Raw genomic sequence first — 288,358 nt, forward strand, 5'->3', positions numbered from 1 at the left:
AAGATCCCTCACTGCTCAATGGCCCTGAGTGACGAGTAAAGGTCAAAATTTGAAGCCCTTCACCGGTGTATGGTGACGTATCTATATCAGTGAAAAATTCTCGAACGCAACGTTAAACAACATACAATCAATCAATCAATCAATCAATCAACAGTTTTATAATCTGGTTCGCAGTAATTATAAACTGGTTCGCTTCTGATCATAAAACGTGTATTCTACGCAGCGAAGCATTATTTAAGGAATAACTGTCTAATTTTTTTGGATTCATGATGTGATCAATCGAGTGGCTTGCGTGATAATTTGCATAAACGCCGAAGGCGTTTATGCATAAAATTATCACGCAAGCCAATCGATTGATCATCGTCATGAATCCAAAAAATCTGACAGTTATTCCTTATATTTACATGCTCCTGATCCTGCTAATTCCCGTGCTAATAGCCCCGCTTCTGTCTCTATTTGTCCCGCCCCGCACGTGATTTTTTTTAACCGCGCCTATCGATGAACCAGTAGATTTATGTAGAAATAAAGTATTTTTACAATTTGTAATTTTATCTCGACAAAGACATTGGAAATGTAAATATTATTGTATAAATTCATTTTACGTAGTGTTTGGCGCCTCATTTGAAACTCTTTTGTAAAGTATCTTTAAATGTATTTTATAAATATGTGTATGCAAATCTGCAGCAAATATATTGGTTTTTTTTTCGATTTTTGAAGCTGCTCAGTTTTTATTGGTTTTACTTTCGTTTTAATCAAAGCATTTCGACCCCAATATTAATTACCGAATAGGTCAGGTATGCAACGGATAGATCGGGGAGAGACATAGGTGGTTACGCTTGCTACATTCTTTTTTATATCCCCATTTGTTCGTCTGTTTATCATTAAATTAGACTATTAGGTTGAGGAAATTCAGATTCTGGGATTTATAGGCTTGTTATATTAAATAAGTATGGTATCAAATTTGTAAAAGTGTTAGTCTTTATTTTGTTTTTCAATTCTACTTTATTTCAAATGTCTAGTTAAAAATCTAATGTAGTTAAGTCAAATCAGGAAAGTCAATAAACTAAATATAGAATATAACGCAAAGTACAGGCTAAACGAAGCTTACATGTTTATGATGTTAAGTGAGGCCTGTGTCTCTCAGCAAATATTTCTTTTTTATGTTCTAAAAATTACAATAATCATTTATTAACAGTCTCAATTAGGGGGAGTTCAGTATGGCTGTTAAGGCATCGTAAGGATAAGGGTGTTTCTTCCTTTGATTGACGCAGTTGACCGAGACAATCTCTTCCAGAGGGCACACTGCAAGCTTCACTATTACCTGTAAGTGGAGTTTGCAAAGCTACCTCTGGTAATTGACAAAATAATGCAAAAACCTGCATGCATGGGTTCATTTGAACTCCAAACCCCCCGCTACAATGCGGAAAAACTAACAAGACATAAGGGTCAAAGTGGCCAAATCGGCTATAGATACAAATAAATGCCGAAAACATTTATCCGTCAATAAAATTTTAGTTTCCAAATGCTATAATACATTATCACAGTAAAAGAAAAATCTCTAAGCTTTTTATTAAAGCTTAACTTGTATTAAGGTAACTAACATGGTCCTACTGCTTTGTAAAAGATTGTTTCCCTTGTATATATGCATTATTTAAATATGGCTTTTTGATAATAGCTCCACACTAATCCAGAATCCATGATAAGAAAAAAAAAACTGTAACCACGCATCTTAAAAAAATTTCACTATTTATATACCTTATAGTAGGTCTACTGCTTTTAAAAAAATTTCCTAATAGTCCCTTGTAAACTTTTCATCCCCTATTGTAACCCAACGTTAACCCTCTATACCCCAAAGGACCCGGAGTTGCAGAATCTTGAAATACAACACTATCAGAGGCTGCTTTGATATTAGTGTGACTAATCCTGACCTTTCTGTTCTTAAGAAGTGTTTAAAAGGCTTTATATATATATATATGTGTGTGTGTGTGTGTGTGTGTGTGTGTGTGTGTGTGTGTGTGAGGGTGTGTGTGTAAGGGTGTGTGTGTGTGTGTTTCTTTAATGATTAATTTCAATTGAATGATCGTTGAGTACCGTGAACTGATTATAATATGTACCTTACCCCTTTTATCTTTTGCAGTTACATATCAAATTATGTTATTAAACAAACATTGTAAATTAAGCGAATTAGTTCAGACTTAATTTTGGTTATGAAAATGCAGATTGATATTGTGAGACATCTCTTCTGAATTTTTTTTAAAATACATGTATATCTGATTCTTCAGGCATGTTCCATGGGTTTCTTTATTTTTTCTTTTGCTTTAAAATTGAAATGAAAAATATACTCGTATATATTGTTCTGATAAACATAATATTACTACATGTAACATCTTTATAGTCTGTCTATTTTAAGAAGACCTTACAATAATGAAATACGTCGAGAATTTTTGATATGATTAACCGAGTAATCGGTCGGAACGTCTTGTGGTTAACCGATTGGCAATTCTGCATTCGATTGCCACCCCTAATACATACATACATACATACATACATACATACATACATATATATATATATATATATATATATATATATATATATATATATATATATATATATATATATATATATATATATATATATACACGGGACAGACTGGGTAGCGACATGGTGTTTAAACTGCAATTAAAATCTCGAAAGCTAATTACCCCCACGATGTTAATTAGGAGAGTCTTAATTATCTCCAGACCAGCCTAAGAAATAGATAGGTGAAAATGCTAACATTTCATATATTTTAATTTTATTTTTTGATTGAATTCTCAGGATATTGTGTTCAAATTTACACATATATAAATTTTTTCCGACTAATCGGTTACAGATTTTCTAACCGATTACCAACGTTCCGACCGAGTAGCCCTGTGATTCTTGAAAAAAAGATTTTTAAAAGATGTAATAAAATTTTTATTAATTCTAACTAATTTCCCTTAAAAGGAGCTGGTTGTTGATTTGAACAAACTAGGATTCTTCTAAATGGCAAGTTTGGTTGAAACTGGCCCTCTCTCTTGAAAGACGTCGAAAATATTAAAAGTTTACAAACGGGTGGAAAGGCAGACTGACTGACGCCGGACAAAATGTGATCAGAAAAGCTCACTTGAGCTTTCAGCACAGAACAGGTATAGATTGAGCTTCATTTGGCTAAACTTACTCATTAGTGGGGTTCTCCATCGGAGAAATGGTGAAAATGGTGGATGGGCTGGTGGGTGGCTGGCAAAAATGGTAAATCATTTGTCCAAAAAAGTCCCACAGTTTTCAGGATTGGAAGTTTTTATTATTGCAGATCAATTTTACATATCTCAGAGATGTGCATGGTGCATGGGGTTTCATTTTTTCGCCTATAAGTCGATTTTTTGGGAGTATAATTTTTGTCCAAATCTCTATGTTCGACTGATAGGCGAGTATTTGTTTGTTTGTTTGTATGTTGTTTAACGTCCCTCTCGAGAATTTTTCACTCATATGGAGACGCCACCACTTGCCGGTGGAGTGCTGCAAATTTTGTCCTATACTCGGCACTTACGGCCATTGAGCAGTGAGGGATCTTTTTCGTGCCAGCACCTACTGCGACACGGGACCTCGGTTTATGCGGTCTCATCCGAAGGACCGGTCTCCACGTCCCACAGTGGGATTCGAACCCGCGACGTAAGGATCAACTCCTTACTTGGCAAGTCTAGAGCAGACGCTCTAACCACTGCGCCACGCGGGCGACGATAGGCGAGTATTAAAGAGATTAGTATTTTTCGGAAAGGGGTGGGGTGGGGGGCTGAAGTATTTTATAAACAATTCCGATGATTATCGTTGAACAAAGTCTGTACATATGTATTCTAAGATTATGCATAAACACATGATAACGTACAACTTTTTACATATTTTAATAACTTTATTACACTTTTAAAGTATATCATTCAAGGATTTAGTAAGATTCCAGTTCCCCAAGGCCAGGGCTTTTTCCCGAGGCGAAGCCGAGGGAAATAATCCTGGTCGAGGGGAACTGAAATCTTGCTAACTCCAGCAATGATATACTTTTAACTGTTTTATTATACCGATACAAACGTAAAATTTAGAGGATTCGGGTAGCGTGATTTCAAAGCAGGGATTAGCGAACTGAACTAACGCACGGGGATTAGTCCATTCACATATCATACAAATCGGGAATTAGCTTAAGAAGCAGGGATTAGCTCACTTGACTAACGCTCGGGGATTAGTTCAATAATAACGATTTCTAGGGAATAAGTCACATATGACGTTCTCATGTTATATAGGGGAAAAATCAGTAGAGGTATAATAATTTTATCTAAAGTGTGTATTATTTATTTTTTTATGATTTAAAACTACAAATCAGCGTCATTTCTTAAAATGTTAATTGAACCTGGTTAAAAAATAAGAGCATTGATTTGAAATTGCTATCTGATCTTAAATATTGACAAAAAGTTGTACCGACTTATAAGCGGGTCAAAGACATATCCTTCTAAAATAACCAAAAAAAAAACCCGACTTATTGGCGGACCGACTTATAGGCGAGTATGTTTATACTATACTTTATAAATGACTGTCAATATATCTGTAATGACAGACACTTTTATAATCCATGACCTGTCTGGAGAATTTAAATTGTAAAAAATGGTCAAATCCCATAACATATTGGTAGGAAAATGTTAGCAATCATTGCATTCCTACAGTACGAAATCAACACAATTTAAAAAAATATATAATATATTTAATGAATTACATTAAAAATTATAATAATGAAATAATATGTAATAAATATATAAACAAATAAAATATGTTATTTAAATTCTTTATTTGTAAGTTAACATTTTTTCAGCAATAATAATTCATTTGCTTATGAATTCTGTATTCTAATCTGGGCATCTTTTATTCTGTAATAAGTTGCCCTCTGTATATCATTAAATGGTATTTGTTTCAGAGAATTTTGATAAGACAAAAGGGCTTCCTGGTGATTTCCACAGATCTGTTGACAGATTCCAAGAATTTGCCATGATATGTCTCTGAGTTTTTCAGGAATATACCGCCCCTCGTCATAATGAACGATAATAAACAGTTCATACAGAGCTTCTTGTTGTTTATTGGGGTCACCACGGAAACATAACACTAGCAACATGAGTGTTATGACGTACGGAGGTACAGACATAAATGGGTATGTTGTCAAGCGGTACTCTAATTCTAATTCTTTTAAAGTAACTGGTATACCTAGACTAATGTCCTTAGCTACAGCTCCCCTTATAATTTCACTCGGTGTCCGTCCTCCTACCTCCTGAATATACCTCTGTAGATATACAGTGTAACTTGTAGTATCATCATTAATATCTGCAGAATCAATATCACCACATATACCTACAGTATCAGTATTTATACCAATAGGATCACCAAGAGGCCTTGCAATAATTGTTTTTATCATCGTTAGATTTGTAATTGCATCATAATTTTTACCAACAGAATACAGGAGTAAAGCCAGATAAATCTTATCAGAAATACATCCCATTTTTACACTAACTTTTAACAGGTTAAAACAAGCATTCATAATTCTTAGTCCACTTTTGTTGTACAAGTTGCTAGATATGTCGTATAAATGATAGACAATACATCTGAGGATTTTTGAAATTAATTTCCTGAGAGCAACATGTTGCCATGGACTTATACTTCGGGATTGAATGCACCTAATAGCAGTATTCAGAGTAGCGAAACAGTGCCCTGTATTAGAATATTTATCAAAGCTGCACAAACTATCAATTTCACGCAAAAGCCCATTTAAGTTATACTGAGATATAAGTTTTGATACAATCGGATTTAGAACAATTTGACCATTACAAATACTAGAAATTGCATTCAAGTAATATCGAGATCTGACTAATTGATGGTTTAATAAGCAAGAAATCCCTATATTGTATAAATCAAAAAGTCGTTCATAGCATAATTTTTGTGAATGTCCAAATATTTTAGAGATAAACATGTTGTTTTCAGGAATAAAAAAGTTTGGAAGAACACCATGATACACACTTGACAATAAAAACTTGAAGCACAACCAGAATCCTGACAACAGACTTGAAGGATTCCAGTCTATTAAGGTATTATTTTGAATAACCCAGAATAAAACTGTTTTCATAAAATAGGAACAAAGGAGAGGCTCTCCATTTGTATCTTTCACAGTCAGGACCTCTTTAAGAAATAATTTCAGCAATCCATAGCACACGAACTGTGTATGATTCATACAGTATACAAGTTTATTTTCAGCTTTAGAGAATGAAATCCTCCATTCATGGTCTTCTTGTGATGATCCTTTGAATCCAATTGGTACAACATGACAACCTGAATTAACGATACCTCCTACAATATAATTCGGTGGCCATCTTTGAATAAAACATCTCTGAATAAAACGTGTAGCAATGGATGGCCAGAATATACATTCAAAGCTATGTGCTATATCAAATTCCAAATTACCACTTTTTCCCCTTGCACAAGGACCATGAAACGAACAATCCATTATCGAAGGCAATGTATTTTCTCTGTATTTTGTGCTTGATATATATAATCCATAGTTTCTTCTAACACACGATTGCCTTACACAAAAATTGTTTGTAGGAGTCACTAGCTGCAACATAGTAAATCCAGGATGGTCTTTAGAATACTCCATTAGAATCAGAGTACATCTTTCTTTGTTGTATTGATCTGCATGATTCAAATCCCATATAACATGATGATCGGTCGGCCAGTTCATAAGGTCCACATCAGATGCTAGCAAAGTAAACCCCTCTCTTTTACTTCCAGTGACAGTGCTTCTAATTCCATTTCGTGTTTGAACTTGTGTCTTTATTACCTCCTTAATATCCATCACATCTCGTCTTAAGGGCAAAATTATAGGCGAGCCTAATTCGAACCACATACTCACATAGATAACCTCTGATATCCGATATAATTGATCCATTGTGATTAAAAACTAATTTTGCCTATTAGTTAATTGTACTTTTTTTTTACCCTGAAACATCATTAAAGTTCCGGTTGACAAAATAAATGTACAAATAAGAAAGGCTCTTATCTTACATTTGCTTTTGAAAATGTAAGACAACGATAAATGTCAACAACATTAACAATTACAATAACACTACGTATGTGTATAATGGAAGGGAAATATTTATATAATACGTAATTTATGTTTTAGATTCCTTTGAAATAAACACTGCGTTCACGTCCTCATGAACTACAACCGATAAGTAGTAGTATTGCAGTCATACATCACTATGTTATGCTAAATTGAGGAAACAGCCTATTTCCATGTGTTCGAAGGATATTTTTCAGCCAATGCATATTTTCCGCGAATTGCTAGCGTACTTTAGAAATATGCTTGGTCAAAGGTATCATGTCAGACCTTCATAAACTTAATTTTTAAATAAAAATAAATCTCTTTCAATGATTTTGTTTCGTTTAAAGTCATTAAGTAAATTTCATTTTTTAACTATATCATTTTCATCATCAAATACAACTTTCAGTAATAACATTAAGAACAAGATGTGTTTGTGAAATACTGATGCCCCCGTATGGCAACTAATAGCAAAGGTTAAACTTTCTCAAATGCAAATCAAATATGTTGGTACCCAAAGTAAGATCTTGTCTCAAGGAATATACCTGTGAAATATGAAAGCCCTAGCAGCAACCATTGAATAGATGTTGAAAAGGTTAAAGTAATTCAAACGTCAAGGTCAAATGGTCAAAATTAATGGTGCCTAAGGAAAGGCCTTCTCACAAGAAATATACAGGTGAAATATGAAAGCTGAAGCACCAATCGTTCAAAAGTTATGACCAAGGTTAAAGTGTTTCAAAAGTAGGTCAAACTCCAAGGTCAAGGTCAATAGATTACAATTGTTGGTATCCAAAAGAAGGTCTTGTCACAAGGAAAAACATGTTAAATATGAAAGCCCTAGCAACAACTTTTCAAAAGTTGTATCCAAGGTTAAAGTTTTCGAAAAGTAAGTCAAAGTCCAAGGTCAAGGTCAAAGAGTCCAAGTTGTTGGTATCCAAAGGAAGGTTTTGTCACAAGGATCATATGTGAAGTATGAAAGCCTTAGCACCAACGGTTCAAAAGTTATGGCCAAGGTTAAAGTTCTCCAAAAGTAAGTCAAACTCTAAGGTCAAAGGGTCAAAGTTGTTGGTATCCAAAGAAAGATCTTGTCACAAGAATTACATATGTGAAGTATGAAAGCCCTAGCATCAGCGATTCAGAAGTTATGGCCAACGTTAAAGTTTTTCAAAAGTAGGTCAAACTCCAAGGTCAAGGTCAAAAGGTCAAATATGGTGGTACCCAAAGAAAGATCTTGTCACAAAGAATAGACATGTGAAGTATAAAAGCCCTAATACCAATCGTTCAAAAGTTATGGCCAAGGTTAAAGTTGGGAAAAATTTTGCAAAACTGGGTCAAACTCCAAGGTCAAGGTCAAAAATTCAAATATGATGGTACCCAAAGAAAGGTCTTGTCACAAGGAATACTCATTTGAAATATGAAAATCATAGCTCCAACCAATCAAAAGTTATGGGCAATGTTAAAGTTTTTGCGGACAAACAGACAGACAGACGGACAGGGCAAAAACTATATACCCCCGAATCTTCGATACGGGGGCAAAATAATTACTTCAATGACAACATATGTTATAAATCAATTGTAAAAGGATAACTTCCCTGTCAATATTAAGGTATGAAGGTTTGCATTATCATTAGTTTCGTAAAATTTATTGGGATAACTTCGAATTCACTGTCAATATCAAGGCATATAGGTTTCAAATGCCGTTAGTTTTGTATATGCACTTGGAAATTTATTCTTATGTTTAATGTCAAATCTTTTTTTTAGTGACAATGGTGTTTTTAAAAACTAGGAAAAGGGAAATAAATATTACCAACTCATAATAGACCTCTTCTTCATAATAAGGAGAAAAGAAAATGAAATTATGTCTTCTAATGCTAGACAAGCTCACCGCAGCTAGTTTTTGCTAAATTTGTACAAATCAAATAAAACACATTCATAGAGATGAATTATGTCATTTATTTAAATGAGGGTATTAATGTAAACAATTTAACACACAAGAAGGGGATCAGACTCACAAGCTCTGATTGTAAGTTACGTAAAATATGATAATGTCTGATCCTCCGAAAAACGACTAGATACACGCCTCCTAGCTGACTATAACTATCACAAAAATTTGTAATGTCTTCAGATTAGACGTGCCTCGTGTAAACGGTGGTCAGCGTGCGGGTTTCAAAATACAACTGGGTGAATTTTAAAAAAAATGACCAAACGCATATTTATCAACCCACACTAAAAATACAGGCAATGAAAATAGATTTCTATGTCTCAGCATATGTCTTTAGATAGTGTCTAAATACCTGCCAAATATCTCGTTGATATCTCAATTAACAAAAAATTTATGCCCAAAAATGATGCTAAAATTGTCAGGAGTGCAACACCTTTTTGTGACATTTTGAAATTTCAATATTTTTTGGAGATCTGTGAAATAAATAATAATCCTTTATGTTGAAAATAAAGACTTTTCTGATAATATTTTAAGTATTGAGCTTTAAATGTGGACTGTAGTAACCTTTGTTTAATCAAGTTGTGGTCATGGCTGATGTTTAAAAAAATGTAAAACCATGTCAGGAGTGCAACAGAAAAAAATGTAGTGTTGCCAAAAAACATCAATTTTAAAATTCTGAAAGAATATTAAGACAAAAAAGAATTTTCAAAATGTAAAACAATAACTGGCCTACATTTTAAAACTTAAAAATGTTATATAAATCACAAGCAGCATTAATGAGAGTCAAGTACATGCGCATACCCAATAATGTCAGGAGTGCAACATTTGATGTTTTACTCCCAAGCATGAAAAAACTATTATCATTATATGATTTTTTTTATTTTTATTTTTGAAAATAAAGACACAAAGAACATTTTTATCAAATAGATTTATCAATTACAGGATCTGTCTGTACTTCAGATCTATATTTCTATGGTCAGGAGTGCAACACATTTTTTTAAAGATTCTAGTGTGACGAAAACACTTCTATTCATGCTTAGAAGTATTCATTAATTGATAATGATCTTTTTGTATAATTTAATACTAAATTATTGACAGTTATTAAAATCCTTCCTTTTTCCATTTTATCAATTCAGATGTGTTTTTATCTTTTTATGATTTTGAAATGAATGTTAAAAATAAACACACTAAAAATTGTCATTCAAGCAAATCCTCCTCAACTTCGATTCACTGAAACAACAGAACAAGTTCTTATGTAATTTTGACTTCACAATTCTATACTTAAAAGGTCCCAAAAGTTTTTGGTCAGGAGTGCAACAAATTTGTAAGAATTATAAATCATCAAATAAGAATAAAAAATGAGGAAAAAATGAGTAGAATTTCTCTGGTGAATTTTTCATGTTTTAAGGTCTTCAAAATATGAAAAGCCTGCCGTAAACGATGAAAAATTTCAAAACGACAAATTGATTTACAACGTAAGAATGGGTTTTTGCGTGTTATAACTTTTAAAACAATGTTAAATGAAATACTTATCAGATGTCAGGAGTGCAACGCAATAATGTGACATAGGGTCACTTCAAAATCTATTATTTTTTGTAAGAGAACTCGTATATAAAAATTCTTTTTTTGGCTTAGATTTAAGGAATTGACTTGAATTTTACTCTTCATATTTTTTTTCATATTAAAACTTTTCAAACCAGAATTGAAAAAAATAATGTAAAATAACAATCAAAAAGCCAATTTTTTTGTCACATATACAAGAGAAGATACTCAATCAACGTCTATATTTAATCATTTATACCCCTTTTACTACATGTATTTTGAAGCATAAAAAATTATAATTTCATGTTATTATGTATTTAAGAAAGTATTTTAAACTGTAATGATATTTTCTTTTTTCAAAAGAAATTTTACTAATAAAAATTCTGAAACTTTTTAATCCAATTGTATATTCTATTGCCACTTCAGGATTTTAAACTAGAATACATGTGCAATATGATATATAAGTGAAAAATATGTTATAAGTAGTTGAATTTTTCCAAAAAAAGTTCAGTTTGGTTGTCAATTTTTTTAATTCACCCAACTGACTCGCTAAGCTGACCACGTGACATTATACCATCTTTGGCTAGGCGAAATTAATAAGTCAACTGGCGTGGATCTAAAACTTTTTACAATAAAGGAAGTTTACAAGCATTTAATCCTTATGAAATCTTCTACATAAATACCCGCATTAAATACATAAATGCAATTATTATTCTAATGATTGTTGTTGCATGTTATATTTATTATTGATATAATGATATCCATAAAATAAACATTGAAAAGACTTCATAATGCTTTTAAACATCAGATTTAGGCGCCCCATTTTGTTTCTGAAATATGAAAAGAAAACTGTTTAATGTACAAGATATATGTTCTTCAGTCTAATACGTTCCTCTACAAAATATTATTAATCCGATTAGTTCTTCATCTATCCGAGCATCAATTGTCCTTGTGTCATCTTGTATCAAGTTAATAAAGCAATTTTAGCTCAGCGTTCATCCTCTCTCGGAGCATATTTACAGTGTAAAAAAAACAGAATCACGAACTTTTTCCCTGTGTCATCTTGTATTAAGTAAATAAATAATTTTAGCCTATCGTTCATCCTGTATCAGAGTATAAATAGAAGTGTTAAAAAACAAAACCACGAAAACTGTTTTTGTGTCATCTTGTATCAATTAAGGAGGCCGACTGGGGTTTTTATTGCGCAATACTTCGCGCAGCATAGTAAAATAAAGCGTATTTACTCTTGTAAAGCAACTATTTTTACATAATTTATAAAAATTAACAAAATTAAGAAATCTCAGGTTAAAAAATCTAATTACGCTTTTAAATAACTGATTTTTTAATCAATTTTTCAACTGATGGGTAGATAGACGTCGTAATGGTGTGTTTTTGACGTTATGAATAATCGGAGTTCTTAAAGAGGGGTTATAAATTATGTCATAAAATAAAAAGTATAAAATAGATGCTCTTGAAATTTTAAACATAGGAAATTGAGAATCTCACAATCACTTTTATTATTTTTCATATAAATCTGTGGTATCTGTCATGTTTTGTAGTGCTCCATAAAAACAGGAAAATATAATGAATTTTGACATTTTGAGATGCCCCCTCTGGAAACCAGACGGTAGAATTTAGTGTCTCTTGCATAAAATGTACAATATAGTATTACATGTACTCATCAAATACTATAATTTGAGCAAAAAGTCTATAGTAGCATTTGTATAATTTGATCCATAGTGCGAAAAAATAGTATTTTCCTATATAATCCTATAGTAAATGTAACTGTATTTTGAGATGGTCCCTTAAAAGTAACCAGACGGTAGATTTTCACTAAACTTGGCATGTATACTGAAGTCAATTTAAGGTACATATGGTATAAAATTAAAGAGTTTCTCTGTAGTAGTTTTCACACAGTCGGCTCCCTTAAATAAGCAATTTCATTTCAGTGTATTTCCTCTGTAGAGTATGAATAAGATCTCGGACATATTTTTCAGTATCCTTTTTTTAATTTTTAGAAAAAAAATAATATTAGTTCAGTAACACATGTACAGACCCAATCTTAATAATACTCATCTAATTACATGTACAAGTAAATATTTGATGCAGGATCCTTACAAATAAATATATTTCTAATTTATCTAAAATGCTAAAAATATTACAATTTAAAGACGGCATTTTCTAAACCGAAGGCGTACGTAACGAAATTATATCATCTCTTATTTTTACCATGACTTTTTAAATATACTTTGCAGTATGTCCGTAAAATTCCCTAAAAGTAGGATATGTTTAATGGATTATTATTTGAAAATGAATCCTGTAATCCATACATGTACTTAAATTAGCATACTGATATCTCTCTCTCTCTCTCTCTTTATATATATATATATCCATTATTTTCTGATGCTTTAGAGGTAGGCCTTTCAACTGCCGCTAGGGTTCGATGAAAAGAAGATAACCCATTACCGGAACTTGTTTAGAGCGAGTCCGAGGAAGCTAATTGTTTTTAAAGATGTCAAGTTTTAGCATTTCCCAAGTGTTCCTTCACTGACAGGTAAATCCAGTGGTTTTAAAATTTAGTTCAAATGTTCCACTTAATTATCATGTAGTAATAGACACTGTACAATAATAAATAAGTGAAATTTTTAATAAAAATATAAAGCGAAATCCATCCCCCTTCTTAATTTTGATCTGATTTAATTTCTATACTGGATCGTTCTTCTTCGTGCTTAGTGAAAAGAATAAGATAATTTATTGTTGCATTTAATTAAGGTCTTCCGTTTCCAACGGAAGACCTTCTACTGATTGTGATGATTAAGATTATTCTTATTATTCTTTTTTTTTTTTTTTCCTAGACGCCAACTTTGACGCTTCATATCTTCCTCATTCCTAAATAGATTTTGTTCAAATTTTCAGAGCTTTTAGACTTTACAAAACACTGTCAGAATACCGTAATACAATTCGGAAATTACCTTCTGTTCACGAGTTATTCCCCTTTGATTGAATTTTGCATGCCTCCGATTTCCAGACAAAGGCTCAGAAATGGTTATAATTGGAGCACAAAACCCTTTGAAATTGAAAAGAGGAAGCATTGAAGTTGTGCACATCGGTTTTTGTTTTTTAATTTTTGCATTAAAAATGGCGCTAGAGAGGGGTCAAAAGTTAGAACGCGGAAAACAGCAAAAAATTTGACATATTTTCCTTTATATCTTGAAAACTATAAATATTTTGTTAAGACATGTAGAACAAAAGTTGTGCATAATTGCAAGGGCTTTCATATTATACTATTTAAAAGGGGCTGGCCCCTATGATTAGGGATCTTGGGCTCTTAAAAGTTTTTGCTTTATAACTCAAAAACGGTAAATATTTCGATTTGGATCTTGGGAACAAAATTGTTCTTTTACACCTTTTTGATCTAATGAAAATGTTGTTTTGTTCGAGTATGCCATGGGTATTGCGTAATACGTATTAGAAAGCAGGCCAGGTAAACAGGTAACGTTTTTCATTCGGCAAGGAAATCAGACCTCTTCATGTGTATAACTTAAACAGACTTGCTATCAATAATATACCCTGCGGTATTTAATGTTAATCTTCTTTTTAATAAGGTTTAAAACGTGGTTTATGGTTCACTATTAAATTATTTATTACAACTAGTCTTTCTTTTCTTCTTTATTAAATTAGATTAATAGTGTTCAAAAGCGGAGAATATTAAATCTATCTTTCTACGTTTATTATTACAACAAACTTTGTAAGTGATTTTAAACTGTATGCTTTGAATAAATCACGATCATTAGCTGTATGCATATTACGGTCTCCATGTTCAGCTCGATGTTTAGTTATGTAACCCAACGCGCGAATCCCACGCCTTTGATCGAGGTCACCAGTGTACTAGCCACCTGTGGCCATAAACAAAGCTAGTATTTGTGATCGCGTATAATGTCAATTTTGTACAAAGAGCTATTAATTAATGGAAAGTAAGATTACTTTACCGATCTTTTATAATCTTAATTCCAAACACTGGTGCATAAAAATCATTTTGAATTTTAATCGCTGTTTTTGTCTGTTCACGCAACAATACATTTAAAAAAAGTATTGCTCTATCCCGTGTTGTTGTATTTTAATTCAAAATTGAATGGGGGCTTCGGTAAATAATGTAATTACTACGCATGCTACGCACATATTATTTTTACCATCACTCTTGTGAATGTCCATTTATTATTTATAGAATTAAATAAACATTAACATAAATAAAAATTCCTTCAAATATACATGTAGTATAATTCAAGTCTTTGTAATATAGCAAACAGTTCCATCCATCTCTGCCGCTTTGTGTCTTAAGTGTTGTAGTCAAGTCCTCGTTTACATACACGTGGCCACAGAGAGCCGCGGGCACCTCGATGTTGAACAAATTATTTTTTCTACTTAACTTGTTACTGTATGCGAACAAAATGATAAACGTGTAATTATTTATAGGTTCACATTATTTTTTCTGAAAATCAGAACACATTTATCAGCTCTCTTAAGGTTTTACGGACACTTACAATGTACACGCATGCAAGTACAGAACATGCACGTTTTATAAACATTAACATAAATAAAAATTCCTTCAAATATACATGTAGTATAATGCAAGAGCGCCCCAAATATATGCATATCGAGAGTTTGAAATACAGAAAAATTCTAAATCCCGTATTTTTTTTTTCATTATTTTTGCAATAAAATATCGACTACACTGAAATGATTTTATTGATTTACAGCATATATTAAAGTGAATTATAGGTCCGCTGAGTTGATCATGAGTTGTTTTTATAACGGGTAGTCCTCCTGGCCAGTCATCGTCACGGTTTGTAACATCGTAATTACACAGGTAAATGCTAAGATGTCAATCCATATATTTTCCATAAGAAATGAATTACCGGGAGATGTCTCGTTTTCTCTAATCATATATTAATTGACAGCGTTTATGAACAGCTGTTAAAACACAGGCCTTTGTAAACCGGTTAATCACAAAAAAGAAAAATCCGAGACATAAAAAACAGAAAATATAAATGTCTCTGGAAATAACATTGCCTTTAGATAACTAAAATAAATTAATGTCCGCCGATTTTTGAATTAATCCGAACATTCATTGATGTGTACCGGTATTGTGTACCTGTACAGGTAGTGTGTATATTTTTATGAAGCCTTCGTCCAAACGAACAATATAATAAATCTTGAATGAATTAACTAACCCCTTCAGTACACACACATTCGCCTATACCTGAGATCTAATCAAAATCAGATTTTTTTTACGGCCCGGAATTCTGATAGTCGCTGTATTTCTAATCTGATTGACTATACACGTACCTTTAACAAATATTCTTTAATTTTCTTCGGGACCCCTGCATCACTAGTCAGGTGCTGTACCGACTGAGCTACCCAGGCCGATATCCACGACCCAAACCATTACAGTTTAAATAATAAATAATTAATAAACTTTTATTAACTAATATCTTCATTTTTTTTTAAATAAATTTTTAACTTAATTAAAAGAAATCAATGCAGGTGCTCCACGCGTCAATTATTGTGATAGAGGTACTTACCACGTGACCTGATCATAATGCATTCATATTGGTCAACTCTGTGATGCATGTGTGTGTTTATCAAACCTTTCAAACTCTTTCCTCTTGACACCATCTTTAAGTGTATTAAAAAGTCAAGCGACTTCCTGTCAATTTTGAATATCGCCACCGCACGTGTATTTTGAACTTTGATTACCAATTTCATTATTTTCATCAATAATACATATCCTTTTAGCCTGGCATTTTCGGAATTTTAAAAACTAAACTTCACACAAAAAATCACGGACTTCTTGTTAAGTTATAATGCAAACAAACGACTGAAACATCTTGAACACAAGAAGGGTTGATGAGGTGCATAACTACATGTATAAAATAAAAAAAAAAAAGCAAAGGCGGATCCAGGGCTGGCGCACCGGGCGCACGCCCCCCCCCCCCCTTCCGTTTGAATTTTTTGTATGTAGAACTTATATGTCCATTATCCTTAAATCAAGGAAAAAACATCTCTTATTTGTAAGAATTTGTCAACTTCTGGGGGCTTCGCCCCTGGATCCCCACCAGGGCTTTGTTATAGACCCTCTGGGGGCTTCATTGCAGCCCCCCCGACCCCTCCCCTGCCTTCTACTTTGCCCCCCCCGTTATGAAATTCCTGGATCTGCCACTGCAAGGGGCGTAATAAACAAGAATAATATAACTTTGAAGGGATGTGATCATCGGTATTGGTACTTTTACCTATGATATATACACAAAGATCTCTAGATCTACACGACAGAAATAAAGCTTGAGCGGCAGCTCTGCTTTAAAACATGTATCTACTTTTCGGTACAATCATAGAAAATTTTAAGTATTTAGCAAATCCTTGCTACAAAGCACAAACACCATAATATTAAACTTGACATGTAACTAAAATTATTCCATCAATAATCCACGAACATACATTGAAAGGATTATAAATATCTGTAGAAATTAAAAAGCAATTTGGAATTTAAAAAAAAAAACTGTCGGCGAGTTTCTTATTGCTGCTATTGCGTTGAACATGCCATTTGATTGACAATCTCTCTATATATGTAATATAGAATTTTTTGTATTATTTTCATTTTTTATCTTAATAATTAAATATTACTGATTATTTCTATTTTTATCATTATTTTGTAATACACGTATGTGTTTGTGGTTTAAGTGCAAAGTTAGGCTGTAGATTATAAAACTATAACATATGCCATGACAGACTTTTCTACATGTTACTTTTCAAGGACATAGCATCGTTTTTGAAAAGGGGGGGGGGGCAGCCAGAGAAAAAAAATAACTTACCTGAAAAGACTTCACAAGCAAAACCAAAATAGGAAAATAGCCCAGAATCCTATTTCCTGGCGGAAAGGGGTGGGGACAACGGGACTACACTGCAACAAAAAGTGGGGGCCAACGGGACTTTCAATGAACATTACTAAAGTAAAAAATTAGGTCTGAAAAAAGGGGGAGGCTGATGCTACGTGCCTGCTCTTATAGCTCATGCTTTATTTGATCTGCAATATCATAAGTTTACTTGATTGAATATCTCGGAGTCTCTCTTATCCTTTCTACAGCCTTTTAGTTTGACCAACTATGCAAAATTTAGCCTTTTGAACAGTTGGCGTTAGGGCTTTCATACTTTACATCCGAAATTCTTTGTGACAAGACCTTTTCTTTGGAATAAATATTTTTGACCTTGTGACGTTCACCTTGGAGTTTGACCCACTTTTTAAAAAATCTAACCTTGGCAATACCTTTTGAACGGTTGGGACTAGTGTTTTCACATTCACAGGTGTATTCCGTGTGAAAACGCTGTTCATTGGATATCAACAATTTTTACTATTTGACCTTGACCTTGGAGTTTGACGTACTTTAAAAAAAATTAAAAGTTTTGACTTTTTACCTTTGATCTTAGAGTTTGACCTACCTTTGAAACATTTTAATCTCATTCATAACTTTTCAACGGTTGGTGTTAGGGTTTTCGTATTTTTACATGTGTGTTTCTTGTGACAAGACCCTCCCTTGAGTACCGACAGTTTTGACTTTTGTCCTTGATCTTGGGGTTTGACCTACTTTTGAAAAAAAGAAACGTTGACCTTTGTCAACTTTTGAATAATTAATGCTAGGGCTTTCATATTTCAATGTCTATTTCTTATGACAAGGCATTCCTTTGGACACCGTTAATCTATCCTTGACCTTAACATTTGACTTGAGTATAAAAAAAAATTAACCTTTGCCATGCTTTTCAATAGTTAGTCTTATAGCGGTTTCATATTTCACAGTTATATTCACTGAGACGAGATCTTTCTTTGGGTAACATAATTTCTTATCTCTTGACTTTGACCTTGGAGTTGGATACGGATTTGAGAAACTTAAACCTTTGCCATAAGCTGCAATACCGGGGCATCAGTGTTTCACAAACATGTCTTGTTCAATATCCAAACTGGACAAAAACATTTACAATGAATCCTTAAATCATTGTGTGGAACCTGATAAATTATTTGACTCGATCTATGGTCTGAAAGAACATGGCTAACCTTATCCAGTCAATAACTCACAGATTGGGATTTTTCTTAACCAGTGTGTGTTATGGTCTTGATGAAAGGTCATTTGGATGAGTTTGGATGAGAAGCTTTAAATTCGTTACCGTCTTTTTCTAGTGAAACATTGTTGGTATCATGCAGAGTGTGACATGGCCTAAACTCAAGTTCAAGGTCACTAAGGATAAAATATTTTGACTAGATGTATGGACTGTATGAACATGAGTGAATTTGAGAAGTTAGTAATACACAGATGGGGTTTGCTCATAACCAGAGTGTGTCATGGCTTTCGCAAGGTCATTTGGACAAGTTCAAGGTCACATACATTCCTTTATCGTCTTTATACTACAGAGTGAAACATTGTTAGTTGATACCTCTTACAAGATTGCTTATAACCTTAGGATATGGCATGACCTTGACTCAAGGTCACTTCTTCCTGCCTGCAGCTCCAACGGAAGACCTACTCGTTGCTTTGCAACGAGCTCGGCTCTAGTTGTAGAAATATTTATCTTTATAGATGAAGCACCACAATGCACAAACAAAAAAACATTATATTTTCTTCTTCATAACAGCTGTTAGGGAGAGTTAAAAATCTTGAATATAGTTCGTTCCCCATTCATTGATCCCGTTATTCCAGGTATTGGGTGAAGGCAGTTAGTGCAGTGACAAACCTAGAAAAAGACGCTTATTTTTCGAGTTTAATGCACCGACATACCCTACGGCTGAAAGTTATATTTCATAAAAGAGACATCCCTTCTCGTGCATTTTCGCCCGGTCGTAGAGTTTTCTCGAGTCAAACTTTTTTTTAATTTCTAATAAAAGTGAAAAGGGGGGGGGGGTAGTATATTTCGTCTGCCGATATTATTCTTCAAAAGTTAGCATTTGAATTACATAAAAAAGTAAATCTTTGTACGAAATAGGATACTTACAGCTATCTAAGTTAAAATTGTCAAATTAATTATGAATTTTATTGTTTGTTTTATTTGTTTTTTAAGAGATTTTGTGTTTCAACAAAATACATTCCACGTAGATACATAATGTAATAAATTACAAACATTTACCTAATTATTTTAAAGATAGTTATTCAAACGGTGTTTTACGATCAAATTGGATCCAAGGATATCTTCACACTAAGTTTTTTTTATTCTCCTTGATCTGAAATTTTAAACGTTTTATATAACCTTAAACGAATTATAGAATCCCAACACAACCTGTGATAATGGCACCGATTGATTACCGATCAAAATATTGTTAAACATATTAAACTGTCTTCTTCTCTTAATCAAAAAAAGGCTTAAAAGTTTCATTGTACATGTATTCACCTTAAAGTTTTAAAAAAACAAAATTCAAATCTAAATTGACTCAAACGAAAGCACTCAATTTCCGGAGAAAATATGCAAGTTTTGACAAACTTTCAAATTTTCTCCTTAAGACGCCAACTGAAGTCTGGATTTCAATCAATAAGCATTTGAATGTAATTATTCTGTTTTATTTTTCAATTAGAGAAGACGTAAAGGTCAAGCATGTTATTTAATGTTTCTATTTGAACAGTGTTTTGCATGGTTTTGAGATTGCTTTTCTGCATCGTAAGCAATGCAAATGCTATGCTAAGTTGTATGAAATAGAAGGAGAAGAACGATATAAAGTGTTAATTATTGACACATTCACAAAAAATGTAGGAAATATTTGAGTATATCATTGGAAGGACTATATTTCATAAAGATCATGCATCCTCTTTAAAAGTGGTTGGAAGAGGGGGGGGGGGGGGGTGTACACATGTACATTAAAGGGATTGGGGTATCTGGCCATCAGGATATCCGGCACACTCGGGGTGGACATCCCTTATCCGCAGTTCCTCTTGCAAATTTATGCTATTTAACATAGAATCTTTAATACAAACTGCCTTATAATAAGCATCTGTTATTTTATGTTTCCATCGGAATCAGGGTTTCCCAGTATCCATCTTTTATTCTGAATCCTCCTATACAACTGAATAAAATTTTATTAGATTTTTACATATTTCATCTTTATTCTAAACCGCTGTGTCGTGCACTTTTAATTTTACGTGTTGATCAGAAAGATATTTGGGATTTCTTATATCAAAACATGGACTTGGCCATTATTCTTGTCAAAGGGGTATCCATTTCGTTAACGCAGTTCCTTCTTAAACCCCGAATGAATATCGAAGATATTTTTAAAGAATCACCTTAGACCGGACGAAAACTCCTATTGGAGCGGGAGTACCATTTTGTGAGAATTACAGCTCTAACAGATTCATATCGTCAATAATATAAAAATGCTTTCTTGTCCCGTTTCATAGAATTGCTACTATATCACCGATACAATTAAAAAATCTTTCTGCTCCTTAATCCTAACAACCGAGTATATAATAGGCAGAATTTACGAGTGAACGCTTATTCGAAATCTCATCAGATTATCTTAACCTTTCGAAAGTCGAAACATAGACAAGAATCAGTATTTTCTTTTCTTTTGGGGTTTTTTTTTTTTTTTTGCAAATTGTATGATGGAGACGAAAAATATCAAGAGTTTTAGCACTCGGTTGGCTCTTGTCTTGTGACAGCAGGTGTGAGCCCCTTAAAAACCCCTATATGTCCAAAGGCTACATGTATATGTTCCGAGAATACAACTGTATATTTCGAAGTAAAAGAACCCTTGATAAAACTGCTTTTATATTCATAAAGTTGTTAAACGAATCTATAATAATAAACAAAACAAAAACGTTAACTTTTATGCTTTGACGTTTATGACGTCATATAGATGATTAATATGCTTCAGGAACAGAAAATGTCTTTTTAGAGTTCAATATATTGAAAATTATTGATGTTTAAATAAAAATATTACTTCAAAGCAACAAAACTCAAAATTTAGTCATATTTCGTATTTTGGGGGTTGGGGTGAAAGGGGGTTGTTGTCCTTTTTTGATTTCCTAATTCCAGTTTATACATGCATCTGTCTTAATATTGCCTGATTGTACTTTACGAACAAAAAAACTGTACAGAAGCACTGAATTAAATCTACTCCAAGACAATTAATTTTACGGACAGACAGGCGGACATTATAGTTCTAATTTTCCTTCTTTTTCTATGAAGTCGATATTTTTACTGTAAAAATCAATTTTCCATACAAATTTATTGCAAAATCCGAGAAAATTTATGAATTCTTTAAGCTTTGTTAATATATTCATTATTATGGTCAGATTTCAATCAATGATCTTTGACCTCCTATTATTTTAAATTTTGACTATAGAATTTTCTACGACCGGACGAAAATAATTGCTTAATAATATACCTTTCCAAAAAAGTACAAATTAGCCGTAGGGTAGGGTGGTGCATTAATTTCAAAATTTTGATGGTCTTGTCACTCCACTAATTCTCCTTGTTTTGGTCAACCCTTCTGTGTACCAAGAATATAAGGAACCCTTTCGTGTACATAACAATACCAATAGAAGCAGCCTATATGTCATTCCTATAAACGATAACTCAAAAATCGGCACTTTGTTTGTCATGTTTTACATTTGAGTTACCTGTCCTTAAAACACCACATCGTACAAATCAAATATTAATAATTATTTTTTTTTATGATTTAATCAAAGGTATGTATAGGTTATAATCTTTTTTAAGAATTTCATGTACCGACAAATATATCTATCAATTGCTTTTTACCATATGTATAACTTGAAAAATTAGTTGAAAGGCCTATAATAGAGGTCCTCCCTGTTTCTGTACTACTAGATGAAATCCCGCGCAAGCGCGGGGAATTGAATTTATACCACTAGCGACAGAAAATATATTGTAGTTCTCTACTGACAGCCTACAGGCTTATAGCAGGAACAAATACTTTGTTCAAAATCCCGCATGAAGTAGATTTACCTATCCAACCCCCAATCACACCCCCCCCCCCGGTTTTTTGTGTTTGTTTTATTTTTTATTTATTTTTTTTTTTAAACTTGAAAAATAGCAATTTCATTAATTGAGGTTTATTGTGAAACCTGTTACTATGTTATGGATACTGTACTTCAGATGCTCTTATTTCATTTCCGTCAAGGATAAAAGCAACGAATATGCACATTTTACTAATAAATTGATGGAGAGGGGGGGGGGGCGAGAGTAAAAATTCACAGGTACTTGGGTCTTGGTTTATAAATATGTTTGTACCTTATTGATATGTAAAAATGTACTTTACTTTTTTACCTATCAATAAGGTACATACATATTTATAAACCAAAAACCAAGTACCTGTGTAAAGATTAGCTTTTAACGCCCTATGAATAGGCTGAGTATTTGATACAAAAGACTACGCTGCAATAATGTAGCCCTCTCCGATTTTTTTTCGATCTTCTATTTTCTGGCCTCTCTCTCTCTCTCTCTGCCCCCCCCCCCCTTCAAAAAAGGAGAGAGCTACATTATTGCAGCTATAAAAGATTTTATTCAGAAATTAACTGTGCATAGATTAAAGCGCAAAATTTTACATCTTTAATTGTATTTGAACAATACCTTATTCATTAATTTTCTCTTTTCATGTAAGCAAGTTTATTACGAAGTACAACTTGTACTTCGGGTTCGTTGCCACGATACTCTCAGTAAGGAATAAATACAAATTTTACAGATAAATTTATTAGGAAAACCTACTATACCGGTATACATGACGTATATGTAATAGTCTTTCGATATAAAATTATATTCACAACTTATAGTGTTATCAGTGATTTACCATTATTTCATTTATGACCATGTACACAAAAGCTTTCTTTTATGGTCATGTAGCTATATTCGCCTCGTTTTTTTTCTTAACATCGGACTCGATGCTACAGTACCGACCAGACACAACCTAACAGAAAGCGAACCCAGAGCGCACCCCGGGTTCGCTTTCTGGGTTCGCTTGGGGTTCGCTATAGCGGACCCCGAGCGAACCCGCAGCGGACCCCGAGCGAACCCAAAATTCAGTAGCGAACCCAGAAAGCGAACGCGCGTTCGGTGTTGCGTAACGGAGTTGTCAATCAGGATTAGCGATAAAACGTGTTAACCAATCAGCGCCTCAACCAATCCCAATTGTTACTAAAAAATGAAAAAAGAAAAAGTTTTTGACAAATCAATGCATTTCATCATTTCAAGTTACTGTACAAGATTATGTATAATTATGTACATGTACGTGCTTTTATTCAATTACTTTATCATTCTAATTTCCATTTCGTCTAAATCCAGATCAACATTAAAATTATTGATCTTAATTGAAAATGAAAAAAAAATTAAATGTACATGTATGTCCGATCGTAAACAACTATGGTATTATTTTGATTTATCTTCTACAAGAAAAATAATGTAAAGCTTTAATAAGCTTGTTTGTTTGTTTTTTTAACTGAAATAAAAAGGGAAAAAATGAAGCGCGATTTACATAATTGAACGAACTAATTATCGGTAGTAAATAAGCAATATAGTAAGTCGTACAGTATTGTATTCTCTAAAAATAGCGTAACTTATATAATAAAGCCTATTTAAGATATTTAACGATTTTTTTCTCTGATGTTTATTATATTAACTGCTAATTGTGGTCTTGATTGTTTTATATCAATACATCAAAAATGTACATGAAAAAAAATTTCCCAATACTTACATTTAAATATTAAGTCGGCAAACGTACACGATATGATTGTCGGGGTTACTTTTAATCCCTGGTGCTAATTATTATTTTTTTAATATAATTTCGGCAAATGAAGGAATAAAAAATGGCTGATTTTTGAAATTCATAAATGGAAAGATGGATATAGTTTTGAATCATTTTAGGCCATTTTTAATTAAAAATCTCATACCCGCTTACTGCATATAATAAAATCCAATTAAATCAAAACTCACGGCCCATCTATATCATGTGATAGAACAAGCAGCATTCAATCATAAATTACATCTTTAAGTATCAAAAAGATTAATTAAAAAAACAATTTTCCAAAGTCGGAGAATTACATAAATAATTATTTGTAATCTAAAATAAATACATGTATTAAGTCTTATTTACATGTACATGTAGTTTCAAAAATATCCATTTCTAAATTTTTTTTTTTCAGTTTTCCAAAGTCGATGAATTTCACCAATAATTATTTTTAATCTAAAATATCTATTAATTAAGCCTTATTTCGTTTTAAAAAAATATCCCCTCCCATATACTTTTAACTATTTTGCGTAAAAAATCTCGCGTTTGCGTTAACAATCATGAATGGCCGTGTAACGTGAAGAATCGTGTACGTGAAGGATTGTTCGTGTAACAGGTTTAATCGTGCGGAATCGTTCATGTATATGTATATGTTTTCAACAATAACGTTGCAGCCACTGTACATGCTTATGTATCGATCGCCACAAAAACAATAATGTTCGATTTCACTACTGTATTTGGAATATACAAGGGGCGGGGCTTACTCGCGGCAAGATTAAAGCGGGGAGTGCGTAAAGCGAACCCAGAAAGCGAACGCCGGGTTCGCTCTAGCGGACCCAGGGCTGACCCCGAGCGAACGCAGAGCGAACCCGAAGCGAACCCAGAGCGCACCCAAAATTTCTGAAAGCGGACCCCGAGCGAACCCAGAAAGCGAACCCGGGGTGCGCTTTGGGTTCGCTCTGGTGTTAGGTTGTGTCTGGTCGGTACTGTATGTGATGTTCTAGAAGCTTCCGTCAATATAAAGATCGGTGAATGACGAAACTATTTTGCACATTTCCCTTTTTAATCGGTTATCACAACTTATTTCTTTTATATCATTTAAATCGAGTTTTGATTGAATAATTCAGTGATGACGTTTTATGTAATAAATAAACGATTGCTTGTTGTCAGTTTCATTAAAAATTGCCAGTAACTTAGATCCGCCAACCGGAAACGCCACCGTACTCACGTTTTAGCTATTTTATGGCTGTTTATAGAAAATGAAAGTAGACTTTTAATTTACCATGCGAGTGAAATCTAAATATAGTTTACGGACATCAGCATGTATCTAGTGTATTGTTAGAGGAGTAAGTAAGAACTCTGGTGCACCCGTTTCGGAGTTTATTTGCAAAATTTATTAATTTATAAGTATAGATATTGTTTTAATAGACAATTGAGCTTGATTACTGTTCTTAACCTTCATATTTTATTGAATCAATCTGACGTCGCGTTAAAATAAAGACATTTTTTATCTTGCGGGTTCCTGCCATGTTTTACAGGTAGACCATGTTTTTACAATTGTGTTAATAAAAAAGCAAATACATCTACCTTGTTGTATTTAGGTTTTACAGTTTTGGCGAATGGTTTTTTTTTTAGGTAAAATGAGTAATTTTAAACATGCCAAGATTTGTTCAATTTTACTTGTACTGAGAAATAATTGCTCCTCAGAAATTTTGATTTATAGCTAGAAGATCTCAAACGTTGAACTAAGTGACTCAACCTCAAGTATATGTATAAAACAAATTGAGTAAACTGTCAGAAAAACCATGGCCGAAGGAACCGGGGGGCACGGGGGGGGCTTGACCCCCCCCCCCCGTAATTTTGCCGATATATAGAAGACTATAGAAAACCTAGCTACTATATTCTTCTGCCCCCTCAGTATAACGTCTGATGACCTGTTTTTTATTCTTGCTTGTCAAGGAATTAAGGAATTTTTGTACTTGATAGTGCCCCCCCTCCCCAACTGAAAATGTATAGTAGTGTTCCCTCAAAGTGAAATTGCTTCCCACGGGCCTGAAATCACTTAACTTCATGCAGTTATGGAGAGTTCAGTTGCATTATATACATAGATCATCATTCTATAATCAAAGATTTGAAGTTGCTTGTATGGTTTTATAACTCTGCTATTTTATGATCTGAGATAAGCATCACTATAAAATAGAAAACATTGAACACATTTTGACAAAGATAAATGCATGTTCGGCGCTTTGTTGTTTGTGTATAGATAAGAACCCTGCATGTCTAAATATGACACTAATATACTCACATCTTCTGGAAAAACCCCTAATCTTGTGGGAAGTTATGACATTTTAAAATAAGATATAATATTGAAAAATTCTCAGCATTTTTAAAACTTTCCCATTTCAAATAATAATACAGAGTGCTTCCTTTGGAAAAAAAATTTTCCTTGCGTAATATTTATATTTCATTTAAAGAAATATATATATATATATATATATATATATATATATATATATATATATATATATATATATATATATATATATATATATATATATATATACTTTTGAAAAACGTTAACCTTGGCCATAACTTTTGAACGGTTGGTCCTAGGGCTTTCATACTTCATATGTCTATTCCTTGTGACAAGACCTTTCTTTGGATACCAACAATTGTCATCTACTGACCTTGACCTTGGAGTTTAACCTTCTTTTGAAAAACTTTTACCTTGGCCATAACTTTTGAACGATTGGCTTTCATATTCCACATGTGTATTTCTTGTGAGAAGACCTTTCCTTCGGCACTATTAATTTTGACCATTTGACCTTTACCTTGATGTTTGACTTACTTTTGAAAAACTTTAACCTTTCCATATATATATTAAATGGTTGCTGCTAGGGCTTTAATATTTCACAGGTATATCCCTTGTGACAAGACCTCACTTTGGGTACCAACATATTTGATTTGCATTTGACAAAGTTTAACCTTTGCTATAAGTTGTCATACGAGGGCATCAGTGTTTCACAAACACATCTTGTTTCCAACAGGTTTTGCAAGTATTCTGCTCGTAGAGAATAGGAATGTCCTGTAAGTAGACCTTATAGATGTAGTTAATGGTTTATTGTCAGTTTGTCTAATTTTGTTAAATACTTCCCCTGTTGTTAAAAATATTTAAATGTTTTGCTCCCTTGTTACAGATATCTGTTATATGTGTATTAAAAGATAGTCTGGTCAATAATTATGCCTAGTAATTTAATCTTATCATTACCCCATCATCACAGGAAATTTAAACTCCATCTAAATCAAAACAATGTTATCCTTTTCAATTTAAATTGCTTAAAGACACAATCTTTATAAATATTTCCTTTATCATTTTAACATTTTACAAAATTATCTAAATGTTAAGTATTGATAGAATTACCAGATATATTGACTCTCCCTTCAGATTCACAATTGTAATCTAAAAGTTTCAGAAATACTCTTCTTTCAGTATTATTGATACAATGTATGGCAATACAAATTCTAGAGTACTGCCTTAATTGCAAGTACATGTATCAGTACCTGGCCCAGGCGCGGATCTAGAAATTTTTCAAAGGGAGGGATTTTAATTATAAGGGGAAATATGATTTTTTTATAACGTACGTTCAACGAAAACTTAATAGAAATACTACAAGACGTAGTATCGTTTTTGAAAGTAGGGAGAACAGGCAAAAGGAAAAATATTGGTTACCTGAAAATTTTGACAAAAAGAAAAAAAAAGAACGAAAATAATTCTCCGAATCTGAAAATTCTATTTCGGGGGGGGGGGGGTAATTTCTTTTCACAACCGAATTTTTTCATACATTGTTACATTTACATATCCTTTCACTGAACTTTCTATAGTAAAAACACAACAAATATTCAGGGCTCTTTTCTCTTAGGGGGAGGTTGCACCCCCGTAACCCCCCCCCCCTCCTAGATCCGCCACTGTGACCGTAAGATGTAAAATCCCTAATATGCAACTTTTCATTTAAAAAACAATATCAGTCTATGGTTTAGTTTTTTAAGTGTTATATATGGGAAAACTGAGAGGGTTAAGTTCCTGCTCCTGAACTAGTATACCTCGTTTCCTGCAATTTTTCTAGAACCTAGAAAAAAATTAAAATTGAATAAAATTGAAGGAACATTTTTCTAAGTCTTACTAATTATTTTTTTCTGGCCGAATGCTACCACTAAAAAGGGATAATGATTTGTTAGATTTATTATGGCATTAATTGATATGAAATATGAAGATAATGAACATTAACCGAGTTCAAAAGTCCATTTAAACAATGCAAATAGGGAACAGAACAAACATAGATCTCTAAAAAAACATAGGAAACGTAGAAAAGCGATGCGCTCATCTTCCTGGGAGCCGGATGTTTTTGACGCAGTAAAGTACTACTAAATGCAGTAGAAATTCTACCTGTCTTACCTTACTAAATAGAGAAATTTCAGACAAATTTTCGCTGTACATGTATATACCAAGGAATCAGGCTACTATTTATCAGCATTTTACTTAACTTAAGGGATGAGAGCTATACAGGTACAATCAACTGAGACTTGAACCAGGCAATACATTTTCTTCTGCCATTAGATACTACTCTAAGATTTAACTTCTTCTTTCATGTCTAATTGTGAAATTGTTCACAAAATTTCATTGGAATCTGATGCTTAATCTTTGCATTGCAAACGATTGGCAATGGTAGAACAGAGTTTTTTAAAAAATCAGAAAAAAAAACACGCTTTAAACGCTCCTATTTTGCTTCTCAAAAAAATACCGTTCATCCCTCCGTTTTCAATAAATCAAAAAAAAAATGGTTCTAGCTACCAAGCTGAACGGACAGGGGAGGCTTACTTCCCATAGGTATTTGGTTCCACCTCTGGAGTTTCCAGGGGTATGTGTTTTATGTCCTGTTCACAAATTTGTATCTTTTAAAAGATCAGATCAATCAATGTTTAATGTCTTATTGAAATTAATTTCTGTTGTTCTGTTTAGTTCATAATTTTTTTTCTTCCATCAGAACATATAAAGACGTGTCCAAAAAAATAAAAATGAAATTATTTTTAAAAAAAACTGTGTTAGTGTATTTTTTTTTATCAAGAAAATAAAACATTATCCCCGTATATTCCCCTACTGGAGCATTAATAGACTTGTCGGAAAAAGATCACGAAAATAATTTGTGTCATGCAGTATCAGGATTGGAAACGTAATTTCAGTATACTTTCCCTATATAGGAACATAAATAGAACATACCGATAAAAGATCGTGGAAATTTTTGTGAAAATATAACTTACTGAATTGTCATGTGGATCCCTAAATATTAAAAAACCATCCTGATTTTTTTTTCTAAAAAAAAATATGGCATTTAAAAGGCTTTTCTAGACGCCAGTGTTGCATGGAGGTTACGGAATTGTATATAATCCCTGATTTCTACTATGTTTTCAAATATTTCCTGTTTTGTTAAGCTCTAAAAATTCGTCAAAAGCATATTTAACAGATTATTACTTGAAAATGAATTCTAGAAGCCATATTTTATTCATTATCGTTTTTAAGACATTGAAGAACACCTAAGGTATTTAAAATCTCGTTTCAGAACCTTGAAAAATAAAATAATTCTGTTTTATCTATATTCAAGACAATTTTAAAATTTTTAACATTTACGAACAATATGTTTAATAATTTTGAATGCAGTCTTATCTAGTCGGTTTATAAAGTGTTTAGTATAGTAAAAATGGTAAATGAGAAGGAAATTAAATTCAATTTTGTTGGTACTGAGAAATTATCACTGTTAATAAAAAACAATTTTTATTAGTAACACAACAGACTAGACAAAAAGGAATGAATTTGTTTGATTTTGTTTTATTTTGCACACTGACAGTCGCCCGCGTGGCGCAGTGGTTAGAGCGTCTGCTCTAGAGTCGCGGAGTAAGGAGTTGATCCTTACGTCGCGGGTTCGAATCCCATTGTGGGACGTGGAGACCGGTCCTTCGGATGAGACCGCATAAACCGAGGTCCCGTGTCACAGTAGGTGCTGGCACGAAAAAGATCCCTCACTGCTCAATGGCCGTAAGTGCCGAGTATAGGACAAAATTTGCAGCTCTCCACCGGCAAGTGGTGGCGTCTCCATATAAGTGAAAAAATCTCGAGAGGGACGTTAAACAATATACAAACAAACAAACAAACAAACAAACACACTGACAGTTATTTAGCAATCATCATGCGTGTTCCTGAACAATTTATTCTATTCGGCACATTTAATACTCTATAATAGATTACCTCTTGTATGTTGAAAAAGAATTTTTTCTCTTTCAGACAATTGTTCTTCTTATTACATTGTCACTTAATCAGGTATTGCTTAATTCAAACAATTTGTAAGAGACAATATGAAATAAGTAAGCAACATTATATATAGTCAAAGGTCATTCTACATTAATTGCTTTAAAAATTTTTAGAAATAACTTTGTCGGCGATGACCGTAATACACACACAATACAGACACTAAAAACTTGAAAAATGTCCAAAATCCTGACAATAGATTAGTTTGAGTCTAGTCTATGATTGTTATGTTTTGAAGAACCCAAAATAAAACCGTTTTCATAAAATATGAACAAAGGAGGGGCTATCCATTCGTATCCTTTACAGTGAGAAACTCTTCTAGAAATAATGTCAGCAATCCATGACACATGAAATATGTTTGATCATAAAATATTTTTTTAAAAGTTTTTGTTTAACTAGAGAGAATAAAATCCTGCATTTAGTCTTCCTGTGGTGAACCTTTAAATCCTATTGGTACAACATGACAACCAGAGTAAATACTGTAAACCAAGTTTTATTGGAGAGAAATATCCGCTAATTTCGCGACCTACTTTAACTCGCGAATATTAATCGCCGCGAACTATTTATTTTGCTTAGTAGTTGTAGAAAATATTTCCTCAGTCGCGAAAGTAATTGCCGCGGATTGATTTCAAACTGACGAATCGCGAATAAAAGATGACGCGAATAATAGTTGGTTTACAATTATATCTCTTGAAACATGATTTGGTACATGGCCAAGCTTGAGATTTGCATCTAAGAGTGAAGGGAACTTGAAACGGATGTTTTACCGAGATCAAAGGAAATTTATGATTGATCAATAACATTTTCGACAAATATATACTGAAAGGAAAAAAGAAACGCAGGATAAATTTTGGAACTTATTTAATGTTCTTTTTTCAAACTTTTTCCAGGTATTGTTATACAACATTTAAATTCATCTTTAATCAATAAGTTACCAAAATCTCATTTGATTTTGACCGATAATTCATTAGTTATTGAAACGCATATGATGGAACAACCCAAAATTGAACATCAAATATTCTTATTATCTCCTATGCCTTTGCGCATCTGTCACAGCTGCATTGAGTCCATCGGTGCATTTTTCTTTCTCATAGGGATATTATTCAACCCTTCTGACAAGGCAGCCCTCAGTTGGTCAAGAGTAGCTTGAGTATTCCAACGCTTCCAAACCCCACCGTTCAGTTAGTCCCATAGAGGATCGATTGGAGAAAATGGTGGACCTTAAGGAAGCCAGTCGAATGGGTTAATGTGATTATTTGCATTGCCTTGACAAACTCTTGCAACACTGGGCCAGGGGTTAATACGCTGTAAATTAGGCATACGACGCACACTTGCGCGAGTGAGAGCAACACCAATGTTAAGTTGATGAGCTCACAAACCTAAATTGCACAATAAGTTTCTTTCAGTTTTTGGGTGAATGTTACGATTATGATTGCCTACTGTATAAAAAGCGATTTCAGTGGTAGTGAAGTGGCGATTACACAGGTGGCATGATAAATAACCAAATTTTGTCGTGACGACACGTTAGTTGGAAACCCTTCAAGTTCCTCTCTGATGAAGGAAAATACATTCTATGGTGGAAAAATTCACAACAACGTGCACAACAAGTTGATGCCATTTTCTTTACTTAGAAATGCAACAGCCAAACTCCATAGAATTTCCGTCAGCTGTACCCTGTTTGAGTAAATATCGAAAAACGATGTTTATCGATATCTATGTGGTTTTTGGAGACCAGGTCTTCCAACAATCTATTGGAATTCCCATGGGTACCAATTGCGCCCCGTTATTAGCAGATCTTTTTTGTATTCATATGAAGCAGAATTTGTCCAAAATCTTACATGTGAAAAGAAGAAAACACTTGCTGTGGTCTTCAACTCGACATTTAGATAAATCGACGACGTATTGACAATTAACAGTGGTTACTTCCATTCTTATGTCGATACGATATATCCCGGTGAGCTTGAGACGAAAAGATACCACAGAGTCTGACACATATGTTTCATATTTGGATATTTTACTTGAAAAAGACGTTTATGGTAATCTAGCAACCAAGCTTTATGATAAACGTGATGACTTTAATTTTTCAATCGTCAACTTCCCTTACTTATGCAGCAATATACCTTCATCACCTGCATACGGCGTTTATATCTCTCAATTGATTCGATACGCAAGAGCATGCTCTACGTATGCACAATTTCTAAAAATAGGCAAATTATTGACAAACGAGTTGCTGAAACAAGAAACTCAGCAGTCTCGTTTAAAGTCATCATTTCGTAAGTTCTATGGTCGATACAATGACCTTGTCAGCAAATACAATTTATCATTGAGTCAAATGCTGACTGACGTTTTTCATACTAATTGTTAGGCCATGTTTTACACACTGAATTGTCGACGGATTTTTCCGTAATTTCCCGATCATGACGAGGAGCACACGGCGGATGTGACCGGTCTGCAGGGGATGCTCACTCCTCCATGGCATCTGATCCCACCTCTGATGTTTTAGAGGTCCGTGTTTGCTCTGCTCCTATATATTTTGTAATGTTCAATGGACTTTTGAGCTTGAATACTGTTCGTTATCTCCATATATTTCATTATACCTCCAGTGCATCAAGTGGTATTACCAGATGTGATGACAAACCTGCCATCATTAATATGCACGTGTTTTTGGATTTTTACAACTTTCCCTATGTGATGTCATACATTTCACGGTTGAGTAATTCTGAACACCGATTTTAAAGCTGATATGAACTCTTAAAAATGTGATATTTTCATCCTTGTACGACTTTTTTCATTCCCGTACTCCCTTTTCCGCCCTATTTCTTTCAGATTCGCTCACTTATTTTACCGCCTATATAAACCCTGATGCCTTTTTTACACTTAAGTGATTTTCTAGCCTGGCTGTCGGCATGTACACATCTCCGATAGCAAAGTTTTGGAACACGTCATGAACTGACCGAAAACATGTAGGCCTGTACACATCTCCGATAAAGCAGTTTTGGAACATGCAATAAATCTAACAATCCTACCAAAACTAGGAATTTTACTGGAAAGGAGTATATAAATTTTGAATAATTTTGATGCAATACATAAAAATCAAAACGGCAAATGCATGTTTGATATACATTACATATATATTTGAACAATAAAGAAGCTACCACGTGTATTTTTTTCCAAAAAAAACACTGTACTGTTGAGCTTTATGCATGCTACACGGTATACGCACATACTATGCAACTTACGCATTGAAGTAATACATGCATGCATGCCGAGAAAACGAGTCGAACGCTTTATACTCATCTGCCTGAAATACAGCTATCGCTACAGGGATGTGCACATGTCGAAAGAATTACTTCCTATTTTCCTTTTATTGAAATATGCATCACAGAAGAAATAACTCCATTTGTAACTCAACGGTAAACAAATTGTCACTAGCACTTGAACACACGTGGTCCCTGTCGATCAGCATTTTTGGTCAGGGAAAATATCAAAGGTGGAAATAACACTGGTATTTGCCTGATTAGACAATATAGTCACGTAAATAAAACGTTTCAGAAATCGAACTAACTGTTGTTGGTACATGTAGTAAATATGTTCATGAATGTGGCTTCATTACATCAAATTTATTACATAAACATACATTCTTGTTACGGATCTTACATCTTTTAAAGAAAATGAAAAGGGGGGGGGGGTGGAATATGTAGAATACATTTTTCAATATATTTTAAACAAACGTCGGAAAAAGGTCGGATTTTCCTTGATCAAATATATTTAAATACTTGCAATGAACTGGCCTCAACTATTTTAGATATAAAACTGATATATCTTAAATGTACACCCACTGAACAATTTGATTCTGTAGACATTTTCAAATCAGGACCCTTTTAGGCGTCACAAATTACAAGCACGATTGATACAATTACCAACAAGCACATACATAATTATGTGTATATAAAATAATATACAGTACATGTTTTGTATATATTGAAGTTGAGTAAGTATTACACTATTAGTATATGTGAAAGTAATATTGATAATTGAAATAGTTCTACCGTGTACCCAATGTGAAGTGGTGTGATTCAACAATCCTCGCGCGCATTGCCAAAGATATCACGAGGCGATGCAAAAGTACTAAATATTACATTACATAAGTGTTTTTTTACCAACTACACATATTTACATGTTTTAGATATTTAAAGAATTTTTGTGATGTGACTGAATGATTAAAATATGATTGCGTGCAAGTGTATTATTTCTTTAAATATTATATAATTAATAGTCAAAGTTTATAGGATAGGAAAACAATGTTCCCCTGACAGTGTCCATCCCCCCCCCCCCACACACACACACAAAAGTTTTTTTTATTATTATTTTGATATTGGCTATTATTTTTTTTTCTTGTCTAAATAATTTCTGGTAGGAACCCTCTGTGCTCTTCGGAGGTATAAAGAAACAAAATGCTGAATTTGTTTCCTCTGGAAAGTACATGAGAAGGGTCCACATGTTTCCATTCCTGTGAAATATAGTTTTCACAATTGTTTTGTTCCCTTTTCGTTTGGATGTGTAGGTTTTTTTTTCTTCTTTTCTTTTCCTTTTTTTTTTTTGGTTTGTCAAAAAAAGGAGACAATTTTTTCAGCAGGCTTGATCCACCCTGCCCCAGAAAAATTCCTCGATCTGCCCTTATAAAGACTATATCATTTCCCAAGATTTTTATTACATCGGATTTTATATGCATTATTACTCTTACATGTATGGAATGCTTACACATGAGAGAGAGAGAGAGAGAGAGTTTATTCTTATATTGAAAATGCAAAAAATATTTATCCATAACCTTTTATCCATAACCTTGCAGTTTAGGTTTTAAGTAATCCTTAAACTATCTTTTAAGATTTTTTTCAAAATACAAGAGATTGAATGGGTACCAAATTCTAGACTACCTGCGGAAACTCTCCAATCTGGAAAGACTTTCTATACATGCATATAAAACAGGCACGTAGCACCGTTTCTCAAAATGTGTGTATGCGAGGGGGAGCGGGGGCAGTAAAATGATTGACAAGCAAAATAAAAACTTTAGGCACTTAAAAATTGGAGGAAGTAAAGAAGGAAAACAGGCATTTAAAAAAAATCCGTAGTCAGGGGAGGGACAGATTCCATTCACACTATCATTTTCGGCAGAAAAATATTTGAGTACAATGTACAATAATATTGGATTAGAGTTGGGGGGTGGGGGGGGCAACCATTCTTAAAGTAGAAAAAAAAATCCCTGTCGAACGCGTGGGTGTGGGATGCCCCCCCCCTCCCCCTTTTTCCGAGCATAATGTTTTACTGTTTAGTATGAAATATACACACTCAAAGGCTGATCTCCTCCACTTTTTGTTGCACTTTAGTCAAATTCTCGAAAAGTTGCCCCCCCCCCCCCCCCCGTCCCCGCCAAAAAATAGGATTTTGGAGATTTTTTTTATATTTTATATATTTTTTTAATTAACTTCTTTTTATTCTTATAATAATTTTCATTATTAATTTTTTGTTTTGCGTGTCAAAGATTTTCAGGTAAAGTGTCAATTATTTCTTAGATGCTACGTGCTGAAAGACACTCTGAGAAAAGGGAGTATCCCCCCCCCCCCCCCGCTCCACGTATGTGTATATTTTAGGGATGGCAATCGAATACAGAATTGCTAATCGGTTAACCGCAAAACGTTCCGACCGATTAACCGGTTAATCGTATCAAACTACACTGTCATTTTCTTGACTTTTTTCAAGTAGCTCTATTCTTATCCACGAGGTCAAAATCATTCTATTTGTCTTTAGTCTTGATCAGAAAACTGCGCGCAAATTTTTTTTTCAATAGACAAGAAAAAATTCAGAAAACCATGAAACATGCCTGAGATATCGTGGATAATTTCCAGAGCGGATGTCACACAAGTTCATTCTTCATTGTCACCATAATCAAAACTAAGTCTAAAATGTATCACTTAATTTACAATGTTTGTATTATAATTTAATTTGATAGATAACTGCAAAAGATACACACACCAATTCACGGTGCTCAACGGTGACTATTATCATTAAAGAATTAGAGGACAGTCGGCCGACATGATGTTTTAACAGTAATTAACATATCTCGGACTGACCAATTACCCCACAATTTTAATCTGGAGAGCCATAATTACCTCCCAATCAGCCTAAATAAATATATGAAAAGTTAAATTAAACGTTTAGGTAGGAATTTCTATTTTAAAAATGAATTTTAGAACATTGCATTCAATTTTACATATACTATGATTTTTTTTTTCGACTAATCGAATACAGATTTTCTAACCGATTGCCATCGTTCCGACCAAGTAATCGGTTAACCGGTTAGAAATTGCCATCTCTAGTATATTTGTTAATTAGTGTTCTGGTTAAATGCTCTCATGTCGTGTTCTAAATCATTTTTTTTAACACCAAATTACTTAGTCTAGTTTTTAGATAATCAGCAATCAGACTTTTTTTTAGTGATTTCTTATTTTTTTACCCAGTACCGCAAATACTAATTCCCTTTTTCACTTTTGATAGTTTCCCTGACCAAAATCTGATCAGCACGGACTAAGCGTATTCGAGTGCTAGGCTGTACAATGAAGTGACAACGTGTTTACTGTTGAGTATTTATGGAGTTTATTACTTTTTTGTGATGCATATTTCAATAAATGGAATACAAGGTGTAAATTATTCGGCATGTGCACATCTTCGAACGGGTACAGTGGTCTATTTCCAGGTATGAATAAGTTTACAATGTTCGACGTGTTCTCTCGATACGCATCAATTGTATTTGAATGCATATGGACATGCATAGGGAATACGCTGGTGGAGTGGTGGTTTGTTCCATTCTTACGATAGATTATTGCAAATTGTTTGTACGAGTTTTACTCTGTATTATTTCAAGTTTATTGTGCATATATTGGTATGCGTTTAAAAAACACGCGCAAATATGTTTTTTCTTCCAAACTTGCAATTTATGTTATTCAAAACGATAATTATTCATAATTATCGTTATGACTGTTGTTATCTGTTCTGGTTTTAAAATGTTTCCATCAATTCATGTATTCCCAAATACTTTACTATCGGAGATGTGCACGCGTCGATAGCCAAACCAAAAATTCACTCAAGTGTAACGAGGGCACTGGCGTATATATCGTTACAATAAGACAAGGTATCTGAAAGAAATATGGCGGAATAGTTGGTATGAAACAAGTCGTACATTGATGCAAATGTTGCGTTTTTAAGAATTCATGTCAGCTTTAATGCACAGTAACCAAGATTCCGATCTGACCAATTTTCATAATTTTCTGCTATGCAGTCAAAAACTTTTCGCATATTATTTTACCCTTTGTTTCTTTTTCCTTTAAATATATTTAATAATTTGGAAATAGATCTTATCTAGTAGGTTTATAAAATGTTTTTTTAAAAAAAAAAAGGTAATTAAATTCAATTTTTTTGGTACTGAGATATAATCACTGTTCATTTCAGTTTGGGGGGCACAGCCAAACATTTTTCAGTTTACAGTTGAGGGGGCACTACCAAAAATTTTCTGACAAGCAAAAAAAAAAAAAAAGGTCGTCAACTACCAAATATTCCTTGACAAGCAAAAAAAAAAAAAAGGTCATCAGGCGGTTTTATTGAGGGGGCACATGCTTATAGTATCTATGTTTACTATAGTAATCTATATATCGGCAAAATTATTGGGGGGGGCACGGCCCCCCCGTGCCCCCCCCCGGTTCCTACGGCCATGAATTACAATTCTTAATAGTAAAACAACAGATTAGACGAACAAGAATTAAGTTGTTTGATTTTGTTTTATTTGCACACTGACAGTTATTTAGCAATCATAATCTGCTTGTTCCTGAACAATTTATTCTATACTGCATATCTCGTATTCTATAATAGGTTGCCTCTTGTATATTAAAATGTGATTTAAATTGTTTCAGAGAATTTTGATAGGACAAAAGGGCACCCTGGTGGTTCCCACAGACCTGTTGACAAATTCCAAGAATCTGCCATGACATATTTTGGAGACAAAGACAATGATACCGTCCCTTGTCATAATGGAGATGGATGAACAGTTCATACAGAGCTTCTTGTTGTTTATGTGGGTTACCACGGTAACATAACACTAACAACATAAGTGTCATGACATATGGAGGTACTTTAAAGGCACAGCAACCAAAACTCGCTCTCTTTTCTAATTCCAATTCATTTAACGTAATCAAATCTGATTTGATTTTGTGAGTTACAACTCTTCCCATTTTCTCTCTCGGTGTCAGTCCTACCAACTACTGGACAATACATCTCTTTATTTGATAAATCATTATACATAATATAAGGTTGTGAAATAGTTGTTCTCATTCTCATTAGATGTTTCATTGCATAAATTTTTTTACCAATTGTAAAGCTAAATAAATCCTATCAGAAATACATCTCATTTCTGTAGAAACTTTTAATATATTCAAACAAGCATACATAATTCGCAATCTGTCTTTGTTGGACGAGTTGTTATTAGATGCTTTGTGTAAATGAAAAACAGTGTTTCTAAGGATGGATGAAATGAATTTCCTTAGAGCAACACGCTGCCATTGACTACTATTTGAGGCTTTTAAGAAACTGACTGCAGAATGCAGACGCTGAAACAATTCCCTATATTGGAAAATTCTCTTTCATATTCATCAAACTGCTGAATTTGATGAAAAAGCATTAAATCTACGGAATCAGATGTGAAATTCGATTCCGCAATGCTTATTACATTTTTGCTTGTTACAAATTGTTCGAGTTGAGCAATATCTGATTGAGTGACAGTGTAATAAGTAAGCAATTCCTTCATTGTAAATCGCCAAAAGCCATTCATAGAGTAACTGCTGTGAACGTCCAAATATTTTCAAAATGAATAGGTTATTTTCAGTGATAAAAAAGTTTGGAAGATAACTATGATAAACACATGACAATAAAAACTTGAAACACAACCAGAATCCTGAAAACAGACTTGATGGGTTCCAGTCTATTACGGCATGATTTTGAATAACCCAGAATAAAACCGTTTTCATAAAATATTAACAAAGGAGAGGCTTTCCATTCGAAACCTTATAAGTCATGACTTGTTTTAGAAATAATTTCAACAATCCATTGCACATGAACTGTGTATGATTCATACAAAACATAAGTTAATGTTCAGCTAGAGAGAATGAAATCCTCCATTCACAATCTTCAACATGACAACCCGAGTTGGTGATATCTCTTAAATCATGATTCGGTGGCCATCATCTGAAAGTAAAAGAAGTGGCAATGGATGGCCAGTGTTTACAGGCGAAGCAATGTACGAAATCGTATTTAGTACCTAAAGGTATTTTTTCCACTTGCACAAGGTCCATGTGGGATGAAATCTTTGAAAATTAAAGACAGTGTATTTTCTCTGTATTTTGCGCTTGTTAAATATATTCCATCGTTTATTCTGACGCACGACTGTCTAACATCAGTAACGTTTGATTGGTTTAGTAACTGTAACATAGCAAAGCCAGGATGCCCCTTAGAATACTCCATTAGAATCAAAGTACATTTTACTGTGCTGTATCTTTCTGCATGATTTAAATCCCATATAACGTGGTGATCAGTACGACAGAACATGACGTGATAATCCGATGCTAATGGACCAAATCCCTCTTTAATTGCTTCCACTATAATATCTTCTTATTCCTTCCCCCTCTTGTACTGACTTCCGTATTATCTCATCAACATCCTTCATTTCTCGTCTTAAGGCCACTAGTGCAGGCATCCCTACTATGCGGCACATTTCTACGCAAACTGCCTGTGATATACGGGGAATCTGATCCATTTTGAACAAAACATAAAGCTTTTAATTAGCTAATATTAACATCGTACTTGATTTTTTTTTTTTTTTTTTTTTTTTTGTATCCTAAAACCTTAAAACCTTAATAACTTTCACTAGGGCTGTGTATTGTATTGAGCAAAATATTTCGATACGATACGATACGACGTTTTTTAAAGTGATATGCAATATATTGGATTATTTATTAAGTCTTTCACAAATGTCTTGTAAATGACATTTAATGCATAAATTTCATAAAAACTGGGTGAGTCTAACATAACATGTTAAAATATAGTTGTCTATGTATTTTGTAATAGTTATTTAAGATGTGCTATCTCCTTAATGTTTATTTCATTATTGACCAGTTTTAATTCAAAACAGTTAAAAATAATTTTTGGTAACTGAAATTCCCAACTTTTTTACAGAATTATAAGGAAAACTGCCTGTCCGATACGTATTGGAAGTCATTTTTTCGATACGATACATTGGTGAAAATCGATACGTATTGAATATTCGATATATTGACACAGCCCTAACTTTCACCCTCGTTGCTACTTTCTACCTGTGGTATAAGACATTGCTATCATTTTAAAACAAATGTACATGTCTTGAAGTAAAATAGTAGTATTTACTACTGCAAAAGATGTAATTTTTCTTAAAGATTTCTTCGAAAGAAATACTGATTTCATACCGTCATGAACTTCAACCGACGAGTAGTAATATTTCAGTCATAAAATGCTATTTGAGGAAATAAACCAAAGACAATATGTCATTTATGAGGATATGATCCGATACATTTTTCTCAATGCATATTTTCCACGACACGCTAAAATTTTTCATGATTTATGCCTATTGAAAAGCATGTCTTTCTTCTTGAACTTTCCAAGATAACTTTTTGTTGAAAGTTAAACTTTGGTTTACATGAAAGGTATCGTACAAAGTTTAGACAAGAAAAGGTTTATAAAAAAGGGAAGAAATGTACATACATATTTCATATACATGTAATTGAAAATGGATTATGAGAATACTTGAGCATTTCTTGATGAAATGTATAAGGTATAAATAAATCAAAATGATTATAATCATAAAAGAATAGACTTGACCAATTACATGTGCAAAATTTATTAATAGGAATAGAAATACATGTATTAAGCAATGAAATATGTAGAATATTTTTCAAAAATGTAATTATAGTTTTTGGTATCATGAAATAAGAAGATAACGAACCGTAATCAAGCTCAAAAGTCCATTGAAACAATGCAAATTTGGAGCAGAGCAAACACGGGCCTCTAAAAACATCACAGGTGGGATCAGGTACAGTTGTACCGAGTAAGCACCCTCTGCCGACCGGTCACACCCGCCGTGTGCTCCTTGTCATGATCGGGGAAAAGGAAAAATCAGTAGACAATTTAGTGAGAAAATCATTGCTTAACAATTTCAACGTCAGTCAACATTCGACTTAATGATAGATTGCATTTGCTGATGAAGCCATTGTATCGACCATAGAATTTTCGAAATGTTGACTTTAAACGAGACTGTTGATATCTTTGTTTCAGCAACTTGTTTGTTAATAGCTTGTCTCGTTTTAGATATTGTTCGGACGTAGGGTATGCTCTTGTGGATCGAATCAACTGGGAGACATAAACTCCATATACAGGTGATAATTGTACATAAATAAGGAAGTTCGCGATAGAAAAGTTGAAGTTTTTACGTTTATCATGAAGTTTTCTTGTTAGGTTACCATTTACATCTTTCTAGTAAAATATTCCAAATATAAAACAGATGTGTCAGATTCTGTGGTATCTTTTATTTCGAGTTCAAAGGGATATATCGAATCAACGTAGGAATGAAAATGTGTACTGATAACTTATAAATCGTCGTCGAAATCTGAATTTTGAATTGAAGGCCACAGCAAGAGACTACTTCTTTTCATTTAGAAGTTTCTGGATGCATTCTGTTTCATATGAATATAAAAATTTGGTCTGCTGAATAACAATTCCTTTAACATCATATTCTGTTTAGAATTTAGTGGAAATTCAATTCGAAGAATGAACTGAAACCCTTCTAGTTTTGAACTCCCACTGATACCACGTATGATGTTAAAGGAAGAGGAAGAATTATTTAGATTGTGGATTAGAATTTTTGTCATGGAACAAAATACTCTCCAGAAAAATCATGTACATTTTTATCACGGCATTAGGATTTTCAAATTTTCAGTGTTTGATTGCAATGCTGTTATGTCGAAGAAAAAACTAGATTTCTATCATACCTCAAAATCTTTATCATATTTACAGAAAAAAGTTTTATCCTGAAAGACTGCGTGTAACTTAACAGTAAAAACTGACTGATTCAATATATTTTAGCTTATAGCTTAAGGGATGAGAATTATATGTCCTTATAAAATGTGGAGGTCATGCAGGACCGCATCTTCGCAAGCCAAGGGTCAGAAGCCCTTGCCTAGCGAAGGTGCATGGCAGGTTTGATTGCCTGCAGCCAGATACAATGAGCTACATTTTAGCTCAGTTGGTAGAGAACCTGACTGGATTCAGTGGGCCCTTGTTCGAATCCTGGTCCCTTGCATTTTTCCTCTCCTGTTCCATTTGGTGCCGCGCCATTCCCTGGAAGTGACAGGTGAAAACCTGCCAGGGAAGAGCTAGTCTGAGCCTGGTTAGTGTCTTCGCGGACGAAAACCTTTTAGGAGGTAGGAATGTGGCTGTCAGACAAGTTTGATAGGCGGTGGCCAGACAGCTCAGTTGGTAGAGTACCTGACTAAAGATGCAGGGGCCCCGTGTTCGAATTCTGGTCTAGTCTGTCGCATTTTTATCCATCGCCAGTTACAAAGGAAATTTAGTCAAGGAACTGTACATCGGCTTTGTGCATTGCACACACACACACACACACAATAAATCATTAGTTCCGTCTGGATTTATCAGAAAAACTATGAAATAAAAGCACTTCGTTTAAAAAAATGTCATTCGTGACATGAGTTATCTAAAGGTGTTTTTTTTTAAGAAGTATATTTTAGGTCACTACTTATATGGCGTGACTCAAAATCGCAGAGAAAATTGAGGGTCAGTATCCAAGGGTACAATTAAGTTGACCTTTTTGCACTTAAATTGTAACTTTTAGATTAATCACTTTAAATTTAATAATTATTATATTTTACCGAATGTAATCATGGCGATAAATGTAATGTTATTTATGTTAAACAGTTTGAATAATATTTATTATTGAAAAAAATCCTGCAAATTAATGAGTGTAAATTATTGTGTTACCTTTTTGCACTAAAAATATCATATTTGGGTTATTAAGAATCTAAATAGGCAATAAAATATTTTCTTGTATCAAGCTTTTTATGACTGCACGTAGTGCTGATCGGTTGAAAGTATCGTGTAATTCATAAAACTAAAAGAAGTTGGGGTCAGTGATGTAAATTTTGAGATATTGGTCAAAGTCTGCGATTTTCAGGCGAAAACAATGTAAATTTTATCTTGACTTCTTAAATATATCTTCATCTTTTGGCAAAGTCTGTTGAGTGAATGTGTAAAATTTGTTTTAAAGATATTAATTGAAACCTAGATTTAATATTCCTAGCATATAATAACGGAAAACGTTCTCCGAGTAAGAATATGAAGGGCTAGAGTTCCAAGATATTTTTAAAAATCAAACAAAAGAATTTCTTCTGAATATCCTTCCACCACATAAATCTTGTTTCTTAACAATTTTGTGAGCAGTTTTTAAATTTAATATTGTATAATTTGTATTGTTTAAATCAAATATAACATAAAAATTGAATTGTAATAAATAATTTTGAAGTTAGAGGTTCTGACCAAACTTTTCTCTAAAGCTGACGAGTGAAATACCGAAAATCTTTTTATTTGTTTGTTTGTTTGTTTTTGCTTTTTAAATTACCTTTATCATTTCCAAAGTTAGCTACCCCTTTAAGATTGTACAAATTATTTCAGAAGTAGAGGTGGATACTTTTTTAGATCGGGTTCGGAATTCCTTTTGCTGTCGACCGGAAGTGTCGCCATTAGAAAAAGATTTTTCATTTTTCGTGTTTCAGCAAGTCATCAATTTTGTGTGATTGTTAATTAATGGTAACGTTTTATTTTAAAGTAATGAAACAGAATATCATATTACATCAGGTTACTTATATCTGATAGTTGTTTTATAGAAGAAAATACCAATTTGTTACAAAAAGTCGAAGGTTAACAAAACCGTTGGAACTGTCAAAATCTGAAGTTTGGTTTCATCAGGGACCTATACAATAATAGTCAGTATATTGGCCCCTGGTTTATCTTCATTTATCTTGCTTAACGATGTAGCTTGAATTAGCTATGTAGCTTTATTTAGCTATTCAAAATAGCTTGATTTAGCTGTTGTTCTTGTTTACTGTTTATCTAAACTTTTATTTTTACTAAAGTCATTATACTATTTCACTTTTCAATCCATTGAAATTTTCGACTTTGTTATTTTACTTTTATCATTTAACCAGCTGTACACCCTATTCAGAGTACTCTATTCAGAGGGTGAATAGCACTGATAAGATAGATTGAAAAGACAAAATTTACCAGGTCTAGCAGGGTAGACAAATAGCATTGCCCGACGCCCAGGATTTTGTATGGCGGGCAAGTTATTTGATAGGTGGTACCTGTCCGCAGACAAGTGCCTTTTCAGTCAACAAAAAATCATACTCAAATGTTTGTTTTACTGCTGTTAAAATGTAGCCAATCATAGCAGAGTTTCTGTTTTCAATGCAGTTGACCACTACATCGACTACTCGGTCAGAACTCTTCTAGAATTTACCAATTAATGTGTTGTTAAAATTTACACAAGACGTAAAATTTACATAAGACGTAAAACATAGCAGGTATTGATGTAATGTCAGAAAAGTTAAAGAGGATTTTAGACCTTTTTTAAATATTGTCAAATTCATGCCATTAGATATGCATGATATAAACACATGTCAATGTTATTAAAATTAGAGGTGTTGACTGTCGATCACACATATAATCATGAATTCAAAACTTGAATTAACATTCAGGGTTGTTATTTTTTCATAATAATGCACTGTAGATGTTATTTTTTGTTTTCATTTAAATAATATATACGTGACATGCATTTAAAATTTTAAGTTTAATAATAGATGCGTACCGCACACACTAAGAAGTCTCCCTAGAATTAGAAATTTCCTCCTAAATTTCTCCGTGGGAGAGTCAAGTGATTTTAATTCTAGATTGGTCCAAAATTTTATGATAATGCTTTAATTTTGTGTTATTTAAGAAAAAGTTGGGACAAGCATATATTTTGGTAGGACAAGTAATTTTACGATGGTAACCTGTCTGAGGGCAAGTACTGGAAAATTCTATTTGTCTACCCCTGTCTAGCACAACCTCTTGATTTAGCTAAATAAGTTATTTATATACATTTTTTTACAAAGACATTTTTCGTGAGAAATAAACAAAAATTGACAAGTATATGACTACTCAATTCTCAAATAGATTGACATAAATAACAGAGATTCACAACTCAGCCAATTTGATATTTGTTACTTAAGTATTTGACATTCCTGGCATTATCATAAAAAAACTACTCATTATTGGTCATGTATTATTATATAAAGTTAAAATAATATTAGTTTAATCATATATGGGTGCATGATTTTTGAATTTTTAAAACTTTACATTGATTATGAAAATCAAACTAGGCAAAGAGGACAATGATTGAAAGTGCATGGACATAATCATGGCAAAATGGCCAAGCATGAGTGACCTGTTGCAATTTCAGATTTCTCCTTTGTTACTGTTTTAAATAAAGAAACTTACAAAAAAAACTTTTGAATAGCTTGTTAATATAAAGTAAAAGGTTTAACTTCATGATCCTTGATAACTCTAAAGATTTATTTGATTTAAATTGCATGATATTTGCTACCAAATTGAGCGTAACAACCTTTTTTGAAACTGCACAAACCTTCACCCAAAATCCATTTAAAGGAAGAATTCACCATATTTTCTCAATTTTTTTTAATTACAAGGCTCTTGTACATTTAAATTGGGAAAATTTGCTACTTTTTGGGCATTTTTAGGAAAATGATTATGCATCAAAAGTTATCAAACTTTGGGTTTCTGGCATTTGTAATAAATTCCTGTTTTGCCTTTAACAGGAACATGAATTGTAAGTTTTGTTACTATAAATCCAAATGTATAATGCTCAATTCATGATTTGAGGAGGGTAGTGACAATTTGGAAAATTTATATACCGGTATTCAGTTGGGGAAAAAAGATACTTTTTAAATTAAGAAAGAAGCCTTATAAAAGCAATTATAAGCAATTGAGAGCCCTGACTTGCTTAAAATTGCATCATGTTGACATTCTGAATTATTTTTTTTTATAGTAGATGCTCTGATCAGAAATAGTTTTGATATATTGCCAACACACTGTGACACTGAACCAATCTTTAAATAGTGTTAAACTGACTCTGTAGTACATTATTTCCTATGTAGCTTGTAACACGAGATTTGATTGGTTACCAAGTTTTGTACACCCTACTTGAGCTGGGGGTAAAAAACATGACATCACAATGCATAGTTTCTCCATGATATTAAGCAAATAACATGGCGTCACGATGCATTGTAGGATGTGGTAAATCTTATCAATAGCTTAAGCTTGAAACACAGTTGATTGGACTTGTTTACAAAGAATTTATTTAGGTACATAGGAAATAAATTTGTTTTGTTTACAAAGAATTTATTAAGGTAAATAGGAAGTAAATTTGTTATCCAGGTCCAATGAAGGGTGTACGGGGATTTACCCCAGGTTGTATTCCATACATCCTTCGGTCTCAGGGTGTATGGAATAAAACCTGGGGTAAATCCCCGTACACCCTTTACTGGACCTGGATAACTACTATTATTATCATTTTAACGATAGAACATTCTATCTACATATAAGCCAGTAATTGTTACTGAACAGTTTTTTGAAAGTGGCCATACAAATGTGTCAGAAATATATGTAAAACAAAGAAGTCACAATGATGTGCAAAGTATTACTAGTTTGTCATGGTTGAGCAGATAATTTGTCTTATTTTTTAGACTAATATAGAGTAATTGCTCATGATTCATCTTCCCTGTTATAATTTCAATTATTTTATTTTTATTTCTTCCTGTTTCAAAATACATCAAAATGTTTTATGTCAAACAACAACTCATGTACCTATACCTAGTAAATTATCTGAAAGTTATGTTTTCTAGACTATAGATTCTAGTATATCTAATGCAGATTGTTAAATGAATAAGTTATGATTGATATTTGTGTAAATTGCAGCACATTGTACTGTCCATTTAGAAATCAAACAGAGCATCAGTATGTCCTAATAATAATTTTCAGCATTCTTGAGTGTAACTACATATTGTATGTATTAACGAACTGAGTGAAACTTGAATTGTTTTAGTAAGAGTGTAAGTCTTTATTTTGCATATCATAATCAGGAGAAATTTTCTATTGAAGATCATTTTGTCAACTGTGTGACCCAAGATGGAGGATGAAGATGACAAACCATTTGTGTGTTCTGCACCTGCTTGTGGACAGGTACACAGGGTTTCACAATTTGATTGATATACATCTAATAACAAATGACTGAGTGAAGTTTGTGAAAATACAGTCAAACCTAGATATATTGAACACAATGGGACCAAAACAAATTTTGAGATGTGTAATTATTCAAGATACTGAGGTTAAAATACATTAAAGAAAATGTGGTTAAGACTTTCATCTGACTTCAAGATATCCATATAGTATTCGAATATCAATGTTCAAGATATCAAACTTCAACTTTTTAGACATTTGAAAAATTTGTTTATCTGAATAAGGATAAAATAGCTTTTCATTTATTTCATCTTGAATTATAAGAGTGTGCAACTTGTCAAATTGCTAATTAACCCTCTTGTCAACCAAATATGACCCAAAGCTTTATAGGATAACAGAATTGGTTGAATGATGGGGAAGTGGTGATGTTTAGTCATTTAAAAAATTATTATATGGAACCACTGAGCCAGATGTATTTTTTTCTGTTGCATGCAGAACAAAGTGACACTCGGGGGATCACTTTGCATGGAATCTGTCTGTGTGTCTGTCTCACTCTTTATCTTGGGAATGGTTAGAGGTGGGGATTTGATGTTTTGTTCACATATTCCTTGGAACAGTGGCTTCATTGCACCAATAAAGCCATTACCATACGTACCATTGTAGTAAGAAATTTTGAAAAATACCAGTGTTACAGTCCATGTATTGCTTGGAACAATGGCCTCTGTAAATTACTATGGATACTCACCTCATGATCTTTGACCTTGACCTTAAGCCTTCTTTTCAAAAGATATACACATTTTCTTTGACCTTTGAGAGGTAAGTCTGCTATTTACCATGTGCTCTGCTTGTAGTAAGAAATTTGAAAAATACATGTACCAGCATTACAACCTTGACCTTTGACCTACTTTGCAAGACTACTCTGAATCAATAATGTACCAGCATTACAACCTTGACCTTTGACCTACTTTGCAAGACTACTCTGAACCATTAATGTAACATGTCTTTCGAAGTTTTAGAAGCTGTGCTTCAATAAAAGGCATATATATTACACGTTTTATTACATGTTTATGACCTTGTGACCCCTTTTTTTTTTAAATATACGATAAACATTTACCACACAAATGAATTTTGTTAGTTGCTTGAAATACTGGCTTAAAAAAAATGGGCTGACAATTTAAGATAGAGTATACATGTACTAGATTATATATGACTTGACCTCATGACACTCTCCATTCAAAACTATATGATATACATTTACTGCACAATCTTAAAGAAAAGTGAATTCCTTTAGTTGTATGAGAAGAAATTGGGATTGGAATATCAACTTAGTTTTGTATGTGGGCTGACAATTGCAGGAAAAATTAACAGGTACAGTGAAACCTGTCTAATCTGACATGCACTGGGAGACAAATTTTGAGTCAGAAAAGACAGGGTGTTTAGATTGCACAGTGTGAAGAATATTGAAAATGGGTAAAGGGGGAATGAAAGGTCAGAATTTACAGTGAAATGGATTGCACAGGTGTTTGATTAGACAGTTTTCATTGTATTTATGAATGAATAAATAAATATTTCAATTTAATTATTTATTTTAGCTTTGGAAATTGAGGGATTGTAATTCTTACGAGTTGATTGTCACATTTTTATATAAAATGCAGTTCTATCAAAGTCCTGCTATCCATGATTATTTATTTTTTTATTTATTTATTTTTTTTTTTTGCATGAACTTAAACGTTAATTTGTAAACAGAAAAGAAAAAAAGCAAGTGACACAAGCATTCCTTGGAACACTCTAGTGACGAATCTAGTTTACTAAATTTTTGTCCAATAAGCAGTATTTAAAAAAAGGCCTATTGGTTAATCATCTTAAATAATGGGGGGGGGGGGGAGATCTGTCAGTGATGAGTAATTTAATCTGGGAGAATTCACATGATGTGTAGATGGAGGATTTACTCATGTTCTTCTTAGTATTGGGTGAGACAGAAATTAATTTGTCCAAGCTTTACAACATTATTTTTCAAATAGATAAGAGAAAGGAGAGATTTTCATTATGTACTCAAATATGTTTTTTCTTTTTTGAAAATTGTTTTTTTATCAATTCAATAAGAATGCAACACAAACAAATTTAAAACAATTGGAAGAAGTTTGTATATTTATGCTTGAACAAAAAAAAATAACGATGAGATGTCATTTAATGCATGGTCTTAAACTTATGCCTTTTATATGTTTGATCAGAAATTCACTAATGAAGACCATCTTGCTGTTCACATGAGGAAACATGAGATGTCTTTAGCCCTGAACATGGGTACAGGCCTTACCCCAGGCTCGGGAAGGTCACCACTCTCTGGTCTTATGCCTCCAGGTCTATTTTTAGGTAAGTATTAAATCTGGCTGTTAGATATAAATATTTTACTTATATTTCCTACATCAAGATATTAATAATATTATTTTTAAGATACTACCAGTAGTATGTATTTACAAATAAGAAAGAGATTGTATGAAAATGATATTTTTTTTTAAGAAGATCATATTAAGTACATGTTTATCTTTTTTTGACAATTTCAATATAATTATTTACTCAATGGTGCATGTAATTATTTATTTAAAAAAGAAAGGAAAAGTCAGAAAAGAAAATGTAGCAGTTTCAGAATGTATCTGCCAGTTGCCATTTGTGTAACTGAATGTTTAAAAATTTCAGATCAAACCCCCACACCAACAAAATTCCTGAAGAACTGCGAAGAGATAGGGTTGTTTAATGAACTAAAAAATCCATTTGAGGAGGCATTTAAAAAGGCATTGGATACGGAACCTCAAACTGATGTAGGTGTTTCAAAGCAAGCTACATCTTCAAGCTGTACTGGTTCTTGACCAATATTCAAATACTTTTTCTCTTTACTTAGAGTATGTCAAAAATTGCTCAAACTTTAAATTCAAATGTCAATATTTTCTGTATGCTCAGCATGCACAAAAGTCAAAGGCATGATATTGTTTATACTGTAAATTTCTCTGTATATTGACTTCAAATTCTTTGATTCTTTTGTTAAAAATTGATTTTTTTTCTGATTTGTTGGTCAGAATATGTTAAATGGAAAAAAAACTTGTTGAAAGAAAAAGGGCAGTATGCTTTCCCAAAGATCTTAACAGGATGGAATATTTTTTAAAAATTTTTTAGCAATTGTGGTTAGACAATTTGAGGTTTGACATCACATTATGCACTTAACGGATTAAGTTTCTACAGGATAAAATACAGAGCTACAATTAAAGTTATATTAAAGTTGTCTGCTTATGAGATTTATTGACTTGTCCTCTTATGAGATTTATTGACTTGTCCTCTTATGAGATTTATTGACTTGTCCTCTTATGAGATTTATTGACTTGTCCTCTTATGAGATTTATTGACTTACCATAAGTGACGACTTACTATGAGGAACAATTTTGTTTCGTTATAAACATAATGGGTTATATCTACTTGACCAAGTTCATAATTCTTTATATCCAAGTTCAAAATACATTTTAAAACTGCAAGGAATGAAAATCACTTTGGTATTCATATATAAGCTTGACTTCATTATAAACTTTGATCCCTGTACCTGTGTTTAACTGTATGTTTGTGTGTTGTAGACCTCTAGTGCTGCTGTCCTCCCAGGTCCAGACTCCAATGAGCTCAACACCCCAGTCCCTCCCATCCCCCGTACAGTGGAGGATCTATCCAGTGATAAAAATAAATCATGTGAAACGTCTACAAAAACAGATCTGACCTCTCTAGTGCTAAATAGACTGAAGAGAGAGAGGGTGTCAACCGGACCAACATCTACCACCGTGTCAGATGACGATGTTGTGATAATATCATCAGGGGCGTCCAAGGAGAAAATCAGTAAACTGGTTCCCACAGTTCTGAACATTCCCAGTCAGATGGAGGCTGAAAGTTCCGTTCCCTCGAGTCGCAGTTTTACGTTAGTCACAGCCGCTCAGTCTACCACTGTATCTCCGTAAGTGAATTGATTTGTTTATTGCTTGTGTGACCAGTTCCTTGAATATTATTTCCATAATTTAGGTATTGTTAATGCTACCCTTATTGTAAGTGTAGGATTCTCTTTCTTATTGCAAAATAATGGATTTAAAAAAAATATTTTAAAATGGTACATACATATATTATTTCTGTGTAAGAATATTTTATTAACTGGCATTAAGAATACTTAAAAATATTTGTCATGATTTAAAGAAGTTATTACAAAATTATACTTCCATTCAGACTGGATGTACTACACATTCTCTGTTTACAATCTATCTTTGGTTTAAATGTGGAAAAAATAGGAGAAAATTGGCTCATATCTGCTCAGCCTCCCATCCAATCCCTTTCAGTTGTTAGATATTTATTGAATAAAATGAGGTTTTAATTACAGTCCACGTTCCTCTGAGGTGCAGGCACCAACCATATCAACCCCACCCCAGAACACCATGCAGGTCTTCCTACAGCTCCCCAATGGCCAGACAGTCCCCGTTCAAATACCAGCCAACACCCCTGGAGGATTCCAGGTTGTTCAACCAAGCATAATGACCAGCCGAGTGGAACAGGCAGCCATAAACACAGCTATACAACCTCAGACTGTTATATTGCCAGCTCAGACAGTGGCATCAGCACAGTCCCAGTCCAACCTCACCAAACAGGTATCATACAGAAAACTCACTCATAATACATTGCAGGCTGTCCAGAGATTTTTTTGGGGGGGGGGGGGGGGGGGGGTAGGACCAACTAGTTAAGGGAATCAAATACATGTATTAACATAGAACCATGAGAATCTCTTAAACCTTTGCTCAGAGAAAAAGACACAAATTTTACAAACAAATGTTTTGGTATAGAATAAATTCACTTTTTTTTTTTGACCAATTATATGACTACAATTTGAGGTTTATTAATACTCTGATAAGAGATAACTCTTAATGGGATAAATTTCTATTATTCCTTTATAAATTTGTCAAGTTAAAATGTATTTTTTGTCAGTATTGCCCAGGCTATGTTAAAATTGTTTGCATTTAACTTATGAAACACATTTCTTTTGGAAAATTATAAGCATTAAAGCAACATTTTATGCGAATGAACTGAGGGATTATAAACCTTAATAGAGATTTCTGTTGTTGGTTAGAACACCCTGTGAAATGTTTGTTTTTTAAAGCCATCATAGATAATGATGTTCATTCAATATTTAACAGAGATTAAAAGCAGCAATCCAGTCACAGACTATTCCCTCTCCAGTCACCAAGCACTCCCCACAGGGATATACCACAATCCAGATATCCCCGGGGGTCAGACAGTCAACCCCTCCCATCAGCTTACAGATATCTCCAGAGGTTACACCAGGGATTCCAAATATCTCTGGCGTTGAGGCCATTTCACCGCAGTCCTTTGACAGCATTAAATCAGAATTGCCCTCGCCTGGGGCAGCAGATTCCACTGTTAACATGTAAGCCTTGGCTATTTTGTCTGAATTTTACAAAAGCATTCCTATTTTATTTTATGTTCAAAATTTTTGAATGAGTCGAAAAAAAGAAAGTCTTCTTGTTTTTGATATCAAATACATGTACCGTAAATTTATGTGCAATCCACAGGCAGGAAGTTATGCGGATTTCTTGGATTGCTATTGTTTGTCTTAAATGCACCTTAAGTATGCTGAGACAAATTTCAGCAGATTTAATCCCATGTGGAAAAAAAGAACATCTATAGTACCAAAAGAAGTGAATTTATTAAAAAAAAAGAATGTGGTTTGAAGAGTATTGCCAAAATTAATGCCATTAGTATTCTGAATCTGTAGATTATTGTTGTATTATAAGAGAAGCAGTAAAACATCTGGGGATTACTTTGTTCATTGTCTCTTAGTCCATCCTTCTGTGTGAGAAGAGTCTCACTTTCACAAGTATATTTAACTGATTGAAGGTGACTCCTGTTCGTGGCATGCTCTTGTCCTTTAATTAATCAGTAAACATGTCTCATTTGAAAAAATTAAGAGTTATGAACAATTTTGTAATTCAGTCTACAAGTTTATTGAATACATATGTATTTTGACAGTAAGCGACCAAGAACAGACGATGATGATGGAGATGACAGGAGAAAGAAGTTTCTGGAGAGAAATCGTGCCGCGGCTGCTCGCTGTCGACAGAAGAGAAAGAACTGGATCACCAATCTGGAGAAAAAGGGAGATGAGCTCCAGACTACAAACAACAAACTTCAGGTAAGCAGGCTCCCATTTGTGTATCAGTGTACATTTGCAAAAGAAATGGATCACTTAGATGGAAATGGATCACTTAAGTTTTCAGTTACAAGTAACTAGAAAGATATAAGGATATCTAAAGGGAGAGTTGAAATCGATAGGACATTTAAGATTTTAAAATGTTGCTGAGTTTGAAAGCCAGTTTCCAATAGAATAAACTGAATCACTGTAGTTCTAAAATTTCTAGGATGGAGGAAGTGACATTCCAACTATATTGTCCATCTACATCTATATCTACTGCTTAGTAGATCTTTAATGAAATTATTACTTTCAGAGTGAAGTCAATTCGCTGCGAGCTGAAGTAGCACAGTTGAAGACCTTGCTCCTGGCACACAAAGATTGTCCAGTGACAGTGCAGCAAAGATCACAAGGACAACTCCCATTGTCTTGTAAGTACTAATGGCTCTGCCTCCAAAGAAAAAAAGTATGCATGCTGGTTTCAAGGCAGGGTTTTAAAGAAAAGTTCATGTCTGCTTGGTGAGGTCACATTTTAGTTTAAAATCTGAAAGATGAACCAGTTAATACCATTTAGTACCAATCAAAAACCAACAAAAAATTGTCTATAGAATCTCATGAAAAGCAGACGTGAGTGATTGTACATTAAGTTAATCATATTTCTGTTACAGTAGCATTGACAGATCAGGTAGTCACAGCTACCCAAGCAACCTCTGTGGCCCATAACGTGACAGAGCTAACAGGAGCCACCTCCACTGCCCCCAAGGAACTGATAGAGTCACTGACCAGTGCAGGACTTATACCAGGGGCTATAGTCAAGACAGTGGACTCAGGCTTGATCACCACTCAGATTGTTGGGCAACCGGCCTCTGTGCCACAACCCACCACCATAACTCTAAACCATCCGGTGCTGACCGGAAATAACCAGAAGATCTACACCATTATTCCAAAAGTGATCAAAACTGAGTCACCACAGCTGAAAAAATAACCCTGGTACATCAGTAGGTTTTCTACTGATGGTAAAAAAAAAAACTTATTTAGACACCAATCAGTCATGTCATTGATGAGTGAATGAGAAAGAGCGTTAATTTGTTAAACTTTGTAAAAATTTAAAAGTTTGTTTATAGATATTTTGCCTCATGTTTACAAGCATGGTTATTGATTTTAAAGATAGGAGAGTAATAGCATTTTTTTATTTGGAATGTGTGATATTCATGCACTATATCTTCATATTTTTTTTTTTACATTAATTTTATTTGATATTTAAATTTTATACTTGCTTTGTTGTAACCTTTTTTATTCATGAAAACATCAAGTATTGTTCATTGTTTTCTGAACATGGGTATTACCAGTTTCGTGCAATGCATGCTATATCATATGTACATGGTGTTGAGTGTTTGTTTTGTTGTGATATTGATCATCTTGCAAATCCATTTTTAATCAGTAATTAATCAGTAATTAATTAGTTATCTAATTGTAGCAATACATGTACTTCTGCCATATAAGACATATCCCGGTCTCTACACTTCATGAAAAAAAAATTATTCAATTGTGTATCATGATAAATCTACAACTGGATATTTTGTTGTTGTAAAACTTCAGTACATGTACATTTATGTGCAGACATTGTATTTAAAACATATATTGTTACTTTTATGTTGTGCTATGATAACCCAGATTTGTTGTTGAGTTGAGATTTACCATACTTGTATTGTGCATGTATTTGGTGAAATTTAACAAATATTTATTAATCAAATGTTGATAGTTAGATATATAAGATGAATTTTAATGACTGGAATACAAAAAAATGTAAAGGTGAAAAAATGTGCTTTGCATAGAATGCTTGTTACTTGTTCAAATTTTCATTACAATTTTTTTGGTATGTATGTATAAAGACATGCATTACAGGAATATCTGCTTACATTTCACACACTTTTTGCGTTAGACATACATTGCAGTTGTATCTGCTTACTTTTCACACACTTTTTGCATTAGACATACATTCTGCTGATCAAATTACCTCCTGTAAAGCAAAATAATTTCATTCTGATGCTTTGTTTATCATCCTTTTATGTACTTTTCATTAGAGGAATATGCGTGGTGAAAATTAGCTTTTAGTATGTTTGGCTTTTTTTTAATAAGGATAAGAAATGGTTTGAGAAGAAAACATTTTATCTAGTCATTCTTAATCATATTTTGCCATTCCCTTTGTATGTATACACCCTGTATAAGCATACACATCATATATAAGTGTATTGAATTTTCTCCACAAGCTTTTCATAACTTCAAAGATTATTAGACAATTATGTTTTTGTAAATTTGACAATGAATCTTTCATGTTACCTCATATCTCTATAATCTATCATGAACAAACAAAATTATTTTGGGACATTCCAGTTTTATCACAATCTAAGAAATTGTCTGTGGTAATGTGCAATATCTTTCTTATTTGTGGCTATTTTATGCTTATCATATTTTGCAAGCTCATTTTATAAAACTTTTCTTTTTCAATGCAAAAAATGAAGGCCTTCTGATCTCAATGTTTTGTACTTAATTTTTGCACTGAATTCAGAGTGATAAGCCATTCAACATTCATAAAGCTTGAGAACTGAATTTTTCTGTTTTGAAGACAACATTTTAAAAGTTGAATCCATAAATTAACATCAAACATCTTTAAATTATCTACATGTAAATTTTACACACTGCTTTGATTTTAGCAAGATTTGTGAATCTTTTATCATTGATTTGAATCGAGGGTGGGTTTTTTTTTTTTTTTTTTTGCATCTACATGTATAAACCAGTGTAGAAAAATCATATGTTTATTAATGCAGTGATAATTGTTTCCCTTTCTTTTCAGTTTCAGTGTACTTTGAATCAAAATTCCTTGTTGTTCCATTATGAGAAAAGGATTAATAAGCTTAACTTATGTCTTAAAAGTAATTTTGTTAGGTAATCATGAACCAAAGGTACATCATGTTCTTTCAGGAATAAGGTTAACTGTGGCCACCATTATGTTGAAGAGTCTGTGCCTAACAAGTAGTATATAGAAATCAAAACTACAAAAGTCTGACACCAGACTAGTAATTTATCATGGGTTTCTCTGTTAATGCCTTTTTATTTTACATTCTCCATGTATTTGTTATTTAAAACATGTGGCAGTGTCATTGAATCAGTTATATTTATAGCAACAGTTTATGTTCATTTGATCATACCTTACATTTGTTGTTTATTTTTCCTTCTTTCAAGTTTTGATGGAAATATATTTAAGTTGAATGAGATACTGTGTTGTGTTTTTGTTTTTCCAGGGGATTTAAAATTTAATACTCTCAATTATAAATTTAAACTGTTACTTGGCCTAATTTGAAAAAAAAAATGCTTTCATTGAACCGCACATAGTATTATGGGTACTTTTACTTTGGTCTCCTAGCTGACAAAGGATCAATATTGACCCTCTAAAGAGGCCTCTTTTTTTCCTAAAAATATAGTGATCTTCCCAATAGATAACCTTCCATTAAGATGAGAAAGTGAAGCTTAGTGTTTTAATGGATTTTTTTTTACTTCATTATTATTATTATTCCCCCCACTTGAAAAGTGGTGGGTGTATAGTGATGGGGGTGTCCGTCCGTCTAGCTGTACGTCCATTTGTTACACATTGGGGTACACATCTCTTATCCACAACTCCTCTTATACCACTGATTAAAATTTAATATTTTCCAGAATCTTTGTTACATAGTGCCATTGTGCACCTCATATTTTACTTTTTGATTGGACACATTTTGGGTTTCCAATAGCACAACCTAGAACACTGCCATTCTTTCTATAGTATTGAGTGGTACCCATCTCTTATCCTCAACTCCTCCTATACCACTGAATAAGATTTAATGATACTTTCACAGAATCTTTATTACATAGTGCCATTGTGCACTTCCAGTTTTACTTTTTGATCAGACACTCATTTCAGATCTCCCATAACAAAACATGAACTTTGCCATTATAAACATATGGGTTGCCCGAGTGGCACAGTGGTTAGAGCCTCTGCTCTAGAGTCATTGAATAAGGAGTTGATCCTTACGTTGCGAGTTCGATCCCACTGTAGGACGTGGAGACCGGTCCTTCAGATGAGACCGTATAGACCAAGGTCCCATGTCACAGTAGGTGCTGGCACAAAAAGATCCCTCACTGCTCAATGGAGTGGTGGCGTCTCCATATGAGTGAAAAATTCTCGAGAGGGACGCTAAACAACATACAAACAATATAAACATATGGCAGGCGGGGGTATCATTTTGTGAGCTCAGTGCTCATAGTTCCTCTAGTTTAACATGTAGAGGCTTGGCTCCAAATACACAAATTGTTATGCTAATCAATTGATGAGAAAGATTGCACTAAATTCTGAGGGCATATATTTATGTACTGTCAAAGTATTCTGTGTATGAGGAAATAACTCTTAGTTTTTAATATTCACAATCAATAGAGAATTCAAGGAACTTGGAGCATATTGTATGTATAAAATCATGTTTTTCTTTGAAAACAAACATTCCATTTGAATGAATGCATTCCATTTGAATGAATTCAAACATGTGCATTAGATATCCTACAAGGAAAATAAGCAAAATAATACATGTGTGAAGTTAAAACCTCTACAGAGTATCTTTGAAAGATGTTTCCTGTATATTCCTATAAATACGAGGGTCATTCAAAAAGTTTGTAGACTTTTGTCATAACATTTGTTTTAACGTCATAATCAAATTTGGTAGACATACCTTGACAATAAATCCAAGTAATTTGAATTAAACAAGAGGCCCAAGGGCCTTGAATCACTCTTCTGATAAACTGTAAAATCTATCACTTTTATTAGAAGCCTATAAGTATCCGTATATTTAGATAAAGCCTTGAAATTCCAAAGATAGGTCATCTTGACCTACATTTTAGATGAAACACTCCAAGAACCAAAGATGATTCTAAGCCAATTAGTACCTGAGAGTTGGTCATGGTGACCTACTTATCACTTGTCATTCTCTGAGGACCCAAGATGCATCAACTAAGTTTGATGATTCTAAGCCAATTAATACCTAAAATGTTTTTAAAATTATAACCATAAAATTTCAAAAGTAGGTCACAGTGACCTACTTTTCAGATGACATACTTTGAGGACCCAAAATGCATCAACTGACAAAGTTTGATGATTCTAAGCCAATAAGTACTTGATATATTTAAATAAAGCCATAAAATTTCAAAAATAGGTCACTGTGACCTCCTTTTCAGTTGTCATACTCCAAGGACCCAAGATGCATCAACTGACAAAGTTTGATGATTCTAAGCCAATTATTACCTGAAATATTTAATTAAAGCCATACATTTTCAAAAGTAGGTCATGGTGACCTATTTTTCAGTCGACCTACCCCGAAGACCCAAGATACATCAACTGACAAAGTTTGATGATTCTTAGCCAATTAGTACCTGAAATATTGAATTATAGTCATATAAATTGAAAAGTAGGTCACGGTGACCTACTTTTCAGTTGACGTTTTTTGAGGACCCAAGATGCATCAACTTACAAAGTTTTATGATCATAGGCCAAAAAATGTCCAAATTATGCCTCTAAAATGCTTTGAAATGGAATGGAATTAATGACCTTAATTGTTTTGAAAAAGATTAGCCATAAAATTCAAAATGTAGGTCAAGGTGACCTACTTTTTAGTCGACGCACTCCGAGGACCTGATATACATCAACTGACAAAGTTTGACGATCATAGGCCTTAAATTGTTCAAAATATGCCTCTAAATCATTTTGAAAAAGAATGGTCACAAAATTTAAAAAGTAGGTCACCGTGACTTACTTTTGAGTCAGCATGATATGAGGTTCTTAGATGCATCAAATGACAAGATTTGATGATCCTAGTCCTTATAATAAGCAAAATATCAACATTTTAATAAAATTTAATTTTTGGTCAACTTTGAAGTGACCTTGAGACCACGCCCTTTGCCCCAGGGTTAATCCCCGTGCAAATTTTAATCTACAACATATCCTCATCCTTTTGTGTAAGTTTGGTGATAATCTGCCCAGTGGTTCTTGAGGAGAAGATTTTTTAGCAATCAGTACTTTTGTTTCTATTTTCCTAATTATCTCCCCTTGTTTAAGGGTCACAACCCTAGTTTTGTATAAACGGGAGCCCTTGGGCCAAGAATACCCTGTCACAAATTTGACAATAATTGGCCAAGGGATTCTTGAGTCATGGTCCATATTCTAAAAAGTTTACGCACAGTCCGCACAAATGGCCATAGCATTAGCTCTTTGAGCCTTTGGCTCAGAAGAGCTAAAAATTCAACTACACCATGATAAATATCCAAATTATTTAAAATTTAAAACTTCGAAAATAGAGTTACGGAGCACGGTCGAAATTGAGTAAATCTCTGATAAAACACCTAATTATGTCTTGAGTTATGTCTTTTCACAAATGATGCTTAAACTATAAATAAAATTCAAATATACTTTTGTTTTATGATTTGAAGTACCAAATTGCAGTGCAATATATTGCTTCATTAGAGAGAAATCAATTTCAGAAGACAGGTAGTCCTCTTTGAAAAAAGCGAAAAAATGTGATGATAAAGGACATCATGGAGCAGCGAGTAACGATAAAAAATTTTCGCATCCGAGAAACCTCTAAACAAACTCTGAAAATGCTGGAGAAACCAGGAACTATATCAGAAGTGAATTGAACTTTGTGTATTAATGATAAAGACAGTGTTTGAGTGGTGGAAACTTTGAATTGGATGAGGCATAGTCTGTGAGGAAATGGACTTTCATTAAAAAAATCTGGTCAGAAGACTTAGAAACTCCATGGAAAGTGATATGCGGCTTCATTGTTGTGGAACTTACAAAAGCAGAGTTATGCAGTAAAGAATTTGAAAACACTCACTAATTTATGCTACTCGAACAATTGTTAGAATACTATGTGTCAAGAATTATTGAGACCTTTTTAATGAGTTAATGAGGTGCTACAAACCATGTGAGAAATGCTGAGGGAGAGTATAATTGTAACTTTCACGACATCGTTTTCGACGTTACAATGTAGTTAAGAGTGCTCCATGGTGACAAAACATATTGAATTTAAAATTTAGTAACACGAGTTCCATTTAATCTAATGGGATGAAACTTCACACAATGACAAAATAAATGTTTTTGCATTTGAAAATGTGTTGATCATAAAATAATATCATGAAGAGCGATATTGTCTACATATTTTTTGAAGGACCCTCGTAGAATTGGACTTTAAAAATTAAATAAAGCAGAAAACTGCTTGCTCAGATTTAATTTCTGTACTTTATTTCAATAAATAACTAACAATTTACTAACAACAAAGGGATACAAGATATTTACAAGAAAACACAAACTTATCACAGATGCTTTGGTACATAATTCAAATTAAATGACATGAGGTTAACAAAATAAATGACAAAATATTAAATAGTTACAAAACAAAAACTATTACATTGGCAATTTATACTATTACATTAGCGATTTATACCAACAAAATGCATTTAACATGCAGGTACCTGTTAGTATAATATTCACAGAACATATGGCAAGATTCCAATGTTTTATTAGTGAATCGATTTAAAATATTTTATTTCTGGTTATTCTGAAAATCTTGACCAGGCTTTAGTTTGAAGTGAAAAAAAATTGAACATTATAGGATCAATTAAAAAGAATTTTAGAAGAGATACACAAACACTTATTTAAAGATTAAAAATCACATGCAGTTTTTCCTTTGTAACCAATTTGTATACTCTTACCAGTGATACTGTCTAATTACCAATTCTCAGATGTCACCATGTTTTTGGCAGTCCACCCAACTACTCAACAGAAGCCAAGTTTTCCAGAAATATTTATTCTGCATCATGAACAAGTAGCTACAAGACGTTGCTTTAACTTTTGGCAACTTTTATCTTGCTTCACTATGTCTGAAAACTCTTTTTCAATAAGTTTCTACCGAGTCTTGATATTTTTATTTAATTTTTATTTACCATGTGAGCTGTTTCAACTCTAAATAAGATGTTAAGGAAAATGATCTGCATTTGTTATTTAGAATTAACCAACCATTTTGCCTATGAGCAAAATATTAAAGTATTTTACAAGAAAAATTGCACAGTGAATGTGGTTTTTCTTCAGATATTTAAGCAATTTTTGTAAAACACAAAGGAAAAATTATGTGTTAGAGAATTGGTCACATTAGCCAGTACATATGCAAATGTGAAGATGTATGTTGATGATACAGAGCCACGTATTCCCTAAAAACTTGAGGAAAGTCTATCCCAAAATTTATTGGAATAGCTTTCTAGTGAACAAATTCAGTATGTGCATGCGTGTTCAAATTATTAAACACATTGTGGAATCCTGCAGGAATTTCCATATTTTGATAGTGTGTTATGTTGATCCACATATAAATTAGTAAAAACAGTAATTTTTTTGGTATAAATCTCTAAAATTATCAATTTCAAAAGTTGTGCTTCCTTGATGTTATGCATACTGAAGCCTGTAAATTTCATTTTTCTGCTCTTTCAGCTGATACAATTCTATTTTTTTTTCTTTCTAATTAATGGAGCAAGAAGACTGAATAAGGAAACTGCATTTCGAGTTTGTTGTTTAATCCATGCACTGTAACATATTTTGCTCATGTTGTAGGTGCAAGCGAAATTGGCACTTTCCCAATATATATGCAAAAGAAAAATGCATTAGCTCTATAAAATTAGTTGTCTTTTTTCTTAAGAGTTATTGCATTATCTCCCTTGAAGTGGCACAAAGAAATTTGTGGGGTTATTTTTCCAATTAATTTCTCTCAGTTCTTGAGAGTGGGTGCATTCCTGAGTCTTTTGATGTACTCCTGACCCCATTCCCTCAAAAGGCCCTGTAAAACAATGATATTTTACATAGGACTTAATTCAACAAGTAATATATGTATTATGATTTAATTAGCACATTTTTTTCCCTAAATAATGAATATCAAGCAGGTATTGTGGAATTTGTTTTATATTTTTGTTGATCTTATTTCATAGATCTTGCCAATACTGTTTTGGGATAATAAAACATGCAATACGTCAGTGATTTACCATACATTATATTAAAGAAATATTGGCGATCAGTTTTACCTCTGCATAATTGAAAGACTTAGCAATTCTGCTGTAAATTGGTCTCATTTCCTCATCTGAGTACAGATACTTCGCAATCTCTCCTGGCATACTCTAAATAAAGTCCAAGATCAAACCTCAATTAAAATTTTCATTAACAGTTGATCAAAATACGTATTAATTTGAATATGGTTTCTACAGAAACAAGAAAAACATTCACCATCATAGCTCTTCCTCTGGATACCGACACTCGTCGCACAAGGTAAAGCATCGTCGTAGCGATGACCTTGAGATTACGCTCAGCAACATCGGACAACTGCTGATTGGACAAACCGTAATCTACGGGTTTCATTAGTAGCGTTGTAATCAGACTTCTGGATATAAATATCCCTATGATTAACATAAAGGCCTCGGGATCTCCAATGTTTGTGGTTCTGCCATTCTCCGTAAACTGGATTCTGTCCTGCAATTAATTATCTGAGGTGCAGTAAAGTGTTCATGCATTTTTAGCAAGTATACTGTATACATATACACCAGTTTATCCTATCATATTGTGTGCAATTTTGTAGGCAACTTATGGATTCAAATGAATACATGTATTGTCTGCTGGAATACTGTATGTGTACTTAAAAAAGTGGGCTTCATATTTTAGCGGCTTTGGCACAGACAACGATGCGCTAATTCATGAATACCGCTAAGAAATCTTTTACTAATACAATACACGGCAGGGACATGTGTAGCGCTAATTCATGATTACGCTAACAACTCCATACCCCTTGAGTGCGCTAAATTTTGAATGCACCAATTTATGTACACGTACAGTATTTGTGAACTTAGAGCTGTACAAGAAGCAAACGGGCACCTCGTTTTGCAGGTATATTTGTGAATCCAACAGATGATGGATAATTCCTACAATTGCCCACCATTCTCTCCAGGCAACACAAAAAAATAAACTTAATTATCTTGATATTTTGTTCCACAGTTATTTACCAAGTCGGAGTTTCTTGGAGAGTAAATTTTGTTTGCTTTTGATGTACATCGGGATCAACAAAGACAAACCTCACCTTAACTTACCAGTTCTACTTGCCAGAAATAACCATCAGGAAACCTCTTTCCATTTTTGATAAGTTCATACACAGCTGATTTTCTATGAGTTCCTAAGACACCAGTGCTGGGCTGTAAATACATAAATGAATGTCTCTAAACAATTTTCAGTAAATTTCATTACAAATGTATGATTAGAACTTAACTTCATTAAGTAAGCTTCACTAAATTTTATTGTGTACATCCTAAATGATGCAAAAGTGCAAATCACATGACCAAGTGAATAGCTAGTGTCAAATGCCACTAACTGTTATTTCTGTGAAATTATAAACCACTTATCATTATTTCTGGGATGTGGTAAACCACTTACCATGATTTTTGTAAAGTGGTAAACCACTAACCATGATTTCTGTAAAGTGGTAAACCACTTACCATTATTTCTGTGAAATGGTAAACCACTTACCATTATTTCTGTAAAGTGGTAAACCACTTTCCATGATTTCTGTAAAGTGGTAAACTACTCACTATAAATACAATTATCTCTGAAATGTGGTAACCCACTTACCATGATTTCTGTGATGTGGTAGATCAGGTTCTCCACTATATACTGTAATTCCTGAATCATTGTCTGTCCCTCCCGTTCCCCAGTCCTCCCCCTCACTAGGTTTGACAGATCATAGGCCTTAGGGTTTATTGCATCTGCGAGGACTGGGTAAATATTTCCACTAGGCTGAAAAAAATAGTTTGTTTTTTTTTTTAAACAATAACTTAATTACAATTTTACACAATTTTACTGTTCAACACCCAATCCCCCCCCCCCCCAAAAAAAAAATCCCAAGACAAGTTCTAAATAGCTACAATCAATTTTGCAACTTGTTCATTCAAGCATTTGTGTAAGTGCTATCAATTCAATAACATCAAAACATGTTTTTTTCTTCCCACAAGGTAATTAAACTGTAAAAATAGTCATTTACACATGTACATGTATTAATCTTTCTACTCCTAAAATGAGGGAGTGGAGATATTCTTTCACTTCAAAGATGAAGGGGGATGGGTTTTTTTTTTTAAATTCCTTGCCTTGTTGACAATGATGTAGATTGATGAAGGGTATGGATAAACTAATTTTACTTACATTGAGGTATATTCTGTGAAGTGCTGCGACTATTTCTTTTAAGATTATTCCAAATAAAAATACACTACTGGGTCGGCTTCCTGCATTCTGTAAGATCAACAAAATTTTTATTTAATTAAAAAATCAAAGTAAGAATTTAATCATACAGCAGAATTTATTTAATTTTTTAACAATAATCTGCAAATAAATCTACAAATTAATTGTGACGTAAAGAATGACTAAAAATAACTTTTTTCCCAATTTCTTATTTACTGAATATAAAAATATCTTTTAAAACAATGAAATAAAAAGTAAACAATTTTTACTTAATTTATTATCTTGATCAGATTTGATTTAATGTCGATTTTAATTTAAATTACTGTTAATTAGGTTAATTCATAAAATGATCTCAACTTGAACAAGTGGCCCATGTGCCCTTATGCTCACCTTCGTCAGTCACATGCTAATTTTTTTTTATAACAAATTCCAAACCATAATTTTATTATTCAGATTAGTAAACCTTTGCTCTGAATTAAATCAAGAGCACACTTGATGAGGAAGCACTTCTTAATCCTCAATTGAGTGATACTCTCACCAATGCAATGCTAATTACATAATTAAACAGCTGAGATTATGCTAATTTCAAAGTATCTCCTTTTCAAAATTATTTCACATGCAAAAGTTGAAAAAAGTCATAAACTTGTTATGCCCTAGCTACCATCCTTAGTTACATGTACCATGTTCTTTTTGACGTGAGGTATGGACGCTTCTATCAAATATGAATGTTTTCCAATTTTGGAACTAATGGCATGAAACAGTTTCAAAAAAGTGAGGAAAAAAGAGTATCTTTAGAATGCTTCTTTAGAATTTCAAAAATATAAAATAGACAAAACTCAACAATTTTTGATCACAAAACCTGCAAGGTCCTTTTGACTCAGGTGATTGAGCCGACAAAAATGTTAGTAAAGTTAGTAATAACAATTTGGAAGCGTAGAGAATTGTGAGTTATTTACAATATATCAAATGAAGATTATGATTATATTATACAAAAGTGCACATACACTATCAATGTTTAAATTTGTTAGTTACTGCTAAATGTCATAGAGAAAAAATACATAAGTGTCAATTTGTTAGTAACTGTTTCATGATAAAATAACAGTGTTAATTTTTTTGTTATTGCTAAAGGATAAAATAACAGTGTTAACTTGTTAGTTATTGCTAATTAATCATTAAAATAACAGGAAATTACAACACAGCACACAAACCTCTGACTTCGTCTGAAATGCGGACTAGCGGTATAGCAAAGAAACTGTTTACAATATTAAAATAAAAATAAAGAGATGTAGGAGATAATGGATTGCTTGGAAAAAAAGGAAGAAATGGATTGTTTTCAGTAATCTATAAGACTACACTGGTAATAGAAGCAGATTTATCCTGAGTATCCTTTTCGCAAGAATAATAGATGGTAGAAGAGTGGTGAAAATTACAGAAAAACTTTATATAACTAGATTAAATGGACAAAAAGAACATTTCTTTGGGAATTTGAAAAAAAAATAGATGACATCAGAGCAATATATTAAATAAACCTTATTCTTTGCTAAAATAAATGACATGATAATAAAATATGAACTTCTTAATTATGACTGATCTGAGATGCAACTAAAAATTATTATTAAGGAAATTAAATAGGATCCTGCATTATGTACATATAGGTAATTTAATCAAGACCTTCAGCTTGACCTGTAATATCATGACACCGGAAGGTTGAAATATACTTATCAAGTTATCATGTCATAAGTTTTGAAATATCACAATTTAAGACCTCTGACCTTGACCTATGATAAGGTAACTCCTTAATTCTCTGTTTCCAGAATATGCTGCACGTTGTCTTGAAAAAGAACTCCCAAGTTCTTTTGTCAAATAATAGTAAAATGTCATAATTAAAATTATAGATACAAAAGTAGTATATAGTTCTCAGATATCATTGAACATTAGTTAAAAAAAAAGAAAAAAAGAAAAGAATTCCAAATAACTCATCTAAATTTTATCCCCTTCCTCCCATCCCAAACATGCTCATGCATTGCTCATCAGAAATTTATTAGATATTCTCTTTTCCAATTTCTGATAAAATTTTGTAGATGTGGCCTTTAACAGCAATTCCTAATGGTTAGTTTGTTAGTAGATACCTTTTCTCTAAGTGCTTTAAGTGCAGAGATAAACCAAGCAGCGTAAGCAACATGACGGAACTTTCTCAGGCCTTCTGAAACATAAAAAATAAATATCGGTAAATTTCTCTGGGTTTTAATCAAAATGTTCACATGCAAATTTGTTCATGTAATTTAAAATAATGTAACATTTTTAATTTTACTTACTAGGGCCTGGGAAAGGAATAGATTTTTTCTTTACCGATCGCCTGGCTCCTGAAATGATATTAAGGAATTAAAAAATATTTTTTTTATTTCAATATCTTAATTTTGTTTTTCAAAAAAGTTAATTCTCTTAATGAACCAGAAGTCTCTGATGAGACTGTAGCTCTACTGGTCTGTACGTATAACAAAGGAAAAGTAGCACTTGGATTGAAACTCTGCAACATACAACAATAAATTAATAGAATTACATGTATGTATCTTAATGTAGTCTACTTCTGTGCCAAGTTATAATGAAATCAAATAAAAACTGTAGAAGGAGTAGTGTTTTGAAAGTATTTTACAGAAATTTCTATTTTTAGTAACCATGACAACACCATTCACTGCAATCAAAAACTGAAATACATATTATGTATCATTGTGTATTCTAATTGTGTGCCATATTAGATTGAAACCAGACCAAAACTGTAGGAGGAGTAATGTTTTAAAGGAATTTCACAGAAATTTCTATCTTTAGTAACCATGGCAACACCATTCATCGAAATCAAAAAAACAATGCACTAAATTATGTATCATTGTACAGTCTACTTGTGTGCCAAGTTATATTGAAATCAGACCAAAACTGTAGGAGGAGTAGCGTTTTAAAGGAATTTCACAGATATTTCTATTTTTAGTAACCGTGGCAACACAGTTCATCGAAATCAAAAAACGATGCACTAAATTATGTATCTTAGTGTAGTCTACTTGTGTGCTAAGTTACAATGAAATAAGACCAAAACTGTAGGAGGAGTAGCATTTTTAAAGGAATTTCACAAAAATTTCTATTTTTAGTAACCATGGCAACACCTTTCATCGAAATCAAAAACTGATGCACTAAACTATGTATCTTAGTGTAGTCTACTTGTGTGCCAAGTTATATTGAAATCAGACCAAAACTGTAGGAGGAGTAGCGTTGTTTACAGACAGACGGACAGACAGCTAGACAGCTAGACGGACGGACGACGGACACCTTACTATCGCATAAGCTCTTCTGGTCTCTGACCAGTAGAGCTAAAAATGGCTCTTCATAGAAAGAAAACTTAATTAAGATAACTCTTAAAGAAATTTGTTTGTTACCTTACAAAATTTTTATCTTCAAGATTTGTTCAAAAATTGTAACATTAAAAATTGCTTGAATTTTGTTCTTTATCAAAAATCTCATGTTAAATTTTCAAGCCAAAATTACAATAAATTCTACTTTAGTGAGCAAGAGTTTGATCTCCCTTGATCTGATTACATGTAGCAGCATCTGATTACATGTAACAGCACCTGATTACAAGTAACAGCACCTGATTACATGTACCTGATTACATGTAATAGCACCTGATAACATGTACCTGATTACATGGAGCAGCACCTTATTACATGTAATACCACATGATTACATGTATCTGACTCCATGTTACAGGATCTGATTACATGTAACAGCACCTGATCACACATAACAGCACCTGATCACATGTAACAGCACCTGATCATATGTAACACCTGATTACATGTAACATCACCTGATCACATGTAACAGCACCTGATTACATGTAACAGCACCTGATCACATGTAACAGCACCTGATCATATGTTACAAATGATTACATGTAACAGCATCTAATCATATGTAACACCTAATTACATGTAACAGCACCTGATCACATGTAACAGCACCTGATTACATGTAACATTACCTGATCACATGTAACAGCACCTGATTACATGTAACAGCACCTGATCACATGTAATTGTACCTGATCATATGTAACAGCACCTGATTACATGTAACAGCATCTGATTACATGTAACGGTACCTGATCATATGTATCAGCATGATGATAGTGTAACATACCAAATGAAAAGAGGTAAAGATAGATAATTTAGTAATTCCCTTTTTTTTTAAATTTTTTACCAGTATTACTTTAACAAGAAAGTAACTTGACATTTAATTTAATCAGTAAAGCAAAGGAGGAATATTTTCTTTACAATAAAGACTTTATATCTATATAAGGCATCTTATATAATTTTCTTTGTATTCATAGCCATGTTATATTCATCTTTCAATCAACTGTGCATCCAAAGTTATGAATAGATCAATTCAATCTGCTTTTCATGGCACATTTTGAGATCGATTAACATTTGAGTAGCAATGTACCATGTCACTATTTACACTTCATAACATTCATCTCTGAAAGAGAATCAAATTTTATTGCCCAACTTTCCATTTTGCTTAACAAATTTATACCCTACATCAATGCATCCATTGCCAAGCAACAAGGATAAAGGTATTCAACATTATCAAACATTATCATATTACTGAATGTCCACATTGCATTTAGTTATTAACAAGTGAAATTTTATACTCAAGAATGCATGCTTAATTGGTTCTTTTCCTAATTATTTAACTGAACATAATCTTTCCATTTAAGTATTGTACACAAAAATGTACGTGTCACATATTCAAATTCAAAAGTGCTTCAATTTATGAAAGAATACTCAGTCTGGATATATCGTCTAATTATGTCACTGGAAACATGCATCTCAACATGAATGTTTTAACAAAATTTGAACTTACCCGGTAAACTCTTTGCATTGTTGATAAAATGTTTATAGTTTGAACATTTACTAAAAACGAACATGCATATTCAATCAATATAATGTTTGTTATTAAATGGCATATGATTGTGTGAATTATTTTCAATTTTTTGACATTCACCTGTTCTTATTTTTCTGTGATTAATTTTTTTTTCTTCACTTTATAAATTTTCTGGATGAAAATTGGTTTTACTTGTATACAGTCATCACATTAACTTGTTTCAAAATATTCTGCTATTGTGTAGCATTCCAATAAGGCCATTCCAAGTTTTTTCTTTGTTTTAATTAGCGATTCCATCCTAAATTCAAAAAACGTTAACCTATCTTTCTATCTAGAAAAAACACACAAACCAAAAGGGAAAAAACATAATTTAAGTACATGCAAGTCTAGAATTTCTCATCATAATTTGAGAATTCTCCTCACATCTTTCAACTACTAGTTTATTGAAATAAAAAAAAATTGGTACACCACTTAAAAAAGAAAGATGCCGATCCCAAAAGCATAACTTGCATTTCAAAGATTTGTATTTGTTGATTTGAATTTGTGTTAACTGTTTTTAATTTCATAACCTCAAAACCAATCTGCCCGCGAATACTAAACATAGAAAAAATTTGGAATGGCCTAATTATGCTGTAAATTACAAGCATTAATCCATATTCAGACCTATAACTGACTTTTTCAAGTCTCATATAATATCAGCATATATACAAACCTGGCTGTGGAGAAACCAAGGTTGGCTGGCGTTCCGGGACAGCTATAACCCGAGGCTCTATAGCCCGAGGAGCATCAACTACCAAAAAATTATCATTATCATTCTATTGTATTCTACTACTCACATTTAAATAATAAACAATTATATTATTGACTTTTAATTAGGGTGATATATTAATGATACAGTAATTAAGTGATCAAGGAGAAGTAAAAAATTAGAACCTCGATCAGCTGCACAAAAATTTTACCTTGATCTTTCATTATACAATATGTAGGAACACTGATACAAAATCCAAAACATATAAATGGCCATTTGTAAACACCAATGCAAGTTGGTCCTTGGGCTTATATTAAATTACATGGGAAATGGACTTTTTCAAAAACATCCATCTAGTAAAACTAGGTCACATGCAGTACATATCTCAAATCATCACTGGTGACATACGCTTCCACAGATACAACATGCATCTATGCAAGTTTGGTCGATATAAGATTTATTATAAATTTCAGAATGTCAATTTCCAAATTAGTTGCATTATCCACATCAAGGTCCTTCACCTACGCATTATCTTTTTAATGATAGTCAATTTTAGAATAATATTATTATTATATCTACTGGTACTTTGTAAAACATGTATAATCCATGGCCGTAGAAAATGGAGGGGGGGGGGGTTTGCCCCCTAATAATTGTGCCAGTATATGGCATACTAATTAGAAAACATTGCTTCTTTATGCTTGTGCCCCCTCAATAAATGTCTGATGACCTTAACAAGGAATATTTGCATGGTAGTGCCCCCCCCCCCCCCCAATTGAAAATGTTTGGTTGTGCCCTAGAACTGAAATTGCTTCCTCTGGTCTGTAACCTCCTGTAACAATTTTCAGATCATACATCTGCAAAATTATGGTCACAAGCAGTAACTAAAGCATGACTGATTGTATGCAACCTAAGATTTGCATGTCGACTGATCAAGGTAAAACTAATAATCTAAAGAGGGACATATTCTCTGAAAAAAATCACTTTGTTCATCTTTCTAGAAATTATAGGTTTCAAACAGCATCCAAAGTTTAACTGCCTGACTGGTAGAATGCATCCCATGCATTGAAGTTTTATGCAAGACTGGTTATGATATTTAGACTTAGTTATTTGCAACTGGACCTGCTCCAATAACATCTACCTGATCAATCATCCAGTAAATATAGGTCACAGGCAGGATATGTATCAATATACCTGAACTTTCTTTTTTAGGTGCATGTAGGTATATAATTATGATAGGTATACATGAATAAGCTCTCTTACGGTGTGATAAAAATTTGAATCCTATTTAAAAATCAATATCAAGATTTCCCCCCCAAAAAAATCAAATTCATGTTAAGAACATTGTATATATCAACTTCTTTTGAAGTTTGTCCTTAATATGACAATTTTACACAACATTCAAATTAAAGACATTTAGAGATCAATTTATAGATGAATAAATACAGAGCAACATTACAAAAACAAGAATGCAACAACACTATCTGTAATTTATCATTTGCTCTTACTGTCTTAAGATTTAACTGTCTATGAATAAAGAGAATTATTCTTGTAATGGATTTGAGAAAATCAATTTTAGAACTTAAAAGTATTTAACTTGAAATATTAAAGGGCTTATGAATTAATTCTCACAGATTTTTCCATACAAGCAATTGTCTATGTAAACTTGTCTCTGCTTGTGTTAAAACCAGTGTTTACAATGTTGACAAATACATTCAGAAATATAATTGAATATAAATATCAGAGAAATTTAAACTCAAACACATACATTAATAGAAGAGATATATAAATGCAATTCAGAGAGAGCATACACAAATCAAGATAAATGTTGGTACACAAATGAAAGCATTGATAAACACAAATAAATATGTAAATTTTAACACATAAAAACAGATTCAACAAAACACCTTGGTTTTCTTACATTAAAGGCATTCATGACACCAACAATTTCACCCATATTTTTCTTTCTGAAAGGTGTATTAAAATTTTAGGCTACCTAGACCCATCTTCAAGGTAAATTTATTTTTTAGGAGGGGTAAGGAATGGATTTCTACTTCAGTGAATTCATAAAATAAATGCCTTTTACACCGCCATCATATTGGATGAACGGGGGTTGTTAAAGGAAAATCAAGCAGACAGAGGCTATAACAACAGATATCAATATCATAGTGTCTAGAGGTGCTCTTAAGGTGGTATAGCTATATGCAGTCAAAACTGGAATTTTTGATAGATTAAATCCTTTAATACATCTGTTTATCTTCCATATCAAACTGCTTATATGAAAATATAACGACAGGAATTTACTATACAAATCTTGCCAAAACTCGTATATACATAAGGTATATTTGGTCGAGTAACACAAATCTTGGCTGAATTAAATGCATTAAATTAAGGCATTTTAAGACATAAGTTTGAGTGGGTGGGTTTGAGCAAAGCATTTACATGCATTACATTTACTTCTGAGCTAGGAAGCAATATTAATCCCAATTTCATTTCTGAAACTTTTTTTTCCATCAATTAGTTTTTCCTATCTAATGTATCAGTTATATCATTCAGGATTAGATAATATATTACACATTTAAGTGCTTTTTGATGTTAAAAAAAAAAAAAAGAAAAGTTGGTTAATTACAGATCAGTCTTTCTTTATGGAGCTTGACCTTTACAAGATAGTCAATGTTGCATATAATTTTTACTATGTTAAAATTCTCCACAGTTACAGTGAAAGATGGATAAGATTTTTTGCCCCATTAAAGCACTTAAAAAGCAATTTAATATAGGTACATTTAATTCTATGGGTATATTAAAGCATTGAAAATTGAATCAGAATATGGACCCAAGTAATTTTAAGATCCACAATTTCCTCCTTTTTTGTTAGTTTTAAATTGGGACTACATTAGCTTATAAAACATCTCATTATTATAAATAGGGTAACTAATGCAAGATTATTACTACATTTATCTAAAATAAAATTTAATTATAAGCTCACTATCCTATTTGCCCAGCCATTTTAAATTTATTCTGAAGCCACTGAGAATGTTCCACTTTGAAACTTTTAGCTAACTCAAAGCTCTAAGGGTGCAACATTTAAAAGGGATGAATATAGGCCAAGAAACCAAGGAACAAAAAAAACTTACTATAATACAATCCATAGATAAAATGTCAAAGGTCTTAATGAACTACTGGGTTTTCATGATACCATATCTCAAACCAAAGACAAGAAAACACCCAAATTTTTAGTGAAAATAATGACTTTATTTATGCATATAAATCCATATACATTCTATACACAACAAAATGAGTAGTATGGGTTCTCCCAGTGAATATCACATTTGGAATTATTTACATCATGTACTGTTAATTAATGCAAACATTTGTTCTTTCCTAATTTGATGATGAAACTGTTTATAAATATCCAACATTTGTTGCTAAATGAAATTAAAATTTTTGTAACAGAATAAATAAACAGATAAATATATAAATTATACTTTAAACAGTTAATGCAATGTACTATAAATTCAAATTCAAATTCTGAAAATCTAAATATGATGTTACTGGCAACTGACAAGCTAATTAAGATAGAAAATAACGTAGCACTAAATTGCACAGGATGAAATTATTTTTTTGGTAATTTTTTTCTCATTTTACAGGTCTCTAATTTCACTGTTAATTTCATCTATCCTATTTTCAAAATGGTTGCCACCCACAAAATCTATTTTTAATGTATCACAGATATCACATGACTTTAATTATCCTATAGAAATGTTTCACCCTTAGGTTCAAGTTTCACCAGGTCAAAGTTCAAAGTTCACCTTTCTCAGTGGTACACATAATAATTGGACCCATCATCATTGTAATAATAGTAGCCGGGAAGTGTGGTAGTGGCTGAAAAAACAAGAAAACACAGATCAATGGTGGAAAAGTTTATTGCCATGGTGCATATAATAAACATTGAAAATGCTAAAAAGCTTAAATTTTGAAATTTCTAGGACATTGTGTAAGTGCATCTTAAAGACTTAATTACCAATAAAAACTAGCCCATCACGTCAAATGTTCATCTAACATAAATTCCACATGAAGAGAATTTCACGACGTATTTCAATACATCATTGAATTTCACGTCATTGTGTGTCATGTATTTGTATTTCACATGTCACCATATTTCTATCATTGAATTTCATATGTCATTGAATTTCACATCAATTTCACTTGTGTGCTCTTTTCAAGTGAAATTCACATGGTTGATTCTCATTTTGTATTTTGTTCACATGAAATTCATGTGAAAATTTTCAAATGAAATTCACATGCGGTAACTTCGCTGTGTACCTCAGAAAATCTCACTTGACTTGTTTAATCATGTGCAAGAGAAAGCTTTCAAATAATACTAGGGTTATTTGTTTTTTCTGCCTCCTGGATTACATGCTGGTGGTGACATTTCACACAGCAGAGACACTTTTAAATGACAGATGTTAAAGAAGTGCATTTGGAAGAGTGCATTTGTTTTTTAAAGGTAGAGGACCACACACATATCCTATTTTTTTTCCCAATTTCATTCAACAGGTTCTAGGTTTTATGAAGATTTTGTCAAATTGCAGTTGAGTTCTTTACACCATTCCCAACAGATTTTTTTATTCCTACAATCTTTGCTTAAATTTGTGACCTGTTCATGTGTTACGTGAATTTTTTATGTAGAAATATGACCAGCATCCTGAGATAAAACCTAAATTATAACTGAATGTTATTCCCCATATGAGAATAAGGGTATGCCAAGGTGAGAGTATGATCCTAGTTATATCATAAATTTAATTCCCATCTTCCACATATGTCTCAAAGCCTTATATATCTCAATGTTCAGATTGTAAGGGGCTGTTGGTTTCAAGCAATTGAGGTTTGACTGTACCAATTATTATTTTTTACAATGATTCTGTATAGCATTCTACAAGATTGAAACACACTTTTGGTTTACATCAACTGTTGGATCTATATATATGAAATTCAATGTTTTTAATAGTTCTATAAAAGGCTAAACATAAACATTTCCATTTCAAAGATTTTCAGCTTCAGAGAATTGCTGTTGATGGATCAAACTCTACAATATCCAGTATCTAAAAAGACTATGTTCTTCCTTTGCCATACAGTTTGAACTTTTTCTCCTTTGACATGTGACACTGACTTTGTTTACCCTAAATCCTATTTGTATGACACTGCACAAGGCAAAATACATACAATTAAAGTTATATAATTCTAACAAAACCAATGCAGTAGAAACTGAAATCAATTCTATAGCCATCATCAGAAACCCACAGATGGTTTTGCTTCACTTACCACTCTCTTAGGTAAAAGAAGTGAGACCAACTATGGGTTCCTGACCATTTTCAGAAGCTTTTTTATCAGAATAATCCTTCTTTTATTCTTCCTTGTTAGTTAGAATTGAAAGTTTGATAACACTTGTACACAATGTCCTAAATATTCAAAAATTATTAAACAATATATTTTTTGTTCATAGGTGATGGAAAAAATTTAATAATTTTTAGTTGTTATTTATGACCATCATACTTGCTACAGTGCTTGTCTTATATACTTTATACAGTATTTGCCCCAATAACCACCCCGTCCTTTACATTTAAACAAAATCAGCAACAGCATGGTTATTTTTTATTTTTCAAAAAAATCTTTATCTTCACTTTAACATCATATATATGTATTAACAAAATCTTACAAATGCATTGTTTTAAATTTTAATAACAAAGGTGCTTATTGGGTCAAATACATTTTTTTTTCTTAGCACTATACTTTTTCATTATGAATTTTAACTTTTTTTTAAAAATCTCTTAAATGATATTTGAATATCTGTACCATACATTCTCTGGAATTGTTAATGGTCAAACTTTCAATTAGATGTTACTCTGACTTCTATAGGTAGATTGCATCACATTTGTGTCAAATAATGCATGTTTTTTTTTGCTTTTGTTTTTAATGGTATTGAAATATTTTTTGTCAAATGGTACAGGTATCAAACATCTAATTTGAAACTACTATGATTTACAGTTCTATAATATGGGGTTAGTAAATGTGTTACTTACTGTGAAAACAAAAATGTGCAATCATTCTGTTGTGTTGAAGCGTCCCATGTGCAAAGTTAGTAGTTAGCAAGGCAAAGTAGAAAAATATGTTAGAATTATATCATCACTACAATACACCCCAATAGAGGTTTTTTTTTTTCAAGGTTAAATTATACTACGGACTAAGTCACCTTTTTTTTTTTAAATGGATTTATGTTTGAAATCCGTTGTTACTTTTTAAATTATCCATTGATTTTGTGAACGTGAGTTTGCATGCCTTGACAAATGTAGCTTAGGCAGCTTATTTTTCATCATCAGCCATGATCTCAAGAATGTTCCAAAGTGTTCAAGAGAAATCAATGTCTTGAGCACTTTGAAGCAATTGAGGCTTATTCTTGTAGTGAACTTGCAATGGAGTAACTGCATGCAGTCTTTAACATATCTCATTTGTAAAATGAAAGAACAAACTCCTTCATGCAAATGCAGTTTGCAATAATGCACCGAACCACCACGACCACTTCCAAACTTTAAGTACAACTAGAACTATGCTTTCTAGAGCAGCCAGGATATTTGGGGGAGGGGGTATGAAATTAAATGGAAAAATTCAAATAATACTCTACCAAGGTGTTTTGGTGAAATCATTGGTAGTAAATAGGCTGATAGCCTTGTAACTCACCCCTCACTGGGGAGACAATTCTCCTGGAAAAGAAAACACACAGAAGACTCAGTTGAAAATACATGTAAGAAAGACCAGTTTAAGAGCACCAACAAAGAAATAAAAACTGTCTTTACATCTGCATAATTTTTTTTAAAGTATTAAGGAGTTAATCATAAATGGTTACATATAAATGACATCATATGCTATCTTAAAAGCAATCTCATTATAACTATACCCATAGGGCTGTTCTTTCAATATAATAATGTATTTTATCATTACCATTCATCAAAATTAATTGCCTATCCATGAAAATGCCTCTCTATATTTTTAAATTTTAAACTTTTTAAAAGCAGTTACTGATGATCATAAACATATTTCTAGCCATATACAGCAGAGCAAACAACAGGTAAGCAATGCAGTCCTTTAGGTCACACAGAAGGAAATGCTTGGATGGTTACAGTGTATAACCTTTCTGTATTCATTCATGGTTTTGAATGAATATCAGGTATTCTCAAAGAATTTTCAATTATGTAAAATAATGTCAAATTAGAATTTCTGTGCATGGGCAGAATATATACAAACAGTATAAGAGGGGGTGGAGGGAAGTGAATGTGAAACAGAAAATTGTATGAGGGTCCTCAAAAAATACACAGAATTTCTGAGTTCTGCATGAGTAGTGTCGATAATTCATATTGTAATCATGTAGAATTTTTTTTCAATTCTTTACTTTTCTCTTTTTCCACCTATTTTCATTTACTTAGTCATGAAAAATAAGATTGAGATTATCTATTTATTTATTGAATTTATCAGTTCTAAATCTCACAGGTTTTCAATAAAAAGTATGAAGATGTATCCCGACAAAATGCTAGATAACCATCCACCTTATTAAGACTGGTCAATTGGAGATTAAATGGACTTTTCAAAATTATGGATGCATTTTATACATGAGAAAGTGCACTATGAAATACAAGATAAAAAAAGGAAGTTGAGTCTGAGAGACACCCATCATTTCATACATGACCCTTTTCCAGACAAAGTGACCTACCCTGGAGGAGGTGGTGCTCGGCCATTTCTGATCAGAAAACATTTTTTAATACAACATATTTAACTATACATTTAGTACTGCATGTATAAATGTACTGAATTAAATACCATTATCCACATAATTTAAGTTGATGTACAATTTGGTTCAAATAATTTTTCAAAGTTTACAGATACTCAGAAGTGTTGTTTTTTAGTATAATTATTTTAGTTCATTTACTTATTATAATAAATTACTTACGGCTCAAGGGGAGGTAATGCGGAGTAGTGATGAACAGCGGGCTGAGGGGGCGGGGACATCTGATAATGATGATGATGGACAGCAGGGGGAGGTGACCTCTGAAACAAAAAATCACAATATGATTGGCTGAATATAACAATATTTTGTGCACCTTTGCAAACCACAAGCCAGTTTTTATGTAAGTTTTGATGGCAAATGCGAACACTGCATGGTTTTCAAAAAGTTGTTTTGTATGGAACTATGGGCTTGTTTAAACATGGGCTACAGACAAACGTCTTTATCAAAATATATGCTCAAGCTCTAATATTTAAAAAAAAAATAAATTGTACGGTAATTGATTTTGGGAATCATCAAAAGGACATAACTTACCACAACTGCAGGTTCGGACAAGTATGTTACTGGAGCCTGGGACAAACTGCCTCCTGGCAGACTGCGTAACATCATTTGTTGGACCACTAACTGATGCATCTGATGGTTCTGCATCATCATCATCTCCATCCAATCTAAAAGACCAAAAAACTTTTTTACTTATAAACACTTTCATAAGTTTGAATTTTAATTTAACTTTTCTATAATTTGCACAGTCTGTGTTTGGTTCTGATGTTGATAAACTACTTTTGGGAAAAGCACATAATTTTTTGTCTAGAAAACAACACACCTCCTTTGTTAAACATGCTTTGTCTTTGTTCTGGCACCAAGTTCTGAACAACAGGTTGAGGAACTTGTTGGATGATGTGTTGGGGGTAGGGCTGAGGGTTAGCCACCACGGGTAGCTGCGGGGGATTCTGTATGGGTGGTAGATGGTACTGTGGGGGAGTTTTGACTCTGTGTTCAATTATATGCTTCACCTGTTGCATATCTGAAAAAGAAACATTTTTTTTTTCAAAATTAAAATCCTTGCAGTATTTAGACAACACACAGTGCTCTATTTTTTTTTTTCTTGCAGATAGAAGTACATGTACAAGTAAACATTGCTGATCAAACATTATCAGAAAATGTAGACCACTAAATGTTGCAAATTCATTCAATGAACATTAAAAATGCCTCCTTTAAGAAAAGAAGGCAATATTTTTAAGTATCTCTCATAAGTACATGGTCCTTAATTAAAACTTCTTGTGTCTTATAGAAACTCTCTTAGTTAAAAACACATTGGGTGTGATTCCACTTTTACCATATGAAATGGAATTTACCATTCTAATGTAGGGTGAGGTCATTCACTCGCATCAATATTTTAGGAATGACTCTAACTCTTGGCCAAATTATTCGAGTATAACCTGGTTTGGGTCAGTTTACGCTTTATAATCCGCGAAACGGATTATAAAACAGCGTAAACTGACCCAAACCAGGTTATACTCGAATAATTTGGCCAAGAATTAGAGTCATTCCTTATAATTTAATTTTAAAATCATTAAATAACTATGGGTGTAAAATTTCGTTACTTTTTATTAGTTCAAATTTGCCGCTCAATAATACAACCATAGTAACGGAAGTAACGGAAGTGATGGGAATCGAGGGGAGGTAAAAACTGATGCATAGGCATAGCAGCCATGTTGTTTGGTTACATGTGGTAAGATCGAATTATTGTTTGAATTTAAAGGTACATTTATTAAATCTGGAATTTTCCATGAATCCCGAGGACTGGAAATGAGAGGATTGTATGGATACAGATAATTCAGCTGGTTGTCAGGGGGGTGTGTCCCCATACCAAACCAGGTTATACAGAAATAATTTGTGTTCCTTTTTGGATATTAACCAATCAGAGGCTAGAATACAAACAAAATTAAATTATATTCTGATAAATATTTACTACAATAGGCTTTAATTATTTGCAACTGTCATATTTTTCAAGAACAGTAACCTATGACTTATCAAAACAACCCCCTAATCACGCACTCCTGGGGTCATAGGTCAATGGTTACTATTGTCTTTAAACATAAAGAATGTATGTCAGTAGCTCATATGGTATTGGTTGACTATATTGTTGAGCCTCATATAATGCAAGAAGTCCCAGCCTAACAGTCATCAACTTTGGTAAATATAATTATATATAAGCAAGGGATACCTGTCCATTTTACATCTGTATGGTAGGTCAAAAGTCACTGGTCTTTAAGGCCACTAACATTAAAACATACAATTAATTGACAGATTAATGACTGTTTGATTGATTGATTGACTGATTGATTGTTTGATGAATGTAGTTTTTCATCCCACCAAGAATTTTTTCACTATCAAATCATCACCAGGGAATACATTAAAACAAGTGCATAATTTTGACTTATGCAATGGACTAGCACCAAAGTTGAATTGCATCTACAAATTTTACATTTTTTACATTGAAATAAATAAATAACTTGTATTGCCTCCATCATTTATAAAATAGGGGCAAGTTATTGACCAAGTACCATATTCAGAAAACGTACCTTTCAATTCCTCTTCCAGTAAAAAAAAAAAATTCAGGCTATATATATTGATTAAAAGTCACTGGATATAAAAATTTAGAGTACATTAGATGCTATATTCTTAAAATAAGAATTAGTGTACCTTTGATATTTGGTCAAGCTATTTCTATTTACTTAAACCTACAAAGTGAATAAATGTATCTTCAATTCAGATTATTCTAATATCATAATCCCTGGTGTTCAAGGGCAGATTAAATATAGATGGTAACAGGTATCTGGATAAAATATGTTAATAGCAATGTTGCATGCATAAAATACATTTGTCAATTTTATGTATTCTTTCTTTATAATTATAGCTATAGATACTATGTATTGTAAATCTTTAGATTCAGATTTACACATAAAACAAAATTTTTTTATTGCAAAGTACAAAAAAAAAAGAATTTTTAAAAATCAAAATCAAAAAATCATTTCAAAGCAAGTAATTAATTTTTTTTTTTTTCAATTCTCAAACTTATGTGTGTTACCATGGAAACCAATATCATCAAATGTATTCAAGATAAATCCCTACCTTGGTCAAGTTGACCATGTTGAACGAAATCTCTCACTATGTCATTTCCAGTCTCAATCAACCAATTGTCCATGCCATTTGTGGCATGTTGAGAAGAAATAAATTCTTACACAATCTTGATGGTGACTATCTCCCTAGATAGACGACTCGCAAACAGCTTTCAACAAGTTTGAAAATGAGTTTTACTTCTTTGAGTTTTGCTTCAGTGGTTTTAAAAAAGGGGCTCCCCTGGGAAAATAAAAATTTCCAACTTTGATGCCGCAAAGATCTCTTGCAATAGGAAGGTATGCCAAAACACTAATCCAATTTGGTGAGACACCTGTAATATTCTGTCAAAAATTCTCTGATGTTCTAATGGAACTTAAAAATGCAAAATTACTTTAGCTTTACCATTTAAAATCTGGAAACTTATGCTATGTCAAAGCCTATAAGTTACTTTGTTTGCGGAACATTGGAGTCATTTCTTTGGTCGCCATGGCAGAATCTTTATAAAGGAAGGGTTATGCCAGTAGTGTTGTATTCCCTTTATTTGGTACAAATATTCTGTTTTCACTTAACAGACAAAAGAAGATCAAAAGCATTTACTATTTCATTTCTTTAGAACTACATACTGTGAAGAAATTCACAAAGGTTTGATTTCTCTCTATTTCCACCTGAATTATAATGGAGTTTCCTAAATGACAAATAAATACAGAATAAGTAAAGAATACAAGCTTCAATGCAGTCCGTTTTTCAGGTGAATGGAGGCATTTATGGTTATTGAATATGATGAATACATACATTACCACCTTTATAAAGATAACACCTAATAACTATTACCTCACTTAAAATGTTAAGAATACTTTTAAAACTCTCAACTGAAATTGCAATATCATTGACACAGACATACACATATACCACTGAAGTACAGCATTAATTCAAGTATCACTGAATGATGGGACATGTATATGCTCTTATTTTCTCTTTAGGAAAGCTAATTTATTCAATAAATCAATTGAATTAGCCTTTTCAATATGTGACAAGGGTTTTTTGCCTTTTATTTAAGGAGAACTAAAAAAGCTTTGGAAATTCAAGGAGCATTTTATTTATTACTCAGATATGAAGGCTTACACGTTACTCACACCTGAGATGGCACTTTTGAGATCAGTGAGAAAAACATTTAAATAAATTAAGAGTTTTGAACAACAAAACTGAGTTATATCAAATAACAAGACATAAAAATTTATATTGTTGTTTTTAAAATCAGAAATGCTTTATATCTTGATCCCCCATAGGAAGGATATATTAGTTTTGGCATGATTGTCTATCTGTCACAAAATCATGTCTGAGACAATAATTTGAAACCATTTGTCTTGAATTCAATCAAACTTGAACATGTTGTTGCTCAATAACAAAGGAGTTATTATCCTCTCTCCTTAAATCATTATTGAGTGGCCATTGCATTGGATTCAAAGGATGGAGGAGGAAGGAATGTTGGATTTTATTTTTTGGTTTGGAAAAAAAAAAATAGTTGTCGATCGTTTTACTTCTGCAGACATGTTTAAACCTTAAGTGAATAACATGCACTTAATATTTGATTTTAATTTTTATCCATGTTTTGATTAATATATTTTTTATTTAAGCAGATGAATCACTGCATGACATATATGTATGTACCTATTAAAATGATGTAATAATAAGTAGGGAGTTAAGATAAACAAATACATATACATACATTTTTTTTAAACATCAAAGCTTTAAAAAGTATCACACAAGTCTTCATCAAAGAAGGTCACTTAGTTCTTTAAAAATATAAGAAAAAAACATAAAATTTTTGACAAATCTCTTTTCAAGACAACAAAATAAGATTTAAATGTGCATAATTGACTGAAGCTGCAGACAAAATTCAAAAAAATAAATTGCCTTTCCTTTGATATGCATGTTAATCATTACATTTGTTTGAAAATTATTTCATGCTCTGTAATGCATCTCAATTTTTAAAGTACTTTAATTGTTATATGTGTTACTAAAGAGATATGTTTACATGAGAAACCTGATTCCTTCTTATTGAAGGAAGTCTTCTATTTTTGACATAAAGGAACTTAGAAGCATAAGAAATGAGAAAAAAGGAGAAAAAAAGACTTCTAAGAGAGACTTGGTGTGCTATGGTAAATTGGTACCAATACATGAAAATATCTCAGTGAGTTGAAGGTTGTTCAGATAGGCAACAGAGAATGCCATTTAGAATTTCAAAGCAAATTTTCTTTAAGCTGTTGTTGAGTAAACATAAAATCTTACATGGGTTTGTTGCCTCTGCACCAAGACACATGCACTATGCAGAATTCTTTACACCACTGACAGAATGACAAATGAAAAGAAGTAGGCTAAGTTATAAATATAAAAGTAGATCTCAAACTCATTCTTGCCTTAACCAATGCAATTGTCTGCATCATAGAGCACATTGAAATGTTTTCATATATGCACATAAATGACGTACATTTCAATATTCTTGGGTCTTGCCAATGCCAGTGGAACTTAACACATCATTGCCAGGGTTTTTCAATATCATATAAACTTGATAATAAAGCCATTCATGACACTATAGAGATAAATATTTATCAATTCTCTTTCTTTGCTATTCATTACTCATTGAATTTTCATTATACAGAGACTGGAACTTTTTTTTTTATATATTTTGCTTGCACAGATGAATAGGACATTTGAAATATCTTTAACCTCTATAATAGCTAGACTAGACAACAGGCCAACAGGCCAAAAAGCTCGCCTGAGTCACACTGGCTGCTATTCTCCAGAAGACTTTAAGAAGATAATATCCCCCCTTTATTCACATGAAAAAATTTGACCCAGTTGTGGCCCACCCTATCCCCAAGGGGTCATGTCATGACTGGAATCCACATCGGCATGGAGATGCTTTATTATAAATATGATCAGCATGGTCCTCTCAGATCTGGAGAAAAGGAGTTTTTAAAGATTTTTATCTTCTGTGCATGCATTGAGTAAATAATGATCCCTGATTTTGGCTCCATCCTAATCCAAAAGTTCACTTTTTTTCTTTTTTTTTTTTTAAATTTGATTAAACTTATATCTATACTATGTCAAGAAGCTCTCACATAATTTTCATCTTTTCTGGTCCTATGGCTTTTGAGAAGATTTTTTTCTAGTCTATCTTCCCTCAGAATGTGACATAGCCCTTCATTTGAACAAACTTAAAACCCCTTCTTTACCCAAGGATGTTTTGTGGCAAGTTTGGTTGAAATTCATGGTCCAGTGGTTATCTGGAGAAGAGGATGAAATTTGTAAAGTTTATGATGACAAGTACATGTAACAAATTAAGACAATGACAGCAACAAAAGAGAACAGACAAATTTTGCTCAGAAAAACAGAAAAACTCACCTGAGCACCAGGTGAGCTAACAAATTAACAATCCCAAAATGTTGATTTGTTGATGATTTAAGTTTAACATGAGCTATCACTACATAAATCCATATCCTGTTAGCTTCTAAATCATTATAGCAAAATGAAATTATGAATTTTTGAAATCAAAATACTACTTAGGCCTCAAAAATATTTTTGCATTTAGGTTATTTAGCTTTTTAAAATGGGGCACATCAGCATTTTTTTTTTTTTTTTTTTGATTATTGTATTTAATTTACTGCAAGTTTTCACATAAAGTGTCCAATTGAGTCTGCAAGTAAGGGTAAATTTTTTCAGCATTTAATTACTATCTTCAATATAAGTATTTTTTGTTCTTTCTTTCTTGATTTTATTTATTTATTCACTCATTCATTTATATATCATCTGACATCTATTAATATTTCTTAAGAGCACAATCTTTTTATCTATATTGTGAGTATGTGCAATTTTAAGACAATTCAAGAAATATTGATAGAAAAGCACACATAATAAATGTTAACAACATCAAATCTTGTATCTTGTTGCTGACATTTATTTTCTTTCAGATTTCTTTATCATGCAACCAATCTACCTTTCCTTGTTTAAGGATGTACACCCCTAAGCAAGGAACAATAACTCTTGAATCAATGTATCATAGAAACAATAACTCTTGAATCTATCTATTTATCTGGTACCTATATACCTATAGATTTACTTACTATCATTTTTCTTAATTTTTTTTTCAAATGAATATGATAAAGTAAAAGAACTATAGAAAAAAGAACCATAAAATCAAAAGATTTAATTTTTAAATTCCTTTAAAAGTTGTTGAGTTTTATCAGGCCTCGGATAGATTGAAGTATAATTGCAAGATGTACTGTTGACACCAAGGAACCTTTCTAGTGATTAAAAACGATAAAAAAAATATTCAATATATAAAAGTTCAGCTGCAACAAAGAAACGACGTGTCATCTTGACATGTGTGAGTTCAGTTGAGTTTCAACTTTTTAATTAAGGTTTTACCATTGAAATAAGAATATGACATCTAATAATATGGAGCACCAATACCTTTTCATCTCCACTGTGAGTGCATGTGTACTTTTCAGACAACTCAAGAGATTTTGAAGCAAAAGTAAACATATACAATAAATGTTAACAATGTATCAAGCCTCGTAACTTAAAAACATCAAATCTTCTAACTTGATGTTATTAAAAGCAGCTGTTACACATCTACCTTTCCTTGCTCAAGGATGTACACCCCTAAGCAAGGAAAAATAACTCTTGAAATTAACATTTATATTAATTGAAGCTTAATTTTATTAAGAAATAACTTTTTTAAAAATCAATTTCCAACAAGAAAATACTTCTTTGATGGCTCATTTACATTACACATATACGTAAGAAAAAGCATTTAGGAATTTTGGGAATATGATTATTTAATATGCTCTGCTTTGACAAAAATAGGCAGTGAAAGACACACTTTCTTTGGTGAATTAGAGACATTTTTTTTGAGCTGGCAGAGAGAACTTGAGGGATGGATGACCTTAATTGAAAGTACAACTTCAATGGAGAATTGGAGGGATGGGTGAAAGTACAACTTCGAGTTGGAAAACAGAACTACAGAAAACTTAAGCTTCCATTACTTTGTCACGACTGTTTATAAACTGTCCTCACCTTTATCTCTATAAGGGTTGTTGTTGTCGTCTCTAAATGACTGATTCCGGTTGAAGTCTGGCAGTGAGCGTCGGGAGGGTGGGGGAGGTAATGGGGAGGGGGTGTAGCGTCGTCTAGCACTGTGAGATCTGGGTCGCCGTCCGTAATCCTCATTGACTAATTGCTCATGCTGAAAGTATACTATTCTTTCTTATGCCAAGCTTAAGCAAGTTTGAATTTTATGCATAAAAATGTATATTGCATGGTTTCAATTTTTTTTTTTTTAAAAATTGACAATACATGACTCACTCTGATTTTATCTAGAAGTTCTTGTCTTCTAAGCATTGCCTGCTGAAGTTTAACTTGTTCATCCAAGTCATTCCCACCTGCAATAACAATAGAGCAAAATATTTCATATATACAGTATAGAGATAGTGACTTGTGTATAACTTGATTTCAAAGATATTATAGTCAAACACCATGATCATATACATGTCTGAAGTTTTGCTGTTTTTGCAGTAGGATACAGCTTATACAAAATAACAACTTAACAAAATCAAATATTGTGTAAAGAAAAAAGTCTGACATTTTCCTACCTGCATGGAGATCAAAAAAAAATTATTCAAACAAAATTTAGATTGTAAATCATTGCATTAATTAACATATGTGTTATTGTGCTGTTCTTGAGATTCAAAATGCAGTCATTGTTTTCCATTTTAAGGTGACACATACATCACCCTCACATGCATCAATGGATAAGCTTTTATATCCAAAGATTTAAGAGAGATCAATAAAGTTATGTCCTGCACTTTTCTATAATTATAATCACATGGTGAGCCACATTAATTCCAGAATGGGGTCACTAGCTCTGACCTACTTCTGATTTTATCGTGAATCAAACACAGTATATTGATTTTTGGCATTGTTCAGAATGGGGTCACTCTGACCTACTTCTGATGATATCATGAATCAGACCCAGTTTGTTGATTCTTTACAATGCATTATAACTAGGAAACTAAGATGCAGACTCAAAAATGAACTACTATAAAATTCTTCATGTAAGGCTGGTTTGAAATCAATTTGTGTTTAATGTCACCTAAAAACTTCAAAATCTATGAGGGAAATAGAAAAAATAAAACAAAAATTTCAAACAAATGAGTATAATTAACTCATTTAATTGAATCAAAATACTGTAAATAATTGTGCATAATGTAGGCTAAATATTGTTTAATTATCATTTTTTAGTATCTGACAATATATATGATAGACTCATCTCAAATACATTTTATTCAGGGCCCCAAATGCATTTTTTAGTTGCTAAAAGTAAACACAAGCTGGAATACAAACTTTTAAAAAATACCAATTTGTTTTTTCTTTCAAAGTGCCAATTTCTCCGAAACCTTCTCAGGCTGGTGACATTAAACACAGAATTAACTTTTGACAGTCTAAGTTACAAACGTGAGTAAATGCTTAAGATCAAACATGAATAAGTACTGGAATTAACCTTTTTTTATCAACAAAACTCCAAAATGTCAGCTTATATTTGATAAATGTTTCACAAAATCCCTATAGGAAACAGATATCATTTATAAGCCATTAAATAAAATATGTAAAAAAAAAAAAAAAAGGTTTCTCTCTTCTTTCATTCTGTGTTGTTTGTTATTTGGTTTGTTTGTTTAATCTTTTTCCTTTTTTGTGTTTTTTTTTCTTTTCGTTTGTTTGTTTTTTCGGGGGGGGGGGGGGGGGGGGGGGGATACCCTAAAACAAATCAGAGGCTTTATTCTGCAGGGGTTCTCTTAATTTAAATAATAATAATTTAAAAACTGTTCAGTTGTGGTTTTCAAAAATAGACATTTTTTCGAATTCAATCCAAAATATCAACATCAGTTCAAACAATTGTTAATCAGGATTGAGATTAATTTAAAAACAAGAAACATAGTATTGTTTTTAAATTCTTTTAGGCATTGTACATAACTTTAGAATTTCACTCTTCCATACAATGACATATGAAATTTAATTTCCACAGCTGTTGATCATTGGTAAAAACATGCGTAGTCTTTCGTTTAAAGAATTCTCCAGAACATTCAACTTCGTCTTTTTTAAAAATTTATGAATTCATAGTTCATTTGCTCAAGTATTTATTTTGATGACCATTAAAACTAATTTCATTTCATATGCAAAAAAGGGGTTTTCTTTCTACCACGTACCTCACATTCTCAGCCATAAATATCTTAAGACTAAAAGGAGTAAAAAGAGTTATCCCCCTTTAAATGCAACAAACTTAAAAGAACAAAGTTATCAGAACATTATAATCTTATAACTGCATCAGAATTTTCTTATAATAGAGAAGTTGTTTCTGGTTTCAAATTAGATTCATTAATTGACACCTTACAGATAAATTTATTTTGTTGCAACTGCAGCAAGGTTTGGTCACTCTGACCCTAGGTGATCCAGTAAATGCCAGTGAAATACTCCAGATACGACAGTACAGGTTTTCATAAAAAAGAAGGTGCCATGATTATAGAGTCACCATTAAAAACTTTTATCATATAATTGACTTTTAATTTGGCATTACTTTTTTTCTTCTATGCAGTCTTGATTCCTTTATTTTAAATAAAGTTTATTTTCTTTCATTGATACTGGTAATCGCAATAAAAGTCAAAATTGCCCTACAAGAAGATGGTTATTAAATGCTTGCCCTGACAGTGGACTGTGTAATAAATCTTACATTATTAGAAGTAAAATTAATATAATTGTATATATTGATTCAAATTTAAGCCATATTACCTGTTCTTATTGCATCACCTTTCAATAGGTCTAGATACTGTACATAGTGTACAGCACATTTACATAGGAAACAGTCCAAATCTTCATATGTTGTCATATCATAGTGCTAGCCAATTCTGCCCTAATAACTATTCTCCGGCTTATTAAATATACACAGTTCATTGTTCAGGATTTGAATTATAATCTAGAGTGAATAAAACATGCAATTAATTTATCCATAACGGAATTTTCTAATATTCCATCATTGCAAAATCAGCCGTGCAAAGAAAGTTTCATAGTACACATGAAACACATTCCACAAGCACCTAGTTGCCTTTTCTTTAATTTCCAAAATCAATCTATCTTTCTGTGATGAGATATTGGCATTTTCTACATTATAAAAGCATTGGACACTAGACGTTCATTTTTGCCTCCTTGTATCTAATGGGAAAATACCACAATCTTTCTGTCATATCTCAGCACATACTGTTAAGGACACCAATGGTTTTTAAATTCTTCAACGGTAGATCCATATAGGATTAATAACTCCATGCAAATTCTAATATCAAAAACATGTTGTTGAAATCTGACAGATAATAAAAACAAGAAATGCGTAAACCAGTCTCCATTTCTATTTCAAATTTCTATTAAGATTTAAATTCCGTAAAATCCAGAATTTTCCAGACTGCGAGACATAGACAGAAAGACAAGATATACACAAAGCTTTGAATCTGCTTGAAGACATTGATTTTAGAATAAAAAATAATCCCTTGTTAAATGTTTAAAATCAATAGCAGATAATAATGATTTTGGGTGAATTAAATTTGCAGAATGAAAAAAATGAGAAATGTTTTATGTCACTACCTGATATTAAAATGATAAAATCTTTTCTTTCAGTAACGACTAACATTTCTTGTAAACACTACATAAATCAAGTCACATTTAAAATAAAAATACTTAAATTTTTTTTGGGGGGGGGTGGGGGGCCCGGTGGGGGGGGTTAAAATTTTTGGACATCAAGAAAGGATTTAAGAAATGTCAGTTTTACAAGACCTAGCCAATAAAGTAGGGCAAATGTTCTCTTTTTTATTTTTCATGTTCTGTTTTTCTCACAGAACACATACAGTAAAACACGCTAATAACGATGTGCAAGCAACAGATGATTTCGCTTCCACAAGGAATGAAACTCACTTTGCTGTAAGAGTCAATTCATTATAAGCTTGTTCCCTTTAAATTTTACTGTACATGTTCTTATTTCATCATGTTCAAAATTTAATGCCAGCATAGTCACTTATTTCCATGGAAGTGAGGGTTCTTTATCTTGCCAATGCCCAACGTGGCATGGAACCTCTCTTTTTATTTTTTTTGAGGTTCATCCAAAAGACCTGTGACAGTTACTTCATATGTTATTATAAAACATCTTTGAATAAAAATCAAACTCGGCAGACCTCTCAGGCTTAAGTGACAGATAATGGTACAATGTTATGTAAGATAGAATAAAAGAAAATCAATAATTTTTTAAGTTGATTTTTGCAAATATTAATGCACTGACTGGTGTTTCTGAGAAAAATAAAATATGGGTGAGATGTGAGTAAGCAAGCTCACATACCCCCACGCTCCCCCAAAACTTGACAATGCAACACATAATGAATGGCATGGTGCACTTAAAATACACAGTATAATTCAAAAAGGGGCATTACTTGCAAAAAATCATCACACCAAAACTTCTTTCATATAAGGACATTAAAATCTTTGTATGTTACAAATTTAATTGGGCTGAAGTTTCTAGATGAATAATGGAATCAAAATTTCTTGGTAATATACAAATCTACACATTATGTTTGACCTGGGAAGTTTCAGGAAATTCAGTGCAGGAGTTATGCTGACAAACTGTTATTTAAATTCCTCAGTGATGAGTGTATGTCCATGTCCAATGTATGGCAATTTACACATTTAAATAATTGATGGAAACAAAATTATGATGTAGTCAAATAAATTTGTTTATATACTATACTTATGAAATTATTCAAGGCAAAGCACTAATTTGAAGTGGGGGGGGGGGGGGGGGTTTGAGAACTTTTTGTGTACTTCTATCTAAGATTTGTGTGTGTGTGTGTGTTGAATCATTAATATTTTGATCTCAAAATCAATAGGGGTCTTTTAAGGTCATAAAATATTTCACATAAAATTTCATTACAAAAGCTGATTCCAGTGGATTTCCTTATTACCTAGCTGGAAAGTTTCTTCAATAATAGCAAAAATTCTAAGGGCAAAAATAATGGAATCAGAACTTCCCAGCAATATGCACAACTACACACAGTGTCCTAAATATCTGCAAAGTTTGACAAAATTCTGTGAGGCAGTTGAAGCAATCTAATTAAAATTAGATGTTCCGAATCCGCTACCGCTTCTCAAACATCTAACAACATCCCATTAGGGGTCACGTCAGAGCGACCTTTCGATTATGAATAAACATAAAAATTTTGGCCAATCAGATTCAACCTTCTGTATACAATTCTAAAATTAATTCCACGGCTACATCTTTACATTATTGATGCTCAGTAGACTGTCTTACGTTGAATTAAAGTAATTTTGGTACAAATTGAACGTATAGTCCGCCAATCTGGCATTCTTACCTGAATAATGCAAACAAAAATGCACAAACTACATGTATACGTCTATATATCCCGCATGTCACATTCATATATAGCACGGTCTTTACCATGCATATTTTGTTTACTACGAAACTCCTCGGGTGTTTAGGTTTGGCAGTAAAAAAAGAAACGCATCTGAACTATAAGCCAAGATTTCAGAGACAGCGATTTCATTGGGTAATCCAAAGGTCGCTCTGACGTGACCCCAAATGGGATGTTGTTAGATGTTTGAGAAGCAGTAGCGGATTCGGAACATCTAATTTTATTTAGATTGCAGTTGAAGAGGTAGACTTGTTCAAGTCTCTATGTTTTAACAAAATAGGACTGACGGACGGACTGACTGACTGATGGATGGGTCAAAAACATTATACCCCCGCAACTTGTTGCGTGGGGTATAAGAAATATGCTCGCAAAAAGGATTTTACTCTATGACCTTGACCTCTGACCTTGGTTCAAAATCTTTATTTCTCCTCACCTGGAGGAGACATGGTAGTTTTAGCATTGTTGTATGTCTGTCTTCCTATCTATCACAAAATCATGCAAAGGTCAAAACTTCTGAATCCTTAGATAGATTGGATTGAATCTCACAATTTTGACACTGACCATGATCTAAAGATGATCAAGTCCTAATTTTGATTTTAGGTGACATCTCAAAGGGTACGGTTACTAAGCAATGAGTTAGTGAAATTGTGTTCAGACTATAACTCTGGAATTCTTGACTCTGATGTATTTAAACTAAATTATATTGTTGCTGATGATGCAAAGACATGTCATGATCTTTATTCAAGTTCAAAGTGAAAAGGTACTGGACAATGAGAGTCATGTTTTGAAATCTGAACCATAACATTGAAACTGTTGAATGGAATGAAATAAAACTTGATGAACTGTTGTTCCTGCTGATGAACTAAAGGTGTATCATAACCTTGAATATCTGAAAGGTCAATTTTATTCAAGGTCATATAGCATTGGCCAGGTGTGTTTGGGGGAATTATGGGGGAAAAGCTTTTTTTTTTGTTGGTATCCAAAGAAAAATCTTTTCAAAAGGAATGCATGTGTGAAATATAAAAGCTCTAGCACCAACCAATTTTCAGAAGTCATGGTCATGGTTAAAGTCTTTCAAAAGTAGTTCAAATTCCAATGTAAAGGTCATGAGGTCAAAAATTTGAAACCTTGAGAAATTTCTTGTCACAAGGAATAACATGTGAAATATCAAAGCCCTACCACTAACTGTTCTGAAGTTATGACCAAGGTTAGTTTTTCAAAAGTAGATCAAATCTCAAGGTCAAGATAAAGTATTAAAACTGTTGGTACCTAAAGAAAGGTCTTGTTACAAGAGAAATACATGTGAAATAAGAAAGCCTTATCATCAATCATCCAGAAGTTATGGCCAAGGTTAAAGTTTTTAAAAAGTGGATCAAACTCCAAAGTCAAGGTCATGAGTTCAAAAATGTTGTTATCCAAAGAAAGGTTTGTCACAAAAAATACACATATGAAATATATGAGCCCTAACACCTACCATTCAAAAGTTATGGCCAAGCTAAAGTTTGGTTAAGTTTTTCAAAAGTAGGTCAAACCCTAAAGTCAAGGTCTTGAAGTCAAATATGTTGGTACATGTACCTCAAGAACTGCCTTTTCACAAGAAATTCATGAAATATATCAAAGCCCTTGCACCTACTATTCAAAAGGTTATGGCCAATTCAAAGTTTTTCAAAAGTAGGTTAAATTCTAAGATCAAGGTCATGAGGTAAATTTGTTGGTACCTTAAGAAAGTTCTTGTCACATGATACAAACGTGAAACATAGAGACCTTAGCACAAACATTTCAAAATTTATTGCCAAGGTTAAAGATTTTGCTGACAAACAGATAGTCCATAAACTATATGCACTGGAATCTTAGAAATGTACTAACTGTACAAATACCCACTATTCCTTTGGAACATGCCTCACAGCATTTCATTAACTCAAAGAATTCGAGGACGAATTTCTATGAAGGGGGGGGGGGGGGGGGGGGGGGGTATGTTTCTGGGTTCACAGGTGTGTGAGTCAGCCAATATAGCTCAGTGGTTAGTGCACTGGCACACTATGCCAGAGGCCCTGGGTTTAAGTCCCAGTTGAGACTTGATTTTTCATCACCTGTAACAATTAGGCAGGGCATCCATGTCCTATGGACATATTTCTAGTTTTTAACTATTTATTTAACCCTCCTTTCAGTGTTACTACAACAAGTCATTGGATAGTGCATTACTGATAATTAATAGACCTGCACCACTATAGCTTTGCCAATATTCAATACATTCCAATTCTCTGAAGATTCTATCCCTTACAACATACTCGAGCAAAGAAGACATTTTTGGTCATGCTCTGGATTAGAACCAAGCAGTTCACTAAAAATAGCTCAAACTCTTCCCAAAATTAATTTACAGGTAATCATTCCAAACCAGCATATTCTAGAGCCAAAGATATGATTAAAAGTTAAAAGTCAGCTCTCCTTTGGTAAATTTCTGTCTTGAGATGGATTATGTTAGATTACCCACTACATTAGATTGATAACGATGGGGGTAATTCACCTTAAAGTGTGCTAGGACAACTCTGCAGTGTCACTGCTATGTACGTCAGGTGAGTTCAGATCATAGATCTTGAACATTATGGCATCATGTTCGACTAGGCCATTACTTCACCTTTAACATCTTTTTCAATAATGATAATAATTTCTTTTTTAATCCCTTTTTTATATAATTTTAAATATTTCAAAAAAATCATCCTAACCAGAGGACACAGATGAAGATGCAAAAGATGATCAATGCAAACTAAAACAAACTTGGAAATAATATATACATGTATCTTCATCGTCCAAAAGACAACCTAAAATCAAATTTTCATATTTAAGTAACTCTACAGATGTGACCTTCATCTTTCTCACAGCAATTTAAAAATTCCCTTAAAGAATATATTTTTCACTCATATTGGGACTCCACCAACTGCCAGTAGGCAGCTGCAATTTTAGTACTAGGAATTTTTGGCCATAGAGGGATCATTTTTGTGCAAGTGCCTACTGTCACAAGACTTTCGTTTCTAAGGTACATTGTATCATCCAAAGGACTTTTTTCCATGTTCCACAATAGGATTTGATCAGATAACATAATTTTAAGGAGCATCTCCTAGAACAAAATGCTCTTACCATTGCACCACCCAGAGAACATTAGCCTTTGACATAATGACTAATACTTAGTCCTGCTCTTAAATTTATATTTCATGTAAGCAAAGATTTATTTCAAATAGCTCATTTATAGAGTGTAGTCTGTCAAACTTGGGTATTTGAAATATTGAAGGAATTAACTTAACCAGAAGATAAAAATTTGAGCCACATCTAGATCCAAGGGACAAGATTCTCAGAGGTTTGGTAGAGGGTTCATTGCTTATTTTTAATTATGAACTTGTTTTTAGTGTCCAAATTTAATGCATCATTTTCAAAGATTTTGGTACGATGCCTTGGCCAAAATCCAGTGACCTTAATTACCAGTTTCATTTCATTGTCCCACAACTATATTGGTTTGATGAAATAAGAAACTCTTCATAAGTTTAAGAGTTCACAAAATGAACACAGATACAAGTACATGTAACACTTACTATCAGTTGAACTTGGTCTGTTCAGTTTGTCTCTTTCATTGGCAATTTTCTGTAAAAGGAAAGAAAAAAATATCTTTAAAAAATATCATATTTCCATCTTATAATATGATAATACAAAATTCCCTTGGTAAAAGTGCTCAATAGAGCAACAATATATTAATTAAATTAAGTACAAATGAATTTCATTTGAAGTTGTATGTTCATTTGGTCACAATACAACCTTCTGTCCTCAGGTTCTACATTCAGTTGGTAACCATTGATTGGTTCATGTCCTCTGACCACTGGATATTTTACTTTTATTAAGTCTTGTTTACAGTAAAGCGTTATCATATTTTAAATTAACTCTCCAGCGGTGAATTGGAATCAATATATTTATGAAGATCTGAATATAGAGATGGACTCTTTTATCTAAGACAAACTGATTCTATGGGAAACAATACATACAGTAAATGTTTGATTGACAGTGAGTATTTATATGGAGGATACCCCCTCCCCCCATCCCCATAAACCAATCCTTTTAAAGTATACATTCTAAGCAAAACAAATGAAGGATTAAATCTTATTTGCATAAATACATTCTTAAAATCAAAATAATTATATTAAATGAATTATATTTTGCTTTCATCAATGTTAATGATGAAGTACAACAAAATTAAAGACAGTTTTCTAAGTCAATAAGACCAAATTCTTGAGATTAAATTACCTTAATATAATTATCAAGACATAGGCATTTAGATTTAACAAAGGCGCATTTAATATACTCACTTTTTTGAAAACATGCATGCATCAATTTGATTCCTTTTGAATACCTGTGTATTGTCCTATTGTATTTGATTTAAAATACGATTAAAAAAAACTTCTTGTGATCATTTTCTGTCATAGTAACATGTATGCATAAATTATGTTGATTTTGAGCCGGTTAGTAACCAACATAGGAAAAAAAATTCTGTACGTTGCACCTTCTCAGTGGAAAAAAAAACTTTTATTGATGTTCAGATGTTTAAAAAGATATGATTTTTATAGTGCGATTGAAAATCACTTTGTGGTAAATATCTGTTTTTAAAGTACAGTAGACTTGAATTGGACATTACGGAAAAGGCTTTTATAAATGTTAATGTACGTGAAAGCCATAAGTTTTTGATAATGTGACGCAAACAAACTTTCTCACCACAACACATAAAAATATCAATGGTGGGGTTTGGGTGGTATTTTCTTAACCTTTGGACAAAATTGTAAAGAAACGTAGAGGCGCAGAATTTGAAATTATTTAGTATGCAAGAACACCTACCCCTTGGAGTGTCTAGCCATTAGAGTGGAATTTGATAAATATCAAATGACTTCATATATGGTACAATACCTACTACTCAGAATTACAATTTCAAAATGGTAAATACCAACACTAAAGATCACCTCATTAACATATTCTACTCTGTTATTGTGTTGATCTTTGAAACAGAATACTTTCTTTAATGTTTTTATTTATACATTATATATTAATTTTAAAATCCTTTATACACCCCAAGAATTTTTACAATGAATTGTATAACCTTGAACTTCTTATGCAAACATTATTTTATGAAGTTCTTGTTTCATTTATTCAAATCAATTTATGTAAAAATTTAACAGAATATCGTACCTGTATGCCAATCAAGCAAACTTCCAGAATTTATTCAGAAATCACTTTGATTTATCTTGATTATGCACAAGCAGATCAATTCAAGTCCAAATTACTTTCAAAAAGTAAAAATTGTCTTTCTATTATCTAATATTTTAAACTAAAAGCAGGCTTAAGATGTGAAATTACTCAAACTGTTTAGTAAGTTCATGTCTATGGATCAGCTAAATAAGACACTTTGTCCAGCTTCCTTTACTATATATGTAGCACTATATATACATTATTGACTGGGTTTGAGGGCAATTGCAACCAGGGGCAGGATTGGGGGGGGGGGGGGGGGGGTTCCACATCAACTCTAACAAATGTCGGACTCAGAAAAAAAACAACAACTGAACAAAAAATGTCAACAACTTGCCAAACCTTGAAGGGAGCACTTTCTTAAGTAAATTTTCTTCAGATACATGACTCTCCTTACCATTTTAAATGGGGTCAGTGTTTCTGGGGTGGGTGGGTTCCATGCAGGGTCATTTTTTCATTACTTTTACATATAAATAACCCTGAAAACCCCTTTTAGATTCACCCTTGGCAACTTGTGCTTTTTCAGACCCACGAACCAAACTGCTTTCCTGAGAACATAGGCTGAAGGCAACAGTTTGGTTCGAAGGTTTGGTAAAACACATTCTGCCTACATTGACCCCTCAGTAAATGATATTTTTAAGTATAATTGTTTTATGTATAAAGAAAATAATTTTTAAAGGTAAAACAATTACTATGGGTCTGAATTCCTTAATGAGCAATGGGTACTAGTAAATAAGAGGTATGGAGTCACTAGCCATAGTCTTCAGGTTCACTTGATCACTTTTGCAACAGTTCTGTTAGATGACACCAAAGAAAAAAAACCTACTGTACATATAAAAAAAAAAGGACCTAACATATCCTGGAAAATCAGAATAGCCCATTCTCTCTTTAAGATGAGCTATATAACTAATGAAGTCATATACTTCAGGATTATCAAAAGGAAAATTATTCAGAGCATACAATGGAAATTGAAGTATCAGTTGGTATACAATATGTAGCACACTAAAGAATGGAATCTGTTCAGTGAATATGACTCTTAAAACCTGACAATGTTTACATAAAAAAAAATTTATTCTATATATACAGTGGTAAATAACAATAGAGAAAAGATATAGGTCAACACAACCTTATTTTTCCAGCCTATCCTACATTTAAATCAATCTAAATTTGATATTTATTTGTACTTTTGCATGAATTATGCAGTTCTACGACAATGGTGGGTCTGTCTGAACAAATATTTCATAAGTACCCTATCTACTTCATAGCAATTAAGGGAATCTTTACTTTCAAGTCACACACAGTGGTAGAATGAAAGAAATGGATCTCTACAATTTTTTTTTATTTGTATAAATATTTTATCAATTTTATACAATTATCCATTTTTATGAGGTCAAGTACATTATCATTTAGATGTGGGTCAAGTACATTATCATTTAGATGTCAGGCCCGTAGCAACAGTTTCAAAAGGGGGGGGGGGCTTCCCAAAAAAAATCTGACAAGCAAAAAAAAAAAAACCTAAACTGACCAAAAGTGGGGGATGGGGGGGAAAGGGGTCCAACTTCCAAAAATTATCTGACAACTGTCCAAAGGGGGGGGGGGGGGGGGGGGCTAGCATCTAAAGGAAATTTACTATAGCAAAATACTATACTTAGAAAAAAAGGGGGATCAGGCCCCTGGCCCCCCTGTGTTCTACGTGCCTGGATGTGATGGAGAAGAACAATGTAATCAATTAGGCCAAACACAATTACTGCACATCTTTATCTTACATTTAGGAATTTGGTACTGTTGATTTTAATAAACGGACTATTTAAAAGCAACAAAATATAAGACACTGGAGACAAATATTTAATCTGCATTAATTTTTTACTCAACATCTAACATTTTATTTAAAGTTTGGTGACAAAAAAAAATGTCAACTGACAGCTTCCAAAACATTGAATATCAGAATCTAGCTCACAGACCAAAATTCAAACTCTGTAATTGCAAGATAAGTACTTGCATTAAGTTTGAATATGCAAATTTGGTAACTTACTTATTTCATTTATATGATCTAAGCAGGCACAATTTTCTTTATTCTTGGGAAGCAAAATTACTTTTCAGGGGGAGGGGGCAAAATATTTGATTATTAGGATCTCTCTTGCTTCAAAGTCCTTTGAAAATACACTTTTGGTATAACCATTCAATACAGATTTGACAAACGACAAACTAATTTCTAAAATGTAACAGTACCACTGCAAAACAGCTAGATCAGTATACCAGTATCTCCAACTGACTATACTGTAACATATAAACTTGAGGGAATCATTAGCATCTCATCAGAGTCCATGATGCTTAACCTAGCTACTACAAGTTTGGACAAACAAACAAGGAAACAAATTATTTTTAAATCGTTATCTTGAGGTATATAATTTATTGTGACAGCCTTTGGATGAAAACTTAAGACGTATCTAACCAACTTTTATACAGGTAGAATTTTTTGCGAGACGCAAATTTAATTTAGTGATTTTCCCTAAATAAAAGGTATTTGATTTTAGTGAGAAATAATGTTAGTGATTTTGCGATACCTAGACCAATAACAGTAAACTCCGTTGGGTATTTATTGTTGGCGATATTAAATTTTAGCGAACTCAACACCCTTGCCAAAAATGCCAAACTTGAATCCTCGCTAAAATTTCTGCTTATACAATATTTTAGAACAGTGAAACTCTTATTGAGAAAAGGCGTTATGAAAAAGGTACTTGAAATAAAAATATTACCACAGGACTAACATCTTCTCTGTAAACTGAATTATAACCTTGCTGTTCTGCAACTCATTGTAGAAGAAGATTTTGAAACTTTTTTTTTATAAATATAAACCTAGCTCACCTTGGGCCCATGGCTTGAAATGGGTTTATCTACACTGTCTACATAAGGATTCTACCCAAATTCTACCCAATCTGATTAATTCATCTACATGCATACACTTCTCAGCTATGTAACCAAAAAAAGACCTTGGACCCTCTCTCCCCCCCCCCCTTTCAAGGAAACATGGACCCCTCATTATGTGTATAAAGATATGAAGAAAATTGACTTAAGAAAGTTAATTGCTCCTTCCCCCTTCCACTCCCATGAAATAGGTTTTACAGGTTTAGGCAAGATGTCTCGTTTTTTTTTTTTCTCCAGTAAAATAATTTCCAGGTTCAATATTTGTTTGAGCTAGTGTGTAACCCCCTGGAAAAAAATATTCCTGGACCAGAGCATTTACAGAATACTGACTCATTAAAATATGCACAAGGAACTAACATCTAATTTCAAAACACTGAAATTCCATCATATGCTCAAATATGAAACTTCAGTCACAGTGTTAATTGGGTATAGAAATTTCCTTTAAATATACAATCCATAAGTATACATCAAAAATATTCATAAAATAAAAAGAAATTAATTGTAATACTGATGCAGTGTATATCTATAGGAAAAAAAAATCAGATCGATCTGAGGTAAAAAATTTAAGGCATTTATGCCTTGAACATGAAAGCTTGTTGTTTTGGTTAAAAGTTAGGGATTTGATTTAATTCATTTTTCTGTATATTAAACTGATGCCCTTAAGAGGATAAGCATTTATGACATATACACTTGTAGTAGACTGATTGATTGTACATTGTTTAACATCCCATTTAAGAATTTTTCCCTCTTGCAGAGACATCACCTGCTTTAATAAGATGAAGTGCCACAGTTTGACAGATGCATGGTGCTTACAGTGCTTATCAGTAAGGGATCTATATTGTGCCATCACTACCATGAAAGGGACCTCGGTCCATACACTTTCATCCGAATTAAGACCCATTTTCACTTCTAGTGCCAGGTGCTCGGCAAAGAATCAGTCACGATCTATGTTAAAACGTGTCAGGTTTGATGCAGTGCTAGGAATGAGAATTGAACCCAGCACCTCTGAATCACGAAGCAAGCACCCTAGCACTAAGCTACCATGACCGGTCACTTGTAGTAGAAATGGAAACTTGAACTTTTTTGAACAGCTTTGGATTATACCAATTTGGATCTGAAACCCTAATATAAGCTTCAAGTATTTATTTCTTGGAACATTTAAAAAAAAAAGATTTTTAAATCATGCATTTTTTCCTATATGTTAAACTTTTTGCTTAGGCACATTAGCTCCACTCCCACCCCTTACAAGGGACAGATTTCATTTGAACAAAGTTGCATCTAGTGATTCACATGGATGCTGCTTGATGAAGTTCATGCATATCATCTGACTCTAAGGTCTAGGTTCATGTACAGTGCCCACTGTCCAATCCGACAACTGTGCAATCCGGCACACTGGACTTTCCGACCTCATAGTTTATTCCCCAAAAAATCATTATAATTTCTATAGAATAAAACACTGTATATTCCGACCACTGTACATTCCGAATTCCGGCGCTTTTTTGTCAACAGAACTAGATAATTTCTTTATGATTTCACCTGAGTAATCTGACATAATTACACTGGTGTACCGTAATTAGCTGCAGGCCAGGTAACATGATTGACCCGTTTGGTCACAAGATTGGTCTACTTAGAGAGTAGTTAATTACACGTATGAGTTTGAAAGTGTTTAGTTTATCTAAGCATTAAATGAACAGTGTTTGAAATTAAAAATTAGGCAATCATTTCTCTTTGTAGTTATTCTTGCATTGACAAAATAGCATCCACGCGACGGAAAATAAAAATACTACATGATATTTAGATCGCCTTTACCTTACAGAATAAATAAGGTTTTTAGTTTGAAATTAAAATCAATTGTGCACTAAGAGTCCTTCGTAAAGCCATATGTAATGAAAATAAAAAATGAGTACGGCGAACTACTGTATAAGTAACATTGTACACAATACACAATTTGAAGGCAGCATCTTGTCTAAGGGAAAATGTTTCATTTCCGGGTTATTATACACTGAAAAAAGCGAGGCTGTGCACATAAAAGATTTGCTGGAAGCAAAAAATACCGCTTGAAGTTATTCATTAAACTACGTCTGTTTGATTAAAATTCAATCGCAATCACAATGTTTTAGAGTTACGTCCCGCTTGTATAAAAAGTCGCGTGAATGGCGAAAATCTGTTGAAAGAATAATACCACTGTGTAGAGAAGGTAGACGAAACATTTACTTTTATCTACTGTACTGTCAAAAAGTAAAAATTATTTAAATTGTAACATCGTGAAGCGATTGACAGTTCCATCTGTTTTGTCCACGAAAAATCTTCACATATTATTACAGAGTTACTAATGCTATATCACAAACGATGTTTCTCAAAGAAATGCTAATCAGGTATATTTTACACAACAAAGAAACACACAATTATGCAAACACTTTGACAATTAGATACACGTGTACTCTAAACCTAATGAAAATTGATTTTTTTTTTGGGGGGGGGGGGGGGCGGTATGAAGTCGTCTGACACTAATGATAATGCTCAGAAATATTCAACACTGGGTAATCCGACACACTGCGTAATCCGACATTGATTTTATTTCCCGCAGCATGTCGGATAAGACAGGTTTCACTGTAGTAGCAAGATATTGACAAAGATTATTATAATTGTATATCAAACTGTACCATGTAGAATAATGGTGCCCTGACATTTATATCCTACATAAAAATACAGTGCTTTTAAGATTATATAATTATAATCTCCAACTTAGTTACGATGTTTTACAATTCTTTTTTATTAAAAAGAAACTCAAATGAAAAATATTCAAATAAATTTTTCTCAATATTAATTATTGCCTAGTTAAAGAATCATAAATTTTGAATGCTACATCTATTTTAGAAGAAAAATCATTAACCGATAATACAGATATTTTTTGACATTGACTTTTCTAATGAGAACTATGACCAAGAACTTTTTTATGTAACAAACTATTCAGCTGTGGTAAATGAAGTTGATAAATCAATAACTTAAATCTGAGATAAAATTCCACCTTTAAGCTCTTAAAATCAATAATGTATATTTTTTAGAAAGGTATATATTTGCAAAGTAGTTTATGAAATAACTAATTCAAAATATATATTGAGTACCTCAATTTGACTTAATATTTCTAAATAAATGTCAAAGGCAACCTTTGCCTTTGTGACAAGTGCCAACCTTCTACCACATCTTAATTTCCATCTGAACTAAGCATATACAGAAAAAATAACCAGCTAGTGACGCATGTGAAAAAATGTGCAACTACTTATTCATTATCACTGAATATTCATTTTAAAATGTCAATACGTAGAACTTATATATATTCATTCACAATTGTCTGTCATAACAAATTGTCTATCAAAAGATAAATTTCTGAATAAAAACTGAACAAAATTAATAGTATTAAATAGTAGTAGTATATGAAGGTATTAAATAGTATTAGTATATGAAAGATACAGAATTATAAGCCTGTATCAACTAAATAAAATACATAGTCACGCATATTAAAAAACCAAAAAGGGGAGGGGGACTGTACTGATAATGTGTATTCGTCATTAATCAAACCTGTACACTGTGCCATTCAATAATTCATTTCTTAAACTTCAACAGTAAATAATTCCAACCTTTTGTATTATGTGTATTGAAACAAACATTTATAAACATTTTCTTCCTTGTCACATGTAAACATAAACATAAAAGCAAGCATCACTGATGTTTTTTTTTTTTTAATTTAACTACTTTCCTTCATTACTTATTACAAATAAACAATTCTTATCTAATTTTTGATGACATCACCTGTTGGACCATTTTCATCCGCAGCCTAGTCATGTGATTTTGAACACTATCCGTGTCGGTCGCCATTTTCCTGTATCTTGGTTACTCAACGCCAAAATTCATGTTTTCTATCTGTTTCCCCTCTATTGAATTTTCGATCTATACGCTTTTATACCTCTGAATATTGAAAATACCATAGTTGAATGGATAGCGCACACGATTCAATAAACAGAGAATGGCAGGTTCATTACAATAGAAGGGGGTTCACGATGTATGTTTGGGGATTTAAATTCATCCTGTGGGATTTTATTTTGTGGCTTCAAAGAATTCACCCTTTTACCTGTATAAGATTAGACCAGTACACATCATCCCTTTTTATGATGAAGTTTTTCTGTGCATCTTTTTGTCGAGATTTCTTATCCCCTCCTTTCTTGTCTTGGAACTGCCCGAAAATTCGCATTATCTTTGATAAAAAGAGACCTCTCAGGACAAAAAAATGTCAAAACATTTAAGCAACATCTGTGCTTTATGGACTTTGTCCTTTATCGGTAGATATTTGTGCAACTGAGCCTTTCCTATCTAAAAGAAAACATCTCATAGATACTCTCAGCATCTCAAATCATCCCGCCATTTTGAACATGCAGACAGGTGCTCGTCACATGATCAGTCAGTACGTCACAAAACAACATGGAAGACATGTTTGCGAAATGTCTAAAAGGAAAGCAATCACAGTCACTGTCATATGACGAGAGAATATGTTTGTAAAATAAAATAATTTTACAGAATAAATGATAGCACAGGTTTGTATATCTTTTTTTCCTTAAAAATTAAAAATATAATGATAAAATCAGTTCATTGAGAGATCTTGACTTGAGATAGCCGTTTGTGTTATCCAGTTATCAGCTGACTGACAGGTAATAATTGTTCATAACGGTTACTTTTATACGTTTATCAAGAGGTTTAGATTTTTTCAGCTGTGTTATACTAAAGGCTTTGTATTATATAAATTTGACACTACTACTTTGATTTGTAATACATTAGTAATTATAATTTTATCAAGTCTCAGTTACCAACTGGTTACAATGGATAATTTTTTTATTCTGCATGAATTTGCCAAATGATTTGGGCAATCATCAACAACAAAAAATATCGATGTGCACCTTTGGTATATGCCACACCTGAAATCCATATTTCAAAACCAAGACTACCATTTTAAACCAAGACATATAAATATGCTAATTTAGGTCTTTTTTTCTATTGAAAAAAAGGATGGACTGGGGTCTCAATTACAATTACAGTGGTACCATAGCAAAATTTAGGGATAAAAAAGGATGAGGTTGTCAGGGTGTGGTGTTCAGCTTGCAGTATCAATGCACAATAAAGCATGTTTATAATGAGCAATCTGATAGCGATTGCATGATTTTTATAAAGTTATATCTTGATACCAAGCTCTACAAAATAAAGAATAATAAATTGAATGTATAAACCAGTTTTGGAATTATATAATTATCAGCCATAGTGGTTCAAGTTCAATTTATTCACCCAAACCAAAATATTGGTACATGGGGTTCATTAATTCAATTCAATTCAATTTATTTATTGATTCACCAAACATGTTGGCATACAACCATGTTACATACAAAATGAAAAAATACAGTGTGTTTTCAGATTACTAAAACACATACTAAAGTACATACATACATACATGCAAGTGTACAAATCAGTGAAGTCAGCTACGTTTACAACTTGAAGTTATACATAATCATTATGCAAATAGTATAAAAAGTATAATATGGACAGAGATGAACTAATTAATGCATTAAATATATATATTATTGTGCTCTATTTTTAGAACACAATTCAAAACATTCATGTAAAAATTCGCATAGCCTTCTAGAATGAACTGCATTGTCAAGATTACAAAGTACTTTACAATGATTTTCCTTCAAAATGTTATCATTTAAATTATAGATGTTCAAAGGGTAATACTTTTTTCGCATATCTTTATATATAGCCTTATAGGACAGTCATATATGAAATGTATTTCATTTTCTACAACAGTTTTACAACAGTGACAAAAACGAGATTCTTTTGGGATACAAGGCTTTGAATTATAATCTGCCTATTTCAATTTCTAAAGGGTGTGCAGAAATTCTCAGTTTTGTTAATTTAGAACATACAGATTTATTAATTGGAAATTTCAAGTAGTCTTGTAATTCATAGTTCTTTCTAATTTGACTGTAAAATAATAATTTACCACATTTGGTGAATTCAATGTTCTGAAGTTGCAAATTAACATTTTTTATGTAGAAATTCTTCAAGTAGCTGCTAAATGTGTTATCAGTAATATCTAATGATGGAAGTTTCTTTTTTAATTTATCAATCTGACTCTGCCAATTATCCTTTACACCATTATTATATAGATTGTCATCTTCTAAGAAAGCAGCAATAGGAATTTGATTTCTAATTCCATTTTTGTTAATATGGTTTTTTAGTCTCTTGTAATATTTAAACATAGAGATGAAAGCTTTGCAACAATTAATAACATATATACATTATATACAATCTGGTCAGAGGTACATATACAAAACAAAAAACATGACAGATGATTGAAAAAGAAAATAAATAAATAAGAGAGGGGAAAATATATCAAGGAGGACAGACAGCATCATAAATTTTTAAGATAAACATGCGTAGTTTTTTCAGCATTTTTTCGTTTTTAGTTGACATTAGTTCCATGAATTTAATAACATTAGATCTGTGGAAATAATAATTGCCCAGGTAATTTTTTCTTACATTAGCTAAAGTTTTACATTCTAAGATTCACTTTAAGTATTTTGTCATGTTTACATCAAAGGTTCATTTATTATTATGCAAAGTACTTATGATTCCAGATACTGACATTTTATAAGTAAGAACAATCTCAACATGATGTCATCAAGTCCACATTTGGTGGCAAGTCTTCATCATACCATAGCCACCCACACATCTGATGTGAATTCTGTAGCTTTTTCACCTGATGGAAAGTTAGCTACAGCCTCCGGAGACAAAACTGTGAGATTATGGGATACGGAGGATTTCACTGAAGTGTCTGCTTCACCACTTGTCGGCCACGCTTATTACGTTCATTGCTGCACATTTTCGCCATTTGGAACACTTCTCGCAACGTGTTCTACTGATGGCAAACTTATTCTTTGGGATGTAAAGTTGGGGACTAAGGTTTGTAATGTGTACATAGAAGCAGAGACATATAAAAACCATTTTTATATGTCTCTGATAGAAGTGAGAAAAAAGAAAGACATTATAAATAAAGATTCTATACCATTTTGATAATAAAAAATATCATACTTGTAATGTTAGGTTTTATGATATTAATTAAGAGTGATGTAAATGTAACCATTTCCATGAATTTTTAAGTTTGTATTTGGTTATGTTAAATAGATTTTCAAATTAACATATCATTTCAGATTTACATTATCTTGAAGTTATTTATTTATTTATTAATTTTTCGCTTCAGGTGGCAACATTTCAACATACTAGTAAGCAGAGCATAAGAGTGTGCCGATTTTCTCCAGACTCAAAGTTTATTGTATCGGGAAGTGATGACGAAACTCTGGCTTTATGGGACGTCACAACGAAGACTTTAGTCAGGTCAAATTTTCTGTACCCATCATATTGAAAGAAAATGGTCATTAGGATATTATAGAGAACTACAAAGAAATTTTTGAAAATAATTATTGATAGAGATATATTAAGGTTCATAGCTCACATGAATTAGTTGCCACTTATTCTCAAGCTCAACTTCCGTAATTTTTTTTTGCAATTATTGAAAGACGGAAGATTTGCCTTATGCCTTGTAAAATATTTTGAAATTTTCCCTTCTATACATTGTAGGTCCTACAACACCTGTCACGATGCATCAGTTGTTGCCTGTTCCTTTACACCTGACAGCACATTCATTATATCAGGGAGTAGCAATGGGGACTTGAGAGTCTGGGATGCCAAGTATGGGCATGGAAAAGTTTTGACCTATGTTCTGGAAGGTCATGACCTTGGGGTTACAAGCTGTGACTTTGCCCCTCACACAAAAGTGGAAAACAGTGGGGTCACTGAATGTGTCACTTATAAGGTGGCCACTTCTGGGCAGGACAATTTGGTGAAAATTTGGGAAATGACTGCAGATCTAAGCTGCACTTGTAAGCTAAAGACTATTCTCTTCTTAATTTTTTATACTAGATCTTAGTTTCAGTATTTCAGATACATGCTAGCTCTGTACATGTTTTCTCTTCATTTTCTAGTTGACTTTGGAGAATGGAATATGGTGTTCATCAAATTAGCAACTTTTTAAGATCTTTTGTTTCTAAAGTGGAATAAAACTAAAACATTTTCCAGGTTCTATGCACATTGTAAAGTAAAACAATTTTTTTTTTATAAAAGTGACTTAATTTCACAATTTCACATTGCTCATTTTAAAACCAGCAGTGGTCTTGAGACAAAAGCTGACTTTTAAAGGACATGAAGGGACAGTCAATTTCTGTTGTTTTTCCCCTGATGGAAACTTATTGGCATCAGCGTAAGTTTGTTATATTCTTCTGAGGTTTCTTTGATACCTCCTCATGTATGTCTTTACATAGCTTGGATGGGGTAAAATGAACAAGTGGGGAAATTTAGGATTGTACTTGCATGACTGCATTTGCTAGAATATCTGCTATTTATAGCACCTTTAGCATCAGCTACCACTTCTATTTGCTAAATAATATGTATATGCTTTTGCAGATCCATTGACAAAACAGTTAGAATTTGGGACCCTGTAAGTACATGTTTTATCTTTATGTGTAGCATTATTTTCGAACTAGGCGTTATGCTTATCTGTGTGGCACTATATTTGTTGATTCTTTCTGTAGGATAAAAAGTTTAAGAATTCACTGTTACTATCAGTTCATGAAAACATTTCCTTTTATACCACTTCTTTTTTCTGCCCATCTTCTCAGTTTGCTTGTTTAAGAAGCAATAACAATTTTTTTTTATTTTGAAATTTTTATCAGAAGTGAAAGATTTAAATTGAAAAGAACTTTTATCCATGGCATATATTTTTTTAAATTTTGACCTGTTTGTTATAGTCCACTACCCAACAGCTGTGTGTTGTGGAAGGACATACTCGTTATGTTACGTGCTGCGCCTTCTCCAGTGACAGTCGTCTTCTTGCCTCTGGATCTAATGACAAGCTGGTCATGATCTGGAAAATCACAACACAGGAGGATTGTATAGGTGAGGAGGTTTCATTTACCTCAGTAACATAGCACTTCTTTTATTACCAATCAAGGGCCCTTATTATGTATAGAAAATGTTGACAAGACCAAAACTTACTGGTAGGGCTGTTATTGATGAAATAGATTTTAATACATGATGGATTCAAAATCCAATGAAACGAATGAATTGAGCTCTCCAACTTCACTATAAAATAAGATTTTCATGAAAATTTTTTGACAAACAAGATTGAGTCCAATGGAAGTACCAGGTAAACTGGATCAACCACTGAAGTTCAAAAGGTTCTTTAACAGTTTTCTTATTTAATTTTAAAAGACAATTACAAAGAACCACAATGTGCTGTGAAGGTGGAGAAGAAAGAGGATGCCCACAAACATTTGGAGTCATGGTCAGCAGAGGATGTTGGTGATTGGCTAGTTCAAATTGAGCTTGGCCAATACAAAGACTCATTTGTGTCCAATGCTATAGATGGGACAGAACTCTGTAACATGGATGATAAGACTCTGATAGATTTAGGAGTTAGTAAGTAACAAAGTGTTAAGTCATTTGTTAAGAAACTCTCATGAATCAAATTCCATTTTCAGATGCTTTTCTTATTGTATTATATTCTGTGGAAGATACTGAATAGTTCACTCAAATGCTGAATATATTTTCTTGATTTCAGCTGCCTTAGGACACAGAAATAAGATTTTACGCTGCATTAAAACGGCTCAGAACAAACCAACCATTACCAGGAGTGTTTCCAATATCTCAGGTAAAGTGAGATAACTCCAGCTGGGGTTTATATATATATAAGGTTCACTGTTCTTGGGAGTGGCTTTTTGAATTGGTAACAATGGGGATGGGGTGGGTGGGTAAAGTGTGAGTATGTTTAAGGGAATTCCACAAATTAATTGAAGAATTGTCATTAATAAGAAGTTTCCTTAAAATTGTATAATTTTATTGATGATTTTGGACATATCAGGCACTGTCATGGCTGACACTTGCAACCATCGATCTGTGAAAAAATAACATATGCTGTATGTTTGTGCCAGTACAAGTTTTCCATGGGAAAGTTGGGTAAATTTCAGAGAGTCTTTATGAACCATAGAGCATCTAGATGTACTTTAATCAAGAGGTGATATTTATGTTAGGTGTATATGATAGCAACACACAACAGTCAAGGCTGTGAATTGTCAAATAAAGATAATATAGCCATTCTTCAAGAAGGGTGGGTTTAGTGGTGCTCAGACATTCCCCTAATGCTAAGAAAGTGTCTTCAATCAAGATCAAGTTTTGCAAACAAACATAAAGGGAAAAAATCTTCATTTTCATTACAAAAAGTTTCTGTATATCATCTGTTAACTTTTCATATTTTTGACTTCTTCTCTGGGACTATTTGATTAATTTCAAAAAAATTTCTTACAAGGCATCATTGGTGAGGGGATTTAATTTTTCACATCTTCATCGAAGATGATTAAGAATAGCGATCTCCTCAAGAACCACTGGACCAGAAACATTCAAACTTATGTGAAAGATTTCTTAATGAAGATTGATTCAAATTTGTTCAAATTATGGCCTCAAACGATATGATGGGGATAACATTAGGGGATAACTTGTGAATGTAAAGGGAAAATCTTAAAAAATCTTCTCAAGAACAGCAAGGTCATGGGTAGCCATGTTAATATTCCAGCATCCTCAGGTAGTGGAGATTCGAGGCTTTTCAAATCCCCTGGGATCCAAGTTTACATGGGAAAATGTAGGAAAAATCCTTAAAACCTTCTCAAGAACAACAAGGCATGATTACATGTAGTCATATTTTAATATATGAATCTTCAGGTAGTTCAAATTCAAGTTTCATGGCTCTAGGGTAGGATAGGGCAACAATAGGAATATAAGTTTTACATGGGTCACATTTAGTCATATTCATATGCAAACATGCCCAGGTAATGAAGATTCAAGGCCACAGTAGGGGATCAAACTTTGAAAATAGAAAGATGCTGTGAATTTTTTTTTTGTAAATCATCCTCTCAAGAAGCATGGGCAAGGATGGGGCCACAATAGGAGCCAAGCTTTCACACTTCTTTGGAAAAAAAAATTTGAATATCTATTCTTCTCAAGAACAACATTGACACAACTAGTCTTACCTCTCATGTAGTGCATATTCAGTCTTTTTCAAAGCATGTTCCCAAGTGGTAGGATGGGGCCACAATTGGGATCAAACATTTACATGGAATGTACAGGGAAATTTTTGTTTATTCTGAAGAAGAAAACAGTAGGACCACATGGACTGAGGTTAATGTTGTGGCCCATGGTCCTCATGTTTAATGAATTGTCACTCAATTGCATCAGTGTCAAGACCTTTTACATGTCTTAACAGATAATGGTATTCCTGATGAGTATTTGTGTCCTATAACAAGGGAATTGATGAAGGATCCAGTGATGGCAGAGGGTGAGTTTGATTGGAGAAATTTAGTTTAGCTACTGGTGGATATCAATATGGCACCAATTATATATTTTTACCAGTACATGGAAACAAAAAGGACTGAGAAAAAAACAGTTTATTTAAATCATGCATTAGTTAATTTTCATGTCACCTGATTCATAATAATAATAATGTGCACATTTTTTTAAGATGGCTATACTTATGAGCGGTCAGCTATCCAGGGATGGATAAATAAAGGGAAGGACATCAGCCCAATGACCAGTATACCTCTGAAAACCAAGCACCTTATACCAAACAGGAGCCTGAAGATGCTCATACAACATTATCTAGAAAGTGGAAAAATATAGGAAAAGCATACCACCGAAAATCAAGCAACTTATATACAAAACAGAAGCCTGAAAATTCTGATACATTATCTAGAAAGTGGAAAAGTTTAGGTAAAATGCCTGAGGTGTTCATTTGAGCACAAGAATCAAGTTCAAAAACCAAATATTTACAACATATTTTTTTGATACCATAGAAACCAACAAATAGTTTATCCTTTTTCACCAATATCTATTTTGACATCTGTCATTTTGACTGCAGCAACAATTTTTAGCTGGATATTTGTTTTCTCAAGCAAATTAACCAGACTTGGTCAGATACTGGGCCTTACCATAACAGTCCTTTATTGTGAGAACATTTTAGTTTTTATGTAGGTACTGCTTCAGTTCTTGTTTTAAAATATTCAAAATTAAGCACAAATATTTTTGCATGATCATGAATAAGTATTGGTTCTTGTATGTGTTGGATTTATTTAAAAAATGATATTTTATTATCAAGCCTTAGCCACAAAGGCTTGTGTCAGAAACATCAAAATATTAATCCTCTTTTTAGCAAAAAAAGGAAACATTTGGTTGGCCTTTTATGCATGACACAAGAGATTTTTAATTACCCATGAAAACATGAAAACAATTCTTTTTAAAAACAAATTACTACATTAATTTTTCAGACTTGATTAGATCTGTATTGTGAATATCCTACATGCGTCTTTCAGTGGTAACTACAAAATTGAAAAGCTCATTTTTAAGAGCTCTTCTTAACACACATGGTTTTTAATCCCTTATTCTTAATTCTTGTTTAAGAAATGTAGAATTAGAAATCCATGTATTATATTGTTATTGTAATTAATCAGGTTTCTGTTGTCAAAACTTGTTTCATCAACATTTTTAAATGTTATTTTGTTGTTGTATGTTATTGTTGTTTATTTTTTATGAAATCCATTTGAATTATGTAAATAGGATATAGTTGTACATTGTTTGTATATATCATAAATATTTTGTTCAAAAATGAGGTTTTTTCTAAGTTTTTATTTTTCTACTTGGAATAGATCTTACATGGGTCATGAATCAAAATGTCATATTCTCTTATACAATTCAGCAGTTTTATGTTTACTGTTGATTGAAAGAACTTCGCTACAAAGAGAAAAAACTTATTCTGACATTTGAAAAGGGGACCCTTTTATCCTGGAAATATATTTTGTATGACTGTACGCATTATTTTTTGTACTCGAAGTGATGCCTATATATATGTTACCTATGTTACTCATACAACTGGAATTCACTAAGAGTTATTTCCCTTTTCTGTGATAACTTTCTAACATGGCGATTATAGGTCAATTATTTTATTGTTATGTGATGCTTAAAGAATAACTAGAAAGATCAAGTGTCCTAACCACTACGATAACATTAATTATGTTTAATAATTACATATTATGTAAGTGCTAACCTAGATAAGGATATTGTACATTATTGTTGTTATTCGATGGTTTGTTGTATAATCGTTAAGTTTAAGTATCGTGGAAGTAAGGCAAGTTAAATTGTTTATAATAATTTCTCTGACAAACATGAAAATTAGGAAATTGAGTTCATCATCATAACTTTGAATTTTTTCATGTAATTCATGTAGTTTATTCTTTTGTCCTTAGTCAAAGTTTTCAAAATCAAAATTATTTGTCTTCTAATTAATGAATATATAATTTTAGCTACCATACCTGGTTACTGCAAGTTAAATGAAAATCTGTTAATAATTAATTTCTTTGAGATGTTTGCTGTGCTGTTATTCCTTTTCAGGTTTGACAGTGTATTTTGTTACTGAAGTTGTATGAATTGCTCTCTGCATCTGCGATGTGAACATGATACAGTCAAACTTTATCTTAATTGGACTGAGAAAAAAAAAATGAAGTTATCCCAGGTTTAAGATACTGAGTTAAAATACATGAAAAAATGGTTGGGATGTCCTGGGTGTCACTTGGATCTATCAAGATATTGATGTTGAAGTTATACACATTGCTTTTTATGTCAGAGCATCATTCACAAATTAGGATCTATAATTTCTCATGTCTTACACAAGAAGAACTATTTTTAACTTAGAAAGGTGGTATTTTCCATCTTTATTTTACAGACTTTAACATGTTTATGTACATAACCTGAACCAGGGAAAGGAGGTCAAGGAGTATATGCAGTAAAACTTGTCTAACCTGGCTGGATTAGACAAGATTCCAGATTGGACAACATTTTTTATAAACAAATGAATTTACTGAAATGGACTTAAAGTTAACATCGTATTAAGCAAGATTTTGGATTACACAACATCCCGATAAGACAAGTTTTACTGAATTTTATTATTTGTCAGCAAGATTGCAATGTTCTTGAAAACTTTGATAAGGATTCAGATTATGATTTCAAATTGAGGCATTGTAAATGATATACAGTAAGACATGCTTGAAATGAATCATTAAAATGGTAAGAATTGCTTCTGTACACTGTACTTACATCCATTATTTATTTAATATTTTTTTCATTATTCATTACTATATATTTTGTTGTAAGCAGTTTTCCCCTATATGTGAGTTCAGTCTATGCTTGTTTTACTGTATATGAAATAGGCTGTGAGATTTTAGGCTTTCAGTCTAGAACTGTTTTATGATTAAACGTGACTACTTGTACCATTACTGTTTTACTTACAAGTTGAACTGAAATTTGTCAGATCAAAAAAATTGTTAATAAAAACATTGGTATTTCCTCCAGTATTTATTTTTGTTTCTTGCCAAAACAATGTTTATTACAGAGGTTGTGTTATTCTTCAGTCCCTCTCAATCAGACCTGCCACATAACTATAGCTCCCAATAGGACTGATACCCTTACCAGTGGTACAGTCAAAGCAGGCATCATCTTGTTACACACCACATCTGCAAAATTGCTTTGGAGATACCCACACTTTCACTTTTAGTATCAGACATCTAAGTAACCTCTAAAGTTTAGGCACCAGCTGGCTCCTAATAAAAAAAATTTAGTCTCCTATGCACATTTTTAGCCGAGAGGAAAATTTTTTCAGGAGCCTGAAGATGCTGCTATTAGTCAATATAGGGACCCGTGAGGGTAGTCATGGGAGGGATGTTTAGTGCTCCTTCCACTTTTGAAAGTGGAAGGACATAAGAGTACCTTTGTGCCCCTACCCCCTATAGTAATGTAGGAGATACAGTAACTAGGAAATGATTTTCACTTTAAAATTTCTTTTCGCCTCTTCTGGAAAAAAATTGTTGAAAATCATGTTTATAGTTCCAAAATTTGACCATCGCCAAGTCATTTTAAAATGGTCACCAAATTGGCAACATAGAGAAATTTTAGGTGCCAATCAAAAATTTAAGGCGCCATTGTGCTAAATTAGTCACCAATTAGAGCCCTGTAGTAAATATTCCTTTCGTGAAGTTGAGACTGAGATCAAAAGTGAGCTCATTTAAATTTTATACCTCTAGAGCCAGCTAGAAAGTGGTCTAATTAGTGAGCTTAAAATTGAGTATATACAGACTGGATGGACTGGTGTTTTCAGTATTACCCCACCCCCACCCCAATGTTGTTGCTGAGGTATAATAATCAAACATGTAACTGAACCTCAGTATATGCTTCTTGGCAAGATGTATGTTTACTCATTTAATACACTTATCAATCATCTTACAATCATCTTAAAATTCCTATAAACAAGTAATGTTTAAGATGATTTAGAAACATGTAACCCCCCCCCCCCCCCTCTTTTGCCTTCCCCATGTGACAAAAAAAATAACTTTTAATTAAAAATGTCTGAAATGACCGTAAAAAAATATGTTATCTACAAGTCAGGGGCAAGCACAATACATGTCCTACGTTTGATTGCTATCAGAATTTGATATCAATAGGGGTCGTTTACTTCTTAAAGGGTACTAGTGTACCAAATATGTCTTTAAAGCAAAAGGTTCTCAAGATATTAAGCAGACAACATCTTATGTCCAGAACAGCTAGTTTTGTGAAAATTAACTCCTTACTCAAGGCAATGGTTTTTACCTAACCTGAGCCAAAGGCCCAAGAAAGATTTCCTGATCAACCTTTGCTCTTCCGTCCGTCGTCTGCTACCTTTTCTTTTCCAGAACCAGTGTACCAATTGCAAGGGGAAATAATCAAGAAAAGACGAAAATGGGGAATTCATTTAAATATCTTTTTCTCTAGTTGCCAGAAATAAAATGAAACTTATGTGTTGATTCATTTTGTTCAAGGCATGGCCCCAGTATGTACTTGTAATTTTGGACCAAAAAATCACCCAAAGATACTCTGTTCCAATCTGGTGAAATTGCCCAGCGTTCTGGAGAGGAAGTCGAAGATATAAGAAATTAAAACAGACAGACACATGGACGAACAACGGACAAACTTTGATCAGAAAATATCTTTCGAACCTTTGACTCAGGTGAGCTAAAAAGGCAACAAGCAAAAAAGGAAAGGGTAGTTCTGAGTCCTGAGTCAAGATCTGAGTCTGCAGGTTGTTGTCGACAGTAGTAAAGATCACTGCAGAAACTGTAGTTTGTCAGCTCCTCTCAAGAAAGGAAGATCCCCGTCAGTTAAGTGCTGACCATGCAATCATAGTGTTTCTTTCCATGCAATATCTTAAATGATGATCGAGTACGTTGATGACAGCATCAATAATGAGCTCCAGAAAATTTTTATATTATTACATTCCCAGAGATCAAATTCCCATTACACATAAGACTGCATAAAAGAAATTACATGAACTACAACTGCTTGGTGATAGATTCACAGTACTAGTACTGTACTACAATGCCAGGGAATGGACAATCATGTATCAGCGTAACTCAATACTTGTTCAAGAGCTTTGCCGACTGAATAGAACAACTGTCTAATATACGAATGCCAGAGAGAGAGAGAGAGAGAGAGAGAGAGAGAGAGAGAGATTGAACCATTCCCGTGACACAACTTTCAATCCATAACGGTTATACAAGTCATCTGGAAGAGCAAAGTCCAAATAGTCTTTAAAAAGGAAAAGCTGATTCTGTGCTTCTATAGCAGTCACTTGCAAGAGGCAGCAGCACTGCTCACGTACTAAAGAAAGTCTCCAGGTATTTCAGAAATTGGATCCGTCGAAATTTTGCCTGGGACAACTTTCTGTTACGTTTGACAACATCCCCGCCTAAGTTCGATGACACGAAGAAAGCCGTTCAATCAAACCACAACCCAAATCGTGTCCGTAACATCGTCTTCAAGTAACATAATACACGTAGACAGGCAAACAAGTGGATAAATAAATAGAATCGTGTAAAATCAATAATTTTCTTGGAGGTGGGCCTAATTTCTTTGTTTTCGTGGTGCGAAGAGAATCATAAATTCATGTCCCCCACAAAATTTTATAACTTCAAAAATACAGCATCATATTTCTTCTTCATTCCTCATGAACCATTTCTCATCAAACTACGAAAAATTAACTCCTCGAAAATAAGTGATTTTGCATAATTAACGTGCACGAGTGTTATATTCAAGAGTGTTTGTCGCAGAAACAGCAGTGTAATATATCGAATTGTATATAACAGAAGAGTTTGACCTTTCCTTCGCAGAAGAAAGCCTCTATCCAACTTCGAATAGTTAGCTCAAGTTCGAGTATATACTTGATTTCAATGAGATGGAGGGACAAGAGTGACACTAGCACTATAAAGATATGTATATATCCAGGCACATCGTAGATTCCATGCAGGAATAAAAAACACAACAGTCTGCATGGACAAAACAACAATCCAAGAGTCGGGAAGATGGATCTACAGAAGGGGGTGAATTATGGACTTGTCACCACCTACATGTAGGTGAAGATGAGCGATCGAGACCATAAGAAGAGGTCTACTGCCAGAAGCAAAATAACTTGTTATGAGTGCATGATATGGCAAAACATCAATTCTGGTGTTAGCATCTTGTTTTCAAAAAGGTATTTTTAATCGTTACAAAAACAAGTTCCAGAGGAAAGATAGAAGAGAGAGAGAGTGCAAGATGCTAAGTACGTGGTATTGTTATCATTCTGCAGAACCGTACGGCAGCATGCGTATTTCCACAATCTGGATTCATTGATGAAGCCTTGGTTCAACCTAAGTCTAATCTGCTGAGCATATCGGTATTTTGCTGTCTGAAACAGAACACGTATTGGTTCACTGACAGATGGAGTCAGAAACCACCACCTGCAGCTTAAACAGTGAAGAGGAAGAAACAACTCTCATGTGCAGGGTGACAAGAAGCTTAGCAAAACTCTACCTAAATGCACCTTCTTAACAAATTTGGTCCGATCAAGGCCCAAAAGAATACTTGTTTTCAATCAATGGAGGAGTATAGATCCCATCTGAGCGCAGAGTTTAGCATGACCTAAAATCATAGATGAATTTAGAGACAGTTTTCGATAGAGATATGGTCTTTTTCCCTCAAAATTAACTTTATTTTTCCAAATTAATTGTGTTTAAGATTTCAGTATAAAATTCATCCCAAACTGAGAGCTACTTTTAAAAAATATGGGTGAAAAACATTGAGAAACCGACAGGTTCACTTATATCTTGGGAGTGTCGTCAAGAAGGACGGTGGCGCAGATAACGTCAAAAGCCGAACTAAGAAGGCAAGGCATGCTTTCAATACCCTCAGACAAATCTGAAATTCTAAAGCACTCTCCATCAACAGCAAAATCAGGATTTTTAACAAAATTGTCATATGGTTCTGAGACCTGGAAGGTAACCAAAACAATAAATAACACACTAAAGTCTTTCATCAAAAAATGTCTCCTCCATATCCTTAACATCAGATGACCCGACACAATATCAAACAGCAGCCTATGGGAGAGAACCAGCAAAAACCCCATGCAACTACATCGACATAAAGAAGAGAAAATGGGGATAGGGGATAGACACTTTACGTAAATCTCCGGACATCACAAAATAGGCTCTTAATTGGAACTTACAAGGAAAGAGGAGGGCTGAACGACCCTTGCAAACCTGGAGAAGATCCGTGAAAATGGAGGCAAAAGAGGGAGGTTTTACCTGTGTCCAAAATATAGCACAAAACAAAGTCGCTGGCGCGGTATGGTTGCAGCCCTATGCTCCTCAAGGAGCGAACAGGAATGAGTGAAGTAAGTCAACCAATGGGTCGCCCGCGTGGCGCAGTGGTTACAGCGTTTGCTCTAGAGTCGCGGAGTAAGGAGTTGATCGGTTCGAATCAACTGTGTGACGCGAATGAGATCCTTTGAATGGACCGTATAAACCGAGGTCCTGCGTGTCACAGTCGGTGCTGGCACGAAGAAGATCCCTCACTGCTCTAAGGCTCTAAGTGTCGAATACAGCTCTAAATCTGCAGCCCTCCATCGGCAAGTGTGGTGTCTCAATATGAGTGAAAAATTCTCCAAGGGATGTTAAACAAGCAAGCAAGCAAACACTAACAATGGTCTCTTTGCGAAGACTACGATGGAGAAAGATTATCTACATTAAATATATGCGTCTTGTTCTTTGTAGCTGACGCTGTCCTGGAAGACTTTGCAGTTAAGGGATCATCAGCAAATATATGGCTCCGTCATCATATCACTGAGGATACCAGTTAAGAGCAGCCAACAACATTTAGCAAGACATCTATAAAATCCACATTTTCAGCGTAGTTTTGCTGATTATAATTAGAAGTAAAGAAGGACTCCACTGGATTGGATTATTGGTTTCATCTTCTTGATTTCTTCTCTTGACTTCCTTTTGTGGAGTTCGACATGTGGATTTGAAAGGCGGTAAAAGCGATGATCCTATTAATTAAGAGAATCAGAAAATCTATCAGGTTAGGGTATTTCAGGCACCGCGGTGTCGAAGCGATCACTTTTTAGTTGCAAAGTTTGGACATGACTTGATTTTTCGCCATCAACGTAGACGAAGTATCTCCCACTAGCACATGTACGTTAAAGACAAAGCATGAAAATTCTAGAACTGGCAGGACGTGTCTGTTGCTGACCCATATCAGTCACAATCAGAGAGGACTATTTCCAATGTCATGCTTTACCGTGAGCTTGTTGCTGGCACCGAACTCTCTCTGAAATATTTGTCATTGTCGCAATGTCACAGACTGCAAAATGAGATTTGACGGAAAGCTTCAACTGAGACGAGAGAGGAAAAGGAACATTTCGAAAGCACAGCCCCTTCTTTTCTCTGGCTTTCTGATACATGGTATTGTATAATCTCGCTGGTGCAGAGGTATTTATCTAAGAGCAAGTGCAGAGCAAAAGGGGCAGAAAGGGTGGAAGACAGCATCCATATATCTCTGCAGAACAGAAGAATGGGGGCCGCTATAATTTAACCGGTACCACTCCCCCATCCCAACCCCGGCCTTTTCGTTACGGATCCTGGTGTATTACTGACCGATATTTACACGGGATACCGATGAGCTATGACGGTCAATCAAGCAAACCCAGAATGTTCTACAGTGGCGGATCCAGGAATTTCACAACGGGGGGGGGGCAGTAGAAGGCTGGGGGCTATATTGAAGCCCCAGTGGGTCCAGGGCAAAGCCCTGATGGGGGTCCGGGAGCGAAGCCCCCGGAAGCTGACGAATTCTTACAAAAATTAATAAGAGGTGTTTTTCCTTGATTTAAGGATGATGAACATATAAGTTCTACATACAAAAATTTCAAAACCGGGGGGGGGGGGGCTGGATCCGCCTTTGTTCTTTGAAGAGCGAATAAAAAGTTATAAATATATTTTGAAGTGTTACGTTTGCAGGAATCAAAATACGAAGTCCATCAATATTAAGGAATTTCAAGCCAAATGGCTGGAAGTATTCCGTGCATCCCGTGCATCAGATCGAAAACTTATAATGGGCTGCATCCATAGATCTTTAAGATAGTTTCAGTCTGGTGGAACTTGTTGCTGAATCTCTTCTTTCCATTTTATAAAGCCAAACATTGTTGAAACTCCTCTATTGCAGAAGGTTAGAGCTCCCATACACAACAAGCCCACCCTAGAGAACGTGGGTGCTGAATATGATGTAAAGATATTTGAAAATAGAAGCCATTTGTAAAGTAAGAGCCATATATCTTTATTTTGCGAACATTAAAAGCATTGTAGGGGTTTGAAAACAAAATCCGAACGCGTAATGTACCACGTACAAAGCTAAAATTTTACTACCCCCCCCCCCTTCAAATAAAAGGCATACAAAAGAAACATGATTATTTGTCTAAGGGGAGCTGTATTAAATCTCTGCAAACCCTATACACGAATCACTTTTTGCGGACAAAGCATATCAAGACCCCCCCCCTTCCAAGAAAGGCGTATACTCCTATCCAATCAAGAATGAAGTGAGAAAGTCCATAAAAACCCTAACTGATATATTGACAACGACTAAAAATATTAATTTATTTTATAACACAAACAGAATAGGAAAAAGTCAGAATAAGTATATATTAATTTAATTCGGAAAAAATATGCAAGTTGTGGACAAGGGATCGTAATTTTTATACCTCTCTCCTTCTGACTTTCAACATTAGTCTCATGATTGGGGATAGGGGGAGGGGATATTAAACGTTATTTTTTTTTTTATCTTAGTCACTTAAATTAAAATCCATTTCCAAAGGTATCATACTCAGAAAATTTTTTGACAAGCAAAAACAAAAAAAACAAAAAAACAAAAAACAAAAAACAAAAACAAAAAAAGCACACACATAAAATCCTTTTCCAAAACGTGAAAAAACACCTATTTCGTGGTGGAGATGATGGGTCCACGTTTCTAAAGTCATTTTTTATTTGCTTCAGTATATACACTTTTAATTACTCGGCAAATTCCAGGGGGGAGGGTCCGGAACACCCCGACCCCCCTCTAGATCCGTGCATGCAGTGTAGAACATAGGTAGCTCTTTAAAGCTCGCACTCCCCCTGAAAGTAATTAGTTCCTTTCTTTTTTTTATCGGGCATTAACAGATCCCCTCAAATAAAAGAGAGGGTTTCAATGGCTCTTCTGGCAAAAGTTTTTATTTTGTTTATTACCATTATTTTTTTTTTTAATTATTATTATCATCTGTGGTAGGAGATATGTTAGTATGATACCCCTCCCCCTCCGTCTCCCCCAAATACCGCTATCTTTATATACATGGTGCACACCCAAGTTGAAGGTTGCACTCTCTCCCATGCACATCTATATACAGTAGCTTCCCAACCCAGGACCCTTCTCGTATTAATTATCACCGAATGGGCAGCATTTGAAGTTAACCCCCCCCCCTTTCTCACATTCTTGTGTTCAATAGTTATGTAAGTAATAATTTTTTCTAAATATTTGTTAACAGGAAAAAAGAGAAATAAAGTTAATTAATTAACGTATCGGTAAGGTATCAATGATTTATATGTTTTAAATATTTCCTAGAAGTGTATTTTACATATATCTCAGGAAAAGATCCATGGGTGAAAATAAAACAATGACCCCCTCCCCCTAAGTGTGAATCGGTGAAAGGAGGGGGTGGGCACCCTATGCACATGTGTATCACCTGGAGAAATGTTTATAATTCATGTAAGAATTTAAAACATACGACTTGTTATTATTAGTCTCACATGATATAACAATTAATTAATCAAGTAATTAATGACTTATTTTTAATTCTTATATTAGTAGTAACTCAGTAGCATAACACCTGATTCTACTAATTTTTCAGTACATATGCCAGTTTCTCAGTTTCTAAAAATATCCCTCTGTGTTTATAAATAAACCTTTCTTTCACGGAGTTTTCCATGTATTTACCGTAAATAAAAGCATGTCAGTAAAATCTCTAATTTTGCTCTGTATAATTAACTAATAATTAACGAAATGCCACCCCAAGCAAGTGGATTACCCGAAAAGGACGCTTTATACACACAATGCTATCTTTATATTGTTTGCAATACTTTGTGACGTCACACATTTGTCGATTTACATGCGCTCAACCCTAAAACTCGACTCCAACCTTCCATTTTCTTTGGAAAACAACTGCAGAACAATTAATCGTTTATTTGAGCATATTTTGGTGTCTGTGTTGCATGGAAAGCTTCAAGATTGTCTACAGATGCACAGGTAAGTTGGGGATACCGTTTTAACGTCTGAAGATGCTTGTGTTTTGAAGTGATATCAATGATAAATTTCTGTGTTTAACACTGTTAATCAAAACTTATAGATTTTCCTGGCCGGCGCTCGCTTCATTCTTGAGAGAAAAGGTCTCTGTTTTTGTACCGATTTTCAATTGCTAACATCAGTGTACACTTGTAGAGATGTTAAACTTTATTTTGATGTATATTTGGGGGTGTTTGAGTTTTGTTTACAAGGGGAAATCCCGCGTGCAATCTGGTGAAAATTTGTCCACGGCCATCCCCTGCTACCGATATTAATGTCGATTATATATTCCAACCTAGCATTATCATTTCCCCGGCATATTTATTCGCACTTGTGTACAACCACTTCTTGGCGTTTTTCTTTGTTCGCAGTTTAAGCAGATATCTTCTGGTCGCGTTTAATCAGTTAGTTTGGCGAGGTCAATTCGATGTCACAGAACATTCATTGTTACATTGGACATGTTGGATGCATTTTCTTGGATGCAAGTTGAAGTGTTTATGCATAATTTTTCTTGTCTGTGAACCAATCCATTTCTTTATTGAATATGTCGGGGCGCCGCAGATTGGAAGCCATTTATATATACTAGCTGTTTAGTGATTTTTGCATGGTGTTTGTACAAGCTTTTCATCTTCAATTTTATTGTAACAAAGGTATTCAAGAACAGGTGTTTTGGTTTTTGAAAGAAGACGGTATTTGGAGGAAAAGGTATACACTTTAGAGATGTTTTAGCAAATGGTTTTCTATTCTCTGGATTTAAAAAAAAATGTAATTAAATTTATTAATTGGTGTTATTTTTAAAATTGCTTATAAATCTTATAAAATGAAGGTTATGAAAAATAAGCTAGATCTATTATCTCAGTTGATAGATACATTTTAGATGATCGACTGTAAAAATTATGTCAGATTTCTTGACACTAATTGAAATATGCATTGTGTGGTACTCTTAATTTTAAGATTTCAAACTTTGGAGTTGTACGTATGTATTACGTTGATGTTCACAATTTTTTTTTTAGATGTTGCTTAACAAAGTTCTACTTATAAATGAAATGTCAAACAAGTTAAAAGCCGTAGAAATACTCTCAAAATCTGAATATTGCAGCTTTTTTTCAATTCCATTACTTGAGGAAAGAGAAGGGGTGAATTTTAGGTCTGTTGTAAATGTATTAGATCACATATGATATGAAGAAAATGATGGAATTAATTTCATATTGCTTCATTATTCAGGGAAAAGCATTTTAAAGGTTGAAAGTGATAGTAAAGCTTACTACGCTAAAAAAGAATTAATTGTTACATTTTTCCCTCTCCCTTCCCTATTCCCCCCCCCCCCCCCCCCCCCCACACACACACACACACACACAACCTTGGAAAAAAAAATGTGACCGAAAAAAGTTATCTGCAGTAGTTAACAGATGTACAATGAAACAGATTCAGTAAAATAGTTTGATTAATAGATTAAATGCAATATATTGTGTCAGTGTGATACATTTTAGGTCAAACAAATAGTCCGATATTGCACAAGTATTTAGGACATGATTTGGTTTAAATATGTTTGCCATAGACAAAAAATACTGTCATAAATTGAGTCAAATCAAGTAAGTAGTGTACATTTTTCAATATTTATAATTGTAGACTTTAAAGAAAATCTAAGGTGACATTGACTTAATTATAGTAGCAAAATGTATCTTACACAAAATAACACCTCTACATTATAATTAAAAAAAAAAGGAAATTGCAGCAGCGACACATTATTGATATAAAAGGATATATTTTTTTTCATCCATAAGTTATATATTGTGCCTTCCAAACATACACACTAACACTGTGAAATTTGAAATGTAAATTTGGCATTACACTGGCTATAGAATTCAAGACTTGCAGGTAAATCCTGGAAAAACAAAATCAATCGAATTTTCATCCAGCATTTTATCTTTAATAATCATGAACACATAATGGCTTTGCCAAACTGTATTACTTTTAAACATTATTGATGAATACAAACCTTAACAATTGAGGAATATTATAGTTAAAGTCTATATAGATATTGGACAATCATAATTATTGAGTCCAGCTTTTAAGAAGCTTGACATAAGAATTGTTAAAATAGCTACGTACTGGAAGATGACACAGAGAAAGGCAACATGATGTATTGATTGAGTTCATCCTATTCTAAATCTGATGCTTTCATTTCCATACCTCCAAGTAAATGCTAAGAATTGGCACTGGATGAATAACTGCTTTATTTGTTAGAAAGAGAGAGAGAGAGAGAGAGAGAGAGCTAGTTCTAATGCAATATAAGTAACTGCATACTGGGTATATTTGTCTGAGAGAGAGAGATTTGGATGTGATGATGCATGGGCAAGAGAGAGAGAGAGAGAGAGTGGGAGCTTTTGCTTGTAACAATATTATTTGTAACTGTTTAGACAGAGATACATGTATATAGAGAAAGAGAGAATTGGATGTAATGCTGCATGGGCAGAGAGAGAGAAGGTTTTAATATATTATTGTTTGTAAACAGCATATATTTCTCAGAGAGAGAGAGATTAGGTTTGTTGATAGTTTTGCTTTACATCCCTTCTGTTTCACACTGGTGTGGGATACCACCAGTTGCTGGTGGAACAGTCCTCAGTTAATATACTGTTTATTTGAAGGACCACAGAGAGAATTTTTGATGTAATGATGCAGAGAGAGAGAGAGAGAGAGAGAAGGGGGGCTATAAACTTGAAACTAGTTGCATTATCATTACCAGCACAGACAAATTTCAGTTTGATCTGTATGCAATGGTGCATACTTGAAGTTGTGTTAAGTTTTTTTCCCCCAATTTAACCACTGTGCAGTTAAAAAAAAAATAACCTTGCATTTGCTTTCTGTGAGAGCTAGTATAAAATAAAATGTGGAAAGCTTTAATGCACAAGATAAATTATTTTCACTGTCGAGTTTCCTGTAGCTGCTATAAGCTTTATGAAGAGAGAAATGGACACGCATATTCGAGTTCACTTGAGTGGGATGATTCATGTGCTATCAAATGATACTAATAACTTTTCCTGTTGGGTTTGTAACAGTCAAACTTTTAAGTACATGAGCTGGAGATAAGTCTAATTTTTACTACATGTCAAAGGCAGCCTTTCTGATTTTCCTTGATCAAGTTGTCATTTTTGTATCTCATACATACTTTGATTAAGGTTTTTTTTTTCAAAAGGGAGGGGATGGGGGTGGGGGTCCAGTGAATTACCACAAGAATGGTCAAGTTAGGGACCCACTAGAGTGGTCCATTGAGGGACCCACAAGAGTGGTCCATTGAGGGATCACAAGAGTGGTCCATTGAGGGACCACAAGATTGGTCCATTGAAGGACCACAAGAGTATTTAGGGACAATAAGTCATTTGACTGAAGGATGTAATAGATTTTATCTTGTATTTCTGCCTAAGACAATGTGTTTGCTTGGGGGGAGGGGGGGGGGCTAAAATCGTCTCCTTTCTTCTCCCTTCCTTCTTGATCCCGCTTGAAATCTCTCAAACTTTATAAAATGTGATTTAATAGATAATTAAGTATTAAATATTTATCTCCAAGGATGTTAATTACAAAAAGTTTTTAATGTTTTGTGCTTCTCTTGCAATCTGATGTATAAGTTATCTGTCTAATTTAATTTCATTCTGATTTTCATCTTTTCTTAGGTAGCAAGGGCATTTAGTACAGGATATATATAATATTCTAAGTTTTAATTGTTGGAGGAATGAATATAATGCCCAGTAATGCATGTTCAGACCTACAACAAGGGAATGTGCTATATAATTCTCACTCAACCATGGAACCAGATACATTATGCAGCATTGCATATTACAATTGATATTTAAATTTTCCACAGAGTGTTTAGTTTCTTAATCATAAATATTTGATGTCCTTCAAATGTACAGACAATTTTTTTTCTCATATATTCTAAATCAGGAAAAAACCCAGACATAATTATGGTTTATATTTGATGAAGTTTACTGTTATCATATAGATTGATAAAAGTTTATATATAAGTATAGATACTTGAGAATTTCAAATTCATCAGATTTTTTATCTGTGATTTTCCTTAATGTTTATCATTTAAAAAAAATCCTTAAATGTCTGTACCACTTTTCCACAGGAAACCAGAGTCCCGCAAGCATATGCATGGAATATAGGGAAAAAATTGATTTCTTTAAAGAAATGTTTTTGAATAAGATTTTTTAATGGTGTTTAATGATAATTATGTAACTTTACTATTCATGACTGATACCTTTATTTATCAGTGGGCTTAATTGGATATTCTGACAACATAAGTTAAAGAATCAATAATTATTAAAAAATGAAAGTTTATATGACCAATAATTTGTTAAAAATAAAGAAGTAAAATATATGGTGTCATTTATGCAGTTAAACACAGTTGCAGTTAACATCAAATTCAAAATCTGTTTATTATTTGTCACAGATATGTGGTGATTTTGCATTCTAGGTTGACAAAATATAAATTTGAAGGAAAAACTAAAATATATTTTACTATATATAGCTTGATCTTTATTGGAAGTAGCCATGGAGGCAAGACTTTTTCTCAAAAAATTGTCTTGACAGTGTTGAGAATCTTGAAAATAAATAATATTAATATACATGATATATTAAAATATATAATCCATATGAGGATCCAATTTATGAGTGAAATTTCATCAATGCAAAAGAAAGTTTAAATCTGGGTCACTCAAGTATCCCCCCCTCCCCCTTTGTAAAGGTCTTTGAGGGATGACCAGTGGCTTGGATGGCACCACGAGAATCCAGATGGAGGGGATAATTTTTGCAATAAAATATCTTTTTAGTCACATAAGGATATCCCAGAATTCTTTATTGCTTAACACCCCCCTTTCATTAGCTACCCATTAGAAATTCTAGGGTATAATGTGCTTGAATTTACTTATGCCTATTCCATTTTCATACACATACCTAAATAACAGATTGCCTTTAGTTCTTCTTTGTCCTCTAACTTTAGAAGTGAAGTGAAAAATATTGAGTTTTCTATGGGTATAATGATGTGCAAAGGTTTTTTCCATTGATTTTTCATGCTCTTCTAAAGGAAGCAAGTATTTGTAAATAATGACTAATATAATTCAGAATAGATGGTTATAGTAGCATTTGTGGCCTCTTAAAGATTTGTCACATACAAAGGGAACCTCGAGGAAACCATGCTATAGAAGTATTTAAAGGTAGATTTTCACATGTGTCATGTGCGTGTGTTCTAAAAAAACGGAGACTTTTAAATAAAGTCAGCTGTTAACAAAGACAGAAAAATGATGATTTTGTACCCCACAAACAAAGTGTAGATTTTAAGCTGGCTGTACGAGGATTTACCTGTGCTAAACCAAATGACCTATCTTCTGTTAGTAGCCTACTCGGTCTAGAGGGAGGAAAAAAAAAAACCTACACATGATATTTGTATTTCTGAAATAGCACAAACATTTAAAATCTTGTCCTATTAAACATGTTATCTTCCAGTACAGTTGATATACTGTTAAATATAAATCCACCTTTAGATCGCGCCTGGTCGTCTGTTTTCTTTGTGATTGGTAAATCTTCATACGGAAATATTCATGACTTGTAGGACAGGTTAGTCTTTATTCATTTTGTTTCATTTGATTTTTTTTGTCTCCTCAGAGTTGAGGATTCTGAAGTTGATTTTCTGAACTTATGATATTCATTGAAAATTAGGTTCTTGTCTGTTTGATCTGGTATATATATTTACTAAAAAAACAAAAATTGCAGATGTGTCATTGTGACTTTTATTTTATTTTAGATTTGTTGTTTATTTTGTAGTTCTGAATCTGTATAACCATGATAACACAGAGAGAGAGAGAGAGAGAGGAGGGGGGAGTGGGGGGAAAGTTGAACAAAGAAACCTTTCCTTTGTCACTCGCTGAACTTCCACTGACTAAATTGTGACCATAAATGTTCAGCAGATATTTCATCATGTAAAGAACCATTAGAGACATTTGATTACAACTTATAAATTACAGTTTCCATTTCTCTTTTGAATTCTGTGTGTCTGATGTGCATGGCACATTTAGTGTAGCATCTTACTATTTGTGTGGCTTACTCTAAAACATGCTCATTAAATAGATTCAAGACTCAGCTTCAACTCTAAATTCTTACATAACCAAGGGGACAGATACTGCCACCCAGATTTCCTAGGTGTAGTTCTTATAAATTCTTCCCCGAAAGAACGTGTCTTGAAACCACTTGTTGAAGAATTTTGTAAGGTTAATGGAAGCCATGAAAAGAGCTGTGCAGGTTAAATTTCAAGACAAACTCGCACTGTAAACCACTGTAAACTCAGCCTGGCTCAGAAGGCTAGTTTAATTAATGAACATTTAGTTGATGTACCATGCAGACCAAGACTATAGAGCAGGAAAAAATGAATGAAAAGAAAAAAATGCTGGTATACTGAGATGAGGCAGCATTTATGACATATATACTTCTCTCTCAGTGATCGGTCTAAAATGTTCATTTTACAGAATCTGTATCTGTTTGGATCTTGTTTTAATTCTGTCTGTCTTTGAGTAGCATGATTCCTCTTGTGTAATGGTACTGGCTAAGGTACCATTACAATTGTACCTGAAATTGTACGAAGCTTTGATTTATCTGCAGACAGGTGAGGTGACTTGACTAGTGACCACTGCAGGTAGTTTATATGGCTGTAAATGTATGTAATTTGTATTGACATAAGTTAATTTACATACTAACCATATAATGTTATATATAGAGGAGTGGGAATCTTCAGTTATGCAGGAAATTGTCTTTCGACTTAATTTTTGCCAGTTTTCAGTTTTGAATGAGTTAATTCCCTTACAAAGTGGAATTGATGTTTTTAAGGTCTTTGAGTTTTGATTATTGGATGTTGAAAATAAAATTTGCTATAAAGATTGGTTAACATTGTAGGTATGGTAATTTAATTAGCACCTTTGATAAAGTTGCACCGGTGCAAAGAGTTGATACACAAGTCATTGAAATGATTTGAATTCATGGCATGAGAAGAAGGAAACGTAAAACTTGCAATTGTTAATGCTCAGTTTGTGCAAAAATTCCCCTCTTTTTTTTCCCTCTCTCCATTAGGCACACACACAACACATCTGCTACTGAATTGCCTGTGGATTGAACACTGGAAAAAAAAAAACCATCTGAAACATGATGTTTGAGGTTTTTTAGCTATTCAGAAATGCTGGTTTCACCATTCCTCTTTCGTGTACAGCATAAAATAAAAAAAAAAGTGTTCTAGAAAAAATAAATTTGATTTTTTGTGACCAGGAATTATTCACCATAGCAAATATTCTTATAAAATGCTTCGTTATTGAGTAATAAATGTTAAATGATATTATAAAGAAGAGTTGTTTACAATGAAATTACATCAATGTGTGTGCTTGAATGTCAATTCTTACAGAGTATATGTTCTAAAAATTGACGAATATTCGAACTTTTTGATATCTGAGCTGGCCTTTCCCGACAGTTTTTTTTTTTTTTCAAATAAAAACAATTTAGCTTCATTCCAACAACTGCCAAGCCCTCTGTTACAAGATTTTAAAGTTTGAGAGAGAATATACATGTATTTACCTGTGTGGTTTAAGATATGGAAATAAAAGATTGTGTTGTTAGTCATGTGTTGGTTAATCGAGGTCACATTTTTAGACGACACACAAATTTTCCTGTTTATTTCACAGCAATGGTTCTATACATGACTCTTTTTATTTACCTTTAAATGTATGTGCAGGTCGTATAATGTGTGGAATAAAATATTTTCTGCTACTCCAATTTACACAGATTGTAAAGAAAAATATCTCATTGTTTCGCTTATTCTTTGAAGACATGTGAAGTTTGACTTCCGTGAAAATATTTCGTCATGAAAAGCTTATTTCTTTTGTTTTACACATTGTTTAATAATAATATCATAGGAAGGGCTTGTGGAGGAAACCTGTCTGCTTCACCACACAGATTGGGAAATGAGTCAATGTAGAATTGAGTGTTATTTGTAAAACTGTCTTGTATTGATTTTTGATTTCAGAGCTTACAAAATCACAAAATATGTGAAACACCTGAGTAGTTTAGGGGCATCTTTGCCTGTTTGAAGGTTAGGTATAATAGCATGAAAACGAGAGAGAGAGAGAGAGAGAGAGAGAGAGAGAGAGAGAGAGAGAGATTTGCTCTTTTTTTTTTTGCTGTACACTTTACACTCAGTACATCAGTTTTTAATTTACTCCCCATTTTCACATTATGACTTGGTTTCAATTTCTTTTTCATTGAATTTCATCAATAAGATAACTCAATGTTTGTTTTATATATAGCGATGTTGGGAATTTTGAATGACGCATATGAATACATATTAACTTTCATGAATTGGAAATGGTTTTATTGCTGTATTTTAGTTTGATTATCATATTGTTTAATGTTAGTAGCAAAATTTCGTTGAAGAACTTAAGATTCATGAGTGAGATTGTCCATAAATATCTATCATGAATCATTTATAAATATGTGCTGGTAAATGTATATTATATGTGAAGAATTGTAACACAAAAGGTTACTTGTCATTTCATTCTGTATTCTTAATATCTTTTTTCTTTTTTCCAGACAATGACAAACATGAAAAACCTTAAAAGACACAACTTAACTACAAGTCAAAGCTAGCTAGTCTCCGTCCCTGCAATTCTGCAATAGAGCTTGTAAGTATTGCCAACAAATGCAATTAATCGTCATCTATAGCCAGGCTCAAAGATTCCATTGCCACAGCTAGGAATATTTAAGCTTATACAAAAGACATAAGGGTTAGAAACAGGCAACTACAAAAATCAATATAATGTTGTATTTGCTGTCATCAGTTATCAAATATTCCTTATCGTGTTGATTATAAGGTCAATTGGAACAGCTCTTACATCATTACCTCCCTTGATCCATGATATGTAATACTTGTGTAGGTAGCTTAAGACAGTTTGCTGTATGAGGATTTTTCATATCTATAAAAATATTTCTAGAGGTTTTTCCATTTTCTTAAAAAGAATGGCTAAGACAAGTACTGGTAAGCAAAGTCGAAAAGCAATAATTGAGTGAAAAAATGGGAGTTCTGTTTGTATGAATACAAAAATGGTGTGCCTTACTGAACAGTTTTACTAAGGTTTTGGGAAATAAATTCAAACCACTTATGTCAGATTTAATAATAGACATACAATGTTCAGAGAACAAAAACACATTAACGAAGTTAAAAACATCGAAAAGGAAAACAAAATTTGGAATTTTCTCAATCAGGAAATAAAAGTTTTGCCTTCTTAATTATGTCGTTTTCAAAGTTAATTTAGGGAAATCTATTAATAATGTTTTCTGTTGTTTGCTGTTAACACATAAATGTAGATGAAGACATTTGATAGATCTTTGCAGTTTATCAAAATTCCAGAGAGCTGAAGGATGTTAAATTCAGGGCATATTAACTCATGCACACACACACACACTCTTCTTAAGATTTTTCCACGCACATAAAAGAATTTATTTTTATATGCTGTCATAGAGTAGGTAGATAGAAAAAATGTTCATTTATAATTCATTGTTTGCCATATGCCTGTGTAGTTTTTATCCGTTTAAACATGACTCAGTTTCGACATGATTTCACAACCACAGATAGCTGTATCTCAAAAGCAGTTCCTGCTATATATAACCTTTTGTGTGGGTCTATTTTGAATTGTTTAGTCCAAGTGAAAATGATAGGGGATCAATTCAACTTTGTTGAGGTTCTATATTAAATCGCCCGATGGCCGTTTTAAACAGACGACATCAGTAGTTGTTATTAACTTTGGAGACAAACGAGCTCAGGTGTAAACACAAACTTAGAAGAAAAAAAAATTAGATTCCAGCACCCATTTCAATCATTTAAGCAAAAATCGTGTAAGAATTAACAGTTATTTTAATGTCCTGGGATATTGTTTGTGGAATATAAAATTTGGTAGATTTCTCCACTTTTTAAAAGGTGTAGGAATACAAAGGTGTTTTCTTTTGTTTGAGTGTTACCTGTAAAGTGTGGACAGGTGTCGGACATCCACGAGTATTGATTGACAGATGGACACCATCTATTTCATTGTTATTATACTCATGTGTGACTTAATGTTAAATCACCTAAATCTAAAAGTCTTCACTTGTGTTCATGATAGGTGAAAAAAAACCACAGTTTGATGTATATATACATATATAACCATGATAAAGTTAAAAGTTGATGAATGAAAGTAGCAAAAGAATGGTGAATGCCATGTTGTCAACCTGAATGAAGCTTGAAAATGATTTGAAAAAGATTCACATATATCTCCCAAGATATTATAATGAACAAAGTTTCATATTATACTGTAGAAGTTTGTCAAAATTGTGTCGATGAGAAGTAGAGACTTGAATGAGTGAGTTCTTCGTTTCACAGATGGCATTAGATCTAAACTTTTCCAGATACAAGAAAACCAAAGAGATGTAATTGTCAAGGAGTTTTATTGATCAACATGAGAAATTGACAAGCCATGTATGACAAGCATCAAGAAAATTTATTGATCAAAGAAACAAATACATGTAATTTACATGATAGATGGCACACCAGAGCACTGAATTCACAAAAGTAATACCGCAGTATTATTCTGAAATGATTTTATTGCTATGAATTAGTGAAGGGTTTGAAAGCCCGATAAAGGTAGTACAAAACTTGAAGTATAGGATATACAATACAACTATAATGTAACATGAGTTGTTGAAAACGATTAGTCAGATATATGAATAATTCCTAGATCACACTGAATTGTTAAATGACACAAATTCTTGGTTTAAAGAACAATATCACCATTTAAATTTTTTTTTTTTCAAATTTCAACCATTTTCACCTATAGATTTATAGTGAATGTATAAATACAGTATAAACCCAGTAATTGTTTTGGCTTATCTGTAGTCATTATCCGGTGTAGTGTTTCATGTCATGGTGACATTATTTGATGTCAAGCCAGTCCTACTAGTATTTTTTTTTTTCAAGCAACTGCTGTGCAGTATTTTTTTTTTTTTAGAGGCATAGAAAATCCTTCTCATTAACCATCCTTGCCACCCAAATTTTCGAGAAGTGGTCTCTTTGATTCTGGTACTCTTTTAATTTGTTTGTCTTTGGAATCAAAGGAAAATTTACAAGCTCTAGCAGGCAGTGTCTGAACTACCAAGCAAGGTTATTTGAGACCACCATAAAATGTTAACAAATTTAAGCTGGGATGATTTTTTTTTGGTCAAATATATCGTCAGCAGCACATCTTGAGAAACCACAAGATGAATGTACTGAACAGTTAGCAATTCAGTTCCAGTATATTGCTAATTCTCCACAGAGGAGAAAGTTTGATGGCAATTGGTAGGAAAAAATTTCGAAGGAGAGTGCAGAAGAAAGATAGAGTGGCAATGGTATCATGCTATAAATAAATTAATCCCGGTCTGTATCTATACTTCTTTAGCTGTGCCCAGAATCAATATGAAGCCTAGCCGATTATTAATGGCACACATACAATACACAGAGTTAAAAAAAAAAAAGGAATATCTTTTTCCACTTGAATGTTGAGCTGTGGAGTTGAGAGAGGCAGGGAAAAAAATAATATGAGAAGAAAAAAAAACAGACTGCTGTTTATTCCGTTGTGAAAAATCCATATTGTCACTTCCAAGTCTTTGACTGTGTGTGACAATTGCTGGTGAACAGATAAAAGATAGGAATAAAAGCTACTGAACAGAAGCCCAGAGAGTTGTTTTAATGGACTGAAATTGGCCAAGTCTTTGATTATAAACCTCAATTGAAAATGCAGGGATTAAGGCATATAACTATTGAGTCTGAATTATAATTAACTTTCAACTTTCAGTCACATAAAATTTAAGGGATGAAAAGTGTGTAAGATATATCCAGTAAGGTTAAAAGAGTGAGTTGTTTTTGAAAAAAGGAATGTTTTGAAAAATATGAAATAGACGTACTGCAGTGGTAAACAATTATGGGAAATAAAAATTTTATTAAAATTTAAGATCTGAAATAAACAAATTTTTAAAAAAGGAGATTAATGGAGTAATTATCTCATGCATTTGTGGTTCAATGTGATAATTGAAAAACATTACTGTTATTTCTTGTGTTTTCTTCATATTGACAATTAAAACAATTTCATTTTCACCTAGGTATCATGGAAAACAAAGAGAAAAGTTCACCACAACCTAGTCACAACTTGTTTGATAATGCTGCTGCTAGCAGCTTATTGGGTAAGTATTTGGAGGAAATATTCCTGGTATAGGTTCATTGTTAAACTGTTTGATTTGATTATCATGTCTGCCAAGTGTATAAAGCTACATGGTAATTATATTGCCTGCTTGCTTTGTACATGTGCATAATAATATAAAGTACAGCCATGTACATCTATAATCTACCAGATGTAAGGCTTATTGCTTAAAGAAAAGATTTACAATGTTGAGGCAGAGCCCTTGCTCTAAATACCAAATAATGGAAGAAATAAAGATACAAACATTGTTTCATATTTCTATCTAGTTTCATATGATACTGATGAAATGTTTGCGTCAGGAAACAATATTCATATTTGTGCAAAATGTCAGCGATATACAGTTCCACAATCAAAATCATGATGCAGCCATCTATTGTGATATTTGTAGCTTGTTAAGTAGATAAATTATTGTTCAAAACTAGGAACAGGAAATATTGTTACATTCATAAACATATGATCTCTCAGTTATGTAAAAAAAAAAAAAAATAATAATTGGAAATATGTTTTGCTCATGATATTAAATTAATAAGTAAAAGGGGTCACTGTAAAATGTTATGGCTTTTTTTGTATTTTCACAGGTGTTTCACCATTCGGCATGCCTTATGCCCACCTGCCCGGCACCTTCTCCCTCCTGGGCCACTATCCCTCCTTTCCTGTCTCCTCCCTATTTGGGGAACTGGGGGAGAGGGGTCTAGCCAGCCTCCCACCTGGTAAGGGATTCACATTTATTTATAGATCAATGTGATCACAGAAGGTCTTTTATTGCAATTTCATCAAGAGTTTGGGCTTATGATGGCAGCAACATTTTTATACAGCGGAACTTAAGAATTTCTAACATGAAATCTCAGATACAGTGAAACCTCATTATCTTGAACCTGACCGGACCAAGATTAAACTTCCAATGGTCTGAGATAACCATGGTATAAACATGAAAAATGTTGTTGGGACTGCCAAACTACTTTGACATATCTCTAGTATTACAAGATATTGGTGTTTGAAATAATGAAGTTTAACTGTACCCTGGAAATGTTGGAGGGAGTTGGGAAGTTTCAACCACTTTTTCTTTATGCATTTTAACTTCCGTATGTCTGGAATCCTCAGATATCTAATTATAATTTTGGTTCCACTGAGTTCAAGATGACAAGGTTTGACTCTACTAACATTACATGTTCTGTCAAGTGTAAACATTAGCTGTATATTTCACATCAAAAAGACTGGTATATTTCACCAAGTAATTGGTGCAGACAGCATTTTCTTCATTATGAAATTGGGCTTAATAATATGTCATTCTGTTATTGAATGTCCATTAGTATTATAGTAAAATCTTGTCATCATGAACTTGAGAATAAAGAAAAAACTGAGATATCCAAAAGATTTGAGACATTGAGGTTAAAATACTTAAAGAATAAGTCGTTGGGACTTCCAACTCACTTTGAGATCTCCATGGCGTTTGAGATATTGATGTTTGAGATATTACATTTCAATTATAGGGTAGGATTGATAAATAATCTGACTTTTCTTGACATTTACTCTATACTGTTACTAGCATTAGTTTATAAAATTATGGAGAAGTTTTTAATCTGCACTAGCAGTAAACCTGCATTTGGAGTGATTTTGAATTCATATTCTACATGTTCTACATATTCATCATGTCATAGAGTATATGTACTGAATTTGTGAGTGAAGTGAGAGTTATGTTAAGAAATGTCATTGAGGATGCTATTACAATAATGCTATGGACTATAAGTAAACCTAGAAATACAGGGATGAGTCAATTGTTCTTTTTATAACAATGTAATGTAGATTTGTTGGCTTAAATAAACAATATAGATGATGCATTTTGGACATACGGGGGTCACAGACATTGACAAGAGAAATCTGGATTTCTTTGCAGGCTCTCTTCTAGGTACAGGCTTCACAAGCCCCCTCCTCAATCTGGAGATGCCCCCTAATGGGGCCCCACTCTCAATAAAAATCCCAGATTTGGCAAAAGTAGAACTGTCAGACAAAGACAGTAAGATATTGGTCATTCTTTTTCTCCTTGTGATATTTGTAAAGTTTCTTAGTTTTTATGCTGCTGATAATTAGTTTCACAACTCCTTTGTTTGATATTTTGAATTTACAATTTTTAAAGTTTTTGCTAAATGAATCATATTTATAACCTTTCTGTTTGATAATTTTGCTGATTAATTTCTTCAACATGTAATTTTATTTCATATTTTGCTGCAAAAATGAGTCTGCTTATATTGTAGTGTAACAGCTAGGATTTCAACCTCATTTGCCACTTTTCTGGTTTGCTTTCAGTGGAATATTTCTCTTCTATTGTGTGGTAGAGAAAGGGATTTTGTTTATATTTTGGATTACTCTTGAAGTTGAAAAATTATAGTTGAGGAATATACATTATTTTAATTTAGTTTCTACATGCTTTATCAATTTTTCTTGTTCAGTACTTATTTAGACTGTGTGTGTTGCCAAAGGACAAGGTATGGTAAGGATCAAATTTGGCCCCTAATTTGCCGTGAAAATAAAGTAGTGATTAAAATTGGAATACTTTTTTATTTGAATACCTGAAATTGCCCTTAACTCAAAACCAATATTGACTTTGAATTATAGCATTAAAACTGTTTTCCAGATGCTCTGTTTTGATAAATTTTTATTTTGCTTTGGAAAACACAAATCACGAGAAACCCAACCTTTGATTTCTGCATTAAGAAAAATGTCTTTTAATAGTGTATTTGATGTAAGTTTTTTAAGATAGCATATTTGTTCTCTGTGTTTTCTGAAGCAAAATGTACTTCAAAATATATTCAAAAGCAATCAAAATTGCAGAAATTCAGAATTTTTTCAACTTCCCTGTAGACTTTTTTTGTGGAATTACATAAAATCATTTCAAATTTTGATACAGATTTGTTCATGAACCATTGCATTGATTGAAATGTCATGCTAAAAAGAGGGCTAAATAGGGCCTTTATGTTACCTTTTTCTTTCTGCAGACTTGAAATTTTGTTTTTTTTCCTCCCAAGGCATATACCAGTACATGTATATTGATGTATTTTCTTTTTGTATTACAATTTCAGGCTTAATCAATGTCAGTAAATACCTATTACCAACAGAAGTAAAATCTATTCTAGAGAGTATTTTTTGCAATTTCATTTTGATAAAAATGCAATCGTATGAATGAAAAGATGAAGACTTGTAGTTTATATAACAGTAAATTATGCACATAATTTTTTTTTAGAATTATCAGGAAAGCTTAGTTCTTCCAGTAAATCACATTCCTCATCTCCCTCCAAAGACACACCAAAATCCTCACCAAAAACCATCACCAAGGCCACCACTACCATAGCAACCACAACTAGCACCAGCTTCAGCAACAGCACCAGCAGCAGAAAAACCAGCACCACGGTAACTAGTGGTGGGGAGAGTCTGTTATCAGGAAAAAACCTGCTGGCTGGGCGCTCTCTGTTGGCAGGCAATAGGCTGCTGGCTGAGAAGCTCAAGAAATCAAAGTTGCCATCTGCTACCTCACCATGTCATACAGAAACCAATGGCACAACATCATCATCTGAATCTCCACGTCTGATGAGTCCAAAAAGAAAGCATGCAACGGAGGAACAGGTAGAGAAAAATGGGATGGAGCATTTTAGAATTAGAAATATCTTTGAATTAGGTTGAAAGCTTAGAGATAAAATGGGTATCAGACAATTCTGGGAATGTAATGATCTTACCTTTTTGTTCACTACAGTGTACATTTTCTTTCTGATGATTTATCAGAAAGAGGGAATTTTAAAAGAATAAATGGAAACTGTGAAAGAAGAGTCATAACTCCTCCAATTTTTAGTAAATCAACTCCGTGATCAGTATTAACAAGCGTACATAATGCAAGATAAAACCTTAAGTAAAATTCGGTCCTTTTTTCAGGTGTTTGAAAATGGAGACCATCATCCAAGTGAAGAAGACCATTCAGAGGAGGAATCTGTTGCAAATAAATCTGTTGTCAATGGAAACCAAGAGGAGGAGGAAGAAGTGATTGATCATGAATCTGAGAGCTCCAGAAAGAACAGTCAGCCTCCCTCCATACACATTGATGGACTAAAGAAGAAGTTAATAGCTGATCAGATACGACAGAGGGTACAGAATAAACCCATCAAGAGTATCCGGCCATCCATCATGCAGCCAATGAAGCGTGGCAGAGGAAGACCTCCAAAGCAGGCACAGGCAGAAACTGAGGAAGATGTAAGTGATACAGTTCAGTTAAATTTGGAGATTTGATGAGATTTCAGTCACATCTATACAGAATGGCTGTTTTTGTCACATCAAAGCTGGAAACTGTGGTAAAAAAACAGTAAGAATTGTCAGAGATTTACATGTAGAGTACATAGAAAAAAGATTAATATTTTATCCAAAATGTATTGTATTGCAGCCAAAAGATGCTGAACATTTAAAGGCACAACTGAATGCTACTCTGCTGAAACAAGAACTCCAGCTGAAGAAACTGAGAGAGAAGCATGAGAAAGAACAGGAAGCCTTATTAGTAAGATTTTACTATAAAGACATATGATTGGCTAATAAAACATGAGTTAGTGACTAAAAGGATTTTACATTTAGAAAAAAAGTGAACAAGTTTATAGCTAAAACATAACTATGACTCTTCGATAAAGGAGGTAATTCTAAAATTAATCATTATTTCCTTTATGAAAATTCTCACTTTTACAATGATTTATTTAAATGTTGTTTTGTATGGTATACTGAGTTTCTTCAGTATCATTTTATCTCAAGTTTCAGTGTAAAAAATTGTTAAGCCTAATTACTGAAAAAGTTCTCATAAGTCAATTGTAAAACAACATTTTTTTTGCAGTTCTTCAGTGTGAAATTTATATGTAACTTTAAATTTTGTGATGGCAGAAATATTTTACATAAATAAACATTCGATTATGGTACATTTGTAATTGGTTCCCTGCGAGAAATATCTGAGATTCAAACAAGGTCACAAAACTCATGGTTATTTCTTGCATGCGAATAAAATTTGGTTATCAGAAATTTTTTTACCAGTCCAAAATAATGATACATGTATATTGAAATGGATACAGATTTAAAAAGTTGTTTTGGACTGTTACTATTTTGTAATGATCAGAGTATTCTTATATGAAAGCTATTTATTTTGCAGCAGAAGAACAAAAATGACCTTAAAGTACAGCTGGAAGCGAACCTTAGAATTCAACAGATGGAACACAAACTGATGAAGAAACAAAAACAACAGGAGATAGATCTGGCTCTACTGGTATAGCTTAAACTTTGATGTATAGTGATAAAGTCTAAAAAATTTACTCCGTTAATGTGTAACCATATAACAGGTATATTCTGTGGCTTGACAACTTTGTTAGGAAATCCTGCAAAGTCAGCTGCTTTTTTTTTTTTTTTTTTTTTTTTTTTGATTTTTTTGCTTTTCCATTCAGCCTACTGAAGTTATCTTATTTAAGGATTTACAATTCTGTCATTGTGCATTTTGACTGAACAGTACAGTTCTGCCAAAAAAAGGTTAAGTGCAGAAATTCCTCATTGTATTGTATAAGCAAGATTTACTGGCAGGATTTTTTAAAAAAGCTAAGCAGCATTTATTCCTTTACCCTTTATACTGTATTGGTTGGATTTTTACAGGAATTACAGGAGTAGGATTTACGTCTTTTCATTTTGTCCTTTATATGTGTTTGTCATAGAGTTTTACTGATTTTTGCAGTATCAAAAGAAACAACAAGAACTTTTGAAGCAGGGAGCAAAAGACAAACTAAAATACCAACAAGAAAAGAGTGAACAAAAGAAAAAAGAACTGGAGGACCAGAAAAAGAAGGAGATTGAGACGACACTGAAAGTTCAGCAGCTCCTGAAAATGTCAGAGAATGAACGAAAAGCTCGAGCAAGTGGTGAAAAACCCAACAAGGGACGTCCCTCAGCCTCCCTGAAAATCAATCAGGTAAATAGGCAGTATTTCAATTGTACTGTGTGAGCTTGGTAGGTTAAAAAAGTATTTTTAAGAAGGTATGGGTACTGGGATTTAGTTTAAAGGATGTTTTAACTGAAACATGTGTGATTTATTAATTGTAGCTGCTACAAGAGAAGAGAAATGAAGGGGCTTTGAAGTCAGAGTCTGTGCCCAGTAACCAGATGACTGTGGACGAGAAACTGGAGGCCAAAGTCCGAGCCATGTTGGAAGAAGAGAATTCCAACGACTCGGGATCTGGAGAATCCACAGGTTCAGAGAGCGAGAACGAGAACCAAACAGGCATGGACTCAATGAGTGAGATCTCAGACTCAACTAATGATCACCATGGTCACAGTTTTGAGGCAGGGAGCTCAGCTTCTAAAAGGAGTGCTGATGAAATGTCAGAGGGTGAGTGTTATGAGAATATTCAGACAGATTTATATACTTAAAGACACTAGTCATATCACCTGATATGATTATTGAGACTTGATTTTTTAAAATTTAAAATCCACTTGTGACATCACTCTTTTGATTGGACACTCCATTTTTGGGGGAATGGGGAGTTGCAAATCACAATGAGAGCACAGTTTTTATAAAAGCAAATTCTCTCTTGCGTACCTACATGGGTTTCTTGGTGCAAACTTGATAGTGCTTGGAAAAATTTTAAGTTGGACATATTTTTGTATGAAAAAGTTGGGCATTACCAGGTATTGAACCAGTTACCCTTTGCTTCATAGTTGAGCACTCGTCACACTATGCTACCTAAGCCAATATCGAAGTGGTATTTACTAGATAACTTCATTACACTTCCTTCTGTACCGTATGAGATGAAAAATTATGTTAAAGTATATTTATTTGATTAATTAAATCACATGTGTTGTAAATATTGACAAACAGTGGATTTAAGTAGGTCAGTATCCTTGTACCTCTCCATTCCTTAAAAGCAATGGGCCTCAGCCCCTTTGGGCCTTGGCTCCATTACTTCTATGGAATGGAGAGATACTTGGACATTAACCATTATATGGATTTAAGAGAACTTATGATCTAAGGGAAGTAATTCAATAGAATCCTAAGGAAAAAAATGAATTAGACAATATTCAACTTGTATCACATTTTTTTTAGGAGGAACCTCACCTACCAAGAAGCCTCGTGTCCAGATGGATGAGGCAGCCTTACAAATCCCTCTTGATAATGGCTTCAGACGCACAACCACTATCCATGCTATCGGCAAGAGGGGGTTCATTGGGGAAGTTCTTTACTATGGGCCTTGTGGAAAGAAAATGAAAACTATTCCTGATGTCATGAGGGTAAAGATTTAATTGAAAGAGTAGAAGATATACATGTAATTAGTAAACTGTAGATTTATGGCTTACAAGGTAACATGAAAAGTTTGTATTCACACTGTCTTAATAAACCTTGTAGAATCAAGGACCACATTGAATAATGTACATACATGTATATGTTTTAGATTTACCTATTTTGAAATTTTCTTAAGTTAAAAATTAAAGAATAGACTTTAGGATTTTTATGCACTTCGTTTCAGTATCTTGAAAGGAACAATATTAAAGAGTTTGGAAGAGAAAATTTCTCCTTCAACACAAGGGTAAAAGTTGGACAATTCTTTGAAGGACAAGCAGGGACTGCAGTAAGTACTTGTACAAACAGTTATAAATATCATTATTTTTTCACTCAGCTCCCCCCTTCCCCTTTGAACACAAAGGTATTTTGCATTTGACAGTGCATTTACTTAATACAAAAATGAGCATATACTTTAAATTCATTGGTTTGAGCTCAGGGTAAAGTGCAGCTACTTGTATAATTTTACTTAATTTTAGCATTAGTTTATTGTGATTTTCATTTGAATTATGAGAAATGTTCTTCCAGGAGATTGTGAAGTTGAATGATGAGCAGGTGAATCAGAGGATGGCCCTGATTGAGAGTAAGAGACAGAAGTTACTGAAGATCAAACAGATGAAAGGGAGCAGACGGCAGGAAAAACAGAACAAACAGATTCAACTAGCCAAGCAGATGATGGAGCAGAAACTCAAAAAACGGATGGAACAACAAGGTGTGTTTAATAATAAAAATTATTTCGTTTTACTTTGAATTGAATTATTTCTAATTGTAGCTTTTTTTTAGCTCTACTGGTCAGAGACCAGAAGAGCTTATGCGATAGTAAGGTGTCCGTCGTCCGTCCGTCTGTCTGTCTGTCCGTCTGTCTGTAAACAATTTTTCAAAACACTACTCCTCCTACAGTTTTGGTCCGATTTCAATATAATTTGGCACACAAGTAGACTACACTAAGATACATAATTTAGTGCATCGGTTTTTGATTTCGATGGACGGTGTTGCCATGGTTACTAAAAATAGAAATTTCTGTGAAATTTCTTTAAAACGCTACTCCTCCTACAGTTTTGGTCCGATTTCAATAAAACTTGGCACACAAGTAGACTACACTAAGATACATAATTTAGCGCATCGGTTTTTGATTTCGATGAACGGTGTTGCCATGGTTACTAAAAATAGAAATTTCTGTGAAATTCCTTTAAAACGCTACTCCTCCTACAGTTTTGGTCCGATTTCAATATAACTTGTCACACAAGTAGACTACACTAAGATACATAATTTAGTGCATCAGTTTTTGATTTCGATGGACGGTGTTGCCATGGTTACTAAAAATAGAAATTTCTGTGAAATTTCTTTAAAACGCTACTCCTCCTACAGTTTTGGTCCGATTTCAGTATAACTTGGCACACAAGTAGACTACACTAAGATACATAAATTAGTGCATCAGTTTTTGATTTCGATGGACGGTGTTGCCATGGTTACTAAAAATAGAAATTTCTGTGAAATTCCTTTAAAACGCTACTCCTCCTACAGTTTTGGTCCGATTTCAATATAACTTGTCACACAAGTAGACTACACTAAGATACATAATTTAGTGCATCGGTTTTTGATTTCGATGGACGGTGTTGTCATGGTTACTAAAAATAGAAATTTCTGTGAAATTTCTTTAAAACGCTACTCCTCCTACAGTTTTGGTCCGATTTCAATATAACTTGGCACACAAGTAGACTACAGTAAGATACATAATTTAGTGCATCGGTTTTTGATTTCGATGGACGGTGTTGTCATGGTTACTAAAAATAGAAATTTCTGTGAAATTTCTTTAAAACGCTACTCCTCCTACAGTTTTGGTCCGATTTCAATATAACTTGGCACACAAGTAGACTACACTAAGATACATAATTTATTGCATCGGTTTTTGAATTCAATGGACGGTGTTGCCATGGTTACTAAAAATAGGAATTTCTGTGAAATTCCTTTAAAACACTACTCCTGCTACAGTTTTAGTCTGCTTCTAATATAATTAGGCATACAAGAAGACTATACTAAGATACATAATTTATTGCATTGGTTTTTGAATTCGATGAACAGTGTTGCCATGGTTACTTAAAATAGAAATGTCTGTGAAATTCCTTTAAAACGTTACTCCTCCTACAATTTTGGTCTGATTTCAATCTAATTTGGCACACAGTTAGAATACACTACGATACATAATATGTATTTCTGTTTTTTTTTTAATTTGGGTGAATGGTGTTGTCATGGTTACCGGTACTAAAAATAGAATTTCTGTGAAATGCTTTCAAAACGCTGCTACTCCTAGTTTTCATTTGATTTCAATATAACTTGTCACAAAAGTAGACTACATTAAGATACATAATTCTATTTATTGTTGCATGTTGCAATGTTTCAAATCCAAGTGCTACTTTTCTTTTGTTATACAAACAGACCAGTAGAGCTACAGTCTCATCAGAGACTTCTGGTTCAATATGTGAAATTTTTTTTTTAAAGAAAGAAAACTTTGTGTTTCCAAAGTTGTATGTAAGCTATAATTATGAATTCTCAAATAAAAATGGTATTGCAGAATCTGCATGTATAAAAGAAGTGCTACCAAAACATTGTAAATCTTGCCAAATCTTGAAGAAAAATGTGAAATTGTGAATGGAAGTTTTTTTAAATCAGAGATGGCCAAACGTGCTGCTGAATTCAAGCTACAGAAGAAAGCAGAGAAACAGAAACAGAGAGATACAGTCCATAAAATCAAGGAACTACGAGGTAGTGACCCTCCCGAACCTCCCTCCACATCTTCTACTGACTGGCAATCACAGATGTATTGCCTTCCTGACAACATCCTGTCATGTGACCCCAGTGCCTCAGGTCAGACAAAATCAGAATTGGCCTGCCCACTGCTTCCTGTGTCTTTTGCTGCCTCAATCCAGTGCTTTTTTACCATTTTTTTTGTTGTTGCTTGTTTTGACTTTTTTAAAAACAAAAATATTGCAGAAGTTACTGTAATTTTTGAATAATATGTAAACCTCAAAGCTCTAACTTGTTTTGCTTGGGAAAAATTTATTTTATTTTGGATAACTCTGCAAGTTTTTTTTTCTGTGCTTTTTTTTTAACTTCCAACCTTAAAATTCTTTGCATAAGCTATTGACAAACAGGTTGCTTTCTGGTAATGTAAATGCTTTTTTCACGATTAACACATTTAACATTCTGAAGTGGTTTTCTCTCTGCTTTAATTGATTTTTTCAACATTTCCCAGCTTATGCAAAAATAATGTTTTTTACCCTAATACATGTAGTTTATGTGCTTTCTTTTCCATAAATAACAGGGGGTGAATGTATATGATGTAATGCATGTACGTGTTCAAGTGCGATCATTAAATAAAAATGAAAATGGTGACGGACAATGTGAAAGTGAAACTTGGATGAGGCGTTAAAAACATTAACTAATTTTGAAACATACTCGTTGTCAGACAAAGTAGGAGAGTCAAAGAACATTTTGATGCCATTGACATTGATGTCGAGTTCTGAATCAGAATTTTTTCCTATTGCATTAAGACGTTTGTCTTTTGTTGACTGAGCTTGTGGGACACATGATTGTTGGATGTCTTTGTGCTTTCTGATGAGTAGCATGCTGGACTCATCACAGAATGATGCTTAAAATATCTGAATATGTTGACATTTTACTTTTTCTTCAGGTATTCATACCAAGTAAAATGCATCAGTTTTTAGTCTAATGTTCGAACAGTACAGTGAATTTATGTAACATTTTTATTTTAGATTTTTAAAGTACTTTACATGTAAAAATGAGAAAACTTTTCTTTTTTGATCTGAGTTAATATATAAAATCCTAATTTAGTAACACAATTTTTTATACTGCCCTGAGAAGTCAAGTCCTGACATTTAAATTTTTTTTTTTGTACAGCTGTTGAAAAGAAGAAGCAGAAGGAGCAGTTACGGGCCTTGAGAGAACAGGAGAAACAGCAGAGACAGGAACAAATGAGACTTGAGCGTGAGATGCGAGCTCAACAGATTCTGGAGGTACGTACAGACTCAGTCTTATGTTAAGGCTTACTGTGAAATGCTCTGTGTGTCCTTTATCTTATCTATAGAATTTTTACCTGAAATAATTTCTCATGTGATGTTTTAATGGGACTAAAAATGTATTTGCCATGTGCTCAGTAATGAATTCATATTTCATTTCAAAGGGCAACAACTCTTTGCTCATTAATATTATTACCTAGGAATTTTCTGTATTAATACAGGTATGAGATTTTTTAACTGAAGGTTGAGATAAAAGTTAAATTAAAGCAAAGGGGACATGCCACTTTAATGTCCACTGTGAATTATTTTGATTGAGACCATGTGGAATATCAAAACCTATCTTATTTTCATGATAAATGCCAAATATGAATTAGGATTTCGTAAACCAATAATTGAATGTAATCATATTTCAAATATTAATTTTGAAGCCATTTGCCAATAGGAAGTATGAGGTGCTATTATGTTTTGTCAATAATAGCATTTGGATGACATTGGACAAATGGAGTAATGATACTGAAATGATATTCTTAAAATTAAATATTTGCAGAATGTCAAATATTTCTGTCATCAAATGCCTCAAGAAATTGTAGACTCAATGTGTTTAAAGCTTTTGATGCAAAAATTGGAATTTCAATCTTTATGCAGCCTGTTAGGTTTGTTATGAACTTTACAGGACTCCATATATTGGCAGACTTAGCTAAGGATTTATTACTTTCAGAAGTGTAAAAAGATTGTTATCACAGCTGACACAGCAGTATATTTATTACCATTATTTAAAATCTTTTCAAATGTTTTTTTTTTTTTTTTTTATTTTTTCTCAAACTTTTAGTTGATTTTCTTTTTTGTTTCCTCATGTATTGCTGTTGCAAATTTGCCTTGGAGAGCTAAGCATTGTTGTTGTGTTTTATAACTGACATATTCAGATGAATGTTTCATGGGGAAAAAAATATCATAAAAGAAAATCTGTGAATAGAAAGTGTGTAATTATTTTTTTTTTTTTTAATTAGAAAAATTGCCTTGATTTTGATCTATATTGAATATTTGTTACAGTCAAACCTTTTATGGTATCATCTTGAAAGAGTAAGTAGGCTAACTCTGTAGATACATCTATATTGAACAGCTAGTTTCCTCCCTTTATTGCCCTCAGTATATATGTAGTTTATAAGGGCTGTTATGTATTTCTTGCTTTTTATTATACATTTATAACTGGACCCTGTAAAAAGCATTATATTTCTCTCTTTCAATGTAGTTTTCTCTTTATTTAAATCAAATTTCTTGTATATTCATGCATTTTAATAGCTTGTAGTTTTGAATATGTTTTTGGCAATGCCATTGTATGTTCAAATTAGCTTACATTATCAATATGAAAGCTTTTGATAAAGTAGTGCTTTTTTTCTTGTCCTTTTTATTATTATATTATTATTATAATGTAGAATATTTAAGATTATGCATAATACACATGCACATGTATGTTAAGTTTGACACATAATCAAAAGACATTTTAATGGAGATATTACAGTAAAACTCGGTTATAGCGATGTTCTGGGGACCTTCGAATTTACTTCACTATATCCGTAATTCATTATATCCGTATACTGAATTCCTAAAAGTATACATAGCCAATTGGCAATATAGATTTTTTCCTTCAAGTATGACTTCAAAATGTATTTAGGGAAGTATAAAATACAAAATTTACCTCAGAGTTCAAATATACATTCTTACAAAATTGATTTCATTTCAATATTTCAAAAGTTAAGATCATTGAAAATTCGCTATAAAAAATGTAAACTTCTAGGGGATACAGAATCAGTTCGTTATAACCATAAATAAGCTATAGGCGAGTTCTTTGTATCTGTAAACTTTAACAAGAAATTGTAAAGAAATTTGCTGGGGATTGCAAAAAAATTCGCTATGTCCGTAAATTCGCTATATCCATGTTAGTACTAAACAAGTTTTACTGTGCACCCATTACTTGATTCCACAAACATACAATAATAAAATATACAGTACCAAAATACCAAATACATGTATAATAAGCACATCTTCACTATTTATCATACCAGAGGGAAATTGTTATAGGGAAAATACTGCAGGCTGGAGTGAAATCCTTTGTATTCTCAAGTACAGAGTGTTGCTTATATCCATATACTATAAATAATAGTCACGAATTTAAAAAAGATTGATCTGTACTAGCTACATAGTAATCACTGGATGATTTTTTAAATTAATGAAGGGATGGATTGGAAAATAGAGTGAGATTGTTTCATGATTTCATTTATGATGTGAAAAATAATGTAAAAGTGTAATTAAAAATTTTGTATAGTTTACCTTGATGGTTTTTCCCTATTGCTCAGCTTTGTTCTCTATGGCAAATTTGTTACCATATGAGATTTAACCCATGTTCGGTTTTTCTTTTTTAATTGCCACATGCATATGTATATATTCATTATTTTTTTTCCCTTGAGTTGCAAATTGCATAAATGTCACATATAACTTTTCCTTTATCACATACCTGGTAATATCTTTTTAATCTGAAGCTATCTTCATCTAGATATTTTCACCTTTCTTTTATAATGATTTTCTGATTATACTGAAAAGAAGAAAAAAAGTAGTACAGACCTTTATGCTGAAATGTGAATATTTGCCATATATTCTAATTCAGGACATATATACAATGTACATGCATGTTGTTATTTTTTTTATCTAGGAAAGGGAAATGAAAAGGCACCAAGCCATCATAGTCAAGGAACAGGTTTGTTTACTTCCTTGAAAATTTATTTAAATTTTTTTTTTAAATTAAAATGAAAAGCTATTTTTGCCCATACTGAATAGATACACCTACACATCTATTTATTTCTAGGAGAGAGAGCGTAAACGACATCATTTCATGTTGGTGAAAGCAATAGAGCAACAAAAGAAACAGGCAGTAAGTTGTTTTAACTGAAACTTTCCATACTTATGACAATTTTTAAGTCCAGGCTTGTAGGAGTAGGAGGCAATATCAGTTGGAAAGAGAGGTGGTTTGGTGCAGGGGGGGGGGGATCAACTAAAATTCCTTGACAAGCAAAAAAGAAAGGTCATCAGACTTTATTGAGGGGGCACAACCTTAAATTAGCAATGGTATTCTATGGTAAAATTATTGTAATGGGAGGAGGGGGAACAACAACAACCCCCCTTCCCACAGGGCTGAAGTCATCAGAATTAAAGATGTAAATTTATCTTGATTTTCATCATTTCAGAAAGATAAATTGAAAGAGGACAGAATGATGGAAAAGAGGTTACACAGAGAGAAAAAGATGGTAAATATTTTAGGAACCTTCAGGGTTCTATCTGTTGAAAAACATTAGTTATTGTTAATCTATCAGTAATCAAGTTTGTATGTAAGGATATGGTTGTACGTATATGCCTCTGTCCAGGGTTCAATCTCTTGAAATTACATGTACATTACAAATAGTCCTGCCATGATCAAGTTTGTATTTAAGTGTACATGTAAATGTCTGTGTGATTTCAGGAACAGAGACGCCTGGAGTTACAGCTAGCAAGAGAGCTGAAGAAACCTGTGGAGGACATGGAGTTGAAGGACCATAGGGTAGGTTCCCTAATACCTGCTGATTAATTGTGTCAGAAAATTGCAAAAACTTCTCGATCTTACCCATTTTAAAGTTGTTTTGAGTTCTGAGAGACACTTTTACAATTTGACAAAGTTAGGAGATGATGCCTAATTTGATTAAATAGGATATTTGAATTTACATGACTGTTTATGTTGTAGGCATTGCCTGACTTTGGGAGAATTCCTGGATGTAAATTGGATGCTGTGGCCTTCGGGGATATTTTGATGGTTTTGGAGTTTGTTCATAATTTCAAGGATGCTTTAGGTTTTGGTAATTATCAGTCAAAAAGCAAATGCTTTGAAATTATAAATTAACTTGTAAGTTGACCGTTATAAAAAAAAAAAGCAAAGGTAGAAATTTTTTTTTAAAAAAAGGTAGAATATATGAAAATCTTTAAAAAAAATTCAAGCATGCAGAGGTGCCAATGGAAAGTGCTCTAAGAAGCTGTGGGAATCTATGGTTTGTCTGGTTAAACTTTTAAAATTATTGGATTTTTTTTTGTTTTTTTTAAAGATGAAGATACCCTACCCACTCTTAAATCCCTCCAGGATCAAGTGATGTTTGCCACAGAGGAAGATGGGGAGAACTATATGGCCTTGACCTGCCACCTGTTGAAGTATGCTGTACGGGAACCTGGGGTACCCAACCCTAGAGAAGTAAGGAAAATTTATACAGTAAAACATGCTTATAACAAAGTGCCGGGGATGACCAATTTTGATTGGATATAAATGTAATTAGTTATATTTGTAAAGTTCATGATATGTTTTAAAGTCACAGGAAATGAAAATCACTTTGCTTTAAGGGTGAATTCATTATAAGTGTGTTTGCTGTAACTTTGTCTTACTGTACATGTATTCTTAGGTACATGTACTCTGACTGAATGAAAAAAAAACCTTTACTAGTTGTTTTCTAATAAATTCTCTTGAGCAGTTGAAGACATTCACTGTACAGTTTTTAAGCCTATCACTATCGCTTGTATTAAACTTTGTTTAGGTGTAAACTTGAGGGGTAAAATAGGCATTTACAAACATATATACATTCCTGTGATTTGTTTGTAGGCTACCACTTGCCTTGGTCAGAAAATAGCAGATGTCCCCATCACTGAATCTGTGGTGTCTGAGATTCTGAAGATTTTTATCATTGCTAGGAATGGAAAACCAAATGAAGTATGTCACTATGTACCTGAGATCAAACACAAAAGTTTAGGATTTTCAATTGAATTTGGAAAAAAAAATTATTTTATGATTTTTAATTAAATTTTTTGAATTTTATTCTTGTGATTTCAAATAAAATTTTAGAAATTTTAATTATATGATTGAATTAAATTTTAAGAATTTATATTTTATGGTTTTAGAATTTTTATTTCATTATTTTTAATTTTGACATTTTGTAGACACATTTTTTTAATGCAAGAGTCAGGTTATAAATGAACATTCCTTGCTGTAGCTGATTTGTTATCAGTGGCAGTGTTGATATAGCATTTTTGGGGATATGACAGTTTAGTTTTGCATTACTCGTAAACTGATTTTATTATTTTTTTTCCAGATGAGTGATTGGTTGAGTTCTAAACCACTAGAATCCCTGACCACATCTCAGAAAGCCTCAGTGTTAGCATTCCTTGTCAATGAATTGCTGTGTGGAAGACACATTGTCTTGTAAGCATCAAGAAAAATCCTGTCTTAAACTTTAATAAATTTGAATTTAATTTAAAAATCTGCTTAAGTAGGTGTTTATTATTAGTATGGAATTGTAAAAAAAAAAAAAAAAGAAAATATATTGGCTGAATAACTGAAACAAGAATTGATGTTGTGTGATTGATGTCCTGTATAATGAACCTTCAATATTAACAGGAACTGGAGTGAGTCACTTTTACATCCATATAGTAATGAATATCTAATGTATTACTGTTAACAGGGAGATAGAAAAGCAGCTGGAACACATGGGTGAGATACGTAGAGACAAGTGGGTTGTGGAAGGAAAACTCAGAAGGTGGGCCATCAGAAAGATATGTTACCTCTATGTAGAATCACAGAGCTAAATATTATAGAAAAAGGGACAGGTTGTTAAATTTATGGTAATGAAATTTCTCTACTTGTGACAGACTGAAGGCTGTTCACAATAAGAAGTTTAAGAGTGTTCCCAAGCCTCCACCACTAGACAGTGAAAGTACATCTCAGATGACCAGCAAGAAAGGGAGCGATGAAGAAGACGAAAAAGAAGAAGAGAGTGGGAATGAAAGTGGAGGGGAGGATCAAACGGGGGCGAATGAGGCAGATGGAGAGGTGAGAGTTGTATAGGGGACAGGGTCTTCATGAAAAATATCAGCTTGAAGATAAATGAAGTTGTAAAGATTGGTGCATACCAGTGATAAACTTAAGAATAGGATTCAAACGGGGTTTGAAAATATGGTGTGGATCCAGGAATTTTAAGATGAAAAAATTGTATGGGAAGTAAAAATCTGAATATTTTTTTCTTTTGATTTTGAAATTACATGTACAGGATCTCTCAACATTTCCTGTTGATTTTCTTGAATAGGATGAAGAGCCAACATCATATGAGGAATGTGAAAAAGAAATTGAAAAACTTCAGAAGGTAAAAAAAATGTGGATTAATTCAATATTCTTAGCTTGTATGGAGTACATGTACTTAGGAAAAGTTAAAACTACATTTATCATACCAGTACTTGTATTAGCAGCTCTTCGTTATCAACAATCTTTACTATCTTTATTTCAGCAACATGCTCAGTACCGTGCAAAAGTGTTCAAGGCTTCACATAAGGTTCGTGCAATATCCCTGGGTCAGGATCGTTACAAACGTCGCTACTGGGTGCTGCCTACAGCAGGGGGTGTGTATATTGAGGGGCAGGAGTCAGGGTACTTTGATGAAGAAATTCAAAGTAGCTGCATGAATGAGGAAGTGAAAACGGAAGTAAAAGTTGAAGTGAAACAAGAAGTGAAAGAGGAAGTGAAGGAAGAAGTGAAAGAGGAAGTAAAGGTAGAACCTGTTGAAGTGAAAACAGAAGTCAAAGAGGAAGTGAAAGAAAGGAAGGACATATTGAAGATTCCTGTGTACAAGAAAGAAATAAGAAATGAATGTGATGTGCAGAATGTGATAAAATCAGAAGGATTCATCCCAGAAAAGTGTGATTCCAATCAAAATTCCAGTAAATCTGACCAAACCTTAACTAGGCCATCGGAAAACATATCAAACTCTGTCAAAACAGAAAACTCAGTGCCCAAGTGTAATGGAGAAGATTTCTCATTCCCATCTACCTCCAGGTGCAATAGTGCAATTAGTGAAAGCTCGGACACAAATTCACATCTACAAAATGGTTCCAGTAGCCAGCCTGGTCATTCAAGCTCTAAGTCAGACAGTGACATTAAACCCATCATCAGTAGTGCTCATGCCTCCCCATTGATATCCCCTTATCCAGCTGCCCCCTCCCCATTCTTCTCACCACCCATCTCAGGGGCCAGTCCCTCACTGCTTGGTGGTATGTCATTGTCATCTGCATCTTCATCCACATTATCATCCACACCACTGCCAGCTCATCAACAACCAAAGTCCTCTACACCATCTTCAGCTGATGCCAAGCATAACTTCCTCAGCATAGACTCCTTACTGAAAAAGGACAGTACTTCTACTAGTGCATCACCCTCCAGCAAAAGCAGTCTCTTCCCGTCCCCAATGTTTCCTTTGGTTCCGATGACCCCAGATCAGATGATTAAGTCATTCAGTGAGAATTCTAGCCAGAAGCCCTGGTTCAGCATTCTGCCAAGACTTCCGTGTGATGATTTGTCCATGACACATGGGTCTTCCCAGATGTCAATCCTACCTAGTCCGTTCCAGAACTCATTTTTATCACCACTTTCATTCAGTTCTTTTCCTGTTCAGAGCCCATCGTTCTCATCTTTCAATGTGTCACAATTGTTTGGAACCTCCGATGTTAGTGGCATGTCTCTCAACTCTACAGCACAGTCCAGTGTCAATGACTCATTCAAGATTCCAAACACCCCAAGGTCAGAAACGGTCACCCCAGCCACCAGTATTCTGGAACAGAATGAATCCCTCCTTTCAGAATTACAAGGAGAAGCACAACCCATTCCTGAAGGTGAGCTTATTTGTGATAAGTATAGAAAGACAAGAATATGATTTTGATGAATATCAGTGTTTCTTTATTAAACATTAATTTTTTTACTTACAGGAAACTGCAACAAAATTTTCTTTTCAACAAGTTCTATATATTAAAAAAAATTAAAATCTCCAAAGATAATATTCCTTACTTTGACCATTGTTTTTGACAGAGGTCCAGAAAGGATGGTGGAAGATTTCTGAGGAGAGGCAAGTGCAAATAGTCCACAGGAATCTTCATCCACGGGGAATCCGAGAGAAATCCCTCCAAAAGTCACTCCAGAAATGTCTAGAACATGCCTGCTCCTCCTGTAAACAAGACAACAAAGAGGGTAGGGAGCACTTTAAATTATCAGATATACTGGTGTTTTTATCCTTCTTTTTAAATGAAAACATATGCATTTATATCCTGGATTGTATTGCTAATTTTACACGTCATATTATTCAGTGTACAGCATGGTGTCTGACACAAGTGATGATGAGGAGAAAGAGGACAAGACGGAGGAGATACAGAAGAATGAGAAAGAGGAGAAAAAGGATGAGGACATGAAGTCCTCAGAGGACACCTCATCAGAAAAGAAAGGTTGATATCTATGTGGCATATTGAAAAAAATAAATGCAGTTAAAGTTTGGATGATGTAATTAGAATACATGTACTTAAATTTTCTGTTTACCGGTGGACACTGTCTTAAAGAATATGTTCTGTAAATGTAATAAATTATTTTTTTGTAGATGAAGAAGAGAACACGGAGGTAGAGACATCCATTGATCCGGAGGAAGAGAAGATTCGATTGGCTGATCTCAGTCACCAGGTGGAGCTTCAGGCATTGGAGGAAGTAGAGAATCTAGAGGAGAGGATTGCTTCAGCCAGCCTTCAGGTCAAGGTCAGTATCAATGAAAACCATAGCATCAAATACATAATCTGATTTTCAGAGGACTATTGTATGATTTTTAACATAGAAGAGACTTAAAGTAATGTTGTTTCAAATTTTGTTTAGAGAAAAAGGGGAAAAGATAATAAAAAGACTTTGAATTTAATTGTAATCCTTTTAAAATAGATAGTGTAATAATATCAAAAATACTGTATCTCTAATGTGCTTATTTGAATTTTAAATTTTACTTCTCTCTTTAATTACTAGGGTTGGAAAGTTCCTCAGAGGATCTCCGATGAGGGTAACATTACACTGGTAGACAGGTTTAACCATGAGAAGCTGGGACCAAATGAGAAATACCCACTTGATGCAGCCATAGAGAAACTGGCTCAGCTAGAACCCAACATAGAAAGACGCTACCTCAAACCTCCACTGTGTAAGCAGTAAGTACAAGTTCATATATTTTCAGGGTGCTTGTGTAGTAGAGAGGGACAACAATTTGCAGAATTAAGGTTAACCGAAAATAGTTCTGACTGCTGGAGCATCATGGATAAGAATAAGCAAAAACCTGTAAAATGTGTAGCCACTTCAAAGATAAAGCTTTCACTGTAAATGCAGTTGTCATAGAAGGTCAAAAATCAAGTCTCAACTGGGACTCGAACCCAGGGCCCCTGATGTACCGTGCCAGTGCTCTAACCACTAAGCTTTTGAGACCTGATACATTGACTGACTTTCACACAACTGTTAACTGCATGACACAGTCTATCATTCTAAAAAAAAAGTCTGTAATGTATAAGAATCTATAATGTATAAGAATAAATTATAATCTGTTTATAATTGATTTGTTATGTAAGCTCTCCACCTTTGCTCCAGTGTATTCATGCATCTGTGCTTATGACAAAAAATATAAGATGGATTCAGATGTTGTTTCTAAGATATCACAAAAAAAATTATTTTTCATCATTTCTCAATTACTCCAGGGTTCAGATCAACCTGGCCAACATGACAGCTAACACGAGCCAGAATGATGATGAGGAAGATGAGGAGGGTAAGCCATCTGACCCCGTCCAGATATCCCAGGGACTGATGTTGTGGAGGAATGCCGTGACCAAGGCCTCCAGCCCCGCCCAACTGTCTCTGTGTGTGTCCCTACTCAACAAGTCCATATCCTGGGAAAAGTCCATAATGAAAGTGGTGGGTAACAAATAGTACAAATCAGGGAATAAAAGTATTGTATATAAATGCAGTTCTCTATATGCTTTACTGTTATGGGAAAAAATAACTTAATTGTGATGTACATGTATTCATAGTTTTGATATAGTTACAAATTCCAGAAACTATTTTATTCATCAAATTGTCATATGCAACGTTGGAAACTCTTAAAAAATATTTGTATGAATACTAACAGATTTAATATGCCATCAGTGCAAATAGTAGTATAAATGATAGCCCTTCCTGAAAATTTTTGAAGAACCAAGCCGAATTAATTTTTTTTATAAATCTGTTAAATATATTTGTGTCTGTGCATTAATGTATTCGGATTGATATTAAAATTGACACCTATTTATTGTGTTGACAGCTGTGTCAGTTATGTCGTCGAGATGATAACGAGGCTCAGCTTCTCCTCTGTGACGGTTGTGATCGTGGGTACCACACCTACTGCTTCAAGGTTTATGTCTAATCTTACAACTTCTAGGCAAACAAAAAACATGATTACTGTTTAATTTTTTTTTTATTTCCATCGGGTTTCTTGTGCAAATGCAATACTACGTGAATGTTATTTTTCTTTTCTCTTTAAGCCAAAGATGGAAAATATTCCAGAGGGAGACTGGTACTGTTATGAATGCATATCAAAGGTAGGGAACACAGACCTTATGGAATAAGTATAATTATTGCTGACAATCAGGAATACGTAATGTACAGCACATTTTAAATGATCAGTCAGGTCAGCTTAAAATGACTATACACCCATTATGGAACATAAGGCTTTATTGTGAACTTTTGTTCTACTTGTCTCGCTAGGCCACTGGTGAGCCATGCTGTGTGGTATGTGGTAAAAGAATGGGGAGGATTGTGGAGTGCGATATGTGTCCCCGTGCCATTCACCTTGACTGCTTAGATCCACCCCTACCTCGCATGCCTAGGAAATGGGTGTGTCCGGCTTGTGCAGTCAACCAGGTTAGAGTTCTGATTCAAGCTTAAAATCAGCTGTTTATTTAATTGTACATTTCTGCATGCAAATCAAATGATTTTCATTTTAATGCACAAATAAAGCAAACAGAAATGTGTAACTAATGTGAATTTTATTTTTTTCTGCAATTTCCATGATGCACATACTTGTATTTGAACCACTTAATAGGGTCAAAAGGGAAAAGGAAGGAAAAGTCCCAAAAAGAAAACTAAAGATAACAACACATCTGGGAGAGAGAGAAAGGATTCAGATGCTGGGAGTAGATCAGCTATGGAGAGTACTCCTTCAGAGAAGCCGGAGAAGAAAAGAGGGAAGGATCTGGAGAAAAAGAGACAGGCTGCCGAGCACTCTGAGGACATGACTGTTTGCAGGTAACTATAACAGAGAAATACGTTTAATATTGGACCACAATTCTCTATGTGAATTAAAATGGAATTTGCAATTATGACATTTTTATAGCAAAAAATGAAGATACTATAATGCATAGATACATTTTCGCTGATTTCAGTTTTCAAACATTTTTCAACAAATGAAAATTATTTGTTTCTGGAACTTTACTATGAGTATGTTTAACTGTTCAAATAAAATTCATATAGAGTAAGGGGCAAATTTTGAGGCAGTCATAGCAATGATAACAATTTTGGAAAGGAAGTAAAATAAAATAAAAATTTTGTTGATTTCGTGGTAAGAAGAGAACCATGAATTCATGTTCCCCATGAAATATTAAAATTCTCTAAAACAGTGTAAAGTCTATACCTCATTAAACCAATATTTTTCCCTTGAACCATGAAAATTTGACCGTACAAAACTAAGTGATTTTGCAGCATGGAATAAATACATGTACCAAAAAAGGATAGAGTGCATTAAATGAATAAAATGTGAATTGTGCCACTTGTTTTTCTGTTAATGAAAAATAAACTGAGTTGGCGAGAAGAATGGAAAGTTTCCTTTCATTTATTCTTATATAAAGGAGGCACTGTGTTATTTCAGGCTGATTTTGACGGAGATGGACAAACACGATGAAGGATGGCCTTTCCTAAAACCCGTCAATTTCAAACAATTCCCAGCATACAAGAAGTACATCCGACAACCAATGGACTTTGCCACCATGAAAAACAAACTCAGGGACAACCAGTATGTAGTCAAAATTACGGAGTTAAAGAGATTTTAAAATGTTAAACTGATCTCTTGTATGAAGAAAAATCTTCAGATTTCCTTTCATGGGTCAAAAATTGAAATATCTTTGTTGATCTTATAATTTATTTGATAGCGTAATACAAATCTGGTCTTAGTATGATACTTGTATGCATTAAACGACATGCTTACTTTGTTTACATTTCTCTACATGTTGTTCAGTCAATAAATATGATACAAATTCTCTTTGCCTCCTAAGGTACAAAACTCGTGGTGACTTTGCAGCAGATGTCAGACTGATATTTAATAACTGTCAGACATTCAATGAAGATGATTCCGAGGTGGGACGCGCCGGACATAACATGAGGAAGTTTTTTGAAGCTCGGTGGAAACAGCTGATGTTATCCACATCTCCTTCTCCGTCGTCAACCAGTAACGAGGAAAAAATGGAGGAGAGTGGGGACTGATTAAATGTCGTCACAACCATTCATTTTATTTATTCCTTTTTTAAGAAAAACACTTCTTTTCTTATGCAAATTCTATTTATGATTTCATTGCAGCTATCAACACAAATCTTATATATATTGATGTTGGCAGATTTTGAATATATTTATGATGTTGTGAATGTCGTCGAGGAAGATATAAGTGTCTTAGACTTTTAATAACCTCAGAATTTACAATTGTAGTGTGATCCTGGTCATGTATTTTGAGTTCTATAACTAATGACTGGATATACTATTTTTTTTGGACTTTGTAAAATTTGTAAATAGAATTTAAGATATTTCTGGATTGGCATTTACATTTACTGTCAGTTAGATGTGTATATGTACGTGTAACAAACTCTCTGGGTTTTTTGTTCTCTCTGGGAAGATGATAATGTGATACCTCAAGTCAAACCTGTGTTCTTATTAATAGAGCTAAAATATTCCCAGTAAATTTAATTATGCCAGAGCTCCTCATGTTGGAAAAAAGTTTCAGTTAGTTAATCAAAAAATTTACATTGGAAAATAACAGTCTGAAGAAAAGAATAAACTTGAAAATTAAAAGAGGAAGCAAATGAAAATTAGATGAAACAAGATTTTTTGGTTGTCATCAAACTTATCTATTCAGATTTATAATTTTTTTCATGGTCCGTATTTATTCATTAAAAGATCAGTATATGGAAATCGTAGTCAGATAAAGTATTTTTTGATTGAAACCCAAACTGTTTTGGTTAGGTTTTGTAATTTTTCAGTTTTCAGATAGCAATAATTTACTTTATATGAATGTAGTGCCCTGAATTTAAATTTATTGAAAAGAAAGTTTTTAAAGAAAGAAATCTGTATAGTCTTCATCTTTACATTTGATAGGACCACCTGCTGCAAAAAGCCAACTACAACAAAACATTAGCATGTATTTTTGTTTCTAGTCCCTGAAATCATTTGTCATTGGGTCCATTAGCATCCTCCAAACAAAACAGAACACATTCCAGTGAAAACCATTGGCTTCACAAACCCTGTCAACATATCACAGTGCTTCAGAATAGCTGGCAATTACACATTTCAGTCATATCAATTCATCTCTTATGTGTTGTGCCACATACTTTTCTTAATCAATGCAGCACTTTCATATAGGAATTATATGTTTTCAAAGTATTGAAGAAAAATTGGCATGTTTCAGATATTGTTTTTAACTCTCCAAGTTTTAAACTATATGTCTTTTTTATGTGTTGTTTATTTTCTATCATCAAAAGGTTAATCAACCAATGCATTTTGTAAACATTTCGACTTATTTTTTCTTGCACAAAGTGAATATTAAATTTTTCATAAGAGAGCACATTGCTTTTGTAGATTGTAACTGTGTTGTATAAATCTCTTAAATAATTATAACCAGTTATGTGTTGATGTAAAGATTTGTTAAATTAATATCTTTCAAATCAATAAAATTGTAATACTTAGAACAAATTATGATTGTTGATAATTTTTCTATTTGAAAAAAAGTGTTCTGTTGTTATCTCCCTTGCTGAAATTACAGGAACATCCAGTGCTCTTCATAATCCTGAAATGTGCAACATATGCATTCCAAATTGCACCTAAAGTAGATTGATTTAGTTTACGTTTCTTGTGGAAAAAAAACACATTTTGACCCTGTTTCACCATTTTCCTGCAATTCATTAGATCTTGGAAGAAATTAATCCTCCCCTGAGGCTTAAAAGGCGGTGCTAAAACCCAGTTTCTGTGGTGCTAAGCAGATGGGAGTCATCGACTCCCCCCTGGATGGTACAAAAGTCCATCGCAGGTTAACCCCCAGCGTAAGCTGGTACTTGACTGATATAATGCAGATAAAGTGCCTTATCCAAGGACACAACACATCAAGTGCCCACTGCAGGACTTGAACCAGTGACCTTTGGTTTTCTGACCAAACACCTATGACCACTGAGCTATGTGCTCCACTTCATTTGGACTTAGGAAGGTATAACATATACATACTACAGATGGAAAAAAAATCTTTTGGTATTTTGCATTACTTAAAAAACTATAAATAAAATTTTTTATTGTCATCACTATGGAAAATATCAAAAGCCCTTTTAGGATCAAAATTCTGCTTTACAGTATACCAATTCCACACTCTAAACCATGGAGTGGAGTTACCAGATAAATAGTTCATGTGAATGAACAGGACAGGAGATATAAAATTGAATGTCAATCCTCAACTGCAGGTTCATCATTAGGCAAATTAATATGGAACATCCTCACATATATAGTGTAGATTCATATTTAAATTGTGTGTTCCATGGGACTAAGGTGGGGACCTCAGTAGATATGCTTCACATAGCAATAAAAGTGTACAGGATAAATCAGCTGTAGGACCAACACTTTAAGAACAATTCCAAAATTAATTTGCAACAATCCTTGTAAGATCTCGATCTTGTATATCATGGGCCCTGGGGCATGGTTGAGGCCATACTGGGATATTTACACAGCAATATATAGGGGACAAATCTTTAAAAATTGTTAAAGAAGCTATAGACATCAATCATTAGTTTTTTTTTGTTTGTTTCCAAATGCAGGATAGTGAGACAGGATGGGTCTACTGTTGGGTTTCAATTTTACATTTGAACTTGCATACCGGTTAAAATAATATTTTCAAAACCTTGTCAAGAACTAAAAGTCTATATATTGTAAAACTCATAGGAAAGCATCATCATGTGGTAGTGTAGATTTTACAGTACTGTACATACATGGAAGGCTCTGGGAATGGCCTTAAGTGCAAACCAGCACACAGAGGTTAAGTATATACATGTAATCAAATGAATGTGTCACAAACAGGTTTCTCCATCATGATCATAACCATGTCCAGTCCAAGTTAAGGGAATATCAGTTTGTTTAAGAAAACCAGCACCTAAAAGAGTTCTTTAGCTAACTTCAATGACAATTCATTCTCAGGCATGTTTTCTAATTTTAATTCTTGCTCAACTTAAAAGTGAAGATTTTAACACAAGTTTAGTATGGGAACTGACAATAAAAACAATCCTCATCCTTTTCAATGCCTAACTTCTATGTATCTCACACAGTGCACAATTAAGTTATGAAAGAAATTACAAATGTTTAGAGCATAATACATATAAACAAGTATGGCACAACAATACACTGCTTTCAGAAGTTCTATTACCCATAATAATTAATAAAAATTATACTAAAATATGAAGTCCTTAATATCTGAACTTCAAAGAAAGAAAAATAATATAAAATAAAAAAAAAATCCTGTGAATGATTTAGACTTATTAAGCAATTAAAAATGGGAAAATAGGAAATGAAATTTTCATTTCTACAAGCTTACATGAAGGCCTACTATATTTTTCTCATTGCTGATAATAAAAAATTATTAAGGTTCTTTGATCCTGTAACAAGAGGGATAACTCTAACTAGGATAAATATCTATTATTCCTGTTTATAAAATAAATGTCAAATTAAAGGGCCATTTCTGTCCAAATTTGCCCCACAAGATATCCTGAAATTGTTTGCATTTTAGTTGTAATTATAAAAATTATTTAAAATTTCTGCTGGAAAACAAATAGCGTTAAAGTAATATTTTATATTAGTGCTCTGAGGGATGAGGAACCTTTTAACACATAATCAAGTACAGTCATTTCTCATTGTTTTACACAAATATGATGAAAAAATCAGTACACATAACTGTAGCAAATGATAACAAAAACTTTTTCATATAACAATATACCCTATAATAAAAATTGTTGATACAGAAATGTTATCATATTGTACATAGTACAACAAGTCATTTTCCATTTACAACCAAACTCATTTTTACCATTAACAAGTTTTCAAATTTTTGTTGAAACAATCACCAATGCCATGTACCAAATAAAGATTTAATTACATGTATATCAAATTAACTTACAAGAGAACAATCTATGAATCAATATATACAGAAAATCTTAATTACAAGTACATATAATATGTGTGATACACTTACATGTAATTGGATTATATCACTTAGAAAATTATTTCCTAAAATGGAAAAGTACAGGATTTTTATTTATTTTAGAAGATTTTCAAATCTTGGCTACAACATAAATGTCTGCCACATCAATAACAAGAGGCCCAGGGGCCACATTGCTCACCTGAGCACTATGGCTAGGAAAAAGCAGAAATCAGTTCAGTCTTGAAAAGTTTTGATATAAAAGTGGTTCGGGGGGGGGGGGGGGGGCATTAGAACTAATTTTGAATCTATACTTCATAGGAATGCTTTTGAATTAATATGACAAATAATGGCTTTGCTGTTCTTAAGAAGACAATTTTTATTGATATATCATTTGTATCCCTTTGCATAACTATGATTCCCTGTTATGGCTCCTTTATTCTCCTGGTGGGTCATGATTTGAACAAAATTTGAATCTACATTACCCGAGGATGCTTCAATTCAAATATGACTAACTATGGCTTTGCTGTTCTTGAGAAGATTTTTTTCCTTATGCATTTCTATGTAAAACTTTGACAGCTCATTGTGGCCCAACCCAACCCCGGGGGTCATGATTTGAACAAACTTGAATCTTGATCTGAGGATGCTTCCTTATAAATATGACCAATCATGGCTTTGTTGTTCTTGAGAAGAAGATTTTTAAAGATTTTTCCTATATATTCCTATTTAAAACTTTGATCCCCCATTGTGGCCCCACCCTACCCCCTGGGGTCATGATTTAATTCATTTACCAATTAAGGGCCCTCACAGGGCAAAAAGAAAGTACATTGTAAACACTTATATACATGTGTAGTCATATACATGTAATACAATATACATACACACAAGAGAGAAAGAGTTGCATGATTGATAGGAGAAAGAATAAAAAAGCAGGAATAAACCAGATAGTTTTTATACACACACATGTACATAAATTCTGTACAAATAAAAAAAAATATTTGTTTTATATATATATCATCTATATGCAAACATATTTATATCATACACATGAAAGCACATACTTCTGCATAGTTTATCATAAAACAGTTCACATGTCTGAGACTTGACTTATGGTAATGCTTTTTGATTTGAACAAACTTAAATCTTCACTACCTGAGGATACTTCCATATAAAAATTACCAATCATGGCTTTGCTCTTCTTGAGAAGACGATTTTTGAAGATTTTTCCTATGTATTCGTATGTAAAACTTTGATCGCCCATTGTGGCCCCACCCTACCCCAAGGTCATGATTTGAACAAACTTGAATCTACACTACCATAGGATGCTTCCATATAAATATGACCAATCATGGCTTTGCTGTTCTTGAGAAAAAAATTTTTAAAGATTTTTCCTATATATTCCTATGTAAAACTTTGATTGCCCATTGTGGCCCCACCCTACCCCTGGGGGTCATGATTTGAACAAATTTGAATCTACACAACCTGAGGATGCTTCCATATAAATATGACCAATCATGGCTTTGCTGTTCTTGAGAAGAAGATATTTAAAGATTTTTCCTATATATTCCTATGTAAAACTTTGATCACCCATTGTGGCCCCACCCTACCCCTGGGGATCATGATTTGAACAAATTTGAATCTACACTACCTGAGGATGCTTCCATATAAGTTTCATATTTTCAAGCACAGTGGTTCTTGAGAAGAAGATTTTTAAATGATGCCATTAATTTTTCATGAATTCATAATTATCTCCCCTTGGAAAAGGTGTGGCCCTTCATTTGAACAATCTTAAATCCCCTTTAAACCAAGAATACTTTGTGGCAAGTTTGGTTGAAATTGGCTAGTGGTTCTTGAGAAGGAGATGAAAATGTGAAAAGTTTACGACGACGACAACAACGATGACAGACAATGGACAAATTTCGATCAGAAAAGCTCACTTGAGCCTTCGGCTCAGGTGAGCTAAAAAGTTACCATAGATTTTCGAATGCATTTCAGAGTGAAATAAACACAAATGCACCATCAATGAAATAAAACATAAACAAAAAGGACAATGTAAGATATGTTACATGAACAACACGCAGCAATGACAAAGTAAAAGCAATCAGGTTAACGAATGTGAAAGGTTTATATACCCTATTGTCTGAGATAGGAGATAGGAAAACTAATATGGCATATGCCTATTTACAAGTCATGTTTGAAGCTTTAATGTTCATGAATATAGTACCATAAAAATAAGATTTCTTATTTCAATAGAAAGACTGACTGTTCCAAATACTCATGTTCGTGAAAAAGCTTGATAAGTCTAAAATAAGGACAGTATATACTGTAAATGTGCTCAATTTAGTGGCAATCATATTTTGGCTTCTTTCACACTGCTTCTTTTCTGCTAATTCAAGTACACCCTATTAGATGATTTAAAACAATGTATATAGAAGATTTATTCCAAATGTGCTAATTTATGATTATGCTAATCAATTGATGAAGAAGATTGCGCTAAATTTTGAGAGTGCTAATTTATGTATGCTTTCAGTATGCAGCAAAGCAAGAATACACAGCCAGGTGTACATACATGTATACCAATATCACCTAAAGAATAAAAAAAATCATAATCAAATAATAAAACAATTCTGAAGACCAAACTCTAATCCATATGTTCATGAGGAACCTGTTCCCTGTGTCTCTGGCTGTCCCAGGAAGCCAGAACAGCTGCAATGAACAAAAATGTCAGGCCGATCAACATAAATGTAGAAGTGGCTGTAAAGAACTGTCTATATTCGAATCTCAGGTACCACACAAAACAAAGGATGAGGCCGAATATGGGGAGGACAACGACCCCAAAGTCGCAGCTTCCCTGATTCTCTGATCGCTGCTGAGGGGTCTGTTGATTGACTTGAGTGATCAGGCAGTGTACTACGCTGTTGTTTCCAATGTTGTAATTTTGTAGGGTGTTGGAGTCATTGCGTAGATCTTGTCCATTAAAGATGAATCGCACCAGTTTATTCTCCGAGAGTTCTGTGGCAAAATTGTCTCTGTAATAGAAGCAACTATACATAAGGATTATTCAGCAGTAATTAAACACACAGGGACTGGCTGCATAATATGCTTGGTTTTATGTGAAATAAATGTTAAAATGAATGTAAAAAAAAAAAAATAAATGTAAAAAGTGTAGTATGTTACCAGACCCTGTGATTAAACAGTAGAAATTTATGGTTGTTTGCCCAAACTGGTAGTTTGTTTTATTGACGGGCAAGCCAGGCCTACTTTAGAGAGTGGAATTAATAGTAGAAAAGATAAGAGAAGTCAAATAAGGACTTTTCCAGGAAAAGATTAAATAAGTCTAAAACACAGAATTATAAGTTTAATTTTACTTATACACTGTAAAACAGTGTTATAAGGTGATTATTTGCTTGTACAAAACAAGCTATGCATCAAGAAGGAGAATCAAGGCTGTGTTTGTGACTAAACCACTAATGGTGAACAGTTTCAACCCATCCCCTTCTATTCTTAAATCTACTATGACCAAAAAAAAAATTCTGATGACTTTTTTGATTGTTTATAATATATCCCGCTTCAAGATGTCAGAATGAGTTAGCTTATTCATTGATGGTGATTTGTTGTTTGAACACAAGACCAAGGAGTAAGGAACTCATTCACACCAATTTGACTTATACTAACCTTCTGAATTGTCCTATGGTCACATTTGGTGCTGCTGTAACATTTCTCTGGGTATCATTCAAATACTTCAGCCTCACTGTGATAATCCCTGTCTCTGAATCAGTTTCTGTGGACTGCACAGTGTCTCTCTCAGATGAATTTGGTTGATTTTCATCTGCTGTTGTCTCCTGTTGTCTGGCATTAAAGTCTGTGACAGAGCTTTGGGATGAAAATTCTTGTAAACTAGACAAATTATTTGGATTTTGAGGGTCCACTGCAGATTGGGGATTTGATATGTTAGCTTTGTCCTTATTTCCTTGGAAGAAGTGTAATCGTCTTTGACGAAGTTCTTTTTCATTCAAATGCTTAGGAAGCTCTATGCTCTCTGTCTGACTCTCCTGAGGTAATTGTCTCTGTGAGCTTTCTGAGTTTTCATTTTTTCCTTCCTCTTGCACTGTTTCGCTAGTACTCTGAACATTTTGATTATTTTCAGCCAACACTTCACTTTGTCCAGCTGGAATATTTTCAGAACTTACTGTCTCTGTCCCAACTGCATCAGTCTCGGAACTGGCTTGACTGTCTGAATTAGGTGTGACCTCTGATGAACTCTGAACCTCAACCTGGTTGGTATTCTCAGTATCTCTATTTCGTCTATGTGTCAATTCAATAATTATCACACTAAAAAATGGAATATCTCTTATGTTTGTTGAAATCCATGCTAAACATACTATAAGCAGAATTAAAATAATTGCCAGAAAAATTGTTACTTCATCACCAAATCCTTCTATCAGAGACATTGTGGCACTCCTTTTAGTATTAAAAGTGTATGTAGAAAGTGTATTTTTCTTCTACTGCCACATTTTTGATTATCTGAAAAGAAAGTTATGGTGAAATCATGCAAAATGATATTTGTATACATAAGAAATGACTACCACAGGTCCAGCACAATCTCTTGATTTAGCTATATAGCTTGAAAAAACTATATAGCTTTATTTAGCTATTCAAAATTTTATAGCTTGATAAAGCTATTTATGTGCAGTTTTTCAGAAAATGTTTTTTGTAAGAAATAGACAAAAAGTCGCAAATATTTGACTATTCATATACGTACTATGGGCTATCAAAACAACAACCGAAATCAAAGATAGTTCTAACATTGCAGCCTTTGAATACTTTTAAGCAAAAGATGAATTTCCGTTGTTTGAGTAACTGTACAGTACCTTGTGTGCGTTGAGGCATGGATAAGTATGATTGCTTCTCATTGTACTGAATTATTACCAATCAATCATCTTGTTGACCATAATTGGCCTCCTTTATAATTTCAATGAAGTAACTGTATCAGTTGCTTTATATAGCCCCAGAACTTTAAGAACTATGAGTGCAAAGTCTCTTAAGGAGACGCAATTTAATGAGTAATTTTTACATGCATTATTTTCAGAAGAGTTCAAGGTTGAATATCATCACTGCACCAAGGTGCGACTTTTTGTGCATGCTGAGAAAATAACACATTTAAGAAAAAAGTGCGATAAAATAGCTAAATCAAGCTATTCTGAATAGCTTAATAAAGCTATATAGCTAAATCAAGCTATATAGCTAAATCAAGAGATTGTGCCGGACCTGTACCACAAGGACTGATGACTCAAACTTACCAGGTACATGAAACATAATATATAGTTATGAATGGGCTAATAAACGAATCGTGCATTCACATTTCAAAGCACACTGTTAAACAACAGATTGTTTAATAGCTTCAACTTTAAATGAAAGTCTTATAATGTGCCACAATCACAAGCTGACAGCTGATGTAATTTGTCACTTACCTAACGTGTTATAGAGAAAAATAAACTTTTTTCCACATATATCTATTAACAATTTTGATTCCGTTTGACCAGTTAGTATTTAAATATCTAAAAATGCCGACAATCTCTCTACAATATATTAAAATTTACCTCGAATGGGCTTTCCCCTGTCAATATTCAATATTTTAACACACGCAGGCGGTAATTCCAGTACCCAGAGAACCGAATGTCAAAAGTTCAGGAATTGAAAATTTCTCTCTTACTACTGCTCAGACTTTAATTTTGATTTGCAGATATATTGATTTGACCAAATATGAAATATGATTTGTAGCCTATGTCAACTCAATGGGAAACTGTTGTTTTTTTTTTACTCTAGAATTAATTTTTAAATAAATGTAGAAACCCAAAACGGTTGATGTTTTTGCTGGAGTTCCGGATTTGAAATCAATGCTTAAAATTTTAATAAAGTCATTTTTTTTAAACAAAATATCTCACCGATAGCATGAAATTTCAAACATGTATATATCATGTAAGGAAATAAAAAAAATCTTAATATCAATCGTTAAACATTAAACCGTTTATTTTTCGAGATGTTTATGGTCTTCTTCGGATTTTAGTCTTACCTTATCATTATCACATGACTCGATCTTGGACAAGATGTCGCACTCAGCGGTGAAAGGAAAATTAATAGCTGTTATTGGAGATGAGGTAAAGAGTAGTTTTGCTGAATCTTAAAACCAGTAACATGTAACATCTTCACGACTGAAATTCTAATTAAAAATTTTATATAACAAGAAAACATGATAGAAAAATACACAAACTGTCAATGTTATATACTTCTTGACTACACTGGAATTTCAAGTGACTTCTACAGAATACCCTTAAACGGACACTTTGCATTTACACTTTAATGTAGGAGACAACGCATCTTCGAACAGGTCCTTATATCATCAAATCCTTCTGTTCTATTGCAACAGAATTAGTAGAATTACAAAGATTAAAACAAAATGTAAAAGGAAAGGAGAAAATGTATGGCTGGACCAGGAATCGAACCCGGGACCTCTCATCACTGGTTAGGTGCTCTACCAACTGAGCTACCCAGACTGATGTCCATGGTCCAAACCATTGTAATACATTCCTCCCTCCTTAAATTGTCTTCACCCTCGAAGACACAACCCAAGTTCTTATAAGCCACTGGCAAGACTTTCACCTGCAAGTCCAGGGGTGGTCAATGGCACCAAATCTGTAACAGGAAAGGAGAAAATGTATGGCTGGACCAGGAATCGAACTTGTGACCCACTAATCAGGTGCTCTATCGACCAAGTTACTCAGACTGATATCCACGACCCAAACCATTGTAAAACAAAAAATTATATGGTGCAAATCTGAAGTCTTAGACATAGTCATGATACCCCTATGCTATGAGCGTTGCTTTTTATTCATGTAGGAAGAAATATTGCTACATCTTCTGTGAGGTAGATGCAGTTGATCAGGCATCAGTTTACTTTGATAGTTGGGGAGATAACTCTCATTGACACTACTAGTTAAATAATTGTAATCTTAGTTTTTCATTATGGACTTGACTGCTACATTGAACTCAAAGCTAACTATAGATATTGATCAAGTGTTGGGCAGTGGGCACTTAATGAAGTAAATGAAATTTTCTCTGCATTCATATGACATTGTATTATGTTTAAAGAAAAACTCTTTCCAGGACACTTGCACTGGATTTTTGTTAGGAGGTATTGGAGAACTGAACAAAAAAAGAGAGCCCAATTTCCTTGTAGTAGACAAAAGTAAGACTTTAAATGAATTTGCCTTCATGAAAAATAAGGATTGTTTAAACATACTCAATATTTGTTTACTTATATTCATTGACAATGACAAAGTTGTTAGGTTTTAAGTTAATATTTTCAAACTTGCTGTATAAGAAAAAAACATTTCTTGCAAAGATCAAATAAGGTTATTTTCAATAATTTTCATCAGAACATTTAATTTTCTTTCATTTCCTTGAACTTTAAAGGTAAAATATTTTTGTTACTACCATGCTATAAAACGGTTAGGTTGCTAATCAGTAAATCTCATCTTTTTGATGTTTGTTGATAGCATGTATGTATTTATGTATATATCATTGTATATGTAATGAAATTAATATTTTCTTGATGATTATAGATACAAGCAGGCATGACATAGAGGAAACATTCAGAGCATTTCTCAAAAGAGATGACATAGCTATTATCCTAATTAATCAGACAGTAAGTTTCTTTTAATTTGCTGATGCAGCAGAGGCTTAGGGTAAAGAATCAGTTCTTTCAATAATTTTCTTTCTCTAATTCTAAATCCATCCTGCTCTCTTTCTTTGGGTGTAGAGGAATGTGTACTCAACCAACAAAACAAAAAAAGGTATTCAAGCAGGGATTAATCTAGGATTTGGGGGAAACTACCCTTTCTTGAGAAATTGGGAAAATCAGCCGGGGCTCTGGGGGCCACTCCAGACCCCTTGTGGGTGCAGGGCGAGCCCTGCTGGGGGGCCCAATTAAATTTCAGTATCTTAATAATGACTATTTAGAGTACATAAATAGTAAAGTAAAACCATATTTCACATCTGTTGAAAATTTTTACTGTTAAATTACCAGTTTTTTAATGAAGGAATAAAAATTATTTGAGCCTTTTATTATTGTAAGGGGAATTTTTTACTCATCAAAAGAGGAAAATGGGATATTCAGGGGAAATTTCTCTTGGGGGAAAATACTGAATATCGGTAGTAAATATGCCCTAGATTAATCCCTGCCAAGATAATGTCTTCCTCTGTGAATTTTTAATAGAGATTCTACATGTCCTTCAGAAGATTCATTTAATAATGACAACATGGAAATACAAGTTTTATTATCATAAATATATTACTTGAAGCAGTTGATTTATATTAAAAAAAAGTCGAAGAGTATGTCCAACATTTTGGAACTTGTATCCATCCCTGTTATCTTTTGATACAGATAAATACTGTAGACATTCATTTTTCATGTAAGATTACTTTATCCATGGAAATTCGTCACAGTGTACTTAAAGGCCAATTAAGATGTACATTGACAATCCAATTCAAAAAAATCTGCATATTTTCTACCTGTAAATTGAACAAAAATGTGATTCTGTGGAATTATGACCCTGTGGAAATAAGTATGTTTACTGTAATTTCAAATAAAACCGTTCATTTACAGATTGCAGAGGAAATCCGGTATGTTATTGACTCACATGACCAGCCTGTCCCAGCAGTGTTAGAAATCCCCAGCAAAGATTCTCCCTATGATTCCAGTAAAGACTCCATTCTACGAAGAGCCAAGGTCAGATATACAGTTCAACTTCAATATCGCGAACACCAGTATCTCAAATAGCATGGATATGTCGAAGTGATTTGGAAGTCCCAACCACTTTTTCTTTAAGTAAATTACCCTCAATATCTCAAATCCTCGGATATCTTGAAGTTTTTTCTCAGTGCCATTGAGTTCAAGATAATGAGGTTTGACTGTACTCAATTTTCAAACATTTTAACTATACAGTCAATCTTTGTCATCTCAAATTTGATGGGGCTGAAAATAACTTTGAGATATCTGAGGATTCGTGATATTGAGGTTAAAATGTGCATAAGTGGTTGGGATTTCCAAATTACTTTGGTATATCCATGGTATTCAAGATATAATGATGTTTGAGATACCAAATTTCAACTGTGTTTAATAATTAGTTGTTTTCTTCTCATTGGAGGTGCCAGTTAGCAAATTTCTGAAATTGAATACATTGTCATACTTGTTGAAATGTTGAAAGTAAATTTATCAGAAATAAATATATTTTCATTTTTTAGGGTATGTTCTCTGCTGATGATATGAGATGAAGATTGTGTGCTATAGTATGAAGATGGTAGAAATTTCATTTATTCGGAGCTCTGAATTGTTGAACTGTGACAGTGACATCAGATACCATGCATCTGATGCTTGCTGTTTGTGAACATTTGTGTATTTGTTAACTTAATTTCTGTAGAGGGTATACATTCCATTGAAATTGTAGTGGAGATTATAGTTAAATGGTATATTAATATTAACTTGATGGTGAAAAGATAGGTTCTTGCATGATTATTGGAAATTGCACATTTTTTATGAACATATACAGTATAGATTTATATAAATTTATGAACAAATATAGCTAAAGTGCTAGTATTTTTGTTGTATGTTCCACATAGTTATGTGCAATCTAGTCATTGGGTAATTAAAAAAATATATTAAGAATATATCTGTTTTATTTTTCCCATTGTATCTTGCTTAGTATGAGTGAGATTGCTGGAGCTTAATATCTGTATGTAAATTATTTTCATCCAAAATTTTCAATACATACAGTGGAACTTCGTTAGGTTTAACTTTGATATCTTGAATACCCTGGATTTGTCAAAGAGAGGCTGAAGTCCAAACCACTTTTTTAGCTCACCTGAGCCGAAGGATCAAGTGAGCTTTTCTGATCAAAGAGTGTCCGGCCTCCATCTCTTAACTTTTCACATTTTCGACTTGTTCTCCAGAACCACTGTGCCAATTTCAACCAAACTTGCCACAAAGCATCCTTGGGTGAAGGGGATTTAAGTTTGTTCACAGGAAGTGCTGCGCCCTCTCAGGGATTATTATTATTAGGGATAATAAAGACTTAATTTGGTGGTATCTTTTAAAATCTTTTCTGAAGAACCACGGAGCAAGAAAAAATTACATGAAAGCTTCATTACAAACTCTAGATTTAAGTTTGTTCATATCATAACCCCATGGGTAGGGCAGGTTGAGGCCACAAGAGGGGGTCAAAGTTTTACATAGGAATATAAAAGAAAAGTCTTTAAAAATCTTCTTCTCAAGAATAGTAAAGCATCATATTATAATAGAGGTATCCTCAGGTAGTATAGATTCAAGTTTGTTCCAATCATGACCCCTGGGGGTAGGGCAGGGCCACAACAAGGGGTCAAAGTTTACCATTTGAATATATAGGAAATATCTTTAAAAATCTTTTTCTCAAGAACAGCCATTTTTAGCAATTGAGTAAGTATCCTCAGGTAGTGTAGATTCAAGTTTGTTCAAATCATGACCCTCGGGAGTAGGGCAGGGCGAAAACAGTTGGTCAAAGTTTTACATAGGAATATATAGGTGTAATAGTTAAGGAGCATTTGAGAAAAACGCATTGAAGACTTCAAATAGTGAATGACCTGACTATATAAGGCAAAGCTTTGGGAAAGTATGGCATTCAGAAGCTAGCAGAAGAAGTTGGATGTTGAATCAGAGTTAGTTTGTCAGTGTTTTCAAATAATTCTTTATCATTAACTCTGGTTTTACAAGTTCCACAAGAGTGAAGCCGCATATCACTTTCAATGACGTTACTAACTCTTTTGATCTTGTAAATGATAATCTGTTTTCTCGCAGACCGTTCATCGTCCGATTCAATGTCTCTACCATTCAAAAACCGTCTTTACCATTTATATACAAATGCACTACTCACTTTTGATATATTTCGGGGTTCTTCCAGCATTTTCAGAGTTTGTTTTAGAGGTTTCCCAAGTGCAAAACAAAATAGTATCGCTATACTCGCTGCTCCGTGAAGTCCTTCAACTTCGCTTTATTTGCTTTTTTCAAAGAGGTCTACCTGTCTTGAAATTGATTTCTTTTTAACGAAGCAATATATTACATTACAATTTGGAATTTGAAATTATATAACAAAACCAAATTTTAATGTTTATATTTCAATTTGTTCAACGCCATTTGAAAGATATATACAGTCCCTGAAACGTTCTACTTTCCCATTTTTCCGTTCGTTCAGCGTGCAACCCGTTCGTTCAGCGTGCGTTCACCGTTCGCTCTCCGTTCACAGTTCAGCGTTCACCGTGCGCTCGCGTTCACCGTTCACAAAGCCTTCACCGTTCGCTCTCCGTTCGTTCACGCTGCGTTCACCTTGCGTTCAGCGTTCACTTATCGTTCAGTCTTCACTGTCATTCGGAACTCCGAAGTGAAAGGACTTATCTTTTTGTACGTAAGGATTGAAATTTAATAATTAACATTTCGTGTTTAAAGGATCATTATTTCATGGGAAAAATTATCTACAATATGTTCTACTTATTATTCTTACTTAGCTGCTAGATTATTTATTAAATTACTCTGGAAAATAAATGTTGTATAAGTATGTACCTATGTAGAACGATGCTGAAAAAATTTGAATACGGGCAATTCACGGATACTTCAAGCACTGCAACATTTTTGATATCTTAAAGACGACAAATCGCTAATGGAGAGATAATAATCCATGTCAATTAATTTACCAACTGTAGCAAAATTACGAAAATATTTATTTCTAATACGTTTTTTTTCCCAATTACTATAGAAATACATATCAGAACTAGTTCTGAGAATTTTAAATAGTACTGCGAATATTCAGTTAATTAAATATCTTTGGAGAGAATTAAATTGATAGTGTGGTTAAAAAAATATTTATTTAAATGTAATACACTACAATTTTTTTCTTCCTTACATACAATGTATATAAAGTCTATTGTTAGGGAGAAAAATTCCTTCCTTCACCATAACTTGATATGTTTGCCATTCGACATGATTAAGACCCCCCCCCCCTTTTTCCACCTAAATCGGTTACTTAGTCAGTATTTCTAGTATATTTTAATTAATTTTTAAAAGAAGTTAATGCGTTTTGTAGCACAAAAATTTCAGTCTCAAAACAAACATGCGACTAAAAAAAGTCATTAAACAATAGTAGTTCAAAATATACACGTGCCGGTGTAACAACGAAAAGGGACCCCCGTAGAATATTGACCGGGGATCATTTTTCTATGTAGAAATTTGACCCCCTGGTCAATATTCTACATAGAAAAATGACCCACGTTTTCGTAGAAATTGTGGCCTTTGGGTCATTTTTCTCCGTGTGGATTGTAGAAAAATGACACCGTAGAATAATGACCCTCTGTCATTTTTTGATAAAATATGGTTTTGTAAAGAAATTTTTTGTTAGGCAAATACATAGGGGTCATTAAATTCACAAAGTCTTATGATAGAGATGTTTCTGAATATGAAACGAATCCGAATCTGAAAATGAATATGAAACGAATCTGAGTCAGAGGGATCTCGATCTCGATTTGAAAATGAACACATGCATGATTACAGATTTTTTTCCTTTGGTACACATATATCAATCTTTAACCTTTATAAAAGGTTTAATGTGTTTGTGACCCCCCCCCCCCCAAAAAAAAAAAAGACCACTAAATCCTGGGAGTAATAAGTCCATGATTTAATGTAGTGATGTGAAAAATAAGAGTTAATGAAGTAAGCTAGATTTACTTTTTCTTTGGGGCAAGGTAGTGTGTTTGAAATGTCAGGGGAGAACCAGGAATTTTGCTTTGGGCTGGGAGGGAGACATACTAATAAATTCCCACAGGGAGATAAATAATCACCTATTTCTCCGACTAGGATATTTTTTGACCAAAAAAAAAAAGAAAAAAAAACGAACTCTCTCCGGACGTGAAAAAACCTATCTATGTGGGGGTTCTAGATCTTGTCATGCTTGTGTTATTCTCCTCGACCAGCTTACGAGGGGTCCGTCCGTGTTTCCCAAAGGAGGGGGGGGGGCTGGCAAGAGTTTATCTTTGCAAACTATATTACATACAATTTAATAACTCTGAATAACTGGGAGTGGGGCTGGACTACTTTGACACCTTCCACCGCGTGATCACTACTGAACGGCCTCTCAATTCGTCAGCGAAAAATAATTGTATAATATCAGGCCCGTAAGAACTGGGGGAGACATGGAGACCAGCCCCCCCCCCCTTCCTATTAATTTTTCCGTTATATACTACCTAGTAAAATCAGATCAAAATTATTAAAATTACGGTTAATGTCCCTCATAAATAAAGTTTGTAGACTTGATTTTTGTTCAGTTGCACCCCATTCCCTTACTGTAAATGCATCCTATAGATCAGCCATATTACATACTACATGTAGTAATAAGTGTCTTTTTAATACATACCAAAGCTATCAGTTTTGTATCATTTTATTGTTTAACTCACTAGATATTCGTTCCTCGGGAAAATTGTGTTCTTTGAGATGTAGGAGACAAATTAAACTTTTTACCATTCGTTTTAGCAAGCTACTTTCTTCGCCAATCAAGGAAATTTTCAGTGAAATGAAAGGAATTTTTTTAAACTAAAAAACTTTTAGACATCAATGTAAATCGCCGAAAACTTTCGACAAAAAATTTGGTCTGCGAGAAAGTGGCCAAAGAGCTGCTGAAAATGTTATTTATCCGACATAATTTTGAATAACATATAAATATATAAAATGACTCGTATGTATACAATTACACAGAATATTTTTGAAAATAGAGTCCATGCAGTTTAAAAATAGAGTCCAGAACACAATTCTTGCAGAGACATATAATAGAATTATATTAGTATATCTCTGATTCTTGCGAGAAACAAATAATGAGGTAGATGAATAGTACAACAATGATACTTTTACGAGCAGGTTTTTCCGTGAGTTGAAAGGGTACCTGTTCTGTTATTCAGTCTATAAAATTTGACTTGTCCCTTTTATAACACCCCCATCCCAATGACAAAAATATACACATCATCCACTAATTTTTAATGACATATTAAACATAGATACATGTACTTGTATTTCGCCATCGTCGGATACCCACGGGTGATCTCGTCTTTTACTCATCACTGAGGTGATGAGTAAAAGACGAAATCACCCGTGGATATCCGACGATGGCATTTTGCGAAAGTAATTTTGAACGAGGAGGTGGACACGGATTAAATGCTTTTCAAATGTAAATTCAATATATACCTAGTCATCGTGAAATTTAATAAAATCACAGAAATAATCATATATCATTATTCATTGTATAATAAATTAAGAACTTTTCTTATGATGATATCTTTCTCAGTTTTCAAATCGGGATCGAGATTCCTCCGATTCAGATTCATTTCAGATTCGGATTCAATCTCTCAACAGAGGGCGCGCTCCGCCCTCTGGTGAGAGATTGATTCGGTTTCGATTCATATTCAGAAACATTTCTGATATGAAGTGTTCATTTCTTAAGCTTTAAAGTTTAAATAACAAAATTAAAAGGTATCACCACACTTTAAATAAATGATACAAGTGGTTTATCCCAATTAAAAGAAAACAGCAAGGCCATAATGATGTTCTTTGACTATTAGAACAATACGCGCTTTCTTTGATTTGTTTCATCACATTTAAGGTTTTCCATTTCTCAAAGGACCAAATTCTCTATCCTTAAATGTTCATAATGTACATAATACTTTGATATTAATTTAAAGCATTTTATAGTACAAAAGGATTTACCAAGAGAAAGTTTCAAAAATGTATTTACTAAGCAGTAATTAATTAACAAATATTGCTTTGAAGTCTATGGGGATAAGAATTTTTTTTAAAAATTCAAATAATAATATCAATAAATATTGTGGTAGAAAGATGCATTAAACATTAGAAATAGAATGACAATTGAAAACTTTTTTTTTTACAGATAAGTTTTTAAGATTAATTTTTTCATTAAATAAAAACAGATAACTCTTACCAAAAGTCAAGATCATAAATTAGGACACATCCCACCCTTCCATGCTTATAGTAATAATGGGAATTATGTCTAAATGTACTGAGTATTCAATACTTACACATTTGATATGTATTCAATTTCATTGAATCTTTTGCTATTAGGGATGGAATACCTTAATAATAATACCTTAAAAATTTTCAGTTTCCACAGTTTTAATTATCGAAATGTGCAAAAAATCAAAATAAAGTCTTCTTTCTTCTTCATAAGTTATAAGAAAGATTAACGTTTTAAAACTCTCCCCAATTAATTTTTTTTTAAAGGGCGATTATTAAGAAAATTTGATCCCATAATTATCTTTCAATTTCTATGAATGAAGTCTCAAACTTCTTATAAAATATAGGGAAGATTAAATATGTGAAATATATAAATGTTAAAAATATCACACAGGACTGAATAAATATGCCTCTGACCTTCGATATCAGGGGCACAAAATGTGATTAGCTCAGTCTTTACAAGTGTCTTTTGTTGTTTGCTAGTGTCAACAAAGCCTTCACAAAATGAGGCTTTTTACACAAAAATAGGTGTTTATTAGAAGTCTATACACGGTAATATCATCTTCTATCCATCTCCCCACACCTTTCTCTCTCCCCTCTCTCTGACTTCCTCTTTCCCTCCACACTCTCTCCCTCAGTCTACACTCTCTCTTTCTCTCCTCGCCCTCCCCACACACTTTCTCCCTCCACTCTCCTCCTCCCCCTCTCAGTCCACACTCTCTCTCCTCCCCTCTCTCTCCCCACACTTCTCTCTCTCCCCACACCCTCTCTTCCCCAATCTCTCTCCCCCTCTCAGTCCACACTCTCTCGCTCCTCCCCCCTCTCTCCCCACACTCTCTCCCTACTCCCACCACACACACTCTCTCTCTCCACACTCTCTTCCTATTTCTCCCCACTATCTCCCTCTCTCTTTATTTTTTTTGACCGTTTGACTCATTTATTATTAGTCCTTGAGAAAAAAACTAATATATATACATAATACATAGATGTTTCAAAGTTATTTACAATAAAATTAATGGAAAAAATACTTATTCCAGAATAAAGACATAATTCTAACAGTTATTATAAAAGAAATTATAAAATGTTTATTCTTGATCTTTTTACTTTAAACTGGATTTGGCAAATTTGTTTATTTTTGCAAAAAATGAATGTAATTTAAAATTATAAGGGCGATAACTTCAAACAACAGAAAATACTGCTTCCCTGTTCACAATTTGTTCATTGCGTTATTATATGTTTGCGCATTTAATTTTATATGCTTGAAAAGCAATATTTATATGCTTACAAACATACAAAGAACATATGTCAGCTTGAGATCTAAGTTTGATATTATTTGTTGTACCGTTATGAAAAATAGATGTGCGGCTAATGCCCTAAATTATCCACATGCAGAGAGGGGGTCTATAAATACCCTTTATTTGATCTAGTATGTAATTAGGGTTTGACATTCACTATCCTTTTCCCTTCAGTTTACTATATTTTCATAATTTTTATCTTGTTCAGACATCGTGTCGTTGCTTTCAATGTTAACCAAAATGCACTTGCATCATGCCTCACTCGTTGTTCTACGCATTACCCGGCATTTCATATTTTCTTATTGCATATAAACGTTCGTTTGGTGTTTGTTCAAATACGTACTCTTAATAAAACTGTGTATAATATTTACTTGTTGCATGGTTCTACTCTGCTAACCATAGATTTCTACTAAACGGTTTTGAATGGACAGTGTTAAATGAATAACCTATAGGCTATCAACGTAATTTGAGTAAATGTTCACCTTATTACAGGTCCTAGCAAAGCCTCTGGGAAAATTAAAATCAATCACTTAAGTCATAGAGCCATTCAATCCAAAAAAAAAAAAAAAAAAAGAAAGAAAGAAAGAAAGAAAGTCAAGCAAATTGTGGGCTTAAAAATTGTTCCAAAGTTGCCTCTGTCGCGCATAGGCACCCTCCTCAATCTACATGTACTGTACATAACATTATAGAAATAAAGTTTATAAATTGTAAAACACTTGAAGTAAGCATTTAATTCTAAGTCTGAAGGAAGAATTTAAGAAGGAATGCCACACCAAATTTTTTTTCATAGATCTTTAAGACATCCCCTTGAAACTATAGTTTCAGCATTAAAAGGCCGATATTAGCTCTCAATTATTTTATAAGATTTCCCCCCCCCCCCCAATTTTTCATAGAAAATGAAAAAAAAAATTATTTGCAAATAAGATGTTTTAGAATTAAAAATTTGTTATTAATAAATGCAGAAAATGAATATCTAATAAAATATGTAAACAAAAGCAAGCTGGGCATTCTAATTTTTTTTTACTAAAAATTATTTATGAAAATAAAACACAGTATTTGTGAATATTTTCGAAACCTATGGATAATATATTCAAAAAACAAGTCACAGCTACAATGAGTATGCTAGACAATCATATTTTAAAAAGAAATTAAAATGAAAATGCCAAATTTTAGAAAAAATTATTTTTTTTTTAAATTTTGGCCAATCCCGATCGAAATTTGATTACTTATAAACCAAGTATGCATTTCGTTCCACTTCAATGATTTTGGACGGAATTATGGCATTTTCAATTTTTAACGGGAACCAGATTACACTTGCCGGTAGAGGACTCGTATTGCTAATGCAATACTTTCAGAATGCTTGTTGCATTTAGATTTTAAAGTACGAGTCTATTTATGCAATACGTTCACAGACCTTTGTAAAATATTTTTAATTTTTTTCTTATTATTTTACACGGAATCGCCTTGGCATGGAAATACATGTATGGTTGTTACAACCGTTGTAGTTCATTCTATAAGTTAGTAATTTCCTTTTCGAAAATTACTAATTGTAATGGTTTAATATATCAAATACGAATAAACATATTTATATTACAACTAGAATAATTTTATCTTTTAAACTCCAGCGCTCGGTAACAATTACAATGTTTTACAGCGATAAAAATCGTGTGATAAAGCAGCTGAATTTAAACATCATACATATGTGCAGAAAATATTGTGAGAAACTTAATTAATAGTTTTAATTAATGTGATTGTTTCTTCTTTCTTAGGAAAATTTTGGAATAATTATTTATTTATTTATTTTTGTCATCTCTCTCGAGAGATGACACATTAAGTTTGTAACCCCGGATATGAAGCCCCAGTGTAAGCTGCCATTGATAATCTGGTGGTCTGGCAAATGACACGATTTCTAAATATAGAGATGTAAACAAAACTGCTCAATGACAAAGAATGGACGATCTGTCAAACAGGCCATCTTAAAAAAGAAAAACTACACATAAATCATAGAGAGTCACAGAGACAATATCGCTTGGGTAGTGGTGGGTCTTCAAAATACATGCAGTTATCTAATCATGGTCAGCGCGTGTGTATCAGAATGCACTAAACATGACATCGATTAGAACGGCCAAGGCGTGGATCAAAGTATTTACAGAAAAACAAAGTGGCGGGTCTTCAAATAACATGCAGTTATCTAGGCTGTTACGTACGGTAAATGATGGCCAGTGCGTGTGTATCAAAGTACACTTTACATGGCATCGATTAGATCAGCCAAGGCGTGGATCTAAGAATTTACAGAAAAACAAAATCAAAGTAAATACTCGCATTAAAAGTTTAAATACGATTGATGTGAACTGATGTCGAAAATTTTACCTTTATGTGTATCTGAGTCATTTAATAACCTGATGCCATTTTTAAAATATTTTTTTTAAACAAATAGTTAATGTTAAAACTACAGGCATTGGAAGAAAGATTATATAATCATTGTGAATTTTTACGCATGTCTGCACTATTCTTTGTTTTTTGCTCTATAAAAAATAAATGTCAGAAATACAATATTGTTACCTTTGTATAAAAGTCGCAATTTCTTTACCCGACTCGTATTTTGAGAATTTATAATTATAGCATCTGCAATCATTTTCTTTGTGTAATTTTAAATTGCATTATTGGTTAGTGGCAAAAAAGCTATCAAGTCACTTCTCTTATTCTTGAAATATTATTATATAAAATGATTGTTTCCTTGAACAGCCTAATTAAATATCAGGGTTGGTAAATTGGTACTCTTTCAGATAAATTGTAAATGCCTAATTTTAGCTTATACCGTGTAAATTTTATTACTGAACTATATTTAGATGCATGTGAGGGTTATTTCTTTGGATAAACCATATATTTAAAAGTGGAAAATCTTTCGAAATCAATTCAGGGTCAGTGTCGTATAGTGAGACTTCCCCATAGTGAGATTTCCCCGGAAGACTGGTTATATAGTGAGATATACCCCGGGAAGACTGGCTATATAGTGAGACTTCCCCCCGGAAGATCGACTGGCAATAGAGTGCGACTTCTCCCGGGGAAGTCTCACTATATAGCCAGTCTCTCCCCCCTTTCATAGTGAGACTAGTAATCTATTAAATGTTAAATGTATTTCTTTTGATAAGAATCATTTTGGAACAATTCAATTATTTACTGTGCACGATAAATTTTTAATGCGCACTTCTATATTTATTCATACATGTATCTATTTTATAAGATCATTATCAAAATGCAAATATATATACATCGTCGATGTAAATAAAATACTACTGAACATGGAAGGGGGAAGCCTCAATATGGTCGTTTAGGGGGGAAGACTCACTATATAGTAAGTCTCCCCCCCCCCATCGGGGAGTCTTACCGCTATATATAGCCATATTTCCGGGGGAAATCTCACTATGGGGGTGGGAGTCTCACTCTATGACACCGTACTAATTCAAGTTAGCGCATTAAACTTGTTGGCTGTTGTCCGAGTAAGCTGCTGTGATGTAAAGTCAATAAGAACGCTAAGGTTTTACCCATCCTCTTGTATAACAATTGTTCAATTGTTTACAAATTTTACGAATACTGCTCAGTGGTTACATTTTTTAAACACATATACAAAAAAATATTTGAAATTACTGTTGCAAATGTTTACTGAAAGGCAGCTTGCCTCTACCTTCCCCACATTTTTTTGTTGCAGCATATTCATACATGTACTCCCCCCCCCCCAATGTGTTTTCGAGAGAGTCAAAAAGTTTAAATCTTCCCTCCGACCCATGAAATAAGAATTTCGAGTTTGAACACCCCCTTTTTTCCTAGTGAAAGATTATTCAGGTAAGTTTTAATTTTTTTTTCTGACTACCCCCCCCTTTTGAAAAAAAGTTCTTCTGCTTGTAATCGCTGAGGAAAAAAAATGTTACATTCCACTGTTTATTCTGTGCCCCCCCCCTTTTTTGAAAAAAAAAGTTCTTCTGTCTGTATAATAGCTGATGAAAAAATGTTACATTCCACTGTTTATTCTGTGCCCCCCCCCCCCCCCCCTTTTGGAAAAAGTTCTTCTGCTTGTAATCGCTGAGGAAAAAATGTTACATTCCACTGTTTATTCTGTGCCCCCCCCCCCCCCCCCCTTTGAAAAAAAGTTCTTCTGTCTGTAATAGCTGAGGAAAAAATGTTACATTCCACTGTTTATTCTGTGACATTAATGAAGCCAAAGAGATGACATTTCAGACTTTCTGGAAAGCCAAACTTGTTATTTATTTACTTTTTTTTTTGGCACTAGACACGAGAATACAATAGAATAGATACAATTCAAGAAAAAGATCAGAGGCATTCCGAATAAATCGTTCATCTTGCGTTAACCGTTCGTTCACCGATCACTTTGCGCTCGCGTTCGCGTTCTGCGTTTGCTCACCGTTCACCAAGTTGCGTTCAGCGTTCACACATCGTTCACTCACCGTTCGCTCTGCGTTCGCTCACCGTTCGTTCTGCGTTCGTTCAGCGTTCGTTCACCGTTCAAGTGGGAAAGTAGAACGTTTCAGGGACTGTAACTATAGACATCATTAAGTGTATTGATAGAGAATTACTTGATTTTAGAGTGCTCTGTGACCTCATTTCTTAAATTTTAGATATAATTAAGATATATCATAGTAAAGGTGAATTTTTTTTAACCAAAGAATGAAGGAGTGCAAGGCGCATACGATCCCCCGCTCTGAGAGAAGATATTTTTCAGTTTTAAAAGTTCATGAAAAGTTATTTTTTTTTTTTCAAAAATTATATTGTCAATATAATTTTTTACACATTTGCTTCCTATATTTTGTTGAATAAATTATTGACAAATAATTTATTTTTCACTAATGTTTTTAGGTATATGAAAAAGAAAAGAAAACTTCACGCATGATTCGAACTGTCTTCAAAGCTAAAGGTTATAGGCGTAAGACTGAACGCGTTACCACTACGCTACGACGTCTGCTTGTCTTTTTGTGTGTCAGTGTGATTTAAATTAAACAAGTTCGTTGAAGGGTAATTTTTTTTCAGAAATATTCGATTTTCATAAAGAATGGGTTCAGACTCCATTTTTTAAAAACATAAAATAGATTTTACATTTACTTTTCCGTCGTTTAAACGTTAATGAAGAATGGAGACTTGACCCATTCATATTCAAAAATCATTTTTTTAATGGTTTTTTAAACCCATTTTCCACTAAATATCAATCAAAAAGTCATTCAATAAAATAACTGAATCAACTATGTGTTGAAAATGACATTACGGAAAACATTATTTTAGAAAAAGTTAGCTTTTCCGTGAACCTTATACTGTCCCAGAGAAGGGATTGTCCTTGCCTTGTACGCCCTCCTTCTCAATTGGATTTATTGTTGAAATATGTCTACTAAAATTGGTTATGATATGACGTTAAATGAAAAAAGTTATGACAAAAGTCTACGAATTTTTTTTTAATGACCCTCGTATGACTTTGCATCCTTCAACAATCTATATTTATAATTTCTATCTTTAGTAGTCAAACTTTAATACGATCAGTGGATCATATCATTGATATTGATATTAAATTAGAGATGAGAAGGGGGGAGGGGTCATATGCATAATGAAATGTTTTGTTTTGTTTTTTTAAAGGAATTTTTAATGCACAATATTAAAAAAATTAATTATATAAATTTATACACACAAATACATACAAATTTCCAAGATTTTGTGACAATATTATTGATCTGATAACGTGAACACGCACAAACAAATTATTGACATTGTTTACACAGAAAATTTTATTCTAACATCAAAAATACCCAATAAAATGTTGATATATTTAACAAGAAAATTGCTTATGTCTTATTACCCTTTGCAATTAAAAAAAAATACATTCTATTACTTTCAATTTTAAAGGCTAATCATGCTTTTTGAAAACTTATTTATATTAACTCATTTGCATGAATTTAAGACTCTTTACAAGGGAGAATCTGTACCTTGGATGGCTAAAATTAGCTCCGAAGAAGGCAAAAAATGACAATCAGGCAACTTTTATTTGGGAAAGATTAATTAATTTTGCCGCTAGCTCAGATGAGCTAGAAAAGAGAGAGGTATTTCGTTACAGTTATGGATTCTTCAAACATGGATATATATTTTGTATACCTGGTGAATCGATCGGCTGTAACTCTTTAAGGTATTGATCAATAAAATATTGGCACCGTTTCAAAATAAAATTTAAACATTTTTTTTGGTCAGGTTTTTTGTTTACTACACAAGTATAAACAGGGATATAAAATGAAGCCCATAGACAATATTTTGCAGGATTTCTTGTGTACGCACAAAGTGAAAGTAGAGTAGCATAATGTTACGTCTGAAGGTAAGATCTGGCATCAGCACAGTTCCATGTTACTCATTAACTTCTGTTGAAAAAAGGAGCTTTTGTATTCATATTACCACTGTTTCATATGGAAGGGAATTACCGCCAAAAGTCTATTCATCTTGCTTTTATTCTTATTCTGCCTACTTCTTTATTCTTTGTAATTATTGTAACTATATGTCACTTTATTGTTTTAATATTCGTCTTTGTTACATTTCACTTTGAACTTTTTTCATTCTTCATTTTGTCCTTACTTCTATGTTGCTTTATTCTTGTAAATACGTTCTTTTTTCTTTTAAATTGATACAGTTTCTTTAATAAATAATTATGATCATCTCTATTACAAATGTAAATTCAGTCACGCAAACCATGAAGCGCATTCAACGAAGACGAATACAAGTAGTGTGAATTTAATGCGGCATTATAACGCTAGGTGGCAGGGTGTTCGCTGCGAGTGTTGGTAAAATTAGGTACGCAAACCCGGGCTGGGGTTATCAGTGATTTTTCAATTTTCTGCCTTAATACTTTATCAATCGAACCCAAATTTTCAAATGATGTATGTTATAGGTTCAGGCATGTACCCGGTGTCGTTCCCCCTGAAGGCTGGCTAGATGGTAAGACTTCCCCGGAAGACTAGCTAACTTGGAACTGAAAAAAGTTGGACCTCCCTCCCCCCAAATAGAATTTTCGAGTTTGAAGATTTTTCCTCTTTTTTTTTTTTTTTTGTTTTTTGTTTGTTAAGATTTTGTTAAGATTTTTAGGTAAGTTATTTTTTTTCTCTGACTGCCCCTTTCAAAAACAATGCTACGTCTCTAAGTTTTATCTGTATTCGCTGTAAAATTGCCAATATATATATTCATGTATTTATATTTTGAAAATCTCAATATTTTAGATTATTTTTGGCGATTTTTGATTTCCAATTTGCTAAGATGGATAGGCAATATCAAGCCGACATTTTACGTATTTTTTGCCAAACGAGACATTGACAAATTAATTTTTTGAGTTATTCTGATGTCAAACACTGTGTGCTTACTAGAGATATTTATTTCTTTATTGAAAAGTGCTATTTCTATACAAAAAAATTAATATATATTTTTTAAAAAAACGGAGAAAGTTTCTAGTATGCCCCGGTCTAGCCTGGTACCGGCCACGCCTACCCATGACGTTCCGCACTACTTTGCAGAGCATTATGGGTTCGCCGAAACCAGACTAGCCCCGGTGCCAGAATCACGCGACTGCGCATGAACAGTTATTATCCTGAAATAAAGAAATGTCAGTTCAGTGGAAGAATATATAGGGGTCCAGAAAAACAACTCAATTTATAAGGGTATACTAGTAATTATCAAAATATTTGATTTTTTTTATATCAATTAAACTGAAATTCAATCATCCAACAAAAAACTTGAATAGAGTTATATTTTTCAGGTGACAGAAAATACACAATTATTTTGGAGTTTTCATAATTGGTCCGGTTTTAATGATCCAGATTTTCTTAAAATGTGTTATTTAAAAAAATAACACATTTGAAAGAAGAAATGCTTATAAATAGTTAAAATATAATGTTTAACATCAGAATAATTTATAAATTTATAAGCTTTTTGTCAAAAAAAAAAAAAAAAAAAAAAAAAAAAAAACAACAACAAAAAAAAAACAAAAAAAAAAAAAAAAACAACAAAAAAAAAAAAAACACTAGAAATGTCAGCTTGATGCTGCCTTCCCATTTTACCAACTTGGAAATCAAATATCTTCGAGAAAATCTAAAATATTGAGCATTTCGGGGCAATTTTACCGCGTATACAAAAAATCCTATAACTAACATAACTTGAAAATTTGGGTTCGATTGATAAAATATTAAGGCAGAAAATTGAAAAATCTCGAATAACCTCGGCCCGGGTTTGCGTACATGTACCTAATTTTACCAACACTCGCAGCGAACACCCTGCCACCTAGCGTTATAATGCCGCATTAAATTCACACTACTTGTATTCGTCTTCGTTGAATGCGCTTCATGGTTTGCGTGATTGAATTTACATTTGTAATAGAGATGATCATAATTATTTATTAAAGAAACTGTATCAATTTAAAAGAAAAAAGAACGTATTTACAAGAATAAAGCAACATAGAAGTAAGGACAAAATGAAGAATGAAAAAAGTTCAAAGTGAAATGTAATAAAGACGAATATGAAAACAATAAAGTGACATATAGTTACAATAATTACAAAGAATAAAGAAGTAGGCAGAATAAGAATAAACGCAAGATGAATAGACTTTTGGCGGTAATTCCCTTCCATAGTTTCACAATATTTCGCCCTAGCGAATATAGATTAATACATGGTAATGTATGTCTAAGTTTCTTGCGTTGCAATGTATTTGTTTATCTTATTTAGCTTACCTGAGCTGAAAGCTCAAGTGAGCGTTTCTGATCAAAGTTTGTCCGTCTGTCTGTCTGTCCCTAACCTTTTCACTTTTACGTTGTCTCTACAAATCACTAGACTAAACTTGCCCTGAAGCATTTTGAGTTAAAAGGATCCAAGAGCATTAAAATGGGTCATATTAGTAACCTGTTCTCAAGGAGATATTTAGTATAAATAATTAGAAAAAGTGAAAATAAGGTGCTTATGATGTTACAGTTTCCTTATTATTTATGATTTAAAGTTCTGCAAATCATCCTTGGGGCTAGGATGGAACCACGATAGAAAGTCAATATAGGAACTAACATGAAAAAAACATCTGCATGATTGATATTCTTATAGTGTCCAATCAAATTTGTTCCAACCATGACCCTTAGAATGCGGAAACAATAAAGGATTAAATTTTAACAGTGAAATATAAAATAAATCGTTGAATATATGAAAATTTGTGTTTTAGTTGTTTTTTTTCTTTAGGGTCAAAATATTTTTATTGAGTGATTCGTCTTTTCTAAAGGAATCATTTGAGAAATTTTTTTAATATCATAACGACAATATGAAAGCATTTGTTTTCAGCATTCAACCCTTGCCAGTATGAAAAACGGTTCAGTGCTGTACGACCGACAGGACAGTGGGTATCCAGGAAGTCCGGTCATCTTAGAAACTCAACATATAAGGAGGAACTATAAATATCTTAAACGGGAAATGGATACATATACTATAGTAGATTTTCTAGTGCAACACAATATTTTGAACACAGAGGAAAATTCCTTTCTGATTGGAAAACCTCGAGCGAGAAAATGTGATTTCATTTTACGTAAATTGTTACGGCATCCAAGACATTTGCCAGAGTTCACAAAAATGATAAAACTAAATTCCCAGGAGCAAGGATTTCGTTGTTTTCTGCTTCTTCCCCACTCTGAATCCTTGGCGAGCGAAGATTCAATCGCCAATGAAAGAGGTTAGATAAACTTTTATTCTTGTTTTGTGATATTTTCCATTATGTCTTTGTGTCGATTTTATGGTTATATTTTCATAGATAAACTAAATCTTATAAGCTTCTCATAATTCATTTTTAGCTCACCTGAGCCGAAGGCTCAAGTGAGCTTTTCTGATCACATTTTATCCGTCGTCCGTCTGTCTAGCTGTCCGTCCGTCTGTAAACTTTTCACATTTTCGACTTCTTCTCCAGAACCACTGGGCCAATTTCAACCAAACTTGCCACAAAGCATCCTTAGGTAAAGGGGATTCAAGTTTGTTCAAATGAAGGGCCACGTCCTCTTTCAAGGGGAGATAATTAAGAATTAGTGAAAATTTGGTGGTATCTTTTAAAAATCTTCTTCTCAAGAACCACTGGGCTGTAAAAGTTGAAACTTATGTGAGACCTTCATTACATAGTGTAGATTCAAGTTTGTTCAAATCATGACCCCCTGGGGTAGGGTGGGGCCAGAATGGGGGATCAAAGTTTTACATAGGAATATATAGGAATAAATCTTTAAAAATCTTCTCCTCAAGAACACAATTAGTCATATTGATATGGAATCATCCTCAGATAGTGCAGATTGAAGTTTGTTCAAATCAGTAGGGCCACAATGGGGGATCAAAGTTTTACATCGAAATATGTAGGAAAAATCTTGAAATTGTTTTTCTCAAAAACAACAAAGCCACAATTAGTCATATTGATATGGAATCATCCTCAGGTTGTGTAGATTCAAGTTTGTACAAATCATGACCCCTGGGGGTAGGGTGGGGCCACAATGGGGGATCATAGTTTTACATAGGAATATATAGGAAAAAACTTGAAAAATCTTCTTCTCAGGAACAGCAAAGCCATGTTTTGTCATATTGATATGGAAGCATCCTCAGGTAGTGTAGATTCAAATTTGTTCAAATCATGACCCCTGGGGGTAGGGTGGGGCCACAATGGGGGATCATAGTTTACATAGAAATATATTTAGGGAAAAACAATGTGGGATCAAATTTTTACATAGGAATATATAGGAAAAAAAATCTTTTCAACAACAGAAAAGCCATGTTTAGTCATATTGATATGGAAGCATATCAGGTAGTGTAGATTCAAGTTTGTTCAAATGATGAGGGGAGGGGGGTAGGGAGGGTCCACCATGGGGGATCAAATTTTTAACAAGGGAATATATAGGGAAAAAATCTTTAAAAATTTCCTGCTCAAGAACAGCAAAGCCATTTGTTATATTGATATGGAGGCATTCTCAGGTAGTTGAAAATCCAAGCCCCCCCCCTTAAAACTTTTCGATACTGAAGTGATTTGTGCTTTTTCCTAACCAATGTGCTCAGGTGAGCGATGTGGCCCATGGGCCTCTTGTTTTAAGAAACTGTGCATATATACAAAGTTGTGTAGATCACTTCCTTAAAACATATAGTTTGTTAGAAAAGTTTGCGGACAAATTCTATGAGCGCGCTATTCGCATCAAACCAATATAACTCTGCAGAAAAAAGTAATTTTCAAATATACAATTTTTTGATGTTTTTGATGAACTATAAAAATATAAAGCTTTATCTTTAAGATATAAAATGCGTCAAGGAGCAAACTGCACAGTTGTAGTGCATCAAGATGTTTTTATCGATATTGCATCTGTCGCTGTAATTTTCATTAAACGTCACTTCGCGAAATTTTGAATTCAATCGTTGAAGTTATGACTAAGAATGGCAACGTCATGAAAGTCTCGGAGCACCAAGATAATATTTAATTATTTGATTAATTATTCCTACCACATGTAGGACTGACACAAAATTCGACAGGGATTTCTGATACAATGGGTGCACGCAATCGGGGCGTTAGGCCAAAGACTATTACTACATGTATAAAACATATCTCCCAAAGCTATGGGAAATTCCTTTTATTACATGTCTATGGCTCAAAACGTGTCGCACACTAACTATTCATTACAAAAAAATTCATTTTTAAAAAAATAAATCTGTTCCATATATCAAAAGAACCAGTTTGTTTTACACTGAGCTCACGAACGGTTTCATTGTGCATGTAAAACGTCAAATGACGTCATAGTGCATTTTGTGTTTTACTCGTAAAAGTTCCAATATTTAACAACAAATATCTCTGTAACGGATGCACGTACCATATAATGTCCGGAATAAAAAATGTGGGGAAAATTCCCAGCTTTCAGGTTATGGCATTCATTTTTTATTTTGTTGTGTTTGTGATTAAGATAAAGCCAACAGAAGATAGTACAAAATTAGTTATTTATGCGTAGTTTTATCAACTTCCTGCTATGATATGCGATATTCAATTCAAGTTTATGAAAATTTCTCAACATCGCACAGAAAAACTTTGAGTAGGAAAAATGTTTAGGTTCTTCTCTAGTTTCAGAAAATATCAATTGTTTTGTTGTAACCTGAATATTTAGAAAACGCCAACAGTTTAATATCTGTGATGCTGAAAATGCGTCCAAATGCGTCTCTGGGGGTTAAAGGGTTAAGAAATGATGTGTGCAGAACATGAAAATCCCCCCCCCCCCAAAAAAAAAAAGATTAAAATGTTTTTAGATGTTGCTGGGAATTGCGTACACGTATCTAGGATCAAAGTGTTCCAATGGTATATGTAGCAGCCTTGTAAGTATGGAAGAATTGACATTTTTAATTAAATGATTAACTCCTGTGATACCCCGCTTATAGCATGGTCATTACATTGCATTGTTTCCATACCTGAATGCTTAACTGCATAGAGGTTGATATTAGGAGCTCACTCATATCCGATAAACCACAAAAGACATTTTTGAAAAAGTAACATTTCTTGCTTTAGTAATTAAATTTTAAAGTGGGAAAAAGACAAAAAAGTCTACATAACTGAAAGATATTTAAAATTGTTATAAACCTTGATAGGTTTGTAATCAGTTTGTCACGTCACTTAACGTCATAAAATGTCCTGCACCGTGAATCCTATGACCGCAAAGTAAAAATCCTTGCATGTGATTTTATACCCCCCGCAAACGAAGTTTGGGGAGGGTATATAGGAATCACCTTGTCCGTCTGTCCGTCCGTCTGTCTGTCCAGCTGTGCAAACGTGTCCGGTCCATATCTTTCTTACGAAGGAATATTAGAATCTACTACTTCACACAAAGAATGTTCATGACCTGAGGGTGTGTCATGACCTTGAACCAAAGTCATTTGAGCAAATTCAAGGTCACGGAAAGAAAAAGTTCATAATTCGTGTCCGGTCCATATCTTTTTATTGAAAAACTTGGTGAGTTCCCATTTTACACAAAGACTGCTTATGACCTGAGGGTTTGTCATGACCTTGACCCAAGGTCATATGGGCAGTTCAAGGTCACTGAAAAAGTTCATAATTCGTGCCCGGTCCATATTCTTATGGACAAATTTGATGAGTTCCCATTTTACACAAAGATTGTTCATGACCTAAGGATGTGTCTTGACTTTGACTCAAGGTCATTTTGGCAAGTTCAAGGTCACTGAAAGAAAAAGTTCATAATTCGTGTCCAGTCCATATCCTTCTTATGGATAAACTTGGTGAGTTTCCATTTTACACAAAGATTGCTTATGACCTGAGGGTGTGTCAGGACCTTGACCCAAGGTCATTTAGGTAAGTTCAAGGTCACTGAAAGAAAAAGTTCATAATTCGTGTCCAGTCCATATCTTTCTTATGGATAAACTTGGTGAGTTCCCATTTTACACAAAGATTGCTTAAAAGGCAAAAAAGTTCATAATTCATGTCTGGTCTGTATCTTTCTTAAGGAGAATAATGTTGCGTGGGATGTTGGGAGTTTCCACTTCACACAAAGATTGCTTATGACCTGAGGGTGTGTCATGATCTTGACCTGTAGTCACTGTAGAAAAAATGATAAATAATGCATCCATACTTTCCAACAGAGAAATACTTGAAAAATTGTTATTTATTTTTTCAATGTAATAAAAAATATGTTATAAGTATTGATGTTTTATTAGGCTGCACCTTAGTTTCATTCATTAAAAAAATTTAATGAGCAATTACCAGTAAATTTTCACTCTAAATGTTTAAACAAATTGTGAACACATCTTGGATCCATCAAATACTAGTATTAGTGACTTGGCACCTTCTCTGAAAACCCTGCGGGGGGGGGGGGGTATTTGTCCCTTTTGGACAGTTCTAGTTGTAAAAGGACCTAACTTTTTTGTATACTCCTTTATTAAAACATAAGATGCTCCATTCTTCAAAGTGCACAATAAATTTCACGTAAATCACTTTGTCCGCGACCTTTTCTAACAACCCTTGTATATGTACAGTTGTGCCTTGCAATTTTTTGAAACAGAAACGTAGGATAAACGACAAAATTTTAATTGCATGACATAAGAGAGCAGCAACTTCATTTATAAATGAAATTAATAATAAGTCCCCTTTCTTTAAGTCCTACACACCAAAAGTTTGAACAGAACGTTGGAAAAATATAGAGATGAACTTTTGGAAGCAATCAAGTCAAGAATATCAAATGAAAGTGACAGCATTGTTGACGATTTCTTAGAGGAAGATGTTATTCATGTGGATGAACACGAGGAAATATCGACTGAAAAAAATAAATCTACAGCAGCTAGTTTGCTTTTAAATTACATAACAAACAAATTGCCAGGATCCTATCAAAAGCTTCTTTCAATTCTGGAAACGTATGAATTGAATGATCTTGCTGTTCATCTTTTGAAAGAAATTGATAACACTGACTTGGAGCGAACAGGTGACAGAACTAATGATTTTGTATTGTATTGAAATAATAATATCGATATGGTGATATGACATTTATGCAAAAGACTTTTTTTCAATTCCAGGAAACGAGGAGCAATTGAGAGTTGAATTTGTGGTTGGTGAAGTGTATCAATGCTCCATGGAAGGTATTTATTCTTCAAGTTGTAGCATATCAGAATTTTGTATATATTACTTTTAAAATTGTGTTTTTATTTTTATGCACTTATAATTATGAAATATTGGTAGGTAAATAAAAGTTTTACAAACATATTAAATTACAAAGCTATTAAAAGTGTCTGTGTTAATCTATTTTACAATTTTGTTGAATTTTATAAAATTATTTTCCCGCCAAAACTCCGTTGAGCGATTGGAGCAGACCTATCACATGACTGGTGACCAGAGACAGGTTTTTGAAATACTCTGGGGTGTAAATATATATAATAAATAAATAATGACACATTTACCTTGGCCAAAGAGATGGAGAAATGATTCTTTCAGCCATATTGGTGTCGTTTACTAAAAGATGAATAATTTACGAAATGAATAACAAGGTTTAAAAGTTCACTGAGAGATGAAATTGATTGGTCACATGATCAAATCCTGTGAACCCAGAAGGACTTGTATTTACATTTGAGATAAATATTCTAATAGAAATATTATACAAACGACCCGTCATATCACTAAGCAGTTATTAGGTTATGAAAGTTTGCCTAGCTCCAACATTTGAATGTTCATAATTAATGATGTTAATAGCAATCAAATTATTGAAATCTTTGTTTATAATGATAGTACAATGATCGATATTGATATTGAGGGGATAATCTTACTACCATTTTATGATTCCTTTATATGTGGAGTCGTAAGCAATGGTATTTCAGCGAGAAAGTTCTGTAACAGTTTTCATACCTCAAAAGGGTTAAAAAGGTAAGCGTACATGTAAATAGTATTTGGCCTTATAGTATTCAAACCATTTTCACACCGAAGGAAATTCAATATATAATACAGGATTTTTGCATCCCTGATATGAACACAGACACATGTTCCTGTATTACACACCCTGTATCAGCACCATTTATTTCACCCTTTATCACACCCTTTATTTTACCTTTCCGGAACTTCTCTGGATTTGGAGTACCTCGGATCTTTTTCTATTGTTTACGAAGTTTATTTAAATTGTAATTTTCATCAGATATTTTATGTTATTCAAAATAATTTTTTGTTTAATTTATAATTATTTCATTTCTTATCACTGAATGTATTGCCTTTGGAAAAAGTAAAATCCACCTGTGACGTCACTCTTTTGTTTGAGAGCTCCATTATTTTTCAGGAATGGAGAGTTGCAAATTACACTGAAAACAGAATTTGTTATGTTCATATTCTTCTTCCCGTAACTCTACCGAGGAGAGTACTTAGAAAAATTTAACAAGCTTATTTTCACATAAAGAAAATAAATGTGACACTGTTGAGAATCGAACCCGGTACCTTCGATCCTCGGGCTGATATTGGAATCTCGGGTTGATATATGAGGTGTGATACAGATTTTTCCATGTATTATTCTCTATGTATATGATAGCAAACATCAGGAGAAGCGAGATGAACCAACATACATGTATCAACTACAATACTTAATCAATTTTGTGTTGACATCTGATTAAATCCAACATTTCTTTTTTAGCTCTTAACACGAAAATAAGAAAAATCAGAAAAATCAAAATAATAATATCAGATGACGATGGAAATGAAGAAGTACTTGGGGAAGTGATGAAACAAATCCCAAGCTCGGAAGAAATGGTTGCCCAAGGGATACATTCTACTTTTGAAGGAACATCGACAGGATCTGTTATAATTGTTCTTCAAACAGAATCATCCTACGCAATGGCAAAGTTAGAACATTTCATAGAAAAAGAGGGTATTTCAAAATTTTTGGCACAGTTATTTGAATCCAGGGATGTTCGAATAGTTTTGACGAAAGAAAAGTACAACATAGAAGTTCAGATCAGAGTAGCGCAAGAACCAGCAGGTACTTTGTATATGGTTTATTTGTACATTAAAAAAATAATAATGAAGATACAGCGTACGTGAAAACAGATGTGTAATATAAGATGCATTATCAGACCTGTCTGTCTTCATTGGTAAACATATTATTTCTTTTAGAAAAGTACTTGCATTTTTCATTGGCAGAAGTGCTTTAAAATATATGTAATGTACTCTTTGGAAAAAGATGGGCAGAAATAATCCAGAGTTGTATTTTTTGTATTCCAGACTCAACATTGGATATTTTGCATGCTGAACACCGAAAACTTGAGACTACATACAAGTCTCGTTTGGAGAAGTGTCATGGCTTTTTACTGGAGGAACTGGAGCCGCGTTGTTTACTAAAGGAGCAAGAAGTTGCTGACATTTTCAGTTCAGTTTTAGAGAAGATGAACCAACCGGGCTTAAGAGCTGCAAACGTTGAATTCTTCTTGGAATATCTCAAAAACCAGTCCGAGGAGAAAATTCAAGTGGTTGTAGATAAACTTAAAGATAAGAACACGTACATCTATGACCAGATGTTTCCAAATACAGCGAAGTATGAGGATATAGGTAATGAAATCAAATTATTCTTAAAATGATAAATTCAAAACACAGAAATTTTCCATTACAGCATTTATGTTTATGATCTTTAATTTTTTGATGGATTCGAAGGTTTTGATATAGGATAAACAAAACAAACAATCATATAATAAAAACTTGCACAAAATCTGAAGATTTTAACGCTGAATAGAGTAAAACTACATCAGCAAAACAACTTCTCATTGTTAAACATAGATGGAAATAACATCAAATGTGTATGTGTGTTATATAACGTATATGTGTTTTTTTTAACTTCAGACATCGATCAAGTCAAAGGTAATATTTTGGACAGTTTACCGGAGCTATTGGATATAGTGAGTATCCGTGCGATACAAACTCCTCTTTTGAGTACTGGGATTATATTGTCTGAAGAACTTGATTTTATTCACAAGAACAGCGAAAGTCTTAGAAACGAAACTTTGCAGTTTATGAAATTAGTTTTACATAGAGGAACAGAGGCTATCAAGATTTTCCTCTCAGCTTTGGAAACCTCTTACGGTGAAAGTACAGTTCAAAGTCTTCTACAGCCAAGGGAAATCACAAGTGCAAGTAAGTTAAACTAATATTTCATCGTTAACAGTAACTGTAAGGTAAAAAGGTAAAAATGAATCACTATCTGTGACACTAGTGTATGTTTGAAAAGGTAAATCACTGCAAATTTAAGTAATTTGAATCCCGGATACTTTACATCACTACCTTCCGTGAATGAAATCCTCATTTCTCAATTAATAATTTAGTCATTGAAACATTAGGGATATTTATGTATATTCTATTACAAATGCACTAGATGAATTCTCTTTGTTACACTAACTGGAAAGCAACTCCATCTTTCAGTTGAGAAAAGGCACGCAAAAATTGAATACAAAGCTTTCAACAAAGAAGACGGCCTATTGTTTAAAGGAAGATTTGTACTAGAGCTGAAGACAGAGGGTATGTTCAAAAAGCTATACTGAAACGCCGTAGAAACGCAACAAGCGTTAACTACAAATATCAAAATTTTTTATCCAATGATACCCACAATTAAGCACAGATTTTAACAGTAACATAAAACTTGAGTTAAAAAAACATCTGAGATTTGATTGAAACGTTGAATTTTATCTTTTCGTCGTAGAAAGAAACAGAAATCCGTTAATATTTCCACCCCACCACCCCGTCATTAAATTTTTAATCGTGACATGCACAACAATTGCAGCTCGGATTCTACGATGCATTAAGTTCATCAGTCTCTTGGTCTGAGCGAAAGAAATATTCCTCAGCCTTTTAAAGTGCCTGTTTTTTAAGATATCGAATTTCCATAAACTGGCACAGTCTAGCAACCCTTAGACTTCCTGTCCACGGACTGTAACTAAGCTAATGAGACGTATGACCCTCTCGTTCATTTCAATTTCCAGCTAGACCAATGGAAATGCGGTCTTAAAGTCATTTTCAGAAAGCCTTGGCATCACTTGCGGAAAAGAAAAGAGATTTTTTTCGGAATATAACTGCAATTCTTATGATTAACAGATTAAGCCTTTGTAACTCCAAATTGTGGCCAAATTTTTTGCTTAACAGCAACTTTTTGATTTCTGTTAAGTCGGGATCAAACTTTGATACGGTAACGGATGAAAATCATTCAACCGTTAAATTACCGACTACACGAAGTTGAAGATGTACAAATTACAAAATTATACCCTATTTCTAAATTTTTTCCTCTAAGATAGGATGTTAAGTAGCGTTTCTTTTGCTTTTCAGTATATAAAGATGTAATGCATGCCATTTGTTTAAAAAAAAGTTTTAAAAAAAGACATACTATACTTATATTTTACCTTAAAATAGAAAAGAAAGGGCTTCATTATAAAAGGCGTTGAATTTTGATAATAAAATTTTGTCTTCCATAGACGAAAGTGAGAAACAAGACGTAAAATGTATATATGCTAGAGAAGAAGGACCAACAAAGGATGGAAATCTGGAAACCCTGTCTGAAGACCATTCGTCATCTGAGAGTGTAAGTGATAAATTTTCAGATAAAAAAAAACAAGTAATGATTTTAGAAATATAAGCTGACGAATTCACTTGTTAAGAACTATAACAGTTAATCTGAACTTAAGCTATTGTATGTTTTTTCTTTAATATATATATAGAAAAAACTTTATTTTGAAGAGCATATTCATTGTACATGTATTTAACAATAACAAATTATGAAATCTGTTGTATGCATAAACAGCAAATGCATTTATTTCTTTCAGATTAGAAGGTTAGATACATTAGTTATTGGACCAATGAAACAAACTATATTTCTATCATATGTTTACATAAGGGTCGTGTAAATTGAACGTTCTTGAGGGGGTTGTTTTCTTTCCTTCTTGTACAGGTTTTGCAATACTATTTCTGGTTTGTTTCAACTCAATTTGGCAAAAAACCTTGCATTTGGAAACCAAAACTTTATTTATTTTAAACGGATGGTCTGAAGAAAATACCACTATTTTTATTTTTTCAAAGTCAATTTTCATATAGAATTCGATTCCCTTCGATAAAAAAAAATCTTGTTTGAAATAATTTTGTGGAAATTACGGGTATTGATTATTATTTCTTGTGTTTTGTCAAAATAATTGTTAAATTTAAATCCATTGAATTCAGTTTAGATTTTAATGGGTGCTTAAGAAGGATGCGTGTTTAAATTATACATATATACTATTCTTATTCCAGGACTCAAGTAATGCAGCTCATAAAACAAGATCAGATAGTGAATCTAAAATTACATCAACAAAAGCCTCAAATATTGGAAAACTTGAGTTGGATAGCTCTGAAATACTTTCGTAAGTAACAAAACTGTATATAACAATTTTTTCTACAGGAATTATAAAATTTACAAGAATCTTGTTTATTATGTAAATTATAAATCCTGATTTTGCTTGTAGGAAACTGACAAGGAAACTTGGAAATGTAGAAGACGTATTGGTAGTAAAACGCATTTTATCATCAACAAAGCTTAAAGATGAAAGAAAGAGGGTAAATAGAACAAACACTTCATATAAAGGCAAAAATGAACAACTATAAAAAAATGCATATTAGAAAAAAGTATATACATGACCTTAACTATTATTTCAGGACGAAGTTCAGAGAATATTTCCCAAAAAATATGAGAAAATTAAGGAGGATGTTTCAAAACTTCAACACGTTTTAAAAGAATTGCAAAGTATGAGTAAGTAGAATTAATATGAAAGAGTTTTGGCTCTTTACAGTTAGGTGATTTTAAAGAAGTTATACTTCTAAAGACAGTCTGGGATATATTTTTTACCTGGAAAATGGGGCAGGGAGAGGGGGAGTGTATAAAGCGATGGGATGTCCGTCCGTCCGTTATATTTGGAGATAGCCATCCCTTATCCGCAAAATCCTTTTACACCACTGATTGTTATTTAATATAACTTTCACAAATCTTTATTACATAGTGACATTGTGCATCTTCTATTTTACGTCTGGGTTGGATAGATATTAGGGGTTTCCTATAGCAAAACATAAGCACTGTCATTCTTTCTATTGCATTTGGTTTACCCATCTTTTATCTACAACTCATCCTTTTCCACTGGATAAAATTTAATAAGACTTTCACAGAATCTGAATTACGTAGTGCCATTGTGCACCTTTTACTTTTCGTTTCGATTGCAGTTATTTAGGATTTCCATAGCTAAACATGGACACTGCCATTCTTTCCATAACATTTCACGCACCCATCTCTTATCCGCACCTCCTCCTATACCACTGAATAAAAATTAATGATATTTTCACAGAATATTATATAGTGCAATTGTCCACCTCCTCCTATTTTATGTTCTGATCGGACAAATATTTTGGGTTTTCCATTAAAAAAATGGACATTGTCATTATAGTCATATGGGAGCGGAGGAATCATTTTGTGAGCTCTAGTTTATTAATTGTTGTCTTGTCGACCATTTTGATTGGATAGACAAATGCCTTAAGTTTGTATGTATTATACGTTCATTATTCAAAAAGCACAGGTTTAAGTAAATTATGAGTTGTATACAAACATAAGATTGCTCCTTGATGAGAAGAAAGAAAATATGATGACCTAGAAATGACCTTCATAAAATTCAAGTCTCATGACCATATCTTTATTGTTCCCTTAAACCACCAGCTTGTTTTACTTTATGTTGGGTAAATTTGGGGATATATAAAACTTTCGACGAAACTTCATATACTGAATGTGATAAATTAATACTGTATTTCATTTTCCAATTTTCCTGCTACACAAATGCGCTCTATGCAGAAAAGAAGCTTGCAATTTTAAACACGAAAATTTATACACAATGCACCTGGAAATTTTAATAACCAGTTATCTTAAAAGCAGGATCTGTCTTCACTGAAAAGTATGAGTATTTTTGGACTGGGCAATTCGAGGAATTCGAAGAAAGATGCCAAGACGAGACAAAGGTAACAATTGGACAACTTTTTAAGGTTTCAACGCTTTAATTATATGAAAAAACCCTTGTGGCTGTATTTTAATAAACAAGAATTTGAATCATATAATTATTATATAATTTCAGCAGACATTATACTCAGGAAGTATGTCTCGGTTTGAGAGACAGGACACCATTGCCACGTTGACAGAGGAATATGGAGGTGAGTGTGAAATACTATTATCCAAAAATAAGAAACCTAGGTGACATTTTTATCAAATATCGCTAGGATTTTTCTAAAGCGCAACATGTTCATAACCACATTTTAACAGAGAAATATGGACTAAACTGATATATTCTTATTTCTCTTTCAATAACCTTTTTTACAGACACTACTTTGACTGAAAGTGATGAGGACAAGGAGAGCTCAAATGTTTTAAATCAACAATCTTCAAAGTATCAGGGGTAAACAGTGTGTTTAAAAGACCACTCTTCTCAGTTCATGGCATTCGGATGAATTGACTGTCAAAAATTACGATTTTAAAAGTGTGAACATCGACGATCAATATATATGCTGCAGTAAGTATATAGATTAAAGAAACAAACCTCATTATACCCGTAAATGCCAACATTTTAATATTTCAGCATTTTAATGGGCAAAGTCCGTAAAATAGAGATAGTTCAGTCCGTAATGGAAGTCTTCAGAATCATGACAGAAAAAGAGACCCAGTTGGTGAGTTTTCCGATTAAAACAAACAGATTACAAAAACAAACTGAAAAGCTGTCTTTATTCATAAGTGAATGTTTTCTAATGGCAAGAAATGTTTTATTCAATTTCAGATGGCTATAAAAAATATATTAAATGAAGAACAATACAAAAAACTGGAAAAATATATAATCAAGCTTCAAGCCATTAGTGAAAAAATGGAAAAGGCAGCAGAATCCGCAGATGTGGCGTGACTGACAAATCCATACTTGTCAAAAATAAATATTGTCCAACACTTTGTAGTGATCACCGCAGTCACCCATACTAGGCTCAGAATACTACACTTGTAGAAAGTAAACATTTTCATCCCAGCAAATGAATTAGGCAGGGAATAAAATAAAAAATGCAAGAAATGGAATGGTTACAAAAAGAAACAAATTAAAAACAAAACATTCACTTCCATTGTGATCTCTTTTTTCCTTTGTCCAACGGTTTGTGTCGTTGTTGCATCTGTCTGAAAAACAATACTGGACACAGTCTTTGTTAGGGATGGATGATATACACTCTGTCCCCATGTTATTGTAAGGTTCGCATCCACGGCGGACGGACTTTACCTCATTAGTACCTAAGTAAATTAATTTTTTTTATTAGTTTAATTGATAATGAGGTGAAGTCGTTAAACTTGGGGCAGTCAAAGTTAATACGTGTGGCTAATAAAATGGGTATCGCTTTTAAAGAGTTTTTTTTCTTTTTCATTGCTAAAAGAAGAGTGGAAACATATATTGAATTGTTGATTAACATTACTGATATGTGTATAATATGGACATTATGTATATGTAGTATGTGTACTCTACTCACGTTGGTCAATCTGTTCCCCATATGTACACGGCCAGCTACTGTTACAATGAATAACTGTTGTAATGGACTCTGTATCATTTAAGCACTCTAAATCAGCGCTAAACCGAAAGTTAGCACCGGTACAGGACAAGCAGGAAAATTTTTTTACGTCAGCCGAACCCAAGGCAACTTTTGGGAAAAAAATATAAAATATCTGAGGGCCGCAAATCCATAATTATGTGTTGAAAGTGAAAGAATCTATTTAAAATCATGTTTGAGATAAATATTTTATCGCTATGTATTGGTGCTTCAATTAACAAAAATCACATGGTGGTGACAAAATTTCAGATAAATGTTTATGATCATTTGCCTGAATACATTTTGTTTGATCAAAATTATCTGATAAAAGTTATTGAGAAAACCTTTAAATGAACAACATCTTCTTCAACATTGAAAGAAAATTGCAGTTTACCTGGAACATACGAAGTTACGATAATCGAGAAAAGGAAGACTGTCATCTTGATTTCCAACTTCATCGTTGTAGACACTAACTCCGCATGTTTTAACAGTATAAACTTTTCTTCACCGAATGCTTTGGTTACCACCATTTAAATCTGCTTATAATGTTCCTTATCAGTGACTAGTTCGGAGGTCCCACCCAGATGAGTGGATGCGGAGGTGCAGTTTCTCTTTGAAGTGGTTTTAATGATTTAACTCATTAATACCTTTTCAAATATACGTGCTGTTTAGACAAATGAATAAACGAATTTAAATAGCTGTCATTTAAAGTCTCAACATTTCTCTAAGTTTTCAACATATTTATTTATTTTTTCAAGTATTAAATTTATAGACTTTATACTTAATGCTGGAAACTCACGAGGGAAAAGTAAGAATTAATTGTATTGATTATTCGTGCACACTAGTACCATATAGATAAAATAGTTATGCATCCTAGCGGTCTGAATAGACAGTCACTAGTTGCGAGATTATTCTTTAGGAATAAAGATAAAAAAAATACCTCCAATATATCACTGCCTATTAGGTAAGAAAAAAAATGTTGGTTGAAATAATAAAATTAAGAAAAAACAAAACAAAACAAAAATGGATACAAAAGAAATTGAAAGGGGTAATCACAATTACTATAACATATAAAAATCCTCTAAAAGCATGTACTTTGTTATTTCCGTTCTGAGCACCCCATCATCATTAATTTGTCCAAAACATGTTTCATTATTGCAATTACCCGAGGAACAGACCTTAAAACGGCCTAGATGATGAAGGACACCTAAAAACATTACAAATTATATACATGAAAATGACTTCAAAGACCACGGGTCTCATGTTGATAAAGTAAAAAATGAGATATTCAATGTGTGCCAGGAATCTGTCGTTATACTGAAGTGCTGTGACGATCACTGAGAAAACCAAACATCCTTGTGTGCTGTCTAACTCCTTTGTTTGGGTGTCTGTTTTGCTCGATTTTCTTTCGTTGAATGCTTTGGTTACCATCATTTATATCCGCTTAAACAGTTTCATTTCAATCAAATCGGAGGACGTCCACTGTTTCCTTACATATTTTATTTACTTACCAATATATCTATTTTTCTTCTTAAAGATTCATTGATTCAAATCTGAATTTAATTGATAGTTCACATTTTCTGTATGAACAGTAACACATCGACAAAAGTTCAACTTTTTAAAAACATTCATTTAATCCAATAGATTACACGAAAAGCTTACCTGGTTTTGAAAAATACAAATATGAAATATTTATTAAATAAATACATATTATGAGCCAAAGATTTTATGCATCATGAAAACAAGTGAAAAAAAATAGAGTCCATAACTTATTTTCTTCTTAAATATAGCGACCTAAGATGAGAACTATGAAAAGGTAAAGCGAAGTTTTCAGTGTGATCGCCATTGAACAGAGGTTGTTGTCACAATGAATCACGTGATCTACTCCCACTGTGATGTTGTTGCAAAGACTTCCCATGCAAGAATATGTACAGGTAATAAAGCCGCCTTCCTCTGTGCACCCATTTTTCTGATAATCTCGACAAGACCGGAAAACAGAATCTACCGCTTTTGTACCTGAAACAACATAGACAAAAATAAACCCATTAAAAAGATTTTTAAAATTGGCTTTAAAAGACCCAGTATTGCTTAATTAAAGTATTATCAACGAACGTGTTATCAATAAGGTACAGAAATCAGCCAATTATTGAAGAAAGTTAAGCTAAGTAAGGTTTTGTTCGCAAAATGACTTCTTATTTACATTTAATTAATGTTTTCAAACAACTTTCAATACAGTCATGATGCACCATATATTGTATGATATAGATAGATATTATTAAATATAGATGTAGATCTTTTTGTTGATCATTATGTTCACATGTTGATTTGTTCAATTGATAAAAATTCTTTCTGCTAAAATACCTCATGTTTGGGGCTTTGTAGCAACCACTAATAATAAAACGCCGCTTAAATGATAGAAATTTCATTGCGCGTTGCAATAGCAACGATTAATGCCATGAATTATTACATTAATAGTTGACCTATCAACCGCTAATGCTAAATCGCCGCTTTATGATAGAATTGTATCATTAAGCAGCAGTTCCAACGATTAATGAAACAAGCAAATATCTACAAGATCAACAGTTTATGAAACAAGCGTAATGATACATTAGTTTATATCATTAGGGGTCGATAATGTAGATATTTGCTTGTTTCACAAGTCATTGTCAGTGTTGCTCAGCATTTGTGACGCTTTATGATAGAATTCTATCATTAAGCGGCCATTGACAATTAGCGATTGAAAATGTCAACTATTAATGCAATAATTCATGACATTAAGCGTTGCAATTGCAACGCTTAATGAAATTTCTATCATTAAGCGACATTTCATCATTAGTGGTTGTGAAAAAAGTCCCAGCTCTCAACCGATAAGGAAACAATGCCAAATCTACAAAAATTATTGCAATTACCTGAGGAACAGACCTTAAAACGGAAAAATTCACGGATTATATAAACGAGTTAAACATACAGGTTCGAAGATATTTTATATAATGTTTGATACTGTAAAACATACCCTTAGATGCTAAGAACAAACTCAAAAAATAATTCATTGTTAGATAATTATTATCGATCTTTCAAAATACTAGTACATGGTTCCCTAAAGGTAATGGAAAAAATGTGAAGATAACGAACAGTGTTCGATCTGAAAAAAAATCTATAAACAATACAATTCTGTGAAAAGGGCATAAAATACGGATCCCTGGGAATTCCAAAGGTGGGACCAGGTGCCTAGGAGAAGTAAGCATCCCCTGTTGACCGATCACACCCGCCGTGAGCCCTATGTATTGATCAGATATACGGAACATTCCGTACTCAAATTCAGTATGAAATCAAAGGCCTAACAATTGGTATGAAGGAAGTCAGCCAAAATACGATCCAGTGATAGAATATATATGATCCAATGATAGAATATATTCGTTTGCAATGTCATTATAAGGACCATAAAATTTACGAATTGCTGACTTTAAACGAAATTGTTGAAATCCCTGTAACATCAACTTATCTGTCAGTAGCCTGCATTGGTTTAAAAAATTGATCTTACTCGGAGCATGCTCTTGAATATCGAATAAGCTGGGAGACTTAACATCATATGCAGGTGATAGCGGGATATTACTACATGTAGAAGGAAAGGTACGATGGAAAAGTTTGAGTCATCTCGTTTGTCATACAATTAATTGTTAGTTGGCCCTCATCATTATAGTCGGTAAAACATCCAAGTATGAAACAGATGTGGCAGACTCTGTGGTGTCTTTAATTTCAAGTTCATTGTGATATATCGAATCGACATACGAATGAAACGACAATATTTTGTTACAAAAACTAATTTATAGAATTCTGCGCCTGAATTTTTGAAAAAAAAGTTCATACTATTACCCGGTTTTCTGTTTTGCACAAGTGTCATGTTTAGCTTCTAGATTTTTTTTTGGAAAGAGAATTCTTTCATTTCAACAAATCAATGGACACCTTTTACGTTACTTTTTTGAAAGTTGAAATGATGATGGCATTTGATTTAATAAAAGATTTTCACGGGGTTTATAATGTCATCAAGGAATCTCCAAAGCTCTCAGAATTACGAACCATGCAGAGAATATTTTGCAGCAAATCAGGAAAATGTTTCGTCGCTTAGCTATCAATAAACTTTGATTCTATGTACTTTTCTTCTCTTTTTTTGATCTTTTTCGTATTGTTAAAAGATTTTCACACTTGAAAATGAGACAATATGTTACTCTCTTCAACACCAAAATTACTGGTCACTTACGTATGTTGTATCTCTCTTCTGTATAGCAATAATGTTCACAGGGTCGGGTATACTGTCGTATAGATATAACATCAGTGTTGTTGACACATTCTCTCAATACGTACGGTTTGTTGACAGTGAAAGAACACGTGTAACATCTAATACCGGATGATGTCGTTACCGTAGCAGAGACCCCTATAGAGATAAGAAAGACATAGTAATTAAATAAAGTGCTTGTTGATTTCAATCAAATTGTTTGTGTTACCGAAAAGAATGTTCTTCAGTTCCTAATTCAAGCTAGGGAATTTACTTTGAGAATTTGGTTTGATTAGGAAATTGTGGTATACTTTATGACCCAGAAAGATTCAAGCCATTTAAAGAATGCTTTTTGACATAGGAGAGGATTTGAAACACAAAAGGAGAATTTGTTCAAATGAAACAACGTTTATTATTATTCACCTTTTTATCATAATAACGAATACTGTATACGGGAAATTTTTGCCCCCGTCGTCAGTGGCTGAATTCAAATGAAACAGTTATCTATCTTTCAACACATCTATGTTTTGGTGAATTTAAAACAGGGTAAATTCGTTTGCAAGTGCGAAAATAACCCTATATACATTATGTCATGAAATAGTTGCATATAAATTTATTTCCGTTTATTTTAAAGTGTATTAAACATGCTTAACAAAGCCTTCAGAAACTTAAAGATAATTATGGAACTGATATAAAGTTGTAATTTTTCCTTGATAAAGATAACCACCTCTTAAAAGGAATTGAAGAATGAGTTGAAGTTGAAAGTTAGTGTATTCAGAAAATACATTTTTAATGCAAAAAAAAAAAAAAAAAGAAAAAAGAAAAAAAAAGGATTTAATGAAAGCTATCGTTTTAAAACATTTTCTCCTAAAAAAAAAAAAAAAAAAAAAAAAAAAAAAAAAAAAAATATATATATATATATATATATATATATATATATATATATATATATATATATATATATATATATATATATATATATATATATATATATATATATATATATATATATATATATATATATATATATTTTGGAAAGAAAAAAATTGTAAATGAAATCTTAATTTGAAAACTTCAGATAAAATCTTTTAATATCTAGATCCACAATAAAATTATGCTTTGCCAATTCAAAAAAAAAGTTATCTTAGTTTAGATGAAATAATTCTATTTTGGAAGCCTAAGTGTAACCCTTTCAGAAATGTTTGTTAATATATCATTATATATCTTTTAATTTAAAAAAAGAGATTGCGAAAAAAGATTTTAAGATAAAGAAAAAAAAACACTCTTACAAAATCACAAAAGACGTTTATGAAAATCTCTGTTATTTATTTTTTTTAAAATAAGATTGCCATGTAGATACATTCTGAATTTTGCAAAGAATTTTATTGCCAGTATGCACGTAATATTTAGTGTTATTAATATGATAAATATTATATTATACAGTTTTGTAACATATTTAAATATTATTATTTAAAAAGTATTTTGTACAGCATGTGAATTTAGGTCTTAAAAAGTAAAAAGAGGAAAAAATAAATTTTCACGAAATGAAAAAGTTTTACCTCTAAAAAATATATAACATATTTACACATATATTTATTTCATATTTTTAAAATAAGAAATGATATATACTTACCATTAAGAATAATAATAAGAATCACACTGAAAAATGGATTGAGTTTTCTTAAAACCATATTGAATTTTCAATGCACATGTCCTCTAACATTTGTGTTTGAGGGCTCTGTTTAACAATATATGCCAAATTTTCATATAAACTTTCACTCTTTCTCAATGAGGCCTCAAAGGGGAGAGAATGGAGCTTAACCATAACTTTTTGAAGAACACATCGGCAGTTTTTGGGCAATGTTTCTCATCTAATTCGTTTTAGGGAAATGAAGTCAATGTATGCATTTTCATTAAGGATAGCAAGTGTACAATCTTTAGTCGGAAAAGAAAAACAACACCCAATTTAACCCCTTAAATATTTCCCAAAGGGATCAATTTGTCTCAATTTTTAAGTCATGGTGAAACGAAAGCCTTTCCCCACCCCGGATCAGAATGTTTGTAAATAGAAGGATGGCGGACTCTAAGATAAAAACCATTAGTTATCTCAACACATCCGACCCAGAAGAGAGGAGAGAGATTAGCCCCTATGTATGTGTGGCCCATCTAAGGCCTTTGTTTTGTAGAATTTTGATGCAATGTTTAACGAAGTCAGTTTCCACACTAACGATAAATGCACTGTTTTTCTATTATTCCTCGGTTTGTATTTGCTGTTTTACTGCAAAGGTTACTGGTATTTCTGTAAGAAAAGAATGCCACTTATAATTTTAATGATAATTTGATAACAAGGAAATTTGTGAAAGAATTAACATTGAAAGATTGATGGGAAAATTCTGAATTGCATTGAACAGTTTTGCAACATTCGAACAAATATTTGTTACGTATCCATCTTTTATTTTTCTTGTTTACACATTTAATTCCTGGGAAAATGTTTTTGAAACGTGTTCATCAGTGATATTATTGGTTTATTTCTGCACACTATTTAAATGACATCATAGTTTTCTTGGCGATGAAACGTTGGAGCAAATGGCTTGAACAATGATACCGGTAAAACTCATTTGCAAACTTTGAACTGTACAATAACAGTTCTTAAGAAACACCTTCCTCGTTATTAAAAATTCTTCTGATTCATTTTCTTACACATGAATCAAATCAAATGATAATTTTATTAACAGATCTTCACTGTAGGGACTTTATGAAATTATTTTTTGAAATAAATAGTTGTGACGATGTAATTCAAGTTTAAAATGTCGTTTTCAGGGGTTCTTTCGTAAAATTAAATGACCTATGCCAGAATGTTATTTTACAGACTTCTTTCCTTTCTTAATTTTGAAAATACATGGTATTAATCATTTTTAAAAGAATTTTGAAGATATATTTATGAAAATAAATTTTAAACGGAATAATCAATTTCACAAGATTTTACATTTTAGCTCAAGATTCTGTATGTTAGTCGTAATCAGTTTTGTAAAATGGAGTTAAAAACTTCCTCCGGAGAATTATCAATACTGCTACAGTAAAAATTTCAGCGTGCATGGTGAGAAAGTTTATATGGCTAGGGCTTATAATGTCTCAGAAATGCATTTGAACTATATCTTAATTTAGATAAAAGGTTTTAAACTTTGCAATTGTCAGAATCGCCATAACTTTGACAACAATTTTCAGAATCGTCATAACTTTTATTTTTATTCCCATTTGACTATTTTCCATATTCTTTACACTCTGTAATTCAACATACCCTGTCTATTCAAAACAAAATTTGTATCCCATTGCATGTCACATTAGACAGGATCTACTGTATTTTGTACCTAATGTTACTTATTATATCATTATAAATATTTGAATCATCATTACAGAGATGTTTACCTAAAACCGGCAAGACAGGTGTAAAGATAAAGAGATTATTATTTCAGTAAGTACATATTTTGCTTTTTTAAAGTTTACAGATATAAAATGTATCCCCCGATAAGGCTTTTGATAAAGGGTTAAAATGACATTGACAATATAACTTTGACGAGGGAGATAAGACTCGTATGATTCTATCACGCCATTGTATTCGATGAGGGCCCAAAGAAGACACGTTTTTCTCTAAATATTGTTCTTCATCTCATTATTTTCATTATATTATGACAAAATGGAAATTAACTTCTTAAGTTAGGAAACCTTTTAATTCAGTGTATTGCTGATTTATAAGAAATATATGTAATGACATTTCTCCCCCTTTGATACCTCACTACTTTCAATATATATATGACCATCTTTGTCTGTCAAAAATTATATTATGATCAAAGAAAATGGATTTTTTGCGAACGTTTGTTCTTCTTGTCTGTCTATGTAAGTAAATGCTTTGTAAATTTCATCAAAGTAAAATACTCTGTGAGTTTCAATAGATAAAGATGTTGACAGACAAGTGTTTTTTTTTTATTTTTCATTTTTCATTTAATAAGCAAAGTTAAAATGATTATGAAAAATGTAATTTAAAAAAGACCTCAGAATTCATTAAAAAAGGGAAATTTAACTTACTTTAAAATGCTGCTTGGTTACATCCTTAGCCTAAGCCATACATATGTATAAAGTTATATAATATAAACTTTAAGATTGTCCTTTATACTGTGGATGAAACCATTTCCAATGATATATGTCTTTTTTATAATTTTTTTTTTTAAATTTTCTGTATTTTTAGAAAGATCAGATTTTGCATTATCTTTATAAAGATCGCAAGTTTTTCATCATAGCAAAAAATAAACCATTTAGATTTGCACAGAACACTAAATCTAATGATATTGAAAGGTATCAAATGATAAATAAGCATTAGAAGGAAATAATTCGAGCAGGTGTAACCTTAGACTTTTCAAAAAAAAAAAAAAAAAAAAAGGTGGTTTGAAGGGAATCTTATCCTATTGTACCAGGTGTAACAGTCTTTGGAATTCATCATCATTCGTTAATGCTTAAAATGTGACATATATATTTTTTTATAGTAGGAGTAAGCCAGGCTGCTAGATGTAATTCTGACGGTGTCTGCACCAGTACAGAATTACAATGTGCTAACGGCTACGTGAAAGGCTGTCACTCGGGAATGTGTACATGTGAACATGCAACTTGTAAGAAACTTTCTGTACAACTCGTGCTTCCGAGTAATATAATTTTCAATTCATACCGTCTTTTATAATCACAATAAGCTAAAATAAAAAAATTTGAATTTAAGCGATTATCACCTTTATGCTAAAGTTGAAAAAAAACCCATACACCTATGCAATATGCATTTTTTGCATTATAAATGCATACCTAAAGTATGCCTTATCTTTAGATCATATTTAATGAAGAATATTTTAACATTGTATTTGGTTTAAGGCTATAAACGAAAACATTATTTCAATGAAGAGTTTTGTTTTTTTTTTAAAATTCAACAAATATATCATCACATACGACATTCGATGGTAAATAGCACAGGCAAGTAGATGACATATATTAAGTTTCGAGCATACATGTAGGTCCCATTGCTTACGCTATATGTAAAAAAATTGTTTCTTTTTCAGCAACAGCATGCACCTATGTCAACGACTGCTTGAAGTTAGGACATTGCAGCATTCATGGAAGAGACGGCTTTTGGCATTGTGCAGATAATGTTTGCAAATGTTTCTTCTTCTAGACATACAAAACTTTATTTTTTATGTAGATAATAGCTGTTTTTAGAATAAATTTTGAGAGAACTGTACTACTTCCTTCATTTTAGCCCTGGTGATTTTGACCTGACTTCTTCTGAGACATAAGAGAAATATATTACTTGCATATCTGGCTACCGGAGTCATAAAACTAAGATAAACTCACATTTAATCTCATCTCACTTTTCAAAAAGGAATATCTCGTGGAAAAGTGAAACCGAGATGAAAACTAAGTTTTTAACTAAGATGAGCTCACTAAGTTTTATGGTCCCGGAGCCCGAACTTTGTATACATCTTCCGAATGCTGATTCATAATTTTCTATGCAGAAGTTGTTGTCAATGAACTTGAGATTAACCCGACGTGTTGAATCTAGAAAGGGGCATCCTTTACAGAGGGAACAAACAATGTATCTCTGAATATGCTGTACCCTATGTCGATACTAGATTACTCTATTTGATGGAGATTTTAAATCCTGTCATCATTCAATCTTTTCAGCAAACACTTCTTCGACTGAACTTGCTTCTTCCACTTATTTCTATAACTGCAGGTTTATTCTGAGAGCACTTGAAGATCTACAATTGATTGCGTGTTTTATCGATGGAAACTAAATTAAAACATCCTTCCATTTTGTCTAGCTTGCCTCTTTCTTTGGGTTCTATTGGTATTCTTTCTAGATTCGTATCACTGAATCATCGTGTCGGGATTCTAATGGTGAGACCAAATTTTTTGTATGTAACGTGCTTGTTGTCGCCAATACCTAGATAGCCAACGTCATAAAGAAAAAGTCTATTTAAGGACTGAAACGACCACGTTGAGAGATTCCAATTTAGGAAAAAATATGAATTAATTGAATCAATCAATGTCTGCAGATGAATTTTTAAAATTTATTCCTGTATTAATTACATGGCGGAAAGGGGGGTGTCTCTATAAATCAAACATTTACTCTACAATACACCATGACTTGATTCATTTTTACAAGAAGTTTAGAAAACAGAAAATTCCTGATATTCAATAATTTGAAATTATCATTTCATTTTTCTGCAAATACAATTTTTTGGTTTTATATGTGCCTTATTTACTTGTCATTATATGTACACTTTGTGATAAGGTAATAAGGGAAACGTTTCACATTCGAATCTTTTAGAAAATGTGCAATCTTTTCACCTGACTATTCAGAATCATACAGTGAAGCAAATTTGGGGAATATTTTTATTATTTTGATATTTATCAGATATGAAAATCTTGTTAAAATGATAGAAAATAATGTTTTCCAAATGAAAATTATATCTTGTTTTTTTTTTACTACTAGTCAATTCCTCGACACCACGTTCCTTTTACAAATGTGCATAAACTGTTTCGTTATTGTTTATAGATAGTAAGATTTGATGTGTGATATCTAAAATTTGTTATATTTTATCTTTTTTTTGGAGGGGGTCACATTATGGCCCACCGACATCACGTAAATATCTAAGTGTAAATTTAGCCTTCTAAAGGAATCTATTTGGAGGTCAACAAAACACAACATGTTGTATGAAATTCAAATTTTGATTTTTAAAAATCTATATATACTTTCATACTTCAAATGACATATCAAATATAAGTTTCAATTCAAATATTTTATTTCTTTTGCACATGCGATATGGCACTATAAATGAAGAATACCTATTGAGTTACTTTTTAGCCTCACAGAGGAGTAAGGCACAGTTTTCATTCTTCCATTTCTTCGTAATACTTAAATGTGCTTTTTCGAATAGATATTCCAGTTGTTGACTAGTGTATTTATGACTAATTCCATTCCCTCCATGAAGCATCAATTTCTCCCCTTCTTCCAAAGATATTCTCATCCCCAGCTTATCTGAAAAGAGATTGAAGTATGTCGATTATTTTGGCATGAGCTACAAAATAAGATTACTGAAAATGACTTGCACATTACGTCTAAGATTTTGCAATTTCAAAGAATCAATTTTATCGAAACTTTAATCAACAGCATTACTGTTACTAATAATAATGAATTTAAAATTTTCGAACCATTAGTTTAAAGTTTTGATACAAAATTTAATATTGGACTCATTTTGTACCTATTCCATTAATATCTACGTCAAACTTTTTATTTAACACATGTATTCCATATGTGTACAGTTTTCCACAAGGTTTTTGCTCTGAAAATAGTAAAAAGACAATTACAAATGCTTTGTATCTTCACGTTACAACAACATTTACAGTATACATTATGTATATAGCAAACAACTTGGATACAATGACCCAAATTTATAATACTTAGTTTTTTCTTTATGAAATATGAGATAACGAACAGTATTCAAACTCAAAAGACCACTCAAATAATACATATCAGGAGCAGGGCAAACACGGACGTCTAAAACATCAGATACCACAGTAAACTATAGATTTTTTAAGGTATATTTTTTCATTTAATATTCACTAGAATCATTTATAAAACACCTGACAACATTGATAAATATATTTATACAATTAACGCTGTTTCCTTTTTTTTTTTTCAAGCATAATTTTGTAATTTACTGTAAGATATCTATTCTATTTACCATCAAAATTAAGGTATGCTTTTTCAATGGCCTCTCTATTTTGTGTTATATCAGCTGTGATTATACAGGCATCATTTCATGTAAGTTAACAAACAGAAAAACAAACAGATTTTAGTAAATTTTACCTTTTACTAGTCCCTGGTAAATCAACACAATATCAAACAAGACATGTATCAGATAAAAAATAGGATCATATTTAAGGCTAAGTGAATAGAAAAAAACATGAACTTACTGAAACTACTTTGGACTACTTTAGAAATATTGCGTTACCTTCCAAGGTCGACGAAATTTTGGACAACATATTTAACTGGGTATCTTTGGGAAACATCTGTAATCCGCTTATCCAGAGAAGAAGTTTCCTACCTCATTAGTTTCTGCAAATTCAAATGCACCCATAGTACAGATGCATGTGAAGAAAAGCAAAATTTGTAATTCTATTGAGTGTTTTAATTGATTTAATTTGTTTTCTAGCATGGGAAATAAAAGTTTCTTAAATATCATTAGCATTTTAGTGGCAACAGAAACCTTGATATCAGAATCGGGTTGCAAGAAATTCAGTTAAATTAACTCATATTTAAGTCCCTTTCTAGCTGTTATTTTTTTAACGGTTATATATATTACGTTAAGATTTCTGTGCCCTTTCACCATCCTGGCTCCGAGACCGCCGTTTCTTTTCTTGATTATTTTAAGTCTTTCCGAGAGTTTTAACTAACATTGGGACGCCACCGATTGCAGGTGGAAGGCTGCGAATTTAACCTGAGATGGGTACTTATGGCAACTGAACAGTGAGGGATCTTTTTGTGCCAACAACTACTGAAATAAGGGGCCTCGAATTATACGGATCACTCTCCACGTTCGGATGTGGGATTGGAACCGGCCTCGACGTAAGGGCCATTTCTTTATTCCACGACTCTAACCACTATGTTAAGGGCAACAAGGGCTTTCTTTGAACTTTTATTTAAAGACAAAACTCAAACATTTTTCATCATTCTGATTATTAATGCAACTCACAACAGTTATTTCTTTTTTAAACCCTATCTTGGTCAAAGCCTGGAATAGATCGTCTGACATCGGATCAACTTTGAGACGATCCCCATAATTCTGCAGAAGGACATCACAAACTTCATTTAGAAAATCTACAAACAGTACAAAACAATCTCTTAAAATATTATATGGAAATATAATATAAAATAATATACGAGGGTTGTCCGTAAAGTTCGTGGACAAGCTAAAATATGAATAAAAGTTGTGTTATAGATATTTATTATTAGCATATTTATAATCCTTTACTATATGTGAATCACAAAATGTGAAATTTTATTCAATTTAAAATGTATATTTACATTTATGACTTCATTATTAGACTTGGGATGGTGACCCGGAGCACGGCAATGTTTTAATTAAAAAGTTACTTATCACTTAACATTTCAATTGTATTTTGTAAAATTCCACGAAAGTTTGGATGACTTTCACATTATGACATTGACAAAAGTTTTAGCGTCAAACCTGTAAAATTTGAATGTTCAAAGTTTCGAAATGGCAGGGAAATTGAGGTTAGAATCTATTAAGACAGGATCGTCATTGTTCGAAAAAGGATCATTTTCGGAAAAATTGGAGCAGAGAGCAGTGATAAAATTTTGCGTTGACATCGGAAAAACACCAACAGACACTCATAAATTCTTTAAACAGCCAGGCACAGAAGATTTTCGGACGGAAGGGACAGTTTACAGGATGACATGCGTGAAGAAAGACCATCTTTCCGAGATTGCAGTGCTGTAAAAAATGAAGGTCGTGACGTGATTGACAGTGATCGGCGACTAACAGTTCTATTTCCATACATAAAGTCTTTTTACGCAGACAGAGGTATAATGATTTGCAGGATCTGAGACAGGAAGTATTAAATATTATTTCATGTATGAAACCAGAACAGTTTGTGCACATTTTTGATGACTGGTTAAAGCGACATAAGAAATGTGTTGAGTTAAACGGTGACTACGTTGAGTAAAGTTAAATGTATTTAGCTTTTGACTTTGGGTAACGTCAAGAATTTTCATTTTAGTGCTAGGTATGAGTGTGTGTCTTTTTTGTATCTGTTAAAAATATAACTATTTTGTGCTTTGTTTGTGATGAAATGAAACATGAATTTAATGGAAATAATATGTTTCATGTATTCTTATCAAAGTTTTTCAGTTATTATCAAGGTTGTCCACGAACTTTACGGACAACCCTCGTAAAGCCATCTTTAAAAAATTGTTTGGTTGCCCTCTCCCGACCGACTGGCTAAGAATGGCCCGACTCAAAACTTATTTTAACCTCCAGGAAGCAATTATATTTTTATTCGAAAATATAGTTTGAAAATTCAGCATTGATGTTGAAATTTTCTAAGAAAAAAAAATTCCCCACCTACCTTTCGACCCAAATCTTTCAACCTGGGTCGGGAGAGGGCAAGCAAGCATTTAAAAGTTGGCCTTAGGGAAAAAAATTCTTACAGGGTTTATTCATTTGCATATGGTATCTCACCTTTGGAAAGGTCAATGGGTGCGTATTCTATTGTATTTTGATGCTGTAGTAATTCGTTCAAGAACATCTGAGATTTTTTAGCATTTCCGCATCCAATGTCAAATACTTTGCATGGGGTACACAGATGGGATATCACATCCTGAAAAAAATCTTCCTTTCGTATAAATTAGGTAAAACAGTTTTTTTAAAGGCTAGTTAAGCTTTTATTAATTATAAATTTAATCCATGAATTAATAAATGATACTAAATACGAAATGCAAATCCATTATCCTCCCCATAAGTAAGGATGATGTTTTCATGGTATAAAGATTTTCGTCTTGTTTTCCCAGAAGTATAATAACAGAAATTGAAAATGACCAAAAACATACCTTTGCGCTAGACTTGATAAGGGCTTCCTCTGCTCTGTAATGGTAAGTAAGTAAGTAAGTAAATTATTTATTATAGTGACATGTGTATTATACAGTTATACAGTGTATTTTACAACAATATACTTAGTTTTTTACACCCGGCCCAAAGGACCTATATGTCACTGTTTATATGTTAACAATATACATATATACAGGCACATAAATGAAAATAAATTATATTAGAATGTTCTTTTTGTGAAATTCTGACGAGTTTTAAAAGCATCGAATATAAAGTTTGCAGAATGTCTGGGAAATTTACATAAAATATCTGAAAAGAATGTATCATCTAAAGACAAATTTGACAAATTTTTAAAACCTATTTTACGAAAGAAGTCTATCCTTTTATTTTCATATAATTTACAGTGTAGTAAAAAATTTTTTCATTTTCAATTACGTTATTTTCGCAAAACTGGCAAATTCTGTCTTGGGGTGGCTCAGATTTATAACGTCCAGTTTCAATTCGAAGTGGTAATTCACCGCAACGAAACATTGCCATAACTGATCGGACAGGTTTCGGTAAATCCATACTGACGTACTGCTCCAGTTCATATTGATTTTTAAAAAGACGATAAGTTCTTAGTTTGGGAATTTTTTGTAAATCTTCAATCCATTGTCTTTTAATTTTCTGACAGAGGAGTCTTTCGGCAAGTTCTATGCTGCATGTTGATAAGTCTGTGTACGTATACGGCATATTCAGAGAATCAAATAATAGTTTAGTTTTTGAGGCCCAATTTGTTCTGTTATTTTGATTCCGATCCCAAAGGAAAATCTTCTTCGTCAGACGGTCGTTTTCTAGTGTCACCAGACGATTCCAGAATCGCAAGACGTTAATTTGATGTCGATAGTAGCATGGCATCCAACCACATTCTCCTTGGATTGCAATCAATGGGGTGAATCGGTGTACTCCTAAAAAATACCGCAAGGCGCGAGACTGCACCATCTCCGCACAATAATAATTTGTGGTTCCCCAAACTCCACTGCAGTAATCTAGAATAGGAGCAACACAGTTGAGATTCAGCTTTTCAAATGTTTCAAATCCGACCATTTTAAGGGAGTGAATTTTAGATATCATAGATCCAAGAGCTCGTCCTCCAGATTTTCCTAAATTTTCCGCATTTCTTCTAAAATCAATATTCTCATCAAAGATTACACCTAAATATTTGTAGAAATGTTCATAAGCTAAATTTTCTCCTCCTAGATAGAATGTATGAGTACTTCTTTTTTGCGTTTTTTCCGAAAATGAACTATTTTGGATTTATTTGGATTGATTCGAAGACGCCATTTTTTACACCACAAGTCCACAACAATGAGTATGTCCTGCATATTCTTTTCATTCGGAGAAATGATTGCGATATCGTCCGCATACAATAGAATGCTTAAATTAAAATTTTCTTCAATCTGCACTCCTTTATTTAATGATTTGATGGCCGTAGCGAGATCATTGATGAAAAGCGCAAATTACGTGGGCGACAAATTATCTCCCTGTCGAACTCCTGAAGAACACTCGAACCACCCTGTGTAGCGGTCTCCTATCCGGATACAAGATTCAGTGTTAAGATAGAGAGATTTTATTGCATGATAAAAGTTTCCATCGATACCATGCTTCAGCAGACTAAATTGTAGTAATTCTCTGTCGACCGTATCAAACGCTTTTTGCAAGTCTATGAACGTAACAAATGTTGATTCATTATTTTCAATTACACTGTTTAGAGTAAACATATGGTCAATACAGGATCTATCTTTTCGAAACCCATTTTGTTCATCCACCAAGATATCATTTTCCTCCAAATAAACTAGGAACCTGTTGTTAAGTACGGAACTGAATATTTTGGCTACTACAGATAAGAGACTGATTCCACGATAATTCAAGGGAATTCTAGGATCCGACTTGTTATCTTTAATAATTGGGCATATTATTGCTTTACGCCAAGTATGTGGTACAATTCCAGTATCAAAGCATAACTGAAACATTTTATGCAATGTTTTGACAACGTTTTCATTTTTTAGAACTTCGTTTGGCAGTTCATCTACTCCGACTGACTTGCCGTTTTTTGCTTTGTAGACGACTTTTCGAATTTCCTCGTCGTTTATTTGAGTATTCAAAGAAGTATTTGGCACATACAAAGGATCAAGCATCATACGTTCCAAGTGTAATTTTTGGTTGATAGCTTCGTTTTTAAATGCGGCGTCAAAATCTGGATCGGAGTCAGGATTATATAATTTTTTAAATTCTTTATACCATGTTTGTTTCAGTAATTTTTCATCTGAATTTATTTCTCCTTGTTCGTCATAACATTCTGTTGGGTAATGTTTTTTCCGATTAGGACCCAGCCGTTTAATATGTTCCCAGAATTTCCGAGGATCATCTGAGCACACAGACTCAATATTTAGAGCTAAGGTTCTGTTATGTTTTCTTTCATAGTAACGAATACGTTTGTCTAAGACGTTTTGAGCATATTTATATTTTTCCCGTAATTCACGCTTTTTACGACGATCTTTTACATTGCATTTCAAAAACTGTTTTTCATGATTTCTCATCGTTTTCCACAGTTCTGTTAGCTCGTCGTTCCAGTATGGCTTATGAATACGCAACTTTTTCTTGGATTTTCTTGACCAATCATAGTTAGGTATTAATTCAATCATTTCACTAATCACTATATCACAGAAATTTTCATAGATATCGTTTATTTCTCTTTGAGTTTCACGACACAACTCTATTTTTCTAATAAGCGAATTTATTGCGTATATGGCTGAATTAGAATTCATGAAATCGCTTGGGATTCGTCTGAGGTTATATCGCTTTTTCGGGTTGCTTTTATTTACATCAACATCTGCATGTACGGTGTATCCAAAGACTAGTTCAAACTTAAGTATACTGTGATCGGGCACCTTGCATTTTTCTCCTAGAAGGTTCATCGCGTTGAGTTCTTCAATTACACTATTACAATTCACAATACGAAACTCTTTACACTGAGTAAAATCATCGTGAGGAACACAGATATAGTCAACTACCGATTGTCCACGTGTAGAATGGTAAGTATACTGATTTGACTGTTCTCCGAAACGTCCATTTAAGGATACCTCCATGTGGTTTGAGCTGGGCAATGTCACACTTGTGATAGCTAACATCCTCAAGTACAGAATAATGGTAAAAGTCCTCGAAATGAAAACATTCGTCGTATTACTGTAGTCCCTGGTGGTCATAACGCAAGGAAACTGGAATATACTTAGGCCTACTGGACAGGCCTTCTTTAATTTCTTTGGTTAGGTCCATGACAGAGCTTCTGTTATGAAATCAAAGAAATAATCAACCCAATGCTTGTAAAGGGATATGAATACCAATGCATCAAAGTAGTCGAGTGCAGAAATGCTGTACATATTCAAATTTTAAATAATATATAAATGAAAATTGAATATTGGTTAAGTTTTTTTTTTTTTTTTTTTTTTTTTTTTTTTTTTTTTTTTATAAAAGAATAGGTTTATAATGTTACAAAAATGAAAGGCTTAAATACCCCCTGATCATCATTTTAAAGCCCAAAAACTTGGGGGACACAGTAAGACATAATATTATGCAATTTGAAATACCGTTAATGAAAAAATAAAATTAAAAAGACCTTTTTATTTTCAACAGAAAATAAGTTTGTCCAACCGTTTTCAATTTCCAGAAAACAGTTTAACTTGTTGCAATAAATGATCTCTGGGTGTTTCAAAAGAACTGTCGGGGGAAAATAAGTTTTAAAATCTTCATATTATCACTGCAATTTTTGCCATATTGAAATTGGTATTTATTTATACCATAAAATTTCACTGTTTATGCAGTCCAAGTCATATCCAAACTTATTGTGAACAAAATAATAGGTGGGACGATAATAAAATGTTCCCCCGATTTAGTTCGGGGTGACATAAATATTTTAGAGAAACATTTGAGGGGCATACTAATACAATCGGAGATTGAAATGCAAATTTATTTCTATCCGGATATTTTCACAGACGTTTTAAAATTGAGATGTTCAAATATCTCATGTATTAGATGCTGACATTAGATATACACATGAATGATGGTACATATTGTCGCCCTGAAGACACTAAGACTTCTGACAAGTCTGTGTAAATATCATCAACAAAGCAAAGAAAGAAATTCCTTGAGTAACTCCAACCGTTGGGTAACAATATGTTCCATGAGGGTAGGTGCATATTGTCGCATGTAACGATATGTACACAGATATTTTTCCTATCGGCGACAATCTGTGCATATGTACAGTTAGTGTAGGTGCATATTGTTGCCGACGACAACATGTACAGGACCACAATATATTCCGAAAACAATATAAACAGGACAGAATATACATGAATACAGGACGACACAATGTATCGTACAAGAAGACTTGGATTTAGCAGACAGCAAAATCTTGCAACCTGTAACTTCTTGCTAAAAGAAACTCTCCACAAAACATTTTTTGTTTTGTCAGCAAAACAGTTCTTTTTTATTCTTAAATGCACAAAATCGTCGTGCCATCTGTATGACACGCCAATTTTCACAAAAATGAGCTAAACATAATATCACAGTTGATAAACTACAATGTAGGTTTATCAGTTGTAAACTATATTTACGGACCGTAGACTATAGTTAACGACGTTAATCTATATATCACATCCTTAAACCATAGTTAATGTCTGAATCTATGTTTCCCAAGTATAAACTATATTTAACATTGAAAATACTAGTAATCATTTGCGACTGTAAGACATTGTATATCTGATTAATACGGTTTCACAATTTGAAAACTATGGTTTACACTTCTAAACTACAGTTAATGAATGTTAATTATAGTTATCGGTTGTAAACTATAGTGTACAGATTTGTAAGACGCAGAATTCATAAATTGTGAAAAACATAGTTTCACATTTGAGAAACACAATTTAACGACAGAATCGTGGATTTTGTATCGGGGATGCAGAATTTTCTGTGAAACTGTATTTCAAGACTCTAAACTATAGTTTACGATAAAAACCGTGGATAAGAATAGTTTGTCCGTAAATCATAGATACGGTTAATCCTAGTTACAGCACGATAAGATTATTTTCATTGGTTGTTAAAAATGTATTTCTTGTTGACATTAAAGTATACTTTCTATCATTTTAAAGCAAATCTAGCTGGAAAAAAAAGAACCCTGAAAAGAATGAAAAGAACCCTGCCGTCTTTCCAACCCTTTCCGTTGACCAGACAAAGGTGACTGTGAGAGCATTACTGATATCAAAAGAGTTGCTGAAAGTTGACATAAATTTAAGATAATTAAGAAGAGAAATTATTACAGTAATTCTATGATTCTATGATGCTGGATTTGTTCTTTTTTTTTTTTATATGGGACCTACGGCAATGACAAACATTAAGTATTGCGTTTCGCGATTGTTTCCGCGAGATTTTGAAATGAAAACTATTGTTAACAGGTGTTTGGATTCATCTATATTTAACGACTCAACTATAGTTTACGAGAATGAATTATAGTTTACGAAGATATACTATGATTGACAACTGTGAATCATAGTTTATCTCTCAAAACTGCAGTTCGCGATCGTTAAGTATAGTTTACGTTTATTTAATATAGTTTATGAGTATTAATGACAATTAACAATAGTTTACGACCGAAATCTATAATTGACTCTATAATAAACGAATGTAAAACCTAGTTTATCTGATATATATATATATATATATATATATATATATATATATATATATATATATATATATATATATATATATATATATATATATATATATATATAATTGAAATAAAGTCTCAGTCATCGGATTACAATATTAAACAAATATAAAAAGAAAACACAAGAATCCTCCGTAAAGCTTTAGCGCTTTCATTAAAAATCTTCAGAAGCTTTACATTACAAAAAATGTATACAACGGTAACATAGTACATGTAATTGTAAAGCTTCTGAAGATTTTTAATGAAAGCGCTAAAGCTTTACGGAGGATTCTTGTGTTTTCTTTTAATATTTGTTTAATATATATATATATATATATATATATATATATATATATATATATATATATATATATATATATATATATATATATATATATATATATTTGTGAAACTACTATTAACAATCTTAACTGTGGTTAACGAATGTAAATTATAGCTTACAAATGAGAATCTACATCTATCAGCAAAATCTGTTAGATTTATTTATGCCCTGTTCACACGGAGAGTTTTATTCGAATTTAACGTAAGTTATTTAAGGAATGAATTTAATAGCTACCAAATTTATACGGTATAAAGTGGGTTGAGGCAGTTTACGTTTTATAAACCGCGAAGCGGTTTATAAAAAAGCGTAAACTGTTCCAACCCACTTTACACCGTATAAATTGGGAAGCTATTCATTTAATTCCTTATAGTTTAATTTTCATTCATTTAGTGTAAGAAAAAAAAGATGATTGCCCTTAAAAAATAACTTCAAATCGAACAAAATTTAAATGTAATGTCAGGCGGATCGATACGTTTTTGACGCAAGTCATTGTGAAGTAAGCAACCCAATTTATACAATATAAAGTAAAATTTTTACTACAGCGTTATAACCAGAATTAAATTATTGCGAATTGAATTTGAATTGCGTTCACACGAAGAAATTAATGTGTATTAGTTTACTGTGCATCAATTAACCTAGCTTCGTGTGAACGCTAAGCGAAGCTAATTCGAATTAAATTTTGACACATGAGTAATGGCAACATTGCGTCACATATATGTCACATGTCGTTGGTCAAATATAGGTACTTGTGTTATTTTTTTTTTTTAGTGAAAAACTATTGAAAATTAACTTAGTCACAAAAATGTGAACAGACACTGTGAAATTATGTCAAATGTACAAAGTTGACGTGATTTGAAAATGACGCAAACGCCCACGGGGCGCAGTGGTTAGGACATTTGCTTTAGAGTCGCGAAGTAATGATCCCGAGTTGATCTTTACGTCAAGTTTTCGAATCCCACTGCGGGACGTGAAGACCGACTCTTCGGATGAGACCGTATAAACCGAGGTATAGTATCGCAGAAGGAGCTGGCAAGAAAAACATCCCTCACTGCTCAGTGGCCTTCAGTGCCGAGCATAGGTCTAAATATGCAGCCCTCCACCGGCAAGAGGTGGTGTCTCCATGAGTGAAAAATTCTCGAGAAGGACGTTAAACAACAAACTTGGATTAGCATTCGTAAACTTAAGTTAACACCGCTAAATATGGTTTTACAGATGAAACTAACAAATTTCTTAACTATAGTTTTCTGTTCGTAAACTACAGTTTACAATCGAAAAACCTATTTTTACGAGTGGCTATCAAAAAGTTCGCGAACTATCTCTATATTTACAAAACCACAATTCAGATCAGAATGAAATTTGGCACACATATAGTCATACGCATGTTCTATAAATAACATGTTTTAAAAAAATGTTTTGATCCGTGTTTGTGACGTCACAATGTGAAAATGACGTCAATATGTAGGTCACTTGTGACAAAAAAGGTTGACTCAGTCGTACTCGAACAACGAACGGCTGTAAAGTTTAACGTATATCTTGGAAATTCCTTTGCATTAGAATATGATAATTTGTACAAGGTTTATGAAGACAAAAGACTTACCAGAAGTTCAATCATTAATTGGATTGATTGTTTAAGTGAAGGCAGGGAGGTGGTTAAAAATGATGTTTGTTCTGTTGCCCAGCGAAAGCAATCCGGGGAAAAGATGTGTTCTTAGTTGAGCAATTTGTTGTGAAACATCGTCAAGTTACAATTCGAAAAATAGTTGAATATCTTAACACTAATATAATTATCAAATCCCTAAAATATCGTTTACTTTAGACTTTAAACATATGAGATATGATAAAAAGAAGGCGCCCATACTTTATCCACATTGGATAAACGACGCTCCCGAGACAGAGGTCTCGGGTTGTGATGGGTCACCATACTAATTGTGGGAAGGGATATCCTTAACCACCCATCCTATTGCCGAGATTTAGCCATTTCTGACAGATGGGCTGTTCTTGTTATAAAAAATAACTTGCATGGTAAGAAATATAAGACTCCGAAAATCTTTTAGCTTCTGTGAACAGACTGCTACGGAGCATGTCACGTGACTGTCTGGATCACGTGATTCGCGCATGGGCAGAACAATGGCAGATGTGCATTAAAATCGGAGAGGACTACTTTAAAAAATAATAAACACTGAAACCTCATTTTATTTCTTTTAAGGAAGTAATTTAATTAGTTCGCGAACTTTTTGATCACCCCTGTTAATCAATTGTTAAACTATCTTCATCTATTTTTTTTTTTTTTTAGGAATTTGGTGTGCAATACACCTGTATTAAGTTCTTGTTAGTGGTAAATTATTGACAAACAATTCGATGAAACAAGATTATCAGCAGTCTCGTTTAAAGTCATCATTTCGTAAGTTCTACGGTCTATACAATGACCTTGTCAGCAAATACAATTTATCATTGAGTCAAATGCTGACTGACATTTTTCATAATAATTGTTAGGACATTATTTACACACTAAATTGTCGACGGATTTTCCGTTATTCCTGATCATGACAAGGAGCACACGACGGGTGTGACCGGTCGGCAGGGGATGCTCACTCCTCCATGGCACCTGATCCCACCTCTGATGTTTTGGAGATCCGTGTTTGCTCTGCACCTATTTTGTAATGTTTAATGGACTTGTTTAATGTTTAATGAGCTTGAATACTGTTCATGATCTCCATATATTTCATCAATGAAACATACAATGACGTACAGCTCAATAATAAAAGACTTGAGGTAATTAATTCTTCTTCATATAATTACACTACGGTCACCGCGGATCCCGTATTTTCCCGCGACGGTGTTTTAATCCTTTCCGCGATATACCGTCGCGGTTTTCTCATCGCGATGAGACCTACCGTAGTTTACAATAAGTGAAGTAGATGATATTTAGAGTCAAAGTAAAGAGATTTTTAAAATTGTGAATATGAGATCGGGTTTTTTTTTTGGTTTCCGTTTTCTTTTTGTTTTCTTTTTGGTTTTTTTTAATGGACATAAATGTTTAAATTTTTGAAATTATTTACAGAAATTTTAATTTTTGTGAGATGGATATTTGAATCATACTTGGCATATATTCTACCAAAGTATAGTTTCTAACTTGTATCCTAAACATGTTAAATTATAATAATTTAATCTTGATTGTAACGCGTCATTTGATTGGATAAAAAATAGACTATATCGTATAACCTGGGTTGCCTACGTCACAATGTTTTACGTCAAGAACGTATCAATCCGCTTGACGTTATAATTAAAATATGTACAATTTGAAGGCATTTTTGAAGGAGAAATTGTCTTATTTTCTACACTTAATGATGGAAAACTAAATAATAAGGAATGAATTTAATAGCTACCCAATTTATACTGGTATAACGTGGGTTGGAACAGTTTACGCTTTTTTATAAACCGCTTCGCGATTCCTTAATTGATTATAAAGTCTCTCTCTCTCTTTCCCTCTCTCTCTCTCGTTTTATTTATTCGTTTGTTTGGTTGTTTCTTCTTTTTTTACCGGAACATTTTTTTCCTACAGTATTAAATGTAGTTAACTTTGTGTTTCTAGATTTTTCAACTTTAAAAATTGGGACGTATAGTTTACCGAAAAAATTGAATTAAAACACAAACTTTCTCGCCATAATTATAGTTTATACGGACATAATTATAAGCACTTTGTTTGTTAGTAAGGGAATTAACGTTGCAGTTATTGCAGAATAAACGCGGGTTATTACCAAATAAAGCATTTTATTGTTTAAATTTGTTTGCTACTCAAAAATAAAAATATACAATTTATATAAAAGGGCAATAAAGCTTCTCGGGTACATGTAGTCGTTTTGAACTTTTATGTCACGTAAAGACCGCTCAACTCGACGGCCGATAACGATTAAAGGACATACTAATATCGCTTTAAAATTTTTCGATTTTATTGCTGTTTTTTTTTTTTTTTTTTTTTAGTTTTAAATTAAATTTTGCAATTTCTTGTCAGATTTTTATATTGATATAAACCTTAACTTAACGTTTCGATAAAAAAGTCCTTGGGACACTAATGCTTTTTTCTCTCAGCCAAAGCTCTGGCATTTCTAATGATTACAAAATTAAAAATCTCCGAACTCATGCAAAAAAGGATAAATCATGTGTATTTAAATAAATTATATAAAATCATGGATCATATCGATGCGGGTTACAAAAAGAAAATTCTGAGTGACCTAATTTTTCTGTGAGGCATTTCATTGGATTTTCGAAGCGGAAAAGGCTATAGAAAAGGAAATTCTTTAACTTTAACCTTTTTGGCCATTAGTACATATAGATGTGGCGTTAGCCTTCACACAAATTATATTTACGTGTTACCTGTATATACGCCTCATGAAGGGTAAAAAAAAAAACTGTATATGGATTAAAAAACCCACTGTATATGGATTAAATGTGTAATTATGATGCAAAAAATTCAATCTTTCTGAATTATTTGTCTATTAAATGTTATGCAAAACAATGATGAATTACAATGCTTACTCTGTAAAAATAAAAATTAAAAAGGGAGAAAAGTTGAGTGGGCAAAAATGGGTACCTTAACTTTATTTCTATTTTGACTTCTCGTAAAATGCTAGTACACATGGAGATTAAGGAAATTATCATTAAAAATGGGAAAAGGAGATGAACGAAAAAAGCGTGCAAAATGCATATAGCTTAAAATATGAAAAGTCATATTCAACTTGTGAATTTAACATTTAGCTGTAGAGTAAAGCTCTTTTCATTAATATATATCAAAATATGACAAACAAAATGTCTTTCTGGAAAATTCTTTCAACAAAAACCATTCTGTGAACAAAGAAAAAATTATGTAATTCTTGGAGTTCGAACCCAAGCAACAAAAATCCTGAATATAAAATTTCCTTTCAAGACAAACACGTTGACCACTACGCTATACCTCTCATGAAAATCACCGACATTTGAATTGTTAGTGATATGACCTTTGACTAAATGGACTTCAAATATTTCTCGAAGAGATAAAGAACGGTCACAGTAGCCAAGCGGCAAGGCGTTCGCTTCGTGATCGGGAAGCCCAGGTTCGATTCTCGTTCGCCGCGCTACGTCAAACCTACTAAGCAAACATGGGTAGTGACTGTTCCTTTGCCAAGTGAAAGTCATGGGTCTTTCAGATGAGACCTAAAAACCGGGGTCCGGGTCACTGTACGTGTTTGTACGATAAAACCCCAATCACATTTCCAAAAACGACCAACGGCCGACGGTTTTTGAGGTAAAAATATAGAATTCTTCGGGCGACAGTCGGCTGTTCATCGGCCATTGTCTTGCTCAATTTTGACCTATCTGTTTGTCGGCCGACTAATTTTGTGTTTATCGGGCCATGTTATAATTTTTTCTGCGTCGGTGGCCGATTCCTTCAATTGAATCATTCGTTGAATAGTCCATCGACCAGCCTTCGATCGTCGTCCGACCGTCGACAGACAGTTCATTAAGTCGGTCGTCGGTCGGTCGGCAGTTAGGAATTGATTTTTCGTAAATGTCGGCCGACGGTAAAAATCAAACTGTGGCTTAGCGAAGGATGATTGGGCGTCTGTTGACCGACTTAGAGTTATAATTTTTGAAAATTATCGGTGTTCCTAGGAATTAATGTGACTGTTCCGCCGACGATACGAGAAAAATTTGGATTTCCGACCATCGGCTTAAATGTGACCTAGGTATCAGGAATCCTCACTACTCAATATCCCTGAGTGTCGAGTATAGGTTTGAATTTTATTGAAGCCCTTCATCGGCATACAGTGACGATATTAGTAAAAAATTCTCGAATGGGACACAAAACAACATACAACCAATCAATCAATCGAAAAGATATGAATGTATTGATACGAAAGTGTTATTTAAGGTATGTTGTGTCTTTACGCTATGTTTTATTAACTGAAGAGCGTATCTTGTTACACACTTTGAGAGTAAAATCTTTCAAAAAATGTAGCGAAGACCCACTCATAGGGAAAAATTGTGTTTCAGTATTCAGAATTGATCATTTTTGCCCCCTTTGCTGTTTCATAGACGAATAACTTCAACGCTTGTGAGATTGTTGCAATTTGTGGAGAATTTACATAAATGATATATGCATATATAAATATTGTCATTTTTGATATTTAATTTTTCAACTTCCTATTTGTCGCACGATAGACAAATTACCATATGAAGACAATATGCCGTCGTATTTCAACTACAAAACTCCCTTTGTGAAAGAGGAAATTATAGACAAACTTTTTTAAGAACACTTTAACTTTTGTTTTCCAGTATATTTCCACATTCATACATTTAAGTAAATTAAGGGAAAAATGTACTGAAATTAACATCTTAATTCGGAAAAAGATTTACTCTTTTTTCTTAGTCAATTTTATTGCTCAATGATATTTAAAAAATTAGATTTGAACTGATACAGTGAATGTACTTCAAATGGTAAAAAAGAAAATTTTAGGCTAAAGGCTCCTGGAAATGTTTTGCAAGCAATTACTATTTACTGAAAAGTGTTACTTTTTCTGTGAATATGAGTTTACAATATAACCTCACTCACCTTAACTCTGAGTTATGCAAGTTAAAAATCTCTCCTTGCTCTCAGCTGTATATTAAGCTGCAATTTTCAGTGTGATTCAAAACATAAATTTCCATCCATGAAGGATCGCTGACTTTGTATAGGAGAACGTGTTATGTCTGGTTTGTGATCATTTAAAAAAGCGAGGTTTCATGGGATACAGGGATACAGATGAGTAGTCGTTCATTAAGTTTTACCCATTCGATGTTGTGTAACAATTGAGATACTTTACTAATAATATCCATGATATATCTTTGTTTTAAACAAAGATACTACACAACACTATTTCAACCGTCCCCCCTCTACCCCAAAATTTTTTTTTATAACTTTTTTAAGATAAACATTTAACCAAGGATCTAGTGGAAAAACATTTACGACAGCCTATTTAACCAAGTTAAAAAATAGAAAACAAAATTGCTCTGAACTTCCACGAGCAAGCTTTTTTTTTTTGCAAATTCATGTGAAACAAACCTTCGAAGATGTTTTGATGTGCATGTCCATCCATAATTCAATTATAATTTAAAGAACTTATTCTTTCCCCACTTCTAGAAGATGAATGAAGTGTTGTCAATCACGACTTTTTTGGTTTCAAATTCAACTGTCATTTAGCTATTTTTATACCAAGATTTGTTATTAATTCAAGAGCGTAGCTACCTTTATGCAAATTAATCACAAGTGCGTTCTCATTAATTTTCAAAGAAAAAAGGAAAAAAAATAAAATAAAGCGTGTGAAAATTGGCGACATCAATCAAAAAGAGTTGTAAGAAATTTGAACGGACCCGACACTCCAATCCGCATAATTTAGTACATGTATATATGATATATGATCATGATACTAATATAAATATAAATCAAAATTGTTTCTCAAAAATATGAGTAAAGCGAAGTTAGGACAAGCCCAGATGCCCTGCTAGACAAGCAAATAGTGCAAAGTAGAAGTGTCGAAAAAACGAACTTCAAGGTTTATCTGACGAGTCGTTGCTATCATCCATGTCAAATGTGACTTTTATTTTTATTATACCTCATATAAGTAATGACTAGTAAAATAGAATCTGATTGGTCAAGACAGTCACGTGACCGTCGTGTTTTCCCTGCAACAAAACTTCGTGTTTCACCATTGTGACGTCACAATGCGGCAACTGAGATGATTACTACTGAGTTAGATGGTTTATACCGTTGATTGATTGTTTCAATTTAAACATGTAAAATATAAATATTTAGAAAAGTGTTTTCATGGGTTGGGTTTGAATGTTACTAGTGTTTAAATCACACTGACTTGTCACGAAAGTGTTTTTTAATGAAGCGCGGCTAGTGATGTAACTTACACCTGTTTCATATTGTTCTTATCAAATGTTTACGTTATTCATTGGATCTTCGTTATATTCTGCATTGTGCTTGATTCGGTATGATAAACAATTTATTGCATGAATGTTCGGGAGACATGAAGATTTCTTCGCCCATGAAAAATCATATTCCCCTCGGGCGTTACCCTTGGGGAATGTGGTTTTTCATGGGCGAAGAAATATTCATGTCTCCCTCACTATCATGCAATAAATGTATAATAGCAGGTTTAAACATGTAAACATCGAATTAGAGCATGCAAAGGTAAAAACTATGTTTTGACGATCTTTTTTGGAATTTTGTGTCAAACTCCTCGGTCTACCAATATATCACTCCTTTGGACTTGGGACCATTGTAATGTGTTTCTATGCACGCGCACAATAAAGAAGGTTTTCGTACCTGGTTGGACAAATTTTTTTGTCCCCCGCTTTCACTGAAAGTGGGGGATATTAATTTGGGTCTGTCTGTCCGTCCGTCCGTCCGTCCGTCCGTCTAGCTGTCCCTCTGTCTGTCTGTCAGTCTGTCCCACCACTTGGTTTTCCGCACTTTTTTCTAAACGCTTGCAGATATTGAGCTGATTTTCGGTATGTGAGTGTATCTTTATGAGTTACAGATCAGGTTTGCAATTCGTTCCGTTTCAATGATTTTTGACGGAATTAAGACCTTTTCAATTTTTCAGGGTTTTCCGCAATTTTTTTTTCTAAACGCTTGCAGATATTGAGCTGATTTTTAATATGTCACTTTACCTTGATGAGTTATAGATCAATTTTGCGTTTCGTTCCGCTTCATTGATTTTTGAAGGAATTCTTGCATTTTCAATTCTTAACCGGAACCAGATTACACTTGCCGGTAGGGGACTAGTATTGCTAATGCAATACTCTCAGAATGCTTGTTATAAAAGCCTCTAAACGATTACCCAATTTTGTCTACGGTGTATTGCATGAATGATTTTTTGCATATAAATTTATTCATTTCATTTAGCTCTGCCTTGTCATCATAACATCATGAAAATACCACATGGAAAATAACATGCTAAAAAACCTTGAATAAATCAGTCGATGTAAAAGCTCTTATTAAGGTCATTCATGGTCACTGATCTCTGATATATGCACAGGTTCAAAATTAAAGTTTTATCAAATTAACTGGAAACAGGTCCTTTTAACACAGGATAGCAGGGTTCAACTTCTCAACTTGTCAACTTTTGTAAATAAACTTGCAAGAAAACTTCAAATGTTAATTCACCCAGTGCAGTCCATTCTCTAGACAATGCTATAATGAAGATAATGTTTTATTTAAGTAGGATAAAAGGGCTCAGACAGTCAATTCTGTGAAGAAACAACTCATAATTAACGTACGGCCCCTGATCAGTTCTTTCTCTCAAATAATGGATAGTCTTATGCCTCTATCCTTTATGTCGACTCGATATATCCCAGTGAACTTGGAATAAAAGACACCACAGTGTCTGCCACATCCGTTTCATGTTTGGATGTTTTACTGACTATAGACGATAAGGGTCACATAGCAACTAAATTGTATGATAAACAAGTTGATCTCAGCTTTTTCATTGTCAACTTTGCTTTATTTATGTAATAATATTCCGCTATCATCTGCATATGTGTTTACATCTCCCAACGTATTCGATACTTAAGAGCATGATCTGGGTACGATCAATTTTTAAACCTACTGAAAGATAAGTTAATGTTGCAGGAATTCCAGCCAGCTCAATGAATGTCAGCATTTCGTTAATTCTATGGTCGTTATAACGACCTTGTTATCATTATAACCTATCACTGGGTTGTACTAGTATTTTGGCTGACGTTTTATACCAATTCTTAGGCCTTTGTTTTATACAGAATTCGACTACGGAATGTTCAATCCACCTGATCAATACATAGGGCTCACGGTGGATGAGACCAGTCAACAGGGGATGCTTACTCCTCCTAGGCACCTGATCCCACCTATGGAATTTCCGAGGGTCCCTGTTTATGCCCTGTTCACAGATTTATATTTGTTTACCGATCACTGTTCGTTATCTTCACCTTTTTTCACTTTATTTTTTTTTCGATGTAAATCTCCAGTAAAAGTGTGATATACTAAATATATATATATATATATATATATATATATATATATATATATATATATATATATATATATATATATATATATATATATATATATATATATATATATATATATATATATATATATATATATATTAGATAATTCTAACTATTTCTAGCATATTAAATGTTCGAAATAGGGTTATATTTTATCTGTAAAGACTGTCTTTGTGTAATACGGAATACTGAAAATTATATATGAGTGCAAATTTCGGAGACCCATGGGGTGTAAAAATGCCACTCAACTTTGTACACAATAAATCATGGGTCATTTTGAAATTAATTATAGTTTAAAATTCGTATTTGATGTTCTGTGCTCCTTTTAATGCATATACCACAAGGAAAATACAAATAAAAGTTGTAGTAATTTAAAAAAAATGCAGACATGAATTTCCTAATCACATAACAGTAAGTTTATGTTATATTGATTTGTAGAAAGATAAGTGATTTAAATAGTACTTTTCTTATATGAGTGCGACACCAAGAGAATTCAAGTTAATTTGTCAATGACTTTAACTTTATCGTGTTTCATCCCACTAAAGTGGAGTCTGTGTGATTAAAGAAGATACATTTACACAGTTCCTCTGCACAATGCCAAAATCCGTGTACTCCACCAACATTAACGCAATCTTCAAGTTTATGGGCAGCTACTCCATCTATGCAATCGTTTACAACACTGCAATCTAAAGTAATATAAAAAAATTGAAATTATACACAACGTTTAACGTTGCATTCAGTTCTCATATAGAAAGATGTAAAAGGAATTACTAGTAGGTATAATTGCGCTAAATAAAATCAAGGATTAATTCACATGAATAGAAATATGATATCTTACTAAAGGAATCATGAGTGCATGAACAGTGTCCCTTGTGGCAGCCTGGGCTATGGCCGTCCGAACATTTGATACCCGCACTTTGACAATTTGGATCATGGGTGTTAGCCACATGATGATGCGCAACGCACGGGATTCCTCCAACAGCTTCAAAAAGATTTATAAAATATATATATATATATAAATCGTTTATAATCAGTTAAATGATTTTGATAGAGAGCAAGAGTTAAAGAAAGAGGGCGTACAAGGCGAGGACAATCACCCGCTCTGAGACAATATATTTCTCAATTTTCAAAGTTCACGGAAAAGTTAAATTTTTCTAAAATTATGTTTTAAGTAACCTCACCTTCAGGCATTTTTAATTCATCTATTTCATTGAATGACTTATTGATTGATTTTTTTTAAGTGACAGTTAAGGAATGTTTCTCTTTTGACAGTTTTCGATTTGATTTCAATAGAACTTTGGTAAGAAAACATTATGATAATTTATATAATATCAAGGGTAATTCACGTAATGTTCTTCAAGGTATTTTTGCATGTTCATGAACTTAAAATAGAGGGATTTTAATTTGATAAAAAAGAAATATTTAATTATGTTGGTAAAAGAAATGAGTAAATCACTGTAGTAAACACAATATTGAAGTCTGTAGAAGCATTATTGCATATGGTTTAGTTTTTACCCTCAAATATTTAAAAATAATCTCCATTGCCTACAAAAAAATACGATATCAGATAAAGCAATACTTACTTATATCAGTGCAACGACATTCCCCATGGACACAGATGGAATTGAAACTGGAACAGGTGACAGTGGTGCACTGATGGTGCCCATGGCATTGGTGTGTGGCTGCCTCCCACGTCTTATACACTGTGATTAATTAAGCAAAGAATAAAATGATTTAAAATTGCTTTACGTAACAATTTTCTTGAGATTCCAGATTTTTGTTCTTGTTCTTATCCCCCCTTCGTTTTTGGTTAAAAGAAATCGCATAGAAAAAAATTAATTAAAATCTCAAACATTTTCCATGTATAAACGGTTACGAAAATACTCATGTTTTTCTCTATTTCTCGAAGGGAACTAGATGAGTTTTAAATCGATGTAAACAAGCCTATTCACACTGATCGAGAAACGACTAAAAATATAATTTTACTCTCAGAGAACAAAACAACTCCCTACATATTGATAAAAAAAAACTATGTGCAAAATGTACGGTTCGCCATGTATTTGAAAGGAGATCGTTTGAACGTTAAAAAATTCTCTCCGCATTGCTGTATAAAACACCTTGCATGAAAGTGATTCCTTTGTTGAAGGAATTTGATGTACAAAGCACCTTGCATGAAAGTGATTGCTTTGTTGTATGTACTCGATGTACATAGCATCTTGCAGGAAAGTAATTTCTTTATTGTATTTATTGGTGTACAAAGTATCTTGCATGATAGAGATTTCTTTGTTTTATGTATTTGTGTGTAACATTCTGTATAATATAACAAATATCGCATGTAGTTGAGGGTAACAATTTGTCAATTTTCATTCCTTGAAATGCAGTCAATCTCACATGCATTTCAATTGGCAATGGTTTTTATAACGGGGGTATATCCTCACCTACATGCATATTATTTAGAATAACGCTTGAGAATAATTAATAAGAATTTCATATATTAAGCTTTTTTCACTATTAAAATGCATACCTTATATAATCATCTTATTTCAACGATTTAATTTTTTAAAGATTATTCAAATCAATATGATCATTCTAATAAAAATGATCGGGAAGAAAGATTAGTATTAATAAGTCAAAACTCACAATAAAACATCAAAATAAAACAGGCAAGAAAGCGTCCCATATTTGCAATATTTCCTTATACTGCGTCAGACTTCAACTAGTCCATGGACAAATGCATGAAAACATGCTATTTAAGTACTATCACATGTCTAGGGTTTTAACCTTGAACTCCACATACGATCTAGAAAACTTCAAGCAGTTCTTCATTTATACATGAATACTGTAGACAACATTAATCACAAGAATCAAATGAGGACGACTACTTTTTAGCTCACCTGTGAAAGTGAGCTTTTCTGATTGAAGGGTGTCCGGCCATCTATTCTCTGTCGTCTGTAATTTTTTTTGCATTTTCGACTTCTTCTCAAGAAACACTGGGCCGATTTCAACCAAATTTGTCACAAAGTATCGTTGGATAAGGGGAATTAAGTTTCTACAAATGAAGGGTCACAATGTCTTTTAAGATATTTAAGAATAAGTGAAAATTCAATGGCCTCATTTAAAAATCTTCTCAATGACCACTGGGCTGGAAAAGATTAAACTTATGTGAAAGCTTTCGTACATCGTGTAGATTCAAGTTTGTTCAAATTATTATCCCTGGGGTAGGGCAGGGTCACAATGGAAAGTAGGGGGACTGATCAAAATTTTACAAAGAAATACATAGGACAAAATTTTCTTCTTAAAAACAGAGTTATTTACCGGTATATGGAAGCATCCTCAGGTAGTGTTGATTCAGATTTGTTCAAATCATGACCCCCACGGGCAGGGTGGGATCACAATGGATGGTCAAAGTTTTATATAGGAAAAAATCTTAAAAAGTCTTTTTAACAACAAAAAGCCATGATTAGTCATATTTATATGGAACCATACCCGGGTAGTGTAGATTCAAGGTTTTTTTGTTTTTCAAATCATGACCCCATTCCCAGTCCCTCTTGGGGAGGGGGGTTAATGGAGACCACTTGTATATTTAAACAGAAAATAAAAATAGAAAAAACGACACCAGACAGTACAGACAATTTCAAGTTTTTTTTAAAAGGTGCTTGGACACAGATTTGAAGTTAATATTTTCTCAAATTTTCGGCATAATATCATGACTTATATGTTTTTATAGCATTTCACATGGAAATAAAAAAAAAAAAATTGTGTTATCTGGAAATTATTGCAACTACAAATTTCGGGACGCATTTGATTGACACATCTATGCACTTTCACAAAGTAAACTTTATCCTTAATACTTAAGAAAAGTAGAAATTTTGTTGTGCATTAATGAAAAATTAAACTAAAATCCAGAAAATAAAGAGTAGAAATGTAAGAAAGCAAAACCAACTCACCAGTATTGTCAGTCCGTGCTCAGTGATGTGTGCAGAGTTTAATAAATTGAACACACCCGTGAAACGTAAACTGTTTATGTAAACAGGGCACGAGCTCTGTTATTGTCAATGTTTACGTTTCACCGGGTGTTTTCAATTTGTTAAACTCTGCACACATCACTGAGCACGGACTGACAATACTGGTTTTGCTTTCTTACATTTCTACTCTGAATTCTTCTGGATTATAGTTTGAATATATTTCATTAATACAAAAATTTTATGAAAGTGCTAGGATGTATCAATCAAACGCGTCCCAAAATTTGTAGTTTCAATAATTTCCAGATAAAATAAGTTTTTTTATTTTATTTCCCTTTGAAATGTAATAGCAACATATAAGTCATGATATTATTCCGAAAACTTGAGAAAATATTAACTTCAAATCTGTGTCCAAGCACCTTTAAGGCCCAAAGTATGAAATTTTTGAAAAAAAATTTGATTGGTTTATTTATTTAAATGTAATTTACCAATGAAACTAGCACCACAGCAGTTTCTGTCAAGATAGGGATGGAACTGAGTGATTCTTACTTGAGGTATGGCTGCTTAAAAAAATTGAAACCTCTGGAAAGACTTTTTAAACAAGGATAATTTTACAAAATTCTAGACTTGGTTTGAGAGCCCTGTCCCCTGAATAAAAACGGCCAACCCCTAACCCCCAAATATAATAATAGAGAAACTTTAGGAAAAAATACAAAAAAAGTAGATTTACACTTGTCTTTTTTAGAATAAAAAATATAAATACCCTCATAAAAATAATGCAGCGACAAAACTGAATACTTAGTCTTTCAAGGCTTCAATAAAGGACTATGTTCTTGGAAAGATACGCCGTTACGCCCTTTCGTAGAGAACTTCTTTTACTACATGTAACATAGATATTGTTGGGGATTGGTTTGGATGAGGCAATCGTATGCTTGTATTTCATGTATTTCATGTTACAACAGTCGACTGCGTGGCGCAGTGGTTAGAGCGTCTGATCTAGAGTTGCGGTGTAAAGAGTTGATCCTTACGTTGCGGGTTCGAATCCACTGTGGGACGTGGAGACCGGTCCTTTGTATGATAACGTTTGAAAACCGAGGTCCCGTGTCGCAGTAGGTGCTGGCACGAAAAAGATCCCTTATTGCTCAATAGCCCCAAATGCGCATATGAGTGAAAAATTCTCGAGAGGGACGTTAAACAACAAACAAACAAACATGTTCCAATACTTTGAATGCATGAAGTGTATTGGGATAACATTGACTTAATACCCATGGAATGTCTGAAGTTCAGTTTTACAGTTTTTTTCCCTCTTTTTGCATTCATAAGTTGTTTTATTTCTATGACCTACATGTAATTTATGCAAAGAACTTCGAACATGTCTTCTTTATGCTTCTGATTATTCTTCCATAAAAGTGTTCCTTTGCACATGTTTTGTGTTTCAAAGGGAAATTGTTTTTATAGTCTTACATAAATATATATACGACAAGCATTAATTCTTTACTAAGCAATGCACAGTCTATTCTTAAATACAAGTATATGCACAATGAATCATTTTTTTTCAGATTAAAATATATAATTTAACAGATTTAAATTATAAACACTTCTTTCAACATAAAAAGAGCACAGACAAGCTGAATCGTTAGGAAAAAATTAAATAATTTTTTTAGTTGTATAATTTTATTTTGAAAATAATACATGTACTTCAACGCAAGCAATTCGTCGAATGTCCAAAAATTGATATATAAACTTGTTACTTAGTTCTTAAGAAACTAGAACAAAAATTCAAGACCATCAAAGAGCAAAGGTTATCTTGTACAGTTACATAATACTCTTGTGCATAATTTTTAATTTAGGTTAAAAATAAATAGGGACATGGTATCCTGTTCTAGCGAAATGCTATAATGTTTTTTTAAAAAACCATTTCATGTAAATAAATAACTAAAAAACTATTTTAATCAATATTTTCAAGGAACAATGAGTGCATATTACTTTATTCAACGACGATTAGGATCATGTATTTACGAAAGTCGGAAATGCTCAGTATAATAAGGTAATAACTCGTTATAACGAGATACTAACTCGTTATAATGAGACAATTATCTCGTTATAACGAGTTTAATATTTTTTTTATCTTGTCAAAAATGAGTTTTATTTGAATGTATTCATGTTGTAAGTTCATCCAAGCTGTTTTATTGCATTTAGTATTTAGTAATACTGAATGATTAAAACATATTTCTTTATTATCATATATCTAAATATGCAAAAACTATATAGAAAACCAAATTGTTTCAATTATGTTTACTGGGGTAAAACCTGTGGAAATTAAGACGAATAAATCGTAGTATATTTTGCATTCACTTTGAAAATGGTAAGTAATAAAAATATGTTCAAGCATTTGCAAAAGCAATTATAAAAAATATATACTCAAGTTAATTTTGGCTAGTTTTTTCAACGTTTTGAAGAATTCAACTTTACCATTAACATCATCATATAACTAAAATCAAATTTTAGTTCTCACCAAAATCTTTCATTAAAACTGGTTTCAAACCACCCTTGTTCTATCATATCTCTTCTGTAAATATAATTGATATTGTTATAGCGTAAACACACACACACACACAAACTGAAATTAAATTTCTTCAAAGGTCATATCGCTAAAATATTGTCCTAGTTTTGAGGAACACGCGAACTTTTCCAAAATTAATTCCTCAGTTCTTTGAAATTGACAGTCATAAACAATTAATAACATTATAGCAGGACAAATACAGAGGCAGTTTTGTCGATCATTTAGTAATTGTGATTTATGATTTTACGTCAGTAATATTATTTCCTTCAAGTGAGCAGGAAGCAATACATTTTAAAAACATTGAATAGTAAAGCATAATGCACGTACATGTACATAAGAAACTGGAGACATAATTTTTGGACACATTTTGACATTTTTTTTCCCGTACAAATTAAAGGATATTAGGAAGAATATTCTTTTATATAATTGACATATAGAGTATTTATGTCCGAAATGAAAATTTACACTGTTTCTATTTATTTATTTTATATTCATTTTTAAAATTTTTTTTCGGGTTTTAGACTGTTAGTTTTTCTTTTTGACGTCTTCCCTGGATCTAAGAAAAACGAATAATTCAATTTACTGTGGAGAACTTTTTTTTCTAGGCATAAGAAATCCTTCTTGAATACACGAACATAATCTTTAAAAGAGTTTGCATGAAAGTTCAAGTTTCCGTAAAAAATAAAACTAATTAAATGTAAGATTTCCCATAAATGTTATCAAAAATCAAGGATTGTCCAACATCATTTTTTTTCTACTTTCGATTCTTTCCTAGACGTTCAAAATCCATTTTTCCAAGAAGAATTGCATTATATTAAAGTAAATGATTAGATTGCAGTACAATCTTTTTTTTTATCAAATAATTTTAATACTTATTTTGAATTGTCATACTCCAAGTAAAAAGATGGAATTTAGGTTTACATGAGTAATTCACACTGAAGCAAAGTGGTAGGGATGGAGCAGACTCCAGTATGATACACTCTGAAATGATCAAAGGCAAGCACTTTACATTTAACTTATGGGCATTTCAACCGTGAAACTTTTATAGTATATATATATATATATATATATATATATATATATATATATATATATATATATATATATATATATATATATATATATATATATATATATATATATATATATATACATATATATACAGTGTATATATATATATATATATATATATATATATATATATATATATATATATATATATATATATATATATATATATAAAATTTTAAACAATTTACTAAATTTACTACAAGGTCGTTTGATTGCAAAATTTCTTCGAAAATTTTTTATTGAAGACATCCATAAGTGATCAGCTTGTAGATGAAATTAAAATTTTTGAACTTGTGATAATGAATATAAAGGAAGATTAAATTTCATCCTGTATTTAAAATGTTTCCTTAATTATGCTGGACAACACAAAATCAAATACAAGAAAACTGTCTATTCATATACCGTTAGATGATCTAGGTCAATAAAACCTTGGGTTTTAAAGAAGAAAATCTGGCTTTCCTAACCAATTTCTTCCTTTCATACATGTATATTATAAATGGGCAAAAAAGGTCATTAAAAATTATCATGTATGCATTTTACTTTTGCACAGAAATTGTCTTTCATATGCATATGGTAGAGATTTAGGATTTCATTAAGGGAGTTAATGTGAAGCATTATTCTTATTTTGATACATGTATATGAATTATCAATTTTTGAATACCGTGAAACCATTTTCATTCTAGTAAGTCACTCCCTCTGATTTCAATGAAACAGAGCAACCCAATCACGAATATTATATATACTAATCATTTTTTTATTTGTTTGACAATGTTTGAAAAAAATCTAAGGTTTACCGTTGTTTTCATGGCTTGTCCAGATAAAACAACAAAGCAAATATATATTGGAATTCTATCACCATAAACACTTCATATAAAAAAAATCAGTTAAATCAACATTTCAACTCAGTCTTAATCAATAGGAAGAAATATCTTTTTAAATGGGATACCGCTTCTGTTGCAACCTAACGGACCACAACCTTCCGAAATTTTCATATCTGAGCAGAAATTTTTTTCCGGGTAAGAAGGTCATTTAGGTCTTCTCATGAAACCAAAATATTTGTTAATCCCACGTGCACGGTATTGGACAAGATTGCATATTAGATATTCTAGTAATGATTAGGCAAATGTTCAATTAACAAACAAGAAAAACAAGTGGTGCGTTAACAGTTTTGTATGGTGTATATTAGAGTGTGGATTATCAGTGTTGAATTTAAAAGGATTAACAAATTAAAATTTCTTACAAAATAAGAAATATAATAAAACGAAAAAAGTCTCATAGAAAAGATAAGCTTGTAAAATTATCGAATTATTTAATGTACTATCTTAAAAAGGTATGTTCATGCATTGGTATATCAAAATAAAAAAAAAAGTATTCTAACTAGAAAAGAATTTAGCAGGACGTTTCATCTAAAATTTAGAAAGAAAATGTTTATTTACATCAAAAGTAAAAAAGAAATCAATATCAGTAACATTCATATTGAAACTGTAAAAACAAATACATATGATGGTTATTCGGAAAGTTCGTGGACTATGCTAATCTTCGCTATACTATCTTCAAGAAATTTAAAATGAGCACATTATCATATGTACAAATATTTATTTTAAGTGTGAAGTTTCATTCCTTGTGTTTTAATAGAATTCATGTTATTTAATTTTAAAACCAACACGTTTTGTAACCACGGAGCAAACTCTACAACACCGTAACGTCAAAACATACCGACATTAGGTTCCCAAAAATACTATCCCTATACATTTCATACAGTATTGCCCGATACCAGTGCACTCATTAATACGTTTCTCTATCACTTGAAATCTATTTTGCTAACAATTGTCCCAGTAGCGTTATTTTGTTTGTCAATGTTATATATTTTTCACTGCATAAATGTGCTTTCACAAGATCAGCATCTGTGAAGCGCCAAACTCTTCGCATGACGTTACAAACGTTTCAATGTTTTTGAGAAGATTTTACAGATAATCCGTTTTCTCAGAGATCACCATAGTCTAAGCAGAGTAGTCTATCATTCAAATACCGCTTGTACCATGTACACACACATGCATGGCTCGCTTTTGACATATTTCCTTCTTCCTCCGGCATTTTCAGAGTTTTTTTTATGGAGTTTTCCAGAGTACAACACAAAATTGTATGGTTAACTGCTGCTCCGTGACGTTCTACGACGTCATCTTTTTTTTTTTTTTTTTTTTTTTTTTTTTTGCTTTTTCAATAAGGACTACCTATCTTCTGAAACTGATTTCTTTTCAACGAAGCAAAATATTAAGTCATAATTTGGAATTAGAAGAGATGAAACAATTCTTAATTTGAACGTGTAGAATTTTTTCGATTTTGTTTCATTTTACAGAAGATATGATCTCAGACATTATTTAGTGTCTTGATTGTAAATTACGAAATTTTGACATGCTCCGTGATCCGATTTTCGCATTTTCTAAGTCTAAATAAGTTTGAAATAAACCAAGATATTATAAAAATTTTTAATACACATCATTCAAATTTACTGTTGAAATATTTCTTCCAAATTTGGGTATAATATGACGTTAAGTAAAAAAGTTATGACGGTATTCCACGAACTTTCCGAACAACCCTCGTACACCACTTCTTAATACCTTCCGAAGAAACTGCACATTGACATGATAAAGGTGTTCTCACAATGAAATGATGATTTTGTAATTTTTAAATGGTGAAGAAAAACGGCATATTACTACATTATTTTTATAATTATAAATTTATAATTATAAATAAATAACTTGAATCGTTAAGAAAGTTTGAAGCAACGAAATGAAAGTACTAGTAGTCCTTTTTAGTGATAAATATGAAAAAAAAATAAACCAAAGAATTTGATACTGTTACATACTATAAAGGCTAGAGTTGCACAGGACGTAAATACGACTTTTAAAAATCGGTTCAGTGTATTTTAGATGTAGAGTGGAGATGAAACTTATGTTCTCATTGGTCTTTTATACTAAAGAATAAAAATAAAAGACAAACTTCATTAAAAGTTTTAGAGCGAAAAATGCGAAAGAGGTTAGATATATGAGGAAACTTACATATAAATATTATTTCCCGAAATGTTTCCGCTTTGACAAGTACTGAAACTTGCAGATGTACTTCCCTGGTGTGGGGTGTACTAAACATAATAGCTCTTTTTTTGCTAACATTTAAAATGTAATCCCCCCACGTCAAACGATATGTATTATTTCTACAGAATATTCTACCGGCCATTGGTGGTTGCCATACGTGCCCTTTTATGTATTTTGCTGATTATCTTTTTTTTTTAATTCGGCAATTCTTTCCTAGTGTTCAGAAATTCATGTCCTGTTAATTGTAAAAAAATGATCTAATTTTCTTCTAGAATTTCTTTTATTAAATGATTTATATGTATTTCTTTTTATCGCTTAATAATACATAGACATGATGAAATCTGTACATAAAATATAAGAACATTGATGAAATCAAATAATCGTAAGGGAAATAAAACTTGACATCAATACCATATGTTTACACTTTTTTTGTTCAGTTGTAATTACCCAAGTATACATGAAATAGTCTCACCTGTTGAAAAACTAAGAAATAAATTATAGAAAAATCACACACCATGTACGGAATGCTCAAAGGGTGCCTTTGTACTCGACAACTTATTGAACATCTCGGCTCTTGTGACTTTCTTGAAGATTTCAAGTCTAAACTAGAGGTACTTTAAGCACTTACCTAACCAAATGATGCCCCCGCTCCGATATGAGTATAATGGCAAAGTCCATTTTCTGCAATGGGAAACCCAAAATATCTGTCCGTTCAGAATATGAAATAGGAGGTGCGTAGTGGCTCTGTGTACATGTAATAAAGATTCTGTAAAAGTCTCATTAAATTTTTCAGTGGTGTGGGAGGAGTTGCAGATAAGTGATGGGTACCCCCAATATTATGAAAAGAATGGCAGTTTCCATTTTTTCTACGGGAAATCACATGTATGTGTCCGATCAAAACGTAAAAATGACACTATGTCAAAAGATTCTGTGAAAGCCTCATAATGAAAACATTAAATCAGCTGCAAAGAGACCAATTTTTCTCCACATGAATTTATTCCCTTACAAATCTTTGGAACCCCTCCTGGTGCAATTTACAATCTTGGGCCACCATTTCAACGGTGAAAATCATGGAGATGCGTCAATGATGATAAAATGAATGTTGCTTTCCTTTTTATAACTAATGTATGTTTGAGATGTGCTCCTTACTTTCATTAGAAAAAAATTAACTGGCTCCTGCTGAGGCTCAACTTTTCTTTTTAGAGATTCATATATTACTTAAATATTTTTAATGCATTCTTAATGTTCATTTCTATAAAAAGGATTGCTTGTGTATTTCAAATGTCAATATTGTGTGTAAGTGGAAAATTAGTAAGAGCTCCAGCCCTCAATTTATGAAAAGGAAAACTTTTTCTTCAGAACTAATGAACCTGTGCGGCCTTTGTTCAGTTTTGCATATGAATGTTTGTTTGGTATTTAAGGACGGATTCGATATTATACGCCCAAAACTAAAATCATGACAGGAAAGGTTCTACTCGCAGCTAAGGCTGCGACCTATATTTTACTCCTGGGCATCACTATAAATGGAACACAATCAGATTCGAATACATTAATTTTTAGCTCAGGTGATGCCAGAAAATGTGTTGCAGAAATGGGGAAAGATATTACCCGTTTTGGAGTTTTACCTGGTTCAGGATGGGATAATCTTAGAAATAAAGCCAGAGGATTGGTTGTCTCTTTCAACTATTCTGAATGTCGTACAACAGACGATGGCAAATATCTAATTCCAGACAATGTTTTTACCGTACCCATTAAAACAAGTCAGGTTGAAGTCCTTGGCGAATATTTTCAGCACTGGTCTGATTATGTTTCAACAACGTCATACTCCATAAATGCTATCGGAGGGATGAATCGTATAAGATTACAAATAAGCGGAAGTTTCTCCTTCGAGAAAGAGAGAATAAGGAAAAATCAACTCGTGAACAATGTTGTAACGACCCGTGTACAAGCAAGGTATGTCCGTTATTCCGCCAAACTTCAGGAAAACTCGCAACTGAATCCAGCATTTCGTCAGCAAATAAAAAACATTGCAGACAATATCCGAAAGAATTTATCATCACTAGCTGAATATGAAAGTCAAGTACTAGTTCGAGATTTCGGAACACACATCGTGACTAGTGTCGATGCAGGAGCTGTTGTTTCACAGACCGATGATATAAAATCAACTTTTGTAAAGAGTGTGAATAAAGACAGTGCAAAAATTATTGCTGCAGCAAGTGCAGTTTATCGACTGAAATTCAATATTTTTGCCACTACCAAAATTGCAGCGTCTTCAGATCTCATTAGAGAGTATGAGACAAACAGAATACGTAGCTTTGTTCAGGCCCATGGAGGACCAATTTTCAAGCCAAACAACTATTCTTTGAATGAATGGGCCTCAGAAGTGAAAGACAATCTGGTTGCTGTTGACCGTAGCGGCTCTCCGATCTATGAATTGATAAATTGGCGTAATTTTCCAGAATACCCCCCGTCTATTGTATATATTACATTCCAGCATGTGAGAAGTGCGGTGGAAGAGTACTACAAGTTCAATACTTATCGTGGATGTACAAAAATTGACTCTCCAAACTTTTCAAACATGGCTAATTTTGATGATGGGACATGTTCGTACAACGTTGGCAATTATACATTCGGTGGGGTATACCAGAAATGCACACAAATTGGACAGTTGAACAAAAATATATGTACACGCCAGAAAAACCCACTTACAGGGGACTATTCCTGTCCAAAGGGATACGAGTCTGTTTTTCTGTTAAAAGGACAAGTTTCGTCCTCAGAAACTCGTCAAAAGTGCACATCCTGTGGCTTCCTTTGGCTAAGCAGTTGTTGTTCATATTATTACGTGTATGGTACAGCATACTATGAAACACATTGGTGCGTAGGTAATGTTCAAAATAATCATCATTCGGGTTTCCTTTTTGGGGGGATCTATGCAAGCAGTATAGAAAATCCACTAACCCAGGAGCACGAATGTCCGCTTTATTTTTATCCCCTCTCGATAGGCGAAGACATTAAAGTTTGTGTGTCAGATGACTTTGAACTAGGACTTCGGTACTCTGTAGCTTTTGCTGGTCTGTTTAGTTGCAAATCGGGCAATCCACTGGCAATCATGAAAGAAGATGGTGACAAAAACAGTACAAAAAACATACATTCATATCTTATTTCTGCCAATCCCGAATTATGGCCCCATGCTTGTCCAACTGGTTATAGTATGCATCTAGCCGCCCTGGCAGAATCATGTGAAGTCAATTACTGTGTAAAATCAAATACCCTTTCCAACTTAGAATTTCCTAAAGTTCGAAGACCGCCTTTCATTGAACTACCGAGCGAAGCGTTTCTGAAAGTAGATGATGCCAATGTCACTTACCAGGCACAGACTGGATCGAATCAATCGTCTACAGATTCTGATGTTCAAACAACTTCCTTATCTGAAGAAAAGAAGACTATCGCAGTACTATCAGTCTTACTGTCCGTGGCAGTAATAGCTATTTTGGGTATTTTTGTCAGATTCTGCATTAGAAGGCGACGAAACAATCATTAAATGTTTTTTCCTTTCTTTTCAAAAGATATCTACAGTAAAATAACAAAGGAATAGAGCTTCATTTCTAATCATTTATTCACTTGTATGTTCGATTTGTAACTGATTTTTATTTTTTAATGACTTTCAGTTGCCTATTACAGTTACAGGATTTTGTTAAGTCAATTTTCTATGAATAACTGTCCCGTATATTTATAACAGGCCACACAATATTAATGAAGATATAAGAAAATCATGGAATATATGCATAATATTTTCGTTATAACATTAAAATAACAATTTTTATTTCTTATTATTTTTTGTTATTGTTCTTGGAATGTTTGATCGAAATCCTGTACATATCATATAATTTTTTTTTCTAAAAATAAAGTAAGATGTTTAAACTGCATTATATCTGTGCTTCCTTTGCTTAGTTATACAGTAACTCCGTTATTCATGAATTCAGTAACCTTGAGTGAATATATCAGATTAATTGCATATCAGTTTGACTTGTTTGCAGATAGTTTCAGTATGTTTCTATTCTATATTTTCATTAAGTCTAAAACTTGAGTACCTATTGTGACCCAAACGATTTCAGAATAGCTAACGTGCAACTATACGTCAGCTGAGGTTAAAATGAAAGAGGGTGGAGATAATGAACAGTGAGTAATCGATCTCATTAAAACCACAAACAATACAAATCTGTGGACAGGACATAAACAGGGACCCCTGGAAATTCCAGAGGTTAGGTCAGGTGCCTAGGAGGAGTATGCGTCCCTTGTTGACCGGTCACACAAGCCGAGAGCCCTATGTATTGATCAAGTAGACGGAACATCCCGTAGTCAAATTTAGTACTAAAACAAAGGCCTAACCATTGGTATAGAACAATTCAGTCAAAATAACGACCCAGTGATAGGTTATATTTTCTAATAAAGTCATTTTAACGACCATAGAATTTACGAAATGCTGACTTTAAACGAGGTTGTAGAAATCCCTTTAACATCAACTTATGTGTGAGTAGTCTGCCTCGGGATAAAAATTGATCGTACTCAGAGCATGCTCTTGAGTAGCGAATAAGTTGGGAGACAAAAACACCATATGCAGGTGATAGCGGAATATTACCAAATAAATAAGAAAAGTCTCCGAAAACAAATTGGTCTCCTTTGATTTTTTTCCCATCAGAATTTGATTGTTTTTTTTTTTTCAAAGTTATAATAGATAACTAATATATTTCTTTGGTTTTGTAAAAGTGATCGAAACAATGACCGTCGAAACATGACCAACCTTTCTCTACTATTCAATTAGCGAATGACAAAAATTCATCTTTTTGAACGAAAGGAACATTGCTGAAAGTAAACTGTAAGAGAGCTGTGTTTTGTCATTACGGTGAGTTACAGCTGATTCTTCTGGTTTCTCCTATATGCAATCCTTCATGACCTTTAAAATTTTTATGTGAAGATTTCTGTTGATTAATCTTTATCTGATGCTCAAAAGAGTTCGTTCAAATTACTAGTAGTATTTTCAGCAAGAATATTTTAATATCTTATTCTTAAGCAAGTTGATATAATAAATACAATTAAACATAAATGAATATTATTATAATATAATGATATCTTACTTGGCAGCAATGATAGATTTAAATAAAAATTCTATGAAAAAAACATTGATGGAAGCCGAGCATAAGAAAGAATGTAAAGCATATTGTACAAACAACTGAACCTCACAAACTCTCAGCCATTTAGAAGCAAGATTGCTCAAAAAATGTAATAAATGCTGACTTCACTGTGTTGGAGAAAAAAATATTGAAAGCATAATTCTCATTGACTAAGTAAAAATAATTAGCAGTTACATTCAACAAACCATATAAAATTTGAAATAATCTAAATTGTACAAGATTTAAACCCCAAATCACCGTTCTTCATTAGCCTTTCCATTTAGGTCATTGAAAATTGATAGACTTTGTTTGAATTACCGGTATATTAGATTAAGATTATCAATCAAATACTTGCTTTATGAAAGATATTTAACATCAATTAGCTATATAGTGCAATTGATCTATTATAATCTAAAGACAAATATCTAAATATGTAAAATAATGAAATTTTGAAACAAATTGAAAATTTACATGTATCATCATGATCATTAATTAAAATATAAACATGACACAAATTCCTTGACAATTATAATGTGCAACTCAACACAGAACTAAATCACATATACAAATTTTCTTTCTAGTTCTTTTGTCAACTTTCAGATAGATACTCAAAAATTCGCAGACCTTTTTTTTCACCCACATGATATGTAAGATTCAATGAAATTTGCAAGTCCTTCTAAAATACAGATTGGTTTACATTCCAACAAGCCTGTATGTAGGCATCGATGTCTGTATGTGATCTTTGGTAACTCTTCAGACGGTGAGAGAAAATGAAAATAATTGCTGTATCTTCCAGTCACAAAAATTATATCCCTCACAGTCCTGGTCAAGGTTATAGGAGCATGGATTGGGGTCGGGTGAGTTGTACCTTTAAAGTCAATTTTCAGAAGCTTTAAATTCGCATAGTTTTGTCTTGCACGATTTGTAAGACCCAATGAAACATACACGCGAATCCCTTTTAAATTTAATACAGTTAGGTTTTGAAGTCTTTATAATTTGTAGTAACTCTCCGGATGGTGAAAGAATATGAATGTTATTGCTATCTCTTCCACACACATAGATTTTTCCTTCATAGTCCACGTCCAAGCCATAGGGATATTTGAGATCAGGGTGAGTGTAGCGAAAAAGTGTTTCCCCCATTCCATTTATGGATGTAACACTATGTGAAGAGCATGAAGAAGAAATTATATGGTTGTTTCTGTTCACTGCGACTGAACGTGTGTCTCTTTCGGTTTTGAGGTTTGATATAACATTGTACTCTGTGTCCATTTTTAAAATACTTTTACCACAGGCAATATATATAAAGCCAGACCTAAAAGTTATTCCAAAATACTTACTGGCTTCGTCACATTCAAAATGTGATATATTCAACAGTTTTGTTTTATTGGGAGATATACTTACACTGTGAATTCCACGACCCCCTATCATACAAGAGGATGTAATGAATAAATGACGGGAATTCGAATCATCTTTCAATGTCAGATCATCTGGGTAGAACGACAGAGAAATTTTTTTTACAAATTCTCCAACACTACTGTAGTGAGCAAGTTTCATTTCTTGTGAGTCAACAACAAGAACATCTCCATTTGGCAGAAAACACCCTCCAGTAATGTCACCATCAGAATGATCAAATTCACGAATCAAATTTAATGAATCCCGTTTCAAACCATTCATATCAAAATGAAATTGGTTTGACTGTTTACCGAGAGTAAGGTTTGCAAATGTAGAAAGCTTCAAAATTTCATGAAATTTTTGGTGAACATCTTGCTTCAAATGAAATTCTATCTGAGAAATCTCAGATTCAGCAACTTTAAAAATATGTTTTTTGATCTTATAGTACTCAACTACAAGAGCAATTGATGCTCCACCTTCTTTTATATTTTCAAGTGTCTTCACATAAGAGTCTCCAAGTAGTTTACGATCTGAGAAACCTCCCACTGACTCTGTTAGTGTCTTTCTACACTCTTTGGTAACTCTGGATATTTCGTTCAAATGTTTTTCAAACAAAACATCAATCTGTGTCATTAATTCTGTTTTCAGCTCAGTTGATTGTTTTGTCAGGTCATCTGAAGCTTTGTCTATCTCTGCCCTATTGTTTTCCCCATCCTTTTGTACCTTTTCGAGAACTTCTGTGTATTGTTGGATTTTATTAACTAACTTGTTAACTTTTTGTGAGTCTATGAGATTCTGAGCTTGTTTTTCTATAGTGACAACTTGTGCACAAGTTCTGTGTTGTGTACACACACAATGCATACAACAGGTTTCCTGGTGGTCTTCACAAAAATATTTAATTTTTTCTTGGTGTATACCACAATGTTCAAGAGTTTCATTTCTGTCCAAGTCATTAATAGCATTTTCTTTCAGGGCTGCAAAAGGAATTACTTTGTGTTCGCGACTAACAAGGTTCTTTTTATGATACTTTTTACAGCTCACACATAGTGTCTCCATACACGCTTTACACCAATCAGTTGCGATTTCTTCCTCGTCTTCACGCCTACACGCATCACAAAACCTTTTATCGTCACCCTTTGCAACTAATGCTTGAATTGACTTGTTGACGGGGATCAATTCCATCCACTTTTCAGGCAATGCCGGAAATGCAGGTGCAGGAACAAAGATTCTACACAGCGGGCACTGAAATCCTACTGGAGCCTCTTTTTGTTTACATGCCGTCACAATGTAGGACAGTAGGCAGTCATAACAAAAAGTATGGAGACAGGGAAGATATCTCGGATATTTAAAGATTTCAAAACAGATTGGACATACCGTTGAATTTTCTGTTGATGTATTTGTGGAAATACATGCAGATTCCCTTTCGTGTCTTGATGCCATGACATGTTCATGCAGCAAGGGCAATCATCCAAACTGAAAGTTGGATATAAAATGTATTCCGATCCCGATTGCAATAATTAGCAGTTTTAGAATTACAATCTGAAACTTTCTGTTTCATTACCTTGTATTAGTTTTATTAAAATATTGGTGTATTCATTTTTGAGAAGCAGTAAAATATAACCTTTTTAAAAGATACACGAGCTTCGAAAGAAAATTTGAAGGGAAAAAACAAGACCCCCCCCCCCCCCAAAAAAAAAACCCAACCAAACAAACAAACCAACAAACGAACGTGTTCTTGGTTTATTTCATGAATATCATTTTACATTTTACTGTAGTGTTCTTCATCAATTTCTTTTGTCATTAATCCGAAATAACTGCAAGTTATCACTGGCTTAAAGAATTGTTTTTAAAAAAGTGACATGGTTACATTTTAGAATACAAAGCATATTATAACAAAACGTTTAATTCTGTGTTGATCTCAAACTCATATTTTCCATTAAAAATTATTCTGACGTGGTGAGATTGTCTTTGATAACTAATTTTGTGAATTACAAGTACACAATGAACTTTGCAATGCTACAATATATGATACATGTATTCTTGAAGTGAAAAGAATCTTTTTACTCAAAAACATCAACATTAAAATAAGAATAACTAGTGTCTCATAGTGTACATCATTCTGCTGATTTTTTTTTCTGCGACTGCCAAACTATCACAAGTCATTATAATACTTAAGTGTTTAATAATGAAATCTTCACCATGTATAGTGTACATATAACAAAATTTGTTCAACCCCCCCCCCACCCCCCCCCACCCCCCAACTTCATAGAAGTCTGAGTGTATTTGAACGTCTACATAATCATCAAGACAATTTGGTAACTTGACCTCAAGTGAAAGTAAACTGTAGACAATCACCTTTTACTATGGGAAGATGACTCAATAATGAAAGTTTATTTTCAACTGTTTAATTTTTCATAATGAGATCTGGTCGTTTTTAAGTTTATATATCTTTTCTCGATTTATTTGTACATGCACTGCACATAACAAATCATTATTGTACATGCATATTTATTTTAAGCAGATCACCTTACTACCCTTTGGTTTCAGTATAGTTAAATTCTTTAAACATTATTTTATAGAATTTGAAAATGATCACAAAAGAAAGGACGTTAAGTTTCATGGTTTAAGAATTTTGTCCGATCAGCTGTAAACTGAAGGCATAAAATCATGTTTATTTGTGACTCGGTTGAGCACTGTGGCTCAAGGACATTTTTTAAGAAACAATGAGGCAGGCAATGACATACGGTGTAAAATACATTAGAATTTGATGAGATCATGGTTCAGAAATCAGAATGTGACCACTAGGATTCAATTTTTTAAATGTGACCATTTGGATAACTCTCATCTCCGAATGATGTTTTTGGCTAAGTTTGGTTTAAATTGATTCAGTGGTACTGACGAAGCCGGAACAAATTGACAGAGAAACGGTTAGACGACAACAGTCAGTTTTTGCTTCAAAAAGTTCACTAGATCCATATATATATGTATGCTTATGTGAGTTAAAAACAATACCGTCACCGTTAATTATTACATTGCAGTTTAAGTTTTGCCATTTAGAAATGGATCTCTTACATTTGTGCCAAGTATAGTTAAATAAGGGCGCTGAAAAGATATTTAAAAAGTGGGAAAATTATCAAAATTTGACCGAAAGAAGAATCAAATGATATGAAATTATAATTAAACTTTAGCTACGAAAACCACGATCAACATCAGATTAAATATATTTATAATACCTAAGAAAAATTCTATAGCATTGTTATGTTTACTGAGGAATCTTTCTCAGGCCTACTACCTTCGAATGGGTCAAAGGAGACAAGGTGTTTTGAATTGAAATAACAGTAACATTTGCAGGGGTATATACATTTAAGGCTGTATTTATGTTCAAAACTGTTTTTTTATAATCTAATTTTTGAGATGTAGAAGGGTTTCGAATGACAAGACATGTGAAAGAAGAACAATGGTGAAACCTTAGAGCACAAGCTTGTCTATCTGATATTTTTGTACACAAGAAGCATCTGATACTAGTGCATGGAATATACGAATTTTGTAGATACATAACTCTGATATATTTTACATGATTATTTGGGTCCATTTTATTGTCTATACTAAAAGACAACAAGAGGCTTCTGGGCCGTAACGCTCACTTGAGTAAGGATAGTCTAGCTGCAGATCTGTAGCTCGCTGGTCTAAAAAAAATGGGATGGACGACCAGAGAGCTACAGTGCCACTCATTGAAAAAAAGTGTATATTTATTGCGCACAATAATTCTCCACCAGGCAAATTTTTCTTAGGGACCAATTTTAAAGCTGATATGTGTCAATATAGGGACTGATGGGGGTAAACACGGGAGATGGTGTGTGACGGTACATATTGTCGTTTGTACATATTTTCGTTGGAGACAGTATGTACCTGCTGTCACTGCACATATTGCTGTCCATCGGAACATATTGTCGCCATCTGAAAATTAAGTTACACATATACATATTGTCGCTGGCGACATTATGTAACCTACCCTAACAGCACATATTGTCGCCCCACAGATATTGTTGCTCTAAGATTTTGTTTTTTTTTTTTCTTTCTAGTTTTGTGAATGTAATTGGTGTGTAAATCACACCGACGTGTCTCGTATGCTAATTCATGCAGCGTGATTGTGACAGCACATATTGTCGTCCTGTTCTTATTGTCGCCGGCGACAATGTGTACCTACCCGCACTGCACATATATATGAGTTATATGACTTATCATTGCTTTGCTGTTCTTGAGAGGGAAATTTTAAAGAATTTTCCTAAACATCCCTTGAATTTACACTTTCTGAAGATGCTTCCATATAATCGCTAATCATGGGCTTGTTGTTCTTGAGAAGACTTTTAAATATTTTCTGTATATTTTCCTATGCAGAACTTTGATCGCCCACTGTGGCCCTACTCTACCCCTGGGGGTCATGATTTGAACAAACTTGAATGTACTCTATGTGATGAAGCTCTCACATGTGTATCAACTCCTCTGGTCCAGTAGTTCTTGAAAAGAAGATTTTGAATTTTTTTTTCTTTTATATTCCTATATATCATAAAACTTTGATCATCTATTGTAGCCCCACTCTCTCTCTTTCTCTCTCTCTCTCCCCGGGGGGATCATGGTCTGAATAAAATTAAATCTTCACTTTATAATAAAGCCTCCACATAAGTTTCAACTTTTCTGGCACAGTAGTTCTAGAGAAGATTTTAAAAGATATCACTAAGTTTTCACTTATTCTTGATTATCTTCCCTTGAAGGAGGGCATGGCCCTTCATTTGAATAAATTTGAATCCCCTTTATCCACGGATGCTTTGTGGCAAGTTTGACCATTACTTCATGAGTAGAAGCTGAAAATGTGAAAAGTTTACAGACGGACGACAGACAAAATATAATCAGAAAAGCTCATTTGAGCTTTCAGCTCAAGTGAGTTAAAATGTTGACCCCCAACCCCAATTATATCGGCAGATGTATAAAAATAATGCAAAATATCTTCCAGATAATGTTCTACTAAACAAAACAATTAACATTCAATCTCCTAGTAAATATATAACGAGAATAAAAGAATATGCTGATTTATCAGATATATCAAGAATTATGGTATCTTGGCATAAAATAGTGGTGTACTTCAATCCTGGATTCAATTTTCTTACCAAATCTGTTTCTACCTGCAGTATTTCGAGTAATTAATAAATAAATACAACTTATTTATTTATTTATCTGTCACACTTTGTATATCCTTCTCTCTCTCTCTCTCTCTCTCTCTGACCTTAGTAAATATTTTTCAACACAATATATCGGCGACAATATGTAAAAATGTTCACAGTACATATTGTCGCCGACGACAAAATTTGCCGATGCGTGACTCTACATTTTGTCGTCCATTATGCAGGAGGAAAAAAAAAGGCTCGCTTCTGTAAACATTGTCGCCGGCGACAATATGTACTAATGGACGAAAATTTGTGCAGTTAGGGTAGGTACATATTGTCACCGACGACAATAAGTATAGGATGACAATATGTACCGTCATAGGGTGCCTAGTGCGAGTATCTTTGTGCCCCCCACCCCAAGGCGGAATAGTAATGTAGGAGATGCAGTAACTAGGAAATGATCAAAGTAGAACATTTACTGTAAAATGACAGTTTTTGCTTTGCAGATATTTATTACTTGATTGACCCCCCTTCCCCATCTTTTCACTGTCCACATGCAATTAATGCATTCGCCAATTTTATAAATAAATAAATAAATCATTATAAATTTCCATGAAATATAAGCCTGTTAAATGCTAAAAGTTTTAACTTGAGGTTCATAAACCCTCTGCTCACTCATATAAAATGTTGCATTAACTCTTATGTTTTTTAAAAAGAAATGTATTTTTAAGTAAAATACAAACAATTATAGCATAGCTTGCGGGGCAAAATTGGACAAATAAGATATTTTAACATAACAAGGAATAATAGATATTAATATCATTAAGAGTTATCTATATTATCAGAGAATCAACGAACCTTAAACATGCTTGTTAACTCTATTATTTAAAAAAAATTAATCAATCATTTCTTTTTAAGGATGTTGGATCTAATGAAATGTTCTTTTAAACTATAATGAAATCAAGGATTGTTTAAATGATTAACATGTTATGCTCGTCCGTACAATTACGACCTAACACTAATGTTTAGACTAATAAGTAAGAATTTGATTCAGTTCAAAAAGAGATGGTTATTTTGGAACCATTTATTTGAAAAATAATTAGCTATGTATTATAATTCTAAAGAAAAATTGCAGTTGTTTACTTTGTTATTTTTCTTATAAAGATAGTAAACATTGTAATTTGTATACATGCATAAATATATGGAATTTTATATATATATATATATATATATATATATATATATATATATATATATATATATATATATATATATATATATATATATATATATATATATATATATATATATATATATATATATATATATATATATATATTATATATGTAGGTGTATATATATATATATTATATATGTAGGTGATACTCTAAGTGAATGAGTGAGAAGAAAGAATCGGAGAGTGAATGTTTAATAAAAATCCGCAATGTTTATCTGTATGAATATATTGTTATATGAATATTGAAAAGCGGAAATAAAAAAAAAAAAAATAAAAAAGAATTTGATTTGCAAACATTTCACAATTGTCCATTTCCTGGAACCAAAAAATTACCGGGGCAGTTATTGTCTTATTTGGTTTACCTGAGCTCTGTGTGCACTGACGCGACGCAAAATTTCGTTCGCATGTACGCTGACTAATAGAACATACAATGAAAATTCTAAAGAGACATAATTTGTCGAAATGCGCATCTGGTGCATCAAAATTGGTGCAGTTATATGATTTACATTATGACCACTGGTTCGAGGCCTCTGCTGGTGGACTGTTTGTCCCCGAGGGTCTATACAGCACAGTAGCTAAGTATTTCGGTACTAGCTTGAAAATACGGATACATATTTAAAGGGGCTTGGACACGGATATGAAGTTAATATTTTCTAAAATTTTCACTATAATATGATTTATTTGTTGTTACAGCATTTCACGCCGAAATATAATAAAAGCTTGCTTAGAAACTTGTTTAATCTGGAAATTATTAAAACTACGAGTTGCGGGACGCGATTGATTGGCATATGGCATTGCACTTTCTCGAAGTAAACTTTATCCTTAATGCTTAACAAAAGTAGAATTTTTGTTGTGTATTAATGAAAAATATTAAAAATATCATCCAGAAAATTCAGAGTAGAAATGCAAGAAAGCAAAACCAACTCACCAGTATGGTCAGTCCGTGCTAAGTGATGTGTGCAGAGTAAACAAATCGAACACACCCGGTAAAACGTAAACACTAACAATAACAGAGCTAGATCTGGTGTCAATTACTTTGAAATGTAATGCATTAAATTACAATTACTTTGGAATTGTTACCATTACAATTACCGTTACCATTACTCTCATTCAGAAAAGTAATTAATTAAATTCGATTACTTTGCTAAAGTAATGAATTACATTATACATTACATTTTATAAGAGAAAAATACAAATTTTATGACTACACAATTTATAGATGATCTATAAATTAACTTTTTGTCATATTTTGTGTTGGGTCAGTTTGCTTTAATTTCCTCAGGTCTATAAGTTAGAGTGGTATTTGGTATTAATTTGGATACATTTATCATGCTCATGTAGTTTACCTATCTACAGTTGACAGAGATAGTGGATCGGAACAATTTCAATGTATTAATTTTGTTCAGACTCTGATGTCAGATCCTCTGTTTGTTTTTTATTTAAAATAAATAATAAATATTTCAAACTACATGTTTTATGTAAAGTCATACTTAATTAACTGATAATGCTATAATTGTAAAATTAGTATGTATTAATAATTTAATGAATTAGCACTTGTATTTAGCAGGGCAGACATAATCAATGATATCAATTTAATTACCGGTACCTAGATATAGAGATGACTCTCAAGCTACCAAAAATGAATGATGAACAATATCGATATTAACATTTGGCCTTAGTGTCCCTTAGGTTCCTTTCTTGTCTTCAAGTAGATCATACTGATCTTGTATCTTTCTAAACAAGTCCATTTCACTAGAATGAACTTTATGAAAAGAAAAAAAAAATGAAGTTGAAAAATATAGTTTGTATTTTAACTGGTAGTCACAGTATAAACATGTATGTATTAATGTCATTTGTTATGTGGCTATCTTTGAAACCTAATGATTTAAAGATATTTTTTTCTGGCTCTCTTCAATTGATTTTATAACTGTCTTGTCAAGAACTTCTCTATTATTTAGTTACAACTAGATGAAATCCTGCGCAAGCGCGGGGAATTGAATTTATACCACTACCGACAGAAAATATATTGTAGTTCTCTACTGACAGCCTACAGGCTTATAGCAGGAACAAATACTTTGTTCAAATCCCGCAGGAAGTAGATTTACCTATCCACCCCAACCCCCGTTTTTTGTGTTTGTTTTATTTTATTATTATTTTTTTTTTAACTTGAAAAATAGCAATTTCATTAATTGACGTTATTGTGAAACCTGTTATACTGTGTTATGGATATTGTACTTCAGATGCTCTTATTTCATTTCCGTCAAGGATAAAAGCAACGAATATGCACATTTTACTAATAAATTGATGGGGGGGGGGGGTAAAAATTCACAGGTACTTGGGTCTTGGTTTATAAATATGTTTGTACCTTATTGATATGTAAAAATGTATTTTACTTTTTTATTTACCTATCAATAATAGGTACATACATATTTATAAACCAAGAACCAAGTACCTGTGTAAAATTAGCTTTTAACGCCCTATGAATAGGCTGAGTATTTGATACAAAAGACTAAGCTGCAATAATGTAGCTCTCTCCGATTTTTTTTTTTTTTTTTTTTTTGATCTGATATTTTCTGGCCTCTCTCTCTCTCTGCCCCCCCCCCCCCCCACCCCTTTCAAAAAAGGAGAGGGCTACATTATTGCAGCTATAAAAGATTGTATTCAGAAATTAACTGTGCATTGATTAAAGCGGAAAATATCACATCTTTAATTGTATTTGAACAATACCTTTTTCATTAATTTTCTCTTTTCATGTAAGCAAGTTTATTACGAAGTACAAATTGTACTTCGGGTTCGTTGCCACGATGCTCTCAGTAAGGAATAAATACAAATTTTACCGATAGATTTATTAGGAAAACCTACTACATACATGTATATGTAATAGTCTTTCGACATATAATCATATTCACAACTTATAGTGTTATCAGTGATTTACCATTATTTCAATTATGACCATTTACACAAAAGCTTTTTTTATGGTCATGTAGCTATAATCGCCTCATTTTTTTTTCTTAACATCGGGCTCGATGCTATATGATGTTCTAGAAGCTTCCGTCAATATAAAGATCGGTGAATGACGGAAATATTTTGCACATTTCCCTTTTTAATCGGTTATCACAACTTATTTCTTTTATATAATTTAAATCGAGTTTTGATTGAATAATTCAGTGATGACGTTTTCTGTAATAAATAAACGATTGCTTGTTGTCAGTTTCATTAAAAATTGCCAGTAACTTAGATCCGCCAACCGGAAACGCCACCTTACTCACGTTTTAGCTATTTCATGGCTGTTTATAGAAAATGAAAGTAGACTTTTAATTTAATGTACGATACTTACTATGCGAGTGAAATCTAAATATAGTTTACGGACATCAGCTTGCATCTAGTGTATTGTTAGAGGACTAAGTAAGAACTCTGGTGCACCCGTTTCGGAGTTTATTTGCAAAATTTATTAATTTATAAGTATAGATTATTTAGAATGTCTATTAAACATTTTTGGGGGGAAAAAAGCTAAGATATAAGATTAAAATTTTAAAACTTTAACATAATAAAACAAAATAATAACCTCTCAGTGACCTGAATTTGTTTCAGATTCAATAATTAAAAGAGATTAAAATACAAAATGTAATTGAAATGTAATTGAAAAGTAATGGTCATTACTGACATTATTTTTAAAGTAATGCATTACATTACAATTACTTGTATTTGAAAGATTGATCCATTACACATCACATCCCATTACTTTGAAAAAATGTAATGATTACAATGCATTACCATTACACATTACCATTACCCCAGGTCTGAATCTAGATCATGCCCTATTTACAAACACAAACGTTTGACGTGATGTAAAGAAGAATGAAGATGCCATTGAATTCTAAGAATAATCAAGTAAGTTCATATCATTAAACTGAATTTATTTTATGGATAAACATAGAAATTTGAAATTTAAACAATGCAACTGTATCCATGCCCCTTTAATTGCTGTGGTAAAAATTATAGAAATTTATTTCAAAATTAATGATTATCTCCCTCATGCATAACTCTGATCCTTCGACGTATTTGGTTAAAGTCTTTGTCACCCCTTTTCAGCTCTTCAAAGTCTTTTTATTTAAATATTTCGAATTTCCAAAGTTTAGGCATGAGCATCACTGAAGAGATATAATTTGTCGAAATGCGCATCTGGTGCACCAAAATTGGTGCCGTATATGATTTACATTATGACCCCTAGGTTGAGGCCTAGCTCTGCTGGTGGACTGTTAGTCCCCGAAGGTCTTTACAGCCCGGTAGCTAAGTACTTCGGTACTAGCTTGAAAATACGGATATATATTTAATTGCTGTGGTAAAATTCAGAAATTTATTTCAAAATTAAGGATTATCTCCCTCATACATAGCTCTGATCCTTCGATGTCTTTGGCACCCTTTTCAGCTCTCCAAAGTCTTTTTATTTAATGATTTCCAACGTTTCAGCATGAGCATCACTGAAGAGACATAATTTGTCGAAATCAAAATTGTACCGTATATGATTTCCATGATAAAAAAAAATAATGGATGCCTGGATTGATACATATTATTGGACATTTTTTCGTTGTAAATGATAAAAATAATAAATTTTTAAAATATTAAGAAATTGTAAACTTTCTATGATGTTCAAAATTCTACGTTTGTGCAACAATTCTGATTAATCTAAACAACAATTTTGTCATTTTTTTCAATTTAAATCCCATTATTGTGAAACGTTGAATGAAATATTAAAATCTATAAGGTTAGACTTATTCATTTTATGTTATTTTTGTTAAAAGTTAGTTTGTTTCATCTGTCCTTAAGGAGAGATCATAATAAAACATTCAAGTAAAAAAATTGCCAAACTTATTTTCTCAGTTTTTTTCTATGTAAAAGTTTGATCGCCTAATGTGGCCCCACATTACCCTCGGAAACCATGGTTTTAACAAATATGAATCTACACTTGCTAAGTATTTTCTAATATTTATATGACTTAGGCCATTCCAAGTTTTTTTCTTTGTTTAGCGTCCACCCTAAATGAAAACCTATCTTTCTATCCGAAAAAAACACACAAACCTAAAAGGAAAAACACAATATTTTAAGCACAATTCTAGAATTTCTCATCATCACTTGATAATTCTACTAGCATTGTAACTTAAGTTAACTACTAGTTTATTGAAACAGAAAAAAGTTGGTACATCACTTGAAAAAAGAGAGATGCCGATCCCGAAAGAGTAAATTGCGTTTCAAAGATTTGTATTTGTTGATTTTAATTTGTGTTTGTTTTATAATTTCATAACCTCAGAACCAATCCGTCCGCGGACGCTAAACATAGAAAAAACTTGGAATGGCCTTATCATTGCTTTGCTGTTCTTTAGAAAAAAAATTTAAAGATTTTTTTTCTATATATTCATGATCAGTTTTTACGTTGAAAAACATTCATTCTTCTGGGGCCCGTTTTACAAAAGAACTTACGAGTAAGACCGAAAACTTGAGCTGATTGTAAAAACAAAATAAATGATTCTATTAAAAACTGCATGAATAAATATATCTTTCTGAATTGTTTTTTAAAAGATTAAAACCATTTTCAAATTAATATAAAAAAGAAAGATATTTCCGAAATAACATTTTGGACTTAGTCGTAAGGCCTTTTGTAATACGGGGTCCTGGTCTTTCCTAATTGCACTCTTTTTAAACCTTTAAAGATGTTGATTTGAAGATTTATGTTAATTGATTTACATCTGATTCTCAAAACAAGTATGTTTCAATTGAATATTGTATTTTCGTTAAGGAAATTTCATTTAATACAAGTTTATGTAATAAATATAACACATAACTTTTAAAAATGATATACATGTAGTGGTGATATTTTAACAGGCACCAATTATAAGCTTATTCAAAACTCTTGAAAAAAGATGCTGAAAAATGCGTTTGGGTCAAGAAAGGATGTTCTTGTAACTCCCACCTCTTTATTTGTAAGTTGTATGAAATGAAATATATGCGTTAAAAACGCAGATTTTAATACTGGCCTTAAGGACAGCAGCAGATATTATTTATTTTTCAAAATAGCAACAAAACCATGTTTATGTAAGTAAAATGAATAATTTGAACCACATAGATAATAATTTCTCAATCAAGGTTTCATTATAATGTCCCACTTAGTGATGTGATAAAAAGTTGCATAGATTAATAAGGGTGACGACAAAAACGTAGAATTTTGAAAATCATAAAGTTTACAATTTTTTATCTATTTTAGAAATTTAAAATTTGCATCATTTACAATCAGAATATCGCGGTAGGTCCAAATATATTTAAATCCAGACATCCAATTTTTTGTTTGTATAATCTGTCCTTAATTACAGAGGTAGATTAAGATATAGAGACTTTCTAAGTGATAAATACCTAATTTCACTATCTCAACAACTATGTTACCATGATATCTGTGTAATTATGATAGCCACGGGAATCAGCAAGTGCATATTTAATAGAAGTTTTTTTACATTAATGTCAAAATTCCGAATGGCATATCCAGAACTTTCCCAGGTTCTTCTTTCAAAAATCATAAACTATATAGGGCTTGAACATTTTTTACTTGATCTGTTGATTTTGTTTAATAATACATGTATTAAAGAATTTAAAGTGAGTAAAAAAGCCTAGAAGCATCCATATCGTTGCTATTGAAACCAATGTCCATGTCAGGTCAAAGAGATCAAAGATTACACAGGAATTGGAATTCATTAAATTAAACTAAACTTCCTTTTAAACATTCTCCATATGCCAGAAAAATGTGCAATAAGATTGCTCTGTTTGTGTTGGATTTCTAGTTCTTTTTCTTCTCTTAAAATCTGTGTGAACAACATCTTATGGCATATTGTAAATGTCCTATTTGTGTGTCCTTCAAACATCTATTAGATGAACTAGAAAGAATTACACCACGTACAGAGTCTACACATCTGTTTCATATTTGGATATTTTACCAGAAAAAGGTCAAGGTAATGAAGTCAAAAATGATATATACCTTTCTGAAAGGTGTTTTATACGTAACATACATGTAAGATAAAAGCCCTATTTTCTCTCATTCAAATATATTACCAATGTAAATAGAATTTGCAAAAAGACTGCAGGTTAAACCTTAAGGGCAAAGTCACAAGGTAAAAAAAACAGAGTACATTCGGAAAGGTCTTGAAGCATATATAATGCACATGTCAAATGTAGATGCCCTATCTTCTTCCTTACAAAAGTTATCAGCAATGTTAATCTTTTTGGAAAATTAGGTCAAGCATTAATGTCAAAGTCATGGTGTTAAAAAATCAAAATACAATTGAAAATGTCTTGTCACAGGTAATACACATGTCAAATATGAATGCCCTATCTTCTCTCCTTCAAAAGGTAGCAGCAATGATAATATTTTTGCAAATTAGGTCAAACCTGAGAGGCAAGGTCATGGTGTCAAATGCCATAACTATGTTACAGGTAATGCACTTGTAAAATATGAACGTCCAATCTTCTCTCATTCAAAAGTGTGAATTTCACTTAAGTATTTCTATCACATTTATGTAATACTTAAGGAACTTTTAATTTAAAAAATATATATATCTTAAGTGATTTCTTTAAAACTTAAGTATGAATTAATAAGTTTTATGAATCCTGTTCCTGAGCCAATACATATAATGCATCAGTATTATTCATAATATGAACAGGACAGTCATTTTAAACCGTTAATTATAATGTACGAATCAACACAGAACTAAACACAAATGCAGATTTTCATTTTAATTCCTTTATTAACTTTCCGACTCCCTAAATTCGCAGATTTTTGTGCTGCATGATTTGTAAGACCCAATGAAACATACGCGCGAGTCCTTTTTAAATTTAATACAGTTTGGTTTTGAAGTTTTTAAAATTTGTAGTAACTCTCCGGAGGGTAAGAGAACATAAATGTTATTGCTGTCTCTTCCACATACATAGATATATCCTTCATAGTCCACATCAAGGCCATAGGGATATTTGAGATCAGGATGAGTGTACCTGAAGAACCTTTCCCCAATTTCATTCATAGACGTAACACTATGTGAAGAACATGATGAAGAAATTATATGGTTGTTTCTGTTCAGGGCGACTGAGTGTGTTTTTTCTTCGGTTTTGAGGTTTGATATAACATTTCCAACTGTGTCCATTTTTAAAATGAAAGTACCACAGGCAACATATATGAAGCCAGACCTACAAGTTATTCCAAAACATTTACTGTCTTTGTTGTGACATTTAAAATTTAAATTTTCCATCAATTTTGTTTTATCTGCAGATAAAGATACACTATGGATTCCACGGGCACTCCCCCAAGAGCATGTTATAAAAAAATCGTGTGAATTCGGATCTACCAACGTCAGATCATCTGGGAAAAATCGTAGAGAAAAATATTTAAGAAATTTCCCAGTACTATTGTGGTAAGCAATTTGCTTACTTTGTGTATCAACAAGAAGAACATCTCCATCTGGCAGAAAACACCCTCCAGTAATTTCACCTTGAGAATAATCTAGTTCACAAATCAAATATAATGAAGTCTGATTTAAAATATTCATATCAAAATGAAAATTCTTTAACTGTTCACCAAGAGTAAGGTTTGCAAACGTAGACAGTTTTAATATTTCACAAAGCTTTTGCTGAAAATCTTGTTTCACATGAAATTCTATCTGAGGAACCTCTGACTCAGCAACTTTGAAAATATGTTTTTTGATCTTATAGTACTCAATTACAAGAGCAATTGATGATCCACTTTCTTTTATACTCTCAAGTGTCTTCACATAAGAGTCTCCAAGGAGTTTACGATCTGAGAAACCTTCCACAGACTCTGTTAGTTTCTTTCTACATTCCTTGGTAACTCTGGATATTTCGTTCAAATGTTTTTCAAACAAAATTTCAATTTGTGTCATTAATTCTGTTTTCAACTCAGTTGATTGTTTTATCATGTCATCTGAAGCTTTGTCTATTTCTGCCATATTGTTTTTCCCATCTGTTTTTACTTTTTCTAGAGCCTCTATGTACTGTTTAATTTGTTTAATTATCTTGCTAATTTTTTGAGTCTTTAAGAGATCATGGGCTTGTTTTTCTACGGTTACAACTTGTGTACAAGTTCTGTGTACTGTACACTCACAATGCATACAACAAGCTTCATGGTGGTCATCACAAAAATATTTTATTTTCTCTTGATGTATGCTACAATATTCACGAGTTTCACTTCTATCCACATGAACATTTTCTTTGAGACTTCTAATAGGAATAATTCTGTGTTGTGAACTTGCAAGGCTCTTTTTGTGACATTTTGTACAGATACCACACAATGCCTCCATACATGTTTCACACCAATCACTTGCAATTTCTTCCTCGTTTCCACGCTTACACGCATCACAAAACTTTATATCATCACCTTTTGCAACTAATGCTTGAATTGTTTTATTGACTGGGATAAGCTCCGCCCATTTTTCAGGCAATGCCGGGAATACAGGCACAGGAACAAAGATTCTACAGAGCGGACACTGAAATCCTACTGGAGCCTCTTTTTGTTTACATGCCGTCACAATGTAGGATAGTAGGCAGTCATAACAAAAAGTATGGAGACAGGGAAGATATCTCGGAGATTTAAAGTTTTCAAAACAGATTGGACATACCGTTGGCTTTTCTGAAAAAATCATGGACATGCAATCAGATTCATTTCCATCTCTTGATGCCATAACTGATAACAATATAATATTAACAGGTCTGTCCAGAACAAGGGCAATCATCCAAACTGAAAGTTGGATATTAGATGTATTCCGATTCCGATTGGATAATTTATATTAATATCGATCTCGAACTTTTCATTTGGTTGCCTAAGTAAATCAGGGTTATTATTTGCGTTCTGATTAAATATATTGATGTATTTATTGTTATGCGTATCTTTTTCAAAAGAAATACGAGTATGCTAATGTATATATGTTATTTAATTGCTAATATTTACATTTTCAATGTCTTTGTCCGAGATAAAATTACAAATTGTAAAAACACTTTATTTCTACATAAATCCACTGGTTCAACGATAGGCGCGGTTAAAAAAAAAAATCACGTGCGGGGCGGTACAAATAGAGACAGAAGCGGGGCTATTAGCACGGGAATTTGCAGAATCAGGAGCATGTAAATATAAGGAATAACTGTCAGATTTTTTGGATTCATGACGATGATCAATCGATTGGCTTGCGTGATAATTTTATGCATAAACGCCTTCGGCGTTTATGCAAATTATCACGCAAGCCACTCGATTGATCAAATCATGAATCCAAAAAATTAGACAGTTATTCCTTAAATATAACAGCATACACAAGTCTATCAAATGCTTAAGAAATGAAAAAAATATTATGGTCATTTTTATTTATCATTTTACATTGTTTTGGTTATTACATCCTACTAACCGAAAATCTTTTTTTTTAAAAAGGCAAAGAAAAATGATAAAAATCTAAATTTTTGAAAAATGCTTTATGAAAAATATAATTCAACATGTATGCATGCACAAACTTTCTAGATCTTTGACATTAGTTGTAAATCATAAGATACTTACTGCTTGAAGCTGTAAGATTTTCATTTACTATTGATTAGCAAGAAAGTAATATAACGTGACTGTGTGCGAGAGGAGAATTCGTAACAATTTTCATTTTTCTGTCTATTTCTTCTTCTTTGATGACAAGGTCACAGGATCTTTTTTTAGGTAAAAATTTTTTTTTTTCCAAATTCCCCTGTTTTAATACATGGATATCATAAATTGATAATATATTTTACAAATAAGTCCAATTTAAAAAAAAAAAATGGATATATTGTTTAACACATGCGCAGCATTATTTAATTACTTTTGTGATGATCTCAGAATAATATTCCCCATTAAATATACATGTACTAGTATTATGTAGTTTTCATCTTGAGATAATCTTTGATAATCCAGCCTTAGAATAACATGTTCACATATTTAGGAACGATAAAATATATAAACACTGACCAAGTAATACAGAAAAAAACTATTACTCAAAGGCATCAGTATTAAAGTAAAACAATTACACGCGTACGTGCACAGGCACCTGAAGTGTGGATCGATAGCCCCCCCCCTTTTTTATAATAAAAAAATGTAAGAGCTTATAATTTCGCAAAAATATAAAATTTCCCCCCATCAATCACATCCACATGTCGTTCTATGCAAGCAGACTGTACCTTTTCTTACGTCTAGAGAATGGCCTTGTACGGTATAATAAAAATACACAAGGTGAGAAACAAAATTTGTAAACAAACGGGGGTTCCCTGCTTCGAGACACATTTCCAAGGTAATAACAGTGTTACCTATCATAATTTTGCATGTACTCTGTCAAGGAGATGTTCTTCTACTAATCTCTTTAACCTAACCCCCATCATTAGTGTTTTATATGTCGTAATCGGACGATTTACTAATCGGACACATAAAATTTTCTCCATTGACAGCTTTGAAGGAGGTTTTGGAGTTCGAACATCCGTCTCACTTTATCTGATTGGTTAACAGTGATACAGTTTAAATCTTTGTCTTTGTCTTGGAAATATGTCTCGACGCAGGGAACCCCCCTTTTGTTTACAAATTTTCTGCTTGCATAGGGCGACATATGGATGTGATTGATGGGGAAATTTTATATTATTGAGAAATTATAAACTCTTACATTTTTTTTATTAAAAGGGGGGGGGGTATCGATCCACACTTCAGGCGCCTGTGGTACTTGTAGTTTTTTGTGTAATAAATTAAGCAAAGTACAAAATGTAAGGTAGGGTGAGTTAACCTTGCATCGGACACATACCTTGCTTCGGACAACTTTAAGCAATAAACTTTCACTGAACCTGAGTCTCCCTGTGTTTTTACTTGTTTCTGTCTTGAAGGTGAAGATTGAAACTTTTTAATGATGACGACTTTTATTTTCATGTTCTGATAAAAATACCATAAGAATGGCCTTGAAATTACATCATATTTTGCATCATCAAAGGGGAGTAACCAGAATTTTACGATTTTGCAATTTTTTTTTAGAGTTGTCGTACTTTTAATTAGACCTCAACGGAACGAGTCGGACCTAGGTAAAATTTGTCAATGATTGATAATTTTTAAGAAATTTTTCAAAAGTTTTACTTCAATGTTTTTATAAATTTTTTAGAGTTGTTTTTACTGGTATGTTTATTTCACCGTACATCGGACACAAATTAACCATGCATCGGACACTTTCCGATGCATGGGTAATCATTTCCATTTTCATATAAAACCCAAATGACAGTTGTTTTTACGGAAATAGAAAATAAAAACTCAAAATTTTCAGTGAAAATACAAGTTATCGATATATGACGACTAGAAGTGGACTCAGGTTACAAGTATTTCTTAAAACAAGATGATGATAACCCACGAGACAAAGGCTCGAGTTGCCATGTTACTAGCATTTTAAAGCCTTCCTAAGGCGATGGGATGCAACTAAAATCTCTTCACATTTGTAGATCGAAATAATCATTCAAATTTGACTAGAAGGTTAATTTTTAAATATATTCATTTGTGGTATCTCTCTGTTATATAAACATGCAGAGAGCAAATATCTTCAAATCTGTATGAAGTTTTTGACAGGTCATAGGTCATTACGTGACCTAATCACACGGCGCAATAATATATCAACATAAAATGACTTGCTCTACTTAGCAATGAGCATGCTTTCCATGTAAAAAAAAACTGTTCAAAATAATTAATACTCAAGTGAAATAATAATAGTTTTATTTACAATGTAAACAAGTATTTAATACAGTTTTTGGCGATTGATTTAGCCTGTGTACGTATAGAGAATAGAAAACTATGAATATGTTTCAGCTGCACAGTTTCTACGTTTACGGTTTAGCCTTATTTTTCTTGCAGAACTTTTATAAAATCCTCATTTTAAACTCTGCATGCTATGCTATAATTTTTTTTTTCATTAAACTATACTCACGATAAATTTGTAAATCTGTTGGAAAATATCAATGCAATTCATCAGCCACCAACAGCAGACAAACACTTCGGCGTTGTCGTAACAATGTATGGGGTCGCCAGTGTCTCTGTGTCTACATCATAATACATATGCCTTACCGAAATCGTAGATTTAATGTTTTTGATCAAATTTTATACTTGATTTCAAGTTAACTGGCTCAGACATGTGTCTCCATCCATTCCTTTTCGACCGAAATTCCTCCAACTTTTTATCATCAAACTTTATCAAACGTATTTCTTGTGCCTGTTTCAGCATCGAATATCGATTCTCACGAATACAAAAATTTCCCAGACATCAATATACTCATTATTACTGATCACAAGTAGCATTTCACAAAATATTCCCTTCAAAAAAGAATCCTTTGTCTAATGAATTCGAAGCGTAACCGCCTTTCAAGCCGATTTACACCTTGCGTAATTTTGTCAAAATCTACGGCGAACGGTAAGTGCAATATTTAAATTCGAATATATTCGATTGTCCGTCTCAAATGTATATATAAGTAATAAATAACATGTTTAAAAACTTCAATGGGAATTGAAGTGGGTCGGTACGTGTTCAAATCTTCTGAGAAAGCCTTCGGCCTTCACAGGATTTGATCACGTGACCGACCCACTTCAATTCCCATTGAAGTTTTTAAACTTGTTATTTATTTCTTAAATAAAAGATAAAAATGTTTCGATATCTATAATTTTAAAGCAGCGAGATCAAGGTATGATATTTTTTCGGTTTAAATACCGCATGTCTGATGCATGGTGAATATTGTCCGATCCATGGTGAATTCAGACTTATTTCGAAAAAATCGGGTGTTAGTGATATTTTCTCAATAAAAAGAACACAATTCTGTCAAAAATTTATGTTTTAACCAAATACTACATGTTAAGCTCCATTTTGATAATATTCAGTCGGTAGCGATACTGCTAGAACTTGTTGAAGTGTGAGGGTGTCCGATGCATGGTGAATTCACCCTAAATGACAATTCTGTTTTTTTTTTCTGAGACTGCTTTGAAATGTTGCAGATAGCAACACTATGACTCATTATTATATTCATTACATTTTTAAAATGCAACAATGTGTATATAAAAATTGAATTTGTTCAGTTCATGCACTTCCCTCAGACCCCGCAGAAGTATTTGACCTTCTACAAAAGAAGCAAGAAGATATTTTTTTGATAATTTGACGGTAATTAAAATAACAGATCATAAGCTGGTGTTTCGTTTGTATTGATGAAAATTTTTTGACTCAGGTGAGCATTGTGGCTAATAAGCACCTTGTTTCTTTAGAAACAATAAAGCAGGGAAGAATATTCAGTGTAATATAGATTTAAATTTGGTGAAATCATGTTTCAGAGATCAGGGTGTGACCACTAGGATTAAAGTTTTTTTAAACAAACTTGAACCTCGTCACCGAAGGATGTTTTTGGCTAAGTTTAGTTTAAATTGATCCAGTGGTAGTGCCAAAGCCAGAACAGACTAACAGACAAACAAAAAGACGACAACAGTCAAATTTCTATCAGAAAACCTTGCTAGATCCCTTTGCTTTTGTTAGTTTAAAAAATTATACATTCCACCGTTTATTATTAATTAATCTTCGCCAACTAAAAATAGATATAACCTTTGAGAAAGGCATCACCCTAAGTTTCAGATCAAGTTTAGTGTGATGTTCAACATGATTCTTCTGATCAATATCAGGTAATCATGCTATGTGTCTCTGAAGTACTCTAAAGCAGAGGATGTCGGAATCCAATTGTCATTGAATTTGTGGCAGAATGGAATATTCCATCTTAATTTTTTTGCACTGATTTAGTTTTTATATTTTAGGTAGATGAAATATATGGAGATAACGAACAGCATTCAAGCTCAAAAGTCCATTATACAATACAAAATAGGAGCAGAGCAAACACTGACCTCCAAACATCAGAAGTGGGATCAGGTGCCATGGAGGAGTGAGCATCCCCTGCCGACCGGTCACACCCGCCGTGTGCTCCTTGTCATGATCGGGAAATAACGGAAAAATCCGTCGACAATTCAGTGTGTAAATAATGGCATAACAATTAGTATGAAAAACGTCAGTCAGCATTTGACTCAATGATAAATTGTATTTGCTGACAAGGTCATTGTATCGACCAAAGAACTTACGAAATGATGACTTTAAACGAGACAGCTGATATTCTTGTTTCATCAACTTATTTGTCAATAATTTACCTCGTTTTAGAAATTGTACATACGTAGAGCATGCTCTTGCGTATCGAATCAACTGAGAGATATATACCCCGTATGCAGGTGATGAAGGTATATTGCTGCATAAGTAAGGGAAGTTGACGATTGAAAAGTTAAAGTCATCACGTTTATCATAAAGCTTGGTTGTTAGATTACCATTAACGTCTTTTTCAAGTAAAATATCCAAATATGAAACAGATGTGTCAGACTCTGTGGTATCTTTTATCTCAAGTTCACCAGGATATATCGTATCGACATAAGAATGAAAATAACCATTGTTGATTGACAATACGTCGTCGATATATCTAAATGTCGAATTGAACGCCACAGCAAGTGTTTTCTTCTTTTCACGTACAAGATTTTAGACAAATTCTGCTTCATATGAATACAAAAAAGGTCTGCTAATAACGGGGCGCAATTGGTACCCATAGGAATTCCAATAGATTGTTGGAAGACCTGGTCTCCAAAAACCACATAGATATTGTCAATCAGAAACTCAAGCATCTTTTTAATGTCAACTTCAGAGTACTTGTGTGTACAATCAGAATGTTTTTTAACAAAATAATTTTGCAAATGACCAATGACAAGGTAAGTATATTTACGAGTTCCATTTTTATTGAAAAAGCAGATCTAGCTGCCGATCTGTAGCTCGCTAGCTGGTTTGAAAAAATTGGTATGGACAACCAGAGAGTTACAGTGTAACTCATTGAAAAAGTGTATATTTATTGCGCTCAAAAAAGGGCGCCGTTTCACTGTATATTTTCAAATATTACTAAACGTGTGTTATTAACATAATCTGTAACAGTTTTTTTACTAATTTCACAAAACTGCATTTACAAGTCAAGCATAAAGCGCTTTGAACCGAATTTTCTTGCTACCCAAAATGGCAGTAAATTTTCAATGGTCTCAATTTCAGGCACAGGAGGGCTATAAACAACGGTTTGGGGAAATGTTTTGCTGTGGAAGCAGTAAAATAATATGCTAGGAATACAAAGTTAGTAAAAATTTGAGATGTCAGCATAAATAAACGGGGAAATAAATCAAGAAACAGCACACTTTTTGTGCGCAATAAAAATACATTTTCTTAAATGGGTGGTACTGTACCTCTCTGGTTTCCCATCCCAATTTTTTAGGACCAGCGAGCTACAGATCTGCAGCTAAGGAAGACCCCTCTAATATTATTGTTGTTGACTAGATTGTATATATGTTACCTGATGATCTCCTATCTTCTAGATGTACTTTCACATGATTCAATACATGTATACTGCCTTTGTGATATTAGCCGCTAAGTAAGTCTTTTTATGTTTTTCTGGAATATCCTTATTAGTTAAAGTAGTTTATTTGTGGTTTATTTTTTTTCGTCATTATAATATTCCTTAAACAGTCAAATCATGTTTTAGTTGTGTCTTACAAGATTAAAAATTAACACAGCTGCGGCTCCAATATGGAACTGGTTTTTTCACGTACTTTATTGTAGAGGCATTAGTGGTCTAACATAAGATAAATAGATGGCATTATGTTTACTATTCTATGTTCTTTTGGAAATGAAAAGAGGTCGATCATCCATGGGCAATACCATAGATATTCAGCCGTTTTTCTTTTTCAGGAAGAGCCCGAAATAATGAAACTCCTTATTGTGTTTTAATGACTTTTGGATTTCTTTCGTGACGTATATTTTATTATCATTATATGATCCAATCTACATTTCAACCAAACTTATTCACTGTGTTGCCAGGATACTTAAGCGTATTTAGAAAATATCACCAATCTTTACATCAATCTTATATAATTTTGCCAATACGAGGGATAATATGAAACGAACCGTAAAGAACCGTGCTTTCCTTGGTTGAAAACCAATGCAATATAAGAAAACTTGTGGATACATAAAAGCAATATTAAACATTTTCTGTAAGTTTAGAGAACAGAAATTGTCAAGAAAAAGATTGAACTGCATCATGTGCCCAAAAGTCAAAATAATTGGAAAGAAACCATCTTTACTTCAACATATCGTACATGTTCAAAATGCCTATCAATGTTCCATTTCACAAAAACATCGTGCTCACTGCGTGCATGGTGCAAATTGATTAATTCTCTTTACATCTAAAAAAGAAATCAAACATTTGTTTGTTATAAGATATATAATTTATTCAAATGTTTTCATATCAAAATTAGTTATTTAAATTACATTCATACAAAATTATCACAAAATAGGAATGACAATAAAAACAAACAAAATACAACACAGGTAATCGTTATGATGGTGGATAAATTAAACTGTAAATTAAGGAAAATGATAATAATACCTTGTACTTAATGCATGTTTTCTCATAATTTGTCACAACTTAATAAGTGTTTTATGAAATGTCGCCTCCAGCTGGTGTCTTTGTAATTAAAAGCATTTCAATGCTTTAATTGTGAACTTATGGACGACATGAAAAACCAGCTAAATATATGGGAGTCCATATTAAATAGATTAAATTCTGCTACTCCAAAAATGCATTGGAAATTTAAACAAAAATTTTCGCAAAGATGGTTTTCTGCCAGTAACACTTTTCACATCTGATACAGAAATTACTGATGGCATGAAAGTAATCTCTTTCTCGTTGTTACTGTTACTGAAACATGACACAAAACTGGCAGTAAAGATTGTTTACCTTAAAAACAATTGTTGCGTTTATTTTGACTGAAAATTTAGAAAAAACAATCTAACCAATAATCTCTTAGGCGTTGTTTAAAAGTAAATAAAAAATCACTGTATAAATTTATTAATTTTGATTTTTTTTTAATTCACTCGATGGACAAAATGTACAGGATGCGAGGGAACGGACGAACGCCAGACAAATAAGTCCCTACGTAGCTGCCATTTGTTGCACACGACACAAAAATAAATTCATGAAAAAAGTTAAGAAAAATCCCATACAAACTGTCATTCGAATGAACTTGTGAACGATGGATGTTGCCCCACTTCCTGTTTGAATTTCGACCAATCGTTCGCTTTCATTTGAGTTATTGCACAAGTTATCTTTGCAAACAGTTTGGCATGTGAAATCATGGACACTGTTATTAACACAACAATTACTGCCACAATCAAATGTATCCGGAACAGAACAATTCCGAAACATAAAGTATATCCGTGTTTTATCTGTAAGAAAATGATAATATAATATAGTAAACATTTTTGCATTATCATACCTTTACTGACTTGGATGTTTCAAATTGCGTGCATTCATTTTCCCCAAATATTTTGATTCATGTTTTATTTTATTAATTGTCAGACCTTGCATACAAACAAATTAAGGTAGGTATATGCTTACGGTCCCATCATTTCAAATCAAATATTGTGTGCTTAAACATAGGTTAAGTTTGTACCTTTAGTATAAACTGTTTTTGTCACACATCTCATTCCATTTCCGCTACAGTTGTCTACAATATGACCGTTTGTCGCGTTCCATGGGGTGGTCACACAGCTGAAGTCATCATTTGAGGGATTCATGTACGAACACACGTAACAACCGAACCTCCCCATCTGCAAACCTGTTAAAAAAACAAAATACTAGAAAATTTAATTTCTCTAGCATTACTTGAATGAACAAATTATAGAACTTTGAAATAATATATCTCTTTGACCTTCAAGTCTTGAGATCATGAAACAGACTTCTACTTAAGTCCAAATTTGTTTATAAATACTATGTCATCGACTTGTTTGTAAGTAGCCTGTCTTTTTTTTAAATTAAATTGTTCGTATAAAGAATATACTTTTGCGTATCATATCAACTGGGAGACATACATGTAAACCCCATATGCAGGTGTGGTATCAAGACATATTCTATGATCATAAGCAACTTTTTTGTCAAACACCTTATATTTTCACGTTAAAAAAGAAAAAAAAACTTCCTGTCCAAGGGACATCGACCTTCCTTCAGGATCCATTTCGTCATTTACTACAGTGCAGGAAACTAATTTTGTTACAGCATCGATGCTGATTTGAATGCTTCCTTTGCTTGCTGATTTGAATGCTTCCTTTGCTTGCTGATTTAATGCTAGTAATCCTTATCCTGATGCTGTTTTATAATTAGGTCAATGCTACCGGAAGTAGCATCATGCTACCGGAAGTAGATAATGAATTTCAGCATTGCCGTTTAAAGCAATAACAGTGCCTTTTACAATTATTTGATCATAATATCTCACTATGTATCAATAATGTGAATACGTTAACCAATATTCTTTCTTTCTTTTTTAATTTTTTACTGAATTAAAACTCATTGATTTTCTGATGCTAGTAGGATAATGCTGATTTTATGTAGGTCAATGCTGGTTTTATCCTTTGCTTGCTGATGCTGATCCTGGTAATGCTGTTTTTTAAATGCTGATGCTGATGCTAGCTCGATCCTGATGCTACTAATGCTTATGCTGATGCTGGTTTATGTAACAAAATTAGTTCCCTGCACTGTACGTACATGTATATTTATACATGTATATTTGGGCTCATGAAGTTTCTCACTTTGACATAAACGAATTAGACATTCACCCTTATATCTCAGACCTCATCTTTGTTAATTTATTTGACATCAGTTCATAGCCTTCATTCATAATTTATTTGTCTTTTAATCTCTATCATCGATCATAACTTGTTCAAATGACCTTTATTCAAGGGCAATGCAAAGTAGCTTGACAAAAAAAGAGATTCCACTCTTTTGCGAGAGTACACATAGAGCTGACATAAATATCAAAGAAGGAAAAGAGGTCAGTTTAACAAAGATAATCTGCAGATAGGTGGTTGACAATTTGCATAAAATTTGTATATAGATTTTCCTAAATACAACATTATTAAAAGATGTACGAAATGTAAACATTTTACAAATTATTAAAGATGGGAAATGACGTGTTGTATATGCATGGATATGATAATGTTCATGTACACTGTGGTTTTTACTTTACTTTATGAGGTCCTTAAATCACTTATTATAAAAGGACCAAAATTTAGGGAACCCCGATCGTTCAACTGGCGTCATAATATCATAAATATTATGAATTCTGTGGAAGATTACGCCAGACGATGGGCCAAACATGAAAAAAAGACGTTGACACTTTGTCAGAATGGATTAAAAGTATCGGATGGATGTTGAAATTTCGCATTAAGCAATTGAGGGGCAATACGAAAACCATCTATTCTTCTGTCTACTACAATGCAGAAGTGAATCAAAAATTAGATAGATCACACGATCAGTATGTATTGGTCCCAGCTGACAAAGCAGGTAACAACATTGTTTGTGAGGCTCATTATTTTAATTGTAATTTAGAGGGGATGGGATTTAATTCTGAAAGTGGTAATCCAACTTATACCCATGGCTCCCTTTCTAAGGAGGAAATTCTTCAAAAACATAAGTCAGTTTTAAATATTTACAATATTCCCAACAATCAAAATGATTTTGTATTACTACACCTATGCTGGATTTCAAAACTCTATAAAAATCCTTGCAAACAAAGATACATAACGGGTTCCAATAAATTTTCTACCTAGCCTCTTTCTTTACTTCTCACTAAAATATTTACAGAAGTGAAGGAAAAAAAAAACTTCAGGAGTACTGTACAACAGTATATTCCAGAAGTGGTATATATCAGATGTGGTAACTTAAAAACTTAAAGGAACTTTTAGAAAATTTGAAATCACAAAATTTTACCAAAATCAATAACATCAAAACGTACACTTTCTACACTTTATACAACCATTCCCCACGATAAGTTAAAGTCCATGCTTTTTCGCGTCACAGACAGTTGCTTTTTCAATAAAAAACGGAGCTTGTAAATATCTTGTCATTGGTCATTTGCAAAAGTATTTTGTTAAAAACATAATTGTGATTGTACACACAAGTACCGGTACTCTGAAATTGATATTAAAAAGATGCTTGAGTTTCTGAACGAGAATATCTTTGTAGTTCTTGGAGATCAGATCTTCCAACAATCTGTTGGGATTCTCATGGGTACCAATTGCGCCCCGTTATTAGCAAACCTATTCTTGTATTCATATGAAGCAATATTTATACAAGAACTTCTACACGAGAAAACATGTTAACACTTGCTGTGGCCTTCAACTCGACATTTAGATATATCGACAGACATATTATAGAATAACAATAGTTAGTTCCATTCATATGTCGATTCGATATATCGCAGTGAACTTTAAATGAAGGACACCACAGAGTCTGACACATCTGTTTCATATTTGTATATTTTATTAGAAAAAGACGTTAATGTTAACCTAACAACAAAACTTTTTGATAAACGTGATGACTTCAATTTTTCTATCGTCAACTCCCCTTACTTATGCAGCAATATACTTTTATCACCTGCATATGGGGTTTATGTCTCTCAGTTGATTCAATACGCAAGAGCATGCTCTATGTACGAATAATGTGTAAAACGAGGCAACCTATTGATAAACAAGTTGATGAAACAAGGATATCAACAGTCTCGTTTAAAGTCATCGGTTGGCAAGCTCTATGGTCGATACAATGGCTATGTCAGCAAATACAATCTATCATTAAGTCAAATACTGACTAACTTTTTTCATACTAATTGCTAGGCCATTATTTACACACTATGGATTTTTCCTTTTTCCCCGATCATGACATGGAGCACAAGGTGGTTGTGACCGGCCGGTAGTGGTTGCTCACTCCTCCATGGTGCCTGATCCCGCCGTTTTGCTCTGCTCCCGATTTGAATTGTTTGAATGGCTTATGGGCTTGAATACTGTTCGTTATCTCCATATTTCATTTTTATTACATAAATCATTTTCATTTTAATGATATTTATTAACATGACAAACATTATTATTGTAATAAGATAATTTATTATTTGTTTATTTTTGAAGACAGGTGTGATCTTAAAAACATGTTTTCAAAGATAAATAAATTATAAATTCTGCATTGAATATTTCCAAACTAATGTGTTTTCCCTGTATTGTGTATTTACCTTTATTTAAAAAAAAATCAACTTGAAAATTCAGTTTTGCAATATTATGCTAAATCATGAAGAAGTATAAATCACTTAGTTGAAAAGTGTTCAGTTCCAATTTGATTAAGCATTCAAATAGAGATAAAGGGATTTGTATAAAATAGGATTTAATAAAACGATAGTGTTTAGATTTTCAAAAAATCGACAATTACAAATGCAGTACCTTTTATTTGTACAATTTATGGTCATACATGTACACGAAGGGTGTTTTGATCTTCTTAGTACAAGTACAAAGATTTAGGTACAAAGTACATGTGTACGAAGTTCGCCTCCAGAATTTTCTTCTTGCATACATATATTATATATTTGAGTGTTCCATCTTCTGGTACATTTACCTTATCACATTTATTTCAGTTCTTTTCGGAAGCCATCTTGCTTTATTTGTAGAAAAAAAAAGTTAGTTAATGTACAATTTTAATTCTTTTTCTCACAAATTACGACAGAGTGATCACCTTTATAGGACACAGAAACTTAATATCAAACAAGCAAAACGACACCGAAATAAAAAAAAATAATAATCGCACATTAGTATTGTTTTTTGCTGTATGTTTTGCTTTAAAATTTTGAAAAACCTTCTGCGATTTTATGTAGCCAGTTTCATTTAGAAGCAAATGTTTTAGAAAATACTTTTTACAATTAGAAATACTATTAGTTCTCAGCATTTATTACTTAGAAACATATTAGGCTCTAGCATGGGGGTTATTGTTTTACTTAAGTGATTGATGTAAGGGTTGACAGAATTCAGCAAAGTTTAACACCAGAAATTCCCCCGTCTTGACAAAGTGAACCCGGTATCTCTGTGTAAGCAAACAAAATGGCATCTACTATCTTGAAAGTTGTTTAAATGTGTTTTAAACCAAGGAACAAAATATTTCCTAAATGACTCTCCAATAAGTATAATTTTTAACCTGAATCTTTCAGTTAATATAAGACCTATTTCAAAGATGGGTTTTTCCTGTTACAGAAGTCACTCAGCAGGCTTATAAATTGTCCAGCATTCTTCTAGAAGCCAAACTCTAATTTGTGGTAGGCATTTACACAGTCAATCAACATTTGTCCTAGAAACTTATTGAGGTTTCTTCTGAGTCTTCTGAGCCAGCATCTAATAATACATGAATTTAGGTAATAATCTTGGTGATTTGGAGCCATAGGTTACAAACTATTCTAACATCATTGAAAGACACAGGGCGGCTTGCTGGATCTTTATCAAAATCATTTTAAGGTGAAAAAGAACAAGCTTGACTTGAATTTCAATAAGGAATTTAATCTAAGATTTCTGATCATGATTTCAATTAATGACATAATTTGGGGTCAACTGAACAGGTGAGTACAACTTTCCTTCATAATATTTTGATGCTCTCAAGAATTAATTCCATATCGTACGGTAAGAGAAGGGTTTGCAAAATTAAGCATATGAAGAAATATGATCTATAAGATACCGTTTTTGCATTAATTATTTGCAAAGTAAGTTCAAGATTCCACAATTATATGGAAATATATTTATCTGGGCCAATGTAACAATTTCTATTTATTCTTTCCTACAAAAGGACCAATTGCAAATACTGATGATAATATGTACTCACATTATTGCGGTTTTACAGTCAGCAAAAATTGTTAACCACCCTAACGTACTAAACATGAAAGGTTAAAAACAGTTGATGCCATGTAAAATATCGAACTTAGCACTCATAAATCAGGCCAGTGTCCGCTGGCATTTGTCAGCATCGAAATGTTACATCGTAACAGGTCAAAAATAACAGGTGGAGGAATAGTTCTTTTTTGTTTTGCATTTCAATCGGCATGTGACTGGCACGGCTATCTAGTAAAGTCAGAGGACATAATCTACAGGAATCGTATTAATGAGTTTCGTTGAGTTATGGTTGGTCGATAAAAACGTGCTAATGGGAAGAAATGAGAATTTAGTACGAAAATTATATAAATGTGCCCAATGTTATTCATCTTTTTGATATAAAATTTATTCTTGTCATTCAAATTAAGGCAAGCTGGCCGAGATCCTTGATGTATTAATGAATGTGGGATTCTTTTCACCACGTTCCTCTCTCATTTATGAAAATCAGGCATGTAAATTGTTTAGAAGTCTCGACAGTTTAAAAAGAAAATATAATTTTTTTCTAAAGTTATTTTGACAATTTAAGACTAGAACATTAACATTTTATCAGTTCATTGTGGAAATGTTGCTTTGCAATTGAAAGCCACAGGGACATTGCTGGTCGATTTAACTGCATCAAAAACAACAATCAACGCAATTTACCATTTTCCGTTGAAAAAAAAATCAATTATGCCTTCGAATACAGTCAAATACGAGAGGAAAAGGGAAAATATACACAGTGTCATACTATTAAATCAGAATAGAAATGACTAGTTTTTTAAAACCAATTTCAACCTGGGCCTAAAGATAGTTAATCTGCACATATCTATGTACCCTCGCGGACCACACGGACAAAAACATTCATTCACGTGTGCGAAAATTACACGTGCAATTAAAGTTGTGCTCAGTGCAACGAAGCATACATGTAGAACTTACCTGATATGCATGAAACAAGAGCACAAATAAACACAAATGGTAGTAAAGGATTCCTGAAAATTGCTAGCACTGTTCGCCAAGGCATGACCGTCATTTCTGTAAAATTTAGGATAAATGAAGAGATTGAAACATCTAAAACACAAGACCACTTAATAATACAAAGCTGTTTGTTGATTAACCTGTCAAGGGGGCGGGGCCCCTAAGGGGAAACATAAATTGCCAATGTTTAACATCGTAATTATATTCCAAGAAACATGCAAGTTATAGGTCAATAATAATCATTAGCATTCGGCCTTTTTACAATTAATTATGCTGGTTAGCATGTCATGAATAATAAATTCCATATTTTTAGATATTCCCTTTCAAAATCTCTTTCCTGTTTGATGTCAGTTTAAGCAATTTCCGGAATGTATTTTAATTAACTCTTACCTTATTTAATCAAACCCAATCATGAGATTCAATTGTTGGTTAGACAGTCTAAAGAACAATTATTTTCAGCTAGTAGCATTTATGGTTGTCATAAAAAAAAAAATAAACGCATGAACAATTAGGCACGTCTTATTCGACACATTCATCGATTGTCCACCACAAGAACAGAATTTTTCGACAACTAAAGTATAGTTTTGCCGGAGGCGTATTTAAACTATATGCAATAGGAGATCTCAAAGTATAAATAACTACTACGTCCCGGCGTATACATCATTGGAAAGGAAAGGAAACAGAGAAAAGTATCCATCAATTGTGGACTTTTTTACATTTATATTTTTTTCTGTTTCCGTTTCAAGTGATGCATGATTGTACATTATTGTCACTTAATTAACTGCTTGTATCTTTGCTTGATCTGATGTATGTTTGACAATCTGGAATACTCAAGAAAAGTACAATGTTTCCTATTGAAAAATGTGTTTCAAGAAATTTTATTTTCTCAAAAATTCATTACAAAAGCTTTAATTATATATTATTTAAAACAGTGTGTCAATGCAAAATTATACATGAATCTATCGCCCAAATTCAGTTAAGGGGGATTCTTGTCTGGTTTCTGACTAAATGAAATATTCAAAGTATATTTGCTTATATGTCTTATATATTTAGATGTAAAAGATTTAAAAGATCATATATTTCTTTCCTCCCCATAATTGTACAACTCTTAATAAAAATGATGAACCGAGTTTGAAATCTAGCAGGAACTACTGTAAGTTGGCAAATAATCACGATGGTTTTAATTTCACTATGTTCGCAATTCATCATTTTTCCGCGAAATTAAACCCATCGTGAATGCTACATTAGTGTTTAAAAACGTTTAAATGCTTATATGAGATCAAAATTGATTTCTTGCAGCGTGAAATTAAAACCATCGCAATTGGTACTTTTTGAGAAATCGCGAAATTTTAACACCATGGAATTACAACGACTTACAGTATATTTTTGGCGAAACGGCGGCGTATGAAAATATCTCCTTTTATGCTTCTCAAAATATCTACTAAACAATGAATTTATCTAAAAATTTTAAACAATAGGAGACCTAAAGGAATTTTCTTTTGGAACTGAAATTAATAATAATGGACTTAAGTTTTAAAATATATCAGATAAATATGATTGGATTGGATACAAGTTCTTTCAACTTAATAAATCCTCTCCTTGTTATACAAACAATGAATATGATTGTCATAATAAATAAATTGAGATAATTTACGAAATTTATGTTGTCATGTATATATATGAGAATTATAAAGACAAATCCTGCAAATACTCTGAGTAATCTACCAGAATATGTCACATATTTACATAGTGTGTTACATATACACTGATTACAATGTTTATTAACAAGAAGCTTTCATGTTTGCTAAAAGATTTAAAATTTTCATTCTGGATTTACATATTGAAATCAAAGACACTGTTTTGAATTAGAGTCTATCTGATTCTCGAATAAAGGATGACTGCACTTAACGCCTGTTCAGTTGCTTCTGTTTCTTTTATATCTAAACCTTATTTCACTTTTGTATGATTATGAAAGAATCCTGTTAATTTGGACCCAAATTTAAATCTTAAAATGATTTTAGACTGTGATACAATAAAATGATTCGATGTTTTTTGTCCTGACTGCTTTCCAAATATAGTGAATTTACACTTACCTGCCCTTGATTGAACATTAGATATGCATGAGAGGTGGAGCTAATATTGTAAGAATGGGTCTAAAATTAGACTTGATAAATAACAACATGAACGTGATCACTCTTTCCAATCTCCCTCTGCATTCTGTATGGCACATATACACTTCTGACAAAGGTTTCAAAACAAAATTAACAATATGAGCACGTCATTGTAATTAAAGCAGATTTTATATCAATGCCAGATGACTTAACGTGTTCGAACACAATGTCTTAGTTAGTACAAAACATGCTACCTTACAAGTCACGTGACGGAATTTAGTATTCACAAAGTTACCTGAGGTAAGAAATCACGTGGTGAATTATAATATTCAACATATCACAATCCTTGGTTACAACACAGAGAGCGAATGTAAAAAGAAGCAGTTTTTTTCTCTTTTTAACCATGAGCGCATGTTTGTCTATTAATCTCCTTTTGACACATTTGTATATTTATGCAAATATACAACTACTGTTAAACGTAAAACAATAGACAAACATGCGCTGACTATGTATAAAGTCAGTAAAAAAGTGGGCGTCCTCATTATCGAACGGAGATTCAAGAAATTGTGATGACCCCTGCCTTTGAAAACAGATTCGAACTTCGTAAATACACACTTTTATTAAACGCAATTACATAAAGGTGTAGATTGGATGTTGACCATTCTTGCAATGAAAAGAATTAAAAATGCTTGTTTTGAAAGTTTATTTTGTCGCAAATTTCGCATGTCCTTAAGTGCAGTCATCCTTTCTGGACACTACAGAAAATTTGAATATTTGCATCGGTAGACAAAGATTAAGTCATTTCTTGGATATTCATATTCCTTGCATACAAAGAAAAAAAAAAGATAAATGTCTTCAGTTTGGCTAAAATGTTCTCTTTGTTATTAATAATGAAATATAGCGGACGTTTTTACATCGTTAATGGAACAATTTGGACGTTTAACTGTTTATTTGCAATTGAGAATTGTCAACTCATCTAGATGCTTCTAAATGAGATTGTCAAATAATTGTTTCTATTTATTTCTTAAATATATTCACTGTTTCCAAATTAAAAAGACAATTTTATTCAAGTTTGTCATAGAAAATGATTACGAGTACTTTGAACAGCGGTATTACATGTAAGTCCTTCATCTAAAAGAAAACTTTGCTTTTCCAAGATAGAGGGCCAAAAAATACATGTTGTACAAAGAAGATATGCATTCAATCTCCTTCCTGTGCCCCCCCCCCCCCCCGTCCCTTTGCCCTGTAATAAAACGGAACCACAGAATACTTCAATAATACCTTATAGAAGCATGTTGAAAGAATCCTTTTAAAAACATTGAGCATCAAACAGATTTCAAATAATAAAACCCTTTCCTTGCGTACTGTATATAGCTTCAAGTTCGTTCAAAACCATCTTTAGAATTAAAATTAAAATGTGGCGACAGTAGGACCCAAATTTCTGAAAAAGGAATGCAATGGAAAAATTTCAACTATCTTTTATACATAATCAATACTATAGAAGCTGTCAGTTTGAAACAGTCATTTCCTGGTAATGTAAGTTTATTATGTTTTAAATCATGATTACCAGGAAGAATAAGGCTTCAATATGCTTCGAAAAATTATCTACATATATTTTGCAGGACTGATTTCAAATTTTCATGGAAAGCATGAAAGTACAATTTCCGTCCAAAAAGCCTTGATTAAGCTTGGGTGATAGGGTTTAGGAATGATATTATTGAGAAAAATATCTTTATTAATTTGACGACTCGTCTTCACGTATCTTTAAAACTTCTTTTTATATTAACTGAAAATTGTTTGAAACACGAGGGAAAAGTTTTCGTTAGAGGAAGGGTTTTCATTACAAGACTGTTATGAAAGCCTCGTTTCATTAAGTTTGAACTTCAGGAAAAACTTTTCAGAAAAATAATACGTTTTTTAAATGATATCGTGTTTGATGAAGTCATGCCCATCGACGCTTATGTGAGGCCACATTGGGCGTCTAAAGTCTTATTATAATACGAATATGCAGGAAAAATAATTGTTCTTAGTGTCTCAAAGATAAATGATATTTAAAGTGGCAATTGCTAGTATGTGCAATTGCTAGTCTGTATTCGCTTATTAGTCTGTATTTGCTTTGTTTAATTAGTTTTCAGTAATTGCAAAGGCGTTGTCGTCTATAATCTGTTTCCAAAATCCCATCATAGCTAGCTAATGTGAATTAAAAAATGCACGGATCTTTTTGGTTCTGCTATAATAAATGTAACAGACCCGTAGCAACCCCCCCCCCCCAAAAAAAAAAAACTGACAAGCAATAAATAAATAAAATTAAATAAAATGAATTAAAATAACCAAAAAGGAAAGGCGAGGGGCAACTTCCCAAAATAATCTGACGAGCCAAAAAAAAAAAAAAAAAAAAAAAAAAAAAAAAAAAAAGAAACTAGTTAACTGTCCAGATCCTTACAGTAACAAAGTAACAAAAAGTGGTGGGCCAAACAGCATCTGAAGCAAAATTTACAATAGCAAAAAAAAACTATACTCAAAAAAAGTGCCCACTCCTACCCGCGTTTTACGGGTCTGTGTAATTAAGGTGTTCTTATCATTAATGTCTCAAAAGAGTATACATGTACAAGTAAATCACTTTGTTGAGCGAACGAGAACTAATGTCACGAAAAATAATTAAACTTTCTATATAAAGTGTAAAATAACACCACTGATGCCATAGAACCACAAAATGTTACATAACTTGTCTAATAAAACCGTTCTGGTTTTTACTTTATTTGCAACTGCAAAGGTAACGATAGAGTGTGTGTTTGGAGAGTTTTAGAAAAGATTGAGAGCTTTCATTGTAGTAAACCATAAGCATTTCACAGTAGAATTCCAAATACTGCGCACCCCCTACAAGCATATTATTTTTAGAAAGATTGCCACTATACCTGTGTCATGTTGTGAATTTTGAATTTACCAGGTGGAGTAAATACAGAATTTATAACGGTAAATTCAAAATTTACGACATGCCACCTGATTCCAAAACACCCGAGAGAGAGAGAGAGAGAGAGAGAGAGAGAGAGAGAGAGAGAGAGAGAGAGACCCGAGGGCAAATCCTAG

At 32.9% G+C, this 288,358-nt stretch overlaps 12 protein-coding genes across 22 annotated transcripts; 6 read left to right on the top strand and 6 right to left on the bottom strand.

Annotated features, from left to right (window-relative positions):
• Positions 1–44,628: 44,628 nt before the first annotated feature.
• LOC133183043 (cyclic AMP-dependent transcription factor ATF-7-like) lies at positions 44,629–55,631 on the top strand. Its single transcript, XM_061317970.1, has 10 exons — positions 44,629–44,710; positions 48,119–48,199; positions 50,428–50,566; positions 50,891–51,012; positions 51,814–52,181; positions 52,596–52,860; positions 53,404–53,654; positions 54,257–54,419; positions 54,733–54,847; positions 55,085–55,631. The coding sequence occupies exons 2-10, from the start codon at positions 48,146–48,148 to the stop codon at positions 55,399–55,401; spliced, it is 1,794 nt and encodes a 597-aa protein (XP_061173954.1). The 5' UTR covers positions 44,629–44,710; positions 48,119–48,145; the 3' UTR covers positions 55,402–55,631.
• Positions 55,632–61,791: 6,160 nt separating this feature from the next.
• LOC133183052 (uncharacterized) lies at positions 61,792–105,439 on the bottom strand. Of its 6 annotated transcripts, XM_061317990.1 has the most exons (18): positions 105,237–105,297; positions 104,918–105,073; positions 96,490–96,538; positions 87,753–87,829; positions 87,465–87,633; positions 80,086–80,286; positions 79,797–79,930; positions 79,428–79,525; positions 78,164–78,186; positions 71,396–71,473; positions 68,067–68,114; positions 67,881–67,954; positions 65,716–65,802; positions 65,149–65,313; positions 64,614–64,715; positions 63,760–64,002; positions 63,561–63,653; positions 61,792–63,319 (listed from the first exon to the last, which is right to left on the bottom strand). In XM_061317990.1, the coding sequence occupies exons 2-18, from the start codon at positions 104,981–104,983 to the stop codon at positions 63,251–63,253; spliced, it is 1,776 nt and encodes a 591-aa protein (XP_061173974.1). In that variant the 5' UTR covers positions 104,984–105,073; positions 105,237–105,297; the 3' UTR covers positions 61,792–63,250. The 6 variants fall into 6 exon arrangements, with proteins under 6 accessions (XP_061173974.1, XP_061173967.1, XP_061173991.1 ...); XM_061317983.1 differs by lacking the exon at positions 104,918–105,073 and having other exon boundaries at positions 105,237–105,439; XM_061318007.1 differs by lacking the exons at positions 104,918–105,073; positions 105,237–105,297 and adding an exon at positions 97,255–97,297.
• A 157-nt stretch (positions 105,440–105,596) lies between these two features.
• On the top strand, positions 105,597–115,659 carry LOC133183112 (WD repeat, SAM and U-box domain-containing protein 1-like). 2 transcript variants are annotated; one of them, XM_061318072.1, is made up of 11 exons: positions 105,597–105,696; positions 107,791–108,115; positions 108,414–108,547; positions 108,791–109,092; positions 109,376–109,469; positions 109,673–109,706; positions 110,017–110,164; positions 110,480–110,686; positions 110,829–110,918; positions 112,524–112,595; positions 112,779–115,659. In XM_061318072.1, the coding sequence occupies exons 2-11, from the start codon at positions 107,825–107,827 to the stop codon at positions 112,934–112,936; spliced, it is 1,530 nt and encodes a 509-aa protein (XP_061174056.1). In that variant the 5' UTR covers positions 105,597–105,696; positions 107,791–107,824; the 3' UTR covers positions 112,937–115,659. The 2 variants fall into 2 exon arrangements, with proteins under 2 accessions (XP_061174056.1, XP_061174064.1); XM_061318080.1 differs by having other exon boundaries at positions 109,379–109,469.
• Positions 115,660–136,221: 20,562 nt separating this feature from the next.
• On the top strand, positions 136,222–160,141 carry LOC133183090 (bromodomain adjacent to zinc finger domain protein 2B-like). 4 transcript variants are annotated; one of them, XM_061318034.1, is made up of 37 exons: positions 136,222–136,297; positions 136,893–137,024; positions 139,553–139,932; positions 140,236–140,550; positions 140,738–140,848; positions 141,482–141,595; positions 142,052–142,285; positions 142,417–142,702; positions 143,417–143,601; positions 143,838–143,939; positions 144,179–144,362; positions 146,321–146,515; positions 147,569–147,684; positions 148,738–148,767; positions 150,395–150,439; positions 150,548–150,613; positions 150,927–150,986; positions 151,199–151,276; positions 151,457–151,568; positions 151,812–151,954; positions 152,357–152,464; positions 152,844–152,953; positions 153,213–153,287; positions 153,400–153,580; positions 153,834–153,890; positions 154,032–155,409; positions 155,603–155,761; positions 155,878–156,012; positions 156,162–156,313; positions 156,569–156,744; positions 157,282–157,495; positions 157,881–157,970; positions 158,101–158,157; positions 158,324–158,479; positions 158,661–158,863; positions 159,483–159,626; positions 159,886–160,141. In XM_061318034.1, the coding sequence occupies exons 1-37, from the start codon at positions 136,222–136,224 to the stop codon at positions 160,091–160,093; spliced, it is 6,567 nt and encodes a 2,188-aa protein (XP_061174018.1). In that variant the 3' UTR covers positions 160,094–160,141. The 4 variants fall into 4 exon arrangements, with proteins under 4 accessions (XP_061174018.1, XP_061174044.1, XP_061174028.1 ...); XM_061318060.1 differs by having other exon boundaries at positions 146,321–146,413; XM_061318044.1 differs by having other exon boundaries at positions 141,485–141,595.
• Positions 160,142–163,008: 2,867 nt separating this feature from the next.
• LOC133183124 (transmembrane and ubiquitin-like domain-containing protein 1) lies at positions 163,009–168,569 on the bottom strand. The gene is made up of 2 exons (XM_061318091.1): positions 167,721–168,569; positions 163,009–167,074 (listed from the first exon to the last, which is right to left on the bottom strand). The coding sequence occupies exons 1-2, from the start codon at positions 168,494–168,496 to the stop codon at positions 166,687–166,689; spliced, it is 1,164 nt and encodes a 387-aa protein (XP_061174075.1). The 5' UTR covers positions 168,497–168,569; the 3' UTR covers positions 163,009–166,686.
• Positions 168,570–170,102: 1,533 nt separating this feature from the next.
• Positions 170,103–202,916, top strand: LOC133181727 (uncharacterized). Its single transcript, XM_061316304.1, has 20 exons — positions 170,103–170,203; positions 171,210–171,291; positions 171,668–171,750; positions 172,711–172,833; positions 189,783–190,167; positions 194,603–194,923; positions 195,015–195,077; positions 196,607–196,951; positions 197,194–197,517; positions 197,806–198,096; positions 198,382–198,477; positions 199,425–199,531; positions 200,233–200,342; positions 200,445–200,535; positions 200,635–200,728; positions 201,878–201,975; positions 202,089–202,164; positions 202,331–202,406; positions 202,587–202,674; positions 202,782–202,916. The coding sequence occupies exons 1-20, from the start codon at positions 170,153–170,155 to the stop codon at positions 202,899–202,901; spliced, it is 3,024 nt and encodes a 1,007-aa protein (XP_061172288.1). The 5' UTR covers positions 170,103–170,152; the 3' UTR covers positions 202,902–202,916.
• An 8,738-nt stretch (positions 202,917–211,654) lies between these two features.
• On the top strand, positions 211,655–213,110 carry LOC133178476 (serine protease inhibitor Cvsi-1-like). The gene is made up of 3 exons (XM_061313202.1): positions 211,655–211,729; positions 212,374–212,496; positions 212,932–213,110. Exons 1-3 carry the CDS (start codon positions 211,690–211,692, stop codon positions 213,042–213,044), a joined length of 276 nt encoding a protein of 91 aa, XP_061169186.1. The 5' UTR covers positions 211,655–211,689; the 3' UTR covers positions 213,045–213,110.
• Positions 213,111–235,155: 22,045 nt separating this feature from the next.
• LOC133178568 (serine protease inhibitor Cvsi-1-like) lies at positions 235,156–237,378 on the bottom strand. The gene is made up of 4 exons (XM_061313316.1): positions 237,300–237,378; positions 236,243–236,362; positions 235,498–235,641; positions 235,156–235,345 (listed from the first exon to the last, which is right to left on the bottom strand). The coding sequence occupies exons 1-4, from the start codon at positions 237,337–237,339 to the stop codon at positions 235,191–235,193; spliced, it is 459 nt and encodes a 152-aa protein (XP_061169300.1). The 5' UTR covers positions 237,340–237,378; the 3' UTR covers positions 235,156–235,190.
• A 9,425-nt stretch (positions 237,379–246,803) lies between these two features.
• On the top strand, positions 246,804–248,888 carry LOC133181738 (macrophage-expressed gene 1 protein-like). The gene has a single exon (XM_061316315.1). It carries the CDS (start codon positions 246,804–246,806, stop codon positions 248,886–248,888), a length of 2,085 nt encoding a protein of 694 aa, XP_061172299.1.
• A 2,114-nt stretch (positions 248,889–251,002) lies between these two features.
• LOC133178659 (uncharacterized) lies at positions 251,003–253,349 on the bottom strand. Its single transcript, XM_061313416.1, has one exon. The coding sequence runs from the start codon at positions 253,090–253,092 to the stop codon at positions 251,395–251,397; it is 1,698 nt and encodes a 565-aa protein (XP_061169400.1). The 5' UTR covers positions 253,093–253,349; the 3' UTR covers positions 251,003–251,394.
• A 12,747-nt stretch (positions 253,350–266,096) lies between these two features.
• LOC133178766 (E3 ubiquitin-protein ligase Midline-1-like) lies at positions 266,097–268,001 on the bottom strand. Its single transcript, XM_061313493.1, has one exon. The coding sequence runs from the start codon at positions 267,999–268,001 to the stop codon at positions 266,097–266,099; it is 1,905 nt and encodes a 634-aa protein (XP_061169477.1).
• A 7,575-nt stretch (positions 268,002–275,576) lies between these two features.
• On the bottom strand, positions 275,577–283,306 carry LOC133178876 (uncharacterized). Of its 2 annotated transcripts, XM_061313645.1 has the most exons (4): positions 283,122–283,306; positions 276,932–277,096; positions 276,483–276,704; positions 275,577–275,662 (listed from the first exon to the last, which is right to left on the bottom strand). In XM_061313645.1, exons 1-4 carry the CDS (start codon positions 283,213–283,215, stop codon positions 275,622–275,624), a joined length of 522 nt encoding a protein of 173 aa, XP_061169629.1. In that variant the 5' UTR covers positions 283,216–283,306; the 3' UTR covers positions 275,577–275,621. The 2 variants fall into 2 exon arrangements, with proteins under 2 accessions (XP_061169629.1, XP_061169555.1); XM_061313571.1 differs by lacking the exon at positions 275,577–275,662 and having other exon boundaries at positions 276,344–276,704.
• Positions 283,307–288,358: the final 5,052 nt, after the last annotated feature.

The sequence above is a fragment of the Saccostrea echinata genome, unplaced genomic scaffold, assembly GCF_033153115.1.
Source record: "Saccostrea echinata isolate AGI-Se365-2 ecotype Australia unplaced genomic scaffold, CSIRO_AGI_Sech_v1 ptg000001l, whole genome shotgun sequence".
In the NCBI taxonomy this organism is placed as follows: Eukaryota; Metazoa; Mollusca; class Bivalvia; order Ostreida; family Ostreidae; genus Saccostrea; species Saccostrea echinata.

Excerpts from the sequence above, each read along its gene's own strand:
- LOC133183043 (XM_061317970.1), top strand. The coding sequence starts at position 48,146 with ATGGAGGATGAAGATGACAAACCATTTGTGTGTTCTGCACCTGCTTGT. Across the intron at positions 51,013-51,813 it reads ATACGGAACCTCAAACTGAT|ACCTCTAGTGCTGCTGTCCT; the intron begins GTAGGTGTTTCA and ends TGTGTGTTGTAG. Across the intron at positions 52,861-53,403 it reads AGTCCAACCTCACCAAACAG|AGATTAAAAGCAGCAATCCA; the intron begins GTATCATACAGA and ends AATATTTAACAG.
- LOC133183052 (XM_061317983.1), bottom strand. The coding sequence starts at position 105,356 with ATGCGAATTTTCGGGCAGTTCCAAGACAAGAAAGGAGGGGATAAGAAA. Across the intron at positions 64,716-65,148 it reads ACCACATCACAGAAATCATG|CCCAGCACTGGTGTCTTAGG; the intron begins GTAAGTGGGTTA and ends ATGTATTTACAG. Across the intron at positions 64,003-64,613 it reads ATTTCTGGCAAGTAGAACTG|GACAGAATCCAGTTTACGGA; the intron begins GTAAGTTAAGGT and ends AATTAATTGCAG.
- LOC133183112 (XM_061318072.1), top strand. The coding sequence starts at position 107,825 with ATGATGTCATCAAGTCCACATTTGGTGGCAAGTCTTCATCATACCATA. Across the intron at positions 108,548-108,790 it reads ACAACGAAGACTTTAGTCAG|GTCCTACAACACCTGTCACG; the intron begins GTCAAATTTTCT and ends TATACATTGTAG. Across the intron at positions 109,093-109,375 it reads TGCAGATCTAAGCTGCACTT|CAGTGGTCTTGAGACAAAAG; the intron begins GTAAGCTAAAGA and ends TTTTAAAACCAG.
- LOC133183090 (XM_061318034.1), top strand. The coding sequence starts at position 136,222 with ATGGAAAACAAAGAGAAAAGTTCACCACAACCTAGTCACAACTTGTTT. Across the intron at positions 148,768-150,394 it reads TATGGTATCATCTTGAAAGA|GAAAGGGAAATGAAAAGGCA; the intron begins GTAAGTAGGCTA and ends TTTTTTATCTAG. Across the intron at positions 152,465-152,843 it reads GGAATGGAAAACCAAATGAA|ATGAGTGATTGGTTGAGTTC; the intron begins GTATGTCACTAT and ends TTTTTTTTCCAG.
- LOC133183124 (XM_061318091.1), bottom strand. The coding sequence starts at position 168,496 with ATGTCTCTGATAGAAGGATTTGGTGATGAAGTAACAATTTTTCTGGCA. Across the intron at positions 167,075-167,720 it reads ACCATAGGACAATTCAGAAG|AGACAATTTTGCCACAGAAC; the intron begins GTTAGTATAAGT and ends CTTCTATTACAG.
- LOC133181727 (XM_061316304.1), top strand. The coding sequence starts at position 170,153 with ATGTCGCACTCAGCGGTGAAAGGAAAATTAATAGCTGTTATTGGAGAT. Across the intron at positions 172,834-189,782 it reads CCATTCTACGAAGAGCCAAG|CATTCAACCCTTGCCAGTAT; the intron begins GTCAGATATACA and ends ATTTGTTTTCAG. Across the intron at positions 197,518-197,805 it reads AGCGAAGTATGAGGATATAG|ACATCGATCAAGTCAAAGGT; the intron begins GTAATGAAATCA and ends TTTTAACTTCAG.
- LOC133178476 (XM_061313202.1), top strand. The coding sequence starts at position 211,690 with ATGGATTTTTTGCGAACGTTTGTTCTTCTTGTCTGTCTAT. Across the intron at positions 211,730-212,373 it reads TGTTCTTCTTGTCTGTCTAT|TAGGAGTAAGCCAGGCTGCT; the intron begins GTAAGTAAATGC and ends ATTTTTTTATAG. Across the intron at positions 212,497-212,931 it reads TACATGTGAACATGCAACTT|CAACAGCATGCACCTATGTC; the intron begins GTAAGAAACTTT and ends TTTCTTTTTCAG.
- LOC133178568 (XM_061313316.1), bottom strand. The coding sequence starts at position 237,339 with ATGGGACGCTTTCTTGCCTGTTTTATTTTGATGTTTTATT. Across the intron at positions 236,363-237,299 it reads TTTTATTTTGATGTTTTATT|TGTATAAGACGTGGGAGGCA; the intron begins GTGAGTTTTGAC and ends AATTAATCACAG. Across the intron at positions 235,642-236,242 it reads ATGTCGTTGCACTGATATAA|CTGTTGGAGGAATCCCGTGC; the intron begins GTAAGTATTGCT and ends ATCTTTTTGAAG.
- LOC133181738 (XM_061316315.1), top strand. The coding sequence starts at position 246,804 with ATGACAGGAAAGGTTCTACTCGCAGCTAAGGCTGCGACCTATATTTTA.
- LOC133178659 (XM_061313416.1), bottom strand. The coding sequence starts at position 253,092 with ATGGAATTGATCCCCGTCAACAAGTCAATTCAAGCATTAGTTGCAAAG.
- LOC133178766 (XM_061313493.1), bottom strand. The coding sequence starts at position 268,001 with ATGATTTTTTCAGAAAAGCCAACGGTATGTCCAATCTGTTTTGAAAAC.
- LOC133178876 (XM_061313571.1), bottom strand. The coding sequence starts at position 283,215 with ATGACGGTCATGCCTTGGCGAACAGTGCTAGCAATTTTCAGGAATCCT. Across the intron at positions 277,097-283,121 it reads TCTTGTTTCATGCATATCAG|GTTTGCAGATGGGGAGGTTC; the intron begins GTAAGTTCTACA and ends TTTTTTTAACAG. Across the intron at positions 276,705-276,931 it reads AAAAACAGTTTATACTAAAG|ATAAAACACGGATATACTTT; the intron begins GTACAAACTTAA and ends ATTTTCTTACAG.